Source organism: Taudactylus pleione, unplaced genomic scaffold (genome assembly GCF_031769625.1).
Source record: "Taudactylus pleione unplaced genomic scaffold, aTauple2 ptg000274l, whole genome shotgun sequence".
Classification (NCBI taxonomy): Eukaryota; Metazoa; Chordata; class Amphibia; order Anura; family Myobatrachidae; genus Taudactylus; species Taudactylus pleione.
The window spans coordinates 223,044-511,401 of NW_028284676.1; the positions used below are offsets into that span (position 1 = coordinate 223,044).

At 46.7% G+C, this 288,358-nt stretch overlaps 5 protein-coding genes across 9 annotated transcripts; 3 read left to right on the plus strand and 2 right to left on the minus strand.

The window, feature by feature from the left end:
* Window positions 1–19,613: 19,613 nt before the first annotated feature.
* ABCF1 (ATP binding cassette subfamily F member 1) lies at window positions 19,614–51,873 on the minus strand. The gene is made up of 27 exons (XM_088481475.1): window positions 51,616–51,873; window positions 45,888–45,934; window positions 44,418–44,513; window positions 43,392–43,524; window positions 42,819–42,853; window positions 40,280–40,378; window positions 40,124–40,183; window positions 39,987–40,046; window positions 39,712–39,801; window positions 38,697–38,747; window positions 38,316–38,414; window positions 37,096–37,218; window positions 36,890–36,990; window positions 36,725–36,810; window positions 36,499–36,638; window positions 36,264–36,412; window positions 35,362–35,445; window positions 32,971–33,095; window positions 25,235–25,347; window positions 23,841–24,012; window positions 23,326–23,400; window positions 22,468–22,538; window positions 22,336–22,368; window positions 22,078–22,246; window positions 21,852–21,916; window positions 21,021–21,093; window positions 19,614–19,928 (listed from the first exon to the last, which is right to left on the minus strand). The coding sequence occupies exons 1-27, from the start codon at window positions 51,668–51,670 to the stop codon at window positions 19,756–19,758; spliced, it is 2,577 nt and encodes an 858-aa protein (XP_088337601.1). The 5' UTR covers window positions 51,671–51,873; the 3' UTR covers window positions 19,614–19,755.
* A 258-nt stretch (window positions 51,874–52,131) lies between these two features.
* GNL1 (G protein nucleolar 1) lies at window positions 52,132–66,463 on the plus strand. Its single transcript, XM_088481476.1, has 12 exons — window positions 52,132–53,141; window positions 53,602–53,767; window positions 57,035–57,171; window positions 59,162–59,313; window positions 60,214–60,285; window positions 60,433–60,640; window positions 62,550–62,645; window positions 63,263–63,460; window positions 63,724–63,902; window positions 64,434–64,584; window positions 64,676–64,816; window positions 65,031–66,463. The coding sequence occupies exons 1-12, from the start codon at window positions 53,069–53,071 to the stop codon at window positions 65,288–65,290; spliced, it is 1,833 nt and encodes a 610-aa protein (XP_088337602.1). The 5' UTR covers window positions 52,132–53,068; the 3' UTR covers window positions 65,291–66,463.
* A 6,998-nt stretch (window positions 66,464–73,461) lies between these two features.
* Window positions 73,462–151,091, minus strand: DDR1 (discoidin domain receptor tyrosine kinase 1). 5 transcript variants are annotated; one of them, XM_088481479.1, is made up of 18 exons: window positions 150,447–151,091; window positions 108,129–108,256; window positions 103,654–103,756; window positions 94,573–94,801; window positions 94,325–94,472; window positions 94,046–94,148; window positions 93,010–93,196; window positions 92,680–92,926; window positions 92,234–92,386; window positions 90,671–90,828; window positions 87,281–87,491; window positions 85,497–85,598; window positions 84,621–84,853; window positions 84,175–84,302; window positions 83,461–83,667; window positions 78,809–79,043; window positions 77,174–77,323; window positions 73,462–76,432 (listed from the first exon to the last, which is right to left on the minus strand). In XM_088481479.1, exons 2-18 carry the CDS (start codon window positions 108,202–108,204, stop codon window positions 76,274–76,276), a joined length of 2,829 nt encoding a protein of 942 aa, XP_088337605.1. In that variant the 5' UTR covers window positions 108,205–108,256; window positions 150,447–151,091; the 3' UTR covers window positions 73,462–76,273. The 5 variants fall into 5 exon arrangements, with proteins under 5 accessions (XP_088337605.1, XP_088337606.1, XP_088337607.1 ...); XM_088481480.1 differs by lacking the exon at window positions 150,447–151,091 and adding an exon at window positions 120,720–120,854; XM_088481481.1 differs by lacking the exon at window positions 150,447–151,091 and adding an exon at window positions 120,699–120,854.
* Window positions 151,092–215,333: 64,242 nt separating this feature from the next.
* On the plus strand, window positions 215,334–248,330 carry FLOT1 (flotillin 1). Its single transcript, XM_088481482.1, has 13 exons — window positions 215,334–215,468; window positions 229,299–229,344; window positions 233,151–233,226; window positions 233,307–233,397; window positions 234,302–234,445; window positions 235,319–235,438; window positions 235,536–235,631; window positions 235,996–236,148; window positions 236,235–236,416; window positions 236,790–236,835; window positions 236,981–237,118; window positions 244,968–245,132; window positions 245,861–248,330. The coding sequence occupies exons 2-13, from the start codon at window positions 229,299–229,301 to the stop codon at window positions 245,891–245,893; spliced, it is 1,290 nt and encodes a 429-aa protein (XP_088337608.1). The 5' UTR covers window positions 215,334–215,468; the 3' UTR covers window positions 245,894–248,330.
* Window positions 248,331–269,509: 21,179 nt separating this feature from the next.
* TUBB (tubulin beta class I) lies at window positions 269,510–277,033 on the plus strand. The gene is made up of 4 exons (XM_088481484.1): window positions 269,510–269,666; window positions 272,936–273,044; window positions 273,897–274,007; window positions 274,853–277,033. Exons 1-4 carry the CDS (start codon window positions 269,610–269,612, stop codon window positions 275,908–275,910), a joined length of 1,335 nt encoding a protein of 444 aa, XP_088337610.1. The 5' UTR covers window positions 269,510–269,609; the 3' UTR covers window positions 275,911–277,033.
* The last annotated feature ends 11,325 nt before the right edge of the window (window positions 277,034–288,358 follow it).

Below are 288,358 nucleotides of genomic sequence, written 5' to 3' on the forward strand. Positions count from 1 at the left end.
GAGAGAAGGGAGAAGAAATCAGATGCTTCACGTAACTCTTAAACCTATTAATGTCGTGGTCCTGCAGCACCTCAGCCTGAGGGGTGTTCAGTGCTCAGCATACTGCCCAAATTAAGATTTCTGTACCCTACTGGCATGAGGAAATCTACAAGTTGGAATCAGGAGCCACTTCACACTCCTCATGGGACTCATCCAAAGCCAGGAGTACCATGGATACTTATGTGACATAGCTGGGACATTCACAGATTTTTTTTTGGGGGGGGAAGGAGGCACTAATGAACCACTGCACTGATTAGGTGAAAAAAAAAAAAAAAGCAGGGCAGCTCCTGCTGAGCTAATACCAAGTGGCCAAAAGTGGCCTGACTAAACAAACTAAGAGGGAGTTTAGAAATGGACCAAAAAGACTCCCTAATGCAGCTAGGGGAAGGAAGCCTCCACATAAATCCAGAGGACTAGACCTGGCCAAGGCTAGTTTTGCCACCTCAAATGCAGTAACTGTTGCCATAGGCCAAGACCTGATCTTTCGGCAGCACAAACAGTGGTAGCACCCGATTGTCCAACATGATAACTAGAATAGCAGCTGAGGGCGGGTATCTGTAATAGAAGTACCCTTCTCGGGCTTTAGTCACTGCTTGACATAATGAATGAAAAATAGAAAGCAGGACAATAACAGAACATGGTCACACAAAGAGCCCACAGATCCTTCTCATAAATTCTAAGGGGACTACTCAGAAAAATAACCCTCTCCCCCCAACCTGGAACTTTACTACACACGGTATAGAAAGGGAGAGCTGGAGCTCCTAAAATGCTCCTGCACAATCTAGTCCCTAGTGAGGCTTTGTTCTCAACCCTATGGCCCGAGGTCTGTGCTCCTAATAGATACAGTCCCCTTGACTTGCACAGAGTAACTTCTCCCAGAATGTGGTAAGTTTTACTCACACGCCAGCCTCCAATGGACGGTGTGGCAGTGGCTGCTGGTAGGCAGTCACTGCCTTCCCTGGTGGTTTTCCCACTCCCCCAAAGGCCTCCAAATGTAGGAAGTGGGAGCCTGGCAACAGTGGTTCCACTATGCCATATCCAGCCTTTCCCAACTGGCAACGCTGTTCAAGATTCCTCTGCTACAATACATTGTTTACTTTTAACTGAAAGCACCAGCAGCCAAACGCAAAATCGAAAACCAAAAAAAAAAAAAAGTTGGCGCAGTATATAGATGGGGAGGTGCTGCGGGCAAGCTTTCAATTTAAAGTACTAGCTCTCTTGGATCTACACCAGGGATGGGGAACCTCCTGCCTGGGGGCCATATAAGGCCCTCGGAATCATTTGGTCTGGCACTCGGAGCATTTTTTTTCCAATAGCCTCATCTTTCTAGCAGGGTGCCTAGAAGGCAAACTGCAGTCAGAATCTATGCAGCAGTGCAGCCTGGAGCGTCCTTAGGATGCTTCAGATGGTCACACCGCTGCTCTTACAGCTCCCCGGAGCATCCTGAGGATTGCTGTAATCACCGGTAATTGTGGCCCCACCCACGTGTGATGTCACACGGAGGGGATGTGGCCTGCACCAGGCCCGCAAATGTTCTATATATCAAAATGGCCCTCAGCAGAAAAAAGGTTCCCTACTCCCGATTTACACTATACTCCTCTAGCATCTCCGCATTGAGGAATAAAAAACAGGACTTTTGTACTTAACCAGTAAAATGTATGTCTCCGATTCCATGGGGTAAACTGGAGAATGCAGGTGAATAGATGGTGGAAACAGAAAGTCCATTGTCACCCATGGAATCAGAAATGGATTTTACTGGAACATTAAAAAAGGGAGTTCTGGTAAAACTTACCCTTGTTAGCTCTCTTTCTTCGAAGTCCACAGGGGAGACAATGGGGTGTAGGTGGTACCTGGAGGACCGGACACCAACAGCAAAGCTTTTCAATCCCAGGATGCTCCGGTCCTTCCCCCTAAACCCTGCCCACAGCCTGAGGGCAACTCAGTTTGTTAACAAGCCCAAAGCAGGAGCAGGATAGAAGACAGACTGGTACACTGAAGAATCACACTTTCACACAGAGAAGGAAACAAGTGACCAAGAGAATAAACCCAAAGAAGTCTGGTGCGTCTGGACGGGTGCTCTAGAACCTATGGACTTCGAAGAAAAGAGTTAACAAGGGTTAAGTTTTACCATAACTCCTTTTCTTCAGGGTCCATAAGGCTCCACAGGGTAGACAATGGGGATGTCCCAGAGCAGTTTTTCAAGGGCAGGGAACGCTCCTGAGCTGAGAAGAGAACCCAGCGCCCGAAGGAAGCATCCCGAGAGGCAAATGTATCAAAGGCATAGAACCTAAGAAAGGTGTGGACAGAAGAGCACGTGGCCGCCTTGCATAGCTGTTCAGCAGAGGCGCCACGCCGGGCTGCCCACAGAGCGAGTAGATGAGCAGATACTGTAGTCGGCACAGGAAGACCCATCTAAATATAAGCCTGTGAGATAGTCATGTGAAGCCATCTGTTATCTGGCCATCCCTTTTTATGGAATCCATATAAGATGGAGTCAGATTTCCTGATGGCACTAGTACGGTCCACTTAGATCATAGCACGGACCACATCCAATGAAGGAGCAATTCTGCGCTGGAACCAGATGGACAGAGTAGAGACGTCAACTTTCAGGGAGGCAAGGCGAAGTCAGAGATCCAATCCAGCTTGAAGAAAGGCAAGCATTCTAGAAACCTTAAAAACTTGATGGTCATACAGTAGTTTCTAGGAGCACACCACTGGAAATATGTATGCCATATTCGGTGATAAACTTGGCCTCGGCCAGAATTTACGTGCTCTGAGCATGGTCTGGACCACAGAGCTAGAAAATCCCTTAGCCCTTAGGAGGGATCTCTCAAGAGCCAAGCCATTAAAGACAGGCAGGCCAGGTCCGGGAGTAGACAGGGACCCGGAGACAACAGGTCCGGTTGAAGTGGAGCGTCTATGGTCAGAATTTGAAGATCGGAGTACTAATGGCGTCTGGGCCAAGCCAGAGCTACCAACAGGACTGTGCCCCCTTCCTGTTTGAACTTCCGAAGAACCCGAGGAAGGGGGGATATTGGAGGAAAGAGTTATGCCAAATGGAAGGTCCACCTCGCAGATAATGAGTCCACAAAGGCCGCGTTGGGATCACTTATCCTGGCTCCATACACTGGAAGTTTGTGGTTGTGTCTTGAGGCCCACATCTGGTAGACCCCTTTTGTCCACCAGGAGTTGAAAGACTTCTCTATGTAGAGCCCACTCCTGCATGCACGTCGTGACGGCTGAAGAGATCCGCTTCCCAAATGAGAATTCCTGGGATGAACACTGCGGAGATGGCTGGGAGATGGCATTCGGCCCATGTGAGAATGCGGGACACTTCTGCCATTGCTGGCCGACTGAGTGGCTCCTTGGTGATTGAGGTAGGCCACTGCTATGGCGTTGTCGGACTGTACTTGTACTGGCCTGCTCTGAAGAATATACTGAGCCAGAGTGAGAGCTCTGTTGATGGCTCAGAGTTCCAGGACGTTGATTGGCAAGACCGCCTCAGCTGGAGTTCAGCGGCCTTGGAAGAAGTGCTGGCCAGTCACTGGGCCCCACCCGTGGAGGTTTGCGTCCGTGGTGAGGAGTGCCCAGTCCGGGATCCAAAAGGGGCGTCCCTTGTCAAAGTGGGATGTCTGTAGCCACCAGAATAAGGGCAGACGAACCACCGGGGAGAAGCCCATTGTCTGGGATCTGAGCAAATAGTGCAGCCCGTTCCACCTGGAGAGGATCAGGTGTTGTAGCGGCCTGGAGTGAAACTGAGCGAACTCTACCATGTCGAAGGTGGACACCATGGATCCCAGGGTCTGCATTGCAGAGTGAATTGACACGTAGTGACTGTGTAGTAGTCTGCGCACCTGGTGTTGTAATACCGAGATTTTGTCTGCTGTTAGGCAGATTCTCTGAACCCGAGAGTCCAGCAGGTCTCCCAGATGTACTATTCTTTGAGAAGGTTTTAATGAAGACTTTTTCCAGTTGATCAGCCAATCGTGCGTTTGTAGAAAGGCATTGGTTACCTGTAGATGGCGGTGAAGAATTTATGGGGAGCTGGCCAACAGCAAGAGATTTAAGTCGGGGAGAAGTTTGATCCCTTGACGACGAAGATAGGCCGCCATAACTGCCATGATCTTGGTAAAGACCTGAGGAGCCGTTGAAAGGCCAAAAGGCAGAGCCTGAAATTGGTAGTGTTGCTGTAGTATAGCAAACCGGAGATATTGTTGATGAGAAGGCACTATAGATGCATGTAGGTAAGCGTCCTGAATGTCCAGAGACACCATAAAGTCCCCAGGCTCCATAGCCAAGATAATGGACAAGAGGGTTTCCATACAGAACCTGGGCACCCTGATAAACTTGTTCAGGGACTTGAGGTTGAGGATAGGCCAAAGAGACCCGTTGGGCTTCTGAACCAAGAAAAGGGTAGAATAATATCCCTTCCCTAGCTGTGAGGAGGGAACCAGAATTATAACTCCTGAGAGCAGTAAGGACTGAATGGCCGTTAGGAGCAGCAGTGCCTTGCTTGGGTCCGACGCAGGTCCTGTGCAAAAGAACTGCTGGGAGTCGCCACAGGAACGAGAGCATATCCGTTGGAGATCACTTGTCTTACCCAGGCATCAGAACTGGGCAAATTGAAGTCGACCTCCCACCCTGGGAGCCCCCAGGGAGAGGCCCGCCCCATCAGGCTGAAGGCTTGTCATCAAATTTGGTAATTGACACAGAGAAGAAGTAGTCAGCGCTCACATGCAAGGGACAGTTATTACCACTAGCTGCTTCTCCGGAAGGTGTCCTAAACTCTCCCAATAGCAGAAAATACAAGAAAGGAAAAAAGCGCTCTGTGGTAAGGAGATATATAGATGTAAGAATGTGCAAAGGATTTGGGATCTGGGTATTGTGAATGGCTAATGGCTGTAGTGAATGGAAAATTTGAGTATTATAGTAAATATATACAAACATATACATACACACATGTGTATACACATATATATGTATATATAACTATGACTCTATTTACAGACAAATGTATGACGCCAGGTGGGCAATAACTTGAGGCTGGTAGTTGATAAATAATCCGGAATTTTTGGTCCAATGATTATTGTGAATGATGTTTTATTGATTAAAGCAATCAGTCTCTCTGCTTCTGACAGGTGGGCAACAACTGTGGGCTGGATGTTGTAAATTGGATGGTGATACGATGTGATATAGTCCTTATAGAATGCCAGAGGATAGGACCAACTGTCCTTATGTAATTGGTATGTACAACACTGTCAATCTATCTGGCTACGCAGGTAGGCAAAAACTGTAGGCTGGGTGTTGGAATATGAACTCTGTTTTACGGTGAAAGCCGTATGCTGTGGATACCACCTCCTCTGTAATCAACGCCACCTCAAAGATAGGAAAACGCAGTATCAGGATGTCTTATGACACTATGTTGCAGTGTTAGGTAAGTTAGACCTACTTACCCTGAGTGGATGTCTGCTGGTCTGACTCCTCCTTGCGTCCAGGTGGGCTAGGTGCATGTAATCGAGGGATCCATATTGGTAGCATACAGATAAGCTAGTAATTAACTAAAACTGATTTACTGAAATATAGTTGAACAAATTAACCATACACCGTATGGTATTGCAATCTTAAAAAGTCAATAAATGTCAGATAATGCCCCAACGCGTTTCATCCCTAATTTGGGACTTCTTCAAGAAGAAGTCCCAAATTAGGGATGAAACGCGTTGGCCCATTATCTGACATTTATTGACTTTTTAAGATTGCGAAGTCCCAAATTAGGGATGAAATGCGTTGGGACATTATCTGACATTTATTGACTTTTTAAGATTGCAATACCATACGGTGTATGGTTAATTTGTTCAACTATATTTCAATAAATCAGTTTTAGTTAATTACTGGCTTATCTGTATGCTACCAATATGGATCCCTTGATTACATGCACCTAGCCCACCTGGACGCAAGGAGGAGTCAGACCAGCAGACATCCACTCAGGGTAAGTAGGTATAACTTACCTAACACTGCAACATAGTGTCATAAGACATCCTGATACTGCGTTTTCCTATCTTTGAGGTGGCGTTGATTACAGAGGAGGTGGTATCCACAGCATACGGCTTTCACCATAAAACAGAGTTCATATTCCAACACCCAGCCTACAGTTTTTGCCTACCTGCGTAGCCAGATAGATTGACAGTGTTGTACATACCAATTACATAAGGACAGTTGGACCTATCCTCTGGCATTCTATAAGGACTATATCACATCGTATCACCATCCAATTTACAACATCCAGCCCACAGTTGTTGCCCACCTGTCAGAAGCAGAGAGACTGATTGCTTTAATCAATAAAATATCATTCACAATAATCATTGGACCAAAAATTCCGGATTATTTATCAACTACCAGCCTCAAGTTATTGCCCACCTGACATCATACATTTGTCTGTAAATAGAGTCATAGTTATATATACATATATATGTGTATGTATATGTTTGTATATATTTACTATAATACTCAAATTCTCCATTCACTACAGCCATTAGCCATTCACAATACCCAGATCCCAAATCCTTTGCACATTCTTACATCTATATATCTCCTTACCACAGAGCGCTTTTTTCCTTTCTTGTATTTTATCAAATTTGGTAAGTCTAGTAGCCCAGGTCTGTTTGGTCCTAGGCTTGGAGGCCTTAGTTGATGCCTGATGCCTTGGAAAGGACTGACCTTTAGCTTTCCCTTGAGGACAAAAGGATGACATCTGAGGCTTCGCATTATATTCAGAGGGCAGGAACACCATCTTGCCAAGGTGGTCACAATTTTGTCTAATTCTGGACCAAACAGAATATCCCAGAATAAGGCAGAGATTCTAAAGCCTTTTTAGAGTCCAAATCTGCCTTCCATGAGTGGAGCCAAACAATACAGCGGGTTACTACAGAAGTGGCAGATGCCTTGGAAGCTAGGAGAGCTGTATCCATAGCTGCTTCAACCAAACAAGAGGCTGCATCTCTAATGTGAGATATGTAGGACAGCTGTTCCCTCGAAGCATCCGATGGAAATTTCTCTTCGAGGGCATCTGCCCAACTCTCAATGGCCTTTGACACCCAGGCCGTGCCCTAGCAGGATGAGTAATCTTGTAAGAGAGTATATAGATTTTAGACAAGCATCCATCCTTCTATCCGTAGTCTCCTTCAAGGAGGTTGCAGTATGGATAGGTAAGGTAGCATTCTTGACCAGATGCGTCATGTGGTAATCCACTGCTGGGGGAACTTCCCATTTAGTGCAATCAGTAGCGGGAAGAGAGTAAAAGGAACAAACGTTTAGGCAGCTGAAATCTTTTACTGGGCATGTTCCATGCCTCAATCATATGATCAGATAGCTGATCAGAGTGAGGAAACTCTGGTAAAACTAACCTTTGTTGCTTAAATACTGGCTCTTTTGCCGTAGGAGCAGGTTCTGTCTCTTCTATTTGAACAATAGATTTTACAGCTCTCACAAGTGCAGGTATATTCAACAACTGGATCTGTTGTCTCGTGGTCCCTGTCTACATCCGGACCTGATCCATCTGTCCTTGATGGCCTGGCTCTTGAGACATCACTCCTAAAGGTCTAAAGGGGTTTTCTAGCTCTGTGGTCCAGACCATGCTCAGAGCGTGTAAACCAGGCTCTGCCCGGATTTATCACCGAGTGTGGCATACATATTTCCAGTTGTGTGCTACCGGAAACTATGACCCTCAGGTTTTTAGTGTTTCTAGAATACTTGCCTTTTATTCAAGCTGGATTGGATCTCGGACTCCGCCTGGCCTCTCTGAAAGTGCACGTCTCTGCTCTGTCCATCTGGTTCCAGCGCAGAATTACTCCTCTGCCGGATGTTCACACCTTCCTGCAGGGTGTTCTCCATATACCCTTTGTCCCTCTTGTGGCTCCGTGGGATTTGTCAGTGGTTCTCCACACCATTCAGGAATCTCCATTTGAACCCCTGGATTCAATAGACGTCAAATGGCTCACTGCGAAGACTCTTATTCTTCTGGTTATAGCGTCTGACCGTAGTGTATCTGATTTAGGGGTGCGCACCTGTCATTCCCCATTTATGATTTTTTTTTATCAGGATAGGGCTGTTCTTCGAACGCGCCCTAGCTTCCTTGCCCTGGTCTCTCGTTTCCATCTAAAATGAGGAAATTGTAGTTCCAGCCTTTCAATCACCAGACCTCTCGGCAGGTGAGGCCTCTTTGGATGTGGTCCGTGCGCTGAAGATCCATGTGGACTGTACTGGTTCTATCAGGAAAATGGATTCCCTCTTTCTCCTATATGGATTCCACAAGAAGGGAGGGCCAGCTAACAAACAGACTCTGGCCGGATGGCTTCGCATAACTATCTCACAGGCTTACACGCAGGCTAGCCTTCATGTACAGGCTACATTATCTGCTCATTCTACTCGCTCTGTGGGTCCTTTGTGGGCAGCCCACAGTGGTGCGTCTGCCTAACAACTATGCAAGGCAGCCACATGGTCTTCTGTCACACCTTTCTTAGGTTCTATGCCTTTGATGCATTTGCCTCTCAGGATGCTTCCTTTGGACGCCGGGTTCCCCTCAGCTCAGGAGCGTCCCCGCCTTTGAACAACTGCTTTGGGACATCCCCATTGGTTCCCTGTGGAGCCTGAAGAAAAGGAGAGTTATGGTAAAACTTACTCTTGTTAACTCTCTTTCTTCAAAGTCCATAGGGTCCACAGGGCACCTGGCTTCTATTGGTTTCTTCTTATGGTCACTCGTTTCCTTTTGTTTAAGAGTGTGATTCTTTAGTGTACTAGTCTTCCTTCTCTCCTGTTCTGCTCCTGCCTTGGGCTTGTTAACAAAACAGTTGCCTTCAGGCTGTGGACAAGGTATAGGGGGAAGGAGCGGAGCATCCTGGGACAGAAAAAAGCTTTGCTGTTGGTGTCCGGTCCTCCAAGTACCACCTACACCCCATTTTCTCCCTGTAGACCCTATGGACTACGAAGAAAGTTAACAAGGGTAAGTTTTACAATAACTCTCCTTTTCACTTTCATCTACTGGATAAAGATGAGGATGTCCTAAAGCAGTTCTCCCAAGAGGGAGCACGCTGTAGCTGCACGAAGTACCCATAGCCCAAGTGAGAATGAAATGATGCTCGTGGGCAGGAGTGACGTGTAAAGGGTTTATTGTACCCCCCAAAAAAAATAATGGTACAATAAACCCTTTACACATCACTCCTGCCCATGATCATCATTTCATTCTCATTTATCTTACTATTTTTTAATTATAGCATTACTATCCAACACCAACTGGTTGAGCGCAGACTCTATTGTATGTATTCAGATCAGAATTAGGAGAGTGGAAATCTCTCCTTTGTGTCCGCAGCTAACAATACCAATTAGGAGTTAAGCGCATTTATTGTTATCCATTGTGCCCATAGCCCAAATTTAGCTCCTTGGATGCAAAGATGCCAAAATTGTAGAATTTTACAAAAGTGTGCACAGAAGATCAAGTGGCTGCCTTACACAGCTGAGCAGCAGATGCACCATGATGCCCAGCCCAAGAGGCACCCACCAATCGAGTTGAATGAGCCGTAACCCTGGAAGGCATCAGATGCCCCAGAGCAATGTAAGTCTGATGAATGACCACACAACGCCTACAGGACGTTTGCTTCGAGACTGGCCAAACTCTCTCGCGGGAATCAGATGACAAACAAGCTGTGTTTTTCGGAAAGCAGAGGTCCAATTAAGGTACAACCAAAGAGCCTGTACCACATCCAAGGAATTACTTCAAGTGGATACTGGTGAAGAACTTCTGCAAGGAAGAACTGGACCACATTAGGCTGATTGAAGTGGAATTTGGACACAGCCTTCGGCAAGGAGGGTTTGGTACGGAGCTCTGTCCTGTCGTCATGAAAAATAAGATATGGAGAGCAACAGGATAAAGCACTTAGCTTGGACGCCCTCCTGGCTGGTCATTTGCTAGGAGGAAGGCCCTCTTCCAAGTAAGATATTTAAAGTCCATAGAGTCAAGTGGTTCAAACAGATCAGACTACAAAAAAATCAAGGAGCAGAAGCAGATCTAATAGAGCCATGGGAGGAAGAAATGGGGGTTGTAGGTAGTCGACCCCCTGCATAAATGTCTGCAATTCAGGAAGCAAGGCCAGTAGACACTGGAAAAAGACAGCAGCGAGACCTGTACTTTCAAGAATCCCAGACGCAGACCCACATCCAGACCTGTTTAAATAAAAAGATGGGAAAGACAAAAGGAAGGAGGAAACTTATGCCACTTGCAGAAGTATACATAAGCCCGCCATATGCAGTGGTCATTTTTTGCGGAGACTGACTTGCAAGCCTTCAGTATGGTATACCCTTTGCCCTTAGTATGGCTGCCTCAACAGCCACGCCATTAAATGCAGTGGCTGTAAGGTGGGAATAGGTGAGCAGCCCTGGTTGAAGCAGGTCTAGACGATCTGGAAGAAGCCAAGTGACATCTATTAGAAGACCCTGGAGGTCTGAGTACCACGACAGACATGTCCAATCCAGAGCCACTGTTGCCCGTTGATGCTTGATGTTTCGTAACCTGAGAAAGCGGAAATAGGTAGATCAGTTGAAAAGTCCACAGCACGGTTAGTACATCTGCTGCCAGGGTTCCCTGGTCTCTCATTCTTGAGCAATAAAGAGAAACCTTGTGGTTAAGCTGAGATGCCATGAGATTTATGTCCAGTAGCCTCCACCTCACTACCAGTTCTTGGAAGACGATCTGGTGAAGGGGCCACTCTCCGGCTCCAAGCCAGCATATAATAGAAGCTTCCTTGCGGCCAAGGGTTGAGGGTAAACCGCGGCTTTGACAGTGACGATTAGTCCTCCAAAAGTCCAGAGGACGGATCCTACTTGCCGCCGTCGCACTTCCAGTGCATTGTGGAGCTGTAATGTCAATGGATACTGCGCTCAGGGAGCCCAGACACAAACCTGTGGCGAGTCTTTTATTGCGGGCAGACTCTGGCAGCACACAGTCTGCCCAGCCGGCATATAGAAAACGATAAAAAAAATTTAACAAAATAAATGTTAAAAACAAACAAAAAAACAAGAGATGTGGTACGAACTTACCTTTGTTATCTCTGTTTCTACGAAGTCCAGAGGGTCCACAGGGTTGACCTTTGGGTATAGCTGGAACTGGATCCACGGGCACCACACAGTTAAAGCTTTAGCTGCTCCCAGGATGCACTTGGGTCAATCATCCTCTATACCCCGCCCCCGAGCCACAGGCACCTCAGTTGGTAAGCAGCCAAGGCCGGAGGAGACTAAACAGAGAGAAGGAAGACTGGAACACACAAGAAAACCATACTCACGGAAAACCGGTGACCAGCCACACAGCCCATTTGAAGCCAGGTGCGTCAGGGCGGGCGCCCTGTGGACCCTATGGACTTCGTAGAAACAGAGATAACAAAGGTAAGTTCTTACCATATCTATTGTTTTCTACATCAGGGTCCATAGGGGGTCCACAGGGTTGACCTTGGGGATGTCCCAAAGCAGTTCAACTAAGGGCGGGGACGCTCCCGTGCAGAAAGGAGAATCCTGTGCCCAAAGGATACATCCTGTGTCAAACGCATAAAACCTCAAACGTCTGAATGGAAGACAAAGTGGCTGCCTTGCACAGCTAAACAGCGGAGGCGCCACGTCTAGCAGCCCAAGAAGGACCCACAGATCGAGTGGAATGAGCCTTAACAGAGGCTGGAACAGGTAAACCTTCCTGTACATAAGCCTCCCTAATAACAGAACAAAGCCAACGGGCTAAGGTTTGTTTGTTGGCAGGCCAAACCCTCTTATGAAAACCAAAGAGGACAAACAACGAATCGGACCTTCTAACCAAAGCAGTCCGATCAACAAATTCTTAGAGCACGGACAACGTCCAATGAAGCCTCACCAGCTGTAAGATCAGGAGACTGAAAAGCTGGCACCACAAGTTCCTGATTGATGTGGAACTTAGAGACAACTTTAGGCAAAAACTCAGGACGAGTGCGAAGTACTGCTCTATCCTGGTGAAAAATTAAGAAGGGACTACAGGAAAGTGCCCCCAACTCGGATACTCTCCTGGCCGAAGCAATTGCCAGGAGAAACATAGTCTTAAGTGTTAACCACTTGAGGTCAACCGACTCAAGAGGTTCAAAAGGAGGTCCCCGCAGGACCCGAAGAACCACCGCCAAGTCCCACGGAGCCACTGGAGGCACAAAGGGAGGCTGGATTCTAAGAACACCCTGGAAAAAGGTATGAACGTCAGGCAGTGTAGCGATTCTACATTGGAACCACACCGACAGAGCCGATACATGAACCTTCAGGGAAGCAAGACGTAAGCCCAGGTCAAAACCTGACTGCAGAAATGCCAAAATCCTAGAAACCCTGAACACCTGAGGATCAAAGTTTCTGGATTCACACCACTGAAAATAAGTGTGCCACACTCTGTGGTAAATCCGTATAGAGGCCGGTTTACACGCCCTCAGCATGGTACCGATGACAGGGCATGAAAAACCCCGGGACCTTAAGACGGCTGCCTCAAGAGCCACGCCGTCAAAGATAGCCGACCCAGATCTGGGTAAAGGCAAGGCCCCTGAGACAGTAGGTCCCGATGCTGAGGTAGAAGGAACGGAGCGTCGACGGACAAGCTCCTGAGATCGGAGTACCAAGGACGTCTGGGCCACGCTGGAGCCACCAGCAGAAATGTGCCCCCGTCCTGTTTGATTTTTCTTAGTACCCGAGGGAGCAGGGAGACCGGCGGGAACAGATACGCTAGGTGAAATGTCCATTTCACCGACAGCGCGTCTACCAGACTGGCGCCTGCATCTCTTGTCCTTGAGCCGTACACGGGTAACTTGTAATTGTGACGAGAGGCCATCAGGTCCAACTCCGGCAGTCCCCATCTGTTCACGAGAAGTTGAAACACCTCTGGGTGAAGCGACCATTCCCCGGGATGCACGTCGTGATGGCTGAGGAAGTCTGCCTCTCGGGATAAAGACTGCCGAGATCGCTGGAAGGTGGTGCTCCGCCCAAGCCAAGATCTGAGACACCTCTGACATCGCAGAAGAGCGGTGCCGGACGACAGCAGAGCCCTGTACACGGCCCGCAGCTCCAGCACGTTTATGGGGAGAACTGCTTCCTCCGCAGACCAACGGCCCTGAAGAGACAACGAGCCGGTCACTGCCCCCCAACCCCGGAGACTGGCATCTGTTGTGAGCAGAACCCAGTCCGGGATCCAAAAGGGGCGAACCTCGATGAGATGGGCTGGCTGAAGCCACCAAGCTAGAGACTGGCGCACTTCCGAGGACAAGACCAGTGTCTGGGATCGGATCCGGTGAGGCAACCCGTTCCACTCCGATAAAATCTGCCCCTGCAGGGGCCTGGAATGGAACTGGGCAAATTCCACCATGTCGAATGCTGACACCATGGACCCTAGGACTCTCATGGCCGAGTGTACCGACACCCTGGTCTTGCTCAGGCAACTGTGTATTCGCAGTTGTAGGGAAGACACCTTTTCCGGAGTCAGGAAAATCCTTTGTTGACGAGAATCCAGAAGGGCTCCCAAATGAACCATCCGTTGTGATGGGATCAGAGATGACTTCTTCCAATTTATCAACCACCCGTGTGCTTGAAGACAAGCAATGGTCAGGTGGAGATGTCGAAGAAGTACCTCCGGGGAGCCCGCCAGCAGAAGAAGATCGTCCAGATACAGCAGCAGCCGTATGCCCTGGTCCCGAAGGTGGGCGGCCATAACTGCCATCACCTTGGTGAACACCCTCGGAGCCGTGGAAAAGCCAAAAGGCAACGCCCGAAACTGGTAGTGATGTTGCAGGATAGCAAACCTCAGATACCTCTGGTGTGCCGGTGCTATGGGCACATGAAGATAGGCGTCCTGGATATCCAGGGAGACCATGTAGTCCCCGGGTTCCATCGCCAGAATGATGGAACGTAACGTTTCCATCCTGAACTTGGGAACCCTGAGGTATTTGTTCAGAGACTTCAAATTCAGGATAGGGCGATGAGAACCATTGGGCTTCTGTACCAGAAACAGAGTAGAATAGTACCCCGTCCCGCGTTGAGACTGCGGAACGGGAACAATGACCCCTGCTTGTAGCAAGGATTGTACAGCCACCTGAATCTGGGAAGCTTTGGCCGTGTCCAGAGAAGGTCTCGTGCAAAAAAAACTGGCGGGGCGGCCTGACCCGAAAAGACAGGGCGTACCCTAGAGACTACTTCTCGAACCCAGGCATCCGTGGTGGTATTGTGCCAACACTGGGCGAATTGGAGAAGTCGGCCTCAAACTCTGAGGTCCCCCAGAGGGAGGCCAGTCCCATCAGGCCGCACGTTTATCTTCCTGCTTGGAAGAAGGGCGCCGAGCACTCCAGGCTTGCTTCTTGGGTTTAGAGGTGGTCTTAGTCGCCGACTGTCTCGGAAAGGACTGACCTTTTGCCTTACCCTGAACCCGAAAGGAACGAAAAGCCGAGCTCCGGACCTTGGCAGGCATTGCCGCTGAAGGGAGGAAAGCAGACTTGGATTTAGCCAGGGTATCCACTATTTTGTCCAAGTCCGGACCAAATAGTAATTCTCCATTGAAAGGCAAGGCCTCCAGGCCCTTCTTTGAATCAGAGTCCGCTCTCCAGGACCTCAGCCATAAGGATCGGCGGACAGACACTGCTGCAGCCGATACTCGAGAAGTCAGCAGACTAGCATCCAATGTAGGAAGCAGCGTCCCTCATCTGTCCCAACAACGCCCTCTGGACACCCGGAGCATCGTCCGGAAAGGTATCCTCCAATGCATTGCCCCATCCCTCAATGGCCTTGGCCACCCAGGAGATGGCATGGACGGTCGGGCCACTGCCCCTGAGAGGGAGTAAATGGACTTTAAGCAAGTCTCAACCTTCCTGTCCGTGGGATCCTTCAGCGAGGATATAGACGGTAATGGCAAAGTAGCGCTCCGTATTAAACGGGTGACGTGAGAATCCACCGCTGGTGGAGTTTCCCATTTTTTACAATGTGCCTCAGGAAAGGGGTAATTAGAAGCCAACCGTTTCTGAGGTAGGAATCTCTTACTGGGCGCCTGCCAAGCCACCGCCATATGATCCGTCAACTGATCAGACAGGGGAAACACCGCAGAAGCCACCTTGGTTTTTTTAAAACTAGGATACTTCGACTTAGGAGCTGGTGCCTCATCCTCTATTAGGAGAATGGCTCACACCGCCCTAACCAGTGCTCGCACATTAATGGATGACTTGGTATCCACTTCCTGGACCGATGTGTCCGAGTCAGTGTCATCAGGAACCTCCCCATCATCTGAGGACCCCTCTGAGTCCGATACATGTGCATCTCGCGCCATTAGTGTGCGTTTTGACGCCCTAGAAGGCATGTCAGTCTGCAACATTGACTGAAAAGCCGAAGACGCGGCCGCCAAATTCTCTACGGAGTTGGAGAGCACATCCACCCAGGGTGGAGGAGCCGCCATAGGGGCCTGGAAAGGCACCACAGACTGCTTCGTCACAGGGGAAGCCTGTATATACACAGGTAACCCTGCATAAGGACCCACAGACTGAGACCCGGGGGGGCTCCGCAATAATTGCGGGACACCCGGGGAATGGGGACGGTCGGCTGGGGCAACGCCATATTAGGGACAGCAGACAGGACCGACAGACGGTCCGCAATAGACTCCAGCACCTGAGAAAACATCGCCCATGGTGGTTCCTGTGTCATATGAGGTTTTGATGGGCCAGGAACCACCTGGCACCGTCCGCACAGGCCATCCTTGACAAATCCTCCCCCTAACAGGCTCTTTTTTAAAAAGCTTTGGGGGCTGCTCCTGCAGCCCCCCTGCACAGGGTGACCTGACTCCGGCAGGGCACCAACTAAAACTGAGGTGCCTGTGGCTCGGGGGGCGGGGTATAGAGGATGGACCCAAGTGCATCCTGGGAGCAGCTAAAGCTTTAACTGCGTGGTGCCCGTGGATCCAGATCCAGCTATACCCCAAGGTCAACCCTGTGGACCCCCTATGGACCCTGAAGTAGAAACAGTAAGCCGGCTCCTCTACAGCCGATGGAATAAACATCCGGCTCCATCTGGCACTTAAACTAAAATTGAGGTCAAGAGAGGTATAGAGGGGGAAGGAGCCATGTTCAAATCATTTAAGTAATTGAATGGTTAACCCAGCGCGGAGCTTAAATAGACAGAATGACCAGCAGCTGCTACCACCTTAGATAGAGGGGAATCCAAAAAAATATATATACACAACAGCGCTTAGTCTTAAGCTGGCCACACATCTAAAGATTATCTGGCCAACCAGCCAACCAGTTGATTGGTTGGAATGAAAATCTGGTAACGTATGGGAGGAAATCATCAGCAATTTGCTTCTAAATGCCAAAAAAACAGATGAAAATGGTCGTTCAGACAAGTTTGTTATAGGTTTGATCTAAACAATTTGTTCAAACAGTTTTTATCCATTTTCCAGCGTTTGGGAGCAGATTGTAATTTGCTTACCAGATGTTCATTCCAACCAATCAACTGCTGGTTAGACAGATAATCTTCAGATGTGTTGCCAGCTTTAGTCTTTTGGATCTAAAGATGTTATTGTGTTGAATCATAAAGAGACCATAGGAAAAAAAAAGATATTACAGTAAAAATAATTACAAATTTTGTTGCCAATCTGTCTCCACTAAGGTTTTTTCTGTGGTTTTATTATTCAAGAAGTGTTCTCTATTGAAATGGGTATGATGGATTTTAATAATTGATTGTTATTCATGGTTTGTCTTTATTAAATTTATATATTAAAAATATATATATGTATATATATATATTTATTTTTTTCCCCTATGGTCTCTCACTTTATGATTTAACACGATAACATCTTTAGATCTAATAGACTAAGCGCTGTTTTATATATATTTTATCAAATCATTTAAGATTCAAAGTTCCAGGCTCCACAAACTGCCATCTATACCCCCTGCTTTCTCCACTGTCCCCCTGTGGGATGTAAGAGAGAGGAGATCCCCGCAGGGTGGTGATTTAGAAGGAGGAGTTTCAGCACTATTCATATATTGTTTTAAGAGCAAAACTCCTGTCAAAGCCTCTCTATTAGAGACCAAAGGAGAAAGAAGACTTTTTGTTGGGGGCACTCATATGGTAATAAAGATAATTAAAATATAACTTTTAATATAGTATTACTAAAACAAGGTAACCTACACAAACGGACATACAACCACATACAACATATACCTTATTTAACCCTTATAATTAAGGGAGCCAGCTCATATAGGGAAGAAAAAGGGGTTTACCCTCTATAGATTCAAAAAAGTTTAGTTGAGCGACATTAGATTAAATAGAGTGATCCCTCTGTGCAATACACCAATGTACCACTAAGATACCAATATTTTTATCCAATAAGGATAATACCACACCACGAGCAGCAGCAGATAATGGCTGTCACTCACAATATAGTAACACAATAGTACATTTTTAGAAGATATAATACATCTTAATAACACATTATAATTATCTCAAATTTAGCTCCGATCACAGAGCACAAGTGCATATAATTGGGATAATACCACACCACTGCCGCTCCCGTCTCCTCCTAAGCCTGTGCCCTCTGTGCGTGTTTATAGTCACCTCTCCCCCGTGGAGTAGCGGCACACTTGAAGGATTTCCTCATACAATTTGTATTAAGCTAAGTAAACACGTCCATGCAGACACACTTAATATATGCCCTAGTCTCCTAGTCCAAGCACACTGTCATTTGCTATTTGAGGAAAATCCTCTTGATATATACACTCCCAACAGCATCATTATGGTGGTATATTCAGATTAATAATTGGGCATTGTGGATATGGACATCTATAGATTGTATATCATGATGTATTAATTGGGATTCCCTATATATATGACATACAGATGTGTTAACAGGACATTTGGGAATTTTTTCTGTTTAATACAATCTTTTTCTTCTTATATACTATTAGAAGGACTGCTTAATACCCACTGCAGTGTTATGATCTGATTATAACCTATTAGTTTGGCCATTACAGGGATCTGCCGCAGTTTATGATTCTGTATACACATGATTACACACTGTGAAGAAATTATAATCTGTTGTTAAGATGTATTATATCTTCTAAAAATGTACTATTGTGTTACTATATTGTGAGTGACAGCCATTATCTGCTGCTGCTCGTGGTGTGGTATTATCCCAATTATATGCACTTGTGCTCTGTGATCGGAGCTAAATTTGAGATAATTATAATGTGTTGTTAAGATGTATTATATCTGCTAAAATGTACTATTGTGTTACTATATTGTGAGTGACAGCCATTATCTGCTGCTGCTCGTGGTGTGGTATTATCCTTATTGGATAAAAATATTGGTATCTTAGTGGTACATTGGTGTATTGCACAGAGGGATCACTCTATTTAATCTAATGTTGCTCAACTAAACTTTTTGGAATCTATAGAGGGTAAACCCCTTTTTCTTCCCTATATGAGCTGGCTCCCTTAATTATAAGGGTTAAATAAGGTATATGTTGTATGTATGTATGTCCGTTTGTGTAGGTTACCTTGTTTTAGTAATACTATATTAAAAGTTATATTTTAATTATCTTTATTACCATATGAGTGCCCCCAACAAAAAGTCTTCTTTCTTCTTGGTCTCTTGTTGATACTTTTCTGACTTTGGGGAGCACCACCAACCTATAATATTGGCCCACAGAGTGGAGGCTTAATTCATTTAGTTGGTATATGATTATTTGTATGTACTTCAGGTCCTGAGGGACTTGAAAGTAGGTCTCTTATATCAGTCTGGTGCGACTCTCACCCCCATGTGTCTCTGTTAGAAAGCCTCTCTATTACCAAGCTACAGTGCACCTGATTCAGAGCCGCCCGCACCCAGCGTATGCAAATTCGCCTAAGTGACGGCATGGCAGGCACTCGCTCAGAAAGGCAGAAGCACGCCCACTTTGTGTTGGCAAGCAATCACTTTGTGTCTAAAGACGCCCACTAGCACACGTCATCTCCAGGAAGTGTATTAAAACATTGGTACATCGAGGACCATCGGAAGGGCTCGCAGTGCTTGTGGTTGCCTTACCTTACCACAAGCACTGCGAGGACTTCAGTGTAAATAACAGGCAGGTGACGTGCACTATGACACTGCCTGATAATTATGCACGCCTCAGAAACCGCGTTGTTACACTCAGGCACGCCTGCATTCACACCACCACTCCCCCGTTATTAGAGTCCTGCCCCTGTTACCACCCTCTCCTGTCACTCATTACACTGGGCTGTCTTTGCTGGGCGAGCGAGCAGATTACGATCGCTCCGAGTAGTTCCCGCACGCGCAGAACGAAGCTTACGCATGCGCGGTCGCTTACCATTGACCGCGAACGAGCCAGCAGCTCTGAATGAGCTCCAGTGTCCAAACCACACTTCTCTGTGGGGAGGGGTGAAGTTAAATATATTGGAAATGATCGGTCCCATTACAAACCATTATTGTATATTACATTTTCTACTATTCTATCCCCCTTCCTCTATCCAAGAGCCTGTTATTCTGAAATACATAGACCTCCACTCAGCCAATATATAAATATTTATTTGTATTCTCTGCAAGATCAAGGCAGCAAAATGGAAATAAAAACTGGCGCGGCTTCGATTGTTCTTCTTCCACGCGATTCCTGGTGGGGCGGCATTTTATTCCCTGTGTTTGGCACTGCTCAGGTCACTCCTTCTCTTTGGGCTTGTTGATCATCACCTCGCCCAAGCTCTCAAGGACCTCCCTCTTGTAGTCATCAAAGTCCCCTTCGATTTGATTCACAGTCTGGTCTTCTACCACCCACAGCTGGCAGTTTGTCTCGGTGATCAGACGGGCATCGTGGCTGACTGTAATCACCGCTGATGAAAGAGGGGACATGGTCAGAACATAAAGGCTGTCTGCAGATACTGTGGCACAGTGAAGGTCCTGCTTACAATCTTATGGAAGTCAAGAAAAGTGCATGCATTGGGATGACAAATATGACAGTATACAGAGACATTAAAGACAGCAGACGGGCCACAGAGGGTAGAGTACACACTTCTTTTCATTAGAGGTGTTACCATAAGATGCTACACCACTATAAATACACACAGACACAAACTCATATACACTATGTAGACAAAAGTGATTGGAACGACCCCCTTTCCCCCGCAAGCGAAATGTATACCATTGCACACGAGTTCCAAATGGCCACTAATGTCGCCATTTCAACAATTAACACTTTGGGCAAAATTTACTAAGCAGCGGGTTCTAAACCCCGGCGGTTTGGCGGCGGTTTTGCTATCCGCAGATTTACTAAGGCCAAAACCGCTGCAAAACCACCGTCAAAACAGACTTTAGAATAGAATAAAACAGGGCTGTCATTTAGAAGCCGCCGCCAAACCCCTGGGGTTTATAACCCGCCGTCAAACCGCCATGGTTTAGAACCAGCCACTTAGTAAATTTTGCCCTTTGTAGGGGAGGCCCATGCACTTGCAGTTTTACAGAAACACCACGTTTTCATCAGGACGACAATGCCACCTGTCATGTTTCCAGGGGACTGGTATACAGAAAATTCAGTAACCCGGGTGGACTGGCCAGCTCAGAATCCAGATCTTAACCCCATTGAGAACGTCTGGGACGAATAGTAGCGACGGGTGCGTTCTAGGCCAACTCGACCTTCTTCAGTGTCACAGTTGGTCACTGTACATAAGGCGGAATGGCAAATCATACTGTCTGCTGTTGTCCAGGAACTTGTGGACAGTTTGCTAAGAAGGGCGTCTGCAGTATTCACTGCACGTGGTGGACCTACAACGTACTGACCTCAATAAAATCTTGTTGATCTATTTGCTGTCAGTGTACAATCACTTTTGTCTACATAGTGTACGCACATTTAGAAAAAAAAAGAAAAAAATGGGAAAGTTGTACCTAAAACTTCCCTATATGGTTAAAAAGACTATACTGACACTCACCTCCTTTATACTCATTTACTGCTTCCGCCAGAGCATCAATGGATTCAATGTCTAGGTTATTCGTAGGTTCATCCTATAGGGGACAAAAGTACTTGATGAATAGAACTGGTGCAGATTTCCCACTTTGTCTCATCCACTAAGGCAGTTTCCCAACACCCGTCCTCAGAGAACCCAAACAGTGCAAGTTTTCCATTAACTAACACCCAAGATCTAGGGGGTTTCAACTTTCACATTATTAGCGTACTTTAAAAAGTGGACTCAAAACATTTTCTTGAAGTCCATGCAGGGGACTGAAGTTAGCGATATACTGCCACCTCATCCATGCAGGGGACTGAAGTTAGCGATATACTGCCACCTCATCCATGCAGGGGACTGAAGTTAGCGATATACTGCCACCTCATCCATGCAGGGGACTGAAGTTAGCGATATACTGCCACCTCATCCATGCAGGTGACTGAAGTTAGCGATATACTGCCACCTCATCCATGCAGGGGACTGAAGTTAGCGATATACTGCCACCTCATCCATGCAGGGGACTGAAGTTAGCGATATACTGCCACCTCATCCATGCAGGTGACTGAAGTTAGCGATATACTGCCACCTCATCCATGCAGGTGACTGAAGTTAGCGATATACTGCCACCTCATCCATGCAGGTGACTGAAGTTAGCGATATACTGCCACCTCATCCATGCAGGGGACTGAAGTTAGCGATATATAGTGCCACGTCATCCATGCAGGGGACTGAAGCAAGACAGTGCCACCTCGAGAACTGTGTAAAGTAAAAACTGACCTAGATATTTAACAGACATTTTTATTCTCTCATACTCACCAAAATAAGCACATCAGGTTCCCGACAGCACAACTCTGCAAATACCACCCGGGCTTTCTGCCCTCCTGCAGTAAAAAGATATAGACTTGGTTTTTAGCTAATTAATGCCATTAGAATATAAGTCTGGGATATGGAGGACCTGTACATATTACAGAGGACAATAAAGATACACATTACATTACCAAAGGAATATATACATATATATCAGATCTATTTCTGCAGTCACCTGACAGTTTGCAGATCTGGATTGTGTGGGCGTGGCTCTCCAAACCGAACCTCCCCAAACATTTCCGGGCGTCCTGATAGGGCAGGTTGAAGTTGCGCTGCATATACTCCGTTGCCGTCTCCTCCATGTTTAGCTGGTCAGCGTATTGCTGATTAAAGAATCCGACTTTCTATGGGACAGGGAGAGGTTACTGCAGAATAGAGCAGGAGCTCTGAGATCAGATTGGCTATATTATTCCCATCTGCCCCTGACACTCACCAGTCTGTGATTTTTCCTCATTTCCCCTTTTGTCTGTGGAGATGAACACTTAACACTTAGTAAACCAGCTTCAGACGCATTATACAGCAAATTCATAGAAAGAACAAAAAAAACACAGCACGTGGTACTCACAGGTGTCAGCTTCCCAGTTAACAGTAGAAGCAAAGTACTTTTCCCCACTCCATTTGGGCCAACGATACAGACTGTTGGGATGAAAAGATTATGGGTCTCATTAATCCTTATATGACTGAGGTAGATCAATTCCTCATACTGGAACCGGATCTCCCACCAGGGTCCAGACTAAAGATAGACAATAAAAAGGTAGACAATGTCTAGATAGACACCAAATGTTATACAGCCAATAGGTCGACATGTACAAGGTCAAAAGATCGACGTAAAAATGGTCGACTTTTTTTTTTATATATTTATTTTTTTAGGGTTAGGCACTTACCCCAACGGTTAGGGTTAGGCACCAGGAGGGAGGGTTAGGGACCAAAGGGATGGTTAGGGTGAAGATTAGGGCTAAAAAAATAAATAAAGAATCATGCATCTGCCATTTTCATGTCGACCTTTAGTGTGTCGACCTTTTGTCAGTCAGTCAACCTATTGACTGTCTAACATCTGGTGTCTATCTAGACACGGCCTACCTTTTTACGGTCTGTTAATCCACACCCGGTCCAGTACGAGAGCCCAGTCCGCCATGCTATACAGAGAAAAACAAATACATTTCCCCTTAACTGCAGATGAACAATCCTATCCTGCAGCACCACATTCCCATTCCCCAAAAAGCAGAAGAGATCCAGGCTCCTGTGAGGGACATTACCAGATCCTGTACTCCAATACAAAGAGCCTTCAATATCCTCTCTATACAGAGCAGCACCCGGTCATCATCACAACAGGAGCCGTTCCCCCCCAATAATTAGTACTGCCACGGATCCATGTCAGTGGCCTCCAATCTGACACGGTTTTAGCATGCGTGTGCCACCTCACCTCTGGAATCCATGTCTATGCCAAAATCCAGGTTCTGGAATAGAAGCTTCTGCCCTGAATAACCAAAATCAACCCCTGGAAGAACAATGGAATAACGAAGTTTAGTGGCTGATTAAAAAAATAAAAATAGAAAACAGCTGTAGGACGCTTCTCCCTGCACTGTGCTGTCCCCCTACTTGTACAGTCTTATTCCGTTATGTGTTTTGATACGTGGGTTTTACCTTAGTCAGTTTAACAAATATAAAATAACGGTTATGCTCTTCTAGATAGTGTGTCGGAATTTCTACAATAATATCCCTACTGTAATCTGGCATTTTCCCCCCACTGCACGTATCAGATAGACCTAGTCTCAGTTTATTATTAATCATTCATATTTTAAAAACAGGGACAGCAGCCCAATATTTTGCAAAGGCAGCAGGAATTCCCCGGATTGTACATTTAGAAAACAATGCGGAGCGCCCACCCGGTTATTACAGCTGCACCAAAGAAAGGCGCCTAGTTCTGGGCTTACTCACCGTGCAGCCCCAGAATAGGAGGGCTGAGTGGCGTGGGGTTTGGGAAGGTGAATTTTACGGTGTATTCCTTCGGTCTCTTCAGCAACTCTGCTGGTTCGTTGGCTTCTTCGTCTGCGTTCTTCTTCCGGCACTTCTGCTGCTTGCGAGTCAGAGCCTCTTTGGTCTGTTTCTCCTGGGAGTAGTGGAACAGGAATGTGGGAAACGTGAACAATGAATCTGGCAATAGGTCACAAAGACCTTCCATGTTCTTATACATCTGTATCAAGTTCTACATCCACTAACAGGGTTCCTGCTGTTCCATCCTGGCCTGGACTCTAGAACAGATCGGTCATGCTATACAACACGGGGGCTGTAAGCGAATGTGTTGGGCCACATTAGTCCAATGGGGAGGGGGGGGGGGGGGGGACATGTACTCTGATATAATTGTTTTACCCTTAAATGTGATCTAGAACAGTTTGAAAGTGTGAGAACATTCAACCTAAATTCTTAAAAGTGACTCAGGCCTGATTCAGCAGCGTACGCAACAGCGATCCCAGCTGCGATTTCGGGTGGAACGCAGCTGCCATAAATATGCTAATGCTTGCCGAAGCACAGCCGGCATAGGGACGCCTACAGCTGATCTCTCATATCCGTCCAACCTCGCACTTTTGCGTATACATCGGTACCATCGATGCCCATCGGCCAGTCACGCAGCATTTACACCAGCCCTGGCCAGCCGCAGAAACTGCAAGTCTCATCTCACACACGTGATTACACAAGCTGCGTATGCAGTGGCTAATTTATGCACGCCCATGAAACTGTGTTCAAACGGACAGACGCGCCTGTGTTTTTCTGACCACTCCCCCGTTACCACCCCCCAAACGCTGACAGCCTGTCACTCACTATGGATTCCTTTGTGCGTGCGTAATCGCAATGCGATAGCTGCGCACGCGCAGTGCAACATGTACGCACACGCAATGGCAAACAAATCACTCGACTGCGTCTATAACCGCTATTGCATACGCTGCTGAATCAGGCCCGGAGTCTGTCATAGGCCATTTAAATAGCGGACCCCACATGTCCCTTTTCAGTATTAGTCCATCGGTATCCTCTCATTGCACGTCCCAGCATCATAGGAATTTACTTGGCCTGACTGTAGACACTACATAGTATAGTAGCTATTTACAGCAGAATGCAGAAAGTGCTCGGGCTCCCATCACGTCCCACAGAGTGCTAGAGGGGAAGAGGCTTTACTCTCCATCAATGGTTACTGTAAGAGGCATTGGTGTGACCTCAGGAAAAGCAGTGTTACATAGGTCGTCAAGAAGACCTGATCTGTAGAGATTCCCTATAGGTTCCAGCTCGGTTAGAAAGGACCCAGCTCATGGCTTATGGCCCCGCACACCGATCCTCACCGCTTGCTTTGAAGATTTTCCTCCAGCTTTCAGGTCCTTTAACTTCTTCTCCTGCTTGTCGTACTGTTTCTGCATCTCCTTCTGCTTCTGCTGGTACATCTTCTTAAAGGTCACTGCAAGGGGAAAATAAAGAAGATCAGATCCTGAATAGAATTATCAGTTGTTTTTTTTTTCTAAGCGGCACTAAAAACGTCCGTCTGGAAAATGAAAGAATAACGACCTTGGTTATTTAATTGTGGTAAAAATACTTTATCTCATTCATCCATGGGTTGCAGCAGTGTAGGTAGGACATTGGGCACCTCATACAAAGTCAGAGCTCACTCATCTTTATATAAGCCTATTGGGAGACCATTTTTCCAGTGTTTACAAGTGCAGGGCAGCTATTTTTCTACACTACAGGGTAATGTAGCAGTAAGCGATCACTTATTTCTTCTTCAGGGTCCATAGGGCTCCACAGGAGAGACAATGGGACTTGGAGGACCAGACACCAACACCAAAGCTTTTCAATCCCAGGATGCTCTGGTCCTTCCCCCTATACCCCACCCACGGACTGAGGGCAAATAAGTTCCTGTTGGTGTATAACAGGAGCTGGTTCACCGTTTTAACAGTGGGGCTGCTATTAAGCCCCACTGGGGGAGCAACTACAGGGACCGTCATTCTTATGATTTTATGATCATTTATTTTATTGACCGTCCTTTGGACGTCTGCACTGCTGCTTCATCAACCCTCCGCGGCGCCATGACACCAGCCCTCGGCTAGGTACTCCTGGCAGGGCTCTGAGAGGTACCTAGCTAGCAAGGCTCCCCGGACTCCAGACTGCATCCGGGACTCAAGGGGATAGGTAAGGCGGATCCCCGCGTCTAATGCGCAATCTTACCTCCGGTCTTGGGAGACCGGAGGCGCTGATATGGACACCGGTTCACCCGGATCGGGACGCCACTAGACCACCGGGGCAATACAAACACTGGGGAAGGGCACGATTTAAGGCCAGGGGACCTGGTGGTTAATGTCAGCATATGGGAGAAGGTGCTCTCCCTGCAGCCCCTCCCCCCAGGTCAGGGCGCCATTACACTGCGGTCTTGCTGCTCCTCCCTCACCCTCCACCCCTCTGATACTCACAGCAGCCATTTTCTGCATTCAGGTCTCCGGGAACGCTGGGTCCAGTCTCCCTGTATACCTCTCCCAAGGGCCAGGTTATACAGTGCTATATCCTACCAGCCACTGCGGTCTGTGTAGTTGGTTTTAGTGCCCACTGCAGTTATATTGTATATTCTGCATTGTATGTGACTTGTGCTAGCGCTGCTGTTTTATTTTATTTTATTTTCCTCTCCCTATTACAATCAGCTTATACCTTTCCCTTTATTCTACTATAACCCTGGCATACTAAAGTATAGGGGATTCACTGTACCTCACATATTTGTGAGGGCTATCACATACTGTATATCGCTGTTGCGCACTACTGTGCCATATTACACATACATCCGAGTTGCTCACTGCACTGTGTCAGATTGTGTGTTACATTATCCTTGCAGAGGCAAGAATAACAAGCAGCCTGCTGCTCCCACTCTGGTGTCTTGTAAGTCCTGCTCAGCAGGCTTAGCTTCAGAGGATCTCATTCAGGATGGTCTTTGTGCATCTGGTTATACTGTCCCGGGCCCATCAGCCCTGGTGTCCTCTCCTCAGGACCCACCCTGGGCTACTTTTTCACAGGTGCTGGCAAAAATTGCAGACCACCTAACGGTCCCTGTAGTAGCACCCCCTATGGGATGGCCACAGCAGGTAGTCCCTGCAACTGCTTTGCCTCCCCCATGGGTAGACGTACTTTCTACCTCAGTTTGAGTCTGGCGGGTACCTCTACAGCCTTTCGACAAATGCTGCAAAAGGAGAGACCCTTACCTAGTAAACCTACTAAGTGTGCTGTATTATCTTCCCAGTCCACTAAGCGTGCTACGTTATCTACATTATCTTCCCAGTCCACCCAGCTATCAGATTCTCAATTATCATTTGGGGAGGCAGAAGACGCAGACCTCTCAGCTGGTGAGGCTTCTTTGGATGTGGTCTGTGCTCTGAAGATCTACGTGGACAGCACTAGTGCCATCAGGAAATCGGACTCCCTCTTCATCTTATATGGATTCCATAAGAACGGATGGGCAGCTAACAAAGACTCTGGCCAGATGGTTTCGCATGACTATCTCACAGGCTTATAGACGGACCTTCCTGTGCCAGCTACAGTATCTGCTCATTCTATCCGCTCTGTGGGCCCCTCATGGACTGCCTGGAATGGTGCCTTTACTTAACAGCTATGCTAGGCGGTCCACACCTTTCTTAGGCTCTATGCCTTTGATACATTTGCCTCTCAGGATGCTTCCTTCGGGCGCCGGGTTCTCCTCTCCCGGAACAACTGCCTTGGGACATCCCCATCGTCTCCCCTGTGGAGCCCTATGAACCTTGAAGAAGAAAAGGAGAATTATGGTAAAACTTACCCTTGTTAACTCTCTTTCTTCTGTCCATAGGGTCCACAGGGCATCCGCCCTGGCTTCTATGGGTTTATTCTCTTAGTCACTTGTGTGAGAGTGCGATTCTTCAGTGTACCACTCCTCCTCCTCTCCTCTCCTCTCCTGACTTGGGCTTGTTAACAAAAGTGAGTTGCCCTCAGGTTGTAGGAGGAGTATAGGAGGAAGGACCGGAGCATCCTGTGGTTGAAAAGCTTTGCTGTTGGTGTCCAGTCCTCCAAGTCCCACCTACACCCCATTGTCTCCCTTGTGGACCCTATGCACTTCGAAGAAAAAGTTAACAAGGGTAAGTTTTACAATAACTCTCCTTTTTATTTACAGTGCGGGCTGGTTAGTGCAGAGCCTCCAGTACCGGGTCAGAGCGGGATGGCCCCTTCACTACACAGTGCTAGACACAGACACATTTTATTTTGACCAGAAATAAAATTAGACAGAGTTCGACCCGGGAAGAGGAAAAAGATCATCCCTACCGTCACTCTCCTGTAGAATCCTAGCTGCTGCTGGCGCCGCCACTCTCCTCTAGAACCCCAGCTGCTGTTGCCTTTACTCTCCTCTAGGGATGAGCGGGTTCGGATTTTCGAAATCCGAACCGGGAACAGAGTCCGGCTCGGGTTTTCCCGTCAGACTCTGTTCCCGGAACGAGGCAAAAACGTCATCATCCTGGTTTCAGATTCTCGCGAGACCCAGACTTTGCACATTTCACGCCTCCCGCCCCGCCATCTTCACTCCAGTCCTGGAGAGTGTAGTGAGAGGACGTGTAGTGTACTAGTGTAGTGTCTGTGGGAAAGTGGCTCTGCTGTATCAACCTGCTCTGCTGTATCAGTCCAGTCCAGTGGTGCTGTGCTGCTGTATCAGTCCAGTCCAGTCCAGTGGTGCAGAGTCCAAATAATTTTTACAGGGGCTGCCCTGTGTGGTGTTAGGGGTACTCTGCCCTTCATCCAAATAATTTTTACAGGGGCTGCCCTGTGAGGTGTGTAAGCTGCCCTCCTTCATCCAAATTATTTTTACAGGGGCTGTCCTGTGTGATGTAAGCTGCCCTCCATCCAAGTAATTTTTAGAGGGGCTGTCCTGGGTGGTGTAAGCTGCCCTCCATCCAAGTAATTTTTACAGGGGCTGTCCTGTGCGATGTAAGCTGCCCTTCATTCAAGTAATTTTTACAGGGGCTGTCCTGTGCGATGTAAGCTGCCCTCCAACCAAGTAATTTTTACAGAGGCTGTCCTGTGTGGTGTAAGCTGTCCTTCATTCAAATATTTTTTACAGGGGTTATTCACTCCATAAAAATAATGGAGGACAAAAATTTGGAGGATAAAACAGGGAAAGATCAAGAACCACTTCCTCCTAGTGCTGAAGCTGCTGCCACTAGTCATGACATAGACGATGAAATGCCATCAACGTCGTCTACCAAGGCCGATGCCCAATGTTTAGTAGAGGGCATGCAAACTTCAAAAAGCCAAAGTTCAGTAAAATGACCCCAAAAAATAAATTTAAATAGTCTGAGGAGAAAGGTAAACTTGCCAGTATGCCAAGGAACGGCTAAGGCTCTGGCCTATGTTCATGACTCAGCTTCACATGACGATGGAAGCCCTCCTCCTCCCGCTAGAAAAATGAAAAGATTTAAGCTGGCAAAAGCACAGCAGAGAACTGTGCGTGCTAAGAAGATATCACAAATCCCCAAGGAGAGTCCAAGTGTGGTGGTGGTTGCGATGCCTGACCTTCCCAAACCTGGACGGGAAGAGGTGGCTCCTTCCACCATTTGCACACCCCCTACAAGTGCTGGAAGGAGCATCCACAATCCAGTTGCTGATATTCACATTGAAGATGTCACTGTTGAAGTACAATATGATGAGGATATTAGTGTAGCTGGTGCTGAGGAGGGAGTTGATGAGGAGGATTCTGATGGTGATGTGGTTTGTTTAAATCGGGCACCAAGGGAAAGAGTTGTTGTCCGTGGGATGAAAAAGCCCATCATGGTCATGCCTGGGCAGAAGACCAAAAATTCCACCTCTTTGGTATGGAAATATTTATATCCAAATCCGGACACAACTGTCTTGCCATATGTAACGTATGTAAAGGTGTAATAAGTAGGGGTAAGGACGTTTAACCACCTAGGAACATCCTCCCTTATACGTCACCTGCAGTGCGTTCACAAAAAGTTACTGTCAAGTTCAGAAACTGTGGCTAAGACCGTAAGCAGTCCAGGGACACCTAAATCCCTTTGTCCTGTTGTATCAAAGCTCCTGCAAACAACACAGTCAACTCTCTCCTCGTCAATTTCCTCTTCAATCAGGATTGGACGTAGTCCTGCAGGCCATGTCACTGGCATGACTGACTCCTCTCCTATCCAGGATTCCTCTGGAGGATCCTGCATTGCTACGCCTACTGCTGCTGCTGGGAGTCGTTCATCATCCCAGAGAGGAAGTTGGAACACCACTACTTCTTTAACTAAGCAATTGACCCCCCAACAGTCCTTAGCAAGGAGGATGAAGTACGACAGCAGCAATCCTGTTGCAAAGCGGATAACTGAGGCCTTGACAGCTATGTTGGTGTTAGACGTGCGTCCGGTATCCGCCATTAGTGCAGTGGGATTTAGTCAATTGATGGAGGTAGTGTGTCCCCGGTACCAAATCCCATCTAGATTCCACTTCACTAGGCAGGCGATACCAAGAATGAACAGAGACATCAGAAAAAGTGTCCTCAGTGTCCTAAAAATGCGGTTGTACCCAAAGTCCACTTAACCACGGACATGTGGACAAAGTGGAACACAGGGCAGACTAAGGACTATATGACTGACAGCCCACTGGGTAGATGTATCGCCGCCTTACGCAGCAACAACAGCGTCACCAGTAGCAGCATCTCAGAAATGCCAGCACGTTCCAAGGCAGGCTACGCTGTGCATCACCGGTTTCAGTAAGAGGCACACCGCCGACAACCTCTTAGAGAAACTGAGGGAAGTCATCGCCCAATGGCTTATCACAAATCCCCAGGAGAGTCTAAGGGGGGTATCTGACAACACCACAAATATTGTGCGGGTATTACATCTGGGCAAATTCCAGCACGTCCCATGTTTTGCTCACACAATAAATTTGGTGGTGCAGATTTTTTTTTTAAAATTACAGGTTCGTGCAGGAGATGCTTTGGGTTGTCCGAAAAATTTCGGGCCACTTTCGCCATTCAGCGACTGCGTGCCGAAGACTGGAGCGCCAGCAAACACACTTGAAACTGCCCTGCCGTCACCTGAAACAAGAAATTGTAACGCGGTGGAACTCAACCCTCTATATGCTTCAGAGGATGGAGGAGCAGCAAAAGGCTATTCAAGCCTATACATCCACCTATGACATAGGCAAAGGAGGGGGTATGCACCTGACTCAAGCGCAGTGGGGAATGATTTCTGTGTTGTGCAAGGTTCTCCAGCCCTTCGAACTTGCCACACGTGAGGTCACTTCAGACACTGCCAGCTTGAGTCAGGTCATTCCCCTCATCAGGCTTTTGCAGAAGCAGCTGGAGAAAGTGAAGCAGGAGCTAAGACGGAGCGATTCCGCTCGGCATGTGGGACTTGTGGATGAAGCCCTTCATTCGCTTTCCCAGGATTCCAGGGTGGTCAATCTGTTGCAATCAGACAACTACATTTTGGCCACCGTACTCGATCCTAGGTTTAAAGCCTACGTGGTGTCTCTCTTTCCGGCAGACACAAGCCTGCTGGTGAAAACAGTCAGCTGAAGCGGAACGACAACAGCTCCTTCTTCATTTTCTCCCGCAACTGGGGCTACCAGGAAACAACTAAGATATCCTAACCAACCCGCTAGCGGTGATGCAGGGCAAGCAGGACCAACTTTGGACATCTGGTCCGGACTGAAGGACCTGCCAACAATTTCTGACATGTCTACTGTCACTGCATATGATGCGGTCACCATTGAAAGAATGGTGGAGGATTACATCGGTGACAGCATCCAAGTAGGCATGTCAGACAGTCCATACCTGTACTGGCAGGAAAAGAGGCAATTTGAAGGCCCCTGTACAAACTGGCTCTATTTTACCTAAGTTGCCCCCCCTCCAGTGTGTACTCCGAAAGTTTTTAGTGCAGCCGGGAATATTGTCAGCGAAAGGCGTAGGAGGTTGCTTCCACAAAATGTGGAGAAGATGATGTTCATCAAAATTAATTATCAATTCTTCCAGGAAGACCAGCCTCCAGAAAGTACAGAGGGACCTGTGGTGGGTGATTCCAGCAGGGACGAATACTCTGAGGATGAGGATGTACACAACACTGAAGAAGGTGAACAATCGGTGGATGAGGACGACATCTTGCCTCCGTAGAGCCAGTTTGTGCAGGGACAGATTAATTGCCAGCTTGTTTTGTGGGGGCCCAAACGAACCAATCATTTCAGCCACAGTTGTGTGGCAGACCCTGGCGCTGAAATGATTGCTTTGTTAAAGTGTGCATGTCCTGTTTATACAACATAGTTGCCCAAGGACAATTCCATCTTGCACCTCTTTTTTTTCTTTGCATTATGTACTGTTTGGGGCCTAGTTTTTCAAACTGCCATCCTGTCTGCCACTGCAGTGTCACTCCTAGATGGGCCACGTGTTTGTGTCGCCCACTCGTGTCGCTTAGCATAGTCATCCAGCTACCTCGGTGCAACCTTTTGGCCTAAAAACACTATTGTGAGGTGTGAGGTGTTCAGAATAGACTGGAAATTAATGTTATTGAGGTTAATAATAGCATAGGAGCAAAAAACACACAAATTCTGTGATTTTAGCTGTTTTTAAAAAAAAGTACAGATCCAAAATCAAAACACAGAAGGGTGGTTTTGGCAAAACCAATCCAGATCCAAAACACGAAAAGTGGCTGGTGCACACCCCTTTCTCCTCTACACCCCCTCCCCCTCCCCTAGCTGCTGCTGCCACTCTCCTCTAGAACCCCCAAGCTACACCACAACATAACTGTTCCCTTAAACAAAGGAGAATGTCTCTCCTAGATTGTGCTAAGAGAAATAGGCGACATATATAAGACAGTACTGACAATAACCATCTATCCTGCACTGTATCACACACATACCCTGGTGCTGCCTACCCATGCCACATATCTTACAGAATGTGTATTGGCATCCCATAGCCATATGCATTAATGTATATATTTGGAGATAACCGTTACCAGGCTGGTCCAGGCTGCAATGAAACCCAGATTATAGTCAGTGTATTGCTGCGTTTCAGCCACTAAATACTTACTGTAATTGCCTCGATAGTAATACAGTTTCTGTCCATCAAGGTGCATTATATCTGTACACACGTCGTCCAGAAATCCCTGGTCGTGGGATACTATGAGCAGTGTCTTCTTCCAGCCCTGAAGGTAACTGGGGAAGTTGAAATACTAAGAGTTAGGTGGCAGACTATAGTCAGAATTGATGTGCCAATGCAGAAGTACATGGGCAAGTTCTGCACTTATCCCTCCAGTGTCTGTATAAGAGGGTGCATGCCCGTCTTTTGAGAAAGCTGCCCTCACGTGACAGCGAAATGCGTTAAGTATAGGGGTGCCTGCTCTTTGGAGTGCTCTAACCTACTGAACAGTATTTTGCCCTATTCTGCCACTGCTACCCACGGGATAGGTATATGCTGGCCGCAACACCACTATATATAACAGACGGCCTTACAAGCAGATGGTGTCTGACACCCCCACCGGATGGGTACTTGTTGCCATATTTATTCTCCTGCAGGTTGTTCTGCTCTGGGATAAACACTTGTTACAGAAGCTAACAGACGACAGCTCATACAATACTTTTATTGCCGGCTCTTCTAACAAACCGCCGGGTGCCTGATGCATGGCTATAACAGCAGGTCCTGCTGAAAGCCATTGCCAGAGTTTACTCCATTATCTGAAAGTGCCATTTACTCTGGATTGCGGACAGAGGCTACACCGGACCACAAGCGCAATAGTGAGCCACAATAGACTGGTCTGACGTACTAACATTATGCCCGGAGTTCTTCTGATAAATTGATTGTTCCATTTACCCGCTGAACCTTCCTATATAGCTTCCAAGTATTTACTACAAAGGATATTGCACTCCCAGGACTGTAGGTTATTATCTTACAAAGTGCTGATACATTTATTATTACATTCCGATACCTGCTGCTACACTACTGATACTTTGTTATTAACGTGTATTTGCACTGCCAGCTCGTATTATAGATTTGCTTGGCAATCTGTAGCTATGCTGGACATTTGATATAATGCACATGTATTTTTACTCCCAGGAAATTAAATATAATATAATATATATATACACACACACACACACACACACACACATATATATACATACACACACATACCGTATTTCCCCGATAATAAGACCTACCCCGAAAATAAGCCCTACCCTTCATTTTGTAACCCGGTCCAAATTAAGCCCCACCCCGAAAATAAGACCTATCTGAATCTCATTTTGAGCTGGGAAAGCTGCAGAGACCAGCGTTCCCAGTCTTGCAGTGCGCAGGTGACGTCATCCGCGCGCTGAGGATCCTGTGCGACATCCCGGACGGCGGCGAGTCAGGTAAGTGCACTGCAATAAGGGACACTGCTACAGGGGGGCCTGCAAGGGGGTGGCCTGCATAAGGGGCACTTCTACAAGGGGGCCTGCATAAGGGGCACTTCTACAAGGGGGCCTGCATAAGGGGCACTTCTACAAGGGGGCCTGCATAAGGGGCACTTCTACAAGGGGGCCTGCATAAGGGGCACTTCTACAAGGGGGCCTGCATAAGGGGCACTTCTACAAGGGGGCCTGCATAAGGGGCACTTCTACAAGGGGGCCTGCATAAGGGGCACTTCTACAAGGGGGCCTGCATAAGGGGCACGGCTGTCAATGATAATTAATATGACCTACCCCGAAAATAAGCCCTATGGTGTTTTTTTTAACAAAAAAAATAAAATAAGACAGTGTCTTATTATCGGGGAAACACGGTACATACAAAAGTGGGAGGCACATATAGAAACCGTTGTAATTCCTACACCGTTCACCTGATTTGGATGTAATTACCCTCAAATTAAATCTGAAAGTCTGCAGTTAAGTAGTGGTGAATAGAGGCCAAAATATGAAAATTCTGTCAATGTCCCAATATTTATGCACCTGACTGTATATATATTTTCCTGTAGGTAACTGGGGAAGGTGATATACTAAGAGTTCGGTGGCAAACTACAGTAATTACAGACATCTGACTCCCAGAAATGATGTACCCATGTGGTAGGCAGTATGTGGGCAAGCTCTGCACTCATCCCCTAGTGCCTGTATAAGAGTGTGCATACAAGGCTACCAGCCCAGCTCTACATTCATTCCTCTGGGCCACGTAAACCGCCAATCTGTGCTGTGGGTGGTCTGGCACCTTTCCCCAGTGACAGTGATGTTATATATACCCATATCTCATACTACCCCCCCCCCCAAGTGCTGTTCCATAGCTTCAGCTTTTCTGCTTCATTTCCACAACCCCATCCCTTAAACACACCAGCTATCTACACATTATGATGCTAGAGGAGGATCAGAGAGGGGATGGGTGTCTATACCCACAGGACTTAACATGCACAGTACCAGGACCCCAAACAGCGCTCAGTCTGTTCTCAGAGAAACATACTTGTTGAGCCAGATGACAGCGTTGAGATCCAAGTGATTTGTTGGTTCATCCAACATGAGGAGAGTTGGTTCCATGAAGAGAGCCCTGAAACAGATCACACAGGGGAACCACAATGACACGTAAAATTCTGCAAAGTATCGAGACAGTGAATTAAACTAGCAACATGATAACAGGGTAACAGAAGGACGATGGGAAAAATACAACAGAAGTAGGAATGGAAATATACTGACGTCCACAAGCAGCCAATGGGGGTAATGATGAGGAAGAGCTTGAATTTTTTGCAGGTAAAGTTAAAGTGCCCAAGTTCCAGTCACCACACTCTACACCAGCTTGCATCCAGTGTCCCTCAATTGGATACTAACGGAGTCTGATTGGTTGGAGCGGTGTAGAGGGGGAGGAGACAACCAACCACCAAGTTGTAGTAAGAAGATATGTCTCCACCTGTCACAGCACCCTCTACAGCCCAAGGTCTAGCAGTGTCCCCCAGAAAGAGAAATAGTATTTACCAAAGGCAGGCTTATTTCTTTTCTGTATTGGTTTCAAAATAATCCCCAATTATTAGCTGCTGCCTATATAATGCCTTTTGGGTGTGGTTTACAAACCAGTCTTTGTTACTTGTCTGCCCCCATGCTTGAGATGGGAGAACATATAATTTTAATTGTATTTTATCGTTATATAAAGCATGTCTTGCAGTCATTCAGGACCCGTGATGTGATCTGCACGCTTACATTTACTGAGCAAAACCATTTGTAACGGTTTAGATAAGCAGTATAAATGCCATAATATAGGTCAATTGCTCCAGTAAGACGAGGAGACGGGGTAAAGGGTCACAAAGAGGGTAAGGAGGTAGATATTGGAGAAGAGAGGAAATGTTCGAGGGTGAAATGGGCGAGTGCCGTTACCTGGCCAGTGACACTCTCATCCTCCAGCCTCCACTGAACCTCCTGGTCTCCCTGTCCTGCATTTCTGGAGTAAAACTGAGACCAGCCAAGATCCTACGAGCTTTTGCTTCTGCTGAGGCAGCCCCAGTGGCTCTTAGCTCCTCATACACCTGGGAACACAAGTAACCCTCAGAAAATGTTCTTCTGCTTCCATACTGTAGTCATCACTACCTCTGCCATAGCCATGCATGGTTACCTTCTCCAACCGCTCCGCTGCACTGTCATCTCCCTTCTCCAGTCGGGCCTGCAATCTTTTCTCCTGTTCCAACAGTTTGAGCCTTTTCGTATCGGCTTTAAGAACAGCCTGGACAGCTGGTGTTTCATCAGCCACAACCTCTGTGGGAAGGGAGAGGAGAGATCAGGGCATGAAGACCAAATACTGGCAAGAGACAAAGGCAATACACATAGGCATCCTTTCCTACCTTGCTCACAAAGTAATACATCAATGTTCGGGGGAATGTTCAGTGCCTTATTGGCAATGTGCTTAAGGAGGGTGGTCTTTCCTTTCCTGACAGAGACAATGAATAAATCAGGAACATAACAAAAAAAATGCCGAAAAGAGGATCAAAATATTGCCAATGACTCACCCGTTAGGACCAACCAAACCATAGCGGCGACCAGCAACCACATATAAATCAGCATTGACAAACAGCTCCTTCCCGTGGGCAGAAATACTGAATTTCTCCAGCTATAGAGAGAAGACACCTTATCAGAGAAACTATTTATAGAAAAGGTATCTTGAACATTATCCCTATTTATAGTTGTCTTTATAACCTCCATCAACCAGAAGTACCTTGATATCAGACGCGTTCTCCAGCATGGCTTGACGTGACGAGAGTTCCGCTTGTGATACTGAAAAGTCATTTTCCGCTGCCGTCGCCTTCTTCATTGTGGCCACTTGTTTCTCATAATCTAACTAAGGGACCCAGACAGAAGGACACATCTGTCAGATACACATAAGGGGACAAAGAAAGGTAAAGAGAACCCCCAAACCTGCAGTAAGGCCGTACCAAATAAGGAGGCCGAGCCTGCAGTAGGGGCCGTACCAAATAAGGAGGCAGAGCCTTCAGTAGGGCCGTACCAAATAAGGAGGCAGAGCCTGCAGTAGGGGCCGTACCGTACCAAATAAGGAGGCCAAGCCTTCAGTAGGGCCGTACCAAATAAGGACCCCAAGCCTGCAGTAGGGCCGTATCAAATAAGGAGGCCGAGCCTGCAGTAGGTGCCGTACCAAATAAGGAGGCCGAGCCTGCAGTAGGTGCCGTACCAAATAAGGAGGCCGAGCCTGCAGTAGGTGCCGTACCAAATAAGGAGGCCGAGCCTGCAGTAGGTGCCGTACCAAATAAGGAGGCCGAGCCTGCAGTAGGTGCCGTACCAAATAAGGAGGCCGAGCCTGCAGTAGGTGCCGTACCAAATAAGGAGGCCGAGCCTGCAGTAGGGGCCGTACCAAATAAGGAGGCCGAGCCTGCAGTAGGGGCCGTACCAAATAAGGAGGCCGAGCCTGCAGTAGGGGCCGTACCAAATAAGGAGGCCGAGCCTGCAGTAGGGGCCGTACCAAATAAGGAGGCCGAGCCTGCAGTAGGGGCCGTACCAAATAAGGAGGCCGAGCCTGCAGTAGGGGCCGTACCAAATAAGGAGGCCGAGCCTGCAGTAGGGGCCGTACCAAATAAGGAGGCCGAGCCTGCAGTAGGGGCCGTACCAAATAAGGAGGCCGAGCCTGTAGTAGGGGCCGTACCAAATAAGGAGGCCGAGCCTGCAGTAGGGGCCGTACCAAATAAGGAGGCCGAGCCTGCAGTAGGGGCCGTACCAAATAAGGAGGCCGAGCCTGCAGTAGGGGCCGTACCAAATAAGGAGGCCGAGCCTGCAGTAGGGGCCGTACCAAATAAGGAGGCCGAGCCTGCAGTAAGGCCATACCAAATAAGGAGGCCGAGCCTTGCTTTATAGACCACAGCACCACAAAACATGTAAATCTGTGATAGAGGGAGTTAGAACACACAAACACAATGTCTTGCTTACCAGTTTCTTCTTTTTCTTCTTCTCTTTCTTGCTTAGGTTCGCAAAGGGATCTTCAGAAGCCTCTGTTTTTTCTTCCCCCAAACCTTCCTCATCACCAGACTGTCAGAGAAGCCAGGTGTCAGATACAATATTACTCTTCACCTGCTAACAGACACATGACCCTTCCCTCCCTGCCACGCGCCTACCAAGTCACTGCTGTACTCCAAAGCTATATGGCTGGACCAGCTAGATATCCCCTCATCCATCATCTACCCCCACCCTAGCTCCACCCACTGTACAAGTCATCATAGTTAAACCCACTGCACTTTTGTTGGTACTAGGATCACCAAGGTTTTTTTAATTAGATTTTTTTTTTTTTAAAGCTACACCTCCTCGACTCACCCCTTCAGATCCAGCACTTCCCTCTTCATCGTCATCATCGAGAAAACGGTTCTAGTTGAAAGAAATAAAACAGTAATACAGGTGAATTACAGCTCTAGGTCCCAGCCAGGCAGTACTGTCTCTATGATGAAATTAGGGGCGTCGGGGGAGCTGTGCACACCCTATGCATGGAGGGTTGATTGGTGGCGGTGTGTCCAAAACGCTCCTAAACCCAGGCAGCAAGGGTTAACTTGACCTGTAGTGACATCGAAGAGGGGAGAAGAACACCCCATGCCACACGCCAGGAACAGCCTAGGCATTCCCTCAAAAACATAATCCAGTGTCCGCTCTACTACGGAAGACATGAGACATCCTAAATCCTATAAATGAGTACATAGGAGGCGGTTGGTGCTGAGTAACCAAATCTATAGAGATTCAAACAAAAATCATTTTTATCACAAGAGAAAATGCAGTTCTGTGCCAACCAGAGTTACATTGGCTTCACTAACAAGTCCGAAACAAAAATGATTAACCCTTCTCGGGGGGGCATTTTAAGGAGCGGTGATGGCTGTAAGGTGGAGGCGTTCTGAACGTTTCTCCGTCACCACACAGCCCCCAACAATACAGCTTTATCTTTGCACAACATACAGGGGTGCAGGAATTCCTGCGATGTTGGGGTAATAACTGGTGATATGGGCAGTCACACAAATGCCCACACTGCTTCTACCCTGAAAGAATGACATTGCCAAACTGCCTGTTAATAGCTGTATGTTGAAAGTTAATTGACTACAAGTACATAGTTTAGGTTACTGTATGGTTAATGTTTTGCTCCTGTCTGAGAATGTTCCAGTCTAGATTAATTCCATTACGGGTTGCACAGTCATTGCACACAGAAGCACCAGCTATTTTGTAGGCTGGATCAGTATTCATGACAAAGCAGCATATAAATTCACTGCAAACTCGTGATATAACGTAGGCATGAGGCACTTGGTACCACGAGTGAGGATACACCATACGCCAAGCTGAGGGAAGTTACCGGTGTCGGTTTAGGCTTTTTATTGTTCTTTTTAGGTTTTTTCTTTTCCTTTTCATCTTCACTCAGATCAGGAGCTTTAGGAGGAGGTTTCTGTTAAGGAAACAACAAGAATTAATTTCCTTTTAAATGTGATGGGGCGAGTCATATACATAACCATCTATAGAATAATCGTTTCTGCCTCTGCATTACCCAACAGGAGAGAGTGAAAGACTCCGCATTCTCTAGGTCACTAGTCCTCATCTATCTGTTACCCAGCAGGGAAAGGAGAAACTCACTTTGCTTTTCGAACTTTCTTTCGGAGCCTCCTCTTCGCTCTCTTGCTCATCTTTAGGAGGCTGCAATGAGATTACACCATAAGAAAGAGAAATAGAGTGAGGCAGGGGAGAGGGGATGAGGACTAATAGAAGAGTACCTTCTGTCTGACCGATTCATTTTTCTTTTCTTTCTTATTCTGCTTTTTTGGCTCTTCTTCCTATAGTACAACATGTGAGACACAGAGCAGCTATGTATACAGATCATGGCACACTGGAGCATTAGATCAATATTTGGCCAGTGGCACAATGCTTACCTTTAATTTTTTGCCTTTATCTTTCTTCGCCGACTGCTCTTCCTCCTCGCCCTCTTCCTCCCCACTGCCGTCACCGAGGGCAGCAAAAATATTTCTCCCCTAAAATAGATTTAAAAAGCCTCATACATTAATACACAGTGCTTCTCTTTAGAAAGGTTAAAGGTACCAAAAACAAATCCCACAAAACAGCCAGGCAGCAGAAACAAAAAGTTTTCCCTTTCTGGCTTTCAGGACTGTGTAGATTGCTGGTGTGTACACACACACACCCACGAACACTAACACACTACATACTTTAAAAATGTGCTGTCTGTACATGTGACCAGAAGAAGTCTTAGAAATGGCTGAGCTGCTGGATAGAACTCGGGCCTACAGATAGTGGTACGTTTGCGCTAACAGTGAGGACGCAAGTGAAAATGCGTCCGTATCTCAGCAAACTGTGCATGCGCCCAAGAAGGAAATGGGTGACCGCACATGCTCCCAATCAGGCATGCGCACACAGACGGAGGTCGCTAGCGCCTATGGACTGATCCACCCATCGACAGGGCACTTTCAGGGAAATGGGCGTTTCTGGGCGGGGAGCATGTGGACACACGGGGCTGATCTATCTCGTGGGCGTGTCAGACGACTTCCATGCTCGATCATAGCGAGCGGACAGAGATGGGGACGCCGCTTTCTGATTTTGCACCCAGCACGGGGTGGGTGCAACTCCAGGTAATGGTGATGGCTGCAGGCGTAAAAACAGTGGGCGGGACGGATTTCCAAATGCGGACGGCAATACACGGGCCGGGCGGATTCTCACATTAGCATAAAGTCGGCTGCCACGGATGCCTCAAACTAATCAGGTTCTATATCCTTTTCTCCAAGTGCAGTGGCAGGAGTCTGAGCAGAAGCTCCGCCCTCTCTAAACCTTTATTGGCTAGTTGAAAATTCAGCATTTTTGGCAGACTCCAGTGGACAAAACCAGGAGTACAGGACAACGCTCTGCAAAAAAATTAAAATCCTAGTAAGGATAATAACGTAAAACAAAGCAAGAATAGAAACAAGAGCGTAACGGTGTGCCGCACTGGGTGCAAAGGAAAAGACTTCACTGAAGCATAACAATCCCATATTTCATTCACCCATGAGGGATACTGGGGACGTCTAAAGCCGTGCCTAAGGGATGGAACGCTGTGCACCGGTAATCAGGTGCCCGTCCACAACAGATGCTCAGACAAGGGGTCATGCAATGCCGCCCAAGAGGCTCCTATTGCTCTGGTGGAATGTGCCCTAACATTTTCAAGGGTAGTTTGTCTTGCCCCAATGTGAACCAGTCCAACAGCCAAAGTCATCCAACTGGCAATGGTCGGTTTACACACAGAACAACTATCAAAACAGAGCTAAACATTCACCATACGTCCAACAGTTGTCCAGTTGTATGGACATGGATTCTTAATGCCCTTACAAATCTCAGCGCTAAGAGAGCACTCTTCCTCTAGAGACTTCACACAGTCCAAAGCCGTGATCACCATGTCTGAAATAGATGGAACTTGGATTCCAAAAAGGAAGAGATGTTTGATTTTATGACCGGCCCTGTCTTTTATGAATTAGACAAAGCCCCCAACACTGATAGTCTTCTAGCTGTGGAGACAGACAACAGGTATTCAGTCTTCCAGGTAGATAACCTCTTCTCCCCCGATTCCTGAACCTTTAAAGAGCCAAGGAACAGCAGCAACTGGTCCAACCAAAGAGAGGAATGAAACCCCTTTGCATCATACAAGGAGCTGTAAATCTTTCAAGCCCTGTGGCAATACTTGGCTGAATCAGGCTTCCAAGCCTTCAGCATGGTCTGACCGCATTGTCCAAAGAAATATTTTGCTCTAAGGATCATGGCTTCAAAAGCCACACCATTAAAGCCTACCAATGTAATGTCTGGTGAAGAAAGGGGCTCTGACTTGATACTGGGTCTTGGAGGTGGGTGCCATGCTTGGTCAGTCCGGTGGTACTAGAATCACCTAAACACCCCTTTCTCCTTTTACATACTTGGTCTATTGTATCTCGTGATGTCACTGTGGACGCCCCCAAACGGAGGCGTTCACATGGGAACGCCTCCGTTTGGGCAGCCACTCCCCCGGCAGCCCGCCCACCAAAGGGGGCGTGCTGTCACTCAACATCGACAGCACACCCCCTTTGGTACGAGACCCGGAGCTACGGTTTGCCCGTCGCTATCCGGGTCTCGCGCATGCGCACGACGGAGCCGGCTCCGTCGTGCGCATGCGCTCTGGGCCACCATCGACCCGGTTGCGAGCGCTCAGCGCTTGCGACCGGGTCTGAATCAGGCCCACAGTCCCAACTATAATATAGGTCACAAATAGGTTTACTCACTACCCATAGACTCCTGTGACACATCACGCCTGTCACACACAAACGCCTCCTGATGACAGCCCTACTCATTCTATACCTCTGTATAATCTCTGATTTGTGTCACACAGATGAAATCAGTAACGCCACAGACTACATTAATATGGGCCAGCGCTTATAAAGAGACAAAAAAAAGCATTACCTGATTTTTACCCCGTCGTGGTGCTGGGGCCGAGTCTGCAGAGAGGAGAAATATCATAATAAGACAAAAGTCCAAAGCAGCATCTCTCAGATCTGTGCAGATATATTAGTCCCGGAACTACATAAGTCAGCGGTTATCAACATGTGGAACTCCAGCTACTGTGGAACTATACATCCCAGCATGCCCTGCCATAGTTTTGCTATTAGGGCATGCTAAAACTGTGGCACGGCATGCTGGGATGTGTAGTCCCAGAGCAGTAGGAAGGCTGGTCCCAACACAGGTGAGCACATGAACCCAAGGGGGCATGGATCAAACCTAAAGAGAACAGAAGTGCAGGTGTTGCCCATACCAATCAATCAGCTTCTACCTATCATTTATCTAGTGCATTATATAAAATAACTAGAACCTGATTGGTTGCATAGGTAACTTCTCGTCCACATTAAAAGGTATAGCGGCAAGTAATTTGTTTAGCGGCACGCTCATGTACATTTAGCTCAGCCTTAAGGTCGTGCTCTTACTGGCGGAATGCGAGAAAAATATGCCCCCCCCCCCCCCCTTCATTCCCCACTTCACCTGAGTCATCCTCATCACTGGGCTGTACCGACAGCTTCTTCAGCTTCTCTGTGATCTCCCGATCTTCATCATCATCGTTTCCTCCCCCCTTCTGCTTCCGTCGGTCCTTTTTCTTCTTGTCTATCTTCTTTTGCTGTGAAAATAAGCGGAACGTGAAGTGGTTCAGATAAGGGATACGATTTAGCAAAGGGAGGGAAGGGGATGGGAGGGTCTTCGTTCCATGTTAATTAAAGCCCAAACTAATCTAATCTTGGAAATGTTAACCCCACATGGAAATGTTTTAGGGTGTATGAGCAAACAAAGCGCACACGGGAGTTTCATGGTTGTTACTACGCAGAGGTCACATGCATGTACAACTATCTGCTTGCAGCCTATTACTGCTAAAGACAATGTAGTAAAATAAAACAGCAGATAAGCAGCATGGACCCAGGCGGCTCTCCAGGCCCTGTAGTCCTGCTCCATTGCTAGGGGAAAACCAAAATAAAACCTGCTGCCCTACGATCCTTACCAAGGGCCTCTGACAAAACATGTATAAAATAAAGTTAACAGGCTAGAGGAGGGGTATCAGTAAGGATAGGAGGGGTCTTGCTGGTGTATACCTGGGTTTAAAGAGACAACGTAAGACTGAGGGGTAAGTGTAATAGCCTGTGCGATGCAGGCATCAGTGAGTCTGCCTGATATTTTAAAGGGGTAATCATTCAAAAGGCAAAACCAGGTTGTTTTCGTCTTTTAAATGACTGCCCCTTTAAAACACCAGGCAGACTCGCTGGAAGTCGCTGATGCCTGCAAGACGCAGGCTATTACACTTATAGTGTTCATTCTAGAGGGGCACGGGGGCAGGGGCGCCTGGCATGCAAAAGGGCTTTTGTGCTCACCGAAGGCGCCCGTCAAGGGAGCCTGGTGACTCAAGACACGCCCTCATTACATCACTGTGGGGGCGTGCCCGGCACTCACGGAGGTGCCGGGCTGCCCCCAAGCTCTCCCTGCAGTGTGAACAGATGCCGTGTATGATCTTAGTGTCCCCACCTGTTGTTGCTGTTGCTCGTGCTGCTCCTTCTCCCGTTCCTTAGCGGCTTCCTCCTCCTGAGCCTGCTTATTATCTGCCGACAACTCCTCGAAAAACTGTTGGGGTGGGCGAAATCAGACGCTGGTTACTACAACGCACCATGCGGCATAAGCAGCACTTCCCTGTAGCCAGCGTCCTCAGGGCAGTGCACCATCTTACTCTTTAGTATGCATGTAGACGTTTATGACAACTCATCCCCAGGATAAAGATACTGTAACATAAAGCAACCGTTCAGCATTATTACACAACGCGCAGTTATCCGCCGCTGGGCAGCTCAGCCCCACGTGTCAGCTGATCACCATCATCCCACTTATTGGTTCAGATTGCACCACACAAGTAGCAACATGAGAATGGTCCCAAACGGTTTTACTAACCATCACAGACCTGAGAACCCATAGCGGGGACCCAGCTACTGCTCACTCGGATACACGGGTGACCCTTATTGCTGCAGATCGCAGGACTAACCTTAACAACCATATCTAAAGTAGACCTTTCACATCCTGTAGTATACCCCTCCCACTAAGGAGCAGAACTATTTTGATGGATTCTATGATCCTATCCTTATACGGAGTGGCTCAGTGATTAAAGGCACCAACATAAATATGACACCAGTCGGAGGCCTTTCTACTTGGTCCCATTCCCCTGCTCACATCATGACACCTCCCCCATCACTCGTGGCTCTGGGAGAGATGTATCAAGCATTCTAAAGAGTGGAGAAAATGCCCAACCAACAATCCAGCACCTAAACATTTTATAGGCTGAACTTTCCACTCTATGAGGCTTGATACATCTCACCCTCTGTCCTTATTAACAGTAACACTGGACACTGTCGCCCACTCAACATTCCACTAATCTGATTGGCTACAGGTCAGAGTTGATGTTGACAGGTAACCATTTGTGGGGAACATCATGGACCTGCCCTAGGGCTCTTTACATGGCAGCACCAGGAGCCAATCTCTGCTGAGAGTTTGAATAACATTGATTCTCTCTGCCACTATTACTAAAAATTACGATTAGGCACACAGTCACTTTAAAACCATAATTGTGGGAAACCATCAGCCCTTCACCATCGATAAATAAAACGATTGACCAACGACCCCTGACCATCGAAGTATGTCGAACAACAATGGTTTAGCCCTACTTGTTCTATTCCCTTCTGCTTTTAAAGTGAGGACTTCCTGGAGCAGGAGTTGCAGATTGATGGCGAGCGAGTCATTAGCATATTGTCACAATCGCTATCCATGAGAGATCACAGCTGCGATGGCGTTTGTGTCCACATCTGAATCAAGCCCAGAGTGTGAAGGAAAAACGTTGACGTTGGGCTACTGTAATATAAGGTAATGTGCGACCCAATATCATGCGGAATGAAATCGTCCCATTAACGATTCATATATGCTCAACATATAGAATAAAGGAGTATTCATGGTTACCGATTTCTTTCCCTTTTTGTCTTTTTTTCCTTTCTTCACCACCTTATCTGAAAGGAAAGACAGCAGAGTGTACATTAGAGGACAATGTGGAGGCGTTATCTGAAGGGGAGAAGGCCTGAGTCAGCCTGAAAGGGCAGAGACACAATGCTGATAGCTACCACTCATGTAATGCCCAGTACAGTCCCCATCTAGTATCTACCATGTATGTAACCACGCTGCCAGTACCCTCTCCCCTGCCCAGGGCCCCCAGCTTATACTACACCCTCACTTACCACCAGCTACTGATCATGTAATGCCCAGTACAGTCCCCAGCTAGTATCTATCATGTATGTAACCACGCTGCCAGTACCCTCTCCCCTGCCCAGGGCCCCCAGCTTATACTACACCCTCACTTACCACCAGCTACTGATCATGTAATGCCCAGAACACTCCCCAGCTAGTATCTACCATGTATGTAACCACACTGCCAGTACCCTCTCCCCTGCCCAGTGCCCCCAGCTTATACTACACCCTCACTTACCACCAGCTATTAATCATGTAATGCCCAGTACACTCCCCAGCTAGTATCTATCATGTATGTAACCACACTGCCAGTACCCTCTCCCCTGCCCAGTGCCCCCAGCTTATACTACACCCTCACTTACCACCAGCTACTAATCATGTAATGCCCAATACAGTCCCCATCTAGTATATGTAACCACACTGCCAGTACCCTCCCCTGCCCAGTGCCCCCAGCTTATACTACACCTTCACTTACCACCAGCTACTAATCATGTAATGCCCAGTACAGTCCCCAGCTAGTATCTATCATGTATGTAACCACACTGTCAGTACCCTCCCCTGCCCAGGCTGCAGTTCCCCCAGCTTATACTACACCCTCACTTACCACCAGCTACTGATCATGTAATGCCCAGTACAGTCCCCAGCTAGTATCTATCATGTATGTAACCACACTGCCAGTACCCTCTCCCCTGCCCAGTGCCCCCAGCTTATACTACACCCTCACTTACCACCAGCTACTAATCATGTAATGCCCAGTACAGTCCCCAGCTAGTATCTATCATGTATGTAACCACACTGCCAGTACCCTCTCCCCTGCCCAGTGCCCCCAGCTTATACTACACCCTCACTTACCACCAGCTACTAATCATGTAATGCCCAGTACAGTCCCCAGCTAGTATCTACCATGTATGTAACCACACTGCCAGTACCCTCTCCCCTGCCCAGTGCCCCCAGCTTATACTACACCCTCACTTACCACCAGCTACTAATCATGTAATGCCCAGTACAGTCCCCAGCTAGTATCGATCATGTATGTAACCACACTGCCAGTACCCTCTCCCCTGCCCAGTGCCCCCAGCTTATACTACACCCTCACTTACCACCAGCTACTAATCATGTAATGCCCAGTACAGTCCCCAGCTAGTATCTACCATGTATGTAACCACACTGCCAGTACCCTCTCCCCTGCCCAGGCTGCAGTGCCCCCAGCTTATACTACACCCTCACTTACCACCAGCTACTAATCATGTAATGCCCAGTACAGTCCCCAGCTAGTATCTATCATGTATGTAACCACGCTGCCAGTACCCTCTCCCCTGCCCAGTGCCCCCAGCTTATACTACACCCTCAATTACCATCAGCTACTTTTGCTTAATTCAAATTTATTCAATCTATAGTATGCCATGGTCTATATAATGTCACCACGGTTATAATGTACTTTTCTAGAGGCTTTACATACTGCTATTATAGAGAAGGAGCAATGCATTTTACATACATACTTTAACCCATCTATAGTAGCACACTCTCACCCTCCTCCATCAGACGTCATACCTGCCAGCGCTCTCATTTGTTTGGTGTCGTTTATCCTATTCCCAATAGGATGAAAGCTTCTCACTCCCCCTACTCCCACCCACCACAATACCCATTTCCAAATTACTCCCTCTCTCATTAATGCCATCACCCCAACCGCTTTCCCCTTCTCCTCCCGATGCATCTCTTCCCTTATTCACAATGCCAACCTCTCCTCACTTTGTACACCTGCCCACCTCCCATTCCCTTCCCCCTCTACCTATTCTCATCTCCATCAATTCCTATCTACAATTTCACTCCTACTCTCCCTATTCCCGTCCCCACTCCTACTTTCCCTGTTCCCGTCCCCACACCTACTCTCCCTGTTCCCGTCCCCACACCTACTCTCCCTAGTCCCGTCCCCACTCCTACTCTCCCTAGTCCCGTCCCCACTCCTACTCTCCCTAGTCCCATCCCCACTCCTACTCTCCCTAGTCCCGTCCCCACTCCTACTCTCCCTGGTCCCCCTATTCCCATCCTCACACCTACCCTCCCTATTCCCGTCCTCACACCTACCCTCCCTATTCCCGTCCTCACACCTACCCTCCCTATTCCCGTCCTCACACCTACCCTCCCTATTCCCGTCCCCACACCTACCCTCCCTATTCCCGTCCCCACTCCTACTCTCCCTATTCCCGTTCCCACTCCTACTCTCCCTATTCCCGTCCCCACTCCTACTCTCCCTATTCCCGTCCCTACTCTCCCTATTCCCGTCTCCACTCCTACTCTCCCTATTCCCGTCTCCACTCCTACTCTCCCTATTCCCGTCTCCACTCCTACTCTCCCTATTCCCGCCTCCACTCCTACTCTCCCTATTCCCAGTCCGCACTCCTACTCTCCCTATTCCCAGTCCGCACTCCTACTCTCCCTATTCCCAGTCCGCACTCCTACTCTCCCTATTCCCGTCCGCACTCCTACTCTCCCTAGTCCCGTCCCCACTCCTACTCTCCCTAGTCCCGTCCCCACTCCTACTCTCCCTAGTCCCATCCCCACTCCTACTCTCCCTAGTCCCGTCCCCACTCCTACTCTCCCTGGTCCCCCTATTCCCGTCCTCACACCTACCCTCCCTATTCCCGTCCTCACACCTACCCTCCCTATTCCCGTCCCCACACCTACCCTCCCTATTCCCGTCCCCACTCCTACTCTCCCTACTCCCGTCCCCACTCCTACTCTCCCTATTCCCGTCCCCACTCCTACTCTCCCTATTCCCGTCCCTACTCTCCCTATTCCCGTCTCCACTCCTACTCTCCCTATTCCCGTCCTCACTCCTACTCTCCCTATTCCCGTCTCCACTCCTACTCTCCCTATTCCCGTCTCCACTCCTACTCTCCCTATTCCCGCCTCCACTCCTACTCTCCCTATTCCCGCCTCCACTCCTACTCTCCCTATTCCCAGTCCGCACTCCTACTCTCCCTATTCCCAGTCCGCACTCCTACTCTCCCTATTCCCAGTCCGCACTCCTACTCTCCCTATTCCCGTCCGCACTCCTACTCTCCCTATTCAAGTCCGTACTTTCCCAATTCCCGTCTCCACTCCTACTCTCCCTATTACCGTCTCCACTGCCACTCTCCCTATTCCCGTCTCTTCCCCACTCCTACTCTCCCTATTCCCGTAACGTCCCCACTCCTACTCTCCCTATTCCCGTCCCCACTCCTACTCTCCCTATTCCCGTCCCCACTCCTACTCTCCCTATTCCCATCCCCACTCCTACTCTCCCTATTCCCATCCCGACCCCACTCCTACACTCCCTATTCCCATCCCGACCCCACTCCTACACTCCCTATTCCCGTCCCCACTCCTACTCTCCCTATTCCCATCCCGACCCCACTCCTACTCTCCCTATTCCCATCCCGACCCCACTCCTACTCTCCCTATTCCCATCCCGACCCCACTCCTATTCTCCCTATTCCCGTCCCCACTCCTACTCTCCATATTCCCATCCCCACTCCTACTCTCCCTATTCCCATCCTACTCTCCCTATTCCCGTCCCCACTCCTACTCTCCCTATTCCCGTCCCCACTCCTACTCTCCCTATTCCCGTCCCCACTCCTACTCTCCCTATTCCCATCCTACTCTCCCTATTCCCGTCCCCACTCCTACTCTCCCTATTCCCATCCTACTCTCCCTATTCCCGTCCCCACTCCTACTCTCCCTATTCCCGTCCCTTCCACTCTCCCTATTCCCATCCCCACTCCTACTCTCCCTATTCCCGTCCCCACTCCTACTCTCCCTATTCCCGTCCCCACTCCTACTCTCCCTATTCCCGTCCCCACTCCTACTCTCCCTATTCCCGTCCCCTCCCCTACACTCCCTATTGCCTTTGAAGGAAAGGGAGTAGTCAAAGATAACTAAAAAAGACAGCGTACTTGTGGGCTAGAGGAGATGGTGGTTCTGTTAATAGATAAAGCAATTGTGGAAAGTGAGGTTATGTGGTAGGGTGGGAAGATGATCAGCTCAGTCTAAAGCTGGGTCACACTGGGCAATATATCGGTCGTTCAATCAGATGGCGGATATGTTGTGAGCGCGTCAGCAGGTGTGTGCCCCTAATAGGTCTGTGAGCGACGTCATTCACAGACATACCACGTCAGTTGGGCAGTACAGCCGATGGTAGATCTATCTGTAAATATATTGGCACATCTGGCTGTGTACGGGCCGTCCGCCCATACGCATGCTGCAGGGACTCTGCGCTGATCAACATTTCAGCTGGGCAGAAAAATTAAAATGCCCGCCCAGCTGTGATGTCAGCTGACAGCACAGACATAGCAGCAGAATGATTGGTAAGTGTGTATGCATTTACCAATCATTAGATAGGTCGGCCAAGTCTGTATCCAGCTTTAGACATGCTAAATTTAAGAAAGTGCTGGGACATCCAGGAGGACATAGCAGAGAGACAGCTAGAGATACAAGTGAGGAGAGAGGACAGGGGATGAGAGGTAGATCTGAGTGTCATCAGCATAGAGATGATATTGAAGGCCAAAAAGGGCGGATTATGAGCTCACAAACTCCCTATCCCAGTTCCTCCTCCTCCTTACTCCTTCACTCCCTATTCCCATACCCACCTCTTCACTCCCTATTACGGTCCCCCTCACTTCCTATTCCGGTCCCCCTCCTCCTCACTCCTTTACTCCCTATTCCCATACGCACCTCTTCATTCCCTATTTTGGTCCACCTCCTCCTCACTTCTTTACTCCCTATTCCCATACCCACCTCTTCACTCCCTATTCTGGTCCCCCTCCTCCTCACTTCCTAATCCAATCCCCTCCTCCTTTCTCTTTACTCCCATACCTACCTCTTCACTGCCTATTCCAGTCACCCCTCCTCCTCACTCCTTTACTCCCTATTCCCATACCCACCTCTTCACTCCCTATTCTGGTCCACCTCCTCCTCACTTCCTAATCCAATCCCCTCCTCCTTTCTCTTACTCCCTATTCCCATACCTACCTCTTCACTCCCTATTCTGGCCCCCTCACTTCCTATTCCCATCTCTTCACTCCCTATTCCAGTCCCCCTCCTCCGCACTCCTTCACTCCCTATTACCTCATTCAGATTCCCTTCCCTATTCCTGGCCCTAACGTCTCACCATATTCACCTGCCCCCACTATCTCTCTACTCCTGACCCCTCTCCTAATTCCCATCCCCAATACCCCTCACTGTGTCGCTATTCCTATCCCCCAAATCTCCCTCACTATTCCCAAATCCCCTTCACTGTGTGCCTATTCCTACATTCCACCCCAAAATCTCCCTCACTATTCCCAACCCCCCAACCCCCAATCTCCATCACTAATCCCAACCCCCTTACTCTCATTCCTGACTCACCCCCATCTCCCACTCCCTCTATACTATAGTATCATGATGTGGGACTGTTAGGGGTCCTCACCTGCTTCCTTTCCTCTCTCCTCCTCCTCTTCTTCCACCTCTTGCTTTCTTGGCATCTTAATGACGTCAGTAAACTAGACCCCCTTCTTGATATTACGTCACTGCCGGGCCCGTGATGTCAGGACTGAAGCCGCTTACTCACGTGGCGAAGAACAATCTACCGACCGGCAACCACAGACAGCCCAGGCCCCTATCTCCCTTCCAGTCCTCTGGGCCACTCAGAAATAGCCTTAGAACATCCGCCCTTCGCTCCGATGAGACCGATCATTCCATTGGCTGTCCTGGGAGTGACGCATACGTGCTGAACCGCTAGGCAATCAGTCATTGGTCCGCTGGGAAACGAGAGCGAGGCTTGAGTTTTATTTCGTCTTCCTATTTGTGAACCTGGGACTTGAGGCGTGAGACGCATTCCAGCCGCTTATTGGACGAGTGGGCTCTTTCTCGATACAAACCATTTTATTGGCTGTGGGAAGACACGTGACGATAGCTCTGACAGCGGCTTTTCCCATTGGCCCGTTTTGGCTGCCGGATTGAGGCGTGACACGCACCTGCCCACGGATTTGACCAACAGCACCGAGGCCTGACTCGTGGAACGCACATGGGTCATTTTCTGTTACTAGGGTTCCACGCGTGGGTTATTAGAGTGGGAGTCTGGGACTGAACTGCTAAGGGCCCAGAACCTGGGGCAAGGAGGCCTAGTCTTGGTGGGGCACCTGAGGGGTTAGTACTTATTATATTAGGCCTAGACTTGGAAGATTATCTAAGGGGGTCAGTGCCTATGGGTTATTCTTAGAGGGGTAGTGGTTAAGTGCACACTGTACAGTCCAGAAGAGGGAGTTGAGAAGGAAGTCTGTGAGTGAGGGTCCTGTTCCTGGTGGAATAGCCAAGGGTCCTCCTGGTCCTGGCAGGATAGATGAGGTTCCACTTGATCCTTGCAGCATAGCTGAGGGCCCTCCCCTCCTGGTCCTAGTGGGATAGCTGAGGCTTCTCCTTGTCCTAGTGGGATAGCTGAGGGTCCTCCTGGTCCTGGAGGGATAGCTGAGGGTTCTCTTTGACCTAGTGGGTTAGCTGACTGCCCTCCAGGCTTTGAAGGGACACCTCTGGGTCCTCCTGCTCCTGGCGGGATAGCTGAGGGGCCAGAGCTGAGTGCAGAAATTTAAGGCCCAGAGGTTGTTTTTAGTGCAGCAGGGCCAGTCCCTTGGGGCACTGTGTGCGGTGATAACTACACCTAGAAGGATGAGATGGTCGTGTCAATCCGAGTAGAGGTTTAGCATTACTCTGTAATTTTATTATCCTAGCTAATGTTGTGATAAAGTGTAAATCATTTACCAGATACATTAAAATTATTTGTGAAATTGTTCAAAAAATAAAAATTGTAGCAATAGCTGTGGCTGCTTGACTGGATCTTTGTGTCAAAGACTCACCCTAGATCTTTGGTTCATGAAAGTAAAAAAATGCCTCGTAAGAAGCCCTTTAGCAACAAGCAGAAGAAGAAGCAACTACAAGACAAGAGAGAGAGGAAGAGGGGTAAGCATTAAATATATTCTTACGCATAATATGCAAATGTTTTAGAACTGTATGTAGTCTAACAAGTAAAGCACAAAGATTGTTTGTGATATTTGTACATTAATATGGGAAATATTCGGCCATATGAATGCTCGTATACAGAAATCCCTTATTATGCTGTATAGGTAGGCATAGTTTTAAGGTCTAGCTTGTATATTGCTATGTACTGTGTTCCTGGCATGTAGCCGTTCTCTGAAAGCACGCTATCCGTTCAGTTTCGGCATTACTGGTGCACTTTGCGGACTGAGTTAATATTTCTGAGAAAGCGTCCTATCAGTTCTCTTGGAATAAGTCATGCCACTGGTTTCTAGTGACGAGATAGGCTGACCTCTCATGAATGTTATTTCAGGTCTGAAACTGGCTACTTGTAAGCAATGGGGACACTTTATTTAATTTCTTCTGGATTCCAACTTTATGACAGGTCCACTTGAAGCCGGCAGGTCCGAGTCAAACAGTCGTAGCCAGAGCAGAGAGCGTGGGGAGAATACGGACACGTCGGACAGTGAGAGCATCCGACCGCAATTGAGGAATATCAATCAGCAGCCGCAGATATTCAAAATTGGAGACAGAGGATATGACCCCAACAGGTCCGTGTGTGATTTAAATGTATATGTTTATACTGTGTTTGATACTTTGATGGTGGTGCACTTCTGTCTGCGTTTTCCAGCACAGGTGTTATTGATGTTGTCATAACATTAGCTTTGGCTTTTAGATAAGTGAGAGCAACTCTGTGTGGAGGGCTTTCATGGAATCTGGTTTTCCTTGTATCATCCTGGAAACATTCCTACTAAGCGGTTGTTGGACTTGTAGCAGGGAAATTGCTCTGCTATGTGTGTTGGTGAAAAGACTAGGGGGGCTTTGCTGACAAAATTCTTTAAAAATAAATAAATACTAAGGCATATATAGGGCCGCACAGGTGGTGTAATGGTCAGCATTACTGCCTCACAGCCCTGCGGTCGTGGGTTCAATTCCCACTATAGCCCTAGATGTGTGGAGTTTGTATATTCTCCCTGTGCTTGCGTGGGTTTCCTCCAGGTACTCTGGTTTCCTCCCACACTCCAAAAATATACTGGCAGGTTTATTGGCTCCCAACAAAAAAAAATAACCCTAGAGTGTATGTGTGTGGGCGTGCATATGATAGGGAACATAGATTGTGAGCTCCCACTCGGGCAGGGACTGATGTGAATGGACAAAATATTCTCTGTAAAGCTCTTCGGAATATGTGTGCGCTATATAAATAACTGGTAATAAAGTATTTACTATTGAGCGGATTGTCAAGGCCACCAATTATTGGCGGCTTTGACCGATTGTTTTAAAGCGGCAATAGAAATAAATTCTAAACCAGGCTGGTTTAGAATTTATTTCTGCTGACGTTTTGAAACGATCGGTCAAAGCCGCCAATAATGGGTAACTCTGACAATCTGCCCAATAGTAATCTAGCCCTAAAAGAGTTGCATCAAAGTCTAGCCGGCCATCACTTCAGGTGACCCTCCTTCATTCATTGTAACTTTTTTTTCTTGTAAAGTAGTACGGCTCGGTCTAGTCTCGTTTTATGTCATAAGTTTCTCATGCGAGTGAGAGACCTCTTTATGGCGGGATTTAGTTATGAGACCGGCGGGCGCATCCCTGCAAGAGATTTAACATAGGTGCTGAAATACCAACAACTACGTTAATCCCAATGCCGGACCGATCGTCCTCTTTGCCGGGTAAGTATACCCTTAGGGTTAGGCACTTCCCCGGGGAAGGTTAGGGTTAGGCACTAGGGGGGGAGGGTTAGGGTTAGGCACTCCCCCCTTCAGTAGGGTTAGGATGCGTGGAGGGGGGGGGGGGTTAGGTTTAGGCACCCCTAAGGGAGGGTAAGTGGGGGGGGGAGAGGGGAGGGTTAGCATACTTACCACCGGGCCTCGGGGTCTTCACCTGTCGGCCTGTCACCGCCGGTATGTCAGTCCCATTCCCTTTTTGGCATGCGTCACTGGTGTACACTTCAGTGTCTTAATTATATTTATAGGCCTGAGCTTAACTGCACTTCACTGTATAAAGATGCATATGTCATGCCATTGAAACTGCATATCAATTAGGTAATTGTGTGGTGAGAAAAAGACCCAGTGGCGTAACTTCATCCCAGGTGCCCTGAGGCAAGATAAATGTTGGTGCCCCCCCCCCTCCCCCAAACTAAAATGTACCACCCCCCAGCACCTATGCCAGCCCCAGCTGCCGCCGCCCCCCTTATGCAGTTCCTTTTATATAATGCCCCCAGTAGTGGTCCCCCTATGCAGTGCCCGCCTATGTAGTGCTCCCCAGTAATGGTCCCCCTATGCAGTACCTCCAGTAGTGAGCCCCCAGTAGTGAGGCCCCGGTAGTTTCCCCCAGTAGTGAGCCCCCGGTAGTGAGGCCCCTGTAGTTGCCCCCAGTAGTGAGGCCCCTGTAGTTGCCCCCAGTAGTGATGGCCCCCACTGCGCGCGCGCACACACACAAAAAACAAACAAACACTTACCTTTATCCCCGCTCCAGTGCTGCTGCCGTCCATCCCTGGTGTCTGCTCCTCGGCACTATGGGAGTGACGTCATTACGTCACTTCCATAGTGCACTGCGGGACCCGGAACTCACTCCTGAGCTCCGTCCCCGGCGTCCGCTCCTCGGCACTATGGGAGTGACGTTATGACGTCACTCCCATAGTACACTGCGGGACCCAGAAGACGGAGGGAGCTCCGTCCTCCAGCTGCCGCCAGGGGTTTGAATAGGAGCCGGGTGCCCGCTGGTAACACACTCAGCGGGCGCCCGGCAAATGGAGGGTGCAGGGGGTGTGTCCGCACCCCTTGCACCCTCCGTAGTTACGCCAATGGAGGTGGAGCGCCGATCAGCGGCGCTTCTTCTCCATGCAGCTCCCGGGGACAATGGAGCCAGGTGCCCCCTTCAGGGCTGACGCCAGGCGGCAAATGACTCCATTGTCTCCGGGAGTTCGCCACTGAAAAGACCTTTAGTTCCCCCCCCCCCACCCAACTAAATGAATGCTTGTTTTTGCATGTGAGTGCAGTCCAGGATGCAGAAGTGTGCCTAGCCTGTCTCCAGCATGAAATGTTCCACTGTGCCCAGCGCCTTCCTTTAGAAGGTGTCATGTTTTGCTCCACCGTAGATGGCACTATTTTGTTGCACAGTCACAGATTCATCATGAGGGTCTTCTGTGACTGCTGGCTGCACGGGAGGTTTTTAATCGGCTATGCTCATAGTTTGTGGCAGTGGGGTGGGACATTATTAGGGTGGGGCATCGTGCCACCTGCTTAAGAAATAAATATGTAAAGCAATGGTTAAACACCTTTCGCATGCCATTCAGACTGCCATAGGAAATGCAGAAGGGATAGTGGCTATATTTATAGAAGCTGTAATGGCAGTTTTTGGATCTGATCGTTCTGGTTCTGATTCTTTGCTGTGTAATTGCAAGCGCTCCAATTTTCATTGAGATTAAAACCGCACATCCACTAGGCGACTAGGGAAAGACAGTACTATTACAACATCGTAATCTTACCCCATGCCCTGCAGTGCCTACACTGAACGATGAATCGTTCAGTGTAGGCACCCTCCCTCATCGTTATCCTGTCGTTATCGGCAGATTGACCGGCATGTTTGGGTGATGATTGATGTCTGAAACGACCAGCAGAAGCGCGCATCGCTGGTTGTTTCCAACATTATAGTGCACGATTAATGAGCGATTGCACGCTTACGATGTCGTAAACATGCAATCGCTTATTAATATCGCCTAGTGGATGTGCGCCGTAACTTTGCTGAAAGTATCTCAAGATAATTGCACCTTGGATCAAAACAGCAGGGACATCTGGTGGTCTTCCTTTGTATTGCAGGTATAGACTTCAACTTGAAAGAGAGAGTAAAGAAGAAATAGAACACAGGAAGAAACTTGCTATAGAGAAAATTTTGGAAACCGTTGTGGAAACTGAACTAGAAGTGGATATAGAAAACATTTACAGGCCGGGATCAGGTAATGTTATCTCGGGATATTCAGTCCTTTACCCGGTCTCGTATGACAGCATGTCTGCCCAGTGATGCCACATCGGGAGATTTGCAGAGGGCAGGGCTTTACCAATCACTAAAGTGCGTCTGTATATTTTCCCCTAGTGTTTTGGGAGGGTTGGGTAAGATATCCCGACACTTGGGGTGCCGGCTGTCAGTATACTGACAGCGGCCTCAATCCCGACAGGGGAACGGTAAGTACTGTTCCCCTGCCCTATTTACCCCCTAACCCTCCTTTTCTGCACCTGATACTAACCCTCTCCCTTAGTGCCTAAACCTAACCCTCCCCGCTTAGTGCCTAACCCTAACCACCTCCCGGTGGTGCCTAACCCCCCCTACGTTCGGTATTCCGGCATAGGCATCTCCAGCCATGTCGGGATTCCGTTACCGGTCTTCCCACGCTGATCCGGGATTCCAGCGTCGGGGTCCCGGCAGTCGGCATCCCGGGTGTCGGTATATTACTGGCATCCTGTTTTGGGAGAGGACCCTAATGTGGTTTTCAATTAAACTTAGCCCAGCTGTTTTATAAGAGTTACATCAATGTTTTAGGGTGGTTTTAATTAATATTAAGGGCCGTATTCAATTAGACGCGAAAATAAAAAGTATCGCCGATTGTGTCTTCGCGTCGCGGAAACTTATCTCTGTATTCTATTCCACCCGCTTTTCGCGTACGTGGAAAGTCAATGCAATGTAATGGGTGAAAAAGATTCACTTCTGAATAGCTGGAGAAAATAAGTGCACATTTTTTATTTTGGGGTGCAAAGGTGGGGAAACCACTCAGACCCCTTGGGACAGCCCCCAAAGGACAACTGCGTCAGAAAATTCCAGAAAAAAACCTTAACACCCCAAAAAAGTACTTTAATTTTGGGGGCGAAAAAGCACAAAGTGGGAGGACAACTTCAAAACTAGCGAAATAAGGTTCTGGGGGTGCTCTAAGAAGGTGCCAAGTGTTTTTGGGGTTGCAGTTGCTTTTATGATGGAGGAATTTCACTTTTATTAAAACTTCACTTTAGAGACATTAAAATATGCTAGCACCCATTTTCAGGTATACTAAATTTGACAGGACTAATATTTTCTGAAAAAAATACTGTTTTATGCCATTCTTCACCACTTGTGCATAGACGCTAATTAGTGGCTATTGACCCAACTTAAGTACCCTAAATAGCTTTATTAGGCCTATTCGGGCACATCTACATTGATCCCCAATGCTAGTGCATCTTTTTTGGGGGGGCTGATTCCCCGATTCGGACACCCCTTTCCGCCTGTTCTGACTTCGCGGGTTGCCGTTTTCGCGTCTTTTGGAATTGATTACGGCGAATAGCAGGGACGCGCACGATAAGTTTCCGCGTCCAAAAGACGCAATGTAGGCGAAAAGTCTGGCAGGCGGAACTTTATCGAGGATGCAAAACTAATTGAATACCGGCCTAAGTTTGAGAATTGTGCAGAATTTTCCTAATTTCAGTTACAAGCAGTCATTCAGAATGGGATGCGGTTATAATCCCGGCAAGTGGTATGCCAGCGCTTAGAATACCGGCGACGGAATCTCGATCGCCGGCATCCCGAAGGTAACCAGTGTGGTTAGGGTTAGGCACTAGGGGGGAGGGCTAGGGTGCGGGGTTTAGGTACTAGGCGAGAGGTAAGGTTTATGCACCGGGGAGGGTTAGGGGTAGAGAGAGGAGAAGGGTTAGGATACCTACCGACAGGTGTCAGTATCTTAAACCTGTCAGGATGCCAGTGTCGGGTTTTTGACCGCCGGGATCCCGAGCGCCTGCATACAGTACCCATCCCATTCAAAACATACCTGTAACCAGTGAAGAAATAACAAAAGGAAAAGTGGGGCATCGTGTTACCCCTTTAGTCAATGAATATGTATTACATTCAGCACTAATTGTACAGTCAGTAGTTAGACTCACAGTCCAATACACTTGCAGCACAGCAATATAATGTATTTCTCTCAGTGTTGGATTTCCCGAAGAGACCAGCCTGGAACTACGCGATGAGCAAGGAGGCTGTGCTGCTACAGGAGGAGAAGGCCTTCAAGGAATATCTGCAGAAGATTTATGAGAATCACAGCCCTCGGGAGCTCAGCTACTTTGACCACAACCTGGAGGTGAGAGAAGTCCCAGTGGAAATACAGAAATTCTTTCTTCTCTCTAGGCTATTACCTGAAAAAGGTGGAACACTGTTGACAAAGACGGTGTGTCCACTTTGGTGTTTTCTCCTGTGGTTGGCGGGTTACGCTGTAGTTTTTACTTTTTAAAAAAAAAAAAAATTTCTCTTTCTATTTTAGTTGTTGTGTGTTGTTGTTGTTGTATTTTGTTTACGTTTTTTTCTTTTTACATTTTTGGTAAGAACCAACTTCCTAGTAGGTATTTAGGTGTATAGTGCCTGATTCAGATTTGGGAATAGAGTAAAAAATAGCAAGTAACTGTGTACCTGGACAAACCATGTTGCAATGCAAGGGGTGCAAATACATACATTGTTTTTGTATGTGGGGTAAATACTGGCTGCTTTTGCATGTAGCCCACAAATGCTGGATAGCTTTATTTTTACACTGCAATTTAGATGTCATTTTGGACACACCCTCTCCCAAATCTAAATCACTCTGCACATTTTACATCTGCCCCACCTCCAGTGTGACATGGTTTTACCAAGGTGGAAAGTTACTTGCTCCTTCTTACTCTATTCCCAAATCTGAATCCGGCCCATAGCCCGCAGAATAAGGTGGTATTTGCCATTATTTCTTAATGTTTAATCCCTTGGAGGCATCGTAATAAACTATATCCAAAAAGGTTATGACAATAAGTACAGGAATCCTCATGTATGACTGACCATTGTATAGTTTGTTTTTTGTGGACTCTAGAATAACAAAGGCACAACCCTCAGTTGTTAATGTACATTTGGGTCAAATATATCTAGTAACCGCTAAACGGTTGTCTGTTTTAGTTTTTGGAAAATGCTCTTCTGCGCATTCATTATTTCCTTGGGTTGCTTTTCTCTCCTTTTTTAGACCTGGCGCCAGCTGTGGAGAGTGCTGGAGATGTCCGACATTGTTCTGCTAATAACAGACATCCGGCACCCGGTCAGTGTTCCTGTTTGTGTACAAGGGGCAGTGCCCGGCTTTGGATAATTTTATTTTTTTCTCGTAGATTTTAAATTCTTCTTCAGAAACATTTTAATATTTTGTGTAAATAAGGAACATTGTAGTAAGAATTGCTATCTATGATAGGTGCTGCATTTCTCGCCTGCTCTTTATGACTATGTCACTCAAGAATTGGGGCGGTCACTGATCCTTGTCCTCAATAAGACTGACTTGGCTCCCCCATCGCTGGTGGTAGCTTGGAAACATTATTTTCAGACCAAGTTCCCACAGGTCCATGTGGTCTGTTTCACCTCCTACCCCAGAGACCCCAGTGAGGAGCAGGACCCTTCTGCAGGTACTTCTGGGATATGTGGATGGCCGGTCTCATCGATTACTCACCACCATACATATCTCTTTTCTCCATATATACTGGCCTAATCTCTGTCCATCTCTCCTCATCTCCATATATACTGCCCTAATCTCTGTCCATCTCTCCTCATCTCCATATGTACTGCCCTAATCTCTGTCCATTGCTCCTCATCCCCATATATACTGCCCTTATCTCTGTCCACCTCCTCTTCATATATACTGCCCTTATCTCTGTCCACCTCCTCTCCATATATACTGCCCTTATCTCTGTCCATCTCTCCTCATCTCCATATGTACTGCCCTTATCTCTGTCCATCTCTCCTCATCTCCATATGTACTGCCCTAATCTCTGTCCATCTCTCCTCATCTCCATATGTACTGCCCTAATCTCTGTCCATCTCTCCTCATCTCCATATGTACTGCCCTAATCTCTGTCCATCTCTCCTCATCTCCATATGTACTGCCCTAATCTCTGTCCATCTTTCCTCATCTCCATATGTACTGCCCTAATCTCTGTCCATCTTTCCTCATCTCCATATGTACTGCCCTAATCTCTGTCCATCTCTCCTCATCTCCATATGTACTGCCCTAATCTCTGTCCATCTCTCCTCATCTCCATATGTACTGCCCTAATCTCTGTCCATCTTTCCTCATCTCCATATGTACTGCCCTAATCTCTGTCCATCTTTCCTCATCTCCATATGTACTGCCCTAATCTCTGTCCATCTCTCCTCATCTCCATATGTACTGCCCTAATCTCTGTCCTTCTCTCCTTATCTCCATATGTACTGCCCTAATCTCTGTCCATCTCCTCTCCATATATACTGCCCTTATCTCTGTCCATCTCCTCTCCATATATACTGCCCTTATCTCTGTCCACCTCCTCTCCATATATACTGCCCTTATCTCTATCCATCTCCCCTCATCTCCATATATACTGCCCTTATCTCTGTCCACCTCCCCTCATCTCCATATATACTGCCCTTATCTCTGTCCATCTCCTCTCCATATATACTGCCCTTATCTCTGTCCATCTCCCCTCATCTCCATATGTACTGCCCTAATCTCTGTCCATCTCCTCTCCATATATACTGCCCTTATCTCTGTCCATCTCCTCTCCATATATACTGCCCTTATCTCCTGTCCACCTCCTCTCCATATATACTGCCCTTATCTCTGTCCACCTCCTCTCCATATATACTGCCCTTATCTCTATCCATCTCCTCCATATATACTGCCCTTATCTCTGTCCATCTCCTCTCCATATGTACCGTCCTATTCTCTGTCCATCTCTCCTCAGTTCCATATGTACTGCCCTGATCTCTGTCCATCTCTCCTCATCTCCATATGTACTGCCCTGATCTCTGTCCATCTCCTCTCCATATGTACTGTCCTATTCTCTGTCCATCTCTCCTCATCTCCATATGTACTGCCCTAATCTCTGTCCATCTCTCCTCATCTCCATATGTACTGCCCTAATCTCTGTCCATTGCTCCTCATCCCTATATACTGCCCTAATCTCTGTCCATTGCTCCTCATCTCCATATGTACTGCCCTAATCTCTGTCCATTGCTCCTCATCTCCATATGTACTGCCCTAATCTCTGTCCATCTCTCCTCATCTCCATATTTACTGCCCTAATCTCTGTCCATCTCCTCTCCATATGTACTGTCCTATTCTCTGTCCATCTCTCCTCATCTCCATATGTACTGCCCTAATCTCTGTCCATTTCTCCTCCCCTCCACATCTGCTATTCTGTTCTCCATCGATATCTGCTAATCTCTGTATCCTTCTGCTGCTACCTCCGCCTGTGTCTCTATCTCCTTGCCTCTATAATCCCGCCATCTGCTGTTCTCGTCTCTAATTGATATCTAAATCCATTTGTTTCCCCTCAGTGTTTAAGAGACGCAGGAAGAAGCGCCGGGTTTGGAGCTCCGCCCTGGGCCCCAATCAGCTCCTCCGAGCTTGTGAGATCATCACAGCTGGGAATGGTAATAGATGACATAGTAATAGCACCGCTGCTATCTTTTCTGCATTTTTCTCTATACTGTTCTTTTCAGGGCTTTTCTGTGTCTATTACTTCATCAGGCTTTTCAGCTTGGTTATGTATTGCTGGATGTTTCAGCAGATTTGGGGGTCTTACTGTGAGTGTTCTTGTGGCATTCGCAGTTTCTAAGGACGTGTTCGGATATTAGCTGTTATATTTAATTTGATCCATTGTCTGACTCCTTGTCCGCTACCTCTTCCAGCCTGTCCTCTTATGCTGGCAATACACTAGTACGATGCGATTCATCGTACGTTTTCCCTTGAACTCCCCGGCAGCTCCCTAGCAGTCCCGGCCGCACGATTTGGTGCTTATTTTTTCACACGTCCTACATACGATTACAATATATAATATGGGCTGCACATCTGATCATACGATACAATAGAACAGCGGCGGGAGCGCGCATCGGATCGTATCCTACCTAAATACTACGTAATTTCGACACAATTCATGGTACGACGCGTCTAAAATGGGGCAATTGCCCAGAAATTGCGCTAGTGTACGGCCAGCATTAGGCACTACGATCCTCCTTTTATTTCTTCATCTGTTCTTGTTCCCCTTCAGTTGACCTGACCAGCTGGAGAGAGAAGATCGAGAGAGACTCTGCCGCGCTGTACAGCCCCACAGGCAAGGAAGGGGACCGAGAAGAGAGTGAAGCTGACGGTGGAGACGCTGTTCTCGCCCAGCAGGTCACTGATGCAGAACTAGGGGCGCCCAGCAGGGAGCTGTACAAGGATGGGGTGCTGAGCATCGGCTGTCTTGGTGAGACACGACTGGTGATGTCGTAGGACTTAGCAAATATTGCTGTGATTATCTTGTAGGCGCAGTGCAGCTCACCCCCAGCCAACGGGAGAGCACACCACCTGGAGATTGCATTACTGCTAACCACCGTTTGCTTTATTTCCTTACGTAACCACAATGTGAACGAGTTCCTGATATAAACATATTCTGAGTGTCTGGTCCCTGCAATCTAGTCTGTCGCGTGCTCAGCTCTTCTATCCTTATTTTGCTCTGATCCTTTGCAGGGTTCCCTAATGTGGGGAAGTCTTCACTGATCAACGGACTTGTCGGAAAGAAGATCGTCAGTGTCTCCCGGACCCCAGGTCACACCAAATACTTCCAGACCTATTTCCTGACGCCCACAGTGCGCCTGTGTGACTGCCCTGGCCTCATCTTCCCCTCACTTATCGATAAGCAGCACCAGGTAAAAACCCCGTCTCACCGTAATACACAGGGAACAGTATGTCCAGCAAGACAGGTGTGAAGTGGCTGCTGTACAGACCTGGCATTCTGTTTCTGCAGATTCTGGCTGTGCCCTTTGTATCCTTAGTGACTCTTGTCCATCTTGCCAGCTAGGCGAGTGTTGAACTTCCCTCCTGGCGCCCTGCTGTGCTGACTTGTTTGCTTATGTTACTTTTTGTATATTATATGTTTATTTTCTGGGCCAGGGTTTTGCATGTTTGTTCCCATGCAATTCTGTCCAGGTGGTGGTGGATTTGCATGGGAGGGAGGTTGGCATTATGGTTATTATCTTACCATTGTTTTAACCTATATTTTCTGGACGTTTTGTAGTCTGTCTGACACTTCCTTTCTGTTTGTGGACCTTCCCTGCTATAATACATCTATTTCTGTTGTACTGATGAGGTGGACGTTGGAGCCTTGAAGTTTGCAGGTGATTACGGGGACACAGCAAGAATAGCCTTTATCTCTCTCACACTCTCTCTGTCTCTCATAGCTTCTTGCTGGCATCTACCCCATTGCTCAGATTCAGGAGCCGTACACTTCGGTGGGCTACCTGTCCTGTCGAATCCCTGTCCCCAAGCTCCTGAAACTTAACCACCCGAATGGAGGACAGCAGGGCTGGACAGCTTGGAGTATCTGTGAGGGTAAGGTACCTTTGCTGTTATATGGACCTGTATGTAGACCTATTTGGTTATATAGACAGTGATTTGAAGCATCTGTCTCTTCTGTACGCAGCTTGGGCAGAGAAGCGCGGATATAAGACTGCAAAATCTGCGCGCAGTGACACGTACAGGGCCGCCAACAGTCTCTTGCGTCTTGCCGTGGATGGACGTCTTTGCTTGTGTATGAGACCCCCATGTTACTCTCTTCAGAAAGGTAACCTCTGACCTTCCCCCTACCCCCTTCTGTAAATGTATACCTGTTGCTACCACACAGTGAAGGCAGCCATTTTGTCCGGCGAACCAATATTCAGCCTATAAATGCACTAGGAAAGGAGTCAGCAGATGGCTGCCTCAACTGTGAATAAACTACAGCTACAATACAACTGCTCACACCATGCCTCTATAACGTATAATCTCTCCCCTGGCAGACGTCTGGGAGCAACACCCAGACACCCTGGAGATGGTCGCCCACGTTCAGGCACAAGGTCGATCGGACGGTCGCTCCTCCTCGGGTGGAGAGGAGGAGGAGATTTCAAGTTCCGGTGAGGAGGAAGAAGAGTGTGACAGGGACGCAGATGAAGAGGAAGATGACGACGAAGACTCCTCCACGTCCCAGGCCAAGAAGGCCGTCAAAAATAAAGTCGCTGACATCAACCCCTATGCCCTTCTAGGGGAAGACGAGTGCTAGATGTGGGATGTGAATTTAAAGTGGATGTGCTTTAGAAAGGATAAGGTCTTTTGCCTCTTTTTAAAAGCCTCCCCATACTTACCGTGCTGTAACCAGGCAGAGGTGTTTTCAGGCAGACATATGCTTTCCGCAGAGGGGCCAGTGACATTTTCTCAGTAATTTGCTGTTTTCCCTCCAAAAAAATTTTTCAGTGCAGAGATGGGCGAGGATATGTTGCGCTATTTCATTTGTAAGGACACTTAACTGGGAGAGAGCCGGAGAGTATGAGGACGGGAATCCGTTCCGTTCCTCACACATCTCTTCACTCCTGTCTGCTTCCATCTCATGATGATATTCTTTAATAGGACCAGGGCATGGTTTAAAATGGCAGCTCATCATCTGCTTAAGTGTGTGGGTTTGGAATGATAAGGTCGCTGTGAGGATTTGTAAGAGTGGCAGTTTCTTCCTGGTACACCGTGTCCGTTACACAGTGGCGGCAGCCATTTTGTGAGTATCTCTGGGGCATGAGGTAGTTTTCAGTTAGAGACATCGCTGAGGCATAAGGCACCGTACGGAGATATAGCTAAGTTATGTTCCTACTACATTGTTGGGCTGCATTCTCTTGAATATCGTGGCCTCTGATTGGTGTAAGTGACATGTACACTTTCATTCCAGTTATTATAAAGCCATGTTACATCTGCAGAGTGAGGTGTGTGCCTTCTAGGATAGCTATGAACGAGTGTTTGGAATAATACATATAATAGGTGGCTGTACGTTACAGCAGCTGCTTTCATTATACTACACAAATATGTGCTTTTTTCTTCCATTTTGTCCCAAGGAAGCGTTCGGGGACCAGTGTGCTATAATTATATTGAATACCTATTTTCCTGACACAATTCCATTTGAACGTATTGCTCAGATTCCGGTTGTACAGCTGAGAGGACATAACCGTCAGAACTCCACAAAATTAGCTTTGAGATGAGAAAGACCAGAGATATGTCCTACTTTAGACATCGGAGGGGGGGAGGGGTGCGGGCTTTCATGTCCTACGGAATAAAAACCTGCACAATGAATCGCAGATGCCCCCTACTCATCAGCCAAGCTTGCAAGGCATGTTTATCCATTTTCTCTTCAGTTTCATGGCTTCAGATGTCTATTTTGCTGTACAAAAATAAATAAATACAATTATATTTACTGATTCCTGAGAGATTTCATTTGTCGTCTTTCAGGCTGATGTAGAGTTGAATACAAGTCCGTATTGTGGAGCCAATGTTTGCTTAGTTAAGCAATTATTTGCTACTGCGCATTTGTTACCCTGAGTGTACGCACAATTGCATATATCGCCCTGCCCGATTTGAAGTCGCTGAAATGCGCTCTGTCTTTATGGTGGTGCCCCGCTGAAACAGTAGTCCCCACCCACAGGCTACAGTGTCCCACACGGGGGGGGGTGTGAAACAATCGCCGGCGAGTATATAGATGCTGTGCTTATGGCATCTATTCACACTGCAGGGAGAGCTTGGGAGCAGCCTAGCATCTCTGGGCACGCCCCCTACAGTGATGAAAAGGGGTGGTGTCTGCTGCGTTCCACAAAGCCGCAGAGGCCATGTTTAGACTGATGCACTGCACCTGCCATTGGGCTGATGCAAGGGTCGATGTGTTGCAGCGTGCAGTGGGCACTGATAGTGGGAATCTCCGGGCTTGCACATTCTGGTGCACGCTAGTACACAAGGGGAGGGCTGAAACCAGCATTTGCATATGTGGCTGCGGCGACTGCATGCACCTCTGTATCACTGGGCGTACTCTTGAGCTGGCATACACACTGTTAAGTATTTTTCTTCGACTCCATAGGGGGGACAGGGACAACGCTGGATATAGCCTGGAGAAGGAGAGTCTGGGCACCAAACGGTTAAATACAAATACCCATAAAGCCCAGGCTCCTCTCCTCTATACCCAGCCCCCAGACAGAGAACCTTCAGTTTTTAGTTGGCAAGCCCGAGGCAGAGGAGAAGAGAAGGCCGGCATACATAGAGAGCCATCCATACCATGGCGAGTACAGCCGGACTGGTCAAGTAAACTCCCCCAGTAGACTGGTGCCCTGTGCCCCCTATGGAGTTGAAGAAAAAGACTTAACAGGTAAGACATAAGGCTAATTTTCTTCTTCCTCCACTAGGGTGCACAGGGACAACGCTGGGACGTCACAAAGCAGTCCCCCTATGGGCGAGGAGGCTCCTGAGCTGCAGTGAGCACAGAATGCCCGAAGGTGGCGTCCGAGGACGCAAAAGTGTCAAACGCATAAAACCTGATGAAAGTATGAGCAGACGACCATGTGGCAGCCCTACAGAGCTGTTCAGCAGAAGCCCCACAGCGCGTTGCCCAACAAGACCCAACTGACCGCAGGGGCAGGACGGTTCGCCAGGGAGTAAGCATGGCGAATGGAGAGGCGGAGCCACCTGGCCAAGGTTTGCTTAGAGGCTGGCCAGTCCCGCTTAAAATCATCATACAACACAAAGAGAGAGAGTCTAACTTGCGTATGTCCTTGGTCCGTCTGACATAAATCCGGAGAGCCCTTACCACATCCAGTCAAGCTTCCGGTGGAGAAGAAACTGTAGGCTGGAATGCCGGAACAACAATCTCCTGATTAATGTGGAAACTGGATACCACTTTAGGAAGGTAGCCAAGGTGCCTCCGCAGCACAGCCCTGTCGGGATGGAAAATCAAAAATGGGGAGCGACAAGAAAGAGCGCTCAAATCAGACACCTGCCGGGCAGATGCGATGGCCAGTAGAAAAATAGTTTTCCACGTGAGCCAGCGCAAATCCACTGACCTGTAATGGCTCAAAGGGCGCAGCCTGCAAAGCTCTGAGAACCAAAGAAAGGTCTCAAGGAGCCGCAGGAGACACGAATGTTGGCTGAATGTGGAGAACTCCTTTGAAAAAAGGTACGCACTTCCGGCAGTAGAGCAATCTGCCTTTGGAATAGGACTGACAAAGCAGATACCTGGACCTTCAAGGACGAGAGCCGTAGGTTGAAGTCCAGACCCGTCTGTAGAAAATAAAGGATCCGGAAAAGACCTGTGTTGGACCAGAGGTCTTGATCACCAAAGTAAGTATGCCAAATTCTGTGATAAACGCGCTGAAGAAGGCTATCGGTCCGAACCACTCTTCTAAAGAATCCCTTTGCTCTTAGGATGGATGTCTCAAAAGCCGTCCCACTAGGATCAGAGTGCCTCCTTCCTGCTTGAATTTGCAAAGGACCCGAGGAATCATTGATAGTGGGGGAAAACATAAATCAGGGCGAAGGTCCAAGGAACCGTTAGCGCATCCACTAGGAGAGCTTTCGGATCCCTAGAGCTAGAGTAATAGAGGAAGTTGATGGTTTAGGGAGATTCCATCATGCCGATGTCCGGTTAGTCCCAGCGATGGACCAATAGCTGGAAGACTTCCGGATGCAGCGCCCACTCGCCTGCATGAACGTCCTGCCAACTTAAAGGCCGCTTCCCAATTTTGGTTGCCCAGGATGAATACGGCTGACAGTGCAGGAAGCAGACGCTTTGCCCAATGAAGAATTTGGCTGACTTCCTTTATGGCTCCCGGATTTCGAATGCTGCCCTGGTGGTTTATGTAGGCCACCGCTGTGGCATTGTTCACCTGACATCCCCGAAGGAGGTGTGCCTGACACAGGGCACTGTACACAGCACGAAGTTCCAGAATGTTGATGGACAGCAGACTCTCTTGACACGTCCAATGTCCTTGAAATGTTAGGTGACAAGTGACTGCTCCCCACCCTCGAAGACTGGCATCGGTGGTGAGAAGGACCCTGTCCTGGATCCAAAATGAGCGTCCCTTGCCCAGATGTGATCGCTGGAGCCATCACAGCAGAGAGAGAGATACCTCCTAAGGAAGAAGTAGAGTCTGAGCCTAAAGGTTCGGGCTAGACTTGATCCATTGTTTCAGAATAAGACCCTGGAAAGGCCGGGAGTGGAACTGACCGTACTCCACCATGTCAAACGTTGAGACCAACGACCCCAGAACCTGCATGCACAAGTGTATGAACACTCGATGCTGACTGAGAAAATTCTGTATATTTGTCTGTAAAGTCAAAATCTTTTCCGGAGGGAGGAATACTCGCTGAGTTCTGGAATCTAAAAGTGCTCCTAGGTGGAGCATCTCCTGGGATGGTGATAGCGTGGACTTCTTCCAATTGCTTATCCAAACGTGAGACTGTCAGATGGATGTGTTCTTTGAGAACTGTCGGAGATTGCGCCAGTAGGAGCAAGTCCTCCAGGTATGGTAAAATTCAGACGCCCCATCGGTGCAAATGTGCAGCCATCACTGCCATGACTTTCGTGAACACACGAGGGACTGTGGACAGACCAAAGGGCAACTCTTGAAACTGGTAGTGACTGGTTTGGATAGCAAACCTGAGAAATTTGTGGTAATTGGTTGTATAGGGATATGCATCTTGTATATCCAACGATGCCATAAAGTCCATCAATGCTAGAATGATGGACTGAAGGGATTCCATAGAAACTTGTTTAGATGTTTCAAGTTAAGGATGGGTTGAAAGGTGCCGTCCAGCTTCTGAACCAGAAATAGATTGGGGGAACCGGAATGATGACCCCTGAGGCTAAGAGAGAGCGAACTGACGCCTCGCGAGCATCTGCTTTTTCTGGCTGTGTAGGCAACGAACTGGGACGGTGGACGTCGACAAAAGGGGAGAGCGTAGCCTTGAGACACGACGCCTCGTGGTCTGCATCCCCATCTGAAAAACGAAGAAGCCGGCCTCCCACTCTGAGGTCTCCTGGAAGGAAGCCTGCCCCATCATGCGGCAGGTTTGTCTGCCGGTTTGGCAGCTGGATGTCTAGTCGACCATGGTTCCTTACCTCTGGGTTTTCAGCTTTTAGAAGCTGAAACCTGGTTTCTGGGAAAGGGCTGACCGCTGGCCTGCCTCGAGGATGAAAGGAACGAGATGTAGAACCTCTGGATCTCGGGGTGGTAACCGATGGCAAGAAATCAAATCTAGAAGCTGCAAGTTTAGTCACTATCTTGTCCAATTCTGGACCAAACAAAATGTCACCAGAAAAGGGGAGGGCTTCCAGGGCCTTCTTAGATTCTGTGTCCGCCTTCCAGGTGCGCAGCCAGTGTGCTCTTCTTGACGCAACCACTGAAGCAGAAATTTTAGAAAATTAAAACCCCAAAATTTATGGCTGCTTCGGAGAGATAAGAAGCTGCCTCTACTCACGTGTGCAACCATAGAAACTAAATCACTTCAGTGAGCACCCGACGTACGACCTTCCTCCAAATTGTCTGCCCAGCTGCCAACAGCTTTAGCCACCCAAGCTGATGCAAGGGCTGGATGAGCCAAAGCACCTGCGTTAACATAAATTGTCTTTAGGAAATATTCCAGATTCCTATCTGTGGGATCTTTAAGAGATGCCGTGTTAGGAATAGGTAGGAGGGATGATCTAATGAACCGAGTGATGTGAGCATCCACTCTGGGGAGGAGACTCTCACTTAGCCCTATCCGCTGCAGGGAGAGCGTAAAAGGTAGCAGTACGCTTGGAAACTTGAAAGCGTCTGCTAGGGTTAGCCCACTCCTCCACTAGGATGTCTTTTAGCTGTGTTGACTACGGAAATTCTGCCCCTGTCGTCTTTTAAAGACTGGTTTCTTGGAGGTTGCTCAGAGTCCTCCACCAGAAGGATAGTTTTAAAAGCTCTAATAAGAGCCCTCTATGTCTACCGGAGACATTGCTTCCACAGGTACAGAAGATGTCTCCACATCGGAAGCACTAGTCTCGCTATCAGAAGAGACTTCTGACTCCAAAACTCCACCAGAGACTGGAGTGGGGCTTTCGCGTAGGGCCAGCCTATGCTTAGGAGCTCTATCCTAATTAAGCATCTGTTGAAAGGATCTGGATACCTGAGCCAACCCCTGTACTGACTGTGCAAAAGTTTGCATTCAGGGTGGCTCAGCCATGGGCAGATGTGGCATCGCAACAGGGACAGGCGGTGACATACAGTCTACAAATTGCGACATTACCTGAGCAGATGTGACGCCCAGGCTGGTTCTGGAGTAGAATCCATGCGCGCAACCACCTGTTGCAGAGCTACAAAGCAACTAACACACAGGCCACCGTGCTTTGAATCATTAGATAAAATAAGATGACATTTCTTGCATGTGCGCAGTGCAGATGCTCCTGTCTCTTTGGAAGATTTATTTCTGGACATTTTAGAAGTCACAGAAGTACCACCACACATCTTAAGAGTATGAATCAAAAAAGGGGTCCTTAAGTAGTATATAACAGCATTATGTGTACTTATTTATATACTGTACTCACCCCTGCAAGGGATGCTCCCCCAGTAACAGCAGTACAGGCACACAATAAAGGGTACACTTACTTACATGCACACAGACCACTTCATGCATAATAGTGGGCTAAATAGCTCAACAATCCAGCTAATAAGCAGGAAGGAGCAGAACAAAGCACAGCTGCAGGGAGCAGGCTATAAAGGAGACTGGAGCCCAAACTTCTCACTCCAGCGCTGAGGCAGGCATAGCAGTAAAATGGCAGCCCAGCGTCTCGAAGGGGGAGGAGAGAAGTGCGGAGACACCTGGAGCTTACTGACCGCAAGGGAGAAACGCGCTCCAGGGGTGGGGGAGGGGTGAACAGGGAAACACCCGCCTCCCCCTTCTGGCAAAACCCCCTGGGAATATGGCCACCGCTGCTTGTAATAAGCAGCCCCTGAACCATAGTATATATCCCTGGTGGTCTACTGGAGAGCGCAGTGGACAGGGAGCCCCCACCTACCAGCACCACCGGAGGTCTCCTGCTCCAGTGGTGAGAGCCGCTGCTTACCTTGTCCCCCGTGGAGCACCGGCTGCGGTTTGCGGCTCTGATGTAGAGGAGACCGCGGCCGAAGTCACTGGCCCAGTTGCCGGTGCTGCGGCCACTGGCGCTAGGGTGATGGAGAAGCAGTGGGGCATCCTATAGGACGCCTTCCACTGCACACTCAGTAAATAAACAAAGTATAAATAAATTAAATAAAGTGAAAAAAAATGTTAGTGGACCACCTAAAGTAGCCTCCCAAAACCTGGTGCCCAGCTCCTGCCTAGCACCAAACTCAAAACTGAAGGTCCTCTGCCTGGGGGCGGGGTATAGAGGAGAGGAGCCTGGGCCTTGTGGGTATTTGTATTTAACAGTTTGGTGCTCAGACTCTCCTCTCCAGGCTGTACCCAGCGTTGTCCTTATGCCCCCTAGTGGAGGAAGAAGAAACAGGCATTGCAGAGTCATGCACAACTTTGCTGCATCTACTTGTAGCTGAAATGGTAATTGGACGGTAATAAGCAATTGCACATAGGTTGAATTTAGCGAGGGCGTGTAGTCTGAATTACAGGCTGTGCAGAATCTTGCGTGTGTGTAAATACGCCTGTTATCAGCTGCATCCCTTACACCAAGGACAGGACTAGCGCAAGTGCGTAATGATGTCTATTAAACCAAGCGGCAACTCTGCATGTGGATGAATATGCATATTTATTTCTGCGCGCGCAATGCAGGAGACACTGCACCCGGCTTGCGTTCAGGTCCACATCAGCCACTTTGAGTTTAGTTATTGTCGGCATCTACCCAAAGTTTGTGCTGGTTTAATGTATTTCCAAAACCTACAAACTTAGAATTTAGTGCAGTAAATGTTAATTGAGAGAAACTGGAAAAAAACTAAATCCAGAGCATTCATGAGAACAGATGGTATAGCCGCATACAATAGGGGACATTGATGGTGGGGTGTGCATTCATTTTTAAAAAATTCTTGGTCCTGTGAGATATACACTTCCCTGCCAAACATGTACATCTGTCTGTAGCTTTGTATATCGCTGTAACGCATCTGTTTATGCCTGGAGAAGCGGGAATGAGGACAGGCAAGCATATGCTGAGTACAGTAATATCATGTCTACACAACTACATTATCAGGCGTGGGAGCATTACCAGAGCCGCCTCTTAGGAGATGAATCTCTCTTGCAGGCCCCGGAGGCCGCTGCAACAATACTCGGTGATGTTAATTTTTGTCAACAGCCCAGTGTAGCTGCTTCTTATTGGCTGATTGTATACTGACCCCCCCCCCCAGCTGATAGTACATAAATCATCAGCCTTGTTATACAGAGAAAAGCAAGAACTAGAAATTGTACCGAAAAAAAAAGTCTAGAAAAAAAGGCAATCTTTATTTCTGCAAATTAGTGATATATTCTGCAAATCTCTATATATTAACATCATATAAAAAAAAGTTGTAACACAAATCTCATTTTAAAAGCTTTAAATTAGCAGTACTATATATACACATCAGGCGGTAGCAGTAAAATTGGGATACGAACGTCCAAGCCCTTTCACAATTGGGCTCCTTTGTGACAGTCCATTAAGATTCAAACCAATATCCAACTTTACAGCTCAAATAAAGGACTTTCACCCGTCCACAGCTGTCCATTTTTTTTGGGAACGCTGTGACTCTCCCCAAGGACCTAACACTCCCACGACTGGGCTGCCACGGAGAAAGTAGAGTCTTTCGAAAGACACTAAAATGTAATATCCGGTGATTCCACACATATAGTCATTAATATGGCATCTTTTCATCAGACGGTTCCATGGGATCATATCAGATGTCCCCTGGATCCTATGCACATTTTACCCAATAAACTAAAAAGATAGATTTTGCGGACCCCACAAATTTTTAGGATTATAGCAAAAAATATTATTGGAGAACAGATTTTTCATTCATTGTCTTTACAATTAGGAATACGAATAGTTTCAATTACTAAACTGCGCAACAGAGTTCAACTAATTTCCTTAACATATCATAAGATCATATAAGAACTTTGTAACTGCTTATGGAGAATTCCTTTATCAATGTCGACTGAAAAGATGGAGAGAAATAAACATTTGCCCTCTGGTTTCTTTTGTCAACATGGAAATTGATGTGAACTTTGCTAGATTGAGGATTCCTAACGGAGTGTGTTCAATTCCATGGTAGCTTCCCACCATAGGAGTGCCTGCTGTAATTTACAGAGGCTTAGAGCTATATATACTGGATATATTACTATAGATGGTGATTGGAGTTTTTCAGCGTTTGGATGGATGAAAACAATTTTTACAACCTGTGGCTCTTCAGCTGTTGTGAAACTACAAGTTCCAGCATGCCCTGCCACAGTTTTAGCATTCCCTAATAGCAAACCTGTGGCATAATATGCTGGGACTTGTAGTTTGCAACAGCTGGAGGATCACAGGTTGGCCAGGTCTGCACTATTGAAACCTCTACAGCCATAAGGCGACAGTGAGTTGCAATCTTCAAACCTGGGTTTCCAAAACTCTGCCCTCAAGACGCCCTAACAGTGCAGGTTTAAAGTCTATCCACCTGAGTCACTTTGATTTAACGGTCTATACTAAAGCATGGATAGCCTTACAAAATGGACTGTCAGGGTGCTTTGAGGACTGAGTTTCAGAAATCCTGTCTTAAACGATGGAGTGTCTGTTGTATTCAAACCAAATGTAAAACCTAAATCTATTTGCAGGTATATGTGACAATGGGTGGCAAATTGACTACAGGTTAGACTGATGTAAAATCAATCTAAATAGATCAACATCGATGGGCTTTCCAAACGCAAATTCTGCATAATTATCATCCGTAGGGTTGAAACCCTACGGATGATAAATATGCTGATTTTGGATTCGGAAAGCCCATCAGTTTAGATCGATTTTAAATCGATCTTTAGTAAATTTACCCGAGTGTACAAATAAGGCATCTGTTAAACGAAAGGAGTATTATGGAAGGCTGTCCGCCCACTGGACTTGTACACCAGCAGATGCACACATTGATAGGACTGTAAGGCATCTCGGAACTGGTGGCTCCCTGCTCACACCATTGTACAATAGGGATTTCAGTGTGTGGGATTACAGAGGAGATGCCGTATGAAGGATGCCATTCATATTTAACATTCCTGAAATAACAAGTCCTTGAGTCAGAAATCTTATGTATGTCTGGCACAATATCCTTCATCCCTTCCCTGATTTTAGTGCATTTAAGCCAGAAAAGTATACGGCAGACCAGAGCGACCAGTGTATACTGGCAGTAAGACGGGCATTGTACAGGAGGGGGAGCTGGGAGACAGCAGTGGTAAATCAGAAAATGTGTGAGGCGCTGCCGTACGGCCTATCTGCCATTATAGTGAGGGTAACCGTATGGTCTTCGCCTTAGTGGCGTTTTATGGATTAACAAAACTAATTAGCTGTATTGTAGAATGGGGATGTTAGAGGTGGAATGTTATCACATTATGATATGGCAGATGAGAAGCCGGGACTCAACCAAACCTTTGCTATAGCACATGGATAAGTCAAGTGTTTTCTGTAACAAGAGAAGACTGTGGATGAATTCTGACTGTATGAGGTATGTAGGGAGACATTAAAGTGCAGCTGTCACTCACACGCACTCGTGACAGCCAGTATGGGGCCTGAACCAATATTCATGCAAATGCAGCCTAGCAACTTGTGCTTTGGTGCTATCAATAGTGAATTGATCGGCTGCATTGGTGTGAATATCGGTTCAGCTTACACCACCAACAACTTAGGTTCTGCTGTACCCAGTTTATGACGATATAGGCAAAGGAAAGGGGGCATAGCCTGTCCTGGTGCTTGTGCCTATACAAAGTATCAATGTGGTATCCAGGCTGTAGCAATGGCAGATGCAGTGTGGCGGAGAATAGCGGTGTGTACCACTCACATTGTAAGTATCCGTAAGTAGCATATATATCCTATAATCGGAGGATTCAGTGTTTATGACTGGAGGAGACACGTTGAAATGAAACCATTAATACGGGTTAATGCTCAGGATGAAATTAAATGTTTTCTAAACCCTGTAGCCCATATAGAAGCGTTACAGTCTATAGGAACAGAGAGAGATGTGAGAGGGTTAAGGTGTTTCATTGAGGATGCAGGAAATGTAGCTTTGGTGTTCAAGACAGTGCTTCACTCCTTCACTTCCACACTGGAACAGCAGAGGGCGTGCGAGGTGAGCAGAGCGTGAATGTCCTGGAAGGAGGGCCGCTCCCTGCAGTCTCGGGCCCAGCAACGTAACATGATCTCGTACAGAGACGGAGGGCAGGGCGGAGGGCGGGACAGATAGATCTGTAGTAGAAAAGAGAGGACACAACCATAATGGATTATTCCATGATCAAATCAATATACCGTGCGTCACTTATAACAATTCATAATAAATGACTATAGGGGAGATACTGTATATCAAACCTTCTAAAGAGGACAAGTAGAATGTACGGGATAAAATGATAGCCAGCAGCTGATTGGTTGCTATGGACAACTTCTACACTTGTCCTCTATAGAAGTTTGATACATTTCTGTCATCATGAAAGAGGTTTGTACTGTCATACATGTGGTTTGTAAGACCCCCCCCCCCCCTGTTGGACACTGGCAGATGACGTCATCGTACATCTACGGAAGGGGATCTATCTGCTTCCTACAGGATTAAGAGGAACGAGAGGCAGACCCAGGTCCTCCAGCAAGCCTGGGCAATCAGTACCGGCTCCCCTCCCCCTCTCGGCACCCCTGACAACTGATTGAGAGCATCCCTCAAATTCCACACTCGCCAGACTGAATGTGTGAATCATTTATATATTCGGGACATGGACAAAAAGAGTAATTGGGTATTCCCAGAGGAATAATTACAGTACAGCCCCCAATATCATAGCTCCACAGTCTCCCTCTGGGGGTTTCTGGTTTATTTTCAACAACAAGCTGCAGGGCCCTGTCAGGAATGTATAATAACAGCACAGATGGTGACATCTATAGCTGCCTGTTCCCCCCGCTGTACCGCTATCTCTGCCGTCCTGCTTACACCTCTCCTGCGCTCACCTGTTTCTTGCCGTCTCTGAAGATCTCGCCGGCGTTCTCAATCACATCTTCGTCGTTCAGCTCCCCGTATGGCTGCTCCTTGCACAACATTAAAATCTCCCACAAGGTCACCCCAAAGGCCCAAACATCACTGGCGGTGGTGAATTTGCCCTGTGCAGGGGAGGACGCAGGGAGGGAAGAGTTAACAGTTTTATCCAAGATTCATTTTCAATATGCGCAGTAAAAATCTTCTAACATTCACGAGATAAGTCGCTGGTTTGAGAATGCAGGAGGGTGACGGCCTCTGACCCCCGCTGAGATATTGTAACGGAGTATGGTGATATTATAATTCATATATCTGAGGTCTTTATTTAGAAAGCACTTTACAAGCAACACCCCCATGCCATGCTCTATGGAAGGAGAGAGGCACTTTAACAATTAAAAAGTTACTTTGCTTGGACACTAGTCCAGGGATGTGGCCCTCCGAGCCATCACCTGTGGCCCCCCCAGCTCATACCGGCTCTATTGTCCGATTTGTGTTTTATAACTCGTGGCACTTGTGTAAAGCGCTACTGATCTGTTACAGACAGGGATCTCTTTCTTTGATTAAAATGTATTGTTTTTAGGTTAGAGGACCCTGAAGTGTAGTATCAGGGGCCCCATCACTGCTATAGTCTGTAAACATAATAGAGGTTGGGAACAAATACACATTAACCCAGAGTTTCGCAAACTCTGCCATTACAGTCCACGTTTTAAGGATATCCATGCTTGAGCACAGGTGACCTAATTAGTACCTCAGTCAATTTGATTAAACCATCTGGACTCAAGCATGGATATCCTTAACAACTGGACTGTAATGGTGGAGTTTGGGAAACTCTACATTAACCAACTGCTTCATAAAGTTGATCCTTAAGACATCCTAACAGTCCAGGTTTTAAGGATATTCATAATTGAGCACAGGAGTGTCCCTGAGGACTGAGGTTCAAAACAGCTTAATGATTAATTCTTTCTTAAAAGTAAAGTTATATAAAACTAATTTGCGTAGACTGCAGGTATCTGCTTGCACTTAGAATTGCGCGCAAAACCATTTTGTAGATGGAGCTTGTGATTTTTCGCACTGTGCATGTACCCGAGCCGAGCATAATGCAACTGCGATTAATTCAGAGTTGTATGCACCTCAGTGACATCACTTGTGGTTGGATGGGTGTAACTGGGTGACAACGGAGCGTTCGCACATTAGTCTAAGAGTTAGAGGGTGCCTAGCCAGTGCTGCCCTCTATGCAGAGCTGAGCGTAAGTAGAGATCGTCTGATCTCGCACCAAGGTCAGGGCTGTGCCTATGTGCGGTGATGGCTGCTTCTTCAGACAGATGGACTGGGCGTGCAAGCCTGCATGCAGGTGTCTGGCTTTTGTGCCAATCTGAATCAGTCCCATTATATTCATTTTTAGGTTAGTGCTGTCCTCATTGCATGTGCAGAGAATGGCATGTTTTCATCAGCATGGGGAAAGATCACCGAAAAGGCATAGAAACCATGTCCGAAACGCATGGGTTGGCCTTTATTGCCTACAGAGCCACAAGTGTGTGACACATCCTTATATGAAACAAAATTCACACATCACCAACTAAACCAGCATAGAACCATCCACAGTCACTCACCAGCAGTATACACTCCCAGGCCATCCACCGGATCGGCAGCACCGCCCGGCCCTGTATCCGGTAGTAATCTCCAGCGTACAAGTTCCGGCTCATGCCGAAGTCGGCTATCTTAATGGTCAGGTTGTCTCCCACCAGGCAATTTCGAGAAGCCAGGTCCCGGTGCACAAAGTTGAGCGATGACAGATATTTCATACCGGAACAAATCTGCAAGGCCACATGGAGGAGGCTGGGGTAACTGTGGGCAAGACAGAGAGGATCATGGGTAGGCTTTTCTTGTCACACTAAGATGGCTTGGTCTAACAGCCATACCTTACATGTCTAATGCAGTCACATTCTGTAGATCTATCGAAAGTAATTCTATCACTCTAGATTGAAGACAGAGAACAGCTGGAGAAGCACATGTAGAAGACGGGTAGGGTATGAAATGCTAATGGCCGGGAAGCCGTCTGACTAAATCTCAACGCCGCAAGCCCGAATGCTGAAGTTCCCGACTGGGGCTGGTAAGTACCCTAACCCCCCAACTCTAACCCTCTCTTAGTGGTGCCTAACCCTAATCTCCGGTGGTGCCTAAACCTAACCCCCCCTCCCCGCACCCTAAACTTAACCCTCCCAGGGTGGTGCCTAACTCTAAGTCCTCCTGGGGGTCCCTAAACCTAACCCTGCTGGTATGCAGTAAGGATGCCGACGGTCTAAATGCCGACCGTTGGCATCCCGACTGTCTAATCCCAGCAAGGGTCTAATGACAGGTGTCGAAATCCTGATGTCATTTTACCTACGCCGGGAGCCCGACATCCCGATCGAGAGGTTAGGGTTAGGCACCCCAAGAGAGACTTAGGTTTAGGCTGCGGGGTAGCGGGGGTTAGGTTTAGGCACTTAGAGGGGGGTTAGGGTAGGGAATTAGGTTAGTGGTACTTACCTAAATTAGCAGTCGGGATCTTCACCCCTGCCGGGCTTCCGCTGTCGGGATACTGATACTGTCATACTAATTCCACCCTGCCCCCCCCGGCTAAGAGCTAACACTGCCTGGCTTACCTTCATACGGAAAGCAGTCTGTCTAGATTCCGGTGTCGGGATATAGACGGGCGTTGGGATTTTGACGCCCGTCTTTAGTCCCACGTCTGTATTTAGACACACCGGGATTTGGTCAGCATTTTGACTGTATCCCGTAGAAGACTAGCTGTTGCTTGTGGCTTCACCCACAACATTGTTTTTATTTGAGGTGTTGTAGTTGTATTGCTTTGCATAGGGGCCCGGTGGCGGGAGTGACCCTTGTGACCAGCAGCGCTATACAGACTGGACATAGACAGTGCTATATGGAAATAGACAGAAAGACTCTTTGTAGGGGTACACTTGTAGGAGTTGTTATAAAATAAAAAAAAATAACTTTTATTAATTCAATTAAAATAATGGGTAAGTTGACAAACGTAAAAGAAAAACAAATACTAATTTCATATAATTGTATATTAATTGCACAGATTGTGGAGCATAGGAAATATTATAAAGAAAAAAATAATGACAAAATATAGTTGTGATTCAAATCTCAATCATTTCCACAAGGTGCATGTATGTATATCAGAATCACAATGAACACTGGCTAAACACGCTAATATTCCCATATAATGACGTACCTTATGTGTGTCAGAAGCATACCAAATCTTAGGTACCCTGTGGGGTCCATTTACTAAGCCTTGGACGGAGATAAGGTACCAGCCAACCAGCTCCTAACTGTCCTTTTTCAAACTCCTGTGACATGACAGTTAGGAGCTAATGGGTTGGTTCCTTATCTCCGTTCACAGTATCTCCACCCAAGGCTTAGTAAATAGATTCCTAAGTCCTTATAAGAAAGCATATTTGCCAATTACTCAATATACATAAATAAAGATATTCTTATTTCCAATTCCAACAAATAGAGCACAGATTTCTATGTACTTTAACCAAGCACAGTGGCTGGTTTGCAACATGTAACAATTGAGGTGTGCAATAACAGGTGACAATGTATATTGTAGTATAAGCATGTATCAATCCAGGCAATACAGTATATACAATAACATACACAGATGATTCAGCTATTAGATAGGCTGTTAGTCCTTTTATACTGTGGGAAAAACACATAAATAAAGATATTTCCCTTTTCTTTCCCCAGAGTTATATATGTAATGTAGGTCTTCTGGCCAGGCGAATTTAACAATTATGGGCCGTATTCAATTTGAGGCGAAAAGTCAGTTTTCGCGGTTTTTGGCGGAAACTTTTCGCCGATGACGTCATTTTCGCCAATTTTGGCTTTAATCCGTATTCCATTTGAAAGACTTTCCGCCTAGTAATAGGCGGAAAAGTTTCGCCTATGAATAGCAGGCGGAAAAAAGTGCAGAATTGGGGTTTTGGGGTGCAATGTTGAGGGAACCCCTGTGCAGCCTTCAGACAGTCCCCCAAAGGTAATCTGTGTCAAAACATTTTTTAAAAAAACACTTAAGAACACCCAAAAAAATCTATTTGAATTTTGGGGCAAAAAAAAAAAATGTTGGGGGACAAAGTTAAAAACTAGCGAACTTGACTCTGGGGGGGGGTCCCCAAGTTTGCCCCAGGTGTTTTTTTCATTGCAGGGGCTTGCGGCAGGTGGATTTTTCACGATTTTTTCAACTTAACCATAGCAACTTTAAAATATGCTGGCCCCCATTTTCAAGTACCCCAAATTTGCTGGGATAAGTTATTTTCTGCAAAAAAAATAACCTGAATACTATTCAGCACCACGTATACAAAAACGCTATTTAGCAGCTATTGAGCCCGTTTAAAAACACCAAATACCTTCAGCAAGCCAAATCGGGGGGTACCATAGCTAACCCCCATGTCAGAGCATCTTTTGGGGGTTCGCAGGCTGATTTCAGATTTGAGGAAAGGACTTTCCGCTTGTTTAAGTTTCGCCGGGTCCCGTCCCGTTTTCATGTATTTTCCAATTGAATACGGGGCAAAGCGGGCACGCGAGCGACACTTTTCCGCCTACAAAACACGCGATGTAGAAGCAAAGTCTGGGAGGTGGAAAAGTATTGCGGGTCCGCTCAAATTGAATACAGCTCTATGTCTGAGTGGTAGTCCTTAAGGATCGATTTACAGCTGCTGGTAAGTAGGGTAAGTTTCCACTGAGGGTTTATATGATAATGGCTGTATACTACAAATGTTGTTTTTTTTTTTTAGGTTTACTAGGGGTGGGGGGATTTTGTTTCTTGTATTGGTTTTTTGCTATGGAAAAATATATTTTTTTTCCAGAAATAAACAAAATTAAAAAAAAAAAAAAAAGTTTCCACTGACTCAACTTATCAAATGCTGATATTTCAATTAAAAAAAATCATATGCAGTAGTGGTAATACGCAAGACACCTACAGGGACTCAGCTATTCACTCAATGCAGATCTGCCCCTAGATATCCAAATAGCGCTGATAAATTCTTATAATCTATTAATATAGAATAGTCACGTGTTAAGAACTAGTGTAATGGCAACTGCGTTTGTGCTGCTCCTATGGGTATAGATACAGTAATCACCTCTTAAGATATTGATAGTTGGTAACAGTGCCCCAATGTATTGCAGAAAGATTCAGCGACTACCCACCATCACACTTCTGCTGTTCCTCCATGTGCTGCCGCAGTGAACGGAGGAATGAGAGAGTGGGCGGCTGTGGAAGTATAGAGAAGTGAGCACTTCCACTTCTGTGCTGTCTCGCTCTGTCTACTCATATAGTACAAGTGTGCCCCAACAAGGAGTATTTGTCTCTTTCTATGTAAGCCTTACTGATGGAGTCATACAAGATCTGGGGGTACATTTATGAAGCGGCAGTTTGCTTCTCAGCAGGTTTCTACTCAAAATTTAAAGAGGCACCAATACTAAGTGCAAAACACGCTGGGCTTTGCACTTAGTATTAGTGCTGCTTTAAATATTGCAAGCTGCTGCTTCGTGAAGATACCCCTTGGGATGAATACATATTAGAGAGGAAATATGTGGCAGGAGGAGGATTAAGAAGAGAGCAACAGCACCAGAAAACTGGGCCTTTGATACTGAAAAAACTTAGTACACAGGAAATCATGAGAGATAAGGGTAGTTCTACAAAATATGTACTAACATTGAGATATTCTTTATTAGTTATTGTTTTTTAGAGTGCATTTGTCTGAAGTGAAAGCACCTGTTATGTCCATTTTTCATCTTCTGCGCATCGGTGTGTGACCAAATTTGTATTGGGTGGGGCTAGAACAACTATTGAAAAGTGATGCAAGTAGGAAGTCACAGAGTCTTAGATTGCGGAAGGAACAAGGTTCCACAACAGAACAGTGAAGCAATAGGTCTCCCAACTGTCCTTATTTTGGCGGGTTAGTCCCAAGACGGACCTCAAAGATGGGTAAAATGATGGATAAAGACTGGTCTATGAAATTAAGTTTATAAATCCAACTTATGTTAGACAACATATACACATACAATGTTACAACGCACTGTACACAGGCTTCTCTATCAAATCAATGTTACAACCTCACATAGACAGATTCGGCCAGGTTCAAGTACGGCTCTCCGTGCACAATAAGTGATTGCATTTAACCACTGAGCCACCTGCTCCTAATACATGAACTGATATTGTCCCGCTACAGGAATATGAAAGTGGAGGTCTTCTCACCTAATACAGGGAGGGCTGTGTCCGTCCTCCACACTTTCATCCTCCTCAGCCAGCTGGTGGGAACTCAGGAACTGGTTGAGGTCACCATTTTCCATGTACTCCGTAATCATACACAGAGGGTCCTCATCCAGACAGGCACCCAACAGCCGGATGATGTGGGGGTCACTCAGACGGGACAGAATCTTCAACTCCTTCAGGAAATCGCTTCTGTTGACCAGCAGGGGGCGGCAAGAGAGGAGAGGCAGAATAGTGAGAGAGAAGGATGAAATCTGGTTAGAATGTCAACAGGTGAATGTTGACTGTCAGAATGTCCACATAAACTTTAGGTCAACAACCAATATGTTGACACGCCAAAATGTCGGCATACTTAAGATATTGACATGTTCATTATGTTAATATTTAACATGTTGACACTATTTTTAGAGTTAGGTTTAGTTTTAAGCTGAAATAAGCAATAAACTGTGTTGACATTCTGATGCCGAAATGTTTAATGTATACATTCTGAACATTTCTTTCGAATGTCGACATATTAGTTGTCGACTTAGAGTCCACATCGATGTTCAGAACATGTCGGCATTCTGAATGTCCAGTTTTCATACCGCACACATGCATTACACCAATGGTTTATGTCAGTGTGTGTATGAGATGAGCAGCTCAATATTTCAGATTACACCACAGAACAGTAAGGACCCAGCTCTTAGTCATTTCCTTTACCTGGCGTTTTTATTTGCGTCTGCCCGTAATAATTTCACAGCCACAAGAAGACTCCTCCCCTTGCGCATGTTGAACGGGAACTGCAGAACCGGGAGCTCATGTGGATTTACAACCTCGCACAGGTGAACCTGAGATGAAGAGAAGAAGTGTTACTAATAGGATACAGATGTGAGCCATACAATACAATGATAAAAACGGGAGGACGACGTTAAGCAATGGCTAAGAGGGATACAACAAGGAAGACTGAAAACATGGACATCTGTATACAAGAATTAGCGGAAAAAATACATGCAAAGCAAGATCCATAAAGGGATAGAAAGGAACGGCCAACGGGTGTGCAAACAAGATGGAGGTTTCCATTGGGGAACAGCTAAAAGAAACGCAGGACAAGAATGACAATACCATATTATACACACTGTGTAGCTCCAATCGTGATAAACACTTACCTCTCCAAACTGCCCTTCCCCCAGCTTCTCCCGGAACAGTAGGTGTCCCCGGGGGAACTTGCTGAGGGGCAGCTCTTTAGAGGTGAGCGAGTCAGCAGTCAGGGCAGGTACGGCATACGTGTTTCCCCCGGTCACTCCTTGCAGGGTAACTATATCCGCCTCTGCATAGTGGGGGACGCTTGGAGGAAAGACCGCGGGCAGCTTAGGCGAATCCAGCTCTCTGTAACCCCCGTCTGCAGAGAGAGAGAGGGAGGGGCAGAAAAAAAGGGGTATGGGGTAAAAGAGGGGCACGGCACGATGATTGGGAATGAAATGGAGAAACAGAGGACATTAAGGAGGAAAGTGACAGAGAAGGAAGAATGGCGTTAACAAGAAGAAGGTGGAAAACAGAAGAGTTCACTTTTACAATGTGTATCAGGTCTGAGATACAGGTATGGTTTTGGGACTGTCATCTGGAAATCTGTTATCTAGAAGGCCTCATAAACCAGAAAGTAATACAAGTCTGTCCCTTGGTGTCATATACACACAGACATTATTTAAGTGTCACTGTGAGGAGCACTGCTAAGCCAGTGTGTGAGGAAATTTTTAATGCAATTTAGTACCTTTTAAGTATGTGCCCCAAATTACAGAGGAGACCCTTACCCAGGAAACCCCATTGCCCGAGGTTTTCCAGATCACAGACCCCTTTACCTGTGTTTATATTTATGCATATACAATATATGATAGGGTGAGACGCAGAGGTGACTGGTCAGGGACTGTCCAGTCCTCGAGATGTCAGAGACAGAGAGAGAGACAGTGAAATGGAGATTATAGAGGTATATAGCTTGGAGCTGGGCGTTTTGTTCTGTGCACAGCTCCGATATGACAGCCCCTTACCCTGGCTGTTGATTTGCTTAGCCTGCAGGCTGCCAGGCTCTGTGATTGGCCGGCTGTGAGTGGAGAGCAGGAGCTCATAGGCTGGGTTGTTTAACAGCAGAGCTGGAGAGACACATGCAGAGTATATAGTGTACACCTCTATAATCATGCAGACACCGGGTACACATAAGTAGATACATATACACACACATGCACACACGTGTCCCCACATAGATTCTTCTGGTGCAAAGATGAACCCATACACCAGTAATCACCATCTACAGTAGGCCAGCAGACCACTACATCCCTGTCTGGATACAGGCGAGTCAGCGGATTCTGTGCAACAATTTTGAAGCAGAGCTGGACCCTGAGGGTGATTTTGAAGGGCTGCCTATTGCTACTATCTTACCCGAGTCTGTCATTTTCAAATTATCCTTTCTGGTCTCTGATGCTCCCTTATGCACAATTAACTATTCTATACACAAACAACAAACAGCAGCAATGCCTGGCGAAGTAACATCAAAGGCTTAAATGTGTCGTCAGGCTAAGAGGGTATTGGGACATTAGTGAGTGTGTGACGAGACCCAATGATCAAGTTCTTTTTCCATAGTCCCTAAAAACTAGTGACTATGGAGAACAGTCCATAGTCCCTAAAACCTTCAACCCTTTTATCTTGCCTCAAATCTGGGGGTCTATTTACTAAGCAGTGTTAGGAGACAGAGTTAACAGTGATACGGTGCCAGCCAATCAGCTCCTCGCTGCCATCTCACAGGCTGTGTTTGAAAAATGACAGTTGGGAGCTGATTGGCTGACACCTTATCACTTTTCACTCTGTCTCCTAACACTGCTTAGTAAATAGACCCCCTGGTCTCTTAACTGTGCTGCAAAACTAGCTGCACCAACTTCCTTGGCCTGAGTAAACAAAATGCGGAAATCTAGGCGCAGCAGACGGGTTGCGTTTCACAGCTGACCTCGGATGATACCTGAGATAAGTGGCTGGTATAATTGCAGAATTATCGTTGGAGCCTGAAGGCACAAAACTCTTGGTGCACTAATGCATCCAGAGGCCACACTTCTTTTACACAGAACATTCGTTACAAATGCTTCTATTTAGCATTGTCCCCACCTCAGATAAACTCACATCACTTTAATTTCTTTCCCAGTAAAGTATAATAACATTTTGCATGTGTACTTTCGCAGAGAACGAGTTGCCCCCCCCAGATGCAGCAGCCCCTATGCATAAGTCTAGTGTGCCTAATACTCTGTATATAGCTAGGCTTTGAAAATATGAGCAAAAAAAGCCTGGCTTATTTTTAAGTTCTCCCTGTCCTGTTCTGCCTCTTCAGACACGTAGACGGGACTTTCACACATTTACATAGTCATTGTTAGGATTATACATTATGAACCTGTGGCTCTACAGCTGCTGTGGTACAACAAGTCCCAGCAAAGGCCAGCAGAGAAGTGTTTGATTTGTATCTACAGCATAGCTTTAGAGTAACAGGTTCCTTGTTATTAGAGAATAGGCTGGTGATTTACCCCACCATAGCAGAGCAATACATAAAGGTTAGACACACAATAACACATAAACCATTGGTCATAGTTAAAACAGCATTAATTGTAACCCCGCTCTCACCTTAATAGAAGTGTCATGCACTTAGTGTACACCTATATAACATATATACACCCCTATAGGCATGCACATATACATATCCTATATCCACCACTAGGCACAACACACATGCACACCCCCTCCGTACACACGTGCACTCATGGTGTGCTCGCACTGTTCATTCCTGCACTCTCACCTGTGCCATCAGAGCTGGGGCAGAGGGTGGCCATCTTGGCGAGGGGGTTGTGGTTTGGCTCCTGGTACTCCCCCTCTGAAGTTAGGATGCGCTCATAGCGGTTTCCGTGGCGAGACGTCAGTGAAAGGTTCTGAGTGTTGTTGATGACCACAGTGTCAGAGGGGAGGGACAGGTGGGCGGTGAGGTCGCTATCAGAGGGGCGGTGCTGGGCCTGGTGAAGGGAGGACAGAAACAAAGTTTACAAAACTGACAAATTTTCAGTCCCAGTGCAGGAAGAGCAGCACCCCAAAGCACCTAGGCTGGCATACACTGACAAATCAGTGAGCAACACACTAAGCCAAGAATTAATAAAGGGCAGTTTTGTTTTTTTCCTGGTGGTTTTCAAACCACAAGATTAAGGGGTCTATTTACTAAGCAGTGTTAGGAGACAGAGTGAAAAGTGATAAGAAAGTGATAAGGTGCCAGCCAATCAGCTCCCAACTGACATCTCACAGGCTGTGTTTGAAAAATTACAGTTGGGAGCTGATTGGCTGGCACCTTATCACTTTCTTATCACTTTTCACTCTGTCTCCTAACACTGCTTAGTAACTAGACCCTTTATTTTGGAAGCTAGTTTTCACCATTTGAGGATCTGGGAGAGGAGGATGGGTTCCTGGAACAGCACCAGGATGAGGAACATTCGCTTGCAGTTCCTTGGTGACTGTGCGTCAGAGCCATAACTAGACATTTTTGTGCCCCATCTTAAACAGGGACAGTGCACACCGCAGGCGCACGGGCCAAAAAAAGGGTATGGTCTCATAGGGAAAGAGTGTGGCCACACTATAGTACCCCCAATTCACATTATGCCACACGGTAGTGCCCCTTATTTACATTACACTACCTGTAGTAGTGTCCCATATATACATTACGCTAAATTGTAGTAGTGCCCCTTACACATTACGCCACACAGTGGTAATGCCCCTTACACATTATGCCCACAGTACAGATTCCCCCATTACAGATTATACCCACAGTACAGATTCCCCATTACAAATTCCCCCTATTACACAGTACAACTCCCCCCTCCCCCGTTACACATTATGCCACATAGTACAACTTCCCTCAGCCCAGCGCCGAAGGAACGAAAGTGGATAGATTCCCTTCAGAATTTGTACCTTAACGTCACCAGCCAGTGTCCAACGTTATTCCCTACCATCCAAGTGGGCATAGAGGGGGAATATAATCTTGTGGCGAGCGAAGCGAGCCCATGAGGGGCCAACTTTCTTTTTTTGGTGGACTGTGTGGGCAACAAGCCCACGTCTCCTCCAGGTACAAAATCTGAAGGGGAAATATGCCTTTCCCCGAAGGAACAGCCCCTCGGCGCTGGGCACTCTGGAACTGGAATGGGAGAGACATCACGTCATGACGTCTCTCCCAGTCCTTGAAGCCACTATAGCAGACAGGAGAAGAGGCAGAGCTCAGGGGGTGGGTGGGCAGCGCTGTTATGTGTAATAGTAGCGGTGCGCCCGGCAGAGAAGGAGCCGGACACACTGTTACTATTATACATTGCAGCGGGTGGTCGCTGTAGTGAAGGGGTTATCGCGGGTGGAGGCGGCCGGTTCCACCCACAGGGCATGTGCGTAACACTAGTTACGGCTCTGCTGTGCATCATGTGATCAGACAGGTCATGTGATGACTCTTAGGGCCTGTTTCGGGGGTGTACGCATTGCCGATGTTGGACGCAGTGGAGCGATTTTTTTTGCCACTGTTCATACGTCTAAGTCGCACCATGCCTGCGCCTCGATTGTCCCCATGCAGAGTTGCAGTTATTATTTTGGGCGCACGCACGGACAAGTGTATTGGAAGGTGGATAGAAATACATGCAAAACTGGTCCGTTCAGTGGGCGTGTTATGGGAAGGACGCGGGCGTGTTATGGGAAGGACGCGGGCGTGTCAGTGACAGGCATTGGAGGCCATACATGGATGGATAAACTGCATCTGCCATAGGACTGGTGCAGCCTCGATGGTGCGACCGATGGTGGCGTCTAAGGATGCACCAATCGGTATTACTGCGAGTATGGACGCTGAAAGTGGGCGCCTCCATCCTTGCACACTCAGACGCACAGGTTGTACACAACGGAAGGAGTTTGTAGCGGCATTTGCATAAAGTTGCAGATAGACGACCGACAATAGACGCTGCTATGGGCGCTTCTGCCTATGACTCAGCATCAGCCCCTAAGGGTCCGGGCGGAGGATCCTCTCCTGCTTGTGGCTGACTCTTTTTGCTAGCTGCTTTGCCAAAGCCCCAGGGAGCTTGCAATTGGCCACAACAAGGATTCTGTATACAGACCATCGTAGGATTTTGTATTCAGGCGTCGCAGGAGTCACTGTACTGAGGGAATCGGTATGAAATACCTTCCCCGCTGCCTAAACCTAAGTCCCCCAGGGGGGTGCTTAACCCCAAGTCCCCCCCGGGTGCGCTAAACCTAACTCTCCCCCAACGCGGCTGTCCGCTCGCGGCACCCGGGATCGCTTTGATCGGGATGCCGGGCTCTTGTCTCCCGGCGTCGGGAAAATGACAGGCGTCTAGATATAGACGCCTGTCATTTAACGCACGCCGGGATAAAGTAATCAGGAAGCCGGCTGTCAGGATCATGTCAGCCGGTTTCTCGATTGCATCCCGTACTGAGAAACCTACAAAACACATTTAGAAATTCCCCGGATTTGGTATAAAAGATCAACAGTAAAAAGACAGACAATGTCTACATAGACCCCAAGTGGTAGACAGTCAGTAGGTAGACAGGGACAAAAAGTCGACACACAAAAGGTCAACGTGGATGAAGATAGGTACACAGGGTCCAAGGGTCAACATTGAAATGGTCGACACATTTTTTTTTTCTAATCCTAATCTTCACTCTAATCCTAACCCTCCCCTTAATGCCTAACCCTAACCGTCCCTCCTAGAGCCTAACGCTAACCCTCTGGTAAGTGCATAGCCCTAAAAAAAACGTTGACCATTTTGTGCCAACCATTTAAATGTCAACCTTTTAACCCTGTCGACCATTTGTACCTGTCTATCTTCATCCATGTTGACCCTTTTGTGTGTTGACCTTTTGTACCTGTCTACCTATTGACTGTCCATTATTTGGTATCTAGACATTGTCGACCTTCTTAGTGTAGATCTATTGGCTGGAACCTCTCACTCCATGGCTTTACCTTCCTGATTACACTATTTAGCAGGGCTCCTCACAGTGACGATGCATAAACACTTTCTGATTATATCTGTGTATATGACAAACTCACATAAACACACAGAATTGGATGTAAATATTTTCTGCATATACTTTACTTTGCCTTTACCCATTTTGCCTTCCTATCTTCTCCCTCCAGTCCTCATCATCCATCACCTACCTTCCCCAGAAGCCTCCTCCAGCGCTGCCGCCACAGAATCAGGATAATGACCACCAACAGGAGCAGGATAATGACCACCAGGCAGCCAATGAGGATGGCAGTGTTGTTGCTGTCGTCCTTGACGATTGGCTGGTTTATCCTGTTGACACTGACAGCCTCTATAGTGGGTAAAGATGTAAAGGAAGTTTCAAACAGAGAAAACCAACGATGAAAGGGGTAACAATATAAAGATTAGCAGCAAGGAGAGAAACATTGTCTATCTTTCCTTGTTCATATAGTCTTAGGCATAGATACACTACATGGCCAAAACTACATGGACACCCGGACATCACAAGCACATGTACTCGTTTTATGCACAGGGCATTGTCATGCTGAAACAGAAGAGGATCTTCCCCAAATCGCTGCCACAAAGTTGGTAGCATGCAATTTCTAGAATGTTATTATATGCTGTAGCATTTAGATTTCCCATCACTGGAACTGATGGGCCCAGGCCAAACCATGCAAAACAGCCCCGGGCCATTATTCCGCCCCCACCAGGGTACATATCCAGGCAGAAGGCTATCTCCCGGCATCTGCCAAGCACAGACTCCTCCATCAGACTGCCAGAGAACGTTCCAGCTGCTCCGGAGCCCAATGGCGGGGTGCTGCACACCGCTCCAGACGTTTGACATTGCATATGGTGACCTGAGGCTCCTATGCAGCTACTTAGCCACAGAAACCCAATCCATGAAATTCCTAACAAGCATTTCTGGTGCTGATGTTGCTTCCAGAGGTAGCTCGGAACGCGACTGTGGGTGCTGCAACCGAGGACAGACAATTCTTACGTGCTAAGTGATTCAGGAGCGTTGTTGCTCCTAAATGTTTCCAATTCACAATAACAGCCCTTACATCTGATTGAGGCAGCTCTAACATGGCAGGAAACAGACTTGTTGAAAAGGTGGCACCCTATGACTGAGCCATGTGGGAAGTTACTGAACTTTTTAGTATAACCCATTTAACTGCTAATGTTCGATTTTATGCACTTGATAGCAATGGGTGTGACTGACATGGCCAAACGGGATGCAGTCAAAAAGTCAACGGTCGCAATGCCGACCGCCGGCTTCCCGACTGTCAAATCCCGGCAAGTGTCTAATGACAGGCGTCGAAATCCCAACGCCTGTCATTAGACCTATGCCGGGAGCCCGACACTCTGCTGCTTACCGATCGCCGGGGGAGGGGGGAGGGTTAGATTAGGGGGCTCCCGGGGGGGACTTCCGGTTAGGCACCCCCCCCCCCCCCGGGAGGATAGGGTTAGGCTAGGGGTAGGGGGGGTTTGGCGGCACTTAGAGGGGGGTTGGGGTTAGGCACTTGGGGGGAGGTTAGGGTTAGGCACCCCTAAGGGAGGGTTGAGGGGGGGGGTAGGTTAGTTTGTACTTACCCTTAGCGCAGTCGGGATCTTGACTGGTGCCGGGCTTCCGTAGTCGGATTTTGAACCGCCGGCCAAGCAGCCGGCGGTAAATCATACTGGTTCCGGCCATACACACTAATTAGAAGGGGGAGGGAGGGATAGCGGGTGCTCCTCACCATCTACGCTTTCGCTGAAGCTGCCCAGTGTACTGGAAGTCATCCGTGGGCTGGTTCCTGGTGGTAAGACCGTTACAGCAGGATGTGGAGTTGCCTCCTTTCTGGGTTGAGGGAGGGGGTTCAGTTCCTCCGGTTGGGACGAGTCCAGAACATCTGTGGGTCACAAAAACAATCACGTGAGATTTAGCACAATCGAGCCTGTAAGACACTAACAAGTGACGCACCAACCCCTCTCCCACAATCACACAGACTAGTGAAGAATGAAGAAAACAGGACAGGGCGATGTATCCCACAGTACCCAATGAGCACCAAGCAAGAGCCAAAGCTGCCTTATGGATGATCCCACTATGGTGAGTCCTATTGTTGGACTCAGACTTCCTCCTATGTCACAGCAGAAAACGACGTGTACTTCTACACGGGACAGAGGGTATGACGATAATACTCACCGGAGAGAAAGGAGACTTCACTGAAAAGCAGCCATTGGCTGGAGAAGTAGTAGTGGCAACGCAGGATTCGCGCCAGTCTGCCAGCCAGTGGGATAGTGACAGTGCGGGCACTGGGATCACGGACATCCAATGCCAGAGACAGGGTGACGGGCTGCGAGTCCCATGGAGTGTGTAAGGAGTGTTTGAAGTAACAGTCCACACGGCGGAAGATCTGGACCCCTCTAGAGCCCATATTATTACAGTGCACCTAAGGGTGAATCAGTGGACGCGGTCACCTTTTCTGAAGACAGGTCACAGGTCATACACAAAGTAACACGGACACTCACTCACCCTCATGTATGTAAATGCACGGAGAGCATCAAACTCAAACTCCATCTCCAGATACCCAGATGGGAAGCTTGTGTTACTCCAGCCAACATAGTCATACCCAGGCCAGACACCCTGCTCCTTATGGTGGAGGAAGTCATCAGCACCAACTACACCATCTGTCAGCTGCCCCAACCCACCATAGTGCAGCCTGTATGGGGAGACAGAGAGATGGGACATACATGACACCTGTAGCTGTACTATGTATGAATGAAGGGGAAGAATGTCAGGGGATGGTGGAGGACTGATATCCTAAGAACAGTGTACAGAAATGCTCTAACCACCACTTACAGCTAGGTTTTATAGATAGATGTGAATAAAGGATCCCATACATTCCTACTTACTTAGAAAGGCTGAAAAAATACAACGGTCAATCAAGATGGACATCTCACATCTCCCTTCCTGCCACCCCCCCAAAAAATGGAATGATTCATATGAATCCATAACCTACAAAATTTCCTCTACTATATGCAATAGGGGCATACAGTAGTACTATGTATACACGGCATGGCGTAGTGCCGTGTATACACGGCGTGGCGTAGTGCCGTGTATGCACGGCGTGGCGTAGTTCCGTGTATGCACGGCGTGGCGTGGTGCCGTGTATGCACGGCGTGGCGTGGTGCCGTGTATGCACGGCGTGGCGTGGTGCCGTGTATGCACGGCGTGGCGTGGTGCCGTGTATGCACGGCGTGGCGTGGTGCCGTGTATGCACGGCGTGGCGTGGTGCCGTGTATGCACGGCGTGGCGTGGTGCCGTGTATGCACGGCGTGGCGTGGTGCCGTGTATGCACGGCGTGGCGTGGTGCCGTGTATGCACGGCGTGGCGTGGTGCCGTGTATGCACGGCGTGGCGTGGTGCCGTGTATGCACGGCGTGGCGTGGTGCCGTGTATGCACGGCATGGTGTAGTGCCGTGTATACACGGCATGGTGTAGTGCCGTGTATACCTGGCATAGTTTAGTACCGTGTATACATGTCATGGTGTAGAAGCATGCTTACATACCCTCCAGCAGTAAATCCATCATATGCAGAGTCGTTTAGATTAACTAACATTGAGGTAAGGTTCATGCTGTTTCCCGGGGGAGCGGTGTAAGAGCGGAGACCATCTGTGTGAGGAGAGGAAATAGTCAGTACAGAGAAGAGAAAACCAAAAGTCAGCAGACGGGAGAATAAGAGGGCAGTGCTTAAGGTCAATGCCCTGGGCACCAATATGGTACTTGTCAGTGCCAGCTACTCAAACAGGACCAATGGGTCTAGGAGGGCATGCATGGCAGAGCCTCACCTAGCCAAACGCATCCATACAGCTCTACTCTCAGACAGACGCTCATAACGCGATCAGCCATTGGGTAGAAACGGACATAGCGGGCAATAATCGGGGGTCCAAGGTCCTTCAAAACGGAGTCGCCGGTGTTCTCATTTCCCGCTATCACCTGTAAAGGGGAAGAGACCCACACTGTGTACATTAAACTATTTCTATTGCTTTAGCTAAGACAACAAAATTCCCTCCACCTGGTCATCACACCCCCTCACCTCATTTCCCCACCGGTCTCTCCACAGGGCCCACTTGTAGCCATCACGGCTGTAGCGCAGCTGATAATGTCTGACAAATTCCTTCCCTAGTCCTCCTCCATCTCGGCCCTGAGTGCCAGCGAGGGTCAGGAAATGCAGCTTCCTCAGGTCCACCTGCAGATACTCCTCATTGTTTGGATAGACGGGTCCGGCTGGGCACCAGGCGCCATCACCATCGTTACTTTCTAGTCTGTGTCATGAAGAAGAGACAAAAGGATCTCGTTAATTTATGTCAGAAAATCAGATAGATTGTTTTATCATTCAAAGGATCTCACAAATGCATCATGATGAGAAGAAATAGGAAAAGCCATTGGCCCTCATTCAGACCTGTGCGCAAGCGCTGGGCGCTCGTAACCGGGTCGATGTTTAGGCCCTGCGCACATGCAGCGGCCGCACTGCGCGTGCGCAAGCCCCAGAGCGAGAGAGAAATTCTCTTGCTCCAGAGCTCACTACAAAAGGGGCGGCTGTCGATGTTTATCGACAGCTCGCCCCGTTTTGTAGGCGTGGCGGGGGGGTGGTTTCACAAACGGAGGCGTTTCTTAAGGAACGCCTGCCGTTTTGTGGGCGGCCGCACTGACATCAGCAGTGATGTCAGTGTAAAGCTTAGCTCCCTGGGGCTTGCGGTTGCCGAGACCCAACCTTAGGGTCTCGTCGCAAGCCCCGATGGTCGCGATGGTCCTGACCATCGCGACCATCAACCTGGTCGGTCGCTAGAGCTGTGGGTGGTAACACAGAGCTTAGTTAGCGACCAGGAGGCCGCACTAGACAATTCAGGCGGCCGCCCTCATTCAGAGCGAGCACTCGCTTCTTGCGACCGCCTCTGAATGAGGGCCATTGTGTGCTGCAGGGGGGTAAAGAATGGCACAACTTAAATTATAGGTTGTGCGGGAGTCTAGTAAAACTCTAAAATGCAGTGTAAAACCATAGCTGAGCCAGCATGTATGGGCGGCATGGAGGATCAGGCAGTATTGTCCCTGCATGCTATAAGAAAAATGCATTTGCCCTTCTTGTATTGCAAAATGGTTTATTCTGCTGCAAATTCTGACCCAGTGCAAACTTTACACCTATTTGAAAGGTATGTAAGTGATATTTCACTCAATAAGCAAGGATACAATTAATTATCTTGGGGTTGTTCTATAGTAATACTGTAAAACAACCCCATCTAATCTATCTAATCATATCCTTGCTTATTCAGTGAAATATCACTTGCATACCTTTCAAGTGTCCCAATATCAGTAGGACAGTCCCAGATTGTGGACTTACATGAGAAGAGACATAAAAAAAAGTGGAAGTTTGGTCGGATCAGGGCGGGGGCTGGACTGGTTGTGGGTGGAGCATAGTTTGTCCCAATGGAGTGAGTCTAAATGTTGGGAGGCGAGCACTTGTTAAAGTGTATTTGTTGCCAACACACTCAGTGGAGGGAGCCATGTTGTAAATAAGGAATGCCCCCATGACATTGCTGGTTCCTGGTGGCATGAGAGTTCTCTTCTGTGTCCTTCCAGCTGAGCCCTCTCTCTCCTTCTCCTTCATTAAGGGCCACTCAATCCATCTTTTGCATCTTACTCATCTTGGTGTAGTAGTCATCTACCATCCCCCTGGCACCCTCTTTTGATTCACCCGATGGACCTCCACCCCCTTACAATCCAGTGGACACACCCTGGACCTAGTCTTCTCCCACCACTGCATCAACTTGGACGCCACTAGCTCCTTCTTCCCTCTGTCCGACCCTCATTTGCTATCCTTTAGCCCCTCCATCCCCGTCACCGCTCCCTTTCCCAAGGTCACTCTTTCCAAGTACACCTGGTTTCTTTTGGCCCATCCTTATTCTCCTCCTCCCTAGATGCTCTTCCGTCACCAATGTCCAAGCTGCCTCCCTACACAACACCTCCCTCACGTAACTCTCAGCTTCCGTTGGTCTGCACCTTCACTTTGGCCCTACCCACAATAAACAGCCCTACTTTTAGTCTCTCATCTTACTCTTTTATTCTGCCTAATCTCACTTTCTTAAACTAAACTTCAACACCTACAGCCAAGACTGACACCACCCACAAGGACATCTCATCCTGCAAACCTCTTTGTAACCCTTACCTTTCCTCCCCACCTGCCTTCTTGGATTCCCTCTCCTCCACCATTTCTGCAAGTATTCTAGATTTCCACAGTGTCTCATAACTGGTTTATGGATCAAGATGACAGCATTTGCTGGGGGAGGAGTTGCACGAAGCCTGGTTTTGTGGAACAGTACGAAATAGAGATGGCCATCGGTATGGTTACCATCGATGGCGAAATAGAAAGTGACAATCGATGGTAGCCAACTATGCAATGGATGACAATCGATGGCTTCACCAACCGATGGTCATCCATGTTTCATGACTGACTGGCCCGTGGGCTAATCAGAACCAGGGGCGTGGCTTTGTGGGTGTCGGAGGCGGAGCTATGCTCAGTGTCCCAGCACCTTGGGAAAAAACAAAATAACTATTCGGTTATGTTTATCCATCGATTGAGGGAGACCATTTTGTTCACCCATCATTATTAATCATCGATGGTTGATGGCCATCCCTAATACGAAAATGAGCTTTCCATTTGTTGAGTGAGATTCCAGAAATGGGCTGTAGCTAGGGCTGTGCGAGAGGGGTAGACACCCCAGGCATAAATCTTTAGGGGGGCTCAGGGAGTTAAAATATTAGGCTCATTTGATTACAATGGAGGGGCATCAAATTCCCTTATTTTTGCTTTTTCTGTCGCATGTCCAGGTGCACACTGAGCAGTGTATTAAAAAGCTCTATAGCCCCTCACCTTCATGATTATAAAATAATCCATAATGTAGCATTTGTTTTTTTTGGGGGGGGGAGAATGCATGTTTGATGGAAAATGGTGGTACTCTAGTGGTGGGTGGTGGGCGATTGGAAACAGATTTGTACTCCTAGCTGCACTCCTGGCACACGTCATAGGATGCTGAGACATCAAGAGTGAGAGAGCGGAGTCGGCGTGCGCCAATGTTGAACTGAGCCGTTATACTGAGTGCTTAGACTGCCCTTCATCAATGACCTCCTCTGTGTAGACTTGACAAACACCCATTAAGCCAGGAATCTGCCCTTTGCTAAGTGAGCGGAGAAATGAGTACTAGAGAAATGCTGGCAGCACAATTCTCTCTCCCAGTCACAGAGGCAATATTTCTTCTTTAATCTATTAGAATGCCTGTCTGCTGAGTTAGCCTCCTCCATTTCACCTGCATCAAATACCAGAGAAAGGAAAAGGAGGGGTGGAGGGTCATACTGATGAAAATGTTCTGAGGGAGATATACTACATTTCTGGGGCTGCACGATAATACAGACGCCATTATGGGCATACATTTTTACTCTGATTAAACAAGTCACAAGCCATAATCTTGACCCACCCTCAGAGAATATACTCCTGAAATATTTCCCCTCACATGAAAAATATGATAGGCCCCCCCATCCCCGTAGCCAGTAGAACAGAGTCAACCCTGACCAATATGGTGTCCTAGACAAGATTTTAGCTGGTGCTCTCAGTTCTCATGGATACACCAGAAATTGATGCCCCCTCTTTTCACAACTAGCAGCTGTCGTGACATGGTCACGCTGCTGTGAGAGGTCACAAAGTCTGCTGACGGCTCCTCCATCCATCTCCTCACTGGTGCCGATGCGGTGGAGAGACGTACGGTGAAGCCACCAGCAAGTGTGACCTCTCCCAGCAGCTGCACTCCAGTCTATGCCTTTTTCATCATTGTGACAACGTCAGAAAAAGCCCTTACTGTAGAGCCACTGCTGTGAGGTCGCGTCTGCTGGCAGCTTCTCCTGTCAATAATTGCTGGCCAACGTGGGGGCATGCTGCTTGGTGGAAGCCCCCCTGGAGAAATTATGACCTAGGCATTCGCCTATATCATATGACTGATGCCCAGGGCCTGCACTGCACCAGTAGCATCACGGGGGAGAAACCTGTTCCTCCTTGGTGAGAACATGGCACCGCCAGGTACCATAACAAAATCTGGGGGTGGGCCAGCGATGCCAGCCTACCCTTCGAGACTCCTCTAGAAAGCATGTGCAGTGAAGACCAACGATGGTGTAGTGGCACAAAACATGGCTTTAAGAGAACAGGGCGTGGGCCAATGGAGGGTAGACAGACTTTCCCGGGCCCCTTCTCGCCTCCAGGTTCCTCAATTGCAGAAAGATTTTAGTTCTCCAGGAAAGTTATGAAAATGGAATCAGCCATCTTCCCCCCTCATTAAATAAGACATGGGGCACATATAAACCCCTCATAGAGACGCACCATCTTCATTGATGAACGCTACCCACCAGCCTGGCCCATGGACCACATTTACACAGTTTTCAGTACTCTGACAATCACAGTTACAGTTGACAGAATAGTTTCTTTTATAAAGCGCTGTTATGGTTCTGTTACTTATTTTCTATTAGCTCCCCCTTGCACTAGATCAGAGAGTATAACTGTAACCAAAATGAATGTACGATGTATAAAATGCATGAGTCTGACTTTTCGCTACTAGCCACCCACCTCTTCCCCCTACATTTTCCCTTTTTTAGGGATGAGCGGTTCAGATTTTAGTTGGTTTGTTCGGATCTGAAATTGAGGCAAAACGCCATCTTTCCGCCACAGGAGATCCAAAATGTCCATGAAAGATGGCGATTTGCCTTGGTTTCAGATCCGAACTTGCGATAAGTTGGCGGAAAGAACAGTGTGAAATCCGCACCGCTCATCTCTACTAAAAATGTGAGGAGCACTGACAGTCCTGGAGCAACTATCTTAATATTACCAATAGAAACTGGCTGATTCACAGTGACCAATGTAACTGAAGACTCAAGACGAATATTAAGGCATGTCTAGATATCCCTCTCTAGTATAAAGAACATCTATTTCAATGTTCTGACTAAGACTTTCTCAGAGTACAGAACGCAGGCTCAGAGTAACACAAAGGCATTCTCAGGCAAGTCACGACAAGATGGCTTCCATGCAGAACAGTCTTCTTTGTGAGAACATTCAGTCAAGCTATAAATTATCTGCACATCAGTCGGATGTTCCCACAGTTGCGGTATTACTATATTTACAAAACATGGCAGAGTTTTACCACTACTAGTTCACATTATTTGAGTTTTAGCCAGAAACTGTTGTTCAGTATAAGTCATTAAAATGCCCAGTGTTTTCTGATCTAAACTCCTCTTCTGCATGTTCCACTTAATGAATATAAATGTACTGAGTAGCATAAGAATGTATTGCTATGTATAGTGGACAGACCACTGAAGAAACCAGGGAGCTATTTTAGCAGGCCGAAAGTCCAACTCAGACAAAACATGAGGTAAACAACCCTTTTTTTTTTTTTTGTGAATGGACCCAGTGCAGGCAGCCATTTTAAGGGGGCTAATCCAAAATAAAAGTGTGTCAACAACTAAAGCTTGGCACATAATACAATTATAGGGCTGATTTGCCAATAATCGTGTGAACGGCCTGATTTATTATATAGTGTGTAGGCATGAGCGTTTAGGCCAGGGATGGGGAACCTCAGGCCCGGGGGCCGTATAAGGCCCTCGGAATCATTTGGTCTGGCCCTCAGAGCTTTTTTCAGAAGAATGGCACCCTGCAGCCAGAATCTATGCAGCAGTGCCAATGGAGCGTCCTTAGGATGCTTCAGACGGTCACACTGCTGCCCTTACAGCTCCCGGAGCATCCTCAGGATGCTCCGGGCATTGCTGTAATCACCCCCACGGAGGGAGTGTGGCCTGCACCAGGCCTGCAAATAATGTTATATATATCAAAATGGCCTTCACCCTAAATAAGGTTCCACCCCTGGTTTAGGCATTCCGCCGATAAAAAGGGTTTAAGAACGTCCACAAACGCATTCCTTTGATTATCTGATTGGTCAGTCAATCCCCTGTAATCAAGCAGTGAGTGCGCATTCTCGATAATCTGCCCCTATTTCTCACGTTTTCCTATGCTTTTCGGTAACTTCGAATAGCCCTTGAATTTGCTCCATTGTCAGTTTGATCAAAAAAATTGAATTGTGCGTACCTAGCTTTAGTCAATTCAGTAGTACCACAAAGTGCATAGTGCCTCAATAATGTTCCTAATGAATAGTTGATTCAGCCCCCAACATTATTGATCCCACTAGATGTAGGAAATGGAACCACTTAAGACCCAAAGAACTGCCTCAAACATATCTATGTATGCCATTGTGCATAACGATAACATGCGGAATTGTCCAATGAGGGAATGCGTAACAGAACTGTTGTAGTTGAAGGGAAAAGGGGCCCCACCTTCATACGACTTTAATTCAGTATCTCCTATATGCCCTGCTGCAACGTGTGCTACAGACTTGGGGGCTGATGCACTGTGTGACACAAGTCCATTTGTAGGTCTTATCTTGTGTAGTCAAAGTTGCAGGGGACATGCACCCTATATTAAAGTCATCTGAAGGTGACCAATCCCTTTTTGCTGTGATAAAACACTCAAAGACATGAGAAGCCTTCAGGCAACAAACTTGTTTAAAAAAAAATAATCTAGCTGCGGGCGTCAGATAATTATATACAATGTCATTTCCCATGCATTCCTGCACAGAGCTGCTGTACACAGCAATGGTTCATTTCAGTTTTGTTACATAACATTTTAATCATCCGACAAATTGGAGAGGTGAATGCTTCAAAATACCATGTGTCAGCTGCACAGAAACGTTTTATGATGTACCAATAATATCCACGTTGTTCCTCTCTCCGTCCAGGATAGATGTAATAAATAATAGGTGACCTTGTACCCTGTCATTTACAACGTAAACAATAGAGGAAGTACTGTATGTAAAAGTCCATGCATACTAGTTACACATTACCTGAGTCACACTTGTTTTATAATATCCTTGATGACAGATCCAAAACTGAGTATGTACAGTATACCTGGTTATGGCATATTGCAAAGAAATTATGGTGTCTGTCAGAGAACACTTGTTCAATTAAAAATAATAAAGTTGCTCATGGACAGCTGCCATATTTCTGGGAATGTATGCCCCACACCTCTAGTTACTAAATTCAATCTAAAAATATATAGTGTTATGTTAGCACAGCAATGTAATTCACCTCAGACTTGCTCATCTCCTTTATATTAAAACATTCAGAGCACCAGATTTGGATCACCGTGTAACACTATTTATGCATGATTAAGGTGCAGGATCTTGAGCAGAAATCATGTCTGTTTGTGGCCTATTGCAGGTATAACGTCCAGTGACACATGATGCACAGAACTTGCTCTCAGTATATAAAGTGGTGCTGTCAGTAGTTGTGCGAGCCACTAAATAGTGCACAATTAATGTCACGCCCCCCCCCGTTTTTTGGAACGGAAGCCATCCCCGCCCAAATGGCTGCAGCCTGTCAATCAGGCTGTGGCTTGGCAGAACTGTATTCAGCTTGGATCGCACGTCTGCGTTCGCATGCACCCGATCGATGTTTGCGGTCTGCCAATGCAATTGCAAATCGGCCAATGCACTTGCGACAGCAAACGCAGCGGATACGCAGAGCCATCGCAGAGTGATTGACTGGGAGCATCGTTTTGGGGTGGGTCGGAGGATCGCAGGCGTGCCTGTGTGTATGAACACCATTACAGGGGCGTGTATAATTAAGCCCCTGCGACGTCATACACAGCCAGAGGTCTAGTTGGCTATAGGACGCTTCGCAGTGGTGGGTCATGTCAAGCTCAACCACAACTGTGCGTACGGGTCCGATGTAACTCGATGGTACCAATGTTTTCTCTGACTTGCGGATGTATGTAATGGGAAGTGGGCGGATTATTAATCTTGTGGGCGTCTTGGTATAGTGCTGTCATCGCATTCATTTGCATAATTTCGCAACGTGCGGGTGCGTGCGAACGCAGACGTGCGATTCTAGTTGAATGATGCTCTGTGAGCAATCTCGCAGAGTGATACCTGTACATGCGCAGTACAGATCCTGCGCGAGCGCAGGTCTCTCACCATCAGGCCCTTAGTCCCATGAACGCAGTGCGAGTGTAACTGCGTCTAAGTGTGATTCGGCCCCTTTGCCAAAAACAACAGAAGGGCTAGAATGATCCTGGTCCACAGCAGCATGTATTATAAATGAACACGTTTACATGTAGCAGTCCACCCACCATCCATTTGCTGTCCAATATACATTTCATTAAAACAGTTTTATTACAAAGTGAGTTATGCAGGAGTGCATGTGGACAGACAGATGGGTACGAGAAGCGCAATACGCGGTCCCTGCCTTTACTGTAACCATAACGCTAAAGGATTACAGTGTCACGATGGCCGATAAGGGAGCTCCATTTTATTTCCAGCAGAACGCTCTTCGCTTTCATCTCAGTACTGTTAATCTCGGGAGACAGCCTCATATAAAACGACTAAACACTTCCAAGGCCATCGGTGGATATTCCTTAAGTATTATGGCTACAAAGTTTACATCTTCTTCAAAGAACGTTTCATGTTTACATATGGCAGCCATCTGAGGGGCCCGTTACGGGGGCGATCCTACCGAAACAGTATGAGGACCTTTATTACCACCTGCAACTTTTCTGTTTGATGTGATTGGTTCCAGTATTCTGAACTGAATTAGTAAAAATGTTCCGAATTAAAGGGCACCTTTCATCCAAACGCAACCTCATTTTATACGATTACACATGTGAGGAAACAGGTGAATACGGTTTTCTGCTTCCTGAATTCAGTACCATAAAATACAATTTAATCTACAACACATTCCGCATGATACGTTCAGGAATGCCCCATTTTCCGGGGCTAATCTACACAGGACCGTGTCTCATGCCCCATGACGTCAATAACTCCACATTCATTCTCATGAATATTTATTCAGCCCTTATCGTATAGGTTTTACAGGGAAAGTATGCCCTGATTATAAGCTATGGATTGGGTCCCATAGGTGCGTCCTGTGGTCATGTGAATAGATTTGTAGTGGCTGCCTCTCGCTTGTGCCAAGTCCAAGCACACCATTTACCCAGGATGTTCCTGTCTAGGCTGCATATGGTCTGAGTATCTCTCACCTGCTATGCTTGGCTTCAGTAGAATCTGACCAGGCGCTGGATGCGGTGATGTCCTCATCAGGGATGGTCCTGTCCTGCATTCCCAACGCATAACGGCAAGTAGCTGCAATTTACAGGGAAAAGGGTCAAAGTCTGGTGCTTTATCTTACCTTGCCAGTCCTGCTAAATCTGGTTGCATGCCTTGCTTCTGATAAGAAGATGCTCAGTGTATGTTAGTATACCAGACTTAGGATTTATCTTCTAAATCCAGTCCTACCTTTGCGATTTCGTAGTATAAGGTAAATTTCAGGTTTTTTTAACCCCAATCTTGATTCCCAGCTCAGTTCTGTCTCCTAAATCCTGCCCTAGCTTTGCTTTTAGCCTGTCATAAACTCTGTCTATGTTACACATATTTTGGCTTAACCTGTTAGCTTTAAGCCATTGGATGTCTGTATCCATCTATATACTGTCATAAATCAGTATTCCAGCACTCACAATACTATCTAATGGCACTAATGTTCTACATTCACAATATCAAGTAAGCCTTGGATGGAGATAAACTGGATGGAGGTAAAGTGCCAGCCAACCAGCTCCTAACTGTTATTTTTTTAAACACAGTCTGGGACATGGCAGTTAGGAGCTGATTGGCTGGTACTTTATCTCCATTCACTTTCTCTCTCTCCAAGGCTTAGTACATCTCCCCCACAAACCTAAAGTTGACATCCACCATGTCGATACTGATGTTATGTCAACAATGTTAGAATGGAGAAATACTGTTATTGTAGTGATTCTGTCCCTAACCCCAACATAACCCTAACCCCAACCCTATCCATAACCCCAACATAACCCTAACCCCAACCCTATCTATAACCTTAACATAACCCTAACCCCAACCCTATCCATAACCCCAACATAACCCTAACCCCAACCCTATCTATAACCCCAACCCTATCCATAACCCTAACATAACCCTAACCCCAACCCATAACCCTAACCCTATCCATAACCATAACATAACCCTAACCCCAACCCTATCCATGACCCTAACCCCAACCCTATCTATAACCCTAACATAACCCTAAACCCCCACACTATCCATAACCCCAACATAACCCTAACCCCAACCCTATCCATAACCATAACATAACCCTATCCATAACCCTTACATAACCCTAACCCCAACCCTATTATAACCCTAACCCCATCTATAACCCTAACCATAACCCTAACCCCAACCCTATCTATAACCCTAACATAACCCTAAACCCAACACTATCTATAACCCTAACCCCAACCCTATCTATAACCCTAACCATATCCATAACCCTAACATAACCCTAACCCCAACACTATCCATAACCCCAACATAACCCTAACCCTAACATAACCCTAACCCCAACCCTATCCATAACCCCAACCATATCCATAACCCTAACATAACCCTAACCCCAACCCTATCTATCTATAACCCTAACCATATCCATAAACCTAACATAACCCTAACTATAACCCTAACATAACCCTAAACTCAACACTATGCATAACCCAACATACAGGGGCCTCTTTAAAGAGGAAAAGGCCCGTGTGCATCCCCCCGTCACGGGCCCCTTCCTCTCACTCCAGTGGCTGGCGGCCGACTGACGCAGCTGGCCGGCCACCATAGCATCAATAGACTGTGGGCACTAGAGTGTGCCCAGAGTCTATTGCGCATGTGCAAAACGCTAGAAAAATTGCCGCATGGCCATTTCCCGGCGTTTGAGCAGCACTGGGAGACCTGACGCAGGACCTCTGAGAGGTACGTTTTAGAAATATGGGTGCAGGGTGTGCCCCCCCTGGACACCCTGCACCCATTATAGATACGCCCCTGCCCCCATAACCCTAACGGTAACCCTAACACTGAACCCAACATTAGCCTTATGGAAATATCAACATTATGTCAGTGTCGACAAATCTGATGTCGACATTCTGTCAATGGGCCTGATTTAGGGAGGCCAATCCTGAGTTCGGGATCTGTGGGATTGAATTAAAAATGGTCGGGATGGAAACCCGGGATTGGAAGCCTTCCACCATCAACAGAGTGCTCAGACGCTGCTCGGCTCCCCCTTCCCCTGGGGCATTTTTTTTTTTTTAACTGAGCCAATCCCGGGTATTCCAGAATTGAAAAAAACAGCCCGGGATTGGCCTCCCTAGCCTGATTCAGAGAAGTATGCAATGCCAATATTTACACAGCTGAGTGATTATCTGTAAATCTCAAGGTACATTACTGTAGTCACTGGCAGCAACTTTTTACTCCTAGGGCGGGATGCATGACGCATAGCACTCGCGATGCATTCTACCGGTCATCGCATGCATGCTGGCGTTGGTAACGGTATGCATGACGATTGCCACAAAGGGACGCTCTGTCAGTAAGAGCGTCCCTTTGCGATGGAGCAGGGACATCCGGGTCTATGACCCAGAAGCCCCTCCGGCGTCCCTCTCACAGCACTCTCCCGATAGAACCCCATAGACTTCTATGGGTAACGCCATTAGGAAGATGGGGTTACCCAAGGCAACCAAGCCCCAGACTGTATCGCACTCCGGGCCAGGGTGCATATGAGAAATACGGTCAAACCTGCATTTTTGGGGTTTGAACGCATTTCTCCCCTTGATGCATCCCGCCCCTAGTGTGACTAACAGTCAGTTATTGCTTCTGGGAGGTAATGGGGAATGGCGGCAAATTAAAGCTGGCGCATTGAGACCATATTTAGAGCGTGTCACATCCTGCGTTTGCCATCCTGTAAGCAATAAAAATGTCTCCGGCATCTCAGCTCCCGCGGCCACGCTAAGTAGACATAAGGTTACTCAGAACTGCGATAACTGAATGATCTGCGACCTACGCTGCATGTTTGAACGCAGATGCCTGGATTTGCAAAGCCGCACAGTGGGCAACTCAGTCAGGGGTGTATTTAAAGATGAGGGGGCCCGTGTTCACTCACCATCCGGGGCCCCCTCCTCTCTTATCTGGCGGCCACGGTGTACTGACATATTCAGTAGACTCCGGGCACTAGTCTGTGCCCGGAGTCTACTGCGCATCTGCAGTACCCCCGGGAAAATGTTGCGGCAGCCATTTTTCCAGCAATTTCCCTACTGCGCATACGCAGAACGCCAGGAAAGTGGCCGCTCCAGCCGACGTGGGACAACGGAGAGGTAAGCATTTGGAAGTATGGGTGCAGGGTGTGCGGTGTGGGCCCCCCTTTACCCAGGGGCCCATGTGCCGCGCACAGCCTGCACCAATTATAGATACGCCCGTGGCCTCAGTACATTACTTGGCGCCTGCAACATTTGCAGCTGTGTATGGAATGGAAGCCACGATGGCATTGGTGTACATCTCTGAATCATTTTGCAGGCGTCGAATTGATGTCTACATTTTAACCATGTCGTCCTTCTGCTGTCAACATTGTGAATGTCGACATGCCAATTGGAGACTTAGTGACTGCATAGCAAAACTCCTATTTTAGGGGCATCTAGGCACAGGTGCCCTGGTCAGTTGCCAGCCCGTAGATCTTTGTTTCTATCTACGAAATCCCTTGTTCTGACATGATGCCAGGACCTCTTCGTCTGGTTCTAGACTAACCTAGATCCTAATACTTAGTACTAGTACTTAGAATACCTAACATAGCCCAGTTCTGCCAGTTAAGATGCCAGCGTGCCAGATTATCATTATACTGTAGTATCTAGAAGCAGAGACTCAAAGGACCTCATTTAGAGTTGGTCGAAGCTGCCGCACGGTCGTACGGGAAAAGGGGCCGGATATGCAAATGATTCCCTCGCAAGTTTTGTCCCTAAGTTCGGATCGGTAGCTGGCCGACCAAGGGGAGGAAGCGGCCGGAATACAAAAAAATACGCCCCCTTCTCGTACGCATTACACGTCATCTCCGGGCATATAAGGATTAATCGAGACCATCGGGAACCATCGGAACTGGTCGTAGAGCTTAAGGTTGACCATACCCTCTCTTAAGCTCTACGATCATGTCAGTGTAAAAAAAAACCATGTCACATGTGCCATGACGCTACTTTGTTAATTATACACTCTCATAAACCGTATGCACTCCCATAAAACGCCGTTCGCATAATTAGGCACGCCTGCGTTCAGATCTCCACTCCCCCGTTTTCAAGCACCTTCCCCTGTTACCACCCACAAACGCCTCAATCTGTCACTCAAACTACCGACCTGGCTGTGTTGAAGGAGAGAGAAATTTCTGATCGTAGAGGCTAGTTTGCGCATGCGCATTGCGAACTTTACGCATGCGCAGTATAGCGAACATCGGTTGGCGTGCGGCCGCTTCGACCGACTCTGAATGAGGTCCAAAGTGCTGAGTGGCAGTGACTCAAACTAATCACCTAATTATTTGCAATCTAGCAGGAGCTATACATTGTGTTCTGTTACAGCTGGGCACCCATTCTAGTTCCAATGGGTGCCCAGCTGTGTATATGCTGTTTGCCAGTCCCACACTTACATGGATCAAAATGGGCGTCAGGTTCAGCCAGGCAGATGCCAATGAGCAGACAGAGAGACAGAAGTCGAGACACCATCTTTATATCTCCTGTCAGCGTTGTACCATGAAATACTGCCTCATATTCCTTGCTGAAAAGAAATAAGATAACGTTACATAGAATAAAGTAATAAGCAGATGCTGCATTCTAAAGGTGCGTACACTACACACTAGACGATAATTTGCACGATTTGCCAGATTTCGATGCATCGGAAAGACAAATCGTCGATCACTCACGATCACGATGCGCGTCCCCACGGGTCGTACGTCGCATCTTCAGATCTAACCTACAACAGGCAAGATCTGACAATCTTGTTAACAGGATTCAGGTTGTTGGTCAGATCGTTTGTCAGATTGGACAGTTTATTCAAGATAGCGATTGTCTGGGAGTGCCGGGGAGTTGCCGGGGGAGTTCACGGGAAATCGTTGACGACATTGCATCTTTTGCGAGTCGTCTAGTGTGTAGGCACCGTAAGATAATAATGAGTATTCACACACATTATACATGAAATAACTAACATATTGCTCTGTATAAAGGTGCTGAGTACCTGCACACTGACAATGATCACAATGCTCTGTAAGTATTTACAGTCCGATAATGATCGCAGTGCATTGTATACTGATACAGTGTATCTATACGCTCAGAGTGACCTCACTGAGCTGTATAATAATACAGATTATCTATGCACTGATAATGATCACACTGCACTATATAATGGTACTGAGGACATACACACAGATAATGATCACACTGCACTATATAATGGTACTGAGGACCTACACACCGATAATGATCACACTGCACTATATAATGGTACTGAGCATATACACACCGATAATGATCACACTGCACTATATAATGGTACTGAGCATCTACACACTGATAATGATCACACTGCACTATATAATGGTACTGAGGACATACACACCGATAATGATCACACTGCACTATATAATGGTACTGAGGACCTACACACCGATAATGATCACACTGCACTATATAATGGTACTGAGGACCTACACACCGATAATGATCACACTGCACTATATAATGGTACTGAGCATCTACACACTGATAATGATCACACTGCACTATATAATCGTACTGAGGACCTACACACCGATAATGATCACACTGCACTATATAATGGTACTGAGGACCTACACACTGATAATGATCACACTGCACTATATAATGGTACTGAGGACCTACACACCGATAATGATCGCAGTGCATTGTATACTGATACAGTGTATCTATACGCTTTGAGTGATCTCACTGAGCTGTATAATAATACAGATTATCTATGCACTGATAATGATCACACTGCACTATATAATGGTACTGAGGACATACACACCGATAATGATCACACTGCACTATATAATGGTACTGAGGACATACACACCGATAATGATCACACTGCACTATATAATGGTACTGAGGACATACACACCGATAATGATCACACTGCACTATATAATGGTACTGAGCATCTACACACTGATAATGATCACACTGCACTATATAATGGTACGGAGGACCTACACGCTGATAATGATCACACTGCACTATATAATGGTACTGAGCATATACACACTGATAATGATCACACTGCACTATATAATGGTACTGAGGACCTACACGCCGATAATGATCACACTGCACTATATAATGGTACTGAGCATATACACACCGATAATGATCACACTGCACTATATAATGGTACTGAGCATCTACACACCGATAATGATCACACTGCACTATATAATGGTACTGAGCATCTACACACCGATAATGATCGCACTGCACTATATAATGGTACTGAGCATATACACACCGATAATGATCACACTGCACTATATAATGGTACTGAGCATATACACACCGATAATGATCACACTGCACTATATAATGGTACTGAGCATATACACACCGATAATGATCACACTGCACTATATAATGGTACTGAGCATATACACACCGATAATGATCACACTGCACTATATAATGGTACTGAGCATCTACACACCGATAATGATCACACTGCACTATATAATGGTACTGAGCATATACACACCGATAATGATCACACTGCACTATATAATGGTACTGAGCATCTACACACTGATAATGATCACACTGCACTATATAATGGTACTGAGGACATACACACTGATAATGATCACACTGCACTATATAATGTTACTGAGGACATACACACCGATAATGATCACACTGCACTATATAATGGTACTGAGGACCTACACACCGATAATGATCACACTGCAGTATATAATGGTACTGAGGACCTACACACCAATAATGATCACACTGCACTATATAATGGTACTGAGCATCTACACACTGATAATGATCACACTGCACTATATAATGGTACTGAGGGCCTGATTCAGAGCCGCTCGTAAGCGGCCGCTCGTTCGCTCTGAGCGCTGTTTGCACAACTGCGCATGCGTATGGGTCGTAATGCGCAGGCGCAAACCAGTCATTGCAGTCGGAAATCGTGCGCTCGCAAAACAGCGAGGGGCTGCTAATTTGATTGACAGAATGTACCGTTTGTGGGTGGTAACAGGGGAAGGTGCTTGAAAACAGGGGAGTGGAGATCCGAACGCAGGCGTGCCTAACGGTAAAAAGGGCGTTTAATGGGAATGCATAATTAGTAAAGGAGCGTCATCGACCACATCACTTGGTTGTCTTTTAGCCTGAACTGCTCGCAGTGATTGCGGTAAGAAAAACCTACCACAAGCACTGTGAGCAGTTCAGATGCCTTTCGATGTACCCGATTAATCTAATAAATACCGGAGATGACGTGTGTTGCAAACGGCAAAGGGGCGTCTTTACAAAATAGCGAGCGCATTTTTCGTTCGCTAGCTCAGACATAGAGGAGTCAACAAACCGCAAAGAGCAAGCGCTCAATATAAATAGCCGGCTCCTTTTTTGGAACGACCGTCCGCAAATAGCGCTTGGCTCTGAATCAGGCCCACTGTAGCTACACACCGATAATGATCACCCTGCACTATATAATAGTACTGAGAGCCTGATTCAAACCCGCACGCGAGCGCTGAGCGGCTCAGTCGTGCACATGCGCGAGACCCGAATAACGACGGCCAAGCCGTCGTTATGGGTCTCGCACCAAAGGGGGCTCTACTGGGGGCAACTACTGGGTGCAACTACAGGGGGCTCACTACTGGGGACAACTACAGGGGGCTCACTACTGGGGACAACTACAGGGGGCTTACTACTGGGGACAACTACCGGAGGTACTGCATAGGGGGACCATTACTGGGGGGCACTATATAGGCAGGCACTGCGTAGGGGGACCACTACTGGGGGCAATGCATAAAAGGAACTACATATAGGGGGCGGCAGCAGCTGGGGCTGGCATAGGTGCTGGGGGGGTGGTACATTTTAATTTGGGGGGGCACCAACATTTATATTGCCTCCGGGCACCTGGGATGAAGTTACGCCACTGATAATGGTACTGAGGACCTACACACTGATAATGATCACACTGCACTATATAATGGTACTGAGGACCTACACACCGATAATGATCATACTGCACTATATAATGGTACTGAGGACCTGCACACCGATAATGATCATACTGCACTATATAATGGTACTGAGGGACTCATTTAGACACGCTCGTGAGCGCAGGACGCTCGCAAGCGGGTCGATGGTACCCAAATGCGCATGCGCACGACGGAGCCGGCTCCGTCGTGCGCATGCGCGAGACCCGGCGAGCGATGGGGAAGCCGTCGCTCGGGGTCTCGCACCAAAGGGGGCGTGCTGTCGATGGTGACTGACAGCACGCCCCCTTTGGTGGGCGTGCAGGGGGCGTGGCTGCCAGACGGAGGCGTTCCCATGGGAACGCCTACCGTCTGGGTCCGGCCCCACTGACATCACTAGTGATGTCAGTGGGAGTGATTTTGGGTCGGATAGAGCCTAAATCACTCCAGAGCTTGCGGCAACGAGACCCTACCGCAGGGTCTCGTCGCAAGCACGATGGTCGCGATGGTCTTGACCATCGCGACCATCGTCATGGACGCTCGCATAAGCTGTGGGTGGTGACCCACAGCTATGCGAGCGTCCAAGAGGCAGCTCCAATTTTAGGTAGCCCAGTCCTGATTCAGAGCGAGCGCTCTGGTCAGAGCGTCCGGCTCTGAATCAGGCCCTGAGGACCTACACACCGATAATGATCACACTGCACTATATAATGGTACTGAGGGCCTGATTCAGAGCCGGACGCTCTAAAAAGAGCGCTCGCTCTGAATCAGGGCCCTCCTACCTAAACTTGGAGCGGCCTCCTGGCCGCTCGCATAGCTGTGGGTGACCACCCACAGCATATGCGAGCGGCCAAAAAGATGGTCGCGATGGTCAAGACCATCGGGCTTGTGACGAGACCCTGTGGTAGGGTCTCGGTGACCGCAAGCCCTGGAGTGATTTTGGCTCTATCAGAGCCAAAATCACTCCCACTGACATCACTAGTGATGTCAGTGGGGCCGGACCCAGATGGTAGGCATTCCCAGGGGAACGCCTCCGTCTGGGCAGCCACGCCCCCGGCACGCCCACCAAAGGGGGCGTGCTGTCAATCACCATCGACAGCACGCCCCCTTTGGTGGGAGACCCCGAGCAACGGCTTCCCCGTCGCTCGCCGGGTCTCGCGCAAGCGCACGACGGAGCAGCCTCCGTCGTGCGCATGCGCATTTGGGTACCATCGACCCACTTGCGAGCGTCCTGCGCTCGCGAGCGGGTCTGAATGAGACCCTGAGTACCTACACACCGATAATGATCACACTGCACTATATAATGGTACTGAAGACCTAGACACTGATAATGATCACACTGCACTATATAATGGTACTGAGGCTCTGATTCAGAGCCGGACGCTCTGACAGAGCGCTCGCTCTGAATCAGGGCCGGTCTTTTTTTTTATTTTAGAACGGCCTCCTGGCCGCTCCCATAGCTGTGGGTGACCACCCACAGCTATAGTGAGCGGCCAGGAAGATGGTCGCGATGGGCAAGACCATCGCGACCATCGGGCTTGCGACGAGACCCTTGTCGTAGGGTCTCATTGCCGCAAGCTCCAGAGAGATTTCGGCTCTGACAGAGCCGAAATCTCTATCACTGACATCACTCGTGGGGCCGCCAAACGTTTGGGCAGCCACTCCCCCGATCCGCCCACCAAAGGGGGCGTGCTGTCACTCAACATCGACAGCACCCCCCCCTTTGGTACGAGACCCGGAGCGATGGATTGCCCGTCGCTATCCGGGTCCCGTTGCTCGGGGTCTCCCACCGTGCTGTCGATGGTGATCTCGCTATCCAGGTCTCCGGGTCTCGCTCATGCGCACGACGGAGCCGTTGTGATGTCAGTGGGGCCACCCCCAGACGGTAGGCGTTCTCATGGGAATGCCTCCGTCTGGGCAGCCACTCCCCCCGGCTCACCCACCTAAGGGGGCGTGCTGTCACTCAACATCGAGCTCCGACTCCGGCTCCGTCGTGCGCATGCACTCTGGGCCAGCATCGACCTGGTTGTGAGCGCTCAGCGCTTGCGACCGAGTCTGAATCAGGCCCCGAGTACCTACACACCGATAATGATCACACTGCACTATATAATGGTACTGAGCATATACACACCGATAATGATCACACTGCACTATATAATGGTACTGAGCATATACACACCGATAATGATCACACTGCACTATATAATGGTACTGAGCATATACACACCGATAATGATCACACTGCACTATATAATGGTACTGAGCATATACACACCGATAATGATCACACTGCACTATATAATGGTACTGAGGACCTACACGCCGATAATGATCACACTGCACTATATAATGGTACTGAGCATATACACACCGATAATGATCACACTGCACTATATAATGGTACTGAGCATATACACACCGATAATGATCACACTGCACTATATAATGGTACTGAGCATATACACACCGATAATGATCACACTGCACTATATAATGGTACTGAGGACCTACACGCCGATAATGATCACACTGCACTATATAATGGTACTGAGCATATACACACCGATAATGATCACACTGCACTATATAATGGTACTGAGCATATACACACCGATAATGATCACACTGCACTATATAATGGTACTGAGCATATACACACCGATAATGATCACACTGCACTATATAATGGTACTGAGGACCTACACACCGATAATGATCACACTGCACTATATAATGGTACTGATCATATACACACTGATAATGATCACACTGCACTATATAATGGTACTGAGCATATGCACACTGATAATGATCACACTGCACTATATAATGGTACTGAGCATATACACACCGATAATGATCACACTGCACTATATAATGGTACTGAGCATATACACACCGATAATGATCACACTGCACTATGTAATGGTACTGAGCATATACACACAGATAATGATCGCACTGTGGGCCTGCTTCAGCAAGGATCACAGTTGCTAATAAGCACGCAATCAGCAGATTGTTGTGTACTGCGCATGCATGCAAGCTAAATGTAATAGCCTGGGAGCCGGCACTGCTGTGGGAATACATGCGAGTATGCAAAGTAATCTAATACAAGGTCTGATACTTCTATATGATACACAGCAGTGACGGAACTCCCAGAGACAATGGAGTCATTTGCCGCTGGGCGCCAGCCCTGAAGGTGGCACCTGGCTCCATTGTCACCTGGCCGTTCTGGGCACTGCTGAGGATCTGCATGGAGAAGTGATCTAATACAATGTCTGATACTTCTGTATGATACACAGTGACCTAATACAAGGTCTGATACTTCTATATGATACACAGTGACCTACTGTAATACAAGTTCTGATACTTCCATATGATACACAGTGATCTAATACAAGGTCAGATACTTCTATATGATACACAGTGATCTAATACAAGGTCTGATACTTCTATATGATACACAGTGACCTAATACAAGGTCTGATACTTCCATATGATACGCAGTGATCTAATACAAGGTCTGATACTTCTATATGATACGCAGTGATCTAATACAAGGTCTGATACTTCTATATGATACGCAGTGATCTAATACAAGGTCTGATACTTCTATATGATACGCAGTGATCTAATACAAGAGGATCCCGACAGGGCAGGTAAGTACTCTGGGGGTCATTCAGACCCGCTCGTGAAGTTCACTCGCAAGCGGGTCGATGTTTGGTGAATGCGCATGCGCACGACGGAGGGAGCTCCGTCGTGCGCATGCGCGAGACCCGGCGAGCGACGAGAAATACGTTGCTCGGGGTCTCGCACCAAAGGGGGCGTGCTGTCGATGGTGAGTGACAGCACGCGCCCTTTTGTGGGCGTGCCTGCCAGACGGAGGCGTTCCCATGGGAATGCCTACCGTCTGAGTCTGGCCCCACTGACATCAGTAATGATGTCAGTGGGAGTGATTTTGGGTCCTGGGCTTGCGGCAGCGAGACCCTACTGTAGGGTCTCGTCGCAAGCCCGATGGTCGCGATGGTCTTGACCATCGCGACCATCAACATGGACGCTCGCTATAGCTATGGGTGGTAACCCACGGCTATACGAGCATCCATGAGGCCGCTCCAAACACAGGTAGGAGGGCCCTGATTCAGAGCGAGCGCTCTGGTCAGAGCGTTCGGCTCTGAATCAGGCCCAGTATCCCTACTTCTCCCCCCCACCACCCGCGTCGCTACACAGCAATTCAAGTCTGTTCCTCTTCAGAAATATAAATTAATTTTCTTAGGATCATTATCCCAAAAACAGTTTAAAAATAATTGATGATATGAAAAAATCTAAGTAAAACAAACAAACAATAAAGAAATAATAAAATAACCTAAAATAATATAACAGGACAATGGCCCTCATTCAGAGCCGTTCGCTATTTGCGGTCGTTCGTCCAAAAACAAGGGGTGGCTATTCAAATGATCCGTTCGCAAATTGCAGTCTGTTCACACCTCTAAGTCTGAACGAGCGAGCAAAACATACGCTCGTTTGTTAAAAACGCCCCCTGGCCGCTCGCACCATACGTCATGTCCGCTATTTATTAGATTAATCGAGTACATCGACCAGCGTATGAACTGCTTGCTATTCTTGTGGTTGGTGTTTGCTACCACAAATTTGCGAGCAGTTCTGGCTATAAAATAACCCAGTGACGTGGTCAATGACGCTGCTGTATTAATTATGCACACCCATAATACGCCCGTTTTGACCTTTAAGCACGCCTGCGTTCGGATCTCCACTCCCAATTTTCAAGCACCTTCCCCTGTTACCACCCACATACGCCTCATTCTGTCACTCAAAATAGCAGGCACTCGCTATATAGCGTACAAACGATTTTTGGCCGCACTGACTGGTTCGCGCATGCGTACTAAAAACCGTACGCATGCGCTGATGTGCAAACATCGCTCGGAACGAGCTTACTGCCGCTAACGAGCGGCTCTGAATGAGGGCCAATATCCTCATAATCCTCTTAGTTATAATGGGATATATGTTTTAAATCTGATAAATAAAATGAAAAAAAAATACATAGTTAAGATGAAATTAAATTAAATATAAGAAAACCCTTTATGTAAACTCAGAGCCAAGTGAATTCTTTATAGGAAGAAACTAATGAAATAATAATAATAGTATTATTATTTTTACTTTTTTTTTCTACGTTGATCCAGCCAAATGTTTAGTCTTAATATTGGGTAGGGTTGGCACCACCGGGGGGAGAGGGGTGCTTGGGGGGGGGGGGGGGGGGCGTTACGGTTAGGACTAAGGGGGAGGGTTAGGCATGAAGGAGGGAGACTTCGGTTTAGGCACTAACGGGGAGGTTTAGGGTGCGGGGTTGGGTGGGTTAGGCTTCATGAAGGGAGGGTTGGGGGGAAGAAGGGGGGAGGGTACTTTCCCGAACCCTGTCAAGATAGCAACCATCGGGATGCCGCTGACGGTATTTTGACAGGAGGCATCCCGACAGCCGGCATTGCATACCAATTCCGTGCGGCTCATGTGTTGATTAGCCGCACACATTTCAGGACCTTCTTCCCGACAGCGCTGAAAGAACCTGCATACTCACGAGTAGCGTACTGCCTCAGAGGTAAAACTGGCGGCTCTAACAACAGTCAGGCCCAGACGGCCAAATAAGTGACAAGAGGCAAAGGGTGAGATTTCATGTATCAAGACTAACCATAGCTTTTGGTTCAGCGGTTACTCACTTTGGGGCCCATTTATCGTTCTATATTTGTGACTATGTCCCCGAAAACACGCGTTTTCAGGGGTTAACCACAAATATTCCCCCATAGGTTTCTATGGGGGATGCGATGCTGCCAGATTTACCAATATCCGGAATGCGATGCATCTGAAGATGGTGTTAGCTGCTGAAGCCTATGGGCTACACTCCGCATAATTAGCCGGAGGAGGGATCCTCCGGAAAACACTCTCCGGCTATGGCCGCCGCACATGTGCATTCAGCGGGACTGCGACTGCTCCGGCAGCTATCTGGCACATCGCAGGGACGGGCTCCTTTCGGAAGCCTCTCTCCCGGCAGGTGTCAGATAATACATCCCGGCGCTATGATCGCATCTTGCAATGGGAATGGGGGCCTTTAACTACTATAAGTCAGCGCACACATATACAGTTTGTGTCTCACCTGAAATACAGTCAAAGTGTTAGAAAATTAAGCAGACTTTGTGGAGTACACAATTTGTTTATATAGAACTACTGCTGGATACATTTTTACCTTTGGTGTTTACTGTTTACCCAACACAAATACTGCAGATTGTGCATTGTTTGATACGGGACACTGATCTCACAAATGTTATATATTATATAAAAGATCTCTATTCCAGGATGCATCCATGAGGGCCTCAATGCAACAATTGTACATGCAATTTTTTTATATTGTTACCATTATGACTTGTGTGTTATATTATTTTACATGTGGTACTTGACAAGATAATATTATAATAAATAGTATATTTATTTGTCATTTGACTATTTGGTATATACACCAGCGTAGTTATTTCCCTTATAGTATCGTTTACGTGGGGTTCGCAATTTTCCCCTTTTTCTTTACTGCTGCAGGTTTACTTTTTGATCACAGGTGATAAACAGGCGCTAGAGAGAATTGTATGTCCTTTTTTTACCAAGACGTTAGCATCAGATCGTATAAGTTGTGAGGTGGGGCCTCCATGGCTCAGGATTGTTTTTCCAGCACATGCCACAGATGGTCGATTGGATTGAAGTCTGGAGAATCTGGAGGCCAAGTCAACACCTTGAACTGTTTATAATGTTCCTCAAACCATTACTGAACAATTTTTGCAGTATGGTAGGCTGCATTATCCTGCTGAAAGAGGCCACTGCCATCAGGGAATATTTTTCCCATGAAGGAGTGTACGTGGTCTGCAACAATAATTAGGAAGGTTGTACATGTCAAGTAACATCCACATGAATGTCAGGACCCAAGGCTTTCCAGCAGAACATTACCCAGAGCATCACACTGCCTCCGCCGGATTGCGTTCTTCCCATAGTGCATCCTGGTGCCATCTCTTCCCCAGGTAAACGATGCACACGCACCGGGCCGTCCATATGATGTAATAGAAAACGTGATTCATCAGACTAGGCCACCGTCTTCCATTACTCCAGGGTCCAGCTCTGATACTCACATGCCATTGTAGGTGCATTCAGTGGTGGACAGGGGTCAGCATGGGCACTCTGACTGGTCTGTGGCTACGCATTCTTGCACTGTGTGTTCTGACACCTTTCTATCATAGCCAGCAGTAAGTATTTCAGCAATCTGTGCTGCAGTAGCTCTTGTGTAGTATAGGACCAGACGGGCTAGCCTTCGCTCCTCACGCGTATCAATGAGTCTTGGGCGCCCATGACCCTGTTGCCGGTTCACAGGTTGTCTTTCCTTGAACCACTTTTGGTAAGTGCTAACCAGTGCATAACGAGAACACCCCACAAGATCTGCCATTTTGGAGATGGTATGACCCAGTTGTCTAGCCATCACAATTAGTCACTCAGACCCTTACATCCCATCGCTGGACAGGTGCCATTGTAACAAGATAATCATGTTATTGACTTCACCTGTCAGCGGCTTTTGTGTTATGACTGATGTGTGTAGAGTACGACACTTCTTAACACACCCTGATCTTATAAAGTCTGACACTTCTAGAAGTAGTACTGTATACTGATCTAATACAGAGTCTGACAATTCTAGAGGTAGTATATTAATCTAATACAGAGGCTGACACTTCTAGAGGTAGTATTCTGATCTAATACAGAGTCTGACATTCCTAGAGGTATAATTCTGATATAATACAGAGTCTGACATTCCTAGAGGTATCATTCTGATCTAATACAGAGTCTGACATTCCTAGAGGTAGTATTCTGATCTAATACAGAGTCTGACATCATTTGTAGAGGTAGTATACTGATCTAATACAGAGTCTGACATAATTTGTAGAGGTAGTATACTGATCTAATACAGAGTCTGACATTCCTAGAGGTAGTATTCTGATCTAATACACAGTCTGACATTCCTAGAGGTATAATTCTGATCTAATACAGAGTCTGACATTCCTAGAGGTAGTATTCTGATCTAATACAGAGTCTGATATCATTTGTAGAGGTAGTATACTGATCTAATACAGAGTCTGACATCATTTGTAGAGGTAGTATACTGATCTAATACAGAGTCTGACATTCCTAGAGGTATAATTCTGATCTAATACAGAGTCTGACATTCCTAGAGGTAGTATTCTGATCTAATACAGAGTCTGACATTCCTAGAGGTAGTATTCTGATCTAATACAGAGTCTGACATTCCTAGAGGTAGTATTCTGATCTTATACAGAGTCTGACATTCCTAGAGGTAGTATACTGATATAATACAGAGTCTGACATTTGTAGAGGTAGTATACTGATCTAGTACAGAGTCTGACATCATTTGTAGAGGTAGTACACTGATATATTACACAGTCTGACACTCTCAGAGGATACATACTGTTCTAATACAGAGTGATACTTCCACATGACACCCACTGGTCTAATACAGAGTACAACACTTTCTACAGGTGGCATACTGACCTAATGTTGTCACTTCTACATGATGCACACTTTCCTACTTCATAGTCTGACACATCTAGAGATGGCATACGGATATAATCCACACTGTGCTAAATCTTTTCCAGAGCGGAATGCAGAACACCAACTTTCACCCATGAGAACAGGTATCAATCTGGATAGAAAGTGACAATTTACAGTAGTTTCTGTAATACAGTCTGCAAGTAGGGACATGTCAGAGGAGGCAGCACATGTACACAGAAAGCACAGATAGACTCTTTCTTCCTCCTCTGCTCTCTTACATGCAAACACCTGCCTGACAGACTAGCAACAGACAGAGCCGTCACTCCTCCACCTCTCACCTTATTTCCTCATTATCCCCCTCTTCTCTTTGTATTCTCCTCTTACCCCCTGTCCCTCACTTACCATGTTACCTTGCTCTCTCACCTGCATAGTTCCCTTCTTCATTTGCCCACTCACTTGTCCTGTGGGCCAGGTGTTCCTAGAATTAGGACATGTCCAGGTTTCTCTCTCTCTCTCTCCCTGGGGACAGACAGGAACTAAACTATCTGTATGAGACTCTCCTCCTCCTACTCCTGTTGTATCCCTCCTCCCCCCACCTAGCATGGCCTCCCCTCCCTCCATTCTCCTTAACTCGTTCCCTCACTGTCATAATCTTCATTTCTCGCAGTTTATAAACTCCCTGACACTCCTATACTTTCACTGTCTGCTTCCTATGTGTCCCAGAGTCTATAGCTGGCATTTAATGCATATTAGTTTGATTAGAGATACACAGGTCTATTTACTAAGCAGTGTTAGGAGACAGAGTGAAAAGTGATAAGGTGCCAGCCAATCAGCTCCCAACTGTAATTATTCAAACACAGCCTGTGAGATGACAGTTGGGAGCTGATTGGCTGGCACCTTATCACTTTTCACTCTGTCTCCTAACACTGCTTAGTAAATAGACCCCTAAGAACTAGAAATATTCATTGTTGTACTATGAAAAATAACGATTTCAGTAAAATTATATATATTATCAGATCAGACCGACTAGCGCCAGGACTAAAGGATTCAGAATGTATGTATGCAAATACATATAGATTTATCTATATAGCAACATACAGGACTGTGCATTCTTCACAAGGGAACAACACAACTACAATACAGAATAAATACCTGTAGCTTACCAAAAAAAAAAAAAAGGATGAGACTGGCCGGAAGAGCTTGAAATCCAAACTTTCCTACTTTAAAAAAAGCATTTTAGGGAGATTGTGAAAGCTACACCTATCAGCGCAGCGGTAAACTGGGCGTGTACTGCTACATTTGAGAGGCGTGTCATACAACTGACTTATGGTGGGTACACAGTATAGCGATATATCTGCAGATCGATATCTCTGACACCTGACCGCAAAGCAACCCCCATAGGTTTCTATAGGAGCTGCTACGCAGTCAGATTTGATGAAGATGGTGTTAGTCAGTGGTTTCCAAACTTTCTTAAATCATGGCGCCATTGAGTATCAGCGTTTCATGGCACCCTAGGCCAAAAGGATATCATTGAGAAATTCAGAAAAATATATTAAATGAAGTAAATTGCGCTTCACTGTCATCTTTATGCTGGGTACACACTACTAGACGATGTGTGTACCCAGCAATGGCAGATGCGACTGGACGATATATCGGGCAGTCTGTAAGCACTGCACAATCTGAGTCATTCCCCAGACGTATCTAGCAGCATGGTGTGGTTCCTCGAATCTTCAGATTGGCGTGCACTGCAGGCCAATCTGCAGATGCAATGAACGATGTGTCGTCTAGTGTGTACCCAGCCTATAATAGTCTACGGTACTGTTCAGCATCATGGCCGTAGCTATGGTAGTGCGGCCGGTGCCATCGCACAGGGCACCACAGGTCAGGGGGCGCTGTTTGGGCCTGTCAAATTTCTGTTTATTATCATTCTTGCTTGTAGCTTCCTCTTATTTCATCCCCAGCATCTCCTGGCCTCCCCAATCTCCTCCCTGGCCCTTCCCCATGAAGCCATAGCCCTTTTTTGGGTGCATTATGTCCCTTTGAAAAATGAGGGGGGCGCCAATGCTCTTTCCGGCACAGGGCACCAAAAAGTCTAGTTACGGCTCTGTTCAGCATATTCCATATATGAAGCTATCACCATGCTTCCAGCTCTTAGATGGGTTGGGCTGTTATCGGAGCCCGTCTCCCTGCAAAAGCTTTTTGGTAAATCTGCATGAAAATATTAATTTGCACATTGCAAATATTGGTTCACAATATTTCTCACATCCGCCTTAAAAATGCCGATTGTGCTATATATGCCCCATGCAGAGTCTAAAATGTGTGTTTTCTCCAGCTAAAGCACTCTCTACGAAGGTTGATGTTTTTATAAATAGACCCCTAAAACGCCTGGCCAACCTGTGGCTTTCCAGCTGTTGTGAAACTACAAGTCCCAGTATGCTTTACCAGGTAATCGGTGGGAGGGTATGCTGGGACTTGTAGTATTACAACAGCTGGAGAGCCACAGGTTGGCCAGGCCTGCTCGACAATCATCTAATTGCCATCCCGGAACAGGCAAAGGACCCACACAAAACCAGATGGGAACAGTAGGTGGAGTTGGTCCTTAGATTTGAGGACTGATCTGAAGAGCTGTTTCTTGTGTTTGCATGAAAGATAATACATACAAGATGTACAATCATTGGTACCTGATCCCTACTAGAGTGCGCTCTATTTACACCAAGGTCTCCAATACATTCTGGATACAATGCGGCCAAGTAGATTAATCAATTTAAACATATGTGATGGGAATGTCTGGCCTCACGCCTCTTCTGGAAAGATGTATCTGATTTTTATTTTTCACTATCACAAATGTCTGGATGCCAAACACTCCTGAATTTTTTTCTTTGTGCCCCCCCTGCTTCTTCCTAATGGTTGGCAACATCCCAAAACATACCAATAAATGAATTAGTGATATTTCCAAGTCAGCCAACTGCTTCGTAGCTTCTAAGTGGTCCATTTGCCTAAAATGTATGAGACCAGATGCGTCCCTCTATCACTGTTTCTGGGATTGCATCTCTATAAAAGTATTTTGGCTCAAGTTAAGCAATTTGCTCTATGGGAACTGGTGAATTTTTTATCGTTGACCCCAGAATGGGCCATTTTTGGCATTCTCACAACCACCTCTACAATTTCACCAGATTGTCGTAAGTTACTTTTCATTCCCTCAGCCGTGGCGAGGAAGTGTATATTACAACTATGGATACAATTCTTCCCCTCCCTCTATACATATGTTTAAAGGAAAAGTTTTTTCAGGTCTTCAAACTGGACATGGTGGAGATGTCCTTACATAAAGAACAATGACTGGAATTTTTTTTTCTCTATATGGGAATCTTTGATTGATATTTTAAACGTCTCGGTCATACAACAAATTCATAATTGTTTTCGTTTTACGTTATGGTATGAAACTATAGTGCTTTTCTCTGATCCTCCGATCCAACTGGGCTAAACTAATGGCTCCAGTTGTAGATGGTATTGGGCTACAGGCGGTCTTTCTTTTCTTTCCTTCTGTCTTTCTCCATTTTTTTTCTCCCTCCTCCGCTCTCTTTTCTTTCTTCTTTTCCTATTTCTTATTAATAAGTTAGTGTAACTAATATATGTGTTACATGGTTTGTTTAATTTTTTTTATGTGGGGTTTTATCCCTAATTATTGAATTGTTACATTATGTCAGCAATGTAATTATTTCTACCTTCTGCTATAATTTTTTTCTGTATGTCTATATAATCTATTGTATTAAAAACTCAAATAATAAAAAAATAAATAAAAAAAAAAAAGCATAATGTCCATCCTACGCTCCTGGAATATCCGGGAGAGTCACAAATTTCGGTGAATTCCCGTGGAATCTCGGGACAGTAACCAACCCTCCCGAATCCCATCCGCTTCATTGAAGTTGGCAGGTGTCATGGCGTGACTCACAGCGCATGGATAATTTAAGCCCCACCTCTAGTTATGTCGAAGTTTGTGGCATTTTGCAGCAGAGGGTGGACTGTGATCGAGCGAAACGTGTCTCCATGAGCAACCCCTGGACATCCCCCTCCTTACTCTGCTATTGGAGAGTAACAAAAAATTAGATATAGTCTAGGAACTGAAAAACAGATTCATCATAATTATGGGAAACATGTAATAAACAATAGAAAGCATTGAGATGCATGATTAGGTTTATGACACAATGTACAGTACATGACATGTTGTCAGTTTGCCCACAAGGCTTTTTACTCTGCGGTTGTTCCGTGCACAATGAAAACTGCAGAGTCAGATCAAGGTCCCCCTCCCCTTTTTTTTAAGCTTTCCCATACAATCTTCTTGAAAACGTCAAAAAAAAAAAAATTGATTTTTTTGATATAAAAATCATTTTAAAGTTTGAATTTAATTACAAATTTCAAAGTCAACGAAGGCTACCTGAGTGTGGAGCATGAACTATTAAACATATATATGTACATCTGTGTATCTAGGATATGACAACCACACCCCTGGAAAAAAAAATCCCAAGTTGGAGTGTAAAACTTTTTTTTGTTTTGTTTTCTTGCAACAGCACATACATTAAGGGGGCGCCTGCAGGTTTCACGCCTTGTAGCTAATATAAATATCTCGCTGACACAGACTTAGGCCCTCATTCAGAGCCGTACGCTCTGAGCAGAGCGCACGCTCTGAATGAGGGCCGCCCTCCATAAAAATGGAGCGTCCTCCTGGACGCTCGTATAGCTGTGGGTCACCACCCACAGCCTATACGAGCGTGCAGTTTGATGGCCGCGATGGTCTTGACCATCGCGACCATCGAAACTGCGAGCCGGAGCCTGCGGTTGAGTTTTTCAACCGCAAGCTCCGGAGTGATTTTGGCTCTATCAGAGCCAAAATCACTCCCCCTGACATCACTAGTGATGTCAGTGGGCCGGCTTCTGACGGGAGGCGTTCCCGTGGGAACGCCCCCATCAGGGAGGCACGCCCCCGGCACGCCCACCAAAGGGGGCGTGCTGTCAATCAACATCGACAGCATGCCCCCTTTGATCAGACACAACGAGCGAAGGACTTTCCTTCGCTCGTCGCGTCTGGCGCATGCGCACGACGGAGCTCCCTCCGTCGTGCGCATGCTCAGTGCAGAACATCGACCCACTTGCGAGCTGACAGCCGCTCGCGAGTGGGTCTGAATCAGGGCCTTAATCAGGTTTTGCACCGAGCCTGCATTTTATTCATCTGAACATCCAAGACTGTTGTAAAAGAGAACAAAAACTTTTACATTCTGCTGAAATAGAGCGCACTACTGTCACGCTTCTGACATTATGGTGCAGCGCAGATCGGAGTCAGTGGTAAAAGAAGGCTTCTGGCAAATACAAAGACAGAGACACCTCCAGAATATGTCATGTATCCAGAGAGAGATGCATCAAGTGTCTGCCACTATAGTACATTTCACATCCGGGTCCAGAGATACCGCCTAGCTTCTGGCTATAGAATATATTGTATATCCCCTAACCAAACACGTAAGGATTCTGACACTGGAATACATAATATATCGTAATCAGAGGTAAATAAATATATAAGGCCTAGAATATACCGCGTATACAGAAAAAGCGATACATTCTGGAAGTAGAACACATTGGGCCTGCTTCTGTCTCGTATGTAATTGCGGTTGCAAATCCGGTTGCTTCCTGCACTTGGAAGTTCCATGCAAACATGCCCCGGTGATCTATCGGGGCGCATTTATGCGTCCGCACCGCCCGTTGACCTCCGCTTGCAAGACCAGAAGTCATCGCTATCATCAGCATTTGCCCCAGCTCCATCCCAAAGTGCAGGAGGTCCAAACTTAAATCAGACCCAGCTCAGAATGGGACTCAACTCCATGTACAAGCCAGCTGCAACTTTATATGATGCGCAAAAGCCCGGTTGCCACCCATCAACGCCATCCAGCAGCAAGTGAGAAGCGACGGATATTCGTATGACTAAGAATCGCCCATAGGACCTGATTAAGAGATGGACGCTTGGGCACAGCGTAAAAATATGCTGCCCCGTCCCCAAACGGCCGCAGCATGTCAGTCATGTGGCAGCTTGGGGGCAATGCCTGCGATCTCCCAAGACTCGTTCTGCCCTTGTGCAGCCCACCCACCATCATAGCTGCACACAAGCCACCGAGTTTGCGTACAACTGTGTATCCTGCCCATAAATACTTTAATATGCCCGCAACGCAAGCACAATTTGCTAAAGATTGCTAGGTCCGTCCGCAATCAGAATTGCGTGTAACATATACTGAGGACCATTGTGTACCCTAAACAGGAGACCTAAGAAGCTTCTTACACAAGAACACACTGTATATTCAAGAACAGAGGTGCATTAAGGCTTCCAGCATTAGAATACATTGTATATTCAGAAACAGTAACCATTTGAAAATAGAAGTCTACTTGACCTTGAGGTTTGCGTTAAACAAATGGCATTTTCGCACAGTGGTGGTTTTGCTCCAGCACACAGCGAGGGAACAACTCCAGGTTTACCCCTTGCAGTTCAGTTAAATATCTTATTCCCACAGATAAGTTTAAAAGAATTCTACTGCACCTCTCGCATTTTCATCACTTTGGGCTACAGGCGGTTTTTCTTTTCTTTCCTCGCCATTATTAGGCCTGTGTAATAATAATGGCGGAACTGCCGTGATTATTAAGGGTACGACTTTTTTTATTAACAGTGTCAGTCAAATATAACACCCATCAGTAAAGCTGCATACACACGCAATGATTTTGTTACCAATGATTTTATGAATGATCTGTCAGATTAACTGTCAGATTTTTTAAAATGTAATGAACGATTTTTTTGATCTACAAACGATTTTTGCATATTCCCTTACTGAAAATCGTTCAGTTGACAAGTCTGACTGAACTACAAACTACAAATGTGAACGCGGATGAACGATAATCGTTCATTGTTTGACTCAGAAAGTGAACGATTTTTTCAAACGATTATCGTTAAACGATGTCGTTTAACGATAATCGTTCAAAAAATCGTTGTGTGAGTATGCAGCGTAAGAGTGCAGATATACAAAATTGTGTTACTGTTTACAAAAGCAAAAAAGAAGCAACATTCCTCTTCATTAACACATGGTGACAGCATAATCCAAACAGTACATACAATGGAAGAAAGGAGTAAGAGATGTAGACAGTTTTAAGAAATGAACTAAAACTAAAATTTATATTTTGAATGAAAATATCCCCACTATGTACTAAGGGAAACTCGCAGGGACAGCGGTTGCGGTATCCGCTGTCCCTGCGAGTTATATCCCCGGCATTTTATGACAGTCTTCTCCGGGGGAAGCTGACACTGCGTATGCGCACAGTGTCCACTTTTTCCGGAACCTGCCGGAGGCTTGCAAACCTCCATAGTGTTAAAGCAGTTTACATCATCTCGATATGCTCACCAGCACTCTCCCGGAGAGTTTCTACATTATTTTATGTAAAAAAAAAAAAGCTTAATACATAGGCCCTTATGAATGTGGATGCCACAATTCACTCCCCCAGCTTTTCCACCATCAAGACGCACCACTGACAAGTTTCTAACGCTACATTTCAATGTGTATCAGATTAAGGCACAGGTTCTCAAACTCGGTCCTCAGGACCCCAAACAGCGCATATTTTCCAGGTCTCATCACAGAATCACAAGTGAGATAATTAGCTCCACCTGTGGATATTTTCAAAATGTATCAGTGTGTAATGAATACACCTGTGCACTTGCTGTGTGACCTGGAAAACGTGTCCTGTGTGGGGTCCTGAGGACCTAGTTTGAGAACCACTGCAATAAGGTATTTATTAAGGATTTTGCTAATAGATTACATCGCAAATTAAGGGGAAGCACTTATTTTTTGTCATCAATTTTTTATTTGTATTATGCTAAACATCAAAGGGTTATAGGAAAGGATAAATCGCTGAAAAAATGCTTTGTGTTTTTTACATTTTTATGGATTTTTTATTTTTTTTTGGATACAAGTGGAACTGAAAGTGCAAGTCTGTGCTTTCCGTTCCACTAAACAAGCAACCAAATGTGTCACTTCATCACGCATGTGATTATCCGCAGACCTTGGTCCAGTTAACCCTTAACTGCTTCGGGGCAGGGCCGGATATAGGGGGGGGGGGGTGACAGGGGCGGCCCCCACACTGGGTTGGTGTGACCCTGCCGAGATGACATGTACAGTGGCACCTGAATGCAGCAGCACAGTCAGCGCCGCGGCATACAGCGCAGAGCGAACCCCGAGACCCCTTATCAGCGTCACGTGATACATCATGTCTGTGACGCTGATCACTGATGTCGGGCCTCAGGAACCGCTCTGTGCTGCATGCAGCAGAGCCAGCCCAGAAGGTAAGTAATCAAGGGGGGTGGGGACGTAGGGGTGGCTCCATGTGGCTGGGGTGTTGGAGGGGGTTAGGAATGTGGCTTTTTGGGAGCCCCCAGAATTTAGTTGCAGCAGGGCCCCCATAAGCTTTAATCTGGCCCTGCTTCGGGGTAATATCCCAGGGCAGTTGTATGAAAAGAGTCATTCCTCTCACCCCAACTTGGGCTGCATTGATAAATTGATCACATTCTGACACTAGTATACATTGCAGATGATACATCAAGGTTCATTAGGACACAATGGCTGTCCAGAATCAGAGATACATCAAGCTTCTGACTCTAGGATATAATGGAGGTTGTATAAGAAGCGCATTGCAAGTACTTGGTTTTGTACTAGTGTGTCTGGATGCCCGGTCCACCGAACACACTTCAAGGTAAACTCTGCAAACTTACCCGCCACTGTACGAAGACGCCTTTGGCATGACATAGGGACTGCTCATTACATGGGGCAGGTTCTTTTTTTGCACAGTATGGAGCTCCACTAAAGATGTGCCCTCTGCACCACATCACCTCACTATAGTTATATACCTCCGAAAAAAATGAAATTCAATAGCACGGCTCCGCAACACAAGATGCATCAACGTGCCGACACCATATTTCACTCCACCCAAATCCTCCCCCTGTGGGCCTGAGTCTGTCACATGCAACACTGCCGTTTATATATGGCCGCATTTTGGATATTTTGCTAATGGACTATACTCATGTTGTTAGGTTAGGTGTACGCATCGTGCCGCCGACTAGCGAAGCCGTCATCGGCAGTATTGGCACTTATACCTACCCCATCTGAAATAGGCAATCCCTCGGCATGCACGCAACTCAGAATAGGACGCAATGATGGCTACACACCTGCGATAATCCCATGACACTCACACAAGACCATTCACTTCCGTGACTCAGACATGACTGACGACTCTTCCGGAAGCTTCGGAAGATTTCCCGAAGTTGGGGGCTCTCCCGGCCTTCCAACATAGTAGGCCGGCCTCCCGGTGCCGCCATCTTCATTTGGCAGGTTGGATGATGCAATTTGCAATGAATCACAACATCCTAACCCCAACCGGCTGTAAAATATAGTGGTTTTGAACGGCATGGAGAGGAGCCATGATGACATGAATTGCACCCATGTAATAGGGTGACCCCTTCGGGACTCTTTTTGAAAGTCGGCAGAAACTCCCATTTCACATACTGAGGTTGAGATGCGCCCGAATCACTCCTAAAATTCGCGAGATGTGGCCACATACGGAGCTGCATACGACACTGAACCAGATTGTGTGTGTACAAAGTAAGTGATGCTCTTTCCAATACACTTGCACTTTTACTCCTTAAATCTATGCGGACGGCCGTAAATCTATGAACACTTGTGCAAATTAAGGCTCAGGTTCAAATCTACTTTTGCACTGCAGAGTGGCCAACCGGCACTCTCTAAGGGGTCTATTTACTAAGCAGTGTTAAGAGACAGAGTGAAAAGTGATAAGAAAGTGATAAGGTGCCAGCCAATCAGCTCCCAACTGTCATCTCACAGGCTGTGTTTGAAAAATGACAGTTGGGAGCTGATTGGCTGGCACCTTATCACTTTCTTATCACTTTTCACTCTGTCTCCTAACACTGCTTAGTAAATAGACCCCTAAATGTCCTCCATGGTATGTCCTATGATATACTGAGCCGACCCGGCTTCTGGCTGCTGGGCAGAAAAATGTGTTGGTATTTTGAGAAATATCTCAGACTACAGTGAAAAGCTGAGAATGATGAGGGGGCGGTGGGAGTAACTAGTGATGAGGGATATTAGACACGCAACACATAGGGGCTGTGAAACACAATTCAGGTGCTTTCAGTATAACAGATAAAATGCCTAGGGGCTGTTTTTTATTACTTTCCTTCAGAGCAACTTTCTCTGGTTAACCCCACCCATGCTGGAGACAAACGCCTGTGATTTTGTTATCTATTTTGTAACCCTTGCACTGACGTATTAATGTAATGATGGGAATGTTCTCTGGCCCTGATTCAGAGCCGGACGCTCTGACAGAGTGCTCGCTCTGAATCAGGGCCGGGCTATTTTTTTTTTTGGGATCACCCACAGCTATAGCGAGCAGCCAGGAAGATGGTCGCGATGGTCAAGACCACAGGTTCTCAAACTCGGTCCTCAGGACCCCAAACAGTGCATGTTTTGCAGTTCTCCTCACATAATTACTAGTGAAATAATTAGCTGCACCTGTATATCTTTTAAAATGTGTCAGTGAGTAATGAATACACCTGTGCACCTGCTGGGTGACCTGCAAAAAGTGAACTGTGTGGGGTCCTGAGGACCGAGTTTGAGAACCACTGGTCAAGACCATCGCGACCATCGGGCTTGCGACGAGATCCTTGTGGTAGGGTCTCGTTGCCGCAAGCCCCAAAGAGATTTCGGCTCTGACAGAGCCGAAATCTCTCCCACTGACATCGCTCGTGATGTCACTGGGGCCGGCCCCAAACGGAGGCGTTCACATGGGAACGCCTCCGTTTGTGCAGCCACTCTACCCGGCCCGCCCACCGAAGGGGGCGTGCTGTCACTCAACATCGACAGCACGCCCCCTTTGGTACGAGACCGGGAGCGACAGATTTCCCATCGCTATCTGGGTCTCGTGCATGCGCACGACGGAGCCAGCTCCTTCGTGCGCATGCGATCGGGGCCACCATCGACCCGGTTGCGAGCGCTCAGCGCTTGCGACCAGGTCTGAATCAAGCCCTCTGTATACAATTTCCTACCTGTCCCAGCTCCGCTTCTCACCGCTCCCAGTTTAGTATTGGTTGTGGAGTTCAGTGGGCTGAAATAAATAATGAAATCCTCTCAAACTGTATATGTAACTTGGGTCCTGTAGTGGTTCCTCTCTGCTGCCAGGAAGATGGTCGCGATGGTGAAGACCATCGCGACCATTGGGCTTGCGATGAGACCCTTGTGGTAGGGTCTCGTTGCCGCAAGCCCCAGAGAGATTTCGGCTCTAACAGAGCCGAAATCTCTCCCACTGACATCACTCGTGATGTCACTGGGGCCGGCCCCAAATGGAGGCGTTCACATGGGAACGCCTCTGTTTGGGCAGCCACTCCCCCGGCCCGCCCACCAAAGGGGGCATGCTGTCACTCAACATCGACAGCACGCCCCCTTTGGTACGAGACCCGGAGCGACGGATTGCCTGTCACTATCCGGGTCTCGCGCATGCGCACGATGGAGCCGGCTCCGTCGTGCGCATGCACTCTGGGCCACCATCGACCCGGTTGCGAGCGCTCGGCTGAATCAGGCCCTCTGTACCATGCTGTGCAATTTGGTGGCACTATATAAATAAATAAATATATATATATATATATATATATATATATATATATATATATATATATGTTTCTTTTTTCCCAAAGGTTAGTCTTTTAAACCTTAGCCTCCCAAACAACTTGTATAGTCTCCCCTTTAACGCTTTCAAACATGAGTAAAATTAATCTTTTGAAACTTTTTTTTTTTTTTTTCATTTAAGCAGCAGCTTCACCTCTTCATAAACACTGTGCAAGTCGTAGACCTGGGCAAGCCTCTTACATGATTAACGCTTTTCCTAACCGTACCACCGGCTTATTGCTCATGGCAGGGACCTGTGATTAACCCCTTCTCTGTCACACAGTAAAGCCTAGCAATGCACACAAAAGCCACATTCCATGCATGTACTTGATGCTGTGCACACAAGAGCATTGCATAACATACATATGCAAGGTATTATACACAGAGACACAGGGTATGACACACACACACACACACACACACACACACACACACACACACACACACACACACACACGTGTGTACACATGACAGAAATTCTTGGGTGGTGCAATCACTCCTGGAGTAAATGAAACAAGATCTTTGACTCCCAGCTGTTTGTGAGATTTGGGGCTGGGGGTGCAGGAACTGCGCGTCTCTATGTGTTAGCATTTATGCACATGTATGAAATTTACCATTTTATTCCAAACATTTTGGGATGATAACTAATGCTAGAACAAAAAAAGGGAGAATGCTAGTGACCAATTATATGAAAAAGCCTGAGGGGTATATTTACTAAGCAGACAGCTTGCTGTCCGCAGAATTTAAAAGGGCAATGATAATGTAAAACCCGTCTCACAGGTTTCAGGCAGCCCGTGCCATTAATCATAACTAAATGACTAGACGTAATCACGTGACTTTTTGCGCAGGTAGGCCTGATTCACAGTTGTACGCTAAAACACATGCATGTGCGAGTTTTGCCGCTATGCAATTGCTAAAATATGCTAATGCATCAGAGGAATTTGTATTGAGACGCCCACAGGAGCCCTCGCAGCTCCCGCAACGCAAACACACACGCAGCATTGGACGCTGATCCTGATACATGAGGAGTCCAATGTTGAGTTCATGGTCACTCAAAATGGGCGCTGTAACTGAGATGCTGGAGCTTTGCTCACTGCGTGTGCGATTGCAGACGCTGGCTAGGACACGTCCAGGAAACGTCCCCAACACGCCCGCGTTTTGGCCGAAACTCCCCGTAACCACCCACATAATGGTCTCTTGCTGTCAATCAATTGCGAGTGAATCCTCGCAGCGATCTTGATCGCAATTCATTCACCGTGCGTGCGCAATGCAGCTGTAACAGATGTGCAGATCACCGATATTCACTTAACTGCGTGAAAATCAGCACAGTGTTCAACTCTGAACCAAGCCCGTATCCCCAAAACACACTCCTTCACATCACTGGTGAACACTTGTAACACATACTTCTAAAAAACTATTTTCCACATTAATACCTAAAAATTCAGAATGTATCTAGTAAAACACGAACTGGCATAAATGTATAACATAACAATCTCAATGAGTTCAAGCCGTATTCATCATAAAGTTTAGGGTTGTATTTATCATTGGTAGCAGTGGGGCCATTAAAATCATCATTCCTTATCCCAGCATATCACATTGATAAGGAATTTTTTTGGGGGGTATTTATCAAAAAACCCCTGTCAGTACAGCAGCTCAAAAGGAGCCCGTCCTGGCAAAGAGGTTTGCGGTGAAGCGATAGCTATAGCAATCGTACATGGAATAATGCTATATTTAACCCTTGCAGAAGTCCTGGAGCAACAAATCTTATAGCTGCCCACATGGATCTCCTCACGCTCCCCCCCCATCACTCCATGTTTTCCAGATCTTGCCGCAGAATCCCAAGTGAAATCATAAATTTGTCATGCAGACCCTGTTGCCCTATTCAGTGACTGAACATATACTGTAGACCTGTGTTCTCTATTCTACAATCTGAAAAGCGTGGTAGTGTGTGTCGCGAACCGGACTTTTGCGGTGTACACATTCGCCAACGGACCCATCGACTTAGCGGACAGATGATTTTGGTAAGCATCCACACCAACTGACCACACAATGGGCCTCATTCAGAGGCGGTCGGAGGATGCAAGCGGTCGCTCAGAAACTCGCTTAACACCCACAGCTCTAACGACCGCTCCGGTGATGGTCGCGATGGTCAGGGACCATCGCTACCATCGGGGCTTACGACGAGACCCTAGGGTAGGGTCTCACTTGTCGTAAGCCCCGGAGAGCTTCTGGCTCTGTCAGAGCCGGAAGCTCTCCACTGACATCACTAGTGATGTCAGTGGGGCCTCCCCCAAACGGCAGGCGTTCCCATAGGAACGTCTCCGTTTGGGCTGCCACCCCCCGGCCCGCCTTCCAAACGGGGCGAGCTGTCAATCAACATCGACAGCTCGCCCCCTTTGGAAAGAGACCCGCTACGACCAGCGCTGTCGGTCGTAGCGGGTCTCACGCATGCGCACGAGGGAGCCAGCTCCCTCGTGCGCATGCGCACTGGCAAAACATGGAGGCGGCCGTGCGGTCGTGGACCGTACGGCCGCCTCTGAATAAGCTCCAACATGTCTGGCCAGACAACACAACATGGCGGGCATTTAAGTTGAGATGTCATTGTCGCTGGTTAATTTGGCCAGCATATGGGTTGGTTGGTCGTGTCTTTTTGTGCAGCATGGCAGATGTGATATATCCATGAAAGACATCGATCACAGATGTATCGTGTGTACACACGAGTCGATGCACTGAACGATATATCGTGCAGTGTGTACCCAGCACAAGACTTAAGGACCACTGTCGTGCTGGTTTCCGGGTCTAGTACCTGTGTTAGAATGTTAGGAGCAGCAGATGCCACTACATGTTGGGGGTTGAAGTGTGGGCGATGTGGGGGGGGGGGAGGGCGAGCATCAGCTGCTCGGTGTGTCAGGGGCGTGATGGAGGGACAGCTGCCTGGAATAAAGGAAAAGGCCTCAACAATGGACTGATTGTGAGACACAGAGAGACATTGAAAGAGGAAAGAGATGCAGCCACAAAATGCAGAAGGCGAAAGGGGGTGGGGGGGGGGCTATGGAAAGAGCAAATTACCAGATTTTGGGCAGCGCTTTGGGGCTGGAGAACATGAAAACATTGGAACAATAGCACATTTAAAGAAGGAGCCTGAAGTAAGGTTCATTGAGAGACAGAAGTGAAAATATAAAGTTGTGAAACCTAAGCGATTGGCTGTAGGTATATTCAGGAGGAAAATGAAGCCACATTATTATGTTCCTTATCTTAATTATTATTATCATCAAAATCCTTTATTGATATGGTGCCACAAGGGGTCCACAGAGCCTTACAAAGTACATACACTGTGCAGTATAATAATATTCCTCCCCTACCCCCATAAACCACCCATCACCACCCGTGTCTTCTACAGTCACACTATTCCTGTCTCACTAGTTTTTCACTTACACAGTATCACCCTCCTCCCACCCCCATAACACCACACTAGCACCTCTCGCTCAGACACTGTGGTTTCCATGGAAACTGGCCTAGATCCTGAGGCCTACACATGAAGCTTCCATTCAACAGCGAACGACAGTCAACTACTGCATAATGACTTCTCTCATTCCACCACAATATATAATTTATCCGATATATATGGATCATCCATGATCTGAATCTACCTATTAAGTATGAGTGAATAGCTTTGGTACTCATGGGAGCATGCAGACACTACTCCCTGGACAGTGTCAAATATGTATCTACATGTACATATGTGTGTGTCTGTGTATACAGTATATGTCTTACTTGCTGACATTTTGGCAGGGGAATCCGGGAGGGGTCTGGCAGGTCCGTCCAGCAGGGAGGATGGGGGCGGGTCAAATAGGCGGAGCGGGGGCGTGCCGTCGCGATCGCGTCATAGTGGCCCCGCCCCCCACTTTATAACGCCAATATTACTGGCATTATAAGGCAGGGGGCGGGGCTACGATGACGCAATTTAGCGCGAATCGCGTCATCACACCCCCGCACCGCCCACTTTTGCGGCTGGCGCGGGGGATAGCGGGGTGCCGGCATCCATTCTGGGGAACTTGCCTAGTCTTGCGGGGTGTCGGGAGCAGCACCCGATTTTCGGAAGACTCCCGACAGTCCCGGGAGAGTAGGCAAGTATGGTATATGTACACATTTCTTTCTTATACATAGGGCAGGATGCACTATGATCTATTATGTGGTCAAACCCTAAAAACAATGCAGTTTTCGGGGGGGTTGACCGCATTTGTCATATGCACCAAGCTTCGAAAAGCAAAACCTTCAGCAGCCTAGAGCCGGTGGGCAGCGCTATCTTTAGATGGCATTGCCCAATAGAAGCCTATGGGCTTCTCTTAGCAAAGTTTACTGAGAGGGATCCAATCTGATCCCTCTCAGGGTCCCCCGTGGTGTGCGCATTCTTCTGTGCATGCGCATAAGGACGCCAGAGGGACTTCCGGGTCATAAACCCGGAAGCATACTTGCCGACATTCAGCTCCCTCCTTCCGGGAGGGAGCTGAATGCCTGTATGAGGTGGGGGCGTGGCCGGACAATGACACTGTCCTGGGGGCAGGGCCGCGCAATCGTGTCATCGTGGCCCCGCCCCCTCTTCTCAATGCCGACATTAAAGGCATTGTGAAGCAGGGGGCGTGCCCACGGTGACGTGATTCAGCGCGAATGGCTTCTCCGCCCACCCCGCCTCACTGCGGGGGTTTCTGTCATTTGCCAGCCTTTCCGGAGGACCAGGAGCAGCATCCGATATTCGGGAAGCTCCCGGCAAATCGGGAGAGTAGGCAGGCCTACCCGGAAGTCTATCTCAAAAGACGGCTCTTATCGGGAGAGCTGTCCTTTATGATTTTCTTCATGCATAGCTATTTACGATGAGTGGTGGGATGCATCGCATGCAAAATGCTAAGCTTCATGCATCCCGTCCATAGAGAGAGAGGGGCCTATTCATCATCACTTAATTTTTACAACAGCAATTTCACCTGCAATTGTAAAAATAAAAATTAAGTTATTGGGGGATTCATTAAGAAGGTAAAGCAGGTCACGCATGCGCACTAGATTCACTGATCTGAAAGGAGCAGTGAAAGCGTTCGGGGAGAAAGCTGATTTTTGGGTTGATTAATTCGGCAATGATGAATTGCTCCGGCACTCGCGTCGAGAAGAAACATTAATTATCGGGGTCCATTCGGACCCCGATAATTATCATGTTGAATAGACAGGGAGGAATGAATGCCATATACGGATCTACAGCTGAGTAAATAAGGAAGTGCCAATGGAAGGACTGCTTTACTCGATGTGGAAGTCATGTCAATGGACAGGCAGGAAGTTCCACTAGATAAATATAAAGTCCTTAACATTGTATAAACACACATGAGGAATGGTGAGTATTAGTGGTAGTAACAGTGAGTATCTTCCGTTAGATCAGACCATGAGATACATGGGGCATCTTCATAGACCGATATTCCTCTATAGATCAGCCCAGAATGTTCATTAAGCTCAAAGGGGGTGATACCTACTCTACCTATATAAATACAGTTAAATCTGATAATGGCCCCTTGGTCTGGAATTGAAGATTTGCGTATTTTCTCATAAGATACTTTCGGTATATATATATATATAATTACATGTACTCCATTTTTATTCAGAAGTGTAATGCTCTAGCTCATTGTTACAGGTCCAGCACAGTCTCATGCACTCATCCGAAAAATATTATTTCTAAAAGCAGCAATAGAGCAACTAAATAAATCATCAAATGTAGATCATATAAAACATTCCCATCAAGGGTCATAATTACCAAGGGGCCTATTCATCAATGTGAATGGTCTGTTAAACATGTGGAAACAGTAGTTCAGACCCATTCATCACGGATATCTCCTGTGTGCAGTAAAAACGTGACACGGAACGCCATCCCCATACAGTAATTATTGTACTCATCAAGCTCTGACAACTGAAAGTTCTCGGATGCTGACTGTGAGTACTGTACTAATGCCATATTCAGACGGTGTTAGCCTGCAGAGCCCCGCTGCTTCCTATGGGAAGAAGAGTCAGATTGCAAAGAGGAATACATTTGGATCCCTTTGCTTTCTCAAACCTAAGGTCGTGCATACTCAGTAACACTGCCAGGACAGACCCCGGCAGAATACATGTTTACCTCTACTATTCAGGGACGTGCAGTCAGGGTAGGTAGAGCCTCCCCTGTCATACTCCTGAGATGTGATATAAAAATGATTAGAATAATACAAATAAATATTTATAACTTATAAACATCTTCTTTGTTTATTGTAATAATTTTTATAGTTAACACTCACCAGCTTTGTGGAGCTCCCAGGGACTGCAGGTGACGAGAGATGAGGCAGCAACAGCTCAGCCTCGCTTCTGTATAGTCAGACACTGCTTGCAGAGCTGGGGGCAGGGGAACACCACGGGCAGTAAGCTGCACAGAAAGAGAGCTAATAGAGGCATGCCTCTGTGTATGGAGCTTGGGGTGCCTTGAGCACTGATGGACACCTTGGATGTGTCATGTGACCAGGGAGTGCACTGCAGGTAGGAGAATCAATGGACACTGAAACTTAGTGTAGTGAGGGGAGAGTTACAGTGAGTAGGGGGGTGAGACAGACTCCCAGCTCTCGGACCCATCTCCATGTGTGCCTCCCCAGCCATTGACCTCACCGCACATCACTGCTACTATTAGTGGCGAAAGTGGCAATGTTAGGGGTTCACAGGACGGTTGCTTTTCGGGCCAGATGTCCCGGCACTGGAGCAATAATGAATTGCTCCATTAGATTTGGGTCTTCAGTGAGCCAGATCCTCAATTTGATGGGGCCATATCAATTCTTGATGAATAGCCCCCATGGAGTATATTTACGTACATGAACTAAATGCAGGGCTAACTAACGTTTTGTACATCAGGGGTACAAAAAGAGTTGCCAATGCAATTCACAGAAGTATACTCCTACTACGGTAATAACCCGCAGTAATTATATCCCCTGACAATAGCCCTTGGTGGTTGCGTAATAATCCAATTGAAGAATTCATGAAAGTCTTCCTGATAGCATTGAAAAAATCAGCAGTGTCCATGTGCTAGTGGGAGACGAAGATGTACTAAGCCCTGGAGTGAGTCAAAGTGGATGGAGATAAAGTACCGACCAATCAGCTCCTGTCATGTTACAGGCTGTGTTTGAAAATGACAGGAGCTGATTGGTTGGTACTTTATCTCTCTCCACTTTATCTCTCTCCAAGGCTAAGTACATCTAACCCAAAGTCACTGAAACATCCCTGGCACTCCTGTTTATTGGTTCTCTCACCTGGCTGTGCAACCCGCCACTGCCACACTGACCACGCATTGACCACGTCAGCGGGACTACCACATGGGACTGTCTTGCCAACAACCGGTATTATAAATTGCAGAAGACTGATGACTTACCTTTTACCGGTACAACAGGCTATCACCGCTTAGCAAATATACCCTCTAGTGAGATAGATATTGCCACTGTCTAGAAGCAGGTTTGTTGTGGGCGTTATTCTGCAAATGTCTGTCTACTTTGGTGGTGGACACGGCAAATCATTTCTTCAAAAATGACGACAGCCGAACACCATCCAAGCGTGACACCAAATCCATCTGTTACAGCAAATCCTAAAGACATTGGGGAATTGTATAAAGGTGTAGGAAGCAGAACATCGAGGTAAATTGAAAATGAAATGGCAGTAAGCTAAACCTATATTCTATTTGAAAAAATAAACATGTATTTTTGGTTATATTGGTGGCATATTTTATTAGAATATTATAGAAATTAATTTGTCATGGTTTTAAAGAAATTCACTTCAAAGTTCTACTTCCTCTACGTGCGTAAAATTACCCAGCGATTTATCAGCAACACATGAGTAAATTATCCGGTCAGATCACCAGCCTACGAGTTGACGCTGCACATGTTATGTTACATACTAGTACTACCAGCTGTTACATCCTTCATCTTGGGGTTTTCATTCTTATGCTATGAGCTTGTTTAATGCACCTGTTTCAATTTGTTATATGCTTAATCTATATATGTTTTACGATTTGAGGACCATGAATATTAAATAAAATCGGGTGTATCTATTGAAATCTTCAAATCGTTAAGTATCATATCAGGGTCACGTAGTTGCCAGTGTCACTCCGCAGCTGAGCTGGTGCCTCCTCGCAGAATTCTCTGGCTACTGTTTTGGCGGCCAGTGGAGCACTAACATTCCTATGACGTCGTGTGTACTGAATGTGACAATAATGTACTTTTTTTTTTAAACTGAAATACTCACTGACAATAAACAGGAAATTCTTAGAGAGTGGATGATGAGGAAAAAAATATTTTACTGCGCAGTTTGTCATTGCTAAAAGTAGGGACATTTCCAGGGACAACCTGGGATTAATTCCTGGTAGGGATGGCCATCGGTGGGTAAATTATCGATGGTCACCATCGATGGTATCATTGGTGGTTTACCGCTATGATATAAAACCATTGTCAGGGTCAACTCTGCTCTATTACTAACAGGGCAGCGGGCCAATCGAAGGAGGGGTGGGGTTCACGGGTCATGTGGGAGGAGCTAGACTCCATGTCCCGGCACCAGGGTGCAAAAAAAGAAAAAAACACCACGGGGCTCTGGGCCTGATTCAGACCTGCTCGCAAGCACTTGAGCGCTCAGGAGCAGGTCGATGGTGTGCTCTGCGCACACACAGCGGCCAGACTGCGCGTGTGCAAGCCCCGGAGCGAGAGAGAGATTCTCTTGCTCCGTGGCTCACTACAAAAGGGGTGGCGGCCCCCACTGATATCACCAGCAGTGGCGTAACTAGGGCAGGGCGAGCGGGGTGCGTGCCCTGGGCACTGTTGGACCGGCGGCGCGGGGGGGCGCCGCCGACCACGGTACCGGCCCGCCCGTCCTAGTTAGCCAGTGTAGCGCCGACCGCAATGAGTGCGGTCAGTGCTACATATTTACACAGGACTGGCGCTAGGCTTCCAGCGCTGGTCCTGTGCTGCACACCTGAGCTTGCCCAATAGCGCTAGGAGGCGGGCTCAGGCTGTGCATAACACACGCATCGCCGCCAGCGCTGGCAGCGATGCGTGTGTTAAACAGCGGCCAATGAGAGTCAGATAGACTCTCATTGACTGCTGCAGCACCCACTCCGGCTCCTGCAGTGGGTAATGGGACAGACGTCATGATGTCATGACGTCTGTCCCATAATGCTGAGCGTGCCAGCCCGGGAGGACTGGCGGGCGGCTGCGGGAGCAGCGTCGCGGACTGGAGCAGCAGCAGCGTGGATTCAGGTAAGTATATTTTTATATATATATTTTCTTTAACCTATCTGCACTACTGGGGGCACAACGGGGGAGGGGGGTGGCTACTACTGGGGGTGGGGGCACAACGGGGGAGGGGTGGCTACTACTGGGGGCACCATTATTGGGAGGACCTCTACTGGGGGGGGCTACTACTGGGGGCACTTAATCGGGAGGGGGAACCTCTACTGGGGACTACTACTTGGGGGGGAACTACCACTGGGGGCATTATAAAAGGGGCCTACTACTAGAGGCACTGCACTCGGGGGACCATTACTGGGGGCAATAATAGGAATGGCCACTACAGGGGCCACTGGATAGGGGGGATCACTACTGGGTGCCTGCATAAGGGGGACCACTACTGGGAAAACTGCATGGGGGGGTGCTACTGCTGGGGGGACTATATAGAGGGCACTGCATAGGGGGGTACTACTAATGGGGGCCCATATAAAGGGAACTGCATAAGGGAATACCGCTACTGGGCGCACTGCATTGTGGGGACTGCTACTGGGGGCACTGCATAAGGGGGAACACTACATGGGGCACTGCATTTGGGGGGGCCACTACTGGGGGTACTGTATAAGGGGCACTACTATGGGCCTGCATAAGAGGGACCACAACTGCATACTGGGGGTACTGTATAAGGGGTACTACTGGGGTTAAAGTGCATATGGATAGGAATGGTCAGTGTGAAAATAAAGGGGTGTGTCTGTTGACACGCCCCATTTTTAAGTGACCCTGCCCATTTTTTGATGCGCGCCGGTCACCCACAGCTATGCGAGCGGCCAGGAGGCCGCACTAAAAACCCAAAAAGAAACGCCCAGATTCAGAGCGAGCGCTCTTTCAGAGCGTCTGGCTCTGAATCAGGCCCTCTTGTGCCATCAAACCACTTGATGGTTGTTACTCATTAAAGGCCACTGTCCAATACCTAGTTTCTGGTAATTAGGGACAGTTTATAACTATAGTATAAGATCATGTTTTCCATACCTACCAGCGGTGTCAATGTTGTTTGGACAGTCCCAATTTAGAGGACTCTCCTCCATTCGAACAGGTGGGACTTTTGGGACAGTTTGGAATTATATTGCTGAGCACCTCTAGCACTTGTACGAACAGAAGTGCATATGGGGAGGTGAGTTGTCGACACAACACCAGTTCACAAAAAGTCATCTGATTCCAGTTCACCCTGCTACAATATTTGAGGCATGGTTTATCATATACTGTAGTTCCCAGACATAACTAGCGGTCACAGAGAACAACACCATACACAAAATTGTTCCCTCTTTAAAGTACGCCATATAACGGTGAGATTTTATTCCACAGTACAAATATTTTTGGTGAACTCATACAGTGACCTTGAAATGTTCTTATCCTTGTTTCAGAATGTATTTTCTACATAGTGGAATTGATTAAGAAATGCAACATTTTCTGATTAAATTGTTACTCATGAAAAATGAAAAATCTCAGCGTGTGAGGGCCAGCTTTCGTGTCCCTAAGACCTTTGTCATAGATAAAGACACTTTACTGGACCGGAGTCTGTGGACTGTTTTCATCACTCAAAAGGGCAACGAGCCTCACGATAGCAAAGCTTAAGCTAATTGAATAAGGAACAAGAGGAATACCACCGAGCAGGCGGAAACTGAAGGAGAAAAAAGTCAAAGACATCGCTCCATGGGCCTGATTTAGAGCCGGGAGCAATTAGCGCTCGCTCGTCCAGAAAATAGGGGTGGCTATTCAAATGAACCGTTCGCTCTTTGCGGTCTGTTCACGCCTCTAGGTCTGAACGAGCGAACCAAACATGCGGTCGTTTTTTGGAAAACTACGCCCTCTGGCCGCTTGCATCCTACGTCATGTCCGCTATTTATTAGATTAATCGAGTACATCGACCAGCGTATGAACTGCTCGCTATTCTTGTGGTTGGTTTTTCCTACCGCAATCTTGCGAGCAGTTCTGACTATAAAATAACCCAGTGACGTGGTCAATGACGCTGCTGTATTAATTATGCACACCCATAAAACGCCCGTTTTGACCTTTAAGCACGCCTGCGTTCGGATCTCCACTCCCCGTTTTCAAGCACCTTCCCCTGTTACCACCCACATACGCCTCCTCCTGTCACTCAAAATAGCAGGCCTTCGCTATTTAACGAACAAACGATTTTCGGCCGCACTGACTGGTTCGCACATGCGTATTATTACGATCCGTACGCATGCGCAGTTGTGCAGACATCGCTCGGAACGAACGAGCGGCCGCTTACGAGCGGCTCTGAATCAGGCCCCATGTTCCAGTGCCGTGACGGAAAACCGTCAAGGTTGAAGTCCTTTGCTGAATGCAGTACATTCATCTGAATATATAATATGATGGCTCACAGCTACTAAACAGTTATAAAAATCTTTCATTATATAAAAATGTCCCCTTGTTTCAAACAGCTGGCAGTTTATAGATACTATCTATATGTGTATATATTAGATACCTATGTTACCCTAATTGTTATTTATATTTATATATGAGATTAAGGGGTGTAATTATCAAAATAAATTTGCAGGATATCTCCCCCCCCAAAAAAAAAAAAATTATATATATTGCGGGGGGATTCCCACAAGTTTCAAGTATCCACAAAAAGTATCTATGGGGTGATATATTTTTGATCACAAAAGCAGCCCTGTAGGCTTCTACTCTTCCACAGAGAGAGATCTTCTGGAAAAGCAGAGTGATGGTGGTAACTATCCCTATGCTTCTAATCCTTCGCTGGGACAGGACTTGCTCGCAGGCTCTGTCCCAGCACCCAAAGGACGGTAATTGCAATTATCAGTATTATTATCACATCTCATCTGCAATTAAAGTGCGGGATGTAATAAATATGTCCCATAGTATTTAGATAGCAGCTATACATCACTGTGTAATATGTTTATGTAATGGAGGTCATTTAGTAAGAGGGTGCTAAGCGGCAAATGTGAAAAACATTAAATCAAACAACCAATCAGGTATTTACTTTCAATGTCAAATTTGCATTAGAATGATCATAGCTAATTGCTGATTGGCCACTAGAAATTGATGCAGATTTGCACTTTGGTAAAAAACCTCTGAGGCGTAGCTCTGTACTAATAGACAAATACAAAGAAGTTTCCTAATCCACTCGTAAAGGGGTTAGTTCAGTTGCTATCTGGTAAGACAGAGTATGCATTGCCTACTCACGGAGTAAGAAGCCATTTTGCAGGCTGAAGCAATCTGTGAAGTGAATGCAACCTATCCACCCATTAGGAACTAATGAAATTATCAAGGCAGTGGTGCCAAAACTGGGTGCTGTGAGGCCCTTGCAGGAGTGCCATCGCCGCGGGTTGGTGGTCCAGTACAAAACAAAACTATTTATGGTCAAACCCAGAGCTAGTGGCTGCCAATCATAATATATGTGTTCAAACGGAAGCGGAACCCTGTCCACATAATTGAACCTAAGGATAACATATTCTGCTGAATTTGTCAATAAGAAACATTAGGCCTAGGGGTGCTGTGAAATAAATGTAGGTATTCTAGGCCGCCATGAATTAAGAAAGTTTGGTAACCACTGGTCTAAAGGCATACTTTCCTACCCTCCCGATTTGGCCAGGAGCCTCACGAAAATCAGGTGCCGCTCCCAGCCCCCCCCCCCACGGAAAAGCAGGCAAGCCTCACGGCAGCCGCCGACCCCTCCTGCCCCCACCCCCCCGCAATTGTATGAGAATCCCCCACAGCGGAGGGCCGGTGACGTGATTCACGCCGAATCGCGTAATGTTTGATTGACAGAATGTACCATTTGTGGGTGGTAACAGGGGAAGGTGCTTGAAAACGGGGGAGTGGAGATCTGAACGCAGGCGTGCCTAACAGTCAAAAGGGCGTTTAATGGGAGTGCATAATTAGTAAAGGAGCAGCATCGACCACGTCACTTGGTTGTCTTTTAGCCTGAACTGCTCGCAGTGATAGCGGTAAGAAAAACCTACCACAAGCACTGCGAGCAGTTCAGATGCCTTTCGATGCACCCGATTAATCTAATAAATACCGGAGATGACGTGTGATGCGAACGGCAAAGGGGCGTCTTTACAAAATAGCGAGCGCATTTTTCGTTCGCTCGCTCGCTCAGACATAGAGGCGTCAACAAACCGCAAAGAGCGAGCGCTCAATTTAAATATGGAATGACCGTCCGCAAATAGCGTCCGGCTCTGAATCAGGCCCTGAGTGAAAAGTGATAAGAAAGTGATAAGGTGCCAGCTAATCAGCTCCCAACTGCCATCTCACAGGCTGTGTTTGAAAAATGACAGTTGGGAGCTGATTGGCTGGCACCTTATCACTTTCTTATCACTTTTCACTCTGTCTCCTAACACTGCTTATTAAATAGACCCCTATGCTTGATATTTAAAAGGGCAATGCTTTTACTAGCAAGACACAACTAGTAAAAACCTTGCCCTTTTAAATATCGGGCACAGACAGGATCATAAGCTCCGGGTTTTTACAACCCGACGCTTAGTAAATAACCTCCTAAGGCTCCTACAGAACTTCATCAATAATTCCAACAGGATCACAGGAAGTGTGCCCTGTACCTATATTATACTTTCCTTCTCCTTCTCACTTTTAGGGACTTCTTTCAGACTACTGCTAGTGTAGGCCAGCCCCCTGATAGGGATAAGATAACATGATGTACTGCATAACACGTCATTTATGCTCTGTACCCCATCGCTGCTGTACTCCATCGCTGCTCGATGATGCAAATTGCAGCATTGCACGTCATGGCATGGGGTCTTGTGTTATACCTCCTTCACTTCCCACTTGAATCTTACATCCACCCCCCACACACACACACTGAATCTCCTGGTCGAGTACAGAAAGTTGACATATATGACCGAGTAATGTAACTGGTTAGGGAATAGACATCTCTGGGTTGCGTTCTTATGAATATTGGTTCAACCCACTAAGTGCCTTCACATCCACTTACTTCACAGTATCAGTCAAACATAATAGGTAATGTTCATAAAATATAATCCATACAGCGTGCCTAAGAGCTGCACTTTATATGCATCTGGCTGAAGTGTGGTTTCGCTGCAGCTGTTTTGCATCATTTTCTATAGAGGTATTGTAATAAAGCCATTAGAAATGGCATTGAATGGAAGGTATGGCTTCCTAGCGGCATGTTCAATGGGTCAATAACACATTTATGGAATTCAGTAGCTTCATTAATTCGTTTAAAGGACCACCAAACCTACAATAAAAGTCATGTTCCAATGCGATGTCCAGCTTCAAAGATTGGGAATTATTCACATATATACAGTATGTAAATGTTTACACAGCCTGACAGAACTCGAGATGTTTAGCATTCTACTTACAGTACTGTAGATTTGCTGTGTAGTTTTCTGTATGCTATTATTCCCTGTTACCAGGGCCGTAACTAGGGTAGTGCAACCTGTGCAGGGCCGGATTAAGGTCTGTGGGGGCCCCTGGGCAACACACTGGTGGGGGACCCTATATGTATATATATATATATATATATATATATATAATATATTCTTATATATAATATACAGTCAGGTCCATAAATATTGGGACATTGACAGAATTTTCAGATTTTGTCCTCTATTCACCACCACAACGGTTTTGAAATGAAACAAACAAGATGTGCTTTAACTGCAGACTTTCAGATTTAATTTGAGGGTAATTACATCCAAATTGGGTGAACGGTGTAGGAATTACAACAGTTTCAATATGTGCCTCCCACTTTTTAAGGGGCCAAAAGTAATGGCACTATCAACTCAAAAGCTATTTTATGGACAGGTGTGAGCTATTCCCTCGTTATTTCATTATCAATTAAGCAGGTAAAAGGTCTGGAGTTGATTCTAGGTGTGACATTTGCATTTGGAATCAGTTGCTGTCAACTCTCAATATGAGATCCAAAGAGCTGTCACTATCAGTGAAGCAAGCCATCATTAGGCTGAAAAATCAAAACAAACCCATCAGAGAGATAGCAAAAACATTAGGTGTGGCCAAATCACTGTTTGGAACATTCTTAAAAAGAAAGAACACACCGGAGAGCTCAGCAACACCAAAAGACCCGGAAAGACCACGGAAAACAACTGTGGTGGATGACAAAAGAATTATTTCCCTGGCGAAGAAAAACCCCTTCACAACAGTTGGCCAAATCAGGAACACTCTCCAGGAGGTAGATGTATATGTGTCAAAGTCAACAATCAAGAGAAGACTTCAAAAGAGTAAATATAGAGGGTTCACCACAAGATGTAAACCATTGGTGAGCCACAAAAACAGGAAGACCAGATTAGAGTTTGCCAAAAAAGCCATTACAGTTCTGGAACAACATCCTATGGACAGATGAGACAAAGATCAACTTGTACCAGAGTGATGGGAAGAGAAGAGAAGGAAAGGAACTGCTCATGATCCAAAACATACCACCTCATCAGAGAAGCATGGTGGTGGTAATGTCATGGCGTGGGCATGTATGGCTTCCAATGGAACTGGTTCCCTTGTATTTATTGATGATGTGACTGCTGACAAAAGCAGCAGAATGAATTCTGAAGTGTTTCGGGCAATATTATATGCTCATATTCAGTCACATGCTTCAGAACTCATTGGACGGCGCTTCACAGTGCAGATGGACAATGACCCGAAGCATACTGCAAAAGCAACCAAAGAGTTTTTTAAGGCTAAAAAGTGGAATGTTATGCAATGGCCAAGTCAATCCCCTGACCTGAATCCGATTGAGCATGCATTTCACTTGATGAAAACAAAACTGAAGGGAAAATGCCCCAAGAACAAGCAGGAACTGAAGACATTTGCAGTAGAGGCCTGGCAGAGCATCACCAGGGATGAAACCCAGTGTCTGGTGATGTCTATGCGTTCCAGACTTCAGGCTGTAATTGCCTGCAAAGGATTTGCAACAAAGTAGTTAAATCACATCTTGCTTGTTTCATTTCAAAGCCATTGTGGTGGTGAATAGAGGCCAAAATCTGAAAATTCTGTCAATGTCCCAATATTTATGATGGACCTGACTGTATGTGTATGTATGTATGTATGTATGTATGTATGTATGTATGTATATATATATATATATATATATATATATATATACACACTGTATTTTTTTTTTTTAGTTATTTTTTTTTCTTATTTTATAAATAAATATATATATATATATATATATATATATATATATATATACACACACACACATCTGGCTGCCTGTGTGTGTGTGTATATATAATATATATATATATATATATATATATATATATACAGATTGAGAGAGAGACACACATACACACATATATAGACACACACGCACATATATACTGTACATTACTACTTACACTGTTCAGATACCTGATCTCTCTATGGGATCGTCCTGATAAATATTAAACAGCATATGAGATTCCACCACCCTATCCTGGCCATTGCAGGAGCGTTATAAGCCGTTTATCGGCTAACGCTAGCATTCCCGCTAGGCTAAAACAACATGCCGGGTGCCATCTACACCCCATGGGCCTGCGCACGGCATCTATTCACAGAGAGGGGAGAGCTTGGGGACAGCCCAGCATGTTCATAAGTGTTGGGCACATCCCCAAGAGTGATGAAAAGGAGGCATGTCTTCAAAACACACCCCCTTTTCTCATGGCCACGACCCCTTTTCGGCGCAAGAGTGCCCTCTCTACAGTCAGGCGCCCTGCCCCGCTCCAGACCTAGAGTGTACACTATAATGCTCCTGCATCGGGACAGTGTACACACCAATATAATCCAACATCCGTTCTCTCAATATCGCAAGCCTGGCGATTGTATAGGTGTGTACTCAGCTGATGGGATGGTACGATGAAACAATACATTGCGCTGTCCGTACTCTGCACGATATGGTGTACAACGGAGCAATGTATCGTTCTATGCTGCATTTATCGGTATGGAGTTGTTCATCGCAAAGTTTCATCTGCTGTGCAACATGCGACGAATGACCCGCGGGCACGTGCAATCAGGCGGACACACTATGCGATCGGCTCAATATATATTATTCCGATCTGTGTTGGAATGATATATCGTGCGGTGGATCGCAGAGTGCGTACCCAGCTTAAATATTATATGTAAAGCAATGCATATTTTGCGTGCTCTCTATATAAATAAATAATAAATTACATTTGCTATAATCAGAGACAGAGAGACATGAGTGGGGCAACTGGGTACTACCCCTGGGACCAATGACCCAACTTAATAATAGAAACTCACAAGTTAATTGCCCCTGCCTGCCACGTGACACCCACCACCCTCCTCGCAGTGTGGCAGTGCGGCCTGCACCAGACACAGAGGGCCTGATTCAGACCCGCTAGCAACCGTGTCGATGGCCGGGCAGTGCGCACTGCGTGTGCGCAAGACCAGGAGGCTGCCCTGATTCAGAGCGAGCGCTCGCTTTTTGCGAGCGGCTCTGAATCAGGGCCAGAACGCTGTACGTGCCTGCTAACCGGTGCTCTAGTACGGCCACACCACAATAACTACAGACCGTCTATGCAGAGAACCTCAACCTGCACTTATACACGCTGAGCAGGGGTACAGATGTTACACATATGCGGGTCAGCATGGGGCACCACAACTTGCTCACCCACAAATCTCAATCCGACCTTAGCTACAATGTACAGATATGTCCTCTTGCATTTTTGCCCCTTGTGTGGCAAATCTATCCACGTATGGCGCGAGTCGCACACCCGCAAATGGGTACGCATGCAGCGTTCGCACCCGCTTCTCCATAGCATTGTATGTTGCAAACGCAGCATGCGGCATGGCGTACTGTGGCGAACGCAGCCATGGCTAAATGCATGACGTGATGCCTGCGCACGTTTGCAGCGGCAGAGATGCAAGAGGACACATCTGTATGTACTATAAAGAAATACAATTGAGAGGGGTCCAATGTCCCGACTGGCATACACTAGTAATAATACACTGCCCATAACTGCTATAATACATCAGGTTAAAAGTAGAAAAAAAAAAAAATCATATACCTGCTAAACTTACTAAACAGAAAATAAATACATAAAGCAGAAATATTTTACAAACAAATGCCAGCTAGGACATGACGAGGGAGGAAATGTACTTACAACAAGCGTTGACTTAATTTCACAGTGTTTTCCCAGCCGCTCAATATGAAGTGTCGGGAGCTTCTGTTCCTATGGAGGGCTGGGGTCTTCCCTTAGACTGCTGTGTGTGCAGTAGCCAGGAGCGTTGTAGAGTATTTATCTGTGGTAGATGGTAGCAGGACTCACTGTATGTGGTAATCCTATAACGTTTCTGATTCGGCTGCTCCCACATGGAGGGGATTCCTGCTGAGGTCCATTACTCAGAATTCCCAATAGTTCTTATTTCTAGACCTATTATTTCTCTCTTCTGCGCCTCCCCTCTCTCATGTTACCAGTCTTGACACCCCAAAAATGTTTGTGGCCCTTATATGTCCCAACTCATCAACGTCCTCCACTTTTTTTCTTGTAGTCTAACTTTTCTTACTTTGATGCTTCTTCTGTCATTTGCAGAGATCCTGTTTCAGCTCCTCTATGTCACACCACAGTACTTGCAGCTTCTCTCCTTTTAAACTAAGTTTTCTGTCCACAGCCTGTTTCCTATCCTGCATCCCCCAAAACAACTCACTTTCCTTTCTATAGTCACCACTGGTCGGTTTCTCTGTGTCTTTTCTATCAGGCCTCTCCTTGCTCTCCCACTTCCCAAATGTATTCCCCCCTCCTCAGTCTCTGTGTCTCTGTTCTCCCCCTCCTTCCTACCACCTGCTGCTATAACTCACTCTGACAGAGGCTCCCAGTGATGTAGTGACACAGGCAGCGACCACAGACAGACAGACAGACACTGATATCGAAAGACAAACATACATCGATATCGAGAGACAGGTAGCTTGGTCAGTCCCTGAGAGTTGTTTTTTTTGACAGAGGTATTTTATTAGAGATGAGCGTTTCGGTTTTACTCATTTACGTTTGGATCTGGAAAACGTCATCTTGTTGGCTTATTATCTCACATGTTTTGGATAGCCAATGAGATAAAGCCAAACTTGCGCTAATTTGCTGAAAAGAACAGGGTAGAGCCGAACAACTCATATATTTTTTATACAGGGGATAACGAAACAGACATTGCACCTGGATGGATAATACTGAAAAGCAGGGCCGTAGCTAGGGTAGTGCGGATGGTGCCATCGCACAGGGCACCACAGGTCAGGGGGCCTGTAAAATATTTGTTTATAATCATTCTTGCTTGTAGTTCCTCTAATTTCATTCCCAGCATCTCCTGGCCTCCCCTATCTCTTCCCTGACGGGCAGCAAGTGGCCCAGGGCCACATCCGGCCCTCCGAGACCTCAGCTGTAGCACTTTAATGGTCAGATTTGTTCAGTATAGCTTGTAACTTGCCCAAAAAATTCTTATTTTGACTTATTACAGAGATCAAGGGTAATGTGCGGCCCTTTTGAAGGTTATGGGGATTAATCAAATCAAATGGCTGACATTGCTATGTTTTATAACGCATTCGACCTTTGTTAGTAAATAGCTGACAGACACAAACACACACACACACACACACACACACACAAACACACACACAAGTCGATACCCCTGGTTGTGTCACAGAATGGGCGTCCAGCCAGTCATATTTTATAATTAGTATATGAGCGTATTTCTGGAGCAGACTCTCCTGCTGGAGGAGACTGGCACAGGGGGGGATTAATGTGGAAGTATCATTTTGCAATTTGCTTCAGTGTGCCATCATACCTGGACCCCGACTGAGCGGTGAAACCTCACACCCATCAGACTGGCCCAGGCCCCGAGCTGACCGTCAGGAATTTCACACTAGGTGGGAACAGTAGCTCGGATCCTATTGGCTACCTGACTCTTTCATTCTCTTAAGGCTGCTGGTTGCCAGCCGACTACACACTGCGGCCAAGCTGTTCCTGTGCACCAGTGATAACGTAACATGGTGACATTAGAACTAAAGAGCCTCAATATGGGTGGGGGTATTATCAAACCTTCTGAAGAGGGCAAGTGAAGATGTTACCCATAGCAACCAACCAGCTGCTGTCATTTTGCAGAACGTACTAGATAAATGAGATAACGGTTAAACTATTAGTAACAGCTTTGGCATAGAGCCAGGTATAATGAGTCCTAGGAGTAAATTTACTAAAGGGAGAGTTTTTAGAAGTGAGTTTTAGAAGAGATGTTGCCCATAGCAACCAGTCAGATTCTACTTAACATTTAACTAGCTCCTTCTAGAAGATAATAGCTAGAATCTGATTGGTTGCTATGGGCAACATCTCTTCTAAAAACTCACTTCTAAAAACTCTCACTTTAGTAAATGTACCCCTATAGTTTCAAGGAAGCTGGTTAGATACAGGGGTCTATTTACTAAGCAGTGTTAGGAGACAGAGTGGAAAGTGATAAGGTGCCAGCCAATCAGCTCCCAACTGTCATTTTTCAATGTGAGCCTGTGAGATGGTAGTTGGGAGCTGATTGGCTGGCAGCTTATCACTTTCCACTCTGTCTCCTAACACTGCTTAGTAAATAGACCCCACAGGGTGCTATGGCCTGATACAGAGGGGCTTATTGTGCCGCTATAGATCTTGCTGCTTTGCCTCTTGTCAAGGCATCTCGGCCGCCAGAGAGAGGGAGAGAAAACTCCCCCCGTCTGTAATCCATGCAAAACCTACAGCGCATCAGCCTCCTGGCCGGCCCTACTGTGCGTGCGCGAGTTCTCACAACCATGACGAGATCTCGAGCACAGCCTGAGACACCCACAGAAGCCGCTCAGTCGCCGCAGGTTAGCGCACATACCGGCAGCTAATCCTGCCGATATGCGTTTATCGTTGTTTAATAACTTGTGAATGATTTTCCATCGCCTGAAATCGTTAGATGTTTGCAGATAATGTAGAGAAAAGGGATTTTTCTCTACATGATCTGCTTTCATACATTACAAGGTTCAATGTATGTGGCAAATAGCGCCGGTTATTATAGCACATTCGGCACTTACTGCCTCTTCTTACATCTCCCTCAGTCTCTCTAAAATGGGCCTAGTAAATTATTTCACACATTATATGACTGAGCAGCAAAAATTTGTGAAAAAGTACAATAGTAATTGTGACTGCAGCCATGTAAATGTTTTGCATGCCCAATATCACAGCAGGCAATAGTTAACATTGACACGGGCATCACATGGCAATCCGCAGGATTTGGCTGGTGAGGGGATAATCTGCCCAGCCTTCCTCTAGAATTTAGAACAAGTGCAATTTCAGTTTGATCCTGCAATTCCACAACTGCCCACAGGAGGCTGTGGGGAGCTGCAGTCAGTTCTTTTACTCCAAAACTCTGTCCTCCTGGTAATATCACTTTCAGATATATGACCCAGGAATTTACCTGCTCAGACCTGGGTTTTTGCTTGAGACTCCCTTTCACACTACACGTGAGACCCGGGAAATAACAGGGTCTGATATGTTCACACTAAACCTGGGTCTGCCCTGGAATTTGGTGTGGATTTAAAGGGGATACATATTTTTTTTTGTTCACAGTAATGGCATAATATAAAAATTTGCATTTTTAGCGTAAATACCACAGTTTGTTTATTTCCAATGTTTTTTTTTTATTGAAAACCAATAAATGTTTACATTACAATTACAATATAAGAAAATTATGAATATAGCCTCTAGAACAGTGGTGTCAAACTCGGGCCCTTCAGCTGCAGTGGAACTACACATCCCAGCATGCACTGCCAGAGTTTTGCTATTAGGGCAAGCTAAAACTGTGGCAAGGCATGCTGGGATATGTAGTCCCACAGCAGCTGGAGGGCCCAAGTTTGACACACCACTGCTCTAGAAAGTTGCGGTCTATACAAAGACAAAATTTTCACATAAAAAATGTAAGCAAAAAATAATACACACTTAAATTCTTTTGTTCCCCAGTCATGTGGTCTGTGTGACTGCAGTTGATGTCATCAGCAGGTGCATGGAACATCCAATGAGAAGGTTTTCTAAAAACCTGGGTCTAAAAACCTGGGTTGGATGCATTCACACTAGAGTCTACCTGGGTTGCACCCGGGCAAAACCCTGGTATAAAGCAGGGTCATGGACCCTGGACTTCGACCAGGGTCGTTTCTGTTCACACATAGCGAAAATCCGGTTTGATGCACGTTCACGACCAAAAAACCCAGGTTTTTGCTATATGTCTAATACCTCTTTTCCACCAAAAACCCAGGTCCGACCTGGGTTTTTGGACATGGTTCCAACCCTGGTCAGACCCAGGTCAGACCCATTTACACTGCACCTTCGATCTGGGTTATTCCCAGATCAGCCCTGTTCACACTGAACTCAAGTCTGCCCTGCTAAACCTGTGAGGTCATAAAAAGTGGGCGGTGAATGCTCCACAACCACCAATCAGCTCATTTTAGGCATGACCCAGGTCAGATAACCCGGGTTGCACCGTTTACACTGCACCATTACCCGGGTCCATCCTGGGTCCAACCCTGGTAGCTACCTGGGTTGGATTGCTGGGTCACTTAACCTGGGTTATTTTTCAGGGACCCTTTTACACTGAGCTGCGACCCGGGTAGACCCAGAAAAAACCCAGGTTTTTGCTCTGGTGTAAAAGGGGTATAAAAGGGGTATAATTGATGAACTCACAGGTTCTCAAGCTCTGTGCTCATGACCCCAAACAGTGCATGTGTTCCAGGTCTCCTCAAAGAATTGCAAGTGAAGTAATTAGTTCCATCTGTGGATCTTTTAAAATGTGTCAGTGAGTAATGACTACACCTGTGCATCTGCTGGGTGACCTGGAAAATGTGACCTGTGTGGGGTCCTGGGGACCGAGTTTGAGAACCACTGGATTAACAGATGCTAACATTTGATGACATTCAACAAAAGCACATACTTATTAATGACATGGATGGGGCATGTGACTTTTCACTGTCAGTATTTAGGGTGTCCTTTAGTGTGTATGTTAGCAGAATGTGCGGGTTATTGCATAATGGGTCAACATATGGTATTCCTGATTTATGTATGACAGGCATATTGCAAGCACATGTAATCCCCCTTGAATGCATGTTATATCCATGCTGAGGGAAACCTGTGTGCTGTTTAGGGGGGCATATTAGAGGCTCTCAGGACAATGCAAGAATGTCAGCTCTTGTGCCAAACATTGTACTACTGCCTACCATAACTATGTATATTGGTTTGGAATGTGAAAGTGAAAGATGTAAAGTCCTGCCTTCATTATTTTCATGCAGAGAGAGGGAGGGCTGGTGCACATTCAGTCCAACGCTGGTTACTGTGCATGCCACGCTTGCGGCCCCTGCACTACATATACTGTGCATGTGCAGACTCACAGTGTTTGTGTGCTGGGGGGAAAGGACCTGTGTGCGCGTCACGTGACCCAATCCTCTGCACTGCGCAGGAAGTGACAGACACAGACCCACTTACAGTCATTGCACAGTCAGCATGCTCTAGTGTGGAGGTAAGTGTTCAGTCACAGCTCTCTGCCTGGGCTCCAGTGGCAAAGGTAAGTTGGGTGGGAGAAATTCTGATGGGTGTATTTGGATTATAAAGTGCATGGTGGAATGTGCAAAGTGCATGAGGAAATTGCACAGAAGAGGCACGTGGAGGAGATTGCACACAAGGGGCAGGTGGAGGAGATTGCACACAAGGGGCAGGTGGAGGAGATTGCACACAATGAGTCACGTGAAGGGGTCTGGTGGCATTTCAGTGGCATTTACATCCATTCAGGCAACTAATTTTATTCATGGCTATTGTACATACAAAATATTTTAAATGCGGCCCTTGACCCTTGCTTGCGAAAACTTAAGTGGCCCCCCATCTGAAATAACTGCCCACCCCTGACAGCAGCTGCAAACCATATAGGTTTTTCTGGGTGTTTTGAAGCAGTCAGATTTACCAAGCTACAGGAATGCAAAGGTGGTCTCATCGTGAGGCCAATAATTTACACAACCGAACTGCTACTAGAGGCGAAAACCGTTCGGTAGGTCCAGCGTGTACAGCTGGAGAGGTCCTCACGGGATGTGCTCTGGTCGCTGGAGTGTGGAGGCTGGAGTGTGGAGTCTGTTGACTTCAGTGATGAATTGCCAGTTGTGTGCACCTCAACGCGTTTCTTTCTCTCTTGGAGAATTTATTAAAAAATTAGAAGTTGACCGAGGAAAATGTCATATTTAAGGGAGAAACTCCCAATTAAGTAAGTGAGTTTCATCACCAAAACGAGTGATACATTTCACCGTGTATGATAAATGTTGCTCCAGCCAATCAGCTCCCAACTGTCAGCTGTTTGAAAAATGACTGTTGGGAGCTGATTGGCTGGAGCATCATTTATCATACAAGGTGACACTTATCACTCGTATTGGTGATAAAACGCGTTAGAAATGAGGCCCTAAGTTTGTTAATTAAGCACCTCCTGTGTTCAACAACGTCCAAAAAAACTACCTAGCTTGACCTGACCACTGGACATGATCCTGATACACTTTTTCTTATGTATATAGTATCATCTCTTGGGGGATGAACAATATGGCATCCCATTGGCTCACCTTCACGGCACCCTCCGCCTGCTCAGCATCTCCACTGCCACAATATAAGAAAAAAAAATGTACAGAGATGCCCACCGGTGGCGTCTCTGATCTGCCGCCCGCGTAAAAGACGCACCTTCAGTCGCATCATCAATCTTCTGAGCAAACCTGTGGTTGTTCAAAATGTTCGTCAGAAGTAGGGTGCCAGAGCTATTGCAACTGCGTACACAGACGCAATCGCTGGCCAAGATGCCCACAAAATGCTCATGACATGCCTGCATTTAAGTAGCCCCCCCCTCCCAGTTACCTCCCATTAACGCTTACTGGCTGTTACTCTGAGTACAAATTCTTAAAGCTGCTCAGGATGACGCTGTAGTAGGGGCGTGTCGCAACGGTAGTGGATGTCCCCACTATGAGGGATTAGTTTGCAGAGGCGAAAGACGTTGTGTTTGTGATGCTGTGAGTGGAGACAAAATGTCACAGTTGATCCTATCCTATTCGCGACAGGTATATTTGTGTTTGGTAGGACGTTTCAAGTGGAAAACATAGGTAGCATTAGGGGCGTATTTATTATGGGTGCAAGGTGTGTGGTGGACACGGGCCCCTGGGTCCAGGTGGGGCCCACACACTGCACACCCTGCACCCAATTACATATACGTACCTCTCCAGCAGCCCGACGCTGGCTGCACGGCTGCAGAAATCACCGACATGCGCAGTAGAGATGTCCTGGGAACACAGCACTGGCGCCATATTTCCGGAGACCTACGCATGCGCAGTAGACTCTGGCACAATGCCAGAGTCTACTACACAGCTGGAGAGGAGGGGGCCCGATCGGAGCCTGCACACGAGCCCCCTCCTCTCTTAAAGTACCTCTGGGTAGCATGTATTAGAGGAGAAGTAGATGTTGCTGAGGGACTTGGAATCATGTAGATAGGCAAATCCAGTTACCCGGAAACCCCCCACCACCAACCAGTGACTCAAACCATGCACAATAGCAGTAGTGTATATAATCCAATTTTGCTAGAGATATAACCACAAAGTGCAGTATAAGGGACGGTGACCAGTGGCAGCACCTTCTTCTACTAAGTCTGCTGTGTGTGTGTGGATCTAATTAATCAGTGCAACAACACAAAGAGACCAGAGAGCAGCTGCCAGCAAGAAGAAACAGGGATCTTACCATGAGGTGGGAGAATGTGTACTTAGAAAGCTCAGTTCTGTCTTCTACTGGGTATATTATGTATGTATCTTTATTATGGGATGTTTAACCTTTGCCTGACCACATACTATTTTTATAATTGAAATATGTTTGATACAGAAAGTTCATATTTTAGACTCTCTCCCCTAAAGCCCATACTATAGACCAGTGTGGAAACAAAAAAAAAAACATTCAGCTCAGACAAGCTGGCCCTACCGACACATTTTTTTTTTCTAAACAAATTTTTTTATTGAAGCGTCAAGTGCCACATTTACAGACATGTCAATGAACAATAATATACATTTTCATAAGAAAAGGAAAGCAATGATCACAATAGTTGTACAATAATGCAAATGGTGTATAACATCATCCAAACAGTAAAGAGAGGAACCCGGAGGTTCTATTTACATATGGAATAATTGCCATACAAAAGAAAATCAGAATAGTACAACAAATAATTATAAAGACATCATAGAAAATAATTAAAAATTAAACTAGATAGCTCGCCATCCCCTCCGCCCCGCCCCTACATCCCGCCAAATGTATATATGAAAAGTTATTGAAAAGAAGAATTCAATGTTGCAATGTTATCGGAGGGTCATTAGCGGCAAGTTGTAACAGATACCAAGACGAGTTCTGTAGACTATTATGGATTTGGGAATGCATAGATGTAGAAAGTGTGTCTATATAACTCTCCTACTGACACATTTAACGGCTTACTGTGATTGCTGGCCCTGTTTGCTTATGAAGTATTATGTACACTACACTTTGCATGAGGCAGACTATAGCTTTTTATCTTTTATTTATGCTCTCTTTATGAACTGGCCAACTTAACGCTAACATCAATCATTTTAAAAATCCTCTCTAGAAATCCTGCGTCTGTCCCTGGCATAGATAAGCAATTAATGCCAGAAAGTAGGAAAGAGAGAGAGAGAAAACACCACAGCCCGCACACAGAAACAATATATTGCCAGATCCGATAGGTGTGTTGATATTATACAGTAGGTGGCAGTAGTGTGTGATGGAGGTCAGCCCTCGGTCACATGACCAGTTATTAACCAGGCAGGACAGGTTGCAGAATAACACAGGGTTAATAGTGGTATGTACAACAGGTACACTATACAGGCATATGGTAGATGTAATAGATCCAGCCAGGAACGTATGGAGTAAAGCAGGTTGTGTGCGGATAACCGGAAACACACACCGGTGTATATATACGGATAGGGGTGGCAGTTGGCTATGCGCCAACTTACATTATAGCGGCGGTGACACATGGAATATGTAGGCTCTCTCCTGCGTATTAGGCCCGTCTCCCTGTGGAGGCTCTCAGGCACACGTCCCTCTATGGAGGATGGAGCTGAAGCTGTGCGGTGTAGACGCAGTAGCGCACTTGGGTCGCAGGTTAGGCAGTGATGCGCCTCTGGCACTGTGGGATCCCGGCAGCATTGGGAGACAAGAGACCATGCAGGGCACTCTCCTCTAACACCCCCTCTCTCAAGGCTGTCTCTGGTTACACAAGAACAAGACATTCCACATTTTGGATGCTTCATTGTAACCAAAAACACAGGATAGAAACAAACATAGCATAACACATCAACTTTTGAAATGCATTCCAGTCCACATTCAGTACGTGTGACGTCAGACCCTTGGTTAACATGTCAGCAAGGTTCTCCTTGCTAACTACATAACTCACACAGACAGGGCCGGCCCTAGCCCAAATTTCTTGGTAAGCGATTATATGTTTTGGCGCCCCCCCCCCCTATGCAGTGCCCCTTTTACAGTGCCCCCTTTTACAGTGGTCCCCCCCTGTGCAGTGCTCCTTGTGCCCCCAGTAGTAAGCCCCTTATATAGTTCCCCCAGTAGTAGTCCCCCATGCAGTGGCCCCAGTAGTGGTACCCCCTGTGCAGTGCCCCTTGTGTCCCCAGTGGTAAGCCCCTTATATAGTGCCCCCAGTAGTAGTCCCTTCATGCAGTACCCCCCAATAGTGGTACCTTTTATGCAGTGCCTTTTAAACAGTGGCCCCAGTTGTAGTTCCCCCCCCCTATGCAGTACCCCCTGGTATTGCCCATTATATAGTGCCCCCAGTAGTAGTCCCCCCCTTGTAGTGCCCCTAGTAGTAGTCTCCCCTCTTGTAGTGCCCCTAGTAGTAGTCCTCCCTTGTAGTAGTCCCCCCAGTGGAGCTTCCCCCCCTATGCAGTGCCCCCAGTAGTAGCCCACCCTTGTAGTGCCCCCAGTAGTAGTCCCCCCTTGTAGTGCCCCCAGTAGTAGTCCCCCCTTGTAGTGCCCCCAGTAGTAATCCCCCCTTGTAGTGCACCCAGTAGTAGTCCCCCTTGTAGTGCTCCCAGTAGTAGCCCCCCTTGCAGTGCTCCCAGTAGTAGCCTTCCCCCCCTGCAGTAGAGACACACGTAATAAAAAAAAAAAACCACTTACCTGACACCCGCTCCTGGTCCCGCCGCCGCTATCAGCTCCTCCGTCCATCCTCCTGGGCCGGGCCGCTTTGCATTACGGGAGAGACGTCATGACGTCTCTCCCATTACCCACTGCGGGAGCCGGAAGATGCCCAGCTCCGGCAATGGGAGCAGCAGCCAATGAGAGTCTGTCTGACTCTCATCAGCTGCTAAAGCTAACACACAGCTGCCGGCGCCATTTGTGTGTTTGTGCTGTGTAGTGCTGACCGGTCAGCACTACACACGCGGTGCAGCTGTGTATCAGAGACACAGTCTGCCCACGGCCTGCATGGTACGCAGCTGAGGCGCCCTCCGCTATGTGGCGCCCTACTCAGCTGCGTACCATGCGTAATGGTAGAACCGGCCCTGCACACAGACTAACGTGTTATCTACCAGCTCTCATGAAATTGAGCCTTATAGCAATATGTGTAGAGTGACTTTGATATTTAGTGCTGGAAGACAAATCAATTGCACCTTTATTGTCACATGTTATGATGATGGTATCACCTGGCCTAAAAAGATCCATTTCACACAAAGTCTCCTTCACCCACAATGCTTCTTTGTCTGTTTCTGTAAGTGCCATATACGCAGCTTCAGTGGTAGACAAGGCAACAGTAGACTGTTTCCTTCTAGCCCAGCTAACAGCTGCACCTAATACTGCAAACAGGTAACCAGGGCAGGAACATTTATCATACAAACACAGATCCCCAAACACAGAAAGCTTGTAGATCCAAACTTCCAGTTGTGTGAACTTTAGTCTCAATGGAACTTGTACCTTTCTGGTATCTCAGGATATCTAATCTAATGCTCTATTCCAGGAATGATTGCAAATTGGCTAACTCGACCAACTGCACGTGTGAATCTGGATGTGTACCAACACTTACATGTATTACTTCCAATGGCACTTTGATAAGGAACTTTGCTAATTTCCTCTATCTCTGCCTCTATTGTTGGACACATAGCTTTTGTTTTTTTTGTAGTTTTATCATTTGGTGTGCTGACAGGTTTAGCGTCCACCATTCAAATTGAATAAACATCGCCTCAATATATCCTTGTTGGTCAACAGTAACAGTCCCAGCATTCAAATTCTACGGTCTTTTAGTTTGAACTTATTACTCAGTTACAGCTTCACTTCTGCAATTCCACAATCTGAGTTTTTTGCCCTGCAAGCAATAGATTCCACCTACACAGCTATGATGAACAAACTTTTCTCCTTCCACTTGTAGTATAAACAGTGACCAGTTTTAGAATGTACAAAGTCAATTTCTAACAATACACTGTCAAGTTTGATGTACCAGCATTGTATGTTTTAGCCCATTCAATGATTTCTTTAATAGACACACTATTTACTCTTGGGATACATCAACATTGTAATGATCAAATGGCTCCATGTAAATCTCCTCAGTTCGCTCGTTGTTTAACCACTTAACTGACGAATTCTTTTTCCAAAAACCGCTCAAAAATTGTCGGTTTCTTTTATGATTTAATTATGTCAAGAACATAATTTTAAGCTTATCCATCACTATTTTATTTGCAAAAATGTTTTTTTAAAACACAGTATACCATAAAAATAGCGACTTTTATGTTATACTGTTAATGATGGCCATTGACAACTGTACCATCGATGGTTCAACCATCATTAGAAGCCATCAATTGTTTAGCGATTGGTCGAGGAGATCTGTGTAGACCACATCTGCCAATGTTTCCTAAACATCGATTGAGGGTTGCCATCGATGGTGCAACATTGATGGCCACCAGCAATGGCAAACCACTTGTTTTTAGTCAGACCATCGATGGTTTGCAAACCATCAATGGTCAGTTGCTATCCCTAATCAGAGGCTCTGCGATATATATATATATATATATATATACACACATACATATATACATACGCATATATATATATATGCATTGCATATATATATATATATACGCATATATATATATGCATATATATATATATATATATATATATATATACACATATATATACATATATATGTATGCATGTGTGTATATATATATATATATATATGTATATATGCATATATATATAATATATACACATATATATATATATATATATGTGTGTGTGTGTGTATGTGTATATATATATATATATATATATATATATATATATATATATAGATATATATATACTTCCCATGGAAGCCTGGCACTCTGGATGTTTGGACCAACGAAGGGGTGCCTTCCTAAACACATGTAGTCATCTCACGTCCCACTCCAAGAACAAGGCGGCACTCCCAAGTAGTCATGACTACTTGGGAGTGCCGCCTTGTTCTTGGAGTGGGACGTGAGATGACTGCATATATATAGATATATATATCTATATATACGTATATATAGATATATATATATATGCGTATATATAGATATATATATATATGCATATATATAGATATATATATATATATGCGTATATATAGATATATATATATATATATATATATGCATATATATATGTATACATGCATGCACACTATTGTGGACCTTGGGGGACGAGGAGGAGGAGCTGAGGCCGGGGTGGGAGTGTGTGGGGGGCTGCTGGGCTACCTGGGTACATTGAAGCAGCAGCCAGAGTCTCGGCTGCTGCTTCCTGTACATTGTAGTTCCGGAGCCACAGCGGGAGAGTGTCCCGTTGGTGGCCCGGATACAGAGCAGCAGCGGCGGCTACCAGAGCCGCTGCTGCTGCTCCTCCATACACAGTGATCACCTAGTGATCACTGTAGTGCCGGAGCCGCAGCGGGAGGGTCTCCCGCTGGCGGCCCAGATACAGAGCAGCAGCGGCGGCTACCGAAGCCGCGGCTGCTGGGGCCGGATACCCGATCACTGCTGGCCACAGTGATCGGGTCACAGCAACAGCTGCGGCTACATGAGCCGTGGCTGTTGCTTCAATGGCAGTGCGCCGGGAGGGGGTTGCTGACGGTGCCCGATCACTGTGGCCAGCAGTGATCGGGACACACTGGCAAAGGCAGCCATGCTTGCAGAGGGACCAGAAGGTCCCTCTGATGTAGGCGGCTGCAGGAAGATTAGCTTCCCACAGCCGCCTAGAGGGCATTTCTGACTGGTCGTATCAGATACGACCATGTCAGGGAAAGCCCAGCCTGGTGCGGTCGTATCTGATACGACCGTGCCAGGCAAGTGGTTAAGAGGGTTGAATCAAAGTCTAGTTGGTACAGCAGTAAATCATACATGGTAAATATAGAAATGACCATATGTAATGTACTGTACCTTGCAACAGGCGAGAAGATCTCCTAATGGTCAACACCTAATTTCTGGGTGTAACCCCGGGCAACAACTTGAGCTTTGTAGCGAGCAAGACTTCCATAGGTGTTTAGCTTGCAGATGAATCACTTGATTTTGACTGTGTTGCACTTACTTGGCCTGCCCACAATAGTTTGTGTCATTGTTGTTCAAGGCTGTAATCTCTTTATCAGTGGCTGATTTCCACCATTCCCAGTCAATGCTTGACACTGATTTTCGTACAGTTTGAGGTTCACAGCAGAAAGAGTTAGTAAATTCCATGCTGTATCTTTAGGCGGACTACCTTTGTTACTCCACGTTGAGCTCCTGTTCAGTTATTGATCACTTGTATCTGTAGGCTCATTTTCTGACATACTTCCAACTGTTGTCATATGTAGCATCACACATCTCTGTGGTGTTGCAATATCCAGCTTGACTTTAGTTAAGCTGCCTCATGAAAAACTACATATCTTGACTCTATGAGCTTTTGATTAATAATGTCCCACAATCTTTATCCTTTGCATTCTTGACAATATCCAAGCATAATGCATGAGATAGATTTGGGATCTAACTTTCATCTCCTTTCTTTAAGGACATGGGCATATGATTTGCACACAAAGACACAGAGATGACTGACACTTGGCTTTTTACCAGTCCACGCCTCCAATGGTGGTTTACTTTTTACTGCCTCTGGTGTGTAGGCAATTGTTAGTTGGTTTCGAATGCCATTCCTTTTTAGAAGGACAGTTAGAGCTCTGTTTTCATATTTTGCTGGTTACTTCACTTTTGGCTTTCAGGAAATATATGTGCGTTATTCTTGTAACATCATCTATGAGAGTCATGAAGTAGTGTTCCCACTCATTGACTCCACCTCCATAGGTCTACACACGTCCATGTGCACTAGTTCCAATCATGCTTTTGCTTTGGACGCTGACTTTGGAAAGGGGCAATGTGTTTGCTTACCCTTCACACGTCTTTCACATTATAGTCTCTCTGGGTTGTTCACTGACATTCCTGTCACCATGCCATCTAGACATTTCTGTACATTGTCATCTCCTAGGTGACCCAGTCTCCTATGCCATAGTTCCATAGACTGGTTGTAATCTGTAGCCACCATCGCACAACACTCCTCAATGTCTAGGATGTACATTTGTTGGCATTAGATTACCGTTGCAATTACAGTCTTTCTTTTATTGTACACAACACACTGTCTCTGCAAATTGTACCTTGTATCCCTTCGTCTCCAGTACACTGATGCAAATGTTATTGGAATCTAGATCTGGCACAAAATGTACATCTTCTATGTCTATGACAATTGTTTCACCCTTGGTCCTCAAGCGAACAGTAATTGTCCCGACTTTTATGGCATTTATGACTTTGGGCCTGATTCAGTAGAGGATGCATTTGATTTTATCATGCAGATATACGATGTTCGGGAATTTGCGCGTGCACTGGGCATGTGCAGTACGGGTCTGCGATATGTTACTCACAGTTCGGGGGCAGACTGTCAGTGATTGAAAGACTGCTGCCATTTTGGGGCAGAGAGGGGCAGCGACCAGCTTAGTTTAAAAAAATGTAGGTGTGTCGCCACTGTTGTGGGGAAGTGACGGATCCAGATTTCCTAGCTTCTTTTCAGCATCTGTGGTGGCCAGCTTGCATGACCCCATGGGTCACTTAGCTGACAGATGGTATCGCAGATGATTCAATATTCCATTCTAGAACATAACTTGGATCATTAACGCATACAGGAGTCGTGATGCCTCCTACTGCATTAACATATTAGAGCTATCGCAGCTGCTACCATGTTAGCAGCTGAGATAGCAACTCCGTCCGCTGCTGATCAGGCCCTTTATCTCCTATTCCCCTGTTGTTTACTGGATCACATGACTTTACTGATTTGTACCAACTTTCATTCAATTTTAATTTTTTTTCTATCATGCTTGCATGATAAAGTACCACTTTGTTCACTTGCTTTGAATTCTAAGGCCTTATGTTCTATTTTGTGAGACATTAAGCACTTGTATTTGAGCTTTCTGGGTTGATCTCAACAGGTTTACGTTCCTGAAACTGCATTAGATTGGCACTTACTATCTCCAATGCTACTATGGCGTAAGGTTTTGCATCATCGCAATTGCAACCTCCTCCTCTTCTACTTGGATGCTTACTGATGTCAATTGCTGAGCGATATACAGCATCCTATCTATATATTCATTTATATTCTAACACGCACTTAGCTTAGTGCCGTATAGAGTGCGCCTCAGGTTGATTCTTCTCATTTGTCTTCATAAGACAAAAAAACAATAAAATGTAACTGTGCAAATGTCCTACCCATGGTGTTAAAATTTTCAATCTATTTTCACATAGCACAGTGAATATAACATACATAGAGGTCTATTTACTAAGCAGTGTTAGGAGACAGAGTGAAAACTGATAAGGTGCCAGCCAATCGCTCTTAACTGTCATCTCACAGGCTGTATTTGAAATATAACAGTTGGGAGCTGATTGGCTGGCACCTTATCACTTTTCACTCTGTCTCCTAACACTGCTTAGTAAATAGACCCCATATGTTTTATTATTGTGTTTTTGTTTTTTTTAAATATACTTTATTGACAGATTGACATATATATTAAAGTACAGTATAAAATGTCGGGTACAAAAAAAATTATATATATATATACATATATATATAGCATTCAAAACATCAGAAAAACATACATATGGAATAGAAAATCATAATTGTAAACATAATTTACACAGACCAGTTATATGACCTAGTGTTGGAGTAAGAAGGGCACCCCTGTGCTTAATACTTAAAAATTATACCAAGATGTTAAACGAAAGCATTTTCTCAGAGCTTCTATTGCAATGTCTGACACCGTGTGGACATAAGGGAGCCAAGAATAAAAAAAAAATTTCAGTCAGCTTTTCTTTACGAATGGAGGTTTCAGTCCAATCCATACAAATTTTTAAAGGAAATTTAGAATAAAATAAGTTTACCGGTATGGGGTCAGCGGAGATCCATTGCGACAGTATCAGCTGCTGCCAATTTTAGAAGCAATATACGGTTACCCACATTGTTGCATGGATAAATACCCCAAAAGGCCCATTCCTCATTAATTGTAAACTCTATCTTCAAAGAGTTGGTATTGTGTTTTTGTTTTGTTTTTTTTCTTCATTTATTTCATGTGATTGAATGGGGTTGGGTATGAAATACCGACGGCTCAAAAGCCGCCGGGTCAAATCCCAACACTGGAAGCCCGACATCAGAAAATCCCGTCACCGGCTGGTAAGTATAGTTAACCCTCCCCTCTCTCCCCCTAACCCTAACACTCCCTTGGGGGTGCCTAACCCTAAGACTTGGGGGAGGGGGTGCCTAACCCTAAGTCCCTCCCATGATGCCTAACCCTAACCCTTCCTCCCCGCACCCTAAACCTAACCCTCCCGGGGGGGTGCCTAATCCTAATCTCTCCCCGGTCGTGCCTAGCCCTAAACCCCTCTTCCCCTAGCCTAACCCTACCCCTCCCCGGGGGATGCCTAACCCTAAGTCCCCCCCAGGGGTGCCTAAACCTAAACCTCCCCCCCCACGGCTAACAGCTCCCGACACCCAGCCTACCTACATTCGGTATGCCGGGTGTCTGGATTTCAGCGTGGGGCTAATGATAGGCGTCGGTATTTAGACGCCTATCTTTAGTGACATGCCGGGCTTTCAGTGTCGGGATTCTGGCAGTCGGCATTCTGGCATCCTGACTACATCCCGATTGAATGTATTGTTATACGTACACTTTATGCATGTGCCCCCCTTTTTTTCCCCTTATATGCAATAAATGCTATATGAAAATAGATTGAACATTTGAGACATCATTTTATTACTTTGCCATGGGTAGACATGGCACAGTTACATTTTATTGTATTATTTATCTGTGGGTCATTGCAGATTTCTCTTGTTTTGACAGCAGCATTGTCTCCCCTCAGACCTCCAGTTAGCACCCACTCTGGCAAAATATTTTCTTTTTGTCTATATAAGACGTTTCTACTACTACCCATATTTTGTGTGCTGTCACCTTCCCATTAATGAAGGAATACATGATCTGCTTTACAGCAAAGCATCTGGTCTGCAAGGCTCTATCCACATCATCTGGGTTGGGGTTATCATCGAGATCGCTAGTGACCTTCCATAACTTCTCCCACTTTAACTGCATTTGCATGGCAAATTTCCATGTAGCATAGTTCCCTGAGCCTACTAGCTTGGCAAAGTTCATACTGGCACCTGCACTGTACATTATCACCTTTAATATGAATAAAGTTATTTTCTGTTTTCACTCAGATTTTATTCCGTGTTGCTGCAGCTTTTTTCTTGGTGTTGCTATTCTACACATGCTGATGGCCTGCGATCATAATCTATTAGCAGACCCTATACATGTTGATATACAGTAGGTGCCAATGGTGTATAATGTAGGTCAGCCACACATTTAAAAACTTAACCAGATATCTGGTTTATTAACCAGGCAAAACAGGTAGAAGATTTGATAGCGCTGAAATGCGCACTGCCCTTATGGTGGTGCCCCACTGAAACAGCCGTCCCCACCAGTGGGCCGCAGTGTCCCACTGGAAGGGGGGGGTTTCGGTGAAACAATCACTGACAAGTGAATAGATCCCCTGCGCATGGCATCTACTCACACTGCGGAGAGAGCTTGGGGTCAGCCCAGCATCTGTGTGAGTGCTGGGCACGCCTCCTACATTGTCTCATGGCCACACCCCTCTTTTCTGAGTAGCCACACCCCTTTTTCAGGCACACATGCCGTCGACTCTCTTCTGACAGGCGCCCTGCCCCCTACCTGCGCTAGCATGGACACTAAGTAATGAAGGTGGTGTCCAGATAACGGGAAGCACACAAGTCCTCGAGAGCTACCAACAGTTCACATTTTCCAGACCACCTAGCTGGTGCACAGGTGCAGTCATTACTAAACGTCACATTTTCAAACATGTTGTGCATTCATTCCTAACCGACACATTCTACAGATTCACAGGTGGCCTGGAAAACATGCACTGTTGGTAGCTCCTGAGGACCAGGTTTAGCTACCCCTGGAGCTGAAGACGTGCGATAAAAGCATGCATGAACAGTAGCACAATTGGGTTGCAGGTTAGTGACGCGCCTACTGCACTTTGGGGTCCTGGCAGCATCGGGAGACAGGAGACAGTGCAGGGTGCTCTCATCTAACGCAATACACACAAACAATGCAGGCACCTGTCACTACACCAAACCAATAAATCCTGACAACTAAACTTTATCATATTTTATCATCTAATTACATGCTATACAGGGATAGCATACTGTCCTTACCAACAAGCTCTTACTAATGGACTTCATCATAATACAATATTATGACAGACTATACAAACATAGCATACATAGCATTCTACCCTGCCCAACATAAAGTACCCATTAGACATAATGAAGATATAAATCTATTCTACGCTACTGTACACTTATAATTATTATTATCTTTTATTTATATGGCGCCACCAAGTGTCCATAGCGCTGTACAGGGAAAAGTACAACACACAACCAATATAATCTGAGCACTACTCTAACTCTACTACACTCTTTACAGACATAGGACAAAATATCTAACCAAGATCATCTGGCCACTGAACTGGATCATTATGCTATTTTGTGACACTCTAAGTAGACCTAGAACACAACCTGTACCCAACATGATCTGGCCACTCTGTAATACAGCTTTATTACAGCCTATACAGACATAGGACCAGAGGCGCTTTAAGAGAGGAGGGGGCCCGTGTGCAGGCTCCGATCGTGCCCTCTCCTCTCCAGCAGTGCAGTAGACTCTGGCACACCCTGTACCCATATTTTTTAATACCTCTGTAGCAGCGCTGCACTTAATGAATGGAAAATGGCCACCGCGGCCATTTTCCCGGCGTTTTGCGCATGCGCAGTGGGGAAATCGCCGGGTGACCTTTGCATACACAGTATATTCTGCCCAGAGTCTACTGCTGCGGTCTGTGCGCTGCCGGCCACCGGGGAGAGAGGAGGGGGCCCCGGACGGGGAATGCACACGGGCCGCCTCCACTCTTAATGCGCCCCTGCATAGGACACAATTCTATTACGCCATACAGACATAGAAGTGGACACTACACCCCCAACATGAACTGATCACTGGTTAATACAATTTTATTACAGCCTATACAGACATAGGACACTGTACCCCCAACATGATCTGACCACTGAACATGTTACAATATCCATATACTCTACATAGACATGGACATAGGACAGTACATATTGCCAACATGATCTGACCACTGGACATGTTACAATCATGGGTGTATCTTCCTATTGGCCAGGATGGCACTCGCCAGGGGCGCCAGCCAAGGAGGGGCGCTGTCGGTTCCACCTGCGGCCAGTTCTAGCCGTTTGTGGGCACACCGATTCCCCGCTGCACATCCCACTGATTTCCCGGCTGCCCGGCGCTTAGTATAGACATACACACTGACAGACTCCGGATCTGGCAGCGAAGGGCGGCCCGGGCAGCTGTGTGACCCCTTAGTGACGTGTGACGTCACACACCGTGCGTGCTTTGATAGAGGGATGGACACACGCCTAATGGCAGCATCTAGATGTCCTTCACAGCAAGGGCCATCGAGCGTTCAGGGCACCTGCTACACTGCTGACTGGCAGCCGGAACCTGCGGGAGTGAGGACGGAGCAGGCAGGAGCAGTGTACAGCAGCGTGAGGACTCGGGCCGGGGAAGTTGGTATCTGTCTGTTATGGGGGCTGACTGAGGAAGGTGATGGGGGCTAGATGGTGATGGGGTTGAGGGCTGAGGAAGATGATGGGGCTAGCTGAGGAAGGTGATGGGGACTGGCTGAGGAAAGTGATAGGGCTGTGAGCTGAGGATGGTGATGTATGCTGAGGATGGTGATGTGGGCTGAGGATGGTGATGTGGGCTGAGGATGGTGATGTGGGCTGAGGAAGGTGATGTGGGCTGGGGATGGTGATGTGGGCTGAGGAAGGTGATGAGAGGCTGATGGGTGTGATGAGTGGCTGAGGGAGGGTGATGAGGGTCTGAGGATGGGAATGAGGATAGTGATGAGGGGCTGAGGATGGTGATGAGGGGCTGAGGATGGTGATGAGGTGCTGAGGGAGGGAGTGGAACCAAGCAGGGGTGTATCTAGGGATCCAAGCGCCCCTGGCAATGTAATGTACTGGCGCCCCCCTACCCCCCTTATGCAGTGCCCCCAGTAGTAATCCCCCCTATGCTGCATTGCCCCCAGTAATAGTCCCCCCTATACAGTGCCAACAGTAGTAGACCCCACTAGTAGTCCCCTATACAGTGCCCCCAGTAATAGTACCCAGTATTATTCCCCCCTATACAGTGCCCCCAGTAATAGTACCCAGTTGTAGTCCCCCCTATACAGTGCCTCCAGTTGTAGACCCCCTATACAGTGCCCCCAGCAGTGGCCACCCCTATACAGTGCTCCCAGTAGTGGCCACCCCCAATAAATTGCCCCCAGTAGTGGCCACCCCCCATAAATTGCCACACAGTAGTGGCCGACCCAATACAGTAGCGGGCACCCCCCCACAAAGTGCCCCCGTAGTGGACACCCCCCTATTTCAGTGCCCCCCCCCCTGTAGTGCCATGCTTACACACACACACACACACACACACACACACAGTCACACACACAAAGAACAAAAAAAAATTCAACTTACCTGGTCCAGCTCCAGCCGGCTCCCTCCGCGGACGACGCAGCAGCTAATGAGAGTCTGTCTGACTCTCATTAGCAGGCTGCTATTACAAATACACAGCCGCCGCTGGTGGATGTTTGTTTGTAAACTGTGTAGGGCAGACCGCTCTCACAGCGGTCTGCCCTACACTTGTGGGGCCGAGGGACTTGTCCACCCCTTGGCTACGGGTGGCACTGCCGGGCGGCGCCCCCCCTTTGGTCGGCGCCCCTGGCGAGTGCCATCCTGGCCAATGGGTAGATACGCCCCTGGAACCAAGTTCCAAGCCACTGGCTTGGTTTGGACTCTCTGGAGGGAGACACTCACTGGTGTGGACTTCCTGAAGCGACTGGAGGCTGGACTCCTGCAATTAGCTCTGCAGCTATCTGTGACAGCCAAGCAGGAGAGGTCACTCAGTCTTCTGTAGGGGGCTGGGGGGAATCAATGTTTGTTTTTATTTATTGTCTGGCTGAGGGGGCAATGAATCAGTGTGTGTTATTTTATTTCCTGTGGGAGCAATCATTGAATCATTGGAGGGGGTCACCACTCCCTTAGTTTGCCAGGGGCGCTCAGACCCCTAGATACACCCCTGGTTACAATACCCATATAATCTACATACAGTAGACATGGACATAGGACAGTACATATTACCAACATGACCTGACCACTGGACATGATTGTTGTATTCTATTATACTCCAGTATGTGCAGTTCATTATGTCAAATGTGAGCCTAATTCCCCGTTCTGCCTATCCAATCCGCAATCCGATTCTCCAATCGGCTGCCATTGATGATCGATGACAGCATGTTAAATATCCCTGAATCGTCGATCTCGATCATTTTTTAGTCTGGACTGGTGAATCGAGGTTGGACTTCTCCGAATTCCCCGACGTCCGCAGAACAGGCAGGTAATTGGGCAGATGTATGGGCCACATGAAACTGAGAAATGACAGTATTACACGGCCGTTCACAGACTGGCTCATTGTGGGTTTGTATGTTGGCTGCATTGTGTGTGTGTCACCCTATCTGGGTGTGCACCGACAGATAAATGTGCAGATTTCATGTGCTCTCAGCCCCAAACCAGGTTTTTCATGATAGGATAATAATCTGCATGAATGATGTATCCCTCCTAGAATAAACCCTGGAATGGGCAGACAATGAAGCAAATTGTGTTCGTACACATCCACAGGATTAGGAGAGACGGAGTGTTTTCTATGTTCAGGAAGCGGGAATGAAGTACTTAATTAGAGGTTACATCATCCTAATTAGATTTTATTGACAAGATAATTATACCTAGGTTATAAATCGTGGTAAACAAGATTTTATAGAACTCCAGGATGTTACATCATTATTCTACAATTCCATGAGTTTCTTTAATAGTGAGATTCTGGGGTAGTGCTTAGACCCAGCTGCTGCATGCCGGAGCCTATACTGATGTAAGAGGGAGGGTGAAGCATTACAGATAGTGTGGTTCCTATACATGGAGGTGATAGATGGAGATGACGGCACTATTATTATTATTATCATCGTTTATTTATATGGCACCACAAGTGTTCTCAGCGCCTTACATAGTACATAAACAAATAAGTGAACAAGAAACCAGTGACGTACAGTACAATACAATCCAGGACAAGGACATGGTTTATACCAGTGGTTCCCAAACTTTTTTGAATCATGGCGCCCTAGTGCATCATAATTGTTTTCACGGCACCCCTAAGCCAAAAGTTTGTTATTGAGAAATTCAGAAAAAAATGTAGTAAAGTGAAGTAAATTGTGCTTACCTGCCATCCTTAGCTTCATTTATGTAGTGGGTGACAGGTTTGCGCTTCTGTTTGTCCACATATTTACATTACATTGACCATAAATAATTTGATTTGGTGCTGGACCACCAACCTGAGGCACCCCTGCAATTGTCCCGAGGCACCCCAGGGTGCCACGGCGCACCGTTTGGGAACCACTGGTTTATACACATTGCTACATTAGTGATCATAACACTCAAATAGGCAACAGGGCGTCAGCAACCGAGTGTTAGGTGCCCTAGTGGCGAGCAGATGAAAGTCTAAGTAATGTGAAGCACAAGAGGGTAGAGGGCCCTGCTCGTAAGAGCTTACATTCTAAAGGGGAGGGGCAGACAAACAGGCGTAACACAGATGGGGTAGACAGTGAGGAAGGAGCATGGAGCAGTGGGTTAGGTGAGAGCTGGAAGTCTTTGCTGAAGTAGTGAGTCTTGAGAGCCAGTTTTGAAGGGCTGTAGAGAGGTGGAGAGTCTGATGAGGGAGAGAGTTCTAGAGGTGGGGGTAAAATCTATAGCATTGTTGATGTATGGAAGGTTATACACTCCACATAGGTGGTGTGTGTAAGAACTTGGCATGCTCTTTGTGTAACATAGAGAACTTGATCGATTAGTTGGAGCTAGAGAAACGTGTGTTTTTGGTGACAGGTGGTGGGGCATAGTATAGAATGATCACAGCTGTTAGGAGGGGGAGGAAATCCCTACAAAGACTTCTATGGTTACAAAGAGCAAGTGAATCCCATATAATTCTGCGGTGTGACCAGATACATGTGATAATGGAACATTATAGATGTGATTTCTGACTTCTCAAGTGTCCGCTCATAAACAGGGCTGAACAGCTCCAGGTCTAAGGGGTCAGTAACCAGACACATGTTAAACCTACAGGTCACATAAAGACCAACAGCTTACAACCCCCCAGTAATTATAAATCATAATCGCAGATACAGAGGGGATATATGCCCGAGTATCCAATGCCCTGTCATAAATGGTATATGTATAACATAACGAGGAGGGGGGGGGTTAGGCTGGCGGCGAGGAGGGGTGTCTCAGTCTACGGCAAATCTCAGACTGCTCTGCGACACTGCGACACCAGAGTGAGATTACACATTTTATATTATTTTTATGCTTTCTTTTTTTTCACTGTTAAACAAACAACTGTGCGCTTATATATTTTTACCAAAAAGGAATATGAACACCAATTTGAGGAGCACCAAAACAATTGCAGCCTCCGATATGAACCATGCAGATTACCAACAGGTTCAGAAACAGCAAAAGGTGGTAGAAATCTAAAAAGCGCAAAGATAATAAGGGGTCTATTTAGGAGACAGAGGACCTCATTCAGACCCGCGCGCTAGCGCTGTGCACTCGCAAGCGGCCCGATGGTTTGTGAACGCGCATGCATATGCTTCACTCTGCACGTGCGCGATCTATTCTGTGCAGGCCGCTCGCTCGCCCAGCAAAGACAGCCCAGTGAAATGAATGACAGGAGAGGGCGTTTGTGGGTGGTAACAGGGGCAGGGCACTAATAACGGGGGAGTGGAGGTGCGAACGCAGGCATGCCTGGGTGTTTCAACGCCGTTTTTAAGGCGTGCATAATTAATGTACCAATGTTTTAATACACTTCCTGGAGATGACGTGCGCTAGTAGGCGTCTCCACATATGCTTATGGGTGTCTGCATACACAGAGCGATCGCTCGCACAGCCAAAGTGGGTGTGCTTATGCCTTGGCGAGCGATCGCATCCCATGTCGTCACTTGGCGAGCGATCGCTTCTAACGAGCGGGTCTGAATCAGGGCCAGAGTGAAAAGTGATAAGGTGCCATCCAATCATCTCCCAACTGTCATTTTTCAAACACAGCCTGTGAGATGGCAGTTAGGAGCGGATTGGCTGCCACCTTATCACTTTTCACTCTGTCTCCTAACACTGCTTAGTAAATAGACACCTTAATGTCCAAAAAGTTCACAAAAAGTCTATAAAAGCTAAGTATAGCTCCAGAATCTGTCCTGTATAGCCCTGATAGAGGAGAGGGTTTCTAGCTGGAAAGCGTTTCTCCAAAAGCAATACCCAACAATGGGAACAGAAGGCAGTGCGTGCAAACCAGAACCAGGCCCAATGTCCTCTACTAATTATAATGACCGATATATCTTTAAATTCTGTTGGTGACGTTGCAATCACTCCTCATGTGCTTATCCACCTTTACAGTAAAGAATCCTTTCCATTGCTCATGTTAAAACCCTCTTTCATCCATTTGCAATGGATGACCTATGTTCCTCTGTGTGGTCTTTGCTAGGAAATGTTTATTATACAAATCTTTGTATTAGGGAATTATATATATCTTTGTATTAGGGATGGTAAAGTGGCGCACAGTCATCGCGTCTGTGTCACACCGCGCAGTACAGATTTGGAAGTACGGTAGCAGAAGTGCATTGGCAAAGAATGGGGTGTTCGAGGGCAGGCGCACGGAGATATTGCGTCTTATTGGTGTGTTGTGGGCGTTTTGCAGGGGCGTCGCTGATCGCAGTTGTTACCGATAATCTGCACCTACAATAGGGCTGGTGCAAGTTTTTATGGTGCGACCAACAGTGGCCTCTAAAGACGCACTATGCAGTATTTCATTGTCAGAGCCAAAAGCACTTCAGGGCTTGCGGCAGCGAGACCCTACCGCAAGGGTCTCGTCGCAAGCATGATGGTCGCGATGGTCTTGACCATCGCGACCATCATTTTGGCCGCTCGCTATAGCTGTGGCCGCTCCAAAAAGGAGGAGGGACGGCCCTGATTCAGAGCGAGCGCTCTGTCAGAGCGTCCGGCTCTGAATCAGGGCCTTAGTTTTCCTTACCTCTCGTTATAATGTAACCCCTCCCTTCCCTTTATTCATGAGGTTACCTGCCTCTGACCCCTCTCAAGCACTTTAGGTACACACCTAAGCGATATATCTGCAGATGATGGTCGTTCTTACACACTGAACAACCATCATCTGCATGATGAAGCGGGTCCCAGCGGGCGGGGGCGTGTCCCGCCCCCTCCCAGGAGCTGCCGCTGTGTGTGTGTACGGGCGTTCTGCAGACCGCCCGTACACACCTGCCGATGGACAGATATATCTTCAGACATATCTGTCCATCGGCTGTGCAGTGCAGCCAATGCAATATGTCTGTGAACGACGCCGTTCACAGACATATCGCTGGTACACACTGGCCGACGGGCAGCAGATATATTGGCCGATCAATTAATCGGCCAATATATCTGTCAGTGTGTACCCAGAACCCATATTCATGAAGTATCAATGTACTATCGTTGCGGCTCAGGCCTTTATCTCCTTTTTATACTTCTGAGAAACTCTCTCGTTCCGGAGCTCACTACAAAAGGGGTGGCTGTCGATGTAGATCGACAGCTCGCCCCGTTTTGTAGGCAGGCCAGGGGGGTGGTTTCCAAAACGGAGGCGTTCCTTAAGGAACGCCTACTGTTTTGTGGGCGGCCCCACTGTCATCAGCAGTGATGTCAGTGGGGAGCTTCCTGCTCGATCAGAGCAGGAAGCTCCCTGGCGCTTGCGGCTGCCGAGACCCAACCTTAGGGACTCGTCGCAAGCCCCGATGGTCGCGATGGTCTTGACCATCGCGAGCATCACCCTGGTTGGTCGCAAGAGCTGTGGGTGGTAACCCACAGCTTAGCGATCGACCAAGAGGCGGCACTACAAGATGCAAGCGGCCGCCCTCATTCAGAGCGACAGCTTGCATCTAACGACCGCCTCTGAATGAGGTCCATTGTCCTGACTGCTGGGACTGTTGCGAGATTAGTCCCTCTCACCGCCCTGAGGCTCTGCAATGTGGGGATGCTTTTTGTAGGAAAGGGTCTTTGGGACTGCCTAGCACTGCAGAAGCCACCATGCCACCTTTTTTTCAGGGACGCATCCACCACACTGTCACGACTGACTGAGGTGACATGGTGGCAGGCATGGCTGTTATTGTCTGCTAGCCATTTTCAGTTACAAGAAGCTAAGTAACAATAACTTCAATTGGATTACTGACAGGAAGCCTGTTGTGCTTAGGAAAATATACCCAACACAATCTTAAAACATTTACATATTTAGTTGTTGAAAATATTCCCGGCCAATTTGTATTTTATATGATTTGGCCCTTTAATTACCAATCTTATATGTGGGTATATCATCATGTTACTAATATTTCCTTCTGTATCTATACTAACATAATCCCATAAAATAATCATAACCATGAATATACCCCCAGACAGGGGCATAACTTGGTATTCGAAGGGGGATCCGGTCTAGAGATCTACAATCTTAGGGTTAGGTTTAGGGTTAGGCACTTACCAGGGGCTTAGGGTTAGGCACTTACTCCAACAGTTAGGGTTAGGCACCAGGAGGGAGGGTTAGGGTCAGGCACTTACGGGAGGGTTAGGGTTAGGCACTAGAAGGGATGGTTAGGGTGAGGCACCAAGGGGAGGGTTAGAGTTAGGGTGAAGATTAGGGTTAGAAAACAAAAGAAACATGTGTCGACCATTTTTTGTCTACTTTTTCATGTCGACCTTTTGACCATGTCGACCCTTTGTCCCTGTCGACCTATTGACTGTCTGACATTTGGGTCGGGATGTACTAAGGTTGCGGTGACCATTCCGACAGTCACCGCAAACTTACTAATCACATATGTACTAACATATGCGATTAGTATCGCAAAGGACAGCTCTTGCGATAAGAGCTGCCCTTTGCGAAGCAGCCAACGCCGGGTGAGGGGGTCTCTGTGGGACCCCGCTCCATCCAAGCCCCGGGAGCTTCCTGCTGGTCACCTGTGCAGGAAGCCCCAGGCTCCTCCTCCTCCTCCCTGCACCCGGAAGAAGATAAGGAGGAGGCGGAGGACCCAGGAGGAGGAGTTACTGTAGATCTTTTAATCCACACCATTTGAAGGCCAAATAGCAAAAGATTGCACCACCCAGTGGTGAAAAATGTATATCAGACATGTAACTTTGACAAGGAAGATGGGCCCCCCCTCAGCTCTGGGGCCCCATAGCAGCTGTACCCCTTGCACCTATGGTAGGTACGCCCATGCCCCCGGACACGTAAGTGGTAAGCTCTTTGGGGTACAAAGCACATGTCAGAGCCAGCTGTTGTGGCTGCAGGCACTGCTGTTACTGCATCCAGAATACATTTTTCATGAGTATAATTCAGAAGTGAAGTTTTCCTGCATTACACATACACGTTTAATCAATGTGACCCCCTTTTAACCCTTTGTTAGCTCAGAGCTATATTTAACACATTAGCCCATAAGTATATGAGAAGCAGCAGGTGACATACACATCCCGAGGGCCCTACCCAGAATCACTCAGGATCAGCAACTTGCCAAACGGCATAACTCCCCGCCCCCGGCCTGAGGCATGTACAGTATGACAGGTAAACAGGAGGAGGAAACAAGTATGTATATGTGTGTAAATCTATTTATAACATCCACTGCTCTCTCTGCCAGCGAGAATACAGATCACTGAGCATGGCTACTGGGGGCCCCGTCAGAGAGCTGCAGGACGGCTCTGTCTGCCCGCTTTGTGGTTTGTACTTTGAGGATCCAGTGACCACGGAGTGTGGGCACAGTTTCTGCAGGGTGTGCCTGGTGACCCGCGCCGGAGGGAAGGAGAATGCCGGAGGCCAGCTGATGTGCCCTAGCTGCGGACGGGTCATGGGCTGGAGAGGGGTGACCACTGATGTCCGGCTTGGGGTCACAACGCGCATTGCCCAAAGGCTCAATATGCAGGCTCTGCCACCCAGGAGGAAGAAGCCAGAGGGACAGGTGAGATCTGGTCTCCTTCTTCTGGGAGCAACAAGTTCCTCACATGCCGCACATACATATCATGTTACCAGAGGTACTATAGCAAATTGTTCCCCTGAGGTAGAATGAGTACATGATTGAGGGAGACAAAGAAATAGCAGATCATCTAAATAATTATTTTTGTTCAGTATTCACTACAGAAAAAGAGGGGAAGGGGCCACAGTTAAGTCGCAGAGGCATTCATAAAAAGGAAGTACATGAAATTTCATTTACAGAGGAGAGGGTCCTAACAGAACTCTCAAAACTGAAAGTGGATAAATTAATGGGGCCAGATGGGATACATCCAAGGATACTAACAAAAGCTTAAAGGGGTCCTGGTAACACCATTAACAGAATTATTCAACCAGTCGCTAGTATCAGGAGTGATTCCAGAGGACTGGATAAGAGCAAATGTAATACCACTGTACAAAAGTGGCAGCAAAGAAGAACCAAGTAACTACAGACCAGTGAGTCTTACATCAGTAGTGGGGAAAATAATGGAAACACTATTAAAAGAAAGTGTGGTGGAATATCTCAAATCCAACAATTTACAGGACCCCAAGCAGCATGGATTTACTCAGGGGAGATCATGCCAAACAAATCTTATTGACTTTTTTGACTGGGTGACAAAAGTAATAGATAAAGGGGGGGACGTAGATGTAGCTAATCTAGACTTTAGTAAGGCTGTCCCGCATCGCAGAATGATAAACAAACTGGAAAGCTTGGGATTGGATTCTATGACTGTTGAATGTATAAGATCTTGGTTGCAGGATAGGAGAAAGAGGACCTAATTCAGAGCCGGACACTATTTGCGCTCGCTCGTACAGAAAAAAGGGGCTGGCTATTTAAATTGAGCGCTTGCTCTTTGCGGTCTGTTGACGCCTCTATGTCTGAGCAAGCGTCCGAAACATGCGCTCGCTATTTTGTAAAGACGCCCCTTGGCCTCTCGCATCATACGTCATCTCCGCTATTTATTAGATTAATCGAGTACATCGAAAGGCGTCTGAACTGCTCGCAATTCTTGTGGTAGGATTTTCCTACCGCAATCATGCGAGCAGTTCAGGCTAAAAGACAACCAAGTGACGTATTCGATGACGCTGCTTTGTTAATTATGCACACCCACTAAACGCCCGTTTTGACCGTTTGGCACGCCTGCGTTCGGATCTCCACTCCTCGTTTTCAAGCACCTTCCCCTGTTACCACCCACAAACGCCTCATTCTGTCACTCAAATTACCAGCCCCTCGCTATTTTGCGAGCACACAATTTCCGACCGCACTGAATGGTTGGCGCATGCGCATTACGACCCATACGCATGCGCAGATGTGCGAACATCGCTCGGAGCGAGCGAGTGGCTGCTTACGAGTGGCTCTGAATCAGGCCCAGAGAGTTGTAGTAAATGGAGTGTATTCACTGGAGGGAAATGTTACCAGTGGAGTACCCCAGGGATCTGTGCTTGGGCCAGTACTTTTTAATGTCTATGTTGGTGATATTGCAAATAATATTAAAGGGAAAGTATGCCTTTTTGCAGATGACACAAAAGTATGCAACAGGGTAGGCACACCAGAAGGGGTAAAACAAATGACTGAGGATCTGGGTAGACTAGAGGAATGGGCAAGAACAGGGCAAATACAGTTAATGTCAAAAAATGCAAAATCATGCACATGGGTCTCAATAACCCAAAGGCTAAATATAGTATCAAGGACACTATAATGGGAATACAGAGGAGGAAAGGGATTTAGGAGTCACTATTTCAGATGACTTGAAGGCAGGCAAGCAATGCACCAAAGCAATGAGGAAGGCAAGTCAGATGCTTGATTGCATAGGGAGAGGAATCAGTAGCAAGAAGAAAGAAGTGATAATGCCAATGTATACGTCATTGGTACGGCCTCATCTAGAACACTGTGTTCAGTTCTGGAGGCTATATTTCCAGAAGGATATAGACACATTAGAGGCTGTATAAAGAAGGGCAACTAAAATGGTGCATGGCCTACAGCACAGAACTTACCCAGAAAGACTAAAAGATCTTAATATGTATAGTTTGGAACAGAGAAGGGAAAGGGGGGACATGATAGAAACGTTCAAATACATGAAGGGTTTTAACAAGGGACAGGAGGGAAGCATTCTTCAAAGGAAGAGATGCATAAGAGCATGAGGATATGCACTGAGACTGGGGGGACGGAGGCTCAGAGGAAATTTTAGGAAAAATCAATTTACAGAAAGGGTAGTGGATAAGTGGAATAGCCTCCCCTCAGATGTGGTTGGAGCTAAGACGGTGGAACACACTTAGGATAGGCATAAGAATATCCTTAAGAGAGACGTAAGGAACAAATAGGGTTGAAGTTGTCTAAAGGATACATGAAAAGGGGCAGACTAGGGCCAAGTGGTTCTTATCTGCCGTCAAATTCTATGTTTCTATGTTTCTACAATGCCAGGATACTGGTGTACATTATAGCACAAAGTAATGGCAGATAGCTTCATAATGGATACCAATATATATATGTGTGTGTGTGTATATATTTATTACCAGTTATTTATATAGCGCACACATATTCCGCAGCGCTTTACAGAGAGAATATTTGCCCATTTACATCAGTCCCTGCCCCAGTTGAGCTTACACTCTATATTCCCTACCTCATGTACACGCACATACTTACACACTAGGGTTAATTTTTGTTGGGAGCCAATTAACCCACCAGTATATTTTTGGAGTGTGGGAGGAAACCGGAGTACCCGGAGGAAACCCACGCAAGCACAGGGAGAATATACAAACTGTGAGGCAGTAATGCTAACCATTACTCCATCTGTGCTGCCCCGTCTGTATATATACATATATATATATATATATACACACATACATGCATGCACATACGTATGTATGTATATATATATATATATATATATATATATATATATATATACATGCACATATATACAAGTGCACACATTGGCTTAGTCTTGGGAGTCACAACGCTGGAGAGTGACACTGTATGTAAAAGATCAGAGTAATACCGTATTTCATCTATCTGACACTCCAGAGCAACACTTTATCAGCAAACTGTATAACAAATGAGAGCAACAGGAACTGCTCATGTATAACATATGAATAAAAGTGTATTTGTGTATAACACATCAGAAGTAACAGAGAAAAGTAATACTATATCTATGAGCAAAAGAGTAACACTGTCTACATGTAAACAACAGAGCATATCAACATCTTACCTACTGGTAAATCATTTAAGTACATTTCTACTAATATGTAACAAATCAGAGTAACACTGTATCTGCAGGTAACAGATCAGAGTAACACCTTACATTCATGTCACTGATCAGAGTAACATTGTATCATACAGATAACAGATCAGAGTAACACTGTGTCAGCAGGCAACAGATCAGAGTAGCACCTTACATTCATGTCACTGTTACCACTGTATCATAAAGGTAACAGATCAGAGTAACACTGTATATATAAGTAACAGATCAGAGTAACACTGTATATATAGGTAACAGATCAGAGTAACACTGTATATATAGGTAACAGATCAGAGTAACACTGTATGTATACTGTAGGTAACAGATCAGAGTAACACTGTATATATAGGTAACAGATCAGAGTAACACTGTATGTATACTGCAGGTAACAGATCAGAGTAACACTTTACATTCATGTCACTGATCAGAGTAACATTGTATCATACAGATAACAGATCAGAGTAACACTGTGTCAGCAGGCAACAGATCAGAGTAGCACCTTACATTCATGTAACTGTTACCACTGTATCATAAAGGTAACAGATCAGAGTAACACTGTATATACAGGTAACAGATCAGAGTAACACTGTATGTATACTGTAGGTAACAGATCAGAGTAACACCTTGCATTCATGTGACTAATCAGAGTAACACTGTATCAAACAGGTAACAGATCAGAGTAACACTGTATATATAGGTAACAGATCAGAGTAACACTGTATGTATACTGTAGGTAACAGATCAGAGTAACACTGTATATATAGGTAACAGATCAGAGTAACACTGTATATATAGGTAACAGATCAGAGTAACACTGTATGTATACTGTAGGTAATAGATCAGAGTAACACTGTATATATAGGTAACAGATCAGAGTAACACTGTATATATAGGTAACAGATCAGAGTAACACTGTATGTATACTGTAGGTAACAGATCAGAGTAACACTGTATATATAGGTAACAGATCAGAGTAACACTGTATATATAGGTAACAGATCAGAGTAACACTGTATGTATACTGTAGGTAACAGATCAGAGTAACACTGTATATATAGGTAACAGATCAGAGTAACACTGTATGTATACTGTAGGTAACAGATCAGAGTAACACCTTGCATTCATGTGACTAATCAGAGTAACACTGTATCAAACAGGTAACAGATCAGAGTAACACTGTATATATAGGTAACAGATCAGAGTAACACTGTATGTATACTGTAGGTAATAGATCAGAGTAACACTGTATATATAGGTAACAGATCAGAGTAACACTGTATATATAGGTAACAGATCAGAGTAACACTGTATGTATACTGTAGGTAACAGATCAGTGTAACACTGTATATATAGGTAACAGATCAGAGTAACACTGTATATATAGGTAACAGATCAGAGTAACACTGTATGTATACTGTAGGTAACAGATCAGAGTAACACCTTGCATTCATGTGACTAATCAGAGTAACACTGTATCAAACAGGTAACAGATCAGAGTAACACTGTATATATAGGTAACAGATCAGAGTAACACTGTATGTATACTGTAGGTAATAGATCAGAGTAACACTGTATATATAGGTAACAGATCAGAGTAACACTGTATGTATACTGTAGGTAACAGATCAGAGTAACACTGTATATATAGGTAACAGATCAGAGTAACACTGTATGTATACTGTAGGTAACAGATCAGAGTAACACTGTATATATAGGTAACAGATCAGAGTAACACTGTATGTATACTGTAAGTAACAGATCAGAGTAACACCTTGCATTCATGTGACTAATCAGAGTAACACTGTATCAAACAGGTAACAGATCAGAGTAACACTGTATATATAGGTAACAGATCAGAGTAACACTGTATGTATACTGTAGGTAACAGATCAGAGTAACACTGTATATATAGGTAACAGATCAGAGTAACACTGTATATATAGGTAACAGATCAGAGTAACACTGTATGTATACTGTAGGTAACAGATCAGAGTAACACTGTATATATAGGTAACAGATCAGAGTAACACTGTATATATAGGTAACAGATCAGAGTAACACTGTATGTATACTGTAGGTAACAGATCAGAGTAACACTGTATATATAGGTAACAGATCAGAGTAACACTGTATATATAGGTAACAGATCAGAGTAACACTGTATGTATACTGTAGGTAACAGATCAGAGTAACACTGTATATATAGGTAACAGATCAGAGTAACACTGTATGTATACTGTAGGTAACAGATCAGAGTAACACTGTATATATATAGGTAACAGATCAGAGTAACACTGTATATATAGGTAACAGATCAGAGTAACACTGTATGTATACTGTAGGTAACAGATCAGAGTAACACTGTATATATAGGTAACAGATCAGAGTAACACTGTATGTATACTGTAGGTAACAGATCAGAGTAACACTGTATATATATAGGTAACAGATCAGAGTAACACTGTATATATAGGTAACAGATCAGAGTAACACTGTATGTATACTGTAGGTAACAGATCAGAGTAACACTGTATATATAGGTAACAGATCAGAGTAACACTGTATGTATACTGTAGGTAACAGATCAGAGTAACACCTTGCATTCATGTGACTAATCAGAGTAACACTGTATCAAACAGGTAACAGATCAGAGTAACACTGTATATATAGGTAACAGATCAGAGTAACACTGTATGTATACTGTAGGTAATAGATCAGAGTAACACTGTATATATAGGTAACAGATCAGAGTAACACTGTATATATAGGTAACAGATCAGAGTAACACTGTATGTATACTGTAGGTAACTGATCAGAGTAACACTGTATATATAGGTAACAGATCAGAGTAACACTGTATGTATACTGTAGGTAATAGATCAGAGTAACACTGTATATATAGGTAACAGATCAGAGTAACACTGTATATATAGGTAACAGATCAGAGTAACACTGTATGTATACTGTAGGTAACAGATCAGAGTAACACTGTATATATAGGTAACAGATCAGAGTAACACTGTATGTATACTGTAGGTAACAGATCAGAGTAACACTGTATATATAGGTAACAGATCAGAGTAACATTGTATGTATACTGTAGGTAACAGATCAGAGTAACACCTTGCATTCATGTGACTAATCAGAGTAACACTGTAACTTACAGGTAACTGATCAGAGTTGCACTGTATATATAGGTAACAGATCAGAGTAACACTGTATGTATACTGTAGGTAATAGATCAGAGTAACACTGTATATATAGGTAACAGATCAGAGTAACACTGTATATATAGGTAACAGATCAGAGTAACACTGTATGTATACTGTAGGTAACAGATCAGAGTAACACTGTATATATAGGTAACAGATCAGAGTAACACTGTATATATAGGTAACAGATCAGAGTAACACTGTATGTATACTGTAGGTAACAGATCAGAGTAACACTGTATATATAGGTAACAGATCAGAGTAACACTGTATGTATACTGTAGGTAACAGATCAGAGTAACACCTTGCATTCATGTGACTAATCAGAGTAACACTGTAACTTACAGGTAACTGATCAGAGTTGCACTATATCGTTTAGGTAACAGATCAGAGTAGCACTGTATTTACAGATAACAGATCAGAGTAATACCTAATACTACCCATCCACTAGGCGATTAAACCTAGCGATGGAGCGATAACGACGGTCGTTATTGCTCCATCGCTTGGTAATCGCCCGCAAATCGGGCAGTAAAAGGTTAAAAACGACCACCCACAGCTTTAGCGAGCGGCCAGGTTGACGGTCACGATGGTCAAGACCATCGCGACCATCGGGGCTTGCAACGAGACCCTTGTGGTAGGGTCTCGTCTGCCGCAAGCCCCAGAGAGCTTCCGGCTCTAATAGAGCCGGAAGCTCTCCCACTGACATCACTGGTGATGTCAGTGTGGCCACCCACAAATGGCAGGCGTTCGTTTGGGAACGCCTCCGTTTGTGACGCCCCCTTTTCACAACGCCTACAAAACGGGGCGAGCTGTCGATCACCATCGACAGCCGCCCCTTTTGTAGTGAGCCCCGGAGAGAGTTCCGGGGCTTACACACGCGCAGTGTGACCGCTGTGCGTGCGCAGAGCCCAACAATGGCCCGCTTGCGAGCACTCAAGTGCTTGCGAGCGGGTCTGAATGAGACCCTTAGTTTGCTACCCATCATTTACAACAGTGTTCCCTGGCCTATGCTTGTTGCATAATGACATACCTGGAAATATACGTATCTGAACTTATACCCAACTCTACGTAGCCTGCAGTTGTGTCAGCGTGCCCTCGCTGGACTTTATATATACGTGAGAAGGCCCCACTGCAATACTGTGACACCTCTTCCATGAAATGTGAAGATGCATCTGAAATGCGTACAACGGCACCGCCCGGGCATACGTGCACACAGTCCTGGTGCACGCACAGTACAAGAACATGCTAGATATCTGACGCAAATGGGCCTACGTACAACTCTGCAATATGTCTGGCACTTATATGCAAACATAGTTATAGAACATATTCACTACAGAGAAACATGACATCCTCAGAGCTCACAGACACTATTTGCTGTGTGATGCACCAATATATCACAGCTCCTTTCCCCAGAAACACTGATGTGAGAACATTCCGTCATGTTGCTGAATAAGCCGACCATTACCTGCCACATCTACTGTAGCACAAAGCTCAGACCTTGTAATCTACCCCAAAGCACCTAGGCTGGCATACACTGACAAATCAGTGAGCAACACACTAAGCCAAGAATTAATAAAGGGCAGTTTTGTTTTTTTCCTGGTGGTTTTCAAACCACAAGATTAAGGGGTCTATTTACTAAGCAGTGTTAGGAGACAGAGTGAAAAGTGATAAGAAAGTGATAAGGTGCCAGCCAATCAACTCCCAACTGTCATCTCACAGGCTGTGTTTGAAAAATGACAGTTCAGAGCTGATTGGTTGGCACCTTATCACTTTCTTATCACTTTTCACTCTGTCTCCTAACACTGCTTAGTAAGTAGACCCCTAACTATCTGTTGAGTTTACAAAGTTGCCAACGATCTTCAGCTTTGATCATTGGATTTCAAAGGGCAAAAATAATTAATGCTATATCAAGCTTGTTTAGCCTTAATTGCTATTGCCCTTTGAAATCCCACGGTCAAAGCCGTCGATCATTGTTATGAGACCAAAATTATTTTATGAATATATAAAGAGGGCAATATGATCTTACTATTATTTCAATGGAATAGGTATGAAATACCGGTGGCTGAATAGCCCTAACCCGACGCCGGAAGCCCGAACTCTGAAGTTCCCAACAGGGGTGGTAAGTATACTAGCCCTACCCCTCCCTGTTTGGTGCCTAACCCTAACCTACCCCCCTAGTGCCTAACCCTAACCCCCCCCCCCGGTGGTGCTTACCCCTAACCCCCCCTCACCACACCCTAACCCTCTAACCCTAATCTCCCCCTGTAGTGCCTAAACCAAACCCCCCCATCCGCGGGGACAGTGCGATACTTACCAGGGTCCGGACGTACGGGACTCCAGCGTTCGGTATGCCAACGCCGGTATCCTGATCTACTTCGGGATATCGCCATCGGCATTTTGCCGGGTGGTGGGATTCCGGCGTCGGTATTTCGGCATCCGGCATCCCATTTGGCAATTTAACTACATCCCATTTCAACAGTGCAAAATGATTTAATTATGGGAGCAACAATATTTTTTAACGGGGGCAACGACACTAATTATTTGATGGCATTATAAGTGTGTGTGTGGGGAGGGTTACTATTTGATTATCTCAAGAAGATATGATTATTTTAACATTATTTTAAGAGGACAATATAATGAAATAATTATATTGTGTGGGCAATAATATTGTTATTTTAAGATGAAGGCAACACATTTTATAAAGCATAATTTCAAGATGTGACCACCATTTATAGTGCCATAAAATAATTATTGTTGTCCCCATTATAATAATTGTTGCCCCCATAGTATATTTATTAAATAATACTGTCCTCTTATAATAATGGTAAAATCATATTTTGGAGAAGCAGGAATTAAACATTTTTTTTTTGCAAAAATGCAGGAAAAAAGGGATTATCACTGCTTCACCTGTCTATGGTGATAGCTCATGGACTGGATCCTTAATTATTCATGTCTGCTGCGCCCCCTAGTGGTGGCTTCATAACATTTTTTTACATGAGATTTCATTAGTACACATTTGTGATCCATTTCCACAGGCTCTTTGATGACGGACAGACAGTCTGACTCTACAGCTGGCAAATATGACTTGTCATGATGCATTGATATTGTATTGTGAATACCTTTATGCTTGCATATGGGATGACCATCGACCATTGATGGTTTATGAACGATGGACGATGATTTTGCCATCGATGGTGGAGGGCTGAGGGTTTACCATCAAAGGCAGAGATGTAGCAATTGTGTTTCTCCTGGCACGAGGGTGGGTGGAACTTGTCCCGCTTAGCTCTGTCCCCTTCCCCGGTTGGCCCATCACATTCTGGCAACCCTCAGTATGCTGCTGCACATTCAAACCATTGATGATTCTTCGTCTGTGGTTTCCTGATATCGATGTAAAACACCAATGGTACCATCGATTGAACCATTGATGGTGAACCATTTCATTTCCATTCCTATGCTTGTACAGCACACAAGATTTTAGCACTTACTTGTGTATATCAATGCCTATTTCCCTATAGACTATAAGCTTGTGAGCAGGGTCCTCATACCTCTGTGTCTGTTTGTTATTACCCAGTCTCATGTTATTACTGTTTGTTCCCAAGTGTAAAGCGAAACGAAATATGCTGGCACTATATATATATATATATATATACACTGTATATTAATATTCCTTATAATGTACTTCTAATTTGTATTATTACACAAAGGCTGTATATAAATGGTATCAGCCTGTGTGAATCCGAGATGCCTGCAACGTATAGAATTTGTAGTACTATTACTGCCCTAGAAAGCTGCCTCTTAAGCACTGCCCTGGCAAATGTCACCAGTAGCTGTTATGTGCTACATTCAGAATTGTATAGAGCAGGGGCTGCTGGGAGATAAGTAGACGAGCCGGGGCTCAGTGAATGGACTTGAGATTTGATGATATATTGCATGAGATGATTCAGACGTAGGGGTATGTGATACTGAAACAAAGGTCCCCGATGATTATTGGATGAGGCAAAACAAGGGAATCTGTGTTGGTAAATTGAGTAGTAAACACTAGGAAGACATCCAGTAAGAGGCAGGGAAATAGTACATTAGATGACAGATGTATTTGGATGCAGCCAATATAAATATGGTAATCAACGCCAAAGATTATCTAGTTGCCAAAAGGAAGTGTACAGAACAATGAATGTGAGGCACAGAAATGAATGGAAAATGTTTTGGTTGCCTAATAAAGGGAAGTTAAGAGAATTGGCAGCAAATACAGAAAGACAGGTCCCTGATCCAGACTGTAGTGCTTGTCAAATGTCAATAGAACAAGTCTGGATTATATAAATTACCACTTTTCTGGATTACAGAAATGTAACATGTACTAAGCAAGCACCTTTGGTGACATCAGTAATTTCTGATTTAATCAACCTACGCTAAACAATCATCTCTGGCATCTTGATCTGGTCTATCTTTACTCAACAACCATCTCTAGCATGTTCAATCCTCCCGTTGTGATTTATCTTTACTAATCTACCACCTCTGGCTCCATCAGTGCTCCTGTTCTGATTTATCTTTACTAATCTACCACCTCTGGCTCCATCAGTGATCCAGCTCTGACTTACCTTTACTAACTACCACCTCTGGCTCCATCAGTGTTCCAGCTCTGACTTATCTTTACTAACTACAACCTCTGGTTCCATTAGTGCTCCTGTTCTGACTTATCTTTACTGACTACAACCTCTGGCTCCATCAGTGATCCAGCTCTGACTTACCTTTACTAACTACCACCTCTGGCTCCATCAGTGATCCAGCTCTGACTTATCTTTACTAACAACCACCTCTGGATCCATCAGTGCTCCTGTTCTGACTTATCTTTACTCAACAACCATCTCTGGCATCTTCAGTGATCCAGCTCTGACTTATCTTTACTAGACTATAACCTCTGGCTCCATCACTGCTCCTGTTCTGACTTATCTTTACTAATCTACCACCTCTGGCTCCATCAGTGATCCAGCTCTGACTTATCTTTACTAACTACCACCTCTGGCACCATCAGTGATCCAGCTCTGACTTATCTTTACTAACTACCACCTCTGGCACCATCAGTGATCCAGATCTGACCTATCTTTGCTAAACTACCACCTCTGGTTCCATCAGTGCTCCTGTTCTGACTTATCTTTACTAAACTACCACCTCTGGCACCTTCAGTGATCCAGATCTGACTTATCTTTACTAATCTACCACCTCTGGCACCTTCAGTGATCCAGATCTGACTTATCTTTACTGAACTACCACCTCTGGCACCTTCAGTGATCCAGCTCTCACTTATGTTTACTAAACTACCACCTCTCGCACCTTCCGCGCTCCAGTTCTGACTTATCTCAACTTATCTACCACCTCTGGCACCTTCAGTGATCTAGTTCTGACCAATGTTTACTAAGCTACCACCTCTGGTATCTTCAGTGCTCCACTTCTGACTTATCTTTACTAAACTACCACATCTGGCACCTTCAATGCTCCAAATTTGATCGACCATCATTAATCAGCCCTGATGCCTCCAGTGTTATATTATAGTTTTGTCCAGACATTAATAAATAACCACCTCTAATACTTTCAATATCCCAAATTTGGACAACAATTACAAAATTACCACCTCTGATACTTTCAGTATTCGAGATTTGAATGACCAATTGCTAAACAACAAATATTGACACCTTTTACTTAATCAGATTTGACCAAGCCATGACTAAATAACCACCTCCAACACATCAGTTGTCCAGATTTGACCAAACATTATTAAACACCTACATCTGATACCATCAGTGTTTAACATTTCACTAACCATTACCAGGTAATCACCTCTGACCACTTTGGTGCTCTAGATCTGATCTACCAACTAAGCAACCACCTCTGGCACCTTCAGAGTTCCAGATTTGACCCATGTTTTCTAAATAACCTCCCCTGACAACGTCAGTGATATAGATTTCACCAACTACTACTGAACGTTCATCCTCATCGCTTTTAACGCTTAAAGTCTGACCCAAAATAATACATATACTAATATTATATTAAAATGAATCTAATGCTGTTTCGAGGGAGTATATGGTGCTTTTTAAGTGATAATAAAGCTTTGAGAGAAAAATGGGGGATGCTAACAACAAAGAACGTATATAAACATGATGAGAACCAGAATGAGGTTTTGCCTAAATTTCAGGCCTCTACAATTGGTACAATAATAAACTGTATGTGTGCAGCGGCAGGTCCTTACCCGTCTGGCCGTGAGTGTGGGTTTGGGGTGCACCGCACACCCTGCACCCATTGTATCAATACTTACCTCTCTGGACTCCCGCATCAACGATAGCAGCGCTGTACAAATCACCGGCACAATGGTGCGGTGGAAATTTTCCTGGCGTTTTTTGTGCATGCACAGTAGGGAAATCACAAGGAAAATGGCTGCCTCGCCATTCCCCTAGTGTCCTGCACATGCCCAGTAGACTCTGGCACAGACTAGTGCCCAGAGTCTACTGCTGCACTCAGAGCGCTGCCGGGCCGCCGGGTAGAGAAAAAGGGGCCCCGGTTGGAGACTCCACAAGGGTCTCCTCCTCTCTTAATATGCCCCTGCTACCCAGCATAATTTTGTTTCTGGAACAAACCAAGTTGTGATGCAAGGGGTGCCAGCTGCTTTTGCATGCAGCCTACAAATGCTGGACAGCTTTATCTTTACACTGCAATTTAGCTTTGAGTTTGGACACACCCTTCTCACCTAAATCTAATCTGTCCCACCTTGTGTGCTACATGGTTTTGCCAAGGTGCAAAGTTGCTTGCTTGTTTTAGCTTTACTCTCAACTCAGGATCAACCCCTTTATATGCATAAGCAATGGACAAAACACCTATCACCATCAGCGGTGCAACTGCTCCGCCAGGCATTTACATGACCGGACCGGCCCAGTCTGACCATCGGTCATTCTGGAATTTGCCAGGTGGCCAGTACGGCTGTGCACATTGGTGCAGTTTTTCCGCATCATCCCCTCTTTGTTCATTTAGATGACCCAATGTGCTGTTGTTCATGCTAATTTGCAAATATTGTGTTCAAATAAGGATCCACGATTGAAAAAAACAAAAGTTGTTTTATTTTTTTATGAGTCTTTGTGGTATTAAACATCTCATGGTAATGCTGGTCGACCAACATCCAAATTTGGTGCTTTTTTTTTTTTTTTTTTTAACCAGACATTGGAGTGCCTAAGTGGTCAAAATTAGGACAATTGAGAGGATAGTCCATCAGCATTTGTGTAAAGGTCTATGTCAGCTTGTGTGGCAGATGTGGCTGCTGGGTGATGAGTGACCACCTCTACATGACCCAATCCCCTGTGCCATCCCCTGTGCCATCCCAGCCCCATTACAACAGACTGCAGGCAGCTAGCACCTAGGTGACTACTTACACAGACATAAGGGGCACTTTGCTAACATCTATAATACACAAGTGGTGTTAATGAATAATAAAAAATAAATGGTCTTTATAATCAGCGAGTTCTGATGCCATTGTTTATTGTTAATGATTTTAGTGCTCATTAGGGAAACTTGTTTGTAATAAGGAATTCTGCTCTCCCTATTTAGCCTACAGCCTCCTGCTTTCATGTGGCCTCATAACTCCTCAGTGACTTCTAACTTCTAATAAGTTACAGTAGTGAGCGTAATAATCTCTCATATAACATACGCGGCCATGTGCCAAGGTGCGACCCTCTGGCTAGCTTTGCCAGTCCACACCGCAAGTTACATGTTCTGCTTTAAAACAAACGAATGTAATTTTTTTTGTTTTGCATATATTGATGGGGGTTATTTATAGACCCCGCAAATCATTACATGTTTAGCGCACATGCGTGTTTGTGATGCATTGGTCACATTTAATAAATTATCTCTTCATGTTCTAGGAAATCCAGTGACCCACAGAAAGGTCAGGAGAAGGCTGCCATGGTTACAGCACCAGAATATCGGCTCCTCCCTAACCCTGCTTGACCACCCGGCTTTTTCACTGATATGCAAAATAACCCTAAATCGCTTTATATTTATTTCTATATATTTATATGAATTCAACTGGGCAATTTTATATTAAAATGTTTTTTTAAAAAAAACTTTTCTATGTAATAACCATTTTGTATACCGATACTAAGTATCAGTGTGGTAATATTAAACAAATTGTACTCTGAGATGTCAAAGGTGAGACGTGTTCTGTGTTAAATTTCAATGATTGCTTGGCGGACATCTTTCAATACAAGTATCTAAGGAGGATCAACTGATTTGTAAAGAGAACCTGTCATGTTTTCCATAATGCTATATAAGTGTACATGAAAATCACAGAGTGGTCTCCTCGAGCCTCATTAGTCACAAGTGCTTGTGGGTAGGCTTCACTTTTTGTTTTAAGCTGTTCTATTTAACACATGTTTACAGGGGTTGGGTACGGGATCCCGGCGCTCAGAATACCAACAGTCAGAATCCCGACACAAGTAGGTCAGTGTGTCCTAACCCCTAACCCTCCCCCAAGTGCCTAACTCCTAACCCTCCCCCCAAACCCTAATAGTTACTGTCGGGATGCCAGCGGACGGGATTCTGGAGCCGAGATTCCGACTGTTGTTATTTTCAGCATCCGGCATCCCAACTGCCGGGATAGTGACTACATTCCGTTTACAGTATGCAGAAAACCCCCAAACCAGAAAATCAATCCGAATGAACATAGTAAACAAAACCAAAACTTCAGAATAAAGAGAATAGGCATAAAAAATATCTAGCACAACAAAACATGTACTTTGCCTGCGATCTTCATTGTCGATCATCAATATAATAAAGTCTGTGAATACCATAAAATTATAGTTTGGATGTTTGTATTTCTATGGGGTAGTTATTATTAACCATAGTGTCCTCTGGATCAATCCTGTGAAATGCGTTTCATTTATCAGAGCAATGAAACTCTAGCCCCACGTTTACTCAGTTCTCTAAGTGCTGTTGTGTTTTAACTTAATACCACTAGGTTCATGAATATATTTTTCCGTTTTACCACACCATTAGCCAATATATAAAATGTCACCACAGAAGGGGATTTGTTTGCCTTCAAAAGTTTTTCAATTTCTTTCCTGGCAACAACAGATAATAATCCCGCACATCCTGAATACTGGCATTGAGCAATTCTAGTCTGCATAGAAGGGGTCTCTCATCATGTATAACCATGTATAGATAATTCATTTAACACGTATGGTGCATACACATGGTCAGATTTTTCCTTCAGATATGAACGATAACGATGTAAAAATCGTTCAGTCGTTCATATCTGAAGGAAAATCTGACATATCTGACATACCTGAACGATGGCCGATCAACAATGCGCGTTCCCGTTTGTCAGATAACGATATCTGACATCTGATGTGTTTGCAGTCAGACTTGGACGATTCCATTCATTTTAATGCAGTCAAAAATTGTTCAATCGTTCAAATCGTTCATCTGACAAGTCTGACAAATCTGACCGTGTGTATGCTCCATAATACCTGCAATAAATCAGCCCAGTCTTTTTGTGCTGAGGACACCTCCAAATCATATGAGTGAAGTCTCCAGTCCTTATTCAGAAGTGTACCATCTCTACTGAGCTGCCAGCGGTATACTACGTTATGTGAAGAAAAAATATTTGGGTTAAAGTATCTGAATAATTTAGACTTTTTCTGTACTGTCTAATATATACTACGACTATCCATGAGATACTGTCCCAATATTACTTTACTATGTGACCTTTAACTGCAGTTCCCTATTTGTATGATATAACAACTCTTTATTATGATATAACAACTCTTTATAAATGCACCAAGGTCGGGGGATACAGTAACTGCTGGACCATCATCCCTAAATCTGTTGACATCTATAAAATAAGTGTTTAGGAAAACTGAACTCAGTGTTCGAGATTTTAAAAGCCCCTGAATGTCTGGGTTGAGCTTATTCACTGCCATTTGGGGGAATATTTACTAAGCAGTGTTAGGAGACAAAGTGAATTGGGATAAGGTACCAGCCAATCAGCTCCTAACTGCCACGTCACATGCTGTGTTTGAAAAAATGACAGTTAGGAGCTGATTGGCTGGTGCCTTATCTCCTTTCACTTTGTCTCCTAACACTGCTTAGTAAATAGACCCCGAAGTCCCATAATGCATCTCTCCTAACAAGTTGTGTCTTCTACAGATTGTTCCATACCGCATAAGCTGTGTGCATCTCAGGGCGGATTATGGGGTAGATGCACTAAGCCTTGTAAAGAGATAAAATGGAGAGATATAAAGTACCAACCAATCAGCTCCTGTATTTTTTTATTCACAGCCTGTAAACTGATAGGAGCTGATTGCTTGGTACTTTATCTCTCTCCAAGACTTAGTACATCTCCCCCTATATATCTATATTTCTCACAAACGCGTCTGATTGTCCCTAGAGTAGGTTTTCTTGTTTCCTGTCCGTACCAGAAGTAAGAATAAACTGGGACAGTAACGGGTGCTGGGAGTGTACTAATTCAACATGGGTAGCTGGTCAGAGATGCACAAACCAGACAGGCAAGTTATGCAGATTGTACAACAAAATTGGCATTAATACCATTTTTAACATATTAACTCATCCTGCGGCTGTCGGTGGCAGCTTACACATACTTACTATACTCACCATAAACCCTAAGTATTTTAAAATGTTATCATAAATTGTGGGTGCGAGATAGATTTTGAGTGACCCTAGAAATGGACCTACGGTACTAATGAGCTTCACTACCACGCTGTGTCCCCCACAAAATGATGTGGTCTCCATCATAACCAATATCATATCTGATAGACGGTATGCGTTCTGCATCCCGGTGGTTGGGATGTCGACGCTGCTATTACCAGCGACCGAAATCCCAACGCCGGACAGAAGCCCGGCGCCGTCATCCCGTTTCCGGAATACCGAAGTGTGTTAGGGGGGGTCAGGTTTAGGGTGCGGGGTTAGAGTTAGGCACTAGGGCAAGGGTTAGGCACTAAGGGGGGAGGGTTAGGCACCGTAGAGGGGGAGGTTAGGGTCAGGGACCAAATAGGAGGGGGTTGGGATAAGGGTAGGGCGAGAGGGAGGGTTAGCATACCGACCACCAAGTGTCGGTATGTTAATTCTTTCGAGATGCCGGCGTCGCTATCCTAACTGCCGGGATCCCAAACGTCGGTGTCACGACCATGTCTAGTTTTCACCTTTTGCCTGTTGACTTACCACTGCCAGCTGTCTCCATGGATCTATGTGTGTGGTTTGCCTGGAGGACCTGTTCTGATCATGCTGCTGCAGCACTTTTCTATGCATTCCTTCCACAGTGATTATTTCACCTGGGTCCTTTCCTGTCTGTGAACACTGCTAGCCCTGATTGGAATCATAGGTGTAGTTCTGACTCAGGGACCATCGACAGCGCGCCCCCTTTGGTGCGAGACCTGGAGCGACGGCTTCCCCGTCGCTCGCCGGGTCTCGCGCATACGCACGATGGAGCTCCCTCCATCATGCGCATGCACACTTGGGCACCATCGACCCACTTGCGAGCGTACAGCGCTCGCGAGCGGGTCTGAATGAGACCCTCAGTGCTGCAGAGATGAATACTCCCTCTGCATGTTGTGCCTTCCACCACTCAGAATGCTACTGCCAGACCACCTGTCCGTATCTTCCAATTGCTGCCAGACCCAGGGTATATATATCCTCCCCTGATAACATTCTGGGCCTGAACATCTCGTTACTTCCGTGGTGTATGGTTCGTGCTTGTTTCTGTGTACAAGTGTATCCCTGACTCCTGCTGACAGCAACCCCTGGTGCATCCAGAAAACCTGCTACAGCAACCCCTGATGCATCCAGAAAACCTGCTACAGCAACCCCCGGTGCATCCAGAAAACCTGCTACAGCAATACCTGTCAATCCAGACGTCCTGCTAGCATCAGCTAATAGCGAGTTCCTGTGCTCCTGACCTTAGTCCTGTGCTTTGCTAGCCCTACAACTGGTTGGTCCCTGGCACCCTTGCAAACCTGCATCGTGCTTCCTGCTGTGGATCAACTCCTACTCCTTCTACCTACCCACTCCCTCCCTGAACCTAAAATCCCAAACCTACCCATTCCTTCCTGAACCTGTTATTCCCAATTACCCTATTAGGCCTGCACCTGAGTTCCAGCCATTGTCACACCATTTCCGGATTACCCTGTTTAGCCCTCGTCTCAGCATTACCTGATTTCCCTTCAGCCATTGTCACGTTATTCCAGTCCAGAGTCAAGTTCCAAGTTCTTCAGTTCAATCCACGTTATTCCAGTCCAGAGTCAAGTTCCAAGTTCATCAGTTCAATCCACGTTATTCCAGTCCAGAGTCAAGTTCCAAGTTCATCAGTTCAATCCACGTTACTCCAGTCCAGAGTTAAGTTCCAAGTTCATCAGTTCAACTCAACAAGTCTTCCTGCCGGTCCCAGTCCGGTTCCTCCAAGTTCCTGTCATCCATCATCAAAGGCAGTTCTCACTGCCACATAAATCTTGCAATAGAGCTATCTACGTCATCTCTGGTTCCAGTCATGCCGGTCTCCTTTGAATCCCACTCAATACCTGAGACAGATAACTCACATTCACCATTCGTGACAGTCGGCATCTTCTACTGATTCCCTGATAGACAAGGGTGTTTCCTTATGGTACATGGGGAAATGGCAGGTATAACAGTTGCCTCGCTTCCCAATAGAATCTCATATTATTGGCTTGTGATTTCAACAAGATACTAGACCCTTATTTAGATCACGAGTCCCAATCAACTCAAGTGCCCTCCCGACACCCTAATGATACGCATATACAGATGTGTCCACACATACACCATCCCCAAATTGTGGCAAATAGCCCCGTTTGGTGCACCATGAATAATTCTACTAAGCGTGCATCTTTTTGGCTCAATTTAGTCAATGTGAGTATTTTTCGCACTGCTAATGTGATAAAGCACAAGGTACGCAGACCACCTACCCCACTAGTAGATTTGCTCACTATAGCTGTGCGAAAAAGACAATAATCTGAGAAAAAAAATGCAAGAAATCGGGGACTGATATGACTGAGTCGCGGCACGTATTCCCGTCATGCAGCATCGTTTAAATTTACGCTCCCAAGAAAAGTGCAAAACCTAAGTCCCCGCTACACTGCAAATCGATATGTTGCTGCAGTGCAAAAAAAATGCGAAAGTACCAAACTCCCCTTCTAAGTCACGTCACGCATCTCATGCTATATGCCGCAAAGACGCTAGGTGAATGAGGACAAACCTGTAAACAAGTTGTCATCCATCACACTCTCATATGACGAAACGCTAATCTCCAAATAACATGATTATACATTTTATTTCCACATACACACTATTTTACCACATTGATCATATTCTCGTAACCCCAATCAGTATACACAAACTCATCTCAGCAATTACACACGGAGGGCCAAATGTAATAGGGTGAGGGTTTAGCAGTAAACTGCCGCACCATTACACTGGTCGAGTTGTTTTGTTTTTTTTCAAAATGGGAAAACACCTGGGTGAGAGTTTTTTTAGTCTGAAAAACATACGAGTTTGCATGTTCTCGGGCTCTATTACATTGGCCGAGTTTAAAAAGCATGTGAGTTTTCTCTCACATTTTCTAAACTCTCACCCTATTACATTTGGCCCAGAATCTCCAACCATGTCACACTCTCTGATAAATTGCCCAACAGAGATTCACCCACACGATACACTTTAAATCAAGCGGACACATTTATTAGGATAGAGAAGGTTATTAAATTTACTTTGACATCAACACCTTTGCCAGTAACCCTCTGGGCTGTGCTCTTGACAGTTCTCGGGAGGATAATTTGAAAAGCAAATAGATTTAATTGATATTAAGACAAATAATTGCGGAAAATCGTAACTTCAAACACAGGGGCCAGATTCAGAGTTAGACACGAATGCCGGTGGTACTGTGACTTGTTACGCATTGTGACTTCGACTATTTGCTAATGCCGCAGGCGATGGAATCGGTACAGAGCCGCCCGCCAGCTGAGGCGCTAATCCGCTGCTTTGCGTAAAAAACGGCACCATTGGACATTGCACAGCCCCATGGAGGTGCCGAATGTCCGTCTGTAAATGGCCGCCCAAATTAGTGCAACTGCATAAAAAGTTGCGGTCACTGACCGTGACACGCCTGCGTTTGGCCAGCCACTTCCCTATTACCACACTGAATTTGCCTCTCTCTACGACTCAATTCGTTCTGCTTCCCCCGGTGATAACCATCGGGACAAAATGCGCAGACTGAAAACATCGGCCGCTTGCGTCCAATGCCACAACTGCGTCCACCTCTAAATCACGCCCACAGTCTCACTACCACAAACGGAAATGGGCAACTCTCATTAAAAGAGTACAAAAACCCGCTAAATGCTACCAAACTCTGTGTAATATAGAAAAAATGGTGCAACTCTATGTGGTGGTCATCCTTAGCCAGGGATGTAGTCAGGAAGCCGATGGTCTAAATGCTGACCGCCGGCTTCCCAACTGTCTAATCCCGGCAAAGTACTAATGACAGGCGTCGAAAACCCGACGCCTGTCATTAGACCTACGCCAGGAGACCGACGCCCGGCATACCGAACGAAGGTGAGCCAGGAGCAGGTGCGGTTAGCCGCGGGGGGGAGGGTTAGGTGTCAGGGCTCCCGGGGGGACTTAGGGTTAGGCACCCCCCCGGGAGGGTTAGGGTTAGGCTAGGGGAAGGGGGGGTTAGGGTTAGGCACCCCCGGGGGGAGGTTAGGGTTAGGTACCACACGGTGAGACTTAAGTTTAGGCTGTGGGGACGGGGGGGTTAGGTTTAGGCACTTAGAGGGTGGTTAGGCATTTGGGGGGGAGGTTAGGGTTAGGCACCCCTCAGGGAGGGTTATGGGGTAGAATAGGGCTAGCATACTTACCTTAGTAAGCAATCGGGATCTTCACCTCTGCCAGGCTTCCGCTGTCGGGATTTGAACCGCCGGCCAAGCTGCCAGCGGTATTACCTACTACACCCCTTAGCCACTATCTGCAAATGGCCAATGATTGCCCAGGGGACTTTTCACCAGCAGCCAAAGTTAGAAAAAACTTTTGTTTGACTGCCCGTGAATGTGAATCCCCTGGGCCTTCCTGATTGGATCATTTAATGATGATCAGTTCTAGTGTGAGGGTGGGTATATGACGGATCAAGAAAGCAGAGAGAAAAAATAAACATTATTTATATACTGTATATTTAATAAATGTAACACGGAATTCCAGTGGTCTTTTATTCAATTATGGTTTATTTATATATTGTGTGTGTCTGGTTACTTTGTTTTACTCTTTTGGGATAATAATGGGCACTTACAGACCTATGACTAAATTACTAAGTAAGTAGTGCACAGGCCAACTCATTCATAAACCCCACCACCACCATCATCTCAATATACCACTAATGATCTCACTGCTGTTGTATAATGGGTGAGTAGCCATGCACTGATAAAGGTCAAAGTGCTTTGTATAATGATAACAAGCATGTAACTAGCAGTCATGGCAAACATTTAAGTGGTGGGGCCTGGCAATGCATATATACAGTATAGTCACATGGCTTACTCTCACTGGCCTGTTCCATAGCTGGAGGTGACACGAGTTACTCTGTCGATAATAAGTATCTAGAAATAATATTGTTCTATAGTGACATTTAGGATGTACATTTGAACATATTGCATAAGAGTATTACTCATAACTTGTACCTATTTGTAAATATTCAGGGTTGCATCAATACCTCAGTAATTAGTCGGTTACAGATCCTGTTCACCAACATTTTTATATTGATTGTTTTACAGGGAGTTTTCTAAGTTGACAAACAGCTTCATTAATCAAAACAACCTGCAAAGTGTTATGTAACAAGGTTAGAATTCAGTACTACTGAGTACACACACAGAGTAGTACACAGGGTAGGTACGGCACATGTCTCTGCACACTGGATCAGGGTAATAAAAACTATCTATACTAAGATATGGAAAGAGTACTAATTATTGCCTTGTTCTCCTGTTCAAAACCACTAACAACTCTGTTACAAAATACATACGTTAAGGGGCCTATTCAAGATGTGAATTATCGAGGTCCGAACGGACCCCGATAATTAACACAATGACTCGCCGCGGACGCCGGAGCAATTCATCATTGCTCCGGCGCTGAGACAGCTGATTTGAAAATCGCGAGAGCAGTGAGCATGCGTGACCTGACATCTGACGGTACTAGCCAGAGAGGGGCGGAGGGATCCGAGCAGGAAGGAGAGGGTAGCGGTATCAAACGCCATCTGAAGATGGCGAATGCTACCGCAATCAAGCTTCGAAAAACGTATATTTTCAGAGCTTGATGAATTCTGTCCCCATATTAGTTCCATTCCGCAAGAGGAAGGTAAGCAGGAGATATCTGTGATACTAGTGTATGGGGACAGCGGGTCATTCCACAAGAGGAAGGTAAGTAGGAGATATCTGTGATACTAGTGTATGGGGACAGTGGGCCATTCCGCAAGAGGAAGGTAAGTAGGAGATATCTGTGATACTAGTGTATGGGGACAGTGGGCCATTCCGCAAGAGGAAGGTAAGTAGGAGATATCTGTGATACTAGTGTATGGGGACAGCGGGCCATTCCGCAAGAGGAAGGTAAGCAGGAGATATCTGTGATACTAGTGTATGGGGACAGCGGGTCATTCCACAAGAGGAAGGTAAGCAGGAGATATCTGTGATACTAGTGTATGGGGACAGTGGGCCATTCCGCAAGAGGAAGGTAAGTAGGAGATATCTGTGATACTAGTGTATGGGGACAGCGGGCCATTCCGCAAGAGGAAGGTAAGCAGGAGATATCTGTGATACTAGTGTATGGGGACAGCGGCCATTCAGGGAGAGAAAGGTAAGCAGGAGATATCTGTGATACTAGTGTATGGGGACAGCGGCCATTCCGCAAGAGGAAGGTAAGTAGAAGATATCTGTGATACTAGTGTATGGGGACAGCGGCCATTCCGCAAGAGGAAGGTAAGCAGGAGATATCTGTGATACTAGTGTATGGGGACAGCGGCCATTCCGCAAGAGGAAGGTAAGCAGGAGATATCTGTGATACTAGTGTATGGGGACAGCGGGCCATTCCGCAAGAGGAAGGTAAGCAGGAGATATCTGTGATACAAGTGTATGGGGACAGCGGGCCATTCCGCAAGAGGAAGGTAAGTAGGAGATATCTGTGATACTAGTGTATGGGGACAGCGGGCCATTCCGCAAGAGGAAGGTAAGCAGGAGATATCTGTGATACTAGTATATGGGGACAGCGGGCCATTCCGCAAGAGGAAGATAAGTAGGAGATATCTGTGATACTAGTGTATGGGGACAGCGGGCCATTCCGCAAGAGGAAGGTAAGCAGGAGATATCTGTGATACTAGTGTATGAGGACAGCGGGCCATTCCGCCAGAGGAAGGTAAGTAGGAGATATCTGTTATACTAGTATATGGAGACAGCGGGCCATTCCGCCAGAGGAAGGTAAGTAGGAGATATCTGTTATAGTAGTGTATGGGGACAGCGGGCCATTCCGCAAGAGGAAGGTAAGTAGGAGATATCTGTTATACTAGTGTATGGAGACAGAGGGCCATTCCGGGAGAGGAAGGTAAGTAGGAGATATCTGTTATACTAGTATATGGGGACAGCGGGCCATTCCGGGAGAGGAAGGTAAGTAGGAGATATCTGTTATACTAGTGTATGGAGACAGAGGGCCATTCCGCCAGCGGAAGGTAAGTAGGAGATTGTTTTACAGGGAGTTTTCTAAGTTGACAAACAGCTTCATTAATCAAAACAACCTGCAAAGTGTTATGTAACAAGGTTAGAATTCAGTACTACTGAGTACACACACAGAGTAGTACACAGGGTAGGTACGGCACATGTCTCTGCACACTGGATCAGGGTAATAAAAACTATCTATACTAAGATATGGAAAGAGTACTAATTATTGCCTTGTTCTCCTGTTCAAAACCACTAACAACTCTGTTACAAAATACATACGTTAAGGGGCCTATTCAAGATGTGAATTATCGAGGTCCGAACGGACCCCGATAATTAACACAATGACTCGCCGCGGACGCCGGAGCAATTCATCATTGATCCGGCGCTGAGACAGCTGATTTGAAAATCGCGAGAGCAGTGAGCATGCGTGACCTGACATCTGACGGTACTAGCCAGAGAGGGGCGGAGGGATCCGAGCAGGAAGGAGAGGGTAGCGGTATCAAACGCCATCTGAAGATGGCGAATGCTACCGCAATCAAGCTTCGAAAAACGTATATTTTCAGAGCTTGATGAATTCTGTCCCCATATTAGTTCCATTCCGCAAGAGGAAGGTAAGTAGAAGATATCTGTGATACTAGTGTATGGGGACAGCGGGCCATTCCGCCAGAGGAAGGTAAGTATGAGATATCTGTGATACTAGTGTATGGGGACAGCGGGCCATTCCGCAAGAGGAAGGTAAGCAGGAGATATCTGTGATACTAGTGTATGGGGACAGCGGGCCATTCCGCAAGAGGAAGATAAGTAGGAGATATCTGTGATACTAGTGTATGGGGACAGCGGGCCATTCCGCAAGAGGAAGGTAAGCAGGAGATATCTGTGATACTAGTGTATGGGGACAGCGGGCCATTCCGCAAGAGGAAGGTAAGCAGGAGATATCTGTGATACTAGTGTATGAGGACAGCGGGCCATTCCGCCAGAGGAAGGTAAGTAGGAGATATCTGTTATACTAGTATATGGAGACAGCGGGCCATTCCGCCAGAGGAAGGTAAGTAGGAGATATCTGTTATAGTAGTGTATGGGGACAGCGGGCCATTCCGCAAGAGGAAGGTAAGTAGGAGATATCTGTTATACTAGTGTATGGAGACAGAGGGCCATTCCGGGAGAGGAAGGTAAGTAGGAGATATCTGTTATACTAGTATATGGGGACAGCGGGCCATTCCGGGAGAGGAAGGTAAGTAGGAGATATCTGTTATACTAGTGTATGGAGACAGAGGGCCATTCCGCCAGAGGAAGGTAAGTAGGAGATATCTGTTATACTAGTATATGGGGACAGCGGGCCATTCCGCAAGAGGAAGGTAAGTAGGAGATATCTGTTATACTAGTGTATGGAGACAGAGGGCCATTCCGGGAGAGGAAGGTAAGTAGGAGATATCTGTTATACTAGTATATGGGGACAGCGGGCCATTCCGGGAGAGGAAGGTAAGTAGGAGATATCTGTTATACTAGTGTATGGAGACAGAGGGCCATTCCGCCAGCGGAAGGTAAGTAGGAGATATCTGTTATACTAGTGTATGGACACAGCGGGCCATTCCGGGAGAGGAAGGTAAGTAGGAGATATCTGTTATACTAGTATATGGGGACAGCGGGCCATTCCGGGAGAGGAGGGTAAGTAGGAGATATCTTTGATACTAGTGTATGGAGACAGAGGGCCATTCCGCAAGAGGAAGGTAAGTACAGGGCCGGCGCTACCAATAGGCAAACTTAGGCAGCTGCTGTTACATGTCCTAGGCTCCAACTCCCTGGTCTTAAGCTGGCCACACATCTAAAGATTATCTGTCCAACCAGCCAACTAGTTGACTGGTTGGAATTAAAATCTGGTAAGGGATGAAAGCAAATGACAATCAGCAATTTGCTCCCAAACGCCGGAAAATGGAAATAAACTGTTGTTTGAACAAATAGTTTAGATCAAACATTTAACAAACTTGTCTGAACGACCATTTTCATCTGTTTTCTGGCATTTAGGAGCAAATTGCTGATCATCAGTTACTCCCGTACCTTACCAGATTTTCATTCCAACCAATCAACAAGTTGGCTGGTTGGATGTAAGTTGGTCTAGTGTGTGGCCAGCTTAGGTTCATTGATGATTCCCACTCTGGCTCCAGTCTGTGCTCCAAGTCTAGTCCCACTCCGGCTCCAGCCTGTGTTCCAAGTCCGGTCCCAGTCCGGCTCCAGTGTGTGTGCTCCAAGTGTAATACCCGACAGAGCTGGGCTTAAGCTCCGCCCCCATAATTAAGCCACACCCACAGCACTGTGCGCGATTAAGCCCCGCCTCCCGGTGACATCATCAATCACCGGGAGGGCAGGGGAAAGCAGACTACACTAGTGTGGCCTCACTGGGAAAAGGGGGCGTGGCCTCGCGGGAGCGCAAAAAGCTCCTTGGGGAAAAGGAGTGCGGCCATCTTAGGCTCGGGTCGCGGGACGGGAGGAGGGAGGTCCCGCGGTTCCCCGAGGTTCAGGGGAGGGAGCATGGCTGCTGCCATGAGCCACATCTCATATGTACAGGGGAATGCCCCTGTAATGCAGTAAGGGGCCCCCTGCGAGAAGCCCGTAGGCTATAAGGGGTCTTGAGGCCCCTGGATACAGACAAGGGGGGGAATCACCCCCCCCCCCCCCCTTAGTCCTGTAAGGGAGCTGCTATATGAGGAGCAGCACTATTGATAATGAGACTCCCTTATTAGAAGAGGATTGGGGAGTGCTGCAGAGGTAGCAGCTGGAAGCAGAGTGCCTGTTCAGTGAGGAAGTTACTGCAGAGGATCTCAGGGGAAGTGCTGCCTGATGCCACAGTGGAAGATGAGAGATCTCCTGTGAAGAGACAGCCCATGTGATGAGAGGGTGAGTGTCTGTGATGCATAATGCTGGATCCCTGGTTGATAGCCCCTGGAGAAGTGCCCCATAGTGAGGCAGGGCTCAGTGCAAAATGGCAGTGTGACTAGAGGGGAGTCCTATAGAAGAATCCTGTGTAACCATGTGCTGAAGTAGAGAAGCCCAGCAGTGAAAGGGTTAATGGTCTGCATTAAGTTGCCAGCACGTCAGTTGAAAGGTCCCTGGATAGTGGGACGTGTACTAGAGGCAGAGTCCTGGGCTATACAGGACGTTAGTATGCCTGAAGAAGGTGTATGCAGGGTGATGGAAGGAGAGAGGGTCCCTGTGTAATGGGATGTGCCGCACGTTAGCAGTCTCTCGTGAGGATAGAGATGAGTGCGATGAACTTCGAATCTGGAGTCCCCTGTATGCTGTATGAAGTTTTGTTGGGCTGACATGCGTAGAACTACTGAGCCCAGCAACACCGGGTATGTGCTACTATTTCTCTGCTGTGTCATATGTTTAAGTCTACGCTGGAGGTGTTCATTTGGAGTGGAACGTAACTAATCTTCTGTAACCATTAAGCGTAAAATACAGCATTTACCATCTGCTGCAAGAATTGTGCTGGAGGAAGTTGTCGAAGTAGAGCTTGTAACCGTTACGCTTACTGTGCTGGAGGATATGGAGGAATGTAAATAAAGTTTTTCCTGTTGTTGCATCATGTGATGGTCTGGCGCCCAACATTTCTTTATTGCACTGCACCTGTTGTCCACATGTGTTCCCTCCATCAGGTACTTTGTGCTAAGCACCCGAGTATTCGGGGGGCTTGCTGGTTATGGATGCCATACCCACGCCATAGCCGGAGCAAAGAAGAGTCACCGTGAAGAGGTGAGAGACAGTATTCAGGTACTCCATGTAAGTGTACCACAGTACCAGTAGGGTTTCACACAAGTCCGATCCCATTCCGGTTTCAGCGTGTGCTCCAAGTCCTGTCCCACTCCGGCTCCAGTGTGTGTTCCAAGTCCAGTCCCAATGTTTGTCCAGTCCAGTCCAGTCTACACCGGTTCCAGTGTGTGCTCCATGTCCGGTCCCAATCCGGTGTCAGTCTGTGCTTCGACCCAGTCTGGTTTCAGCGTTCACTCCAGTCAGGTCCCAGTCCGGCTGCAGTGTTTACTACAGTGCTGGTCCCAATGCACCTCCTTTCCAATACTGTCTACTCCAAACCTCCCGAACCACAAGTGAGCAGGTATCTAGGTCAATCCAGTCCCCAGTCCTGACAAATACGATACACAATTTTTGCTACGCCTCCCCTATCATACTCTGTCCCCTATCATACTCCCTGTGATACTCCAGAGTTTTGATATAAAAGCTGTTTTTATACATGTGTGCCTCCCCAGTCATTGACCTCACCGCACATCACTGGTTCTTAAACTTTTTTGAATCACAGAGTGTACCAGCACTTTTTTCATGGCACCCCTAGGCCAAAATTTATCTTATTGAGAAATTCTGCCAAGGTTATTAAATGAAATAAATTGTGCTTATATGTCCTTAGGGTCAGCTATGTGGTTGTCATTCTGTTTGTCCACATATTTTATGATTGGCAGCCCCCGGCTCTTGTTCTGCCTACAGGGCCGGCTTTAGGGATGCGGCCGAACAGGGGCGCCACCCTATAGAGGAGCAGTCCTCCTAACCGTCGCAATTTCAGAGGGACGGTACAGTTTACTTTTTTCGGGCACTGTCCCACCTGCAGGCCGAAGTGTCCCGCAAGCCCGCAGGAGGTTGGGGGACGCTCAGGCACAACTGCAGCTCTGCTTTGCTAAGCACTAGAGAGCAGCAGTGCCGGTAAAGCTGAAAGGATGCATGCTGGGTGTGTGGGGGCGACAAACAATAATGGCACAGGGCACTACTCCACCTGGAGCCGGCCCTGTTTGCCTATCACATGGACCAAAAATAATTTGATTTGTTCCTGGGCCACCAGGGACGTTATGATTTATGGCAGATAATACAAACACATAAAGTTTAGAATTTTACATTTAAAACTTAAAATTAAAAAAAAAACATATATGCGGAATATAATAAATCTGAGAGCAGAATAAAGGTGATGCAGTGTCACCAACAACGGAGGAAAGGGCTGTTGGTATGATATCAGCAGTGTAGGGATGCAGTGGGAATAGCCAGTGGGTTACAGTGTCACTTTATGGGTAACTGGCAAGATGTCATAATTATAACTTGTTTACATTTAGGCGTGAAATCAGGACATAATAAGCCTCATCCCAGATCAGTCCAAATTCCTGCCCTGCTCTGTCAAAGTCCGTCACTTTTGGATGACACCCCGATATTTTCAAGGTTTTCGTTCCTTTCCCTGGTTTGTTTCTTCAGGCCGCTACTAATGATTTACCTTTGATCGGTATGCCGGGCGTCGGGCTCCCAGCGTAGGTAAAATGACAGGCGTCGAGATTTCGACGCCTGTCATTAGACCCCTGCCGGGATTAGACAGTCGGAAATCCAGCGGTCGGCCTTTCTACCGTCGGCTTCCTGACTGCATCCTCACCCTGCACCCATAGTTAATATACTTACCTCTCCGCAGTTTCCGATGAGCTGCTCCGCAGCGCCGGACTGGCGCTGCAGAGCAGCAGAAACATCACTGGGAAAATGGCGGCGGCCATTTTCCCGGTAACCTGCGCATGTGCAGCAAAGCAAGCTGTCCCCAGGAAAATTGTTGCGGGTGCCATTTTCCCGAAGACCCGCGAAAGCGCAGTAGATTCTGGCATGGAGCCAGAATCTACAGCGCTCAGTGCGCTGACAGAGAGGAGGGGGCCCAAACGGAGGCTACGCATGGGCCCCCTCCTCTCTTAAAACGCTCCTGTGTGTAACAGCCCTCTGGGGTCTATTAAAATAAAAAAATCACCTGGTTTGAATATTAGTCAATAATATTTAAATCTATATATAAATAATAATAATCTGCATAAAGGCAGAATGACTCTGACGATAGCAGCAATGTGATAATATTTTTGTATAGGTCTCTGAGCTGTGGATCTCATTCAGAGCCGGACGCTGTTTGCGCTCGCTTGTTCAGAAAAAGTTGACGTCTCTATGTCTGAGCGAGCGTCCGAAACATGCGCTCGCTATTTTGTAAAGACGCCCCTTGGCCGCTTGCATCATACATCATCTCCGCTATTAGATTAATCGAGTACATCGAAAGGCGTATGAACTGCTCGCTATTCTTGTGGTAGCATTTTCCTACCGCAATCAAGTGAGCAGTTCAGGCTAAAAGACAACCAAGTGACGTGGTCGATGACGCTGCTTTGTTAATTATGCACACCCTTAAACGCCCGTTTTGACCTTTTGGCATGCCTGCGTTCGGATCGCCACTCCCCGTTTCAAACACCTTCCCCTGTTACCAACCACAAACGCCTCATTCTGTCACTCAAATTACAAGCCCCTCGCTATTTTGCGAGCACACGATTTCCGACCGCACTTCAATCCAATCCATACGGAAAAGATGAAACAATTTACATTTAAATAATGAGAATGACGGAGAAGATGACGACATCCACTCGTGTAATATTGTGTTTCGGGCTGCTGAGCTAATTGCTAACAATAAACGCTTACCCCTCTTACTAGCCCTCATATTAGTGGGGACAAGGCCAAATATCGCCCACTCCACCGTAAAAGGATCATCATTTATTAGAGATTCCTCTGCATAATTCTTAACTTGAAGTAAAAATCTCTTGACTAGTGGCCATGACCAAAAACAGTGGTATAGATCTGCGTAACTCTCTCCGCATCTATAACATGAATGAGATGTAGAACGCCCCATAAGAAAGCTTCTGTGCGGAGACAAGTATATCCTATGAAAAATGTTTAGAAACATCTCCACATAGATGACGTAAGAGTTTTACATTGAATGTTGAGAAGAGCAAGAAGGTCCTCGACCGTGTGAGTGGGAAATTTTAATAACCATTGTGATAATCCCCTGGAGGAAGACATATGGTCCAAATTGACCTTAAGATGGTGGTAGTAGATTGAGATGGCCTTCCTTAGTATAGGGTGTTGGAACAAAAGGGTATCCACTGGATTCTCCCAATCACCATCAGAAAGCACTTTAACCACAGAACTGATATAGTGTTTGGCTTGCAGGAAGGCCAGGGGGTAACCTGACAAAATTCCATATCTCTCCACAGCCTCAGTGAACGTCAGTACTTGACGCGAGCTTCTATTTACTAAGTAGCCCAAGTAAGTAATACCTCCCACCCGCCAAGCCATTTTGAAATTCGGGGTTGCTCAAGAACGGAAGGAGTAACGATTTATGGGAATTCAATCCTGCTTTATTTCTTACAATATGCCATATTTTCCTTAGTAAAGGATTATCTCATTTAGAGGATGTGATTTCCTGGTCGTGGATGTGGAGGAAAGAAAGTAAATTCCCCTGTTCCAAAAATTCTCTTTCCAGGAAGGTATTTGCATAATTGTCATAACCATGGACCCAGTCAGCCAAATACCTAAACTTTGCCGCTCTATTATACATTTGAATATCAGGGAATCCAATCCCCCCATTCAATTTTGATTCCTGCAGTTCTAAAATACTTATTTTAGTCCCTTTCCCGTGCCAAATGAAGGTTCTAAAAATCGTATAAAGATGTTGTAGATCTTTTAATGTGATGACTAGGGGCAGTGCCTGGATTAAATACATGAGTCTTGGGAAGGAGATCGTTTTTATCATGTTTGAATGTCCTAAAAACCCTCCAACTCATCTGATTTTTTTTTAATTATGAGCGTATAATTAGCAGAAAAAGGTTTGTTAGACAACAAGGTATTTTAACTCCCAAATATGTAAACTGATCTCTGGCCCAATGAAGTGCCATGCTTCCTGGAATCTGGGGCAGGGCAGCTCATGGGCCTAAATAGAGTGCTACTGATTTATTTATATTTTTCGTAAACCCTGACACCTCCTCAAACCACCTCAAGGCGTGAAATATATAACCTATAGATTCAGTGGGATTGGCTATATAAAGCAGCACATCATCTGTGAATACTGTTAATTTAACAGAGCCTATATAAATGCCTTTGAAGACAGCATCCTTTTCTAAAATAAAGATCAAAGGATCTATGGCTAAATCGAATAAAAGGGGTGAAAGGGGACACCCCTGCCGGGTACCTCTAAACCTCTCCAATGGGGCACTGCTATGACCATGTAACATTAAAGTAGTGTGATAGAAGCACTGGAGAAGTCTAGGATGGCATATATGTGTGTTCCAGAGTCCTTTCATATGTGTTTTAAAAAACCCCAGGAAAAGTCTGTTATGCCAAACAGAACAGAAGTATCGGCTTTTGGTAAAAACCGGATAATGGGTGCTGGAGGTGTGGATGTGAGAAGAGAGGGAGGGCTCCATCCACAGGCCATTCCAGATGTTGGGCCTTTCAGTCTGAGAGCAGGCTGATTAGTAGTTGCACCTGGAAGTGGCTCATATAAGCTGTGTTAAATTTTGGTTCAGTGTCTCACATACCCTGGGTAGAACAGACACTGAGGTTTGTTCAGAGACACTGTGATATTTGAAAGTGCTGTGTTTGTGTTTTGTGGTAAGGCAGTAGGCCCTGCCACTTGTAGAGAGAGAATAACCTGTCTAGTTAGTGCCCAGACGGGCTAGGATTTCTTTTTATGTTTTGTTTATTTTGTTGTTTATATTGCACAATAAAACTGGTTCTGACCAGCTTGCACGAAAACCCTGGACTGGTGTGCTGTTTCCTGGCTGCTGTGTGTAAGCAGGTGTCCATCTACCCCAGGAGAGGTACCCCCCTACCCCGACTATATCACAAGTGGTGGAGAATGCAGGCAGACACACGGAAAACTGCAGCAAGAGGAAAAGTTTTGCATTGAACATTTAAAGAGACAGACACCAATTTGTTGTTTGGATGTCAACCTGTGTTTTATGGAATCCTTGAAGGTGGCTTTGGTAGATGCTTAGAGCAGACAGATTCCGCTTCCAACCGACACCTAAAGACAACATGGAGGACATTGTTAAGGCCTTGCTCCAAGCTACGGGATCTCAGCAGGAAACTAACAAAATTCATCAGGTCGCCATAGAGGAAACCCGCCAGGCCTTAAAAGAGCTGGTACAACAGCTAGTGGTTCGGTCTGGAGATGCTTCCCCTGCTCTTCCAACTTACACTCACACCATACGGGTCAGTCACTTTCTGCAAAATATGACCCAGAATGATGATGTGGAAGTGTATCTTACGGCCTTTGAAAGAACCGCGGAAAGAGAGAATTGGCCTAAAGAGCAGTGGGCAAGTCTTGTGGCACCCTTCCTGTCTGGAGAACCACAGAAAGCATACTATGACTTGTGCCTGGCTGATGCGAAAGACTATGTTAAATTGAAACAGGAAGTCTTAACTCGATTGGAAGTCACAGTATTTGTTCACGCCCAACGAGTCCACCGCTGGGAGTTCCAAACAGAAAAGCCTCCACGCTCACAAATGCATGACCTCGTCCATCTTACCACAAAATGGCTGCAGCCAGAGACTCTAACAGGACCACAGATCGTGGAAAGGGTTGGATCGATATCTGCGGTCTCTACCTGCAACTCTGCGAAAGTGGGTGAGCCATGCAGACCCTAAAACAGCAGACTAATTGGTTGAACTGGTGGAGAGGTATGTGGTGGCTGAGGAACTGTTGAGTGTGCCCCACCGAGCCCCGATTCCACAACGGCGATCTCCTGTGATCACTGGTAAGACTGTTCCAGGGGAGAAGTGTGCTGGGCGGTGGAATGTACTTAAGAATGGGGGTTTGGAACCTGGAAGTAGGCCAGCCAGGCCAGGAAGGTTCCTGCCCCGTAATAGACTTGATAATAGTAAGATTCAATGTTTCCGATGTGGTGGTTTGGGCCATATTGCTGCTAATTGTTCACTTACCTCTGAACCTATACAATGTGATACTGCTTACGTCAATCGCAGAGTGTCTTTCTTTGCACAGTCAGCCTGTACTGCTGACCGACAGGCTGAGACAGATAAGCAAATGTGTGTAGTTACTGTAGAAGGCAACCGAGTAGAGGCTCTGTTAGATCCTGGTAGCCTGGTTACACATATGAAAGGAATCTGGGACACACATATATGCCATCCCAGACTTCTCCAGTGCTCCTATCACAGTAGTTACAGGAGATGTATACAAATATCTGACAATATCTATAAAAGATGGGCCAAAACCCCGTACCTGGAGGATTTTAAAGAGATGGGGCCAGAGGACGGTATCAAATGCCCTGGTTGTGTCAAGGCTTAGCAAAGTGTTATTAGTTAAAGTTGCCTGGCAATTGCTGCTCTAATCCCTCAGACAGAGTGGCGTCCATTTACAAATCCCAATTGATGTGGGGTCAGTAAATCTTGCAAAATACTCTGCAAGCGATCCGCCATCATTTTAGCGAGAAGCTTCTGTATCTAACAGATTTTAACAGTAATTGCTGAGGATCCCTTTGAGGCTTGGGAAGCAATACTGTAGTGGTGTGTGTAAAGTGAGGAAAAGGAGAATGGTTATTAACCAAATCATTAAGCAATTATGTCAAGGCCGGGCTAACGGGAAGCAGTTGGGAAGCCGATGGGCGAAATCCCAACTGCCGGCTTCCCGACTGTCTAATCCGGGCAAGTGTCTAATGACAGGCATCGAAATCTCAACGTCTGTCATTAGACCTACGCCGGGAGCCCGACACCCGGCTTACCGATCGAAGGTAAGCCGGGCGCAGACAGCAGCGGGGGGAGGGTTTGGTTAGGACAGGGGTCTTCAACCTTGGCCCTCCAGCTGCTGTTGAACTACACATCCCAGCATGCACTGCCATAGTTTTAGCATGCTGTTATATAAAAAAGGCGGCAGTGCATGCTGGGATGTGTAGTTCCACAGCAGCTGGAGGGCCAAGGTTGAAGACCCCTGGGTTAGGGGCTCCCGGGGGGGGGGACTTAGGGTTAGGCACCCCCCGGGAGGTTGGGGTTAGGCTAGGGGAAGGGGAGGGTTAGGCACCCCTGGGGGGAGGTTAGGGTTAGGCACCCCCCGGGAGACTTAGGGTTAGGCTACGGGGAAGGGGGGGTTAAGTTTAGGCACTTAGAGGGGGGTTAGGGTTAAGCACTTGGTGGGAAGGTTAGGCACCCCTAAGGGAGGGTTAGGGTTAGGAGGTTAGTAAATAGGAAATATACTTACCTGTCAGGATCTTCACTGCCGGGCCTCCGCTATCGGGATTTGAACCACCGGCCATGCAGCCGGTGGTAAATCATACCGATTCCGGGCTAACTGCTGTTGCAATAATTTATAATACTCATTGGATAAACCATCAGGGCCAGAATTTTCTTTCTTTTTTATTTTACTGCGCATACGCAAATAACCGCACATGCACAAATAATATGGAACGCGACAAAGAGCGATATTATTTTTGAGATTACTTCAGTATTAAATACAGACATGGTGATCCTGTATTGATCCAAAAGATCAATTCGGGACCGCCGACTGGCCATCCCTAATATGGAGAGAGATGTGAAAACAGCTCTCTTCAAAAGGTCTCCACGCAATCCCTTCAGTTGGCTATATTTGGCGGAAATGTCCAAGTCAGTGCAAAAGGCATTTTAAAACTCTGACTACAAAATATATCTTTGCATACGATGAGGACCTTTTAAACAAAGAACAAATCTGGATGCGGTGACGGTGTACACAGCCCAAAGTAACAATGAAAAAGATAAATAAATGGTTAGGTTTAGATTATACAGGGCTGATGGTCCTGTGACGTCACACCCACGTGACTCGGCCTGAAAGGGGGAGGGGCGGGGATGCTAACAGGGGACCAAAAGTGTCCCCTCGCGGGCTCGCTACGCTTCGGGCACGGTGTCTCGCTGCGCTCGCCACAGATATTTATTCCCCCTCTATGCCCTAGTGGATGGTAACGCAGGAGCGGTCCAGCCTCCTGCAGCGGTCACGTGGTGTCTACGTCACAGAGGTCCTTTCTCCAACTTGGAAATAGCAGCAACCATAAATAAATGTCACATTTCTGATGGCTGCTGAGCATGAATAGGTGCACTTAGTAATCCCAGACGCTAGATGGCGCTGTGTCCGTGTCTCTATGGTCTCTCCACTATGTCACCCATAATATAGGTGAGGGTGGGAGGCAGGGTGGAGCACTAGGGGAAGACGAAAACAGGAGGAAGAGGACGGAGAAATATTGTCTGCATATATATTGCTTGAAAAAAAGGCCTTTTCTTCTGGCTAAGAGGGTACAGTTTATATCAAGGTGCAGTATTTACACATTAAACATTGACAACATGAGCTTATATCTCTATTACTTGCATGTTAGTGTATATATTATAACATGATCTACCCACATTCACAATTCAGCATGCAGTGTTTGCATAGGCATGTTGGGTTACACCTGAATTAATGCATTTCTGGTCATGTTATATATAATTTCATAGGGATCCATTCTATTAGGCTCGCACCGCCAGTAAGCCGTAAGGATGCGTACAAAAATCTGCGAGTCTAGGGCGCGATCGGGCTGCGGTATAAGGTGCCGTTGCCGCTGTTTCCACGCTGTTGCAACCGCAACTCCCCCCCCCCCCCCCCCCCCCCCAGGTCTTAATTGTATAAACCCCATGTAAGCTTGCGAGCAGGGCCCTCTTACCCTTATGTATGTCTTTTATGTAGGTATGTCTTTTACAACCCAGTATACTGTTAATGTTGATTCAAATTGTAAAGCGCGATGGGATTTGATGCGCTATATTTATTTATTTTAGTTATTTATATAGCGCACACATTTTCTGCAGCGCTATATAAGAAACTGTTGATAGATAAATATGCTAAAATCTTAACCTGCCCATTGTAAAACATCATGGCTGCACCTGCGTAATGCTATAGAAAGAAGATGGTGACATGATGTAACTGGTAATATAAATGTAACTACTATGCTGCCCCTTTAAACCTGGGATAGTAATATTTAGACTACGTGCCTTGTATCTCAGTGACTTGTTGAGTGGCAGCTCTGTAATGCAGGACAGTAACGACCAATGCCAGCTTTGCAGCACTGCAGAAATGAGTCGCTTGTGGCTCGCAGTAAATTGGGTTATGCAGAGCTTGTATATTGCATGTTTTATGTACTTAATGTGTGTTAGTTATTGTATGCATGTGGCACGGGTTACATTGTCTAACTGTAAGTGTTATGAAACATCCTGTTGCACAATACAGGGATTGCTGGATGAATTTTATTACTCGTATATGTTTGTGGCTGTTAGCATGTGCACACTGTACTCTGCAGTGATAGGATTATGTTATACAGTAAATGTGGAAATGGGAGAATAAGTAATGGTGGCCACTAAACTAATGCCTGTTGTCCCCGTGTGCAGGCGACATGTTGTTCCAACACCGCGATATAACCATTATAAGCTAATGCGTACAGTAAGCACGGCAGGAATCGGTATGATTTACCGCCGGATGCATGTCCGGCGGTTGGAATCCCAACAGCTACTGCCCGACATGGGTGAAAATCCCGATCGTCCCTAAGGTAAGTATTAACTAACCTAATTCCCTCCCCTAACCCTCCCTTAGAGGTGCCTAACCCTAACCTTCCCCCCCCAGTGCCTAAACCTAACTCCCGCTTTCCATGCCGCCTGAACCTAAGTCCCCCGGGGGGGTGCCTAACCCTAACCCTCCCTCCCCCTAGCCTAACCCTAACCTCCCGGGGGGGGTGCCTAACCCTAAGTCCCCCCCGGGAACCCTAAACCTAACCCTCCCCCTGCTTCCCTGCGGCTATCCGCGACCGGATGTCCCTTCGATCGGGATTCTGGGCGTCGGTCCCCCGGTGTATGTCTGATGACGACATGTGTCGGCATATCGACGCCTGTCTTTAGACACTTGCCGGGCTTCCCGACTGTATACTGCACGGCAATGGGAAATATTTCCTGCACAAATATCTAGTATAGCAATAATATGACATTCAACTGTTCCAATCATTCAGCAGTGATTGAGGCGATTTGTAACTGACCTTAACAGTGGTTCTCATTCTACTTCCCAAATTACTGCTGGTTTCCCTGGAGCCATCTCTTCTCCGCTTCCTTTATCAGTTGGAGACCACAAGTCTCAGTCCTAGGTCCTCTGCGGTTCTCTATCTTATACCACTACTCTTGCAAAACAAATGGTCTCCTCTGGATTTCAGTATTCTTTAGACTTGAGTAATACCTAAACCTATCTGTCCTCTCCGGTTCTCTCACCATCTGTGATGGCTGGTGTTACTGAATGTCTTTCTGCCATTTTATATTGGATGTCCTCTCGCTACCTCAAACTCGCCTTTCACGACACGACAATAAACCCTACCCTTCAAGCTCGCTGCCTAGGTGCCATCCTTGACTCTCACAACTGTCCTTTGCTCCTCACATCCAATCTCTTTCCAAATCCTGTTACGTACATCTAAGAAACATGTTTCACAACATATTGCCAACATTTTTTTATGCACTCATTACCTCCGCCATCTTTTATTTCACTTACCTCCTCGCGTCTGCTATTATACAAGGCCATCACCAGAACTGCACCAACATCAGTGGTGGATTAGGGCTGAGAGCTCAGCTGTGTCTGCGCCCGTCACCGGATACTGCAGCCCTCCCCCCCTCGCGATTGACCGTCAGCTGGTCTCCCGTCCTGCACTGTGATCCCGGTCAGCTGTTCTATGCAGCAGCCGACCGGGGTCACAGTGCAGGAGCCGGGAGACCAGCAAACCGTAGCCCCAGGGGACATCACTGGAGCACTGATCACCAGTCCCTGGATGGAGGTAAGTGTTTTTTTTTTAACTATTTTTTATGTTTTTGCAGTGATCAGCTTGTTGTCTATTTAGACCACACAGCTGATCACTGGCTCCCGGCTCTGTACTGCCTGTTAGAGCGGCGCAGGAGTCGGGGGAGAGCCTGGATAACGCCATCTCCAGGTGGCGTTATTATCACAGAGCTTCCGCTGGTATGTTTAATTTTAGAAAATCTGGGTAGATTACATTTTCCATTACAAATATGGGAAATGCGATCTGCTTACTGAAAATTTGATAATTAGTGCTTGGAGTAGAAGTTTACGAATTCTACTCCAATTGCCCTTTAGTAACTTTATGTGAAACTAAAATAATGTGTGAAAACACCCCTTCTCACTTTATTTTCGTAAAAATAATGTTAATAAATAGAGCCTTTAGTCACACGGGGCGATTCAATTCAGTGCGCTGTGTGGTCGGAGAATGCCGGTTATCGCAATCAAGGGTGTTAAGGCGCGGTAACCGGCATTCTCTGACCAAAGTGCTGGGCGCGCGGCTGTTAGCGCCGGGCTATGCAGAAAAACAGCCGCCCACCCGGCACTTTGGTCGGATTTCTCTTCGCATCCCCAGGGGGGTGCGAGAAGAAATCCTTAGCGCGCCCAAACAGCGCGGTGTATTGAATAGCTTCGGGAGTCCCTCCCGTCGCTATTCAACAGCGCGTTGAATTGAATTCCCCCCCACAGTGTCCACAGACCTGTTCGTAGGCAATTATTAGTTACCTGCCTCTGTTATAGAATAACAGGCTTATGCGAGTTCATTTAGTATAGACCAGGAGTCTTCAACCTTTAAGACACACATTAAAAAATTCAACGAAGCCCGAGGGCCACTAAGCTATACTACGGTATTTAGATTCTACCCCGTCCTCACACAATTATGTTTCATAACTGCCCCCTCCTACAATTTTAATTAGGTCCCAGAGTGCCCCCCCTCCACCCACAATTATAATTATGCCCCAGAACTGTCCCTCCTCCTCCATTAATTATGTCAGATAGTTGCCCCCATCCTCAAACAATTATGTCCTATAACTGTGCCCCTTATACAGTGCCCCCAGTAGTTGCCCCCCCCCCCCCTATGCAGTGGTCCCCATTATGTGGTGCCCCTTACATATACACAGACAACAACAAAAAACAATACTTACCTGAATCTCCACTTCTGTGCCCGCCGCCGTCCGCTCCTCCGTCCTCGCTCGGCACTATGCGTCTTTCCTTCACCCACTGCGGGAGCCGGAAGGTGGAGCTCATGAGTGAGCTCCAGCTCGGTCCGGCCGTGGGTGCAGCAGCCAATGAGAGTCTGTTTGAAAAAAAAACACCGCCGCCGGGTAGTACGAGTGTACTACCCGGCAACGGTGTGTTTGTTACTGTGTAGTGTGGACCGCACTCCTCTAACTGAAACTGACCTGGACCGCGCCGCTGGTAAGGGGGTGATATTAGTGTGTGCCTGTGCACACCGTCGGCTGGCCACGGGTTGAAGACCGCAAATACAGACAAAATCTTCTGTTTTACATTAACCCGGAAATAATAAACGTTCTCTGCTCTGCAAAGAATTTTGTCTGCCGGTGCCTGTTACACCGTCTGAGTGATAGAAAATGTATGATACCCACATAATCGGCTGTGCCGGAGGTCCCCCCAACCTGCAATCTTTTGATGTCATTGACTAGCAGACCTGACCTTATATAGACTGGAAATTCTGGCCTGTACAAACTGCAGTACCGGGCTTCTGGGTTAGCATTGAATATGTCTGGATCCTAAACCACTAAGGGCCTGATTCAGAGCCGGACGCAATTAGCGCTCGCTCGTCCAGAAAATAGGGGTGGCTATTCAAATTCACTGTTCGCTCTTTGCAGTTTGTTCACTCCTCTAGGTCTGAACGAGAGAACAAAGCTTGCGGTCGTTTTTTTTAAAAATACGCCCCCTGGCCGCTCGCATCCTACGTCATGTCCGCTATTTATTAGATTAATCGAGTACATCGACCAGGGTGTGAACTGCTCGCTATTCTTGGGGTTGGTTTTTACTACCACAATTTTGCGAGCAGTTCTGGCTATAAAATAACCCAGTGACGTGGTCAATGACGCTGCTGTTTTAATTATGCACACCCATAAAACGCCCGTTTTGACCTTTAAGCATGCCTGCGATCGGATCTCCACTCCCCGTTTTCGAGCACCTTCCCCTGTTACCACCCACATACGCCTACTCCTGTCACTCGAATTATCAGGCATTCGCTATTTTGCGAGCACATGAATTTCGACCGCACTGACTGGTTCGCGCATGCGTATAACGATCCGTACGCATGCGCAGTTGGGCAAACATCGCTCGGAATGAACGAGCGGCCGCTTACGAGCGGCTCTGAATCAGGCCCTAAGTTCCCCAATGACGGAGCCTGAAGTCATCCTATGCGGACAGAGTGACTGGTTCCCATCTGTTTTGGCCACAAGTTGAAAAGATGGAATTTGTATGAAATACAGCCGGCCGGCATCACTACGATCGGGATGCCGGGCACCGGTCTCCCGGCCCAGGGAAATGCCGGGTGACTACATCTAGATGCCCGGCATTTCACCCTTGCCGGGATATGACAGTCGTGAAGCCGGCTGCCGGTATTTAGGCAGTCGGCTTCCCGATTGCATACCGAAAAGATAATCTTGGTGATGGACCGGCTCTTGTGTGGCTAGTGTTGGGCATTGGGCACGTTGTTACTAGCCTGTCTAGACGGGAGCTAATTATACACAATCTGCTGACACTTACCAATCTGCCACTTGATGCGTCTGTGCCGACATCGCAACTGGGTAGGCATTTAAATTTGCTTGCTCAGTTGAGATGTCGGTCACCAGCTGTCCCTGCAGCAAGTGTAAGCCGGTCAGCAGGTCACCCGGACACACCACCAAATGTGGCGATGTATCAGCATCGGCTGTGCTGCGGGGCAGATGTGATCTGTCTGTAAGCAACGTAATTCACAGACATATGATCTGTACACACCCGCCGATGCACTGTGCGATATGTCGTTTGGCGGCTGATTGAACGAACTCTCATACTGTGAACCCAGCATTGCATCCTTGGTTCTCTTTGATCTTACTACCTGGGTCACATTGGGCCTGATTCGTAAGTGCACGCGATGTCTGTCAGACACCGTGGAATGATATTTTTTTTGTACTGCTCATGCACCAAAACCGCACTGAGCAACGATTGGTTAGCGGCGACGGTTGAGGAGAGGATTTATTCGCAAGTGAGTGACAGGTAGCCTGCGTTTGGGGGAGATAACGGGTGCTAGCGATAAAAATGCAGGTATACCGGAACTGTTTTCTGTGCCTGCTTTAGTGAGCGTAAATTCGTACACAGCTGTAGCGGCCCTGGCGACTTAGGCGAGGTGAACATTCTGAGACAGCATAAGCTTGCACAGATGTTCAATGTGCGACCGATGTTTCCGCTGTTGTACGTAAGCAGCGTGTGTGAGACGCAGAGGGTGGGGCGTCTCTGTGCACAAGATGTTGGCTGAGTAGGATATTTTCACAAGTCTGCTGTGTACGGGATCGCAATAGCGACGGGCGTTGCATGCATCTCTGAAACAGCCCTAGCCTAGCTCTGTTCTTGTCGGTTTGCTAGACGCCATTACAGGTACAGTCTACCTTAAGTGAGGTCACCTTTCAAATGTGGAGCCCGTACAATTTTTTAAATTTTTTTTTTTTTTTAAGCATTTCCTTATAAGAAACTTTTGGCCCAGGGGTGCCGTAGAAATAATGCTGATACTCTAGGGCGCCGTGATTCGGAAAAGTTTGTCAACCACTGCATTAGGCTGAAATAATAATGCCAAGTTTGGCAATTACTGTAAATTTCCTATAATTAATGGGAAAAGGTATTGGGAAGCAGGAATTGTGCAAAGTACACCAGGCCCTGTGCTGGTCATGAGAGAGCGAATGATAGGGAAGTTTAATCATGTGAACCATGTAATGGAAAGATCTGCTAACATTAATACGGATGCAGTTAAATTACCGCCGCCCGGAATGCCGGCTGTCGGAATCCCAACCAGGGACTAAAGATAGGTGTTGAAATGTTGACACCTATCTTTAAGACCATGCCGAAATCCCGACACTTGGCATCTCGAATGAGGTAAGCCGGGGATAGCTAGGTTGTAGCCGCGGTGGGGGGAGGGTTAGTTTTAGGCACCCCTCCACCCCGAGTAGGGTTAGAGTTAGGCTAGGGGAAGGGGAGGTTTGGGCCAGGCACCCCCCCCCCCCCCCCCCCGGGAGGGTTAGGTTGAGTTAGGTTTAGGCACCCCCAGGGGGACTTAGGGTTAGGCACCACTCTGGGAGTTTTAGGGTTAGGCAACACCAAGGGAGGGTTAGAGTACTTACTAGCCGCTGTCAGGATGTCCTCACGTCGGGCTTCCGGTGTCTGTATGAGAACCGGCAGCTATTCAGCCGTCGGTATTTCATTCCGATTCCCATTAATAGTACCCGACTGTACACATGGAGGAGGAGGATTACGAGTGTATACATAGTTTCCAATGAATTGATAATACATATTGGTTCGGATCACAGGATGGCCGCCTCTCCACTGGTATAGGTGTTATCCTACAATTAATTGGTTTCATAGTTAATTTTCTTGCTATTAATTGACACTTTGCTGCATAAGACAAGACTTCTGTTGTTTTAGGTCTCATTCTGCTATGCATTGGAAGTCCAGCGGTTTATAACATTGATGAGTTCAAATTTAATGAAGTTCATGGCTTACATTTTAGTGATAGTCAGATTTAGGCTTTTTTAGTAACTGATGTTTGCTGCTGTTACTTTTGATTAAATGTATATTGTATTAATTGATAAGTTTGTTGAATAAATATAGGTTGAGCCTTTTTTTAATTGAGGGGAGTGTGCTCACTGAATCCATTCTGTTTGGGTAAGAAATTATTTATTTCATTCCTTTACAAAACAATTTTTTCTGCTTCAGGGTCCATAGGGCTCCACAGGGAAACCTTGGGGTGTAGTGGTGGTTGAGGATCGGGCACCACGCAGTTAAAGCTTCCGGCTCCCAGGATGCATCGATCCATCCTCCTATACCCCACCCCCGAGCCAGAGGCACCTCAGTTTCGTCGGTGCCTGGCCGGAGTCGGGTCACCATTATGCAGTAGGCTGCTTTGGCGATCCAAATAGCTTTTATTTTATGATTTGTTTATTTTATATTTTCTTGCTGAGCGTGCAGCAGCAGACTGTCCACAGGACGTCTGCGCTGCCGCTCCATCAGCCCTCCAGGTGCCGCAACGCCAGCTTCGGCTGGGGATTTCGGCGGGCATTCCCTGGGTCCTCGCTAGCCGGCTGCGCGGACGGACTCAGACTGCAGCCTGGATGCAAGGGGACAGGTAAGACGGGTCATCGCTTGCGGTGACCCGTGGATTGGCAGTCATACCTCTGGTCTCAGGGGACAGACCGGAGGCGCTGAGAGTGAACACAGGCTTTGTCCAAAGTGATCCACTAGACCACCAGTGTACATATGGAGTGGGAATCCAGCGTCCCGGTGGTTAAAAATCAGCATGGGGAGGTCAGCTTTCCCCATTAAAGCGGCCCCTCCCCTCAGCTCAGGGTGCCATTCCTCTGAGGTCTTGCTTCCCTGGACTGCTCTCCTCCTCCAACCATGCCCAGAGATCTTCGGCGGCCATTTTCTCCAGGCTCAGCCACAGCTCTCTCAGGGATACGCAGGGTCCTGTCCCCCTACATACCTCTCCCTGGAGTCAGGTTATGTAGCGCTATAGCCTACCAGATGTTGAGTCACTGACCACAGAATCTGTGTAGTTGATTGTAGTGCCCTTCTGCAGTTATATGGTATTTCTGCATTGTATGTGACTTATGCTAGCGCTGTCTGCCTGTATATTCTCTCTATACTGTCAGCATATCTTTCCCTTTTTTCCTCATCTTTGCCCTAACATACAGGTGTATGCAGGGTTTTCTGTACCTCACATTTCTTGTATTTGTGAAGGTTGTCACATAGTTAGTTACTGCACTGTTGCCGTATTTGTGCTGTGCGCTCCTGCAGCTTGCCCAAGCCTAAGACAGGATCAGTATATTGCATTCTTATTTGTATCCTACATACCCAGTGGTTGCATTATGCCATATTGTTCGCTATACTACTCTACAGCTATGTCTAGCAAAGGCAAGAGTAGCAAGCAAGCAGCTGCACCCATACTGCTGTCATACAAATGATGTGCTGCAGGCTTAAGTGAGGAGGATGTGATACAAGATGGCTTATGTGTTAAATGTTATACTCCAACAGGTAGTGTTCACTCTAGCTCCGGCGCGAGGCAGGGTGCCGGAGCTAGAGAGGGCACGTTTGTGCGCGCGCGCGACCGAGAAGGGGGCGTGGTCATTGAAAAGGGGGCGTGTCTATAAGACGCGTCCCCTTTTCGTCACTCTTGGGGGCGTGCCCGGCACTTACGGACACGCCAGGCAGCCCCCAAGCCCTGCAGACAGGGAGAATAGATGCCGGGTCACCGCACATTTCTTCCCCCGCGGAACACTGCTCCCGCGGGTGAAGACGGCTCCCGCAGGCTGTTAGGGCAGGGCGCTTTTTGCCTTCCAGAAGGAGGGCAGGGCGCCGCGCCCCGCTAAAACAGCCTAGCGGGAACGCTACAACAGGCCCATCAGACCCCCCAGCTCCTGCACAAGAGCCCCCCTGGGCTTCCTTTTCTCAGGTGCTGGTTACTATTGCGGAACGCCTAGCGGTACCGTCTGTAATTCCCCCTCTGGGGTTGCCACAACAGGTTCAGGCAATACAGGTACCTCCTGTGCCCCCTCCATGGGTTGACCTACACTCTAGCTCAGTACAGAGTCTGGTAGCTACCTCTACAGCCTTTCAAACTATGTTGCAAGGTGAGAAGCCCCTACCCAGTAAGCTTTCTAAGTGTCCTGTGTTATCATCACAGTTCACGCAGCTCTCACATTCTGAGGTGTCATCTGAGGAGGCAGAAGATGCTGATCCCTCTAACACTGACTCTCCTCTGGGGGAGGACGAGAGTCAGAATAAAATTAATATTCCTGCCTTGGTGCGAGCTGTTAGATCCATCTTACTCATAGAAGATGACAAGCCAGCCCCTAAATCTAAGCACCCACTGTTTAAACAACAGTAGGTGGCTTCGGCAGAGTTCTCTCTATCGGATCAACTACCTGAACACATGGCTGCAGCCTGGCAGATGCCTGGTAAGAGGTTTCAGCCCCAAAAACGTCTGACCTCCTGTTATCCATTTCCTGTGGCTCATTATTCATAATGGGAGACTCCCCTGCGGTGAATTCACATGTTACGCGTTTAATTAAAAGCGCTACATTGCCTATCCCTACAGTAACCTCTTTGAAGGATCCTACGGATAGAAAGGTGGAATCATGCCTTAAATCGATATACACTCTTTCAGGAGCTGTTGCCCGTCCGACCATGGCTATTGAATGGATGGCTAAAGCTATAGAGAGCTGGGCTAACGCACTTGAAGACTCTTTTTCTCTCAGATGCTTCTAGGGATCAGATGTCTTTTGTCGCTCACATACGGGATGCAGCTTCCTATATTGGAGAAGCGACGTTGGATGCCAGTCTCCTAACCTCCAGAGTCTCGGCCGCGGCTGTGTCTGCCCCTCGTACCCTATGGCTACGCTCATGGAAGGCAGATGCGGATTCCAAGAAAGGCCTAGAAGTGTTACCCTACAATGGGGAGATCTTGTTTGGCCCAGACCTTGACAAGATTGTAACCACGTTGGCGGCATAAAAAACTGCATTTCTGCCTTCAGAAACTACTACTACAAAGCCTCGGACTACATCTTTTAAGTCATTTCGTCCTCAAGGAAAGCCTAAAGGTCAGTCCTTTCCTAGACATTCAGCTTCCACTAGGGCCGTCAAGCCCAGGACCAAGCAGGCCTGGGCCACCAGACGCCCTGCTTCAAAACCCGAGGATAAGCCCTCAGCCTGACTGGACGAGCCTCCCTCTGGGGGATCCCAGAGTGGGAGGCCGACTTCTTCAGTTTGCCCGGTGCTGGTGTCAAACCACCACAGATACTTGGGTAAGAGAAGTGGTCTCTCACGGGTATGCCCTCTCATTTCTTCAACGGCCTCCACACCAGTTTTTCTACACAGGCCCTCCTTCAGACCCGAACAAGGCCCTACAAATCCAGAAAGCCATACAGTCCTTGCTGCAGGCTGGGGTAATTGTGCCAGTCTCGCTATCTCAGCGGGGGATTGTTGTTATTCTACTCTCTATCTGGGTCAGAAGCCGAATGGGTCTCATCGGCCTATCCTCAACCTCAAATCCCTGAACAAATTCCTCAGGGTACCCAGGTTCAGGATGGAAACCCTACGCTCTATCATCCTAGCTATGGAGACTGGGGACTTTATGGTATCTCTGGATATTCAGGGCGCATACCTATAGCGCCCTCGCATCAGCGATATCTCCGGTTTGCTATACTACAGCAACACTTCCAATTTCAGGCTCTGCCCTTTGGACTATCCACAGCTCCACTGGTGTTTAACAAAATTATGGCTATCATCGCGGTCCACCTGCGTGGTCAGGGTGTCCGACTGCTACCATATCTGGACGACCTCCTGCTCTTAGCTGGATCCTCAGAAGTGCTTCACTGCCATCTGCAGCTAACCATTGCTTTCCTTCACAAGCATGGATGGTTAATCAACTGGAAAAAGTTCTTCCTGAATCCCTCACAGAGAATGATTTAATCTGGGAGCCCTGCTGGATTCTCAGGATCAGAGAATCTTTCTGACACCAGACAAGATCTCCACACTTCAACTACGAGTGCGCAGATGTCTCCACAGTCACCAGGTGTCGATCCACTCAGCAATGCAGGTTCTGGGATCCTTGGTGTCCACCTTCGACATGGTGGAGTATGCTCAGTTTCACTCCAGGCCTTTGCAAAGGCTGATCCTCTCCAGGTGGAACGTGTTACCCCATCGGATCAAAGCTCAGATGATGGTACTCTCTTGGTGGCTACAGACATCTCATCTAACCGAGGGTCGCCCCTTTTGGATCCCGGACTGGGTACTCCTAACAACGGACGCCAGTCTCCGGGGTTGGGGCGCAGTGACCGGTCCACACTCCTTTCAGGGCCGTTAGACATCAGTCGAATCAACCCTGCCAATCAACATATTGGAACTTCGAGCTGTCTACAGGCCCTCATTCTGGCCCAGGACATACTTCTCGGAAAACCTGTACAATTACAGTCCGACAATGCCACAACAGTGGCTTACAACAACCATCAAGGAGGCACTCTAAGTCGGGCAGCATTGACAGAAGTGTCATGCATTCTGACATGGGCCGAGGGTCACCTCCTGGCCATCTCTGCGGTGTTCATTCTGGGAGTTCTCAATTGGGAAGCAGACTTCCTCAGCCGTCACGACATGCATCCCGGGGAACCAAGAGGTTTTTCAACTCCTAGTGAGCAGAAGGGGCCTCCCAGAGGTGGACCTCATGGCCTACCGACACAATCACAAACTGTCGGTGTACGGGTCCAGAACAATGGATGCCGAGGCAACCTTCATAGACGTGTTGTCAGTGAAGTGGACCTTCCAGTTTGCGTACCTATTCACTCCAGTCTCCCTTCTTCCTCGAGTTCTTCAGAAGTTCAAACAAGACGGAGGCACTGTCCTGCTGGTGGTACTGAGATTTTCGGAGTCTCTCCATTGACACTCCATTCCAGCTGCCTCAAAGACCGGACCTGTTGTCTCAGGGTCCTTGCCTTTACACGGACCTGGGTCGTCTGTCTTTGGCGGCGTGGCTCTTGAGACATCCCTCCTGAGGTCCAAATGATTCTCTAGCTCTGTAGTCAAAACTATGCTCAGAGCGCGTAAGCCAGCCTCTGCTTGGATCTACCACAGATTGTGGCATACATATTTCCAATGGTGTCGTACCAGAAGCTATGACCCCCAAGTTTTTAGGATTTCCAGAGTCCTGGCCTTCCTTCAAGCTGGATTAGACCTTGGACTCCTCATGGCCTCACTGAAAGTGCATGTCTCTGCTCTATCCATTTGGTTCCAGTGTAGACTTGCTCCACTACCGGATGTCCACACATTCCTCCAGGATATCCTCCATATACAACCTCCCTTTGACCCTCCAGTGGCTCCATGGGATTTGTCAGTAGTGCTTCGTGCCGCCCTGGGTCCTCCATTTGAACCCCTGGATTCTGTGGAGCTCAAGTGGCTCACAGCGAAGACTCTCTTTTTCTTCTGGCTATGGTGTCCGCCAGAAGGGTGTCAGATTTAGGGGCGTTTTTCTGTCGCTCCCTATTTCTGATATTCCATCAGGACTTCGGAGTTTCCCTGGTTTCCTTCCAAAAGTTGTTACTAGTTTCCACATTAATGAGGAAATTGTAGTCCCGGCCTTTCAATCACCAGACCTATTGGCAGGTGAGGCCTCCTTGGATGTGGATCAGACTCCTTATTTGTGCTCTATGGATTTCACAAGAAGGGATGGCTAGCCAACAAACAGACATTAGTTTATTGGCTTCGCATGACTATCTCACAGGCTTATACTCAGGCAGGCCTTCCGGTACAGGCAAGTGTTACTGCTCATTCTACTCGCTCTGTGGGTCCTTCATGGACAGCTCGCCGTGGCACCTCAGCTGAACAGCTTTGTAAGGCGGCCACGTGGTCCTCTGTCCATACATTTCTGAGGTTTTATGCTTTTTGATACATTTGCCTCTCAGGATGCTTCATTTGGGCGCCAGATTCTCCTCTCAGTGCAGGAGCATCCCCATCCTTAAATTACTGCTGTGGGACATCCCCAAGGTCTCCCTGTGGAGCCCTATGGACCCTGAAGAAGAAAATTAGAGTTATGGTAACTTACCTTTAACTCTTTCTTCGAAGTCCACAGGGCACCCGCCCTGACGCACCTGGCTTCAATATGAGCTATGTTTCTGGTGACCGGTTTCCCTTTTCCTTCTACGTGAGAGTGTGATTCTTGTGTCTTCCTTCTCTCTTCTCCTCCTCCTCCGGCTTGTCACAAACTGAGGTGCCTTGGGGGCGGGGTATAGGGGGATGGTGGACTGATGCATCCTGGGAGATGAAAGCTTTAACTGCGTGGTGCCCAGTCCTCAACCACCACCTACACCCCAAGGTCTCCCTGTGGACGCTATGGACTTCGGAGAAAGAGAGTTAACAAAGGTAAGTTTTACCATAACTCTCATTTTTTCTTTAAATAATATCCACATTCAAGCGCAGATCTTCCTGGTTTTTATATACAATTACTGTCTATATAATACATGAAATATGCTGCAGATATGTACAGGATACAAATTTTCTTCCATTGTTTTTTATTTAGATGGTGTTTTATACCTGTGGACCGAATGAAGCCATGGTTGTATCAGGTACAGTAGATTCCCAGTTTTCTGTCTTGCACACTTGTAGCATTTTAAGCATCAATTCCTCTAAAAATTAGTTATTTTTTTCGTACATAAATCACTGTGGCGGGCTAGAAGAAGAAGCTTGGTAATTACCAGTTTTCCTTGGCTTGTTCCTTCAGGCTGCTACTAGCATGGCAACCAGTCACATAGCACATGATGTATTGAACAGAGGGGCTTTGGAACACCCCTCTGAGCTCTTTCTCTGCACTGTAAAATTCGTCCCACTTTTACATCACATGACGTGCAGAGAGTCTGTGGGCTCGATCCAATTAGGTGCTCCCTTAGGTGCTTTGAAGTAATTTGAGGAAATTAATTTTTTTTATTACCTAAAAAAATTACATGTAGTTATTGGACTAAATAAGCTAATTAGAAACTTCCAATTGCCTAATTGGTCATTAGGGGGGGGTATCCAAGGGGTTCAGCACAGTGGGCCTCATTCAGAGGCGGGCGGAGGATGCAAGCGGACGTGCGCATGCTCTGTGGGGGGCCATCGACCCGGTCTGAGCGCATCAGCGCTAACGACCGTGTCTGAATGACCCCCAGTGTCCCCACATTTAACCTTAAAATAAAGATTTTCCTTTCCACCTCTCACCCTCAGGGAGGTGCGAGTGGAAACTTGCGAATTCAGTCTGACCAGTGTGAGTTGCTAATTGGATTGCAAAATGAATTCGCTATGCGAATTCGAAGTGAAAATCGCAACGTGCAATTCGCACCTAATGGGACTGACCCCTGTGTTAGTGACTGGCAGCCATATATTGTGCCTTCCAGAGATATTTTGAAAGAGATGATGCTTTGGTGGAAGACTGTTACGTTTCTCACACGGTTGTGTAAGACCTCTAGAGCCAACGAGAGGATCTTCCACCACGAACAGCCACCCCTTGTTCCCTTAGAGATTGATACTTGCACCGGTACTTAGGTGGCCGTCTGGATTTAAGACTCCAGCACTACAGGCTTACACAACAGACGAGAGACCGCAGGACTTCTGACTGGAAACTTAATGACTCTGAGAAGTGGCAGTACTTTCACTACTAGAAATATCTGGAGTGAGGCTGCAGGTAGATTGTTACATGCACAGGAGTAATGGACAAGGTACACAAGCAGCAGCAGATGATAATGGTCTCAGGGACGTATAGGGACTATGGTGCAGCTGGGCCACCAGGCATAAAGCGGGTAAACAACCGGTTCAGGCTGCGCAGCAGGAGTGACCTGGAGAGTGGTACTGCAGGGTTTACAGACAAGGAGGTGCAGCAGGGCCGCGGGCTGCGGAGTGGCTTGATCGTTGGTCTGGAGTGACCAGGCCTCATGCTGCAAAATGACTGGACTGAAGACAATGATGCAGCTTTAACCACAGGCTGCGGCGACTGGTCCTAGGATGGTAATGCGGCCTATGCCGCGGACTGAGATTCAACAGGAATGCAATATAATGCGGTATGGTCACAGGCTAAAGTAACAGACTTAGGTTCGAGGTGCAGCCTTGAGGGCCGATGTGCGACAAGAGCAACACGGTGCAGCCTTGAGGGCCGAGATGCAACAAGAACAAATAGATGCTGCCTTGAAGGCCGTGGTGCAACAAGAACACCACAGTACGGCCTTAAGGACCGAGGTCTGAAAAGACTTCATCTGAGGTATGGCCGACAGACTATCACAGGAGCGGCTAGAACACAGGCTGGAGGCAGCGAAGTAGAAAACACTGCTGACTTTAAGCGGCTGAACACTGACTGACGCGGCTTAGACTAGGCTTTGGAAATGCTGCGGAGAGTTCGGCCACGGCTGCAAAAGTCACTGCTCGGGATAGTAACAACAGGAAGGACGTGAGCAGGTGAAACAACAGCAGGATAAACAGAACAACTTCTGAATCGGGACAACAGGTTCAGGAATTGAACGCAGGAACTGCAGAACAAGGTGAGATCGGCAAGACTCAGGCTTCTGATCACAGGAACAAACACATATTCTGGAGGTCAGACAATATCACCGGCAGGAAGTGTAGGGCTGGCTGTAATATATCAGAAGCAGGAACCAATGACAGCAATCCCTGCAGAAAGCCTACGTAAATACAGGATAGTATGCAGCTGAGCTCTGCACACAAACTGACAGGTAGGAATGCAGCAGAGCTGCACACAGACGAAAACAGAGGCCCTGATTCAGAGCCGGACACTCTGACAGAGCGCTTTCTCTGAATCGGGGCGTGTTTTTTTTTTTTAATTTTTGGAGCGGCCTCCTGGCCGCTCGCATAGCTGTGGGTGACCACCCACAGCTATTGCGAGTGGCCATGATGATGGTCGCGATGGTCAAGACCATCGCGACCATCGGGCTTACGACGAGACCCTTGTGGTAGGGTCTCGTGGCCGCAAGCCCCAGAGAGCTTTCGGCTCAAATTGAGCCGGAAGCTCTCCACTGACATCACTTGTGATGTCAGTGGGGCCGCCCCCAAACGGTACGCGTTCTCATGGGAACGCCTCTGTTTGGGCAGCCACCCCCCCCCCCGGCCCGCCCACCAAAGGGGGCGAGCTGTCACTCAACATCGACAGCTCGCCCCCTTTGGTGCGAGACCCGGAGCGAAGGATTGCACGTCGCTAGCCGGGTCTCGCACACGCGCACGACGGAGCCGGCTCCGTCGTGCGCATGCGCTGTGGGCCACCATCGACCCGGTTGCGAGCACTCAGCGCTTGCGACCGGGTCTGAATCAGGCCCAGAGTTCCAGCTGCCTGCAACATTTGGAACTGAAATCAAGGCATAATGCAAATCCCAGTTGTCTAATACGGCCTGGACCTGCCACCAAGATGATTCGCTGCTGCGGATCATAACAAAGACAGTAAGCTAAGAAAAATTACTATTAATTGCATACTTAAAAAGGCACTAAACTTGCTATTTAATGAAAAATATGTGGGTTTGCTGCTTTCTTTAACCTGCTAACAAATGAACTTGACCTGTTTTGATTAGTACCCTTTCCTGGTTTCTATGGGCACCTTCTAAAGAGTGGAGAAGTGGACCATTGGAGAACTTGCAAATAGTAACCAATCAGCTTTGCTGTAGTATTTATCAAGTACATTCTATAATATGATAGGTAGAGGCTGTTTGGTTGCTGTGGGTAACTCCTCCACTGGTCCACTTGTCCTCTCTTTACAAGGTTTGATATTGCTATTATAATGTAGCATAACTATGCAATTATATGACCTAAAGTGGGCGCTATTACCATGTAGCGTTAAGGACACCGGTACAGAGACTCCCTGACGCGGCCTGGCAGGGGTGTTTCTAGAGAGGAGGGGGCTTGTGTGCCGTCTCCGTCACGGGTCCCCTCCTCTCTGTCCGGCAGCGCACTGAGCCGCACTTATAGACTCTGGGCACTAGAGTGTGTGCATGCACAGGTCACCGGGAAAATGGCAGCGGCGGCCATTTTCCCTGTACTACGCAAACGATGGGAAAATGGCTGCGGTGGACATTTTCCAGATTTTTTTTTTTACAGCGCAGACACCGGCGCCGACATGGGACTCCTGAGAGGTAAGTATAATATGGGTGCAGGGTGTGTGGTGCGGGCTCCCTCTGGACCCAGGGGCCTGTGTGCCCCGTGCACCCATTATAAATACGCCCCTGCAGCCTGGTTTAGTCTACCCCTCCCTTTTCAAGCACCTTTGAAGGACCATTAAGTTGATCTAAGCAGCTACTATTTTGTATTAAAAGTTTTATAGATCTCAGACATGTCGACCTGGGGCGATGTAGTAGATATATTGTGCTCACTGCGCACAGAATCATTATTTTAATTTTGTTTCCAGGTTTCTGCCGCAGCCCTCCGGTAATGATTGCCGGTGGCCGGGTGTTTGTCCTGCCCTGTATACAGCAGATCCAGAGGTGAGATACATTTACCTTTCTTTCTGTTTACCCGGACCTAGAAGTATATGTGCATACATCTGGTATTATGTCACCTTTAGGATCTCCCTGAATACGCTGACACTGAATGTGAAGAGTGAGAAGGTCTATACGCGGCATGGAGTCCCCATCTCCGTTACTGGCATTGCACAGGTAAGGCAGGATATCGGCATGTAATGTGTAGCTCCTACGCTACCATGCCGGATGGGCCGATCTAATCTGACAGGGCATCCGGTAACGTTGGGTATGTAGAGGTTTCCAAAGTAAAACAGGAAGGGTTCCACCTTGTACGTCTGTCCAACTACTCAGAATTGTTGGTCACAGCCACCTTTGGCGTTGGCACTTGGCAAAACTGGGAAGAATTTGTAAAGTTGAGGCAGTAAACCATTTTGGTGTCCAGGCCTCATAATTTTCTTAGTGTAGCACTTATTTGCCACTGTTTTTGTTCCTCTCTCAATGGTGGAGAAGATTCCTCTCTGGTTTTCAGGCATACTTTATAGCGATTGCTCACGTTAGTCGGTGTCACTGGTGTGTGCCTGGCTGAGCATGAGCCAATCACATGACGCTTTTGTTCACTCTAGAAGTCATCTACCACCAGGTACATTCTGCTGCTGCAAAGCTTCCCAACCAGTCACTATGAATAGTGCTCATTCTGCCGGGGATTATATGCAATACAAATATTCAGCCTATCGTCTACGTAGAAATCAGTGACACAATGACACACTGTGATGCTGCTAGCTCATTAGTTCGTTAATTGGCTACCTCCATTTTCATAAAATGCCAATCTACAGAAATATTGCGTATAAAAACGACAGATTTAATTCCGACGAGTCCCTGAAGCTGTTGCTTCCAGACTGAATATTGCCCTTGGCTGTTTTATCAACCGGATTTAAATCTAGTTTCATCTTAAAGCGCATTTTTATCCTCTCTTCTTTGATTGAACCCTTTCAGCATTCAATCCACCCTTCCAATACATTGATCACGTTATTTCCTACTTAACCAATGTAACTGGTCATCTGACCTCCCTGATCTGTACGTTTTTGTGCACCTCGCGCAGGTAAAAATTCAGGGACAGAATAAGGAGATGCTGGCGGCTGCTTGCCAGATGTTCTTGGGTAAAACGGAAAATGAGGTGGCGCACATTGCCCTCGAGACGTTGGAGGGTCACCAGCGTGCCATCATGGCTCACATGACGGTGGAGGTAAGTCTGCTATTGTCTCTTCTGACAAGGTTTGATTTATTATGGAAGTTTGGGAATAGCGTGGCTGCGTATTCAATTTCATTCACTTTAATAAAATGACGTGGACATTTGTTTAATACATCCTTGTGTTGAGAAGTAATGTTGTCACTCATAACCAGAGGGTAGTGAAGTAACGCCCATAAAATATAACATCGATCTGGAGAATAGTGATGTCACTCGTGTCGTGCTCAGTTTGAAAATGCAGAAACATAAACCAGTCAATGAAGGTAAAACACCTGAATGAGGATTAGCTCATTTAAACACATTTGGGTAGAACAAACTGATACATGTCCTTATATTTTATGTGAGTGGCTACATTACTACACGTACATTAGAAGTCACCTTGGAGGTCTGTAACCAGCACAGAGCCCTCAGCCTATGGCCTTGAGTTTCTGCATGATCACTAAGCTCCTTATTGACATCTGATGTCCTTATATTTTACAGCAGTGTGCATTATTCACAGTATAAGTATATTAATAAATAACCTCCTATAAGATTCCCTAGTAGCACTTCCTTTGATCCAGGGTTGCATAAAATTGTATTTAAAAAAAAATAAATATATATATATATATATATATATATATATATATATATTTGATTTTAAATAGGATTTAGAAAAAAATTAAACGTTTAAAAATGTAAAACGTTTACTTAAAAAAAAAAAAAAAATTAAATAAAAAAATCCTATTTAAATCCCCCCAAAAAATCTGATTTAAATCAAATAAATAATTTTTTTTATTTGTTTTTGTTTTTTGTTATTTTTAAATCCAATTTTATGCAACCCTGCTTTGATCCCTTCCCAATGACCTCACCTTTCTCTTGATTGCTCACCAGGAGATCTACAAGGACCGGCAGAAGTTTTCAGAGCAGGTTTTCAAAGTGGCCTCTTCTGACCTTGTGAATATGGGAATCAGTGTTGTAAGCTACACCCTGAAGGACATCCATGACGATCAGGTAAAAAAATAAGGGATTAGGGAGCTTGCAGAAGGATAGTATTTAGGTAGAAATAATATACATCCAGTTATCTGTATTTTTTTTTTTTTACCTCTAGGATTACCTGCACTCCCTGGGTAAAGCCAGGACCGCTCAGGTGCAAAAGGACGCGAGGATCGGCGAGGCCGTGGCCAAGAGAGATGCTGGGATTAAGGTGATTGAAACATGGACTTGTGAGTGATATCTGGAGAAGTCCCGTACTACTAGCAAAGATAGTAACATGAAATGAATCATACAAAATAGGGTTGAATGGTGCTTATGCTTGCACTGTTATGTGATCCGGCTGGGAGGATATTAGAGATGGGAGGAAGTATTAGAATGGAGGGAAGATGAAGGACATACAAGTGCCATGACCTCTGCAGATCAGAAAGGCAGGAGCACGCTGTATCATCTCCACGTTGGACTGATTGGAGAAAATGCTGTCGCTGAAAAGCTGCAACCGCTGCCGTTCTTCAAAGCGGGAGTGCCTGATTTTCCACTATTGTTGATGTAACTGGTAACACATTGCTGTGTTGCAGGAGGCAGAGGCCCTACAGATGAAAGTGTCCGCTCAGTACATCAGCGAAATAGAGATGGCAAAAGCTCAGAGAGACTTTGAACTGAAGAAGGCCATCTATGACCTGGAGGTGAACAGCAGGAAGGCAGAGAGTGACCTGGCCTATCAGTTACAGGTACAGCCATCACTACCCATTGCTAGTCCAGTGCAGGAGACGGTTGGTTGACCTACGGCTTCCTGATTTTTTTTTTTTTTTTTTAGGTAGCCAAGACGAAGCAAAAGATTGAGGAGCAGAAGGTCCAAGTTCAGGTGGTGGAGAGGGGTCAGCAGGTCATGCTACAGGATCAAGAAATCAGCCGAAGGGAGAAGGAACTAGAGGCCAGAATCAAGAAGCCGGCAGAAGCTGAACGCTACCGACTGGAGAAACTTGCAGAGGCTGAGAAGTGCGCTATGTGATGCTAAGCGTATCCCTTCCTCTAATATACTAATCCACCATGTATCTAATCCATGGTTGCATAAAATTGGATTTTTAAAAAAAATAAAAACCGGATTTATTTGATTTAAAGGTTTTTTTTTTTTGGTTTTTTTTATTTAAATAGGATTTTTTTATGTCAATTTTTTTAAGTAAACGTTTTAAATTTGAAAACGTTTATTAAAAAAAATTTAATAAAAAAAAAAACCTATTTAAATCCCGTTTTTTGATTTTTTTTTTTTTAAAAATCCAATTTTATGCAACCCTGATCTAATCCCCCATGTATCTACTATCTGCCTTAATCCTCTCACCTGCTGCCATCTAATCTGCTTTATGTCCTGCAGAATGAAGCTCATCACTGAGGCCGAGGCTAAAGCCGAGTCCATCAGGGTTAGTAAACGCAGCATTTATGCATCGTACTCTTCTGATACGGCTATAAAATGGTTATGTTTGGAGTGTAAGCAGCGCGTAATGAGGTCAGCGCACTGCGTTATTGTCTGACGTATTTACACATGCATTCTCTCGCTCTCCACAGGTAAAGGGAGAAGCCCAGGCGTACGCAGTTGAAGTCCGAGCTCGTGCTGATGCCGAGCAGATGGCCAAAAAGGCGGAGGCCTTTGAGGAGTACCAGGAAGCCGCGATAGTTGACATGTTGCTGCAGAAGCTGCCCGAGGTAACTTCTACCAGACTACATGAACCAGTCTTTGTTGTTCGTATGTTTGCGGTGTCCTATATTCTATATTTCCTCCTCTTATAATGGGATGGTTCATAGTCAGTGTACACAGGGTCTCCAGTCCCCATTGCTGCCTGTCCAACACCTGGAACATCTTGGGCATTGTGTAACTGCTGCAGCACCTCTTTGCTGGTTTGTCTGGCAGAAACCTTCCTGACCACTTCCTAAAGATCAGGACTGCTGGGTAACTGGTAGAGAGTTAATGCAGGGGTGTCAGGAGGGGGGGAGCAGGTACTACTTTTCCCGGGCTTGTTGGAGGGGCCAGGTAATCAACCACCCCACTGCTCTGCCCGCTACCGCTGGCCGCACCTGGGTAGCAGTCTCCTCTCACTGCCCTATGTGCCGCTGTGGCTACGCTGCTATACAGGCATGGCCAGCGGTAGTGGACAGAGAGAAGTGCCTCCTCCCCTGGAGCCGCGCCCTGAGAGCATAGTCGTTTCTTAAGGATTTGTTTTGGGAGAGGGTTTGGCCACGCCCCCCTTCATACCCGGGCCCGTCTGAGCTCTCGACAGCCATGAGTTCATTCGGAACGGCCGGGGGATGTTGGTCACGGGAACAACAAGCTTCTCCCAGGAACAAACAGGATATTGGTTGTAATGATGGTTATTGGTTAAAATAGCTGTTTGACATAAGACTGTTCCCCCTTACATGTATGATGGAAGAAGTACCCAGCCAAAATTATGTTTATGACCTGCAGTGCGAGTATATAACAAATACATAGGGACTTATTTAGAGTGAGACGTAAACATCATTTGCATTTTTTTTTTTTACCACGAGCTGATTTATTTATTTATTTTTAAAGCGCATGTTCAGATTTTCATGGCCTGCGACTGCATACGACGAGGGGGGCGGGATCAGGACCTTGATGAGCGCAGAGATGCAGCCAAAGTACAGTAAAGGCACGGTGCGGACGTGAAGGCGCAAAGTGCGACTAAAATGGTTGGCAAAGATACGCAAATACATACACATGTACTGAGGTCTGAGCGGTGGCTGCTCTTGCCTGGGTGTAACACTAGTGCATTTGCTTCTGCTACGTTAAGCACTACAGGAGTACTCATAGGCCTGGTCCTGAGTCTGGTGCATCTGTGTAAATGGACGCAGCTCCCACTTTTCGAGCCCGACTGCCCAATCGTCTTAATCGCACAACACGGTGTGCACATGCGTAGCACTACTATGTGTCCGAAGTCACAAGAAGGTGCGTGCGTGGCCGCGTCTTGTGTGCGAACAGAGACCAGCGTGAAGTTGGCGTTTCTGGACAAGTATCACTACGTACGGAGCAGCTATTTCTGATGGCATTGTTGTGCCTACGGAACCGGGACGCCTGTTTCTGACGGATCTCTTGCACCTAGCATAAGGGCTCGCGTAAGTGCCCATACGAATGATGATGGCGACGTCTGCAGACGGTAAAACAGTGGGCGGGATAGGCTTGCACTTTCAGAAGCGCAGATTGGCGAATTAGTTCATCCGATTGTCACATTAGCATATGAAAGGGACTATAATGCACGGCCGACGGGTAAGCAGCTGCAGGAACGTGGCACTTAGAATCAGGCCCTATCTGTTCCACCCGGCCATTACCTGTAATGCATTTGCATTGTCTACTGCAATTTCTACTTCAGGGTCCATAGGGTATCCACAGGATACCTTGGGGTATAGGTGTGACGTCAGTCGCAGGGCACCAAAGAGTTAAGCTTTCAGCCTCCCAGGATGCACTAGGTCCCCCTCCTATACCCCGCCCCCGGGCCAAGGCACCTCAGTTTAGTTTGGTGCCCGGCCGGAGTCGGGTGCACCTGTTGGAGTGGGGGCTAGAAGAGCCCCTGAAGCTTATTTTTCATGCAGCTGTGGCTGCACATCTGGATGAACAGCATGGACAGTCAGTCCTGACGTCCATGCTGTCTTCCCTACACCCCGCCGGTACCAGAACGCCGGTACTGATCCGGGGATGCTGGTGGGCGTCTGGGGTCACAGCTAGCGGTGACCCCAGATGCTCCGGACCATGGCCGGATTCAAGGGGGACAGAGGTAAGCAGCGGGGTCCCGCGGTGGGTCCCCGCTGATCACATGGTCCTAAGTCCCCAGGCAGGGGGCTCCCTGGGGACTGGCTGCAGCGTGGAGCCAGGCGACCAACCTGCGCTTCCACTACCCCCTGGGACAGCGGACCGCAGCAGAGCGGTAGCGCTGCGGCGTCCCAGGGGTTAAATGCATGCCAGGGGAGCGCGCCTTCCCTGTCTCACAGCCGGCGCCTCCCCCGCTGCACACAGCCCTCTCTGCATGCTGCCGACTGGTCCTGTGGCAGCGCTCCTCCCCCAGGCCAGCCTCCTCTCTGCTCCTCGGCGGCCATCTTCTCCAGAACGCATGGTGAACGCTGCTGGAAGCGCTGGACGGAAGCATCGTGGTCTGGGTCCCCCCGCATACCTCTCCTCCGCTGTGGTCAGGTCTGTGTATGCAGCGCTGTGTCCTACCAGGCCCTGTGTCTGGGTAGTTGAGTGATCAGCGCTGTTAGTGCAGGAATTGTTATTTCTCTGCATTGTATGTGACTGTGCTAGCGCTGCTGCCTGTAATCTTTTCTTCTCTAAACTGTCAGCTTTATTACTGTCCCTGTTCTTTCTGCTAAAGCCCTTGCGGTGCGGTGCTGCAGGGTGGTCTCTCGCCTATTTAATACTTAATTGGTGAGAGAGGTCACATACGTGGTGCCATCATGTCTGAAAGTGATTTTCCCCTCCGGCTACAGTGTACCACGTGCAAAGTACCGTTAGCGGAGGGGGAGGGTAGCGCGGAGGACCTTTGCCGGCAGTGTTTGTCCATGGCGCGGCCTATTACGGTTACAGCACCGGTACAGGAGCCGCCCTGGGCTTGTTTCGCTCAGGCGTTAACAGCTTTAGTGGGCCAGTTAGCTCCGCAGCCCGCGTTTACTCCGATGGGTTTGTCCCAGCAGTCTGTGGTGTCGTCACCCATGCAGGGGTTCCCACGACAATTGGTGGTACCCCACAGTCTCCCTATTTCCCCGCTCCCGGGTTCTCAGGAGCCAGCGTGGGTTAACTCCCTGACGAGTTCTGTACAGCACTTGTCGGATGTGTTGCAAGGGGAGTCTGTGATGCGGTCTCATAAAAGGCCGGTGGCGTCTCTGTCCGCTCCTTATGAGGATGACGAAGGGACGTCTGATGATGGGGAGATTCTAGATCCTTACGATCAGGAACCTCTCCATACTAAGGACGCTGATGCTAAGTCCAAAGTATATATTCCTGGACTTATTCGGGCGGTCCGCACAGCCTTGGTGATTGAGGACGAAGTTCCCCCAGCGGCTAAATCTAAGTATGCCTTTTTCAAAGATGTGAAGGGCGATGCCACAGTCTTTCCTCTTTCGGGTCAGTTGGTGGACCATTTAGAGGAGGCGTGGAAACAACCTGGCAAAAGATACCAGCCGCAGAGACGCCTGGCGGTGGCTTATCCGTTCGCGGATAATTATTTTGCGAAGTGGGAATCCCCTCCACAGGTGGATTCTCACGTGACCCGTCTTGTCCGTAGTGCCACATTGCCGATGCCATCCATGTCCTCCCTTAAGGATGCTACGGACCGCAAGGTAGAAATCTGCCTGAAGTCCGCTTATTCCCTTGCAGGGGGGGCAGCACGGCCGGCTATGGCCATTTGCTGGGTTGCCAGAGCGATGGAGCGCTGGGCGGATTCATTAGAGGCTTCTTTTGAATCCGACTGTCCGGCCGATCAGGCGGAGTTGATTGGCAATCTCCGTGATTCGGCCACCTACATCAACGAGGCGGCTCTAGACATTAGTACTCTGGTGTCTAGAATTTCTTCAGCAGCGGTAGCTGCTCGTCGCACCTTGTGGCTGCGATCCTGGAAGGCGGACGCAGATTCCAAGAAAGGTCTGGAAGCGTTGCCGTTTACCGGAGAAGTTCTCTTCGGTCCGGATCTGGATAAGATTGTGGCCACGCTGGCGGCAGCCAAATCTGCCTGTCTCCCGTCGGCCGCTGCTCCTTCTGGTTCGGGACCATCGTCCTTTCGGTCATCTAGGGCCCAGGGCAGGCCCAAACCACAGTCGTTTCCTCGACAGGCTGGCCCTAAGAAATCGGTCAAGCCCCGGAAGCAGGCATGGAGTACCAGACGTCCGGCCCCCAAGCCAGATGGCAAGCCTGCGGCCTGACGGTCCGGGCCTCCCTTTGGGGGATCCCAGGGTGGGAGGCCGCCTGCTACAGTTCGCCCAGTGTTGGTCGACTACTACGACAGACACTTGGGTTCTGGAGGTGGTTTCCCACGGATACGCCCTCTCCTTCCGGCACAGACCCCCGGCTCGCTTCTTCACCACGGGTCTCCCATCAGACCGGAACAAGGCTACGGAGCTGCGGAAGGTATTGCACACTATGCTCCAGGCTGGAGTTATAGTGGCGGTTCCATTCTCCCAGAGGGGCCAGGGTTTCTATTCAAATCTATTTTTGGTACAGAAACCCAATGGGTCATATCGTCCGATTCTCAACCTCAAAGCACTCAACAAGTCTTTGCGGGTCCCGAAGTTTCGGATGGAGACCCTACGGTCCATCATTCTGGCGCTGGAACCTGGGGACTACTTGGTGTCATTGGACATACAGGACGCTTACCTGCATGTCCCTATTCTTTGGCGCCATCAACAGTTCCTCAGGTTTGCAATCAGCAGCGACCACTTCCAGTTTCGGGCGTTACCTTTTGGCCTGGCAACAGCACCACGTGTTTTCACCAAGGTGATGGCGGTCATGGCGGCTTCTCTGCGGCTGCAGGGAGTCCGCATGTTGCCGTATTTGGACGACCTGTTATTGGTGGCAGGATCTCCAGAGCTCCTGTTACGCCACTTGGACCTGACCATTGCACTGCTGCAACGGCACGGCTGGCTAATCAACTGGCAGAAGTCCACTCTAATCCCGTCTCGGAGGATTCTGCATCTTGGAGCCTTATTGGACTCGGGACAGCAAAGGATCTTCGTGACGGAGGACAAGATCTCTGCTTTACAGTCAAGGGTGCGCAGTTGTCTGCACAGCTGCCGGGTGTCCTTACACTCGGCGATGAGGTTACTGGGCTCCATGGTGTCGGTGTTCGACATGGTGGAATACGCCCAGTTTCACTCCAGACCTCTGCAGCACCTGATCCTGTCCAAGTGGAACGGGCTGACTCAGTCTCTGAAGTCCCAGACGATTGTGCTCACCCAGGAGGTTCGCCTGTCCCTTACGTGGTGGTTACAGACGACCCACCTCAACAAGGGACGTCCGTTCTGGGTTCCAAATTGGGTCCTGTTGACAACGGACGCCAGTCTTCGGGGCTGGGGAGCAGTTTCGGGTCCACACTTGTTCCAGGGCAGGTGGACGCCGACAGAAGCGGAGCTTCCAATAAATATCTTGGAACTCCGTGCGGTCTTCAATGCTCTCCAGCAGGCACAGCGGTTTCTCCAGGGTCGCCCGGTGCAGGTCCAGTCGGACAACGCTACCACCGTGGCCTACATAAACAGGCAAGGAGGAACTCGCAGTCGGGCGGCTCTCGTAGAGGTCTCTCGGATCCTGGTTTGGGCGGAGCGCAATCTTCCGGCCATATCAGCGGTCTTCATCCCGGGAGTGCTCAATTGGGAGGCGGACTTTCTAAGTCGCCAGGACGTTCATCCGGGGGAATGGTCCCTGCACCCGGACGTTTTTCAACTACTGGTGGACAGGTGGGGTCTTCCAGAAATCGACCTCATGGCGTCCCGGCACAACAACAAGTTGCCGGTGTACGGGTCTCGCACAAGAGACGAAGGGGCGTCTCTGGTGGATGCTCTGTCCGTCCGGTGGACGTTCCGGTTCGCATACCTGTTCCCTCCGGTCTCCCTTCTTCCACGGGTAATCCGGAAATTCAAACAGGAAGGAGGGACGCTCCTGTTGATAGCTCCCGCGTGGCCCAGACGGCACTGGTTCTCAGACCTTCAGGGTCTGTCCGTGGACATTCCTCTGCGGTTGCCGCTACGACCGGACCTTCTGTCTCAGGGTCCTTGCCTTCACCCGGACCTGACTCGGCTGTCTTTGACGGCGTGGCTGTTGAGACGGCCATGCTGAGGTCCCGGGGGTTTTCCAGCTCTGTGGTGCGTACCATGTTACGAGCTCGGAAACCGTCTTCCGCGAGGATATACCATCGCGTGTGGCATACGTTCTTCCAGTGGTGTCGACCGAGAGGTTATGCACCGCGGGAGTTTCGTCTGTCTCGGATTCTCGCCTTCCTGCAAGCGGGACTAGATCATGGGCTTCGCCTTGCTTCTTTGAAGGTACAGGTTTCGGCCCTATCTGTCTGGTTTCACCGTAGGATTGCTACAATCCCGGATGTGCACACCTTTATGCAGGGTGTTCTCCGCATTCAGCCGCCCTTTGTTCCACCTGTGGCGCCTTGGGATTTGGCTGTGGTCCTGAGGGCTCTCCAAGGACCACCGTTTGAACCACTGGGCTCAGTGGATCTTAAATGGCTAACAGCTAAGACTGTTTTCCTTCTGGCCATTGCTTCGGCCAGACGTGTTTCTGAGTTAGGGGCTCTTTCTTGTAGACCCCCTTTCTTGGTTTTTTATGGGAACAGGGCAGTGCTCCGCACTCGGCCCGAGTTTCTTCCCAAAGTTATTTCCCAGTTTCATATTAACGAGGAAATAGTTGTTCCGGCCTTTAACTCACCGGGTCTTTCCGTGGGTGAGGCCTCTTTGGATGTTGTGCGGGCCTTAAGGACTTATGTTGACCGCACTTCTTCGTTTAGGAAGTCGGACGCTTTGTTTGTCCTCTTTGGCTTCCGTAAAAAGGGTTGGCCTGCTTCAAAGCAAACTTTGGCAGCCTGGATCCGTATGGCTATTTCTGAAGCTTATCTTCATGAAGGCCTACCGGTCCCTCCTTCTCTGAAGGCTCATTCCACTAGGTCTGTGGGTCCTTCGTGGGCAGCTCGACGTGGTGCCTCGGCAGTTCAGATCTGCAAGGCTGCTACGTGGTCTTCTGTCCATACCTTCGTGAGGTATTACAGGTTTGACACCTTTGCCTCTCAGGATGCTTCCTTCGGGCGGCGGATTCTCCTTTCTGCACAGGAGCGTCCCCACCCTTAAAGGATACTGCTTTGGGACATCCCCAAGGTATCCTGTGGATACCCTATGGACCCTGAAGTAGAAAATATGAGATATGGTAAGAACTTACCCTTGTTATCTCTATTTCTACGAAGTCCATAGGGTTCCACAGGACTCCCGCCCTGTCGCACCTGTGCTGCAGATGGGCTTTGCTCTGGTCACCGGTTTTCCGTCTCCCTCTGGTGAGAATGTGATTCTTGTATGTGTCCAGATCTTTGTTCTCTCTCTTCCTTCTCCTCCTCCGGCCTATGGCTTGGTAACTAACTGAGGTGCCTTGGCCCGGGGGCGGGGTATAGGAGGGGGACCTAGTGCATCCTGGGAGGCTGAAAGCTTAACTCTTTGGTGCCCTGCGACTGACGTCACACCTATACCCCAAGGTATCCTGTGGAACCCTATGGACTTCGTAGAAATAGAGATAACAAGGGTAAGTTCTTACCATATCTCATATTTTTTATCAACTTCAGAACTCGCTGTGAACCCAATCATACTACAGCCGCATCGGACCAGACATGGTTACAAACATGCGTTACAGTTCTGTTTTACTTACACTGCAATCCTGTAACCCATTCACGCCCCTGGTCTCCTCCGCGGCCCCCACAGGCACGATTATGTGGTTCAGGCCCACTAAATTGAATGGACTAATGGCTGTGCGCCCACTTCTGTCCTTAGGGTGACGCTGCATTTTCTCTTCCAGGTTGCAGAGGAGATTAGCAGGCCTTTAACACAGGTGAAGAAGATAAAAATGGTGTCCAGCGGTGGGAACGAGATTGGAGCCTCCAAGATCACAGGCGAAGTTCTGGAAATCCTCGGCCGCCTACCGGAAACGCTGGAGAAGCTGACCGGCGTTAACATCAACCAGGTCAGTTGTTAAAGTAAAAATAAACGCTATTTATCGCAAATGGTTAAAGCCATTTCCTGTGGAAAATGTAGGCACCCGATTGTTGGCTCTTGAGCTGCATCCCTGAGATAGGCGCAATATAAAGTTACATTTTCATTCTTTACGGTTTTGGAAAATAAGTTTATGGTAATTCACCCACAAAACTGCTCAGGAATTAGATTGTCTAATAAGGGATTCAGCCATTTATGCCGGAACTTCCCGGTTAATTGGGAGTCCTGAGTATAAGTTTTGCTATCTAATGCCTTATTAGGCGGGTTTAGGACTATAATTATTTCAATATACGCTAGACTTTGTGTTCTATTTCAGCCCAAATATAACCGAGTATAGTGGATATTGTTTCTAATTGTTTCTAATGTTCATTCAGTTGATATTCTGTGTTCTTAGTATGAAACTGGCATATGCATTTTTATTGTCCAGTAATTAAATGTTTAAACCAAAGGTTCCCAAATAGTCCTCAAGGCACCCTAACAGTCCAGATTTTAAGGATATCCATGTTTGACCACAGGTGACTTAATTAGTACCTCAGTCAAATTGATCTAACCACCTGTGCTAAAACATGGACACGTCCTGATTGTTATTCTGCCATGGCAATATTATTGCCATTTTGATACATACATACATACATACATACATACATACATATCAATCAGCCATAACATTAAAACCACCTGCCTACTTTTCTTTTTCAGACTATAAAGAAGAGGCCTGGGCGTATGTCCTAATTTCTGCAGTTACACTCTCCCAGATTCCCCCCTCCACCATGTACCTGTCACATCCTCCTTCTCTCCCTGGAGCATCCGCGTAGTTTCCTTGTCCAACATGTCAGTCTCCGTGTGTTATGTCTATAGCCAGAGACTATTCTCCGCTGCTGAATTACATGTTTTGGAGATTGCCTTATGGAGCAACATGAAGCCTTGTTCCAGACAATGTAAAGATAAAACCCCATATTACTTGTAACGTTATATCAGGTGCGTTCATCACTCTTAGTGTCACCTGCAGTTTAACCATTGAATTTGGTCTTGATTTATTCATTCTTAATCTGTTCCATATATATATATATATATATATATATATATATATATATATATATATATATATATATATATATACACACACACACACACATATATGATTGTTTTTTTTTTCTTTAGTTAATACTGTTGTAGGAATGTTGCTGCATAGCTGAGTTTAACTGGTAGCTCCATATCATTGTTTTTATTTGATTTTTAGAAGTTTTACTATGAGAAAAAAAAAAGAAAATAGTTGCCACACGTTCCACCGTTAACCTATGCAAAATCTTCATGGTTACAGTTAGTTACTAAATGAACAGTGGTCAAATACCTTATGTGCATTGACAGTAAAGGTAAAGCCTGACTTGAATGGATTATAAATCTCCACTTTTTCCTTGACACTAGATCAGTGATTCTCAAACTCGGTCATCAGGACCCCTCACAGGTCACGTTTTGCAGCTTACCCAGCAGGTGCACAGATGTATTCATTACTCACTGACACATTTTAAAAGGTCCACAGGTAGAGCTAATTATTTCACTTGATTCAGTGTGGGGACATGGAAAACATGCACTGTTTGGGGTCCTGAGAACCGAGTTTGAGAACCTGTGCACTAGATGATTCCTTGTTATAGAAGTCTCTTCTTTTACTATTTACAGATTAGCAATGTGCCTCACTTCTAAGCGTATGGCCTATTCTGTGGGGAAGCAGCTAGATGCCCTTCCGTAGATTGACCCTGATGTCATCAGCCAGTGTCCAACGTCATTCCCTACCATCCGAGTGTGCATAGAGGGGGAATATAATCATGTAGCAAGCCACCGAGCCCGAAGCGTGGCGAGCCCACGAGGGGCCAACTTTTTTTTTTTTTTTGCTGGACTGTGTGGGCAGGAAACTGCACTTCCGCCCCCTGTACCTTGCCCATTCTGTGGTGCCATAGAACGCATGTATTTAGCCAGGTCTCCCAGCAGAGGGCAGTGTGGAGGAAATTTTTTTTTTTTTTTTTGTTTAGGACTCTCCTGCTTTCCAGCAGCAATTGTTCCATGAAAACTATCTATTAGCAGTAACGGAGAGTAATAAAATGATTTATGTTGGGGAGATAAACTAATCAGACACTCCCCTGGTTAAGAGGCAAAACAATGATGACGAAAAGTAAAAAAAAATAAAAAATGCTGGAACCTGTGATGGGTTGTTGAAGGAAAGTTAATATGTGGCATAGCTAAACTTGAGACAGCTATTTCTAAAATATGGTCAAATCCACATGATCGCTACAATTTAGTAAGATATTCAGCAAGAAGTCTTTTGCAGTTTCTTCCCGGATTTTGCTTATTTTGTTCACATTTAATGGACTTGTAATATTTTACACCGATATGCTGCCAAGCGTAAGCCTTTCCCATAAGAAGACTGTTATGGAAAAAACTAAGAGAGATAAAATGCTACTGCAGCAGTAAGGCAACGTGTGGCACTCCAGCTGCTGTGGAACTACACTTCCCAGCATGCCATGCCACAGTTTTGCTGTCAAGGCATGCTGGGAAGTGTAGTTCCACAGCAGGTGGAGTGCCACACGTTGCCTACCCTTGTCTGACTGCATGATGAAAAAAGGGGAAAAATGCCTTTGTCAGGAAGTGGTTAAACGCTTCATTCATATATAGGGCGATAGTTGTCGCTCTGGAGTGTTAGCAGTTTGTACAATCCCTAGTGTGACATAAATACAGAGACTCGTCTGGTCAGGTAAACTGAGTGCTAAAAACGCTGCGTTTCCGTGGAATACTGTTGCGGGTTTTGCCCTTCAACACGCTGCGCCCAGATCTCGTTACAACATTTGAGATCCGCTGGATGGATGCTGAATCAGGAATGCCCCGATAATGTAACCACTGATTCCTCGTGTGTGCCCTATATACCCACTGTATGCCAACCCCAGTATGGCTATTCTTAACCCAACTTGCACCATGGTAGCAAGTGTATGCCAGTCCTAAGATGGCCGGTGAATGTTTCCATGTTTATAGATGTCTATATTATATTGTGTTTTTAAACTATAATTTTCCAGTCACAAGTACAAACCTATAACTGTGAATGTTGTGCCTGTAGATGATGATTGCCTTCTATCACAATTTATTGTCTCGATGGATGAATAAACCTATTATACAACTTAAATGTTCTGGGGTTACTATACAGTGTGCGATTTCTATAATATAAATATAAATGTTACCACCGCCCTTACTTACCACCAGGTAGTCTCTCAGCACAAATGTGCATTCATGCATGTTCATCCCATTATACAGTATGTCACCCTGGCTGGCATGTGGCATTATAGAGAGGGTGCACTGTGTGCTTGTAGTTATATTTCCTATGTATAAAGGCACACATCCACTACACGATTAAAATGAGTGATTGAACGATGATATCGTTCATTCGTTCGCAAATCGTTCATTAAAATGTCTAAAACGACCAGCGATGCTATCATCGGGCAGACATGCTGATCAACCGGTGATAACGTCAGGTTGAGCATGTTAGGGGATGATTGATGACTGCTCTGTTCAGTGAGGCACAGCACAGACTGTCAAACGACCGCACGATTACAATGTCGTAATCGTGCTTTGCTCTGCTAGTGGATGTGTGCCTTAAGAGTTTACTGCATAGATGTGGTCATCCCTCTGTAATTTTGTCCAGTCTACCTGGAAATGTTGCATGTTGATCTCATAACATAACCAATTTATTATATAGATTTTTATTATTACCTTAATTTATATGGCAACACAAGGGGGGGATTCCTTTGTGCTATACAAAGGGGATGGAACATACAGCCACATTGCAAAGACAAGTTCACAAAATACACATATGCATAACTGCATAGTGACTACAAAAGGAGAGAGGGCCCTGCTCACCGTAGCTTGATTCTAGAAGGGCTACGATCAGATACAAAGAGGGAGAAGAGTTGGTGAAAGCAATGGGTGCAGACTTAGGAGAAAGGAGAGAGTGGTAGGCTGGAATCGGTACGAGATGCCGGCGGCTGAATAGCCGGCGATTCAAATACCGACGCTGGAAGCCCGAATGGTACAAAATCTCGACAGGGTCAGGTAAATACCCTAAACCCAACACCCTGGGGATGCCTAACCTACCCCCGGTGGCCCCTAACCCCCTTCCCGCACCCTAATCCTATCCTCCCCTCGTTAGTGCCTAACCCCCCTTCCCGCAGCCTAAACCTCCCCGTAGGGTGCCTATCCCCAATCTCACCCCTGGGGTCTCTAATCCTAAACCCACCATCTCCGGCTAACCGCACACACTTACCGCTGTCCAGACGTTCGGGATTCCAGCAGTAGGGCTGCCGACGCCGGTACTCTGATGTCCTTCGAGTTATCTGCTTCGGCATTATGCGGGATTCCCGCTTCGCTATTTCGACTGCCGGCATCTTGTCCGCCGGCATATAAGCTGCATCCTGGGGAGGCTTCTATGAAGAGATGAGTTTTGAGGGACGTTAGAGGCTTGATGACTGATTGAGGGCATGATTCAGAGCAGAGAGGCGGCTATGCAATACCAGACAAGTCGCATGCAAATGCAGCAAAAGGCACCTGGTGTAAATAGAAGCCTCCTAACTGCATCACAGTCCTAAGACGCAGCACCGGATCTTCTGCGTGACCATCTGCAATCTGAGTGACCCTGAGGTTACTCAGATTGCCCCTCGAAGCCCCGTAGCTGAGGCCAGGAAGACAGAAAACGGGTGACAGGACCTTCTCTTCCAGGGCGGAGACCGTCCCCACCCCCAAACGGGGCTTTGGGGAGCTCGCAGAGGGAGATGTGCACAGTACAGATTCTACACAGCCTGAGTAACACGCAAACCATCGGGTTTGAGTGCTACTCTGAAGCAGGCTCAGAGTACGGGAGAGCATTCCAGGCCTAGGGAGCAGTGTGGGAGAAATCTTGCAGGTGTACATGAGAGGAGGTGGCAGTTTTTAGCAGAGTGTACAGGAGGGAATGTGCGTGGGAATAAGGCTGGAGATATAGGAGGGGAGGGGTTGATGACTTCATAGGTGACTGAGAAATTTTAACTTTGTTCTGAGTGGGACATGGAGCCATTGGATAGGCTGACAGAGAGGAGAGCGGCAGAGCTGTTGATCACCTGAAGATGACGACAAGTAGATTCCAGCAGTCTAGGTGGGAGATAAGGATGTGAGGGTTTAAAAGGCTGGATTGGATGAGGGACAATCAAGGATGATGCACAGTCAGCGGACTCTGGGAACAGAGGAGGGGGAAAGGGGAAAAAGGAGTAAGACAATTATTACAGTTTTGGCAAGGTTGGGCATTAGAAAGCGATGAGCAATCACAGGAGAAATGGCCAGAAGCTCTGGGCGCTGCAGCTGTTCCAGTTGTTCAGTGCTTTTGCGGTATTCCCTGAGCCATTCCAGGCTACCTGGATCCCTTACACGCTGCTCTGCTTGGAACTGTTGTAACTGTTCGAACAGCTGGTTGTTTAAAGTTTGTGAGTGGTTCCACCAAGGGCAGGTTATAGATGACATGGCTACCAGTGCGAACAGTCAAAATGTGCCCCCCAATTCCCAGATGCTGCATCCTGACCCAGCAGCCGGCGGTGGCAATGTGACCTATGATGTCACGTTGCCATAGGTCACAGCCCAGGCAGCGTATGAGCCGACTGGCAGGGCCCAGCGTTGCCAGGACCCAAAGGTAGGACTGGTGAGCTGCTGTTGCCACCAGTCATGCTGCGCCCCCTGTTCCCCCGCTCTGGTGGTTAGTGTCAGCAGGGGTTGTAGAGCCCCCATATGACTGCATGGCCCGGCTATAGCAATGGCCCTGGTTCCACCATTTGGATTTTCACTGCTAATAGCATTATGGGGGGGGAAATCGAATTAGTCTTTGGGGGGTTTACCCACGTGGGGAGATTCAGTCAGTAGAGCTTCCCCCACATTAATCCACAGAGGTGAATTTTTCCCCACAGCTTTCAGGAGCTGCAAAGAAAAGGCACGCGCTGGGAAAACCTATTGATTCCGCAGCTTACGAGGAATCTGGAAACAGTGGGCTAGCGCGCAGGGAAAATGCTATTTTATTGCATAGCATTTCCGCGAGCTGCGTGGGTAGTTAGCCCCCGTGGCTGTTTGAATTCCCCCCCTGTATGTCAATCCGGCATTACAGGTACTTTTGCAAAATATCTAATATGGACTACTACTACTAAATTCTTATGCAATTACCCTTTATGCATGGTTTCTATATACCACTCTTAATTCCACTTTCAGGCAGAAACTCGGGCTTTAACCCGGCTCGAACCTGGGACACTGAACCTGGGTTGAAGCCAGGGTTTCCGTACTTACCCCTCTCACGCTGGCGGATGGACCTAGGTTATTATAGGGTCATCACCGCTCACACCGGATCCGGGTCCTCCGTCTCTCAGTGGGAGCTTGGAGATTGTCATTAACCCAGGTTATGCCTTTCACACAGCAGGCAACCCGAGTTGGACCCGAGAATAATCCTGGTAGCAACCAGGATAGAAGCCCTGACAAGTTTGACCTGGGTTGACGCTTTCACATAGAAAAGGGACTTGGCTTGTCCCAGCAAATTTCCGGGTCTTTTTCTCTGTCTGAAAGGGGTATAAATTGGATATATTCTACTGAACTCGACCTCAACTAGCAGTTTATTACACTTCACAGTTGCAGCAGTTCATTTTTGGTAAAACAATCCTAGATTTGCCTTTTTCTTTGCAACAATGTATCCAGTGTTTGCATTATGTGATTACACTGCAATTATTTATTGCAACATTGTGCCTTATTTGTGATGGATATATATATATAATCTCCACCATTTCTTTTTTTAAATTTTACCAGGTAGTCTCTTTTTCTGGTTGTTCCCTATTTGCTTTCGACCTGATGGGAATTGTAGTACTTCAACGTCCGCTATGACCGTATTACTCATAATGTACTTAGGGCCTGATTCGGACCCGCTCGCGAGCGCAGGACGCTCGCAAGCGGGTCGATGGTGCCGAAGTGCGCATGTGCACGACGGAGGGAGCTCCGTCGTGCGCATGCGCGAGACCCGGCGAGCGACGAGGAATCCGTCGCTCGGGGTCTCGCAGCAAAGGGGGCGTGCTGTCGATGGTGAGTGACAGATCGTCCCCTTTGGTGGGCGTGCCTGCCAGACGGAGGCATTCCCATGGGAACGCCTACCGTCTGAGTCCAGCCCCACTGACAGTAGTAGTGATGTCAGTGGGAGTGATTTTGGCTCTGATAGAGCCAAAATCACTCCTGGGCTTGTGGCAGCGAGACCCTACCGCAGGGTCTCGTCGCAAGCCCGATGGTCGTGATGGTCTTGACCATCATCATGGACGCTCGCTATAGCTGTGGGTGGTAACCCACAGCTATGCGAGCGTCCATGAGGCCGCTCCAAGAACAGGTAGGAGGGCCCTGATTCAGAGCGAGCGGCTCTGAATCAGGCCCTTACTGTAGATGCAAAGGCTCCGCGTATCCCTGAAAACGATTTTTAAATACTCGCACTATGGTGATATAGTGCATCTATGAGCATATAAAATAAACATTAGCAGATAAGCTTTTAACAGATAATGGACAGGATACACATCATATAACAGGCTGACCCCCTCCTCCCATGGTGCAGATAGTCACTGCATACAATATATTACCTCATTCTCTTGGCTGCAGTAGATGAGCCCTCTGGGACACCAGCTGTTACATCATTAGGGCTCTGCCTCATGAATACTTAACCCTAAAAGTGGCTCATGAAATAATGTGTGTGTGTGTGTATGTATATATATATATATATATATATATACATTTAAAATACAGGCTATACAGCTCTTTCCTCCCTATCTTCCCCTTCTGTGTCACGCCTGTCTGTCTGCCCCTCCCCTTTAGAATGTCAGCTCTCATGAGCAGGGACCTTTTCCCTCATGTGCTTCTCTTTACATTTTCTTCTACTCCTTACTCCCCATAAGGGCACCTAACGCGTGACTGCCAACTCCTGGCTGCTTATTGTGAGTGTTTAATCGTTATAGCAGCAATGTATATAAATCGTGTCCTTGCCCTGCACTGTAATGTACTGTAAGTTACTTGTTTCTTGCTCACTTATTAGTTCTATGTACTATCTAAGGCGCTGCGGAACACTTGTGGTGCCATATAAATACAAAATAATAATACAGCACTCATCACTGCTATAGGGTAAATGGACCTGTCCACACCTCCACCCCATTGTCCTCCACTGGAGAGAGCAATCACCAGGGATCTTGCAGACTGCAATGGATCATATGTCAGACACTGATCTGTGTGCCAGGCTCCAGGGATGAGAGACTTCCTGTTTCACTCCAATAAAAGGAAAATGATTTGGAGGGGGGTTAACTGGTTGCTGCCTAAAATAAAATCTTCATAATTGTACAATGTTGACATTTATTAATGATCCACATTTGCAATGCAATATGGGTGTGATACTAAAATCCATGATCACTTTGCCAGATGCAGTCATATCTGCTGAATGCATTACTGAGCACCCGCAGGGACTCCAAAAGTAGCCCCTTCCTGCGATGTGCTGGGAGTGAAGTGACTGCGACTCCCAAATGCCTCTCTGAGCTAGTAATGTGATGTGTAGCCCATAGGCTACACCCATTGCTGGGGCCAAGCTCCAGAATGCATCGCATTCCCCGTAGAAACCTATGGGGGTTGCAGCTGCCGGTGTGAATGGAGGGATCAAAGCGGGTATCAGAGATATCTGCTGTGGTTCCTCTGTCATACATTCTAAATATTGGTGGTTATGTTTCTCCCCCCCCCCCCCCCCCTCCCAAAAATGGTGGTTGTTTTCATGGAATAACCCACAGAGATATATAGATGAATGGGCCCCAAAGTGAGGGTGGTGTTCAGGCTTGGCCCACATGGCAAAGACTGGGATTTTGTGCTGTAATGTATAGTATAACACATAATGGGGTAATTCAATTAGGTGTGGGGTTTACCACGCAGGGAAAAGAACCAGGTTTCACGCCCAGAGCAGTAACTAGGGTGGTGTGACCAGTGCCATGGCACAGGGCAGGGGGCGCTGTTTGGGCCTGTCAATTGTCTGTTTATTATCATTCTCACTTGTAGCTTCCTCTTCCTTTATCCCCAGCATCTCCTGGCCTCTCCTATCTCTTCCCTGGCCCTTCCCCATGAGGCTATGGTCCATTTTCAGGTGCACATCTTATGTTCCTATTTGAAAAATAGGAGAGGGGGGGGGGGGGGGTGGTGGTGGCGGCGGCAATGCTCTTTCTGGCACAGGGCACCAAAAAGTCTAGTTACAGTTCTGCCCAGAGCTATTCAATTAATCAGCATTTTTCCTGCGCGGTAAACCATGGGTTAACGTGCGCTAACCCATAGATTCCACGCAAAGTGCTGGAATATATGGGCTCCCCCATGTTGAAGTCTGCATTTTAACGCAGATTTTTTTTTCCTCGCCGCCCGAGGAAAATAATCCAACCTCTGGCCCTCAGTGCGCAGAATTCCCGTAGGCAATTGCGTCGGCCAGATCCTTCAATCAGCTGCAGGGTAAACCTTGCGCCTAACTGAATCTCTCTCAATCAATTATCTAACGGTTTTCCATTATTCTGTTCCCAACTATAAAGCGCAACAGAATATGGGGCCGATTCAATTCAACGCGAATTGAATAGCGTCGGGAGCGAGCTCCCGGAGCTATTCAATTCAGTGCGCTGTGTGGTCGGAGCATTGCCTGTTATCGCACTTTAACAAGGGTGTTAAGGCGTGTTAACCGGCATTCTCTGACCAAAGTGCCGGGGGCGCGGCTGTTAGCTCTGCCAGGGCCGAAACTAGGATTTTTGTCACCAGGGGCAAGACAGTAATTTGGCGCCCCTCATGTAATTCCCCCTGCAGTAGTGCCCATATTGTAATGCCCCCATAGTAATGCCCATATGTTAATAACCCCATAGTAATGCCCCTGTAGTGCCCACCATACAGTAATGCCCCTGTAGTGCCCATGCTCCCATATTAATGCCCCTGTAGTGCCCATGCTTTCATAGTAATGCCCCTGTAGTGCCCATGCTCTCATAGTAATGCCCCTGTATTGCCCATGCCCCATAGTAATATCCCTGTAATGCCCCTGTAGTGCTCATGCCCCCACAGTAATGCCCCTGTGGTAATGCCCCTGTAGTGCCCATGCCCCAATAGTAATGCCCCTGTAGTGCTCATGCCCCATTAGTAATGCCCCTTATTGCCTATGCCCCATAGTAATGCCCCTGTGGTAATGCCCCTGCCCCCATAATAATGCCCCTGTAGTGCAGCTTATTAAAAAAAAAAAAAAAACTTACCTTGAACCCCGCTCCTGCATCCAGCGTCGCGTCCGGTCCGCCGGCTGCTCCTTGGAACTATGGGGGAGATGTCATGACGTCTCCCCCATAGTGCCCGTGGGGAGAGCCGGAAGCTGGAGTTCGGGAGAGAACTCCAGCCTCGGCTACACCGCGTCGCTGCAGAGGAGCCGGGCGCCCGCTGGTAATAAATATTACCAGCGGACGTCCGGCTTGGAGCCTCTCTGCAGCGCCGGGTTGGAGGTCACTGGCACCAGGTACAGCGGCTCACCCGATGCACGTGCACCTCCAGCCCCCCCCTAGTTGCAGCTCTGCGCTAAGCAGAAAAATAGCTGCGCGCCCGGCACTTTGGTCGGATTGCTCCTCGCATCCCCGGGGGTGCAAGAAGGAATCCTTCGCGCACCCAAACAGCGCTGTGTATTGAATAGCTTCGGAAGTCCCTCCCGTCGCTATTCAATAGCGCGTTGAATTGAATTCCCCCCCCATGCTGGGGCTACACTAGGAACTGTAAGCAACGAGTGCTGGAAATACACTTCTTATCCCATGACCCACAAGTCACACTGCAGTCATTATATAATTAGCTTTATATGCAGATCAGCTCACATGCCATTATGCTTCAATGTGTAACAGGTAGGAACCCTGCAGCTGCTATGGAGCTACAAGTCGCAGGGCATGCTGGGAATTGTAGTGTCACACGAGCTGCAGAACCGCATGTTGCCTGAGCCATGCTGAGGAGCTGAGGACCCAGGAACTGAGCAGACGGAGGAGCGGCCATGTTGTGACTGCGACATCCTTGCAATCCATAGGGCCAGGGCAGCGGCAGACACCGTGCCAGGAAGCAGAGGGTACATTGATTGACCCGTATCACCACCCGACCAGCCTTCCACCACGTGTCCGCTGCTGCTGCCGCCTCCTCGGGCTAGGCGTTGGCTGCACAGGAACTACATTTCCCGGCGGCCCTTTCCAGTTGAACTCCGCCCTCCGTCACAGGACAGCCTATCAGCGCCTGGCATGTAGATTTTCAGCGATGGGCGGTGCATGATCAGGTGATCTACCCCGAACCAATCACAGCCGTTAATTTGGGTGGGCTGGAATTACTATGCACAGTGGGGCCATTTGAGGGTACTGGAGAATCTGAATGATGCTGCTAGATCCCCATTACACACATCTGCATTGTGTACTAAGTGCTAATGGCTGGATTCATTACCTTTTGTAGTATTCACTATACTCTTGTATAGTGAATACTAGCGGCCGATGTTTTCGGTCTGCACAGGTATCCCGATGCTTAACACTGGGAGGAGCAGAATGAATTTGGATTCAGAGAAAGGCAAGTTCTGGGTGGTAACGGATGGCTGACCAGACGCAGGCTTGTCATGGTCAGCACCTGCGTCTTAAGAAGCAGAAGCAGTTGCACTTACCCGGGCATAGGGATGGACATCAGAAGCATCGAATGGCGGGGTGCCGGCATCAACAAGTGTGTACACACTTGCCGATGCCCGGAGCGACGGCGGGGGCCATGCTGCATTCGGCAGTATGGCCCCCGATAATGATATCGCCTGTTGGACCGGCGGGTACACACTAGACAATGTGTCCGATATATCGCTCCGATGCGCCGGATCGTATGACATATCGTCTAGTGTGTACCTGGCTTAAGTTTTAGCAGAGCTGCGGACACGACTAACGGGTGTCCGCAACTAACAAAAAACAGCCAGCCATCGGAAGTGCATCAGGAAGCTGCATCCGATGGCTGGCAGCCATTGAATTCCCGCTTTTAGATTCAAAAAGTACTTCCATAGAATTGGAAACATCAATGGTTGCTAACCATCGGCTTCCGATGTCCATCCCTACCCGGGCATCCATGTTCAGACAAAGAAATTGCACTTGGCTTAGTGCTGGTGCATTCTCCGATAGTGCATCTTAATGTGCACAGCGGCAGATTAGCAGCCGGTGGGCGTCTCTGAATGAATCCAACAGCTGCAGCATTAGCATAAATCTGCAGTCATGGCTGCAATAGTGTGCACCTCTGAACAGTGTCGGGCTGGGTTATAAAGGGCCCACCAGAGAATGCAGTGGTAGGGGCCAGAGCTCAAAGTGTGTGGCCAGCTACCAGAGGGGGTTTGACCTAGGGATGGACATCGGAAGCCCACCATCATATGATGGCAGTGCTTCCACCATTGAAGGTAACAAACCATCTTATCAAAAGCATTCAATGGTAAAAACTATTCATATGAATAGTAAAGGGGTGGGGTTGGGGGAGGGGCTCGGACACGAAACAACAAAAAAAAAACAGCTGAGCCAGGCAGGCAGAGCTGACTGAGGACAGGAGGAGAATGAGAAACACTGTCACTGCCACGCTGCTGCTGCTGTGGGCACTTAAAGCAACAAGAAACTGAAGTCTAAAAACATGTATTAAATATACTTAAAACACAAAGAAAACGAACCTCTTACAGCACCAGCAGAGACATCACTCCCCATCTCTGCTGGTATAAACGTTGTTAGCTGTCACTTTGTGTGTGTCTGTGAGTGACTGCTGCTGCTGTGCCAGTGCTGCACACTGATTGGCTCTCACTCACTCACTCACTCACTCACTCACTCACTCACTCACAGGGAGCCAATCAGAGCTAGCAGAGAGAGGGGGGGGGCCTGAAGGCCAGGTCTGCGGCAGTGAGAGACAGCCTCCAACGATCCAAACAGTATAGGTGCGTACACACTGGGCGATTAAAGTGGACGACTGAACGATAACGATATCGTTATCGTTCAGTCGTCCACTTTATCGTCCATTTTTAACACAAAAAAGATGAACGATGACGACGACGCGCGTTCCCGCGGGTCGTTCGTCATCCTCGTTCATCGGGCTGACATGCAGGCCAACCTGACGACCTCGTCAGGTTGCTGCATGTCAGGGAATGGGTGAGAGAGCCCGGCGCTGAACGATATCGCTAATGATATCGTTCAGCGGCTGTGCTCAATGTCATGAACGACATTGAGCACAGCCTGCCGGGGACACACTAGACGATATCGCTCAGGGAGCATATCGTCTAGTGTGTATGCACCTTAAGAGCCAGGAAGATTGTCCCAGGCAGAGACATAGCAGACAGTGCTAGGGGAGGCATAGCTTTTAGGAATTAAAGAAAATAAGCCACCATCGGAACACCATCAAATGATTACCATTCGATGGCAGTAAACATCAGAATGCTGCCATTGAATGGTAAAAACACTAACATCGGAAGAAACATCGACCATTGATGCCCATCCCTGGTTTGACCAGCCATCACAGAGGGACTTGGCCAACCATTAGAGAAGACATGCAAAGAACAGGGCTATTTTGCCACCCATTTTGCTTGTTTCTGTGGAAACCAATTTTGCTGTGGTTTCCATAGAAACAAACCAAGCATCCTAGTTCATCCATGATCCTGCTACACCACGTTATTGACCCCTAGAGATGGGGGTGGGGCCCTCAGGCAGTGTTAAATAAAAAGGTCCCATATGTGCAGTAACAAAGAGGATGCCGGGGAACAAGTAAGAGAACATCGCTGCCAGTATCAAGATTTTCATATCAGTTCTACTGAAACATCTAGGCTCCAGGATCAATCCAAAAATCGCAATACGCCAGGCATGAAAATCGATTTTATAGAAAAATCGATTTTCGATGGAAATTCACAAATGTATGCCTTTCATTCAGAGCTTGGCAAACCATGAGGGTCAGCGGGTGGCAAGGAATGCTGGGTCTTGTAGTTCCAATGCTGCTGGAGCACCACAGATTGCCAAGCCTGCTTTTTAGACTGTCACATATGCAGAAAATTCCCTACACAATGAAGTCAATTCATTTAGCCGCGAGGAGAGTTGCTGTTGCTGCAGCGTGGAAACGGCGGCAACAACACCTCATCTCGCCCCTCTCGCGGCCTGATCTCGCCCTGGACTCGCTGACTTTTGTACTCTATGTTATTAGATGTTATTTATTTACGGAACAGATATAGTTTACACTTTGCAGAATATAATGCCACTGCAATAACTGGGGGCAGGGGAGTAATTACCTACAGCACAGCTGCTCTCAGGCCCAGAGGTCCTACACCACATCCCCCAGGAACTTCCTGCACTTCTCTGGTCGTCCAATCATCTTCTGTTTTCCCCACCACCTGCTTCCCTGCTCAGTTTACTTGTGTACCGTAATAGGCCCTATATAGTTTCTCCGTGTAATGGATAAGCCATACTTGCCAACTTTTGAAAGAGAATATAAGGGAGATAGGGAAAACAGCACCCATGCACGCCGTGCTACAGAGGTCGTGTTCTGCTCCGTATGAGAGACGTGTCATAAAACTGACGTGGATCCAACTGTGCATTAAAAATATGCTGCACTCTCCTATTATCTAACATCATAAATGACCCCTCCCTCTAACTCTCGCCCATCCACCAGGTCATACAATTCATAACACATACCCAGTAATGCAGCACACATCCCTGGGCACAGATCCCCTGTAATTCTTTATTTTATTTATTAAAAGCTTCTTATACAGCGCAGCATATTCCGTTGCGCTTTAATTGGGACGGCCATCCATCGCAGAGGTGCAGCAATGTTTTTTTTAATGCCCAGTACATAGCGTTTAGTCCCATCACTTTTTGTACCGTTTAGCCCCATCCCCGACTGGCCTGCCATATTCTCCTGACCCACAGTAGTGCTGTCCGTCATTGGTTTCCTTTCATAAACATATCGATGGCAACGTCGATGGTGAACCATTTGATGACCATCCCTACCCTGTACTTCAGCGTGCCCTCCCTCACCTGTAAAGAAGCACACACATGCACTGTAATGGAGCACACATCCAGGGGCGCCAAGAGGGGGGGCGGGTACTAATTACCGGGGCCCGGTCTTGCTGGAGGGGCGCGGCGGAGCCCCCCCTTCCTCTTACATCACAGCAGCCCAGCACATGCTGCTGTGTGCTGGGCTACACTGGGAGACTGCTCGCAGCTGCTAAGCAGCAAACGCAGCAGTCTCCTATGCCTGTGGGGGGAGCGATCACATTGATCGTGCCCCCCACTGGCTATGTGCCGGGCTGACGGGGCTCACAGCGCCCCATTCACCAGCGAGCAGCGCCGCAAAATCTTATCTTTCCTGGGGGGGTTTTGCCTAAGGGGGTGTGGCCAGGCCTCCAGCGATTTGGCCACGCCCCCTTTTACGCACACGTCTCCAGTAAATCAGCACACTTCATTGGGCATAGATCACTTGTAACACATCCCAAATCCTCATGTAGCCGACACGGTGCTGGAGATAGATCACTATTTCAGGGGTTCCCCTGATATTGTGGGCCTAATTTAGAGGTGCACGCAGTGGCCACCACGGCTGCATCAGTTTACGGTGTCACGGCAGCGATAATATGCAAAAGCTAGTTTTAGCTTTCTCCCTGTGTACTTACTTTTACTTACTTTTATTTTACTTACTTTTGTAAATTGCGAGACAGAATATGTGGCAGGGCCGTAGCTAGGGTAGTGCGGCCGGTGCCATCGCACAGGGCACCACAGGTCAGGGGGTGCTGTTTGGGCCTGTCAATTTTCTGTTTATTAACATTCTTGCTTGTAGCTTCCTCTTATTTCATCCCCAGCATCTCCTGGCCTCCCCTATCTCTTCCCTGGCCCTTCCCCATGAAGCCATGGCCCTTTTTTGGGTGCATTATGTCCCTTTGAAAAATGAGGGGGCGCCAATGCTCTTTCTGGCACCAAAAAGTCTAGTTACGGCTCTGATATGTGGTATACTTACTTTCATGTCCTTGCAAAAAGCAATACATTGGACGTACTACCAGAAAATTTAAAGTGAGATATCTTGAGCATTGTCGGAATATAAAGAAGAAATATTTAAACCATAGTCTGTCACATCATTTTGCAGAAACACATAATTCTGCTCCAGAACTCCTGACTGCTACTATAATAGAGCAGATTGGATATACAGAAAGAGGAGGTGATAGATTTCGAAAACTATGTGCAAGAGAAGCGTATTGGATTTACATAATGCATACACTTTTTCCTGAAGGACATAATGAAAACATTGAATTAGATTTTTAATACTCAGTTCTATCTCTCTGTTTATTCAACATTACACTCTCCTTTTCCTTCACACATATTTCTTTATATTATTTATATTTATATATATATATATTGGTTTTTAGATCAACCATATATTATGTATCCATAAATAATTGTGTAAGTTTCCTTGATTACTAGAATGGGACAATAGACCCAACAATTTATATCTATATTTCTACTATGATATATTAATTATTTTGTATCTTTAGACATATCAAATTGTCTTTGTTTACATGTTCACAGGCACCTTACTCATTCAGGAATCATTTGGTTCTAGAATGCGCGACTTATTGATTTGTATTTTTTATACAATGATACTTTTATACTTTGATACTTTAATTGTATTTTTCTTACTATTATCTGTATGTTCAATAATATGTTCACATTTATATCTGTCATTTTTGAGAATTTCTCTATTTATTTTCATGTTTGTATAATGCTTGCATTTGTATTATTGTTTTAGTGAGACCATGGTATGATCACAATTGCCTTTCTTAAATGATTATTGCTAAGAGGTGTGTGATTGTGGAGCCAATATATACTCTGCCAGGAAGTGCAAACTATCTGAGCCCACCTTCTGAGGAAATCGGGAGTGCTGTCCCGGAGAAACGCGTTAAGGCTTTTTTGGGCTGTACACTGCCGCTTATACACCAGCCTATTTGATGTCCATTCCTGACTTGGAGAGCCCCAGCCGAGAGGAGATTTTTTTGACACCACGCCGGTACTAAGCTTAAACAACAGCAGCTGCATTTATATAAGCTCCATCGACGGCTGGACGAGCCTTCCGCTCACAGGTTGAGCACCCACAGTGTTGATTTCTCCATTCATCTTCCAAGCTGGGCCCCCGCATGCACTGTCAGCGGCCGTGGTCAGCGTGCACGGACCGAGCGCTTACAGCGCATGTCCTCACGTTACAGACCGATTCCTGTGCAGTTACCGGGGCACATGCACACGGACTGTGTGTACCTACTGAAGGTTTGGACACATTTTCAGGCAAAGGTGAGCCGCTTATCCATCTCATTTTACGGCTCATACTCCATCAGCCTTTTTGGAGATTTATTCCAATAGCCTGCCGCTTGGTGTATATATATACTCATCAGTTCTATATATCAGTGGATATTAATATTGGACCATTTGAGTGACATTGACTATTATTCATTCATCATATAGAGAGATACCTATCTCCAACCTACCTCCATTTTTTAGGAATTGCACTGTACTCTTTTATTGCTACACATTTATTGTTATTATTGATTGTAATATTGTTATTAAATTGTTTGTATTTTTGTTCTACAAGCGCTACATTTGTTTCTTTATTCTCCTATGTTGATTTTGGTGGGTTGCAGGTCCCACATATTGTAGCAGTTATTTGTAGATCAAATTGTTCTTAGGTTGAGCATATTTGCGCACCACTCTTTTCTTCCCTGTGTACTACCCTGCGCCGGAATGTGCAAGCCCTAAGGTGTCCACTTTCAATGCACATGTATGCTGCAACACCGCCGGTGGTTCTGAACAATCCACCATCGGCGCACCATCCTGTGCACCACCGACACATGCACCAGCCCTATGGCAGGTGTGCTATCTCTGTCTGAACATGGCCTCTGGGTCTGCAGTTCTGTGTCTGAGAACACAGACAAGCCCACAACAATCCCATGACAGGTCCACACAAAGGATTTTATTTTGTTCTGTTCAGACCACCTCTCAGTCACCAGCCAGGTACACTCATGGTTTTCCCTCGCCAGTGTTGATACCAGTGGTCCCGTATGTAACAGCGCGTTTGTGCGTACACACAGGGTAAGCATGCAATCATAGGAGTTTCCAGATTATTTTGCGCATGTGCAGTAGCAAATAATTGCTTAACTGCTTGAACATCGGCGTTGCATGCAGTTAGAGTGCACCTCCGAACCTCAGGGAGTATCGGCAAGTATGGATTAAAGCTAGCCATAGACTGCACAATAGTGCAGCCGACATGGACAAGGGGAAGAGCGGTGGCCAATAATCGGAGGGTCTCCATACACTTCAAGATGTATGGAGACAAAACTCCATCGGCTGCCTGGAGTCAGCTGACCGAACAGGTTTGATAATCAAACCAAACTATCCTGACCTTTTTTTTCAGCAGTTTTCAGGCTGTGAACAATGGCCCTGATTCAGAGCCGGTCGCTCTGACAGAGCGCTCACTCTGAATCAGGGCCCGGTCATTTTTTTTTTTAAGAACGGCCTCCTGGCCGCTCGCATAGCTGTGGGTGACCACCCACAGCTATAGTGAGCGGCCATGATGATGGTCGCGATGGTCAAGACCATCACGACCATCGGGCTTGCGACGAGACCCTTGTGGTAGGGTCTCATTGCCGCAAGCCCCAGAGAGATTTCGGCTCTAACAGAGCCGGAATGTCTCCACTGACATCACTCGTGATGTCAGTGGGGCCGCCCCCAAACGGTAGGCGTTCTCGTGGGAACGCCTCCATTTGGGCAGCCACCCCCCGGCTCGCCCACCAAAGGGGGCGTGCTGTCACTCAACATCGACAGCACGCCCCCTTTGGTGCGAGAACCGGAACGACGGATTGCCCGTCGCTATCCGGGTCTCACGCATGCGCACGACGGAGCCAGCTCCATCGTGCGTATGCGCTCTGGGCCACCATCAACCCGGTTGCGATCGCTCGGCGCTTGCGACCGGGTCTGAAATTTAGGGATGTGCAGACTCGGTTCTACTCGGTTCCGTTCGGTTCTTTTTACCGGATCTTATTGGGTTTCAGCTGTCACGAGTTTTGGATAGCCAATAAGATTCGGTAAAAAGAACCGAACGGAACCGAGTAGAACCGAGCCTGCACATCCGGCCCAATAATCGATAAGGTCCATACGCTGAATTGCAATCATTCAGGACAGTTGTTTCATTGGCTTATCTGAATGATACCATTCAGTGTATGGCCAGTGCTTACTTGTCTACTCTCCTGGAAAGACCAATAGGCTCCCAGAAAATGGAATGGCGCTCCTGGTTGCCTGTATAAGTGGACAAGTTTGCTGCAGCTGCCCAGTTACAGAGTGAAGTGGACAGCCGATGACATGAACCACGCTGAAACGCGTCATCGTCTCACCTCTCACACTTTACATCATCTGTAATGGCGGCATTGTGTATCGGGGGGGCACAATGACAAAAATGTGTTATCAAAGCCCACTGGCCCACCCACTTTGCCATGACTCGCCCCCTTTGCTGAGCCAACCTGGCTGCCCCCTCCTAAACTAGGGGCAGCCAGTAAGTGGGCAAGTATGGGCCAGCTTTAGCCCTTTCTTGCCTTATATATTAATAGATTCAATGCTGTGTTATAGGTGAAGAATAATTCACAAATGTGAGCTCACTGCAATAGATCAGACCTAAAATTCCATGTATGCACCTTATTTTCTAATTAGTAGTGCTACTGGGGGAATTTATATGATAGAAGATAATTCACAATAATGCCAACCAAGGATAGGACGTTCCATAAAACCTAGAAGAATTTGATGTGAACTGGGTGTCTCTATTCTCAAGGCAAATATGACTGTGAGTGATGAATTGGGCGAGGTTAGTACAGTTTTTATTATCCTTCATTTTTATAGTCCCATCATATTATGCAGCACTCTACAATTACTTAGTGTGTTCACCTCAATCGTGCCCCAAAGGAGATTACAATCTTATTTCCCTACCACAGGCACACAAATGTAAACACGTACTAGGAATCCCAAATGTTGGAAGCCCGAATGTCCGGATGGTGATAAGTATGCATGCTTATCCGAGGATGGAGGGGGTTAGGATTAGGCACTCCCAGGGGGATTTAGGCACCCCCCAGGGAGGGTTTTTTAGGGTTAGGCACCCCCTACAGGGAGGGGTTTTTAGGGTTAGGCACCCCCTGGGGGAGGTTAGAGTTAGGCAGCCCCCCGGGAGAGTTAGGTTTAGGGAGCAGGAAGGTGGGGTTAGGGTTAGGCACCATAGGGGGAGGATAGAGTTAGGCACCCCCCCCAGGGAGGTTAGGGTTAGGCACCACTAGGGGAGGGTTAGGTTTAGGCTACTTACCACCCCTGGTCGGAATCTGCACCATTCGGCCTTTAACTGACGGTATTTGAACCGCTGGCAATTCAGCCGCCGGCATCTCATACCGATTTCCTATTGATAATGTCTAGTATCTTTCACTGGAGAAAGGAACAGAAACATTGAATTTGATGGCATAAAAGTATCTACAGGTCCATCTAATCTCCCCATTTTTTAGAGGTGGGTGTTGAGGGGAGGCAATATCAGTAACATATTATAGTAAGCATTGTTGGCCCTGAGCATAGGCCATATAGGCAAATACCTAGGGCGCTATCACTCCAAGAAGAGCACAGAAAGATTGGCAGCACCCCGCTCCCCGTCCCTAGGTTGTTTAAGGGGCACCAGCTATATTCTTGCCTAAAGCTGGCCACACATCTAAAGATTATCTGTCCAACCAGCCAACTTGTTGATTGGTTGGAATGAAAACCTGGTAAGGTATGAAAGCAAATGACAATCAGCAATTTGCTCCCAAACGCTGGAAAATGGACCAAAACTGTTGTTTGAACAAATAGTTTAGATCAAACATTTAACAAACTTGTCTGAACGACCATTTTCATCTGTTTTCTGGCATTTAGGAGCAAATTGCTGATCATCATTTACTCCCATACATTACCAGATTTTCATTCCAACCAATCAACAAGTTGGCTGGTTGGATGTAAGTTGGTCTAGTGTGTGGCCAGCTTAAGGCACTGAATTGGCCAGGGATGGCTCTGAAAATGGGTGTACTGAATTACAGACCAGAGTTTGGAGCTACTCTAAGGGGCATATATAAATAGGCGCCGGGTTTGCAGCACGAGTTTCACGCCCGGAGCTATTCAATTGTTTAGCATTTTCCTATGCGGTAACCTATAGATTCCACGTGAAATGCAGGAATATATGGGTTTCCCTTTGCATTAAATCCCAAGGGTGCGAGGAAAAGTGTACCCCTTGGTAATTATCGTGTGGGGTTTCGGCTGTTGATTAAATCAGCCAGCGATATGCCCCTAAATGAAGGAATCAGAGTGTCTAACCAAATGGATGATAAATGTGCTCCACATTGTATAATATAGCATCCACTTTTACTCCACGTTACTTCTACTTTCATTGCTAGATACCATTTGGCCACAAATTTACCTTTACTTTGTGTATGTGTGTTACCATGTCAGCATAGGATAGCAAAGGCTGAAGCAACAGCCTGAGGGCCTATGATATGATAGGGCCACATGTATATTTTCAGACCCCAACGATATAAATATTGTTCACAAATAATATCTGGTGTAACTGCCGAACTGTGTAATTGGTCCAAGCAGGGCCGAAACTAGGATATCTGTCACCCGGTGCAAGGCAGCAATTTTGCGCCCCCCTCCCTTCCCGTACCTGGATTTTGTCCTTGCTCCTCCATAAGACAGTACACTAGTCAAACGTCCCTGGTATAGCGACTTACATTATTGCACACACCAAAATGCCCATTACACATTATGCCACACACTGTAATGCCTATTACCAAAGTGCCACTTACATATTTGCCCGACACCATTTTATGCCCCACAGTAAGACTTCTAATTACTTTAAAATTACCTGCTCGTTTTCAGGGGTTTTATGCTCGTTGCCAAGAGGTTTCATGCTCGTTGCCAGTGGGTTTCAAGCTCGTTGCCAGGGGGTTTCACGCTCGTTGCCAGGGAGTTTCATGCTCGTTGCTATGGGGTTTATTGCTATGGGGTTTATGCTCATTGCCAGGAGTTACATGCTTGTTGCCATGGGGTTTATGCTTGTTGCCAGGGGTTACATGCTCGTTGCCAGGGGGTTTATGCTCGTTCCCAGGGGGTTTATGTTCGTTGCCAGGGGTTACATGCTCGTTGCCATGGGGTTTATGCTCGTTGCCAGGGCTTACATGCTCGTTACTATGGGGTTTATGCTCGTTGCCATGGGGTTTATGCTCGTGGCCAGGGGTTACATGCTCGTTGCCAGGGGTTACCTGCTTGTTGCCATGGGGTTTATGCTCGTTGCCATGGGGTTTATGCTCGTGGCCAGGGGTTTTCATGGGAGAAGATGCAGCTTTCAGCATCTCCTCCTGGCACTTGCGCTGGCCTAATAGACACTAGAGGTCCAGTAGGACCTCTAGTGTCTGTCTCCTCCTCGGCGGCAGCCATTTTTGGATGGCCGTTTTCAGCAGAGTCCATGCAGACAGCTAGTCCGCATGGAATCTGCTGAAAATGGCCATCCAAAAATGGCCGCCGCCAAGGAGGAGACAGACACTAGAGGACCAGTAAGGACCTCTAGCATCTGTCTCCTTCTCGGCGGCGGCCATTTTTGGATGGCCGTTTTCTTAATCTGCAGCCCCCAAGCCACCGTAAGTCTGCCTTTTTTCACCCCCTGCATTCCGGCACCCGGTGCACGTGCACCTCTAGCCCCCCCCTAGTTGCGGCCCTGGTCCAATCACAAAACTGCGACAATCAGATTACTAGTGATTGAATGGGTGAGTCCTGTTTCAGCAGCCCCTCCCAGCAGACAGACTGATTCATGTGCAATAGGAAAATGTTTACATTTCTGAGATTAATATTAATGCCGGGTACCACTTTAGAATGATGGACAATCGTGCAGATAGTCGGGTGATTTCCCTTCGCCCCGGACCATTACTACACGATTTAATAAACGACTGAGCGATACTTTGTTCCGTCCTTCACTAAAATGCACAGCCGCATATGATATTGTTTGATTGACCATACAGTGTGGTCAATAAAACAATCTTGTATGTCATCCATGGGACCGCACAATTGTACATACACATTGGACCAGTGGTCTACCGGTAGCTCGCGGACTTAATTTTGGTAGCTCGCCTTACGATGGCTGACCTCATCGCAAGCACTTTGGCCTGACTGGGAGCCCGTGCCGCTGTGTGCTCTTCCTTAGCTGGGGTGCTTGGCCTGACTGGGAGCCCGTGCCGCTGTGTGCTCTTCCTTAGCTGGGGTGCTTGGCCTGACTGGGAGCCTGTGCAGACGTGCTGCTGTGAGCTCTCCCTTAGCAGCACTCCTGAGCCCCACTTTAGACGATCCCTCCACTCACCATCTGGACCGGAACCTGCTCTGCTGATGATATACCTTCCACCTGCTGATCTGATCGTCAGGTTTGATGTGCTGTGCGTGAAACAAGACGTCGCATGCGACCGCGTTAGCGCGGCTATTGTGCATACACACTGCACGATTTGTTGTTCCGATTTGACCAAATCGGAACCACATCGCTCCAGTGTGTACCCAGCTTAAGAGTGAGATTGTTCTGATGATGTCGGTCACCACCGTTACCTTCTCTTTATACTACAAAGCCCTCAAAAAAAGACAGGGATGGGTTATTTCAAGTATGTTTTTTTTTTTTCACATAATTGTATGTAAGATCTGTGATCTAAGCATTCTATAATAATTACTCTGACTGACTACAGACTGTTATCTGTATCATGGCTCACAGAAAGTATAGTGCCACTAACCCACCTTGACTAATGCCTTGATCTATGAAAGCTGCAACCACACCCACTCCTAACATGTTCGTGTATGTGGGTGCATATATATATGTGTGTGTATATATATATGTGTGTGTATATATATATATATGTGTGTATATATATATATGTATGTATATGTATGTGTAATATATATATATATATATATATATATATATATACACATAAAATCTATCTCATGTAATTGCTATCTAGCTTCCATGTAAATATATTTACATTATTGAGATACGTATTCCTGTATCTTCGTGTAACGTCTATTTATTGCAATAAAGCAGAATGTTTTATTGTACAATGTATCGAAGTAGCTGGATAGCGGTTGCCGCAGCAGTAAGTGACACCAGCATCCCCCCTAAAGCCCCTCTCAAAAGACCTGCCCCCTGTCTCAGCCCTGGTCCCGCCCCCTCCCTTTAGTACCCGGCCGCCTGCCCTGCTCTCCTCGCCATTGTCTCGGACGCTAGAACGTCGCCACTTCCAGCGTTCTATCCCCGGACCACCTACTAAGCTACAACCATGAGGGAGATCGTCCACATCCAAGCCGGTCAATGTGGCAACCAGATCGGAGCTAAGGTGAGATTCTGTGGGCACATTCACACCCTGGGTTACCCTCACTCCTATATGTGGGAATGGGCTCCCTATCTAACCATGGTCTTAAAAAATAATTCAATATATCTATATACATGTGTGTGGATTACTGTGCAATATTTAATACAATGGATTCAGAAAAAAAATAATAATATAATATTAATAAAAATTAGAATATAATCCTAATAGGTACCCTATTATTATTTTCTTTTAAAGATGCTGCGTAATGGGATAGAGATATATATAAATATTTATGCATTCTGTTGGTGCTTTATAAAATATAATAATAATAACAAAATACATTGGCTTATAATGCTGTCAATATTTTATTATAATAAAAATATATATATTATATATATGTATTTTAGTGAATTTATTTTTTTGAGATGTAAAATGTAAAAAATATTTACAGTGCATTACATACTTCTACTGGAAATTAAAAGTAAAATCAGATTTTTTTGGTGTAGAAATATGAGTCTATTTGTAGAGGATTGCCTTGGGAAAAGACATCCAGTGAAATGGCGGTAATATGGTCCTCCCTCCCTGTAATGGCATTAGGAGGTCTGTAGGCTGACATTCTTGCAATCGGGGCTTGAATTTGCAGAACTGCAGCCAGAGTATATTTTCAGCCTTCTAATAGATTCCAATAACAATGAAATATGTTTTATATATAGATTTCTGTGTGTGAGTATAAGATTGTCAAAGTCTTGCTTTAAAAAAAAAAATGGTTCTTTACATTCCCTCTGAAAATGATAGATTATGTAACATTACACTTTCACTTATAACATATACAGTTTAAGCTGTATCAATTTCCTGGATCATCATCTAAAATCTGCCATTCACTTTTTCTTTTTTTGTTTGAGGAATTTTAATTGCTGCATTTTTGAATGTTTTAATATGTAGTGAGAATGATTTGTTTGCCATTGAATCTGACTTATTTGTATTAGGACGAATAAATGCAGCTTGTGACTATTGCTGAATAAGTGATTAATGCATGCAGAACAGGGAGTGGGTTCTAGGGAAAATCTAGGCTCTTCAAACAATCTCTTCCCCCCAATAAAAATATATAAATCAAAATAGAATGCTCTTATACACCCCTTCTGTTGTATTTACACCACATATACTATTCTATATTGTGGCTTTATTTTTATTTTATTTTACTATATAAACGTTTGGTGTAGTATAGATTATATTTCGAACTGTACAATTTAAATAGAAAATAGAAATATTGCAGGTTTACTAGGTATAATGCTATAGATTTACTGCTTTAAATTAAAGCATTCAGCGATCCAATTTCCAACAGTGCTAGAATCTGTCCCAAGAATTAAGATGGATGGTTGATCTATCAGGGTCCTTTCTAACAGAAGATCAGTGTTATATAGTCACCAGCTTCCTCCCCCCTCCCCATCCTCCCTCTCTGTTAGTCTTCCAGTCTTTGTTCTCCATCAGCCTGAGAAATGGGAAGGGAGTTTCCTATAACAACGGGATTTCAGATATAGTTACATCCCTAAAACCCCACGGGGTGATGTGTGTTCTGTTCCCAAAACTGGCTTCACCCATTCTCCTGTTTATTTTACCCGAATTTCCCTGGAAAATACTGGCTGTGACGTAGATCTGCACTGCAGTGGAGCCTGGGCAGTAATGCTATTACAGTAGGGATTAGGAGGGTGTGTATCTCACAATCCATCTGCAGGGCTCTATGTGAGCAATGTACATCACACAACCGGATTGATATAAAATAGTAATGCAATTATTTTATTTCTTGCATTGTTTGTGAGATTCTGCAACCATCCCCTGCAAAATGTAAACGTTCCTGTTGTGTCTTATAAAAATTAATGGAATAGGTGAAAATGTTTTTCTTTTATTATTTCAGCAGTCACAATTATAAATCAGATATAAAGATGAACAGTCTGTGATAAATCTGCATGCTCCTTCGTAGTATGTGCATGATACAGTAAGGCTATATATAGGATCAGGGGGACCTCCCTATTATAACGGGTTGGCAATATGGCTGATGGCTCAGATAGCGGATGTTAGTTATGCATTGTGAGCCTGTCTGCCGATGACAGCCTGGTACAGCTGCAGTGCCACACCCTGGGGTGTCAGGCTCCTCCTCTCCTCCTGGTATGCCTCTGTGTGTACGCTGTGTCAATGATATCATTTGGGAGATATGTATATTACTCTATATATTTTGATATTTTAAATGGCAAAATATATAATGTACGGAACATTATATGACTATAAATGGAGCACTCTTCAGATAAACACATGCACAGGACAGCGTGATCGTACCTTCAGAACAAAATAGATAATGCAGTGGCTCCTGGCATTATTATTGCAGTATAGAAGATCCCACTGTGGGTCAGGAAGGAAATTGGACGCTTTGTGACTATTTTTTTATTTATTTATCTTAATTTGGATCAGCCTGGGCTCACAACGATGAAAGGTTAATCATAATGGTAATATGTCTTATTTTGTCAAACAATGATGCAACTATTTAATAATAATAATCCAGACAAGTGATGTCACCACCCTTTTTCTGTGCCAGTGACATAAATTTGGGCTAAGTAGCCCTGACGTCACGCCCCCCTCTCGCCCACGCTGCATTTGTAAGGCTGTATTGTTCTCCAGTTTCCTCTGTCGATGTGGACAGGGGGGGAGGGGGGAAGTCAAATGAAGAGGCCAGGAGAGAGAGAGAGAGAGAGGGGTGGGGGAGGTCTGCGGTTCCTACAGAGAACGGAAAGTATTGTAAATCCTTGGAGCGAGGACACATATGAGTTGGAAAAATGTATAATAAAAAAAATTAAAAAAAAATTGCATGAAAACCAAACGCGCATTCAGGACTGGTGGCATGCATTACAATCGCAGGAGAAATATGGTGTGTTGTTTTTAGGACGCAGTGGTGGGAAAAGCAACATTGATTTTTATTTGTCTACATTTTAAAAGCACTTTTCATATGTTTGCATACATAGATGTGAATGAGCCTCATATGTACAGAACCCGGTGAAAATCAATCCACGTTAGACAGCAGTTACTGTATATTGATGCATTCCGTCAAGGTTCTATCTTGGTGTGTATTTAAGACATTGACATAAAAAAACAAAACAAAAAAAAAAAACCTGCTGCACGAACCTATAATGTATGTAGGTTATAAGAGTGCAGGCAGAATGGGGATGTGGTTTTTTACTTCCTGTTTTTAGCAGTCACAATATACTTGGTACTTACCATAGGGTTTATTTCTTCTTTGCTTACAGTTTTGGGAGGTGATCAGCGACGAGCATGGAATTGATCCAACAGGGACATACCATGGGGACAGCGACCTACAGCTGGACAGGATAAGTGTCTACTACAACGAGGCAACAGGTAATTGGAGATTCCTCTTTAGGTGGGTACACACCTGACAGATATATCTGCAGATGATGGTCGTTGATACACACTGAACTGCCATCGTCTGCTTGTGCCCTTGGGACCAGGCGGCCGGTGGACGGGTCGAGGGTGTGTCCCACCCCCCTCCTCGCGGCTGCCGCCGTGTGTGTACGGGCGGTCTGCAGACATATCTGTCCATCGGCTGTGCAGCATAGCCAATGCGATATGTTGGTGAACGCCGACATTCACCGATATATCGCGGCTACACACTGGCCGAGGGGCAGCAGATATATCGGCCGACCAATTGCTCGGCCAATGTATCTGTCAGTGTGTACCCAGCATTTGTCACCTAAACATAGTTTGGGTGAAAAGGCTTGGTCCTGAATCCTCACTCCCATACTTGCCTATAAACATATCTGGCTTGCAGCAGTCTCTTTAATTGTCAGAGATGTCACATACATTTTTTGACTCACACGCTGAAGCACTGGCATTGCTCCTGTGCAGATTTGGAGAGAAAAAACTGTCATTCTTTGCTTTATCCTTTTCAGCTTTTTTTTTTTCCCTTATGTCATCATTGACTGAGATCTATGAAAGTTTATTTGCCTTGTGCGGTGGACTTTACTTTTTAACTAACCTGAAGCGGAATGTCATTGTAAAATTAAATAAGAACCCTCCATTGATCAAGTATGAGAATTTTTTATTTTTATTTTTTGGTGGTGGGGGAATGGTCACCAATGTAACACGACAGAAGATTTCTCTTGATTACACCAGCAGTTATGATCCTTGAAATAAATGAAATAAACAAAGCACCCTTCATATTATCAACCCTGCTCTTGTTTTTGTCCCTAGGTGGCAAATATGTCCCGCGCGCCATCCTCGTCGATCTGGAACCAGGAACAATGGACTCTGTCCGATCCGGCCCCTTCGGACAGATATTCAGGCCCGACAACTTTGTTTTTGGTAAGTTGTTCTTTCTAAACTTTGGATTCCGATGTAATGTTGCAATATTTCACAGTCTGTGCTGAGTAGACAAACCTTACAGAGGAGTGAGTTGATAATAGATGGAAGGTTACGTGTAACATATACAATGTGTCAACTACTTTTACTATCCATTTACATTCATTAGATTGCAAATTATTGGTTACCGAAAACTGTGTGACTGCACCATGGTTTTTAGTGTTTAACTTTTGGTACATTGGCCCTGATTCAGAGCCGGATGCTCTGACCAGAGCGCTCGCTCTGAATCAGGGCCCTCCTCCATTAATATGGAGCGTCCTCCTGGACGCTCGTATAGCTGTGGGTCATCACCCACAGCATATACGAGCGTGCAAAAAGATGGTCGCGATGGTCTTGACCATCGCGACCATCGGACTTGCGAGGGAAACCCTGCGGTCGGGTTTCCCAGCCGCAAGGCCAGGAGTGATTTTGGCTCTATCAGAGCCAAAATCACTCCCACTGACATCACTAGTGATGTCAGTGGGGCCGGCTTCAGACGGAGGCGTTCCCATGGGAACGCCTCCGTCTGGCAGGCACGCCCCCGGCACGCCCACCAAAGGGGGCGTGCTGTCAATCAACATCGACAGCACGCCCCCTTTGGTGCGAGACCCGGAGCGATGGAAAGTCCTTCGCTTGCCGGGTCTCGCGCATGCGCACGACGGAGCTCCCTCCGTCGTGCGCATGCGAAGTGGGGACCATCGACCTACTTGCGAGCGTACTGCTGCTCGCGAGTGGGTCTGAATGACCCCCATTGTCTATAAAGATTATCCTAACTTTTGATTACTTGTTTATGTCTATTATTTCTACAGGACAAAGCGGTGCTGGCAACAACTGGGCTAAGGGCCACTACACAGAGGGAGCTGAGCTGGTAGACTCTGTGTTAGATGTAGTGAGGAAGGAAGCAGAGAGCTGTGACTGCCTTCAGGGCTTCCAGCTCACACACTCATTGGGCGGCGGAACCGGCTCTGGTATGGGCACACTACTCATCAGCAAAATCCGTGAGGAGTACCCTGACCGTATCATGAACACCTTCAGTGTTGTGCCTTCACCCAAGGTATCTGACACAGTAGTGGAGCCATACAATGCCACACTCTCTGTGCACCAACTGGTGGAGAACACAGATGAGACCTACTGTATCGACAATGAGGCCCTCTACGACATCTGCTTCCGTACCCTGAAGTTGACAACCCCAACCTATGGAGATCTAAATCACTTGGTCAGCGCAACGATGAGCGGAGTAACCACCTGCTTACGTTTCCCAGGTCAACTCAATGCTGACCTCCGCAAACTGGCAGTCAACATGGTCCCCTTCCCACGTCTCCACTTCTTCATGCCAGGGTTTGCTCCATTGACCAGCCGAGGCAGTCAGCAGTACCGTGCGCTAACTGTGCCCGAGCTCACTCAACAGGTGTTCGATGCGAAGAATATGATGGCTGCTTGTGACCCACGACATGGCCGATACCTGACAGTAGCAGCAGTGTTCCGTGGACGCATGTCCATGAAGGAAGTGGACGAGCAGATGCTCAATGTCCAGAACAAGAACAGCAGCTACTTCGTAGAATGGATCCCAAACAATGTCAAGACGGCTGTGTGTGACATCCCACCACGTGGCCTTAAGATGGCAGTCACCTTCATCGGCAACAGCACTGCCATCCAGGAGCTGTTCAAGCGTATCTCGGAGCAGTTTACTGCCATGTTCCGTCGCAAGGCTTTCCTCCATTGGTACACAGGAGAGGGAATGGACGAAATGGAGTTCACAGAGGCAGAAAGCAACATGAATGACCTTGTCTCCGAATACCAGCAGTACCAAGACGCTACAGCAGAGGAAGAAGAAGATTTCAATGAAGAAGCTGAAGAGGAGGCTTAAATTATCTCCCAAAACGACCATTACGCCTCCTCTTCTTCCTCATCTTTCCTCCTCCTTCATTCCCAGGCTGATAAAAAAAAAAAGAGTCCTTACTGAAGTCTAGCATTTGTTTTTTTTCTTCCATCCTTTCCCATTTTTTCAATGTTTTACTCTTCTGTTCCTCTATCCCTTCTCTATCTTTGTTGCTTCAGTCATGTCGATGGTCAAAGAGGGTAGGCCTTAACGTAAGTGTATTCCACCTCTGTATTAAGGTTTTAAGTTTGATCTTCAGAGTTGGCATACGGTTGGTAGGCCTCAGTAGGTTCCTTCAAGTACAGGTAAAGCTTAATCACCACCTTAAGTTGCATCGAACATGGCCTATGACTTGCACAAAGTCCTCAACCTTTTTGTGGCTGAGTGCTGGTCTCTGCAGCCACACATGGGTTTAGTAAAAGTCTCTTGTTGTGCCCTGGGATGATAGGAGAGCCTCTGGGCTTATCCCAGCTCTTCTAGGCCCCATTTCCGTGGTGGCTACTTTGTCCTTTTAATGGGAGTTTTCCCTCTCCTGCTCGTTTCCTTAAGTTATTACTGTGGATACACCTAAAACGCAGCAGTCACTGCCACTTCCCTAATCCCCAAACCAGGTGGGCATTGTATAAATGTCTCCACTTTGCTGAATTCTATATAGGTCTCAAACATTGGCTTTATTCTGCCACGTTTTATCAACTAGAAACTCGGATCTAAACTTCTTTTAAACGTCTGACAAATGCACTTACGGCCCTTCAAGTTGAACAGTATTGATTATTATGGCAGATTTTAGTTGTATTAACGACATGGCTCTGAAATCTGCAGTCTCCGTCGGCCGCCCTTGAAATGGTCTGCAGTTAATAAGGAAACGCTTGCATTTTAAGAGAGAAAATTATTCACAGTTAGCAAATAGAAGGAATTGCGGGGAAGAAGTTTTCTCAAAGTGAAAAGTGGATGTTCATTATTTTATCTTGTAACGTTTATCTTTGTTCTCTTACGTTTCTTCTCTTTGTCCCCACGCCATAATTATTTTTTATTTTACTGTTGCTTTTTCATATTGAAAAGATGACAAGCCTGTGACGGGAAAAAAAAAATAAAACCTTTTTTTTAACGTTTAGTCTGTGTGAAGAGTTTATTTGTTAGCAAAATGGTATTTTATAGGGCTGGCGTTTTTGTTAGCAAAATGTGCCCAGTTCAGGTTTTTTTTTCCAATTACATTTCAAGTGTTAAACCTTACCCCCCAAACTGTCACAGTTTTTGAGGGACAGTCCCGATTCGTGGGTCTTGAAGGTTGTGGAGCTATCACTCAAGTGTGTGGAATTACAGCAGAAGTGAACATGTTTGGGAGATCGAGGTGGGGCTTATTTTGTCCCGATTTTGCATTTATAGATTTTGGGAGGTATGGTTGGTTGCACAGGGGTGGATCCAGAAGAAAATACTGGAGGTGGGGGTGGAAGCGGTTTTAGGGACATTTGCCGGCGCCAAAGCTGTCTCTTTGCTCCCTTACTCAATATCACACTGACCCAGCTCACTCATTGCCACCCCATAGCAGTAAGCCCATCACAGAACACACAGCTACCTGCACTGTCCCCCTCTTAGCACAGCTCACACATAGATTCCCACACAGACCCTCCTCACAGAAGCACATGTTCTTCCTTCATTGCCCACCTCAAAGCACATACTGCCCCCTCCATTGCCTACCTCACAGCACCACATACCATACTGCCCAGAGGCAGATCTAATGTGAAACTAATGAAGCTTAAGCTTCAGGGACCCTAACCCCAGAGAGGCCCTGAAGCAAAAAAATGTTTTTTAATGAATGAATTAAAATCATTTGGAGTTTTTTAAGTGTGTGTTATTAACATAAGGTTGTTTTAGTGATAGAATCATAAGCCAAAGATCTTTAATATTGATCTTAAAATATGGTCTACAGTAGGGCATGTAGGGGAGGTGTCTGAGTACCCAGAAACCCCCAGTATCAGTACTGGCCGGCAGACACTCTACCTACAGCTCCGACCAGAGGATGGCTTTTATGAGCTGGCCGGGTGCAGAAAGTCAGTGTCACCGCTGAGTGCAGTACTGCCAGGTGCCACTAGATGCTCCCATCTCCATTTGTGCTGTCCCATCTGCCTGAAGTCGGGCCTGCAGTCCTGACCACAAGCTGGAAGCTAAGCAGACTGAGGGATGGCATGCAGCTTGGGGGAGAGACCTGACTCGGGGATTCCACCAGAGATCCCACTCAGAAGAATCAATACCTGGGATCCTATAGAGGAAGTAAGTTTTTTTTTTTTTTTTGTTTTATTATGTGATCTACAGTCTCTCTGTGGGGTTTCTACATCTATCTATATCAATCTATCTACAGTCTCTTACTCTCTGGAGGGTTTCTAAATCTGTCTACAGTTTCTCTCTGGGGGGTTTCTACATCTATCTACAGTGTCTCACTCTCTGGGGGGTTCTACATCTCCGCCATTTGGGCCTCAAGGTCCTTGCAAGGATAACAAAGGCCTTTGGACATTGTTGGATGTTGCCCTATTGTTGCTGGTTGCAAAGGGGCCCTGAATGTAGATCCGCCAATGATACTGCCTTCTTACAGCACCACATACTGCCCCTGTCACAGCACATCATGTCCCCTTTGCAGGCACCACATACTGCCTCCCTCACAGCCATAATGTCCCACTTGCAGCCCCATATACTGCCCCCCTCACAACACCACATAGCGCCCCCTCAGAGCACATACTGACCTCTTCGCTGCACCACATACTGCCCCCCCCCAGAGCACATAATGTCCCCCTTGCAGCACCACATGCTGCCCCTTCAGATAAGGTGCCCCTCCCCCAACCCCTGATTTGCCAATGTACAGGCATATATAGAGTAAATGAAACACATAACCACTACATGGGTTAAGTAGATGTGGTAGTAACACTGATCATAATAATATGAAATATTAATTAATTTTATAAATTTGCATCATTTTGTGCTATAGCTCCACCCCCAATAGCTCCACCCCCAATAGCTCCACCCACAGTTCCTGAATCTATTTTTCCAGTAAAAATTGCCCTGGTCACTCCCAATATTAGGCACTGACTTAAAAGGTTGATTGTCCTCTCTACTTTTTTCCATTACTTTACTCCATAAATGAGGCTGACTGCTAGCTCCCTTGGGGCTCTATTTACTACAATCCGCATTAAAATGCATTGCAAATTAAGGCACTATCACAGGGATTTATTAAAAATCCCTTGCAGGGACAGAGCTTGCAATAAAGCCCTGTCCCTGCGAATCCCCTCCACAGCCTTATCACTGTGTTGTTTTTTTTTCGGAAAAAAAATACAGTGACAAGTTTCTGCGCATGCACTGACCGGCCTCATCCAGGTGGCGTTATTATCACAGGGCTTCCCCCGGTATTTCTTCATATTTTATTTTTAGTAAATCTCAGGCAGATCGCATTTCCCATTACAATTATGGGAAATGCGATCTGTTTACTAAAATTAAGTGATAAGTAGGGCTTGGAGTAGAATTTTACGAATTCTACTCCAATTGCCCTTTAGTAAATTTAGGTGAAACTAAAATAATGTGAAAAGGGTGTGAAAACACCCTCTTTCACTTTATTTTAGTAAAAATAATGTTAATAAATAGAGCCCTTTATCTAAAAAAACCCCCAGAGATTCCTGGAATATTGACATCTACACTTAATTATTTATTAACATTATTAACATTTTCATATACATATTCCATTGCGCTTCACAATTGGAAACATTAATAGAACAAAACTGGGTAATAACAGACCGACATAGAGGTAGGGAGGCTCGGCTCGCAGGCTTAGGGTGCCCACACACATAGCGATATTTTACACGAACTGGCCGATTCCGACGAATCGTGACGACCGATAGTGTAAAATATGGACAAATCGTGAGGAAATCGTGAGTCCTAACTCACGATCGCGATGCGCGTCCCCGCTGGTCGCACATTGCATCGTCAGATCTGCCGTGCAGTAGGGCAGATCTGACAATCTGGGACAAAATGCACTGGGAAAAAAAAAAAGTTAAGATGCACGATACATCTTATGCTTTTTACTCCAAATCGTGTGTAGGAGCTGCCGGGGAGCTGCTGGGGGAGAGTTCAGGGGAAATCGCACACATTGTGGGATCGTGTGCAGATCGGTATGTGTGTGGGCACCTTTAAAATCTACTTGTGAACCTTACTAGTAGCTCTTTTTAAACAGTAAGCTTCATACACACAACGATTTTGTTACCAACGATTTTATGAACGATTTTCTGTCAGATTATCTGTCAGATTTTTTAAAGTGTCATGAACGCTTTTTATGAACTACAAACGATTTTTGCATATTAACTTAATGAAAATCGTTGAGTTGACAAGTCTGACTGAACTACAAACTACAAACGTGAACGCGCATGAACAATGATCGTTTATCATTTGACTCAGAAAGTGAACGATTTTTTTAAACGATATCGTTTAATGATAATCGTTCAAAAAATCGTGTGTGTATGCAGCTTAAGAAAACATGCATTTTAGTTTTACTAAACATAATAATATATGTATAGACGATACAGAGTTATCAAACGTCATCTGCACACTGGCAGCGACAATGCATCTTTTATAGCATGCAGAAACTGTATATAATCATTCATTGCATTTAGCTATACAGTACACTCAACATTTAAAAAAAAACAATGCTTTTGTGACAAACAGGAAATCATTACCTTGTTCAAGCCAAACACACATATAGGCACTTTTTAACCACTTCACTGCATTTACAATGTGGTCATGTTAAGATGACTGTTGAGATGGGATGTACCCAACCTGTTGAGACTGTTCAGTTTTCAGCTGCGTTTGTGCATATCGGGGGCACTGAAAAAAAACCCTCTTTCGTGTGCGGTGTAAGATACAGTACATCCATATACATGCAGCTAACTTGCCTTAGAAACACATCTGACATGCAGAAAGCCAATGCCTGTATTTCCAGACATCTAGTACAGTTTCACCATAAGAGGAAAATGTGATATGCTGTCCTGTAATAGGCCGAAGCTAGCACAAGAGACATACTTGCTGACTAGCTGGAGTGAGCAGACAGGTCGGCACAGCAGAGGACACAGCAGCGGAATAGGTAGCCAATGCGAGGAGGTGGGAGCATAACGCTGGCGTCTTTCAAGCCCCGCTCCCTGCTATACAGTGCAGAGATCACAGGCATTGTAAAACGGGAGGGGCGGGGCTATATTGATGTGATGTAGCGCAAATTGCATCATTGGACTGTCTCTGGACCCCTCACTTTTGCTCGCCAGTCAGGCGGCTGCTGGAGGGATCCTTGTGCGGGCAGCTGCTGGGGGGGGGATTTTTGGGAACCTTTTTGGGAGAGTAGGCACGTATGATGAGAGCCTTGTTAGGAGTAAATCCAGCTACATGGCGCAGTTTTACACCTTGTTAAAATGTTGCACTGCAGGAGAAGTAAATTATAAAATGCCTGATTCAGAGCTGCTCGCTAGATGCGGTCGCTCGCTCCCAGCGTATGCAAATCCAGTGCACGACCAGCAAAGCAGGCGATCGCACAGCAAGGCATTAGCACCCCCACTATGTCTTGGCGTGCGATCACTTTGTGTATGCAGACGGCCACCAGCCATTCATAAGACGCCCACTTGCGCACGTCATCTCCTGGAAGTGCATGAAACCATTGGTACATCGAGCACCATCGGATGTGCTCACAGCACTTGAGGCTGACTATACCTTGCCACAAGCACTGCGATCACTTCAGTGTTAAATACAACCAGGTGACGGGTGCTATGACGCTGCCTTTTAAATATGCACGCCTATGAAACGGCGTTAAGATTCTCAGGCACGACTTCGTTCGCAACTCCACTCCCCCGTTTATAATATCCAGCCCCTGTTAGTACCCATGAATGGCTTGACCTGTCACTCTTTCAGCTGGGCAAGTGAGTACTTCGCGATCGCTCGCACTAGTTCACGCATGCTCACTGCGATGCATATGCACATTGCAAAACATCGCTCACTACGAGCGATCGTTATGCCGTCGCAGCACAACATAAGGATACCCACCTTACCTTACACACATCCGTAATACTTAGCAAGACTTCAAAAACATCGGTAACATTGAGCACCATCGCAGCCTCACGCACACTTACTCAAGCTCTGACCTTACTCAGGAATTGCTATCCTCATCGCACGCCCCTGCAACGGCATTCAAATACACTGGCGCGCCTGCGTTTCGCCAGCCTCCCCCCCCATCACCACCCACAAACGGTACTTCCTGTCAATCACTCTGCGATGGGTCTGCGTAGTGATCGCAGTGGCTGGTTCACGCACTGAGATGCATGCGCAGAACGCAACAATCGGCCTATTGCGTGCGTAATCGCAGTTGCGATCCTTGCTGAATCAGGCCCATTGTCCTATCATCATAAAGTACTGTTACCATAGCAATCAATTGATAAATAGAACACATCTGACTGGGGGGGTCATTCAGACCCGCTCGCGAGTGGCAGTACGCTCGCAAGCGGGTCGATGTTCCCCACTGCGCATGCGCACGACGGAGGGAGCTCCATCATGCGCGAGACCCGGACTGCGACAGCCAAGCTGTCGCTCCGGGTCTCGCTCCAAAGGGGGCGTGCTGTCGATGTTGATTGACAGCACGCCCCCTTTGGTGGGCGTGCCGGGGGCATGCCTGCCAGACGGAGGCGTTCCCATGGGAACGCCTACCGTCTGAAGCCGGCCCCACTGACATCACTAGTGATGTCAGTGGGAGAGATTTTGGCTCTGATAGAGCCAAAATTACTCCAGGGCTTTCGGCAGCGAGACCCTACCGCAGGGTCTCCGTCGCAAGCCCGATGGTCGCGATGGTCTTGACCATCGCGACCATCATCATGGACGCTCGCTATAGCTGTGGGTGGTAACCCACAGCTATGCAAGCGTCCATGATGACGCTCCAAAAAAAGGTAGGAGGGCCCTGATTCAGAGCGAGTGCTCTGGTCAGAGCGTTCAGCTCTGAATCAGGCCCTGGGCCTGTTCATGAGGTGCAGACACATTTCAAAACCCCAGATATAGGGGCTGAAACAAGCAGGGGCGCGGTTCCATAGAAGCCTTACACATTATTTTCTGTGCACTTCACTCGCGATTACACGGTAATGACAGAATTGAATGAGAGAAAATCATGACCTAGACCTTGCAAACAGATAATGAGACCTCACCGATTGCTGCTATTTAAATGACTGTCAGCTGGGCCCATGCTTAGAACTGCGGAACAGTCGCAGCTATAGGTATAACAGTCGATACTACGGGTATTTCTGCTGCGCACAACAGACTAGGGGGTCTATTTACTAAGCTGTCTTAGGAGATAAAGTGAACAGTGATAAGGTACCAGCCAATCAGCTCCTAACTGCCATGTCACAGGCTGTGTTTGAAAAATGGCAGTTAGGAGCTGATTGGCTGGCACCTTATCACTGTTCACTCTGTCTCCTAACACTGCTTAGTAAATAGACCCCTAGATGGCACAGAGGATTAATTGTCCTCATTAAAATCTTGTATTTGGCGTGCGCCATCCCAAACAACCAGCATTTGCGGCCCTGACTAAAGCTGACGCAGGCTGTAAAAATTACCCTGATAATCACCAGGAATATTCCCAGCTACGCCCTATGATCATTTACTGGTAAGAGGAGAGGGTACAAGAGGAGAGACATTTCCTGCCCTTCCCCCACCAGACCACTACCATGTTCACAGGCCCTGCAGTTTCCAAGGCCACATCTACCACATTATCTTTGGGGGGGGGGCACAGAGTGGGCTGCTCACGATGTTATCTGTCTATGGAAAGTAAATGGTTTCTGCAGGAATGACAGCGATCTACTGTATTTCCCTATTCAGAACTTTGCACATTCTGAAATTCTCTATACATGATGATTAATATGGTCACTCCCAATGTTGGGCACCGACTGAAAAAGGTTAATTTTCCTCTCTCCTAAAATGATATTCAATATGCTTTTTAAATGGCTTAATTTTAAAAGATGATTTGATCTGAAAACAGAATCTGTCATAATGTAAATATTTCCCCAAGAAGTGTGTCTGTAATGTAATGGCATGCAATAGCAAAATAATATATGGTCCTGCTTCCTAGTGTTAAGAGCCCCCAGGATCCAGTCTACTCAGCCTAACCTCAATCTGTCCCAGGCTGTGCTATTTACTGGCTCTAGGCAGTAGATAATTGCAAGTGTAGCACTAGTTCTTGCCAGTAGGCGGTTGATGATTACAGGCACTGTATTAAGCTGGCCATACACCTGCATGACCAGCATACGTTCCGATTCAGCATCCGACTCCCCGGAGCTCCCTGGCAGTCCCGGCAGCATGTTTGTTGTTTTTCTTAGCACAGGATCTGTCGTATGATCGATCCTGTGTCTCACAGGCTCATTAGGGAAACAGTCATTGAGATGACTTGAATTGCTGCACGATGGATCACATGAACAAAATAAACGTCACGATCTGTACATGATACGGTGGAGCATATGTGCTGCACATCTGATCATAAGATCCGATTATAGGAGCTGCGGGAACACGCATCGGATCTTATCTTACTAAAAAAATACACGATTTTCACAAGATCCATCTTATGACTCATCGAAAACCGGGCAATCGGCCCAAAATCGTGCAGGTTCTGTACAGCCGGTGACTGCAGGCAGGGACGCCAAGAGGGGGGGGAGCGGGTACAGATTACCCGGGCCCGGGCTTCCTGAGGGGCCCGGCGGGGGCCCAGGTCCGGCGCCGCCCCCCCCCTCCTTCACAGCAGCCCAGCACACAGCGTCAGCAGTCTCCTATGCCTGTGGGCAGGAGCGATCACACTGATCACGCCCCCCTGGCTTTGAGCAAGGCAAAACTTTTTTCCGGGGAAGGGGGTGCGGCAAAACTTTTTTCCCAGGGAAGGGGGCATGGCCATGCCTCCCGCGATTAGGCCACTCCCTCTGTTACCCGGGCCCACCGCAGCTCTTGGCGGGCTTGATTGCAGGCACTGTGCTGGTTCCTGGGTCTGGGCGGTGGGTTGTTACAGGTACAGTGGGCCTGATTCAGGGATGAACGTTCACGCAGCTGAGCGATGTTTTGCTACTGCACATACGAGACAAGTCCAGGAATCCCTTAGGGCAGAGGTTCCAAAACTCTGTCATTACAGACAAGGGTTTAAGGGATATCCAAGTGACTTAATTAGTACTCCAGTCAATTTGATTTAACCACCTGGGCTCAAACATGGATATCCTTAAAACCTGGACTGTAATGGCAGAATATAACAGAACAAAAAGCCTTGCGCTGAATGAGGCACCTGCATTGACTGATTCCAGTATCTCTAGCAGCCACCAGCACAAGACGTGTGGAGAAGAATGCCAATCTCCACATACAAGAAAATTGAAACAAAAGAAATGTGTAGTGCTTAGTGGCGCTCAGACATACAGGAAATAATCATTCCAAATAATATTAATAATAATAATTGTTTAAAAATAAAAATATAGAATTTGTAAATTCATGCACAATAAAAATGGCTCCCGGGAGTACATATAATATAATAAATAAGATTTAGACAGTACACATCGTATAACAAATAAGAAATAAGAACAGCCTTTCACAGCTGTAATAATATCATTGTCTTAGTAATGATTATAATGATACTATGTAGGAGAACTTGTGGTGAACAAAGTAGCAAATAGCTTGTTGTCAGTCCAGAAACATAGATCTAAAATGTCAGCCTTTCTTATTGTTCCATAGGCGCTGAATATAATAAGAAAAACAATAATGCATGTGTTGTTATAATCTAGTAAGTCTCTGGACTATAGTGTGCTTGAATTGGTTACTTATACCCCTTTCAGACATACAACCCGGGAAATTTCCTGCTCAGACCCGGGAATTTCTCCTGTGCAAATTCCCGGGTATTTGGTCGAGACCCCCCTTTCACACTACAGTGTCTACCCGGGAAATTCCCAGGTAGACCCCTTTCAGACAAGAGCAGGGTTTTTCTGCTTACCTGCCTCTTCTCTGCCGTCTGCTCCTGCCAGCCAAAAGCCGGCCAATCGTAATGCAGGTTTTTTTTTTAAATTATAATTTTTTAAAACATTTATTTTAATTCCCTGGTGGTCCAGCGGGAGTGCGGGCGGCCTTCTGTGGCACAGCCGGCCGGTGCTGGGGGTGGTGAGCAGCAGGGCTGAACGTCCTATAGGACGCTCTGCGATGTCAGCTCAAACAAAGCAGCAGCGCTGAGCATCCTACAGGACGCTCTGCGCTGTCAGCTCAAAGCAGCAGCGCTGAGCGTCCTATAGGACGCTCTGCGCTGTCAGCTACATGTCAAAGCTGCTTGGTGCTGCCCGGGAGTAGTAAATTCCCGGGTAGCACCATTCAGACAGAAGCAGGGTAATTTCCCGTGACTTAAGTCCCGGGAAAAACCCTGGTCGATTGCAGGGGCGGCTACCCGGGAACGTGTTCCCGGGTAGGTACCTTTCACACAGACATGAGACCCGGGAATTTTGGCCGAGGCAGGCCAAAATCGCGGGAATCTCAGTATGTCTGAAAGGGGTATTCGATAGTATACTCACAGATGTGGAATGTGGATAACCAGTGTCCCCATAAAATTACTGTCCTGAATTGCCGGAGTAAATTGTGTGGGCCGGCTGAATGCTTGATCTGTTCCAGTGGCTCACGTTGCCGGTGTAGTCATACTAGGAGAGTGGGAAGCAGCACCCAGCGATGCAGATATTGTATCGCTCCAATAGTTGTCTGTGCTAGCGGGCAGAAGCCCTGCTGCAATAATGCCAATGGCTGATGGAAACTCCAGTAGTGATCACACTATGAGGGGGAGTCTCACCCGGGGCTGGACGATCATACAGCGGCTGATAGTTGGCAGTAGCAAATAGATGGATCAGACCAAGGTAGGCAGGACATCCAGAAGGATAGTAGGTCCACGTTCGTGAATCCCAAATGGGACCTCAATCCAAAAGGCAGTAGGGGACACACTAGCACAGCGCTGCAGGTACCAGCACCTGTAACTTCAACGCGTTTCTCCGTATGTCATGGCTTTCTCAATGTTTATTTCCTGTATGTCTGAGCGCCACTAAGCACTACACATTTCTTTTGTTTCAACTGTAATGGCGGAGTTTGGGAAAAACTGCCTTAGGGTCATGTTCAAATAGGTGCGAGAACTGCAAAAATCCTACACCCTCTAAACTATTGTCCTACAGGTGCAGGATTTTTGCTATTCAATTAGGTGCAGGCTTTTTGCTAATTTGAGCGCCGGGTGTTTTTTTTTTTTTAGGAAAAATCAGTGGGACTTACTCCGTGACCTGTGACCCCGGCAGCACCCCCCCCCCAGGACTAATTAAGCATTAAGCAAATGGAGGTTTCTAATTAGCTTAATTAGTCCTTAATTACTCACCTTCCGCAGTGGTGTCTTCTTCCTCCAGCAGCGGGACCGGGTCTCTTGCAGCAGCGGGGACTATGTCAGTGTGTGTGAGTGAGTGTGTGTGAGTGACCCCCGGTGTGTGTGACCCTCGTGTCTGTCCCCCCCTCCCTGTAACGAGTGCTGGGAGAACTACATCTCCCAGCAGACCTTGCTCCTTCCACCAGCCCACGGAGCCTCCCAGCAGCCCCTCCCCAGTGACAAGATGGGCGTATCAGGGTGGAGACTGTGAGGTCACCTAAGAAGGTCACAAAAGTCACCTAAGAAGGTCACAAAAGGGCCGTTTCATGGGCCTTTTATGGGCATGTCTGGGAATACTGCAAATCCACAGCTTCAGAGGCCATGTTTAGATTTGAGGAAAGTAGCTAGCGTAGACCCTAGACTACTGCAAATGTCGATGGTGAGACAGATGTTGTGTCAATGTTGGAGTGTTTACAATCTTCATCGCAAATGCACAGACAACACAGCCTGAAAGTTTGCGCCTCATCACTTATATTTAATGTCTGCTGTAGATAAGTGGAAATCATTAAATTAAAAGTAGGACTTATTTGTCCTATACTACATTAAATTAGAGACAACTACTCTGTGACCGAACAGTGACAACAACAGTGGACTTTTCCCCTATGTACATTTTTCAGTCGGTCCTGAGAGTGGACGATGGAAGTTGACCGACCAGAGCCACCAAGCTCACCAACCTCCCTGTTAATCCATCCTCAGAAACCGATATAAATGACACTGCGTGGTCACAACTGTTGTTGCATGGCACCTCATCTGGTTGGCACTCTATGTCCCTGGAGTATCTATGGGGCTGGGACTGCGTGTCTTTAATGACATAATTTGACCTATGGGGCTCCCGTAGGCTTGAAGAGCCCAGTAAGACCAAGGATGTTGTCACTTCTGTTCATCCCTGAATGACAGGAGCAGGGGTAGGGGTATGAGTAAAATTTAACAAAGGAGAAACAGAGGAGCAGAAGAGAGGAGAAGAGGCTAGGACCAATA

Coding starts and splice junctions, on each gene's coding strand:
- ABCF1 (XM_088481475.1), bottom strand. CDS start 51,670: ATGCCAAGAAAGCAAGAGGTGGAAGAAGAGGAGGAGGAGAGAGGAAAG. Junction 21,917..22,077: donor CCAGATCTGCAAACTGTCAG/GTGACTGCAGAA, acceptor TTTTTACTGCAG/GAGGGCAGAAAGCCCGGGTG. Junction 19,929..21,020: donor AGTAAATGAGTATAAAGGAG/GTGAGTGTCAGT, acceptor CTCTTTCATCAG/CGGTGATTACAGTCAGCCAC.
- FLOT1 (XM_088481482.1), top strand. CDS start 229,299: ATGGTGTTTTATACCTGTGGACCGAATGAAGCCATGGTTGTATCAG. Junction 236,149..236,234: donor ACCTGGCCTATCAGTTACAG/GTACAGCCATCA, acceptor TTTTTTTTTTAG/GTAGCCAAGACGAAGCAAAA. Junction 236,836..236,980: donor CTAAAGCCGAGTCCATCAGG/GTTAGTAAACGC, acceptor CGCTCTCCACAG/GTAAAGGGAGAAGCCCAGGC.
- TUBB (XM_088481484.1), top strand. CDS start 269,610: ATGAGGGAGATCGTCCACATCCAAGCCGGTCAATGTGGCAACCAGATC. Junction 269,667..272,935: donor GCAACCAGATCGGAGCTAAG/GTGAGATTCTGT, acceptor CTTTGCTTACAG/TTTTGGGAGGTGATCAGCGA. Junction 274,008..274,852: donor GCCCGACAACTTTGTTTTTG/GTAAGTTGTTCT, acceptor TTATTTCTACAG/GACAAAGCGGTGCTGGCAAC.
- DDR1 (XM_088481477.1), bottom strand. CDS start 120,364: ATGCCATCTCTAGATGTGTCAGACTATGAAGTAGGAAAGTGTGCATCA. Junction 103,757..108,128: donor TGACGCCCATTTTGATCCAT/GTAAGTGTGGGA, acceptor TGTAAATTGCAG/CTACTTGCCGTTATGCGTTG. Junction 84,854..85,496: donor TAAGCAAATCAACAGCCAGG/GTAAGGGGCTGT, acceptor CTCTCTCTGCAG/ACGGGGGTTACAGAGAGCTG.
- GNL1 (XM_088481476.1), top strand. CDS start 53,069: ATGCCTCGTAAGAAGCCCTTTAGCAACAAGCAGAAGAAGAAGCAACTA. Junction 53,768..57,034: donor AGAGGATATGACCCCAACAG/GTCCGTGTGTGA, acceptor TTTGTATTGCAG/GTATAGACTTCAACTTGAAA. Junction 60,286..60,432: donor TAACAGACATCCGGCACCCG/GTCAGTGTTCCT, acceptor TATCTATGATAG/GTGCTGCATTTCTCGCCTGC.